The 259,570-nt window shown below is 44.8% G+C and overlaps 1 protein-coding gene across 2 annotated transcripts; it reads right to left on the bottom strand.

Annotated features, from left to right (window-relative positions):
- Positions 1-25,369: 25,369 nt before the first annotated feature.
- KEAP1 (kelch like ECH associated protein 1) lies at positions 25,370-235,818 on the bottom strand. Of its 2 annotated transcripts, XM_069231815.1 has the most exons (7): positions 235,639-235,818; positions 158,055-158,208; positions 136,204-136,938; positions 114,203-114,888; positions 97,032-97,237; positions 79,870-80,046; positions 25,370-25,825 (listed from the first exon to the last, which is right to left on the bottom strand). In XM_069231815.1, exons 3-7 carry the CDS (start codon positions 136,741-136,743, stop codon positions 25,656-25,658), a joined length of 1,779 nt encoding a protein of 592 aa, XP_069087916.1. In that variant the 5' UTR covers positions 136,744-136,938; positions 158,055-158,208; positions 235,639-235,818; the 3' UTR covers positions 25,370-25,655. The 2 variants fall into 2 exon arrangements, with proteins under 2 accessions (XP_069087916.1, XP_069087915.1); XM_069231814.1 differs by lacking the exons at positions 158,055-158,208; positions 235,639-235,818 and adding an exon at positions 141,961-142,082.
- Between the last annotated feature and the right edge of the window lie 23,752 nt (positions 235,819-259,570).

Below are 259,570 nucleotides of genomic sequence, written 5' to 3'. Positions count from 1 at the left end.
GTCTGTTCCTCCTGATAAGGATAGCAAGAAGCTGGACTCGGCAGGCCGCAAAGCCTGCAACACTGCCGCACCATTCATGATGGCAGCCAGTGCAATGGCTCTCTTGGGCAGATATGACACAGCCCTCTGGGACTCATCCAACATTTCGGTGAACATCTTTCCAGAGACAAAAGAGAGAGTCAATGAGGGTGCAATGGTCTCCAGTCAAATAAGTGAAGCTACAGATCCTTCCCTCTTAGCTGCACATTAATACCATCACAGAGTGATCTGATGAAGACACGCATGGCTCCGCTTAACATCGCTAAAACCAAAGTATCAGCAAAGGATCCAGAACGTGCCATTCTCAGATTCCACTCTCTTTGGAAGCCACACCACTGATGAGATGGGAAAATCCAGTATTGTAGAATACATTTTTGGTCAGTCACTATATTAATTCGGTCTGTAAAGCATGGAGAGAGATGTCTGATGACCAAGTATTTCGGGCTGAATCCCAGATTATTTATTACTAGCCTTGAAAAAACCCCAGGCAAACCTGCCATAGGGGGCGAAACACTTGTTGGCTTTCCGCTCACATATCTACGATCTCCTGTCCAAAACCACAATAAAACTTCCTTGAACTTACCCTTTTGACTCTATGTGATATATACTACTACATGCCTGCAAGTTTGGAGTCTTATGTGTGGAGACATTGTGGGTTTCGCATTTATCCTCAATCTCAAGATTTAAATTGGGGCAAATTGGTCCACACCCCATGTGATAACCTACATTCAACTCAGAACGGTTATTTTAAAGGATGAGAGAGTTGGACCATAGGAACCCCGTTTCTCAACTCGCAGCCTCCCTAGTAGCTAGAACATCAGGCCCACATGGTTAGCGAGATCCAGACACTATGCTCTCGTTGCACCATACATAATTTTCTACTTTAACAAAGTGGGTATGAGGACTCCTCCGAAATTCCTTCCTAAAGTTATTTTGGATTTCAGTGTCAACCAGACCATCTCCTTACCAACATTCTTTCACAATCATTCTACTCCATCTGAGAGGTCGCTTCATTCCCTAGATGTGAGGAGAGTTTTGAAATTCTACCTTGATAAGACATGTGACATCCAAAGATCTACCCAACTGTTTATCATCTATGGGCCAGTCCGTAAAGGGTTAGCACATCTAACCAGTCCATCTCCCAGTGGATAGTTTCCTGTATCCTACTGTCAAAAAGCTAACAATTCACTAACCGGTAGACATAAAGCTCACTCCACTAGAGGTAAAGTGGCTATTGTGGCTTTATTGAGAATTATCCCCATAGCGGATATTTGCAAAGCAAGCACGTGGAGATATGTTCACACATTCACCAAGTACTATTGCTTGGACTTGGATGCTAGAACAGATGTTCAAGTAGGTCAGGCCTCTCAGAAATTTGTTTAAATTATGCTATCCATCTCATTACTCTGTCTTTGACTGCTTTTAGTAGAGATGGGCTTGCTACTCTAGGAGGGGGGGATGGGGGGGGGGGGGGAACAGAGCCTCATCTGAACAGCCACGTCTTGAGGTTCTTCCTGAAGATGGTGAGCGATGGGTATTGTCTGAGGTGCGTGGGTAGGTTGTTCCAGCTCTTTGCTGCGAGGTAGGTGACAGACCTTCCTCCGGCGGTGGTGTTCCGAATGCGTGGAATGGTGGTCAGTGCCTGCTGGGTGGAATGGAGGGGCCTGGCGGGGTTGTGGAAGGAGATGCAGTAGTTTCGGTAGGCAGTCCGATGTTCTGAATGGCTTTGTAGGTTGAAGATGATTTGTTTCTCCACTGGGAGCCAGTGGAGGGTCCTCAGGTGCTAGGAGATATGTTCGTGGTGGGGGAGGTTCAGGATGAGTTGCAGCTTTATGATGTTTTTTGTTGTGGTGCCGGCGTAGTGTGCGTTGCCGTAGTAGAGCTTGCTTGTGACTAAGGCATGGGTGACTGTCCTGCAGCAGTCTATTGGGATCCATTTGAAAATCTTTCAGAGTTGGCAGGTGTGGCAGCATGAGGAGGTGACTCTGTTTACCTGTCGGGTCATTGATAGGGAGAAGCCCAGGATGATTCTTAGGTTGTGGGCGTGGTCAGTTGGAGAAGGCGGGGTGCTGGGGGCATTGTGGGCCACCAGGATTCGTCCCAGGCTGAGGTGGAGTTTCCGAAGATGATGAGCTCGGTCTTATCTGAGTTGAGCTTGAGGCAGCTCTTTCTCAAGGCGGTAACTGCTTTCATTCCTGTGTAGAAGTTCCTCATAGTCTCATCCGGGTTTTCACTGAGGAATATGATGAGTTGTGTCATATCAGAGTATGACACGACGTTCATTCCGTGACCTCTGACGATGGCTGCGAGTGTGGCCATGTATATGTTGAAGAGTGTTTGGCTCGGGCAGGATACTCTATTTGGCCCATTGGCAAAGCCATGCTCTGGGCCACCAACTAGTAGGCAAATAGCTTGTTGTCATCATCCAGAAATGCTTAACTGAGCACCCTAAGCCTCTGGAAGTGGCTGGACTGTCAGGATATTCCTGGTGGCACACCACCTGGTGGGATCTTTAAATGCCAGGGCAAACAAACTGATTCACTAATGCCTATGGGACCACGAATGCTAGTTACACCTGAAGGTTGAAGGTGGCATCTTCCATCAACAGGGATAGCTCTGACTCGATCTTTCTGATGACAATGCACATTGTTAGCACTTTTGTGCACTAGAGTTTCTGCAATGGCTCTCTCTCAGACATTTCACATAAAGTAGAAGTTAGAACTCTTGTATGCGTTCCCACTGCTACCTCTCCTGCCCAGAGTTCTGAAGATGATCAGCATGAACGGGCCCAAACCATCCTTGTGGCACCAGTCTGGCAAGGAATGTGGTACCTGAAACTCCTGGGCATAAGCAATTGTCCACAAATCAAGCTGCTGCTTCGGGAGGACCTTCTGACCCAGCAGCAGGACAATTTACATCTCCATGATTGGAGATTTAGCAGCGGCAGTTGACTGCATTTGATCTCCCTCCTGACATCATTGATGTAATCTTGGCGGTGAGGCGTCCCTCTACGTAATCGTTCTATTCGGGCTAATGAAACAAATTTGTGACTTGGGGCCAGATTTATGCTGGTCATGCGCCATTCTAACGGCACATTAACAACATTTTTTTTTTACGCTAATGTGGCGTTGGAAGGGGAAAAACGCCACACCATATTGACAAAGTGGGCCAAAGCTTTCATGCACCACTTTGTAACCCCTTGTGCCACATTATGCCTGCACCAGGCATAATGTATGCATGGAGGGGCGTTCTGGTGCTAGGGGGAGGGGGAGATCGTAAAAATGGTGCAAAAGACTCTATGGCATTCCTTTGTGCAATATTTATCAGCATTTGTTAACACCTGCTAAGTGCAGGCTTTAAAAAGAGGCTCCCAATGATTACAATGGGCCTGTGGGTGCTTTGCAGGATTAGCGTAATTTTTTAAGTTAATCCTGCAAAGTGCTGGACCAGCGTAAAAAATTATCACACTAGTCACCCTAACTACCGCCATGGCGCACTGTGGCCCATATTTATACTTTTTGACGCTAAACTGCGCTAACGCAGTTTAGCGTCAAAAAGTTTTGCGCCGGCTAACGCCATTCTGCAGCGCCATGCGGGCGCCGTATTTATTGAATGGCGTTAGCCGGCGCAAGCAGACCGGCGCTGCCTGGTGTGCGCGAGAAAAACCACGTACACCAGGCAGCGCCGGCGTAGGGGGAAAATGGCGCATGGGCGTCTTAAAATGGGGCAAGTCAGGTTACGTCGAAAAAATCGTCGTAACCCGACTTGCGCCATTTATTTTCGACGCCCATCCCCCATCAACATGACTCCTATCATTGTAAAGATAGGAGTCATGCCCCCTTGCCCAATGGCCATGCCCAGGGGACTTCTGTCCCCTGGGCATGGTCATTGGGCATAGTGGCATGTAGGGGGGCACAAATCAGGCCCCCCTATGCCACCAAAAATTATTTAAAAAAAATACTCACCTGAATGTCCCTGGGGTGGGTCCGTCCAGCCTTGGGTGTCCTCCTGGGGTGGGCAAGGGTGGCAGGGGGGGTCCCTGGGGGCAGGGGAGGGCACTCTGGGCTCATTTTGAGCCCACTTGTCCCTTAACGCCATGCCTGACCCAGGCGTTAAAAAGCGGCGCAAATGCGCCGTTTTTAGCCACGCCCACTCCCGGGCGTCTCTTTTGCCCGGGAGTATAAATACCACGTAAAGGCCTGGGAGTCATTTTTTAGACGGGAACGCCTCCCTTGCATATCATTAACGCAAGGAAGGGGTTCACGCTAAAAAATGACGCACATTCCGGGAACTTTGGCGCTATTCGCCTCTAACGCCATAGTATAAATATGGCGTTAGTTGGCGTTAGTTTAGCGTCGAATTTGCGTCGAAAAAAACGACGCAAATTCGGCGCAAACGGAGTATAAATACGGCCCTGTATTTTAAATCTTGCGCAACCATGGTGGCAATGGGGGGGTGGGGGAGCGGCGCTATGGGTTGCAAAAAAAAGTGTAGCTGCATTAGGTGCAGCACCACTTTCCATTAATCTGCCCCTTGGTTTGGCACTTGCCAGACTGACCCACCTCCAGCCAAAGCTGTCTGAAGTATTGTGTTATTCCTGGTGCAGCAAGGATCTGCCTTGGCCATGGTTAACGTTCATTTGTCTGCTCTTTCTGCATGTTTACAGTTGCCAGATCAACCTTTTTTTATATATACAAATCACCTGTTGGGATGTTTTTCTTTTAAAGGTTTACAACATGTTTTATTTCATGTTGGAACAGTGGGACTTGCACAGTCCTTTTTTTATGTTTCCTCCCTTCGGGTCACTGCATAGCTGTCTGCTGCAGCTCCTTACTTTTTATAGTCTTTGTCATCACTAAAACATTGGCTCAGTCTTTAGGTGCTTTCTGTTAATCCGCTGTGTACCACCTTCTTCCAATACAACCAGATGCTGAGGACCCAGGATTCCTTTCTACTGAAACTGGTCACTGCATTTCATGTTGGTCAGGCTATAACCTTCATTGATGTTTTGCTCCTCCTCATCCCTTCAAAGAGGCAGAGACACCCCCATTGTTTAGATCCCAAAACAGTGCTGAGTTACTACATAGATCGTACCAAGGAATATTGTGTGGGTGATCAGCTCTTTGCTGGCTTCTCTGATGGAAACAAAGGGGAAGGCAGTCCAAAAATGGTCCACCTTTTGATGTTCGCTCTCTGCATTAAAATATGATGCACTGACTAAGCAGCAGTTCCAGAAGGCTTACAAGCTCATTCCACCAGCACCAACGCTGCTACCACTACACTGGCATGAGGAGTGCCTTCCCTGAATACTTGCCAGGCGCTACATTGGTGTCAGCCCACATGTTCACAAAGCATTATTACTTGGACAGTCAGGTCTGTCAAAAAGGGCATTGTGCCTGTTCACAGACTCACCACCTCAAAGGTACTGGAATGGTATCTATTCTATAAGTGGGGAATCTGCAGTTAGAAGTATACATTAAAAGAACTAGTTACTTACCTTCAGTAATGCTCTTAAAGGTGGATACTTTACCTGACCGCAGATTCCTCACTCACCCTTCCGTATTGCTGGAGTTTTTTTTCCATGAAAAAAGCCCACACGTTTGAAGATCTGCACTGTGGTCATTCCAATCTGCAGTTGCACTCTGTATCTGGGTATCGCAGACAGCCTAGAAAGTAAGCAACGTCTGCGTGAATTGATGATGCTTATACGCAGTCCCATTTATCACTTCTGAAACTGAACTTCACAGAGCCTCACATTGCCACCTACCAGTACTGCTCAATAAGTTTCCAGATCCAGTCTGTTCCAAGGGAATACTCCAAAGATGAGGAATCTGCAGTCAGAGTATGCACTAGAAAGAGCACTACGGAAGGTAAATAACTTGTTCTTTAGTACCTGATTAAGAGGTCCTGCTAACAGACGCTTCCAAACAGTTGAATACCATAGGGAGGAGGTGTAGGACCTTTACTTTCTTGATGAGATTAGCCCGGTTATTTTCTGCCAGTTCCAAATTCCTTTAAGGTCAGCCTCCCTTCATTCTAATTCATCTGTAAGAATGGGAAGGACCACAAGTACCAGCATATTTCCGGTTCTTTGTTACAACATACCTTGCTACAGGTTTAAAGAGGACTTCCTCTTACCAGCAAAAATGGACACTTTACAAGTGTCATTTTTGTAGGAGCACGTTGCTATTGCTTTGAAATATGCATCACCTAGGGACCTTCATTTATGTGAACCCATTTATTTTGCAGGACTTTAAAAAACTTCAAGATAATTGAGGTAGAAGCAGTCCGCATTGGCTTACTGCTCTGGACTGAGTAACAAACATAATGGTTTTTAGAGTGTGAATCAAACTGCTGGTGTAATGGCATCCAGAGCGAGGGCTAGAAAGCAGATCTAGGTGTGCTTTCCATAAGTCTATCCTGGTCAGAAACCCTCTATGAACTGTCCATTCCAGACATACCTCTTGAAAGGCCGACCACTTCTCAATGGATTAAGGGGCATATTTATACTCCGTCTGCGCCGATTGTGCGTCAAATATTTTGACGCACAATCAGCGCAAACGTTGCCCCGTATTTAAACTTTGACGCCCGCGGACGACAAAATTCCGCCATGTGCGTCATTTTTTAGATGCGGCAACCCGCCTTGCGTTAATTATATGCAAGGTAGGCGTTCCCGTCCACAAAATGACTTAAAGGGCCGTGCGTCGTATTTATGCTTTCGGGCAAAAATGACGCGCGGCCGAGCCAGAAAATGACGCACAGCCCGATTTGCGTAAAAATTAATGCCTCGATCAGGGCAGGTGTTAAAATGGGGCAAATACACCTGTATTTAATCAGAACACACAGAACAAACAGCAGAGCAGCAACAGGGAGCCATGGAGGTGATTCTAATCCAGCGTGCACGCAGACGCAGAGCCCAGCAGCAACAACAGCAGCTACAACAACATCAGCAGAGACCCCAAAGGCAGCGCAGAAGGCAGGAGAGGATATTCCGCCCAAGAACAACCCTTCAGGGCCTCGGGGAACACAACAGCATACAGAGGTACCGGTTGAACTGGCAGGCCATTCAGCAGCTGCTGCGCAACATTGAACAGCAGTTGGCCTCCACTTTGGTGACACCCTGCACCATCCCAACAGAAACAAAGCTGCTTGCCGTATTTCACATGCTGGAAAGTGGCTCTTTCCAAACAACTGGTGCCCTGGTTGGCGGAATATCACAACCATCATTCTCCGCCTTTTTGCCCAAAGTACTGGATGCCATCATTCGACTGACACCCGCCACATCTGCTTCCCTAACACACTGCAGAAGCAGCAGGAAACAAAACAGGGGTTCTACGCAATCAGTGGCTTCCCACACGTTCTTGGTACAATCGACTGCACACATGTACGCCTTGTGCCACCTGCTGCAACTGAACACCTCTACCGCAACAGGAAGCACACACATTCCATCAACGTGCAGGCCATAGTCGATCACCAGGGATTGATCACCAACATCGTGGCTAAATATCCTGGGAGTGTACATGACTCATACATCTTCCATCACTGCACCATCAATGAACACTTCCAGGATGGACGGTATGGCAATGGACTACTTGTTGGTAAGTACAAAAACCTACTTATATACACACTGCACAGCAACCCTCTAGGACACACAACACATACACCACAACAGCAACATGTCAACAGGAACACACTGAGGTCGTGACATCACTAGCCATGTTTCTTAAGTCACCATTGAACCTGTCACACATTGGAAATTACTGTACAGCCTAATGTGAAGACATCAATGAGTGTGGTTGCCTAAATGTCACCTTGCAAATTGTAAGTGTCCCAATGACCTTTACATTAATACATTGCATAAGTTTCAAGGTATGGGATGTCCAGGGTACTTTGATATGAACGTGTTAACAACACTTTCAATATTAACTGTGCATGGAACTATCATCTCACCCCCAGTGAAGACACACGGACACCTGTATCACAAGTCACAATGCTAGGGAGGGCACACTGTACTGCAAATCCCAAAACATACTGCTGACAAACGGTTAGCAGACAAACACTCGTTCAGCCAAGGAAACAACACAATGCAGATGGTACAGCCTACAAGCATAGGATGTCACATTAGTACACAAAAGAGTCACAGACAACACAAGACAACTACTGCCATGAAAGGTCTTTTCAATAGTGCCAGCTACATCAACATGATCCCATTCATTTTCTCTTGCAGCTGATCGGGGTATGGCATCCAGCCATGGATTATGACACCATTTGGCAACCCAAGTACAGCTGCAGAGCGTGCATACAACGAGGCCCATAGGAGGACACGCAGCATTGTCGAGCGGACCTTCGGCATCCTCAAGGCAAGGTTCCGCTGCCTCGACATCACTGGTGGTAGCCTCCTATATTCCCCTGAGATGGTCTGTAGGATCATCCTCACATGTGCAATATTGCACAACATTTGTATCAAAAGAAACATTCCCCTCCTGGAACCAGAGCCACACATGCCTGAAGAGGAGGATGCTGGCCTGCAACAGGAGAGGAAACTACAGAACACAGCTGCTGATATACGCAGGCGGCAACAGATTGTAAATAATTTCTTCTGAATATGATCACCTGCACCACTTTATTTAACAAATTTAAATAAACACCTATTCTAATCACCATATCATGGTCTGGCTATTCCTTTTTGCACACCTTCATCTCTACTTATCAGAATAAGAGTGTTGCCCATGGAGCATTGCTGAGATACTGAGTAGGACACGGAACATCCCAGAGCTAATGTGATGCCTAACATACAATGGTCACATACACACACACTCTTAATGACATATATCATGTACATATCTCCTTTGAAGGCCAATAGCAGAGGACCACAACTATTTCACACATACATGTTGAAAGCAAGGTCCAACGCAGCATATGGCACACAACTAAGACACCATCACTCAATAAGGGGAAAACAAGCCTCATACATGAGGCAGTCAATGTGCTTTGGCATCACTAACAGGAATGTCTGACCAGACCCTTGACAGCAGTTAGTCCAACTGCATCCAATATTTGCAAGGAATATCTGTGACTAGAGTTCCATAGAAGCAGAACATAGACAGCACAAGTGCCAAACATATGACCTGCATTGCACACATGACATTCCATGCACATGTCAGCCCATTTCCTAACTCCTGACACACCCATGCACCTGGTCACAACCCACCTGTCGGAAGAGGTCCCTGGAATACTAAGAAGTGTACCCTGATAATACCTCCTCTACACACACAGACCAACATTAGCAAACCAGTGTGCTACACCCTTTCCTAAGGTATGCCATTGTCATATAACATCTGACTGCATGGACGTCAGGTCAATTTATACACTGTCTTCTAGTTTCAAAGCCCTGTTAGCACATGTAGATTGCTTCCCCTTGTGAAAATGTCTGTTGGCACTTAGAATGCAAGTCTCACCTACAGGACTGGTGAGAAACAGATGCAGCCCACACCTGTGATCACCTCCATGCACACCACCCATTTCAAAAAGCACTGCCCCTGATGATGCCTGGAACAGCAGAGGAGTTGCCATTATGTCAAATACACTGTCAACCATTGATACTAATTAAGCCGTGTAACACAGCCCTTGGGTTCATTTGTCACCTTCAAAAACACAGGACGTACACAGTTTGACATGTCAACTGTCTAGTTTGTCCTCCAAACAGTCTCAGTCAGACCACTGATTATGTAACTTGTCCAGTAGCTGGCTCCTGAATCACCTTGCATTCTGTCAGCCTGACTGGCAACTGTCTGTGCGTCACACTAAAGTATCCCTGTGTCTACATATGTACCACACGTGCGTAAGCAAACCTCCCATTCATCAGGGGGCATTGGGCATGGGCTTCTTCCATGCATACCCAAATACATTGTATAGCATCATCTGCCTTTTAACTGTAGCATTTGAGTTACATCCTCTTGGAAATGCAAAATTCATGGCCGATCCCTTGTCTGGGTTGCATATATGCATGAATGACAAAGTGTGACAGTGTCCCAGGGTCATAGGCAGGGATTGGGTACGGGGCTTTCAGCACAACCAGCAACCTCTGATAATTTCCATGAATAATACACAAATGTCAGAACCATGACAGTTCACACACAGCATCACAGTGCGCACAACATAGTGATGGGCCGTGTGTGGTGAATAGCTGCGAGAATAAACAGCACAGAGGCTATGATGTTCCCAGATGCAGTGGGAAGTGCAGAGGCCAACCTGTGTACAAATGTTGTAATGACACCTGCCGGAACATGACAATTGAGACATTATCTCACTCAGCACACCAAGGTTGCCCTGTTGACGGTCTCATTACACGTCTTTAGTGACAGGGTGGGACCATCCACATGTTGGTTCACATGTCCACATCTACTTTACTCACATTGATCAACAAAGGATACTCAGTAGTTACAGGAATAGCTGCCACTGACTCATGATTAGTCCTGGTCCGAACTGTGACAAATTACACCCCAAACAATCTACAGGATCATCATTGGACCACACACATGAACAAGACACCTATGTGCAATTGATCACTGGAAATATGTGGACATGTGCTGTCTTGTATGCTGGTCCACCACAGCCACTTGATAGTTGGGGCTCACTTCTATGGCCTCAACTGTGGTGTCATCATACATATCAGATTGACCCTTGTCTGTCTGTGCAAACAACATGGTACCCACTTCCTCAATGCATGTGTATGACTCACTGTGGGATTCATCAACTAGTGCCTAGGAAGCTCTTACCAATACTCTAGGACATAGGATGTAAAAAATGTGGACCATTGACATGAACATGCGTCTGCCATCTATCTGGTGCATGCTATGTCACATGTGGTGTCTACGTGACCCTAAAACTTGGAAGTATACTTTACAGGTGTTGTTATATGTATGACTAACACATGCCCTTGCTCATTTTAAATTTGACTTGCATCTTAGGATTGGACACATGGACTTCACATTCATACAACCATATGTACAATTATGCTTCATGTGATATACACACACACTTGGTCAACCAACGCATTAGTTGTCAAAGCACACACTTTGAGCCAAAGGAATTTAGCTATTGTACATATGTGCGTCACAATGCTATCCTCTCCTTATGACAAACATGCACAATTTGTGCCACACATATATGTAGGCCACACTTATGACCATCTATGACGTCAGCCAACTGTAAAAATACTTTGAAGGGTGTAGTGGATGATGTTCCGCTGCAGTATGATGTCACACATGTGAACATACACCATCCTGTCTTCAATTAGCCAATCTCTGATGTGTTCCAAATGTAAAATAACCAAAAAAACAAGTGAAAATGCCCCAAACCAGTTAATGCACTGTAATTTTGACGTCCCTAGCGGTGTGCGGTGATGTATTTGCGTCATTTTTTTTAACGCACAGGAGTGAAATTTAGCCCGCATCCAGATATTTGTACAGTCCATGTATCATTATGTGGATGCGGGTTAATATTCACGTCTGTGTGTCAAAAAAAATGACGCAAATACAGTTTTGTGCAACAAAAATGACGCATAACGCAAAAAAGGCGGGACTTTTCAGACAGGAAGTGATGTAATAGGATATCCTGTTTACAGATCATGTACAGTGGGTGTACTTTCACTTTCACTTTGCAGTCTATGATCCTTCTAGACTGTGTGGGTGTGTAGAGAGTGTTGTCCAGAGATTTTGTGCTGTATTTGTCCTGTGTGCTATCTGTAAAGTCCTTTTGTGAAATAAATATTGTTTGTGTATACTGTAGTACTGTGTTTTGTCTACATTTGTCCATTTATCTTGTGTATTTCTTGTTTGTGGGAGTCTGTTGTGGGTAGTGTTAGTTTGGGGATAGTTGGGCTCTTTTAGTGTTTAGGTTTACTTTTTTTCTGTCTTTTTACCCCTACTTTCACCCTTTTCCCCTTTCTATTTCTTTTACCCCTATTCCTTATATTCATCTATAAGTATGTCTGGTAGGCTACATCTTGGAAGGATGGGGGAAGAGGAGTTGGGTGGCTTCATCTGGCTGGTGACACATTTCTTGCTGCTCATGATCCAGGCAGGGGGCAGGGTCATACAGGGGTATCCGACAGAGGCGCGCAGAATCCGGTGGGGAAAGGTGCTGCATCACCTGCAGCGTGTGTATGCCAGCCAGAGGAGTGACCACCAGCTAAAGCACTGGTGGGCCGACCTCATCACCAGGGAGCAGGATCTCTTGGACCACCTGGGAATCATGATTGGTGGCACTGTTGGTGAGCATGACTATTGTTAATGTGCACGATTAAATGCTCTGTAGTGACATCAGGGGATTAGTGCAATGTCTGCCAGCTAACTTGATGACTGTGTGTAATGCTGGGGAAATATAAGGGGATCATTGATGCACTATGGCAAGGATCACAATTGCTAGCTGTCAGGTAGCACGTGCTCAGCAAACTTACAGGTAACTTTACCATGAAGGAAATTGGTGCGGCCTTTTTGTCAGCACAGCTAACAAAATAGGAGCCAATCATGTCTATATAGGGTACTATTGACAGATAAGTACAGATGTACCAACATTTAGGCCAACTATGTTGACACAATTGCTAGACTGACTTTAGAATCACTACATGATGCTGAAAATGAGTGCTGCCTTCACGTCAATTGATAATAGCAAAGTGGCTCAGACATTGGTCTCATGTTAGTCTGGTGAGTGTGGAAGGAAAGCGTTCACTGAAGTACTATGAATGTGTGGGATTATTGTGTTTCTTGATCTTTTTGGATACATGTCAGTTCATGATTTGAAAACATTGTGAAAAGGTGTAAGGTGCCCTCAGCTAACATCTTAAGATGTTTTTTGGAATTAGTTGAGCCACAATCCAAATATGGATGGCAGTCCAAGTGTATGCACATGGCTTCACATCTCCATGGTTGGTGCAAATCACCATAGCTGGGCCACATCAATTGACTATACTGTAACAACAGGATGGCTTACAGGAGTCCCTGCCCCTCCCTCTGTACATTGGGCCTATGTGCAATAAATGTGTCATGGCCACAAGGCATGTTTGGCTGGTAATGCAGTCCTCAAGTAACCAGGCGTTGGATGTTTCTCTTGGATGCACATGATGAGACGATTACACTCCATGGCCCGTATTTATACTCCGTTTGCGCCGAATTTGCGTCGTTTTTTTCGACGCAAATTCGGCGCAAAACTAACGCCATATTTATACTTTGGCGTTAGACGCGTCTAGCGCCAAAGTATTGGCAAATAGCGTCATTTTTTTGCGTGAACGCCTTCCTTGCGTTAATGAGATGCAAGGAAGGCGTTCCCGTCTAAAAAAATGACGGCGACGCAAATGCGTCGTATTTATACTCCCGGGCAAAAATCACGCCCGGGAGTTGGCGGGTCAAAAAAACCCGCATTTGCGCCACTATTTAACGCCTGGGTCAGGGTAGGCGTTAAGGGGCCTGTGGGCTCAGAATGAGCCCACAGGTGCCCTCCCCTGCCCCCAGGGACCCCCCCTGCCACCCCTGCCCACCCCAGGAGGACACCCAAGGATGGAGGGACCCATCCCAGTGAAGTACAGGTAAGTTCAGGTAAGTATAATTTTTTTATTTTTTTTATTTTTTTTGTGGCATAGGGGGGCCTGATTTGTGCCCCCCTACATGCCACTATGCCCAATGACCATGCCCAGGGGACACAAGTCCCCTGGGCATGGCCATTGGGCAAGGGGGCATGACTCCTGTCTTTACTAAGACAGGAGTCATGAAATGGCGTCTGGGCGTCGAAAAAATTGCGCAAATCGGGGTAAGACGATTTTTTAGCGTCAACCTGACTTGCGCCATTTTAAGACGCCCTAACGTCATTTTTTCCCAACGCCGGCGCTGCCTGGTCTACGTGGTTTTTTTCCACGCACACCAGGCAGCGCCGGTCTGATTGCGCCGTCTAACGCCATTCCATAAATACGGCGCCCGCATGGCGCTTCAGAATGGCGTTGGACGGCGCAAAATTTTTTGACGCTAAACTGCGTTAGCGCAGTTTAGCGTCAAAAAGTATAAATATGGGCCCATATTTTTTAGTGCTCACCAATTATGGGGCAAGTTTGCAACCACATGATAGTTAGGGCCAATGTATGTGTGCAGATATGTGTGTAACTGTCACAGGAGACCCATGCTATGTACAAGTTGGCCGTGAAATATCAGATGCAGTACCATCATGTCTGAATGGCTGCCATTTCCTTATTCAGCCTACACATTGTAAATGATTATGAAATTGTTGCACTGTGCACAGATTTTGAGCACATTTCTTCCTTCCATACCTAACAGGTGGACCAGCACCCTACACTGTGGGAGAGGTGGCGACATTTGAGGACCCCGACCACTCCAGTAAGTGTTGATATGTCTGTTATGTGTTGTGTTTTCTGGTTATGGACTCGTGTGAGTTGGACGCATAGCAAGGTGTGATACGTTGGGCAAGCTTTTCACTTGTTCCATGAGTGGGAATGCAGTTCTCACATGTTTTGAGTTTGCCAATGCGTATCCAATGGTATCATGTAGGGATTGTAGGACATCCCTGTAGGCCCCACTGTGAGTACAGGGGATAGTCATGTGTATGACACTTGTATCACCAAGAGTCGCAATGGAAGTCAGCCCCAATTTAGTCAGCCTGTCAGACCCACATTCTCTAAGATTGGAAGATTGGTAGAGCTAATAGCTTTCCACTAGACATCTGCTTCCCTATTTACCTACGTAAGTTTGAAACAGTAGGTAGAACTTCCTAGCAGCATGTACTTCCACATGTAGTGCATCAAGTCTGTGGAACCTGAGTGTAATGGCCTAGGTGTGCATGCAATTCATGATCATGGGTGTTCTAGCAACTCTGTGTCTGATGTAAGTCAGGCCTCACTGGAAGTATATGTTGTGTACTAAGTTCTGCATTTCCTGACATGTCTGACCCTATGAGTGCTCTAGGGTTTGCTGACTCCTAGTTGTAGATAGACCTTACCTGTGGTGTGTCTGTAGAGACAAACATATGTGGAGTTGCCTATACACTACTCGGTGTACATGCTGTTGGCAAATTATAGTTGTGTATCCACCGCACCCCCTCAAACACGGCCATGGGTTTGTGAATGGAGTACCTAGTACTGATGCTACCAGTATGTTACACATACCTGTGAATAAGTGACGGTTTGGTTGCATACTAGTATACACACTACACACTCAGGTTTGGCACTTGGTACCATACTGGAAAGTCCAGTTACAACTTGCAGACCATGTGGCTTTAGTTTTGCTTTCCGTACTCTGACATTTGTAGCCCAGCTCTTGGTGGAGGATATGCAGCATGATTCTTAGATAACTGTCAGAACTCAGATTGCAAGTCAAAGCCAGTTGTTACCCATCTTGTGGGTTATGGATGTGCTTTGTGTGATGTCACCTTTGTTGTCTGGCCTGCCATATACTTCCTCAGGGACATTCAATGCTCTGTATCGTGATATGAGCTGTTACAAGTACAGTAGATGTAATGTCTGATTAACTTGCTGAGCCGTTTCACACAATGCAGTTATTAATGTAGCATATCTGCATTTGTCTTCACAGCAGCTAACATGACTCCAGACCAGGTCCGTGAATTCCAGCGCCGGGCCATGCGATACCAGCACATCCTGCTGGTGGAGTTGGGGTTCCGGAGGAAGGCCCGGCGATATCGCCATGAACGTGCCTCCGGGGCATGGCGAGCCTTCCCACAGGGTGGGCCTACTTTGCCCACAGGGTGGGCCTACTTTGCCCACCACAGCCACCACAGAAACAACCACCAATCAGAGCCAGGTGGCCCCACCCACAGCTGCCAATGTTGATCCAACATCTGCTGGACTTCCTGGCCCCAGCATTGCCACGGTGCAGGACAGCCCACACAGACCTCCTCCACCGGTACCCAGACTGCCACTGCTCCATCTGAGCCACCTGAGCCGGGACCTGCGGCACATTAAACGGCGGGTCAAGGATATTAAGAGGGCCAACCTCTAGACACTTGATTTGATGGACATGATACCCTCCCCTCCCTCCTCTTTCCTTGTTCTTATAGTTAGGGGGGCTTAGTGTTAGGTTAGTATAGGCTGTTAGTTTAGTTAGTGGGTGTGGGGTCCTGCTTGTTTCTTTTATGACTTATTACATGTGTGGGTGGGTGGGTGGGGGGCTATGTTGGGGTTCTTGTGTGTAAAACAAAAAATATATATATGTTTAGGATAGTATAGTATGTGTTTAGGTTAGTATGTGTTGTCCTCAACGTGTCCCGTCTCATAAGGGGGGTGGGGGATAGATGTTTAGAACGTTTCGTTACATGTGATTAGTAAGTGTAGTTTAGGTTAGTTAGGGACAGTTGTGGGTTATGAGTAGTCAGGGTAGATTAGGGTAGGTAAGATTTTTCCTTCAGTTTCCTAATCTATGGTTAGCTTTTAATAAATATTTGGTTACCCCTTAATAGTATGTGTTGAATGGTACTTGATCGTGGGTTTGGATTCAGTGTACATCAATTTTGTACTATAACATCTGTGTCCTATGCTGCTAACAAATCCCAACTGAGCTGTACGATTGGCAGCTAGCCCAGAGCTACCTTGCCAAGTGTCTACCCTTTGTTGCAACCACCAATCACAGTTAATATGGATCCCAATGTGTTTCTGTTGATAGGTGTGTTTTCAAAGTCACTAACAGTGCTTCCAGACTTGATATTGGGGAAACAGTTTTAGGTCTGACTGCAGTGTGATGATCATGCACACCCTTATAAGATGAGTTCTCATAGGCACTCTTGTATTCTTGTCTTCATGACTCTCATACGTCATTTGTGACACAGTTCAGCATGATTACCTATTTGTATGTAAACTCAGACACCTTCATTTATGCAGTTTTTGTAGTGTTTGGTTAGAATAGTGTGCACTGTTATATGTGTTAGTATTGCATGGTGACAACATTTTGCGGCCACTATTTGATGACTTAGATATCCCTTGAGGAAGCATTATTCTGTCCAACACACCATGATGGTGTATGGTTTCTCACTTCATCAGATTTGTCCCTCGGGATGGGCAGAGTATGATGCAATCATGGGCACTGTGCAGATTTATCTGACTACATAATATCAGGACAGTTGTATTGACAAGCTACGTAATTTGACAGTAGGCACATTTCAGTTATCTACTGCACAGTTGATATGTCACATTACCCAGAGACAGATTTGTTGTGTAAGTGCTATTTATTGAAAAGTGCTGTAGTGCTATCTGTACATTGTCCATTATTGTGAGTCCATTATAGTGACATCTTGCATTCTGATCCTACACAAGGGGTTCCGGAAATGCTTTTGACATGCTGGGGTTGATGTTTCAGACAGTGCAGAGTGACGGGATTTGCCAATGAGTAGGAGAGAGACAATCACTGGGCAGGCTGACAAGATATACAGTGGTAAGCAGAACAGTCATTTAGTAGAGTTGTTGCAAGACTGGCATGTTACAAAGCGCAGGACCTTGGTAATAGTTGGCCATGTGGCAGGGACTAGTGCTTCCGGGTACTTTTCCTTGTGAATGTGATCTGTTCCAGGTCTTCTTCTGATGAGTGTGTTGCCTGCTTTGTCCTTGTTGTTGTTGGTTGTGAAGGGGCAACACACACCTCAGTGTTAGAAGACGTGGAGTCAGACATCCCGGTCGCTGCTCCCTGTGAAGGTCTTAAGGGCAGTATTGCTGCAAGGAGGGCCTGCTGGTTCGTGAGAATAGCAGCCACATCACGATGGTAGGCAGCCAGGTCGGCCCTGAGGGGTTCAATGTTGCATTCGTGCACGCGTTGACAGGATTGCTGTTGTAGGTGTTGGGTCAACTGTATTACAGCTGTGCTGATTTCCTTCTGGGTTTTCTGCAGTTCCTGCAAGATAGATGTTAGGGCTTGCATAGCTGCTGCCTGATCTGCAAATGACATCATGCACGAATGCACCCCCTCTAGGCTGGCTGCCATATTTTGCATCCCCACCCGCACCTCATTGGCCAGCTCCCGCTGTACTCCAACTACAGTTCTCTCAAAGCTGGTGCCAGTGTCATCTGAGTCCTCAGCTGTATTGGAGCTGGCAGGTCTTACAATTGGGGTGGTGGGTGGTTCCTCTGCGATGGCTGCTTGTTCTGTGCTCCTCCTTGTGACAGAAGGTGGGGTCTGGAGGGTTTCAAGGACCTTTTGGATATTCTCCTGGGGAATGTTTATCGGCTCGTCATCAGGGAAATCTGGGACAGGCATATCGGCAGGAGATCCATCTTCCTCTGCAATGAAACAGGGTACAATTAGTGTGTCTGTGTTGTGGCAATTTTGATGTGACGTGCCTGCCTTTTGATGAATTCACTTTGTGATCTTGTTTTGTGTTAATATCTCCAGTCCTTCAGATGGGCATTGTTTCAGGCCTATGGCCCACCTGTGTGTCACATGTATGTTATTGAGTTATCAGACTTGTCAGCCTCATCGCCTCTAGGTGTTGATTTTAGCCAAATAGAGAATTGCCACCTTCTTTTCCTACTCGACCCTCCGTGTACATCCATTCTCATGGTGAGACCTTTCACTGGCTATGTGTGTTCTGATGGCCCTGGCAGCACACTTAACAATCTGAACCTGCCCCAATCCCTGATCGTTCACATCGACTTAAATGTAATTGACATGTGGCATATCCTATGCATGGCAATGTTATGATCCAATATGGATGTTGACATTGTTAATGGGTCCTGCTGATGTTGGGTAATGTGTGTTACATTGGATTGCCCTGATAGTCGTATCAGTGTCCTATTTCATCCTCTGACTGTGCAGGTGTATTTCAGTGACCAGTTACATGTGTCCCCTCCTCAATGCTGTTGTCTGAGCAGTATGACATTTGGGATGTTGCCTTGTTACCCAGGCACAGGATGGACCCTGGCATATGCAGCATGGGTGTGTCCTTAGTGCTGTGTCGCTCCTATTGTTGTTTACTTTGGCTGATGTTTGTGACAACTATGGGCATTGACATTTGAGAGTACTGGGGCCTTTGTCTTGTTTCTGGGGATTGTTGCAGATGTCATCCTCACCCCCTAATTTAGGTGTGTATGATCCATGGGGAGGTTACTGCCATTGGCTACTTGAGCTGCACACAGATCAGAGGTGGTAGTGGCAACTGTTGTCGCAGTTACATTGCAGTTGTCGGTTTGGCTAGAGGATTGCTAATAGGGCCCTAGTTCATGTAGGGGGTATGTTGGCTGACGAGTGCCAGGATGTAAGTTTGACGTAGTGAGCTTCCCTCCTGTCGTGGCTTTCCCTTTGCTCCATCGTTGGCATGACAGCATGCCCCCATGGGACTGTTGTTGGTGTAGTGTAATGGTGTGCCCCAGCTTCTGTCTGTGCAGGCCATGCCCCAATGCCGTGCCCCTTTACCCATGCCACTCCATGTATATGATGACTTCCATGCATTTTGTGGTCGGTATCCCCCACCCCCCCCCCCGGTTGTAGATGACATTATTGCATTTTAATTCCCCATGCAACTTACCCTGCATGTGCATTGTCTCCTGGTAGTCTGCGCTGTCCTGTCCTTGAATCCCTGTGACGATCTCCTCAGGGATGACGGCTGCGACCATCTCCTCCGTGTGGTCCGGGGCCTCCTGGTGTGCTGGACTCCCCCCTCCAGTCTGCAGTGCTGCCTTCCTGTTCCTGGCCATCTTTTCCTTGGTCCTGCGTTTGCAGTCATGCTAGCGTTTCTTGCACTCAATGACTGTTCTGCGTACTTCAGCCACACTGTTAATCTTGTCGACAATTTTTTGCCATATGGCCTCTCTCCTACTGACTGGCAACTTTGATGTGACAAACAGTTGGTGATGGTGTTCCGTCACCTCTTTAACCAGAATTTCCTGCTCCTCTGCACTAAAGCAACACTTTCTTTTCTTCTTACAAGTGTCCTGGTTCTTGTGTGGGTCCTCCTGGCTGGTTCCTGGTCTGCGGTCATCTTCCTGGGGTCTGTAGTGGCATCTGGGATCCATTTTGGCTCTCCTCTGGTGAAAAGGCGGTGTTCGCTGTGTTTTTTGATGCTATCGCGTCACAAAAAACGGCGCATATCCGGTTTGCGGTGTCGTAAATCGACCCACAGTCATTTCCACCACGTTAACATCGTTTTCCTTTACGACTTGACGCCGCGGTGTGCGTCAAAAATAATGACACCCACCTGTTGTTTGCGCCGCTGTGCGTCAAAGTATAAATATGACGCCCGCACGGCGCACCAAAATTGCGTTAGCCGGCGGTAATATTTTTTACGCAAAACTGCACCGGCGCAGTTTTGCGTCAAAAAGTATAAATATGGGCTTAAATATATGAAACGCAAAAGGGTGAATATTCTATTTGAATAGAATCGGAAGAGATTTTATGCAGTTATTTTCTAGCTGATAAAAACCTCCATCAATTTCTGTCCTATAACTGCAAGATATACTAAACATTGGAGGTCAAACGTGCTTAATCGTGTCTGTTCAGTCCAGCATACCTACTTGAGAGTTCCTGTTTTCAATATATTTGGAGTATGCCTGCCTTTAAGTCCCATCAGCAGGTGGAAATCACAGCAAAGGATTTTCAAGTTCTTACTTCTTCCTGGTCAGCACGACCATCAATATGGTCTCACCTTGTATATCAGGTGCCCAAAACATAGGGTTTTCGTGAAATACAACAGTGAGGAGTTTGAGACGGGCCTATAAATCATGAGCAGCAAGCTAAGTTGTATGAACTGGGATGTCTTGATTTCCTTTTGAAACTTAGGGGCATGTTTATACTCTGTTTGCGCCGAATGTGTGTCCATTTTTTACGCACATTCGGCGCAAACCTTGCCCCATAGTTAAACCTTGACGACCGCAGACGTCAAAATTTCTCCGTGTGCGTAATTTTTTGGAAGCGGGAAACTGCCATGCGTTAATGACATGCAAGGTAGGCGTTCCTGTCCAAAAAAATGACTTTAAGGCCTGTGCGCCTTATTTATACTCCAGCGTCATTTTGACGCACAGGAGGGGCCGGGCCTTAAAAGACAGCGCACAGCCTGATGTGCGCCGTTTTTTAACGCCTGGTTGAGGGCAGGCGTTAAGGGACCTGGGGCTCACTTCCATGGCCCCAGGGACACCCTCTGCCACCCTCGCCCACCCCTTGCAGACACCCATGGATGGATGGAATTTTTTTTTTTTTTTTTAAAGTGGCATAGGGGGGCCTAATTTGGGCCCCCCTACATGCCACTATGCCCAATGACCATGCCCAGGGGACAGAAGTCCCCTGGGCACAGCCACTGGGCAAGGGGGCATGACTCCATCTTTGCTAAGACAGGAGTAATTTCAATGGGGGTTGTGCGTCAAAAAAATTGCGCAAGTCCAGTTTGAGGCATGATTTTTGCCTCAAACCTGACTTGCACCATTTTGTGACGCACAACCCCCATTGTTCCCCACGCCGGCGCGGCCTGGTACGAGCCATTCCTTAAATAAGATGCACGCATGGTGCATAAGAATGGCGTTAGGCGGCTGTACAATTTTTGACGCAAACCGGCACTGGTTTGCCTCCAAAAGTATAAATATGGGCCTCTGTGAAGAGTATCATCTAACTGGATTTTATCTTCTTTTGATCTTCCACAGAGAATTATTGTTTATGTTGGCATTTTCTAAATGTGCTGCCATGCCACCTTTCGGCTGCTTTCCAGTGCTTGTTAACCCACTGCATGATGCAATATGGTAGGTCTCTATACTCAGTTGGGCATTTGTGTATGGGTGCCAAGCTGATCAGTGCTCTAAGCATCGCACCCCCAACTTGTTAGCCTGCAGGGTTGTTTCATGGGACAAGTCCCAATGTGGTGAACAGGGGGTCGAGAAAGAGTAGAAGAATCTCCTTGAAGAGTGTTTACACCAACATTTTCCTGGAGCTACATGAACAGATATCACCAGGTGTTTGAGACTTTTGGCTCCAGGAGCCTTATGTATGGATCTACAAGGAGCTGATACAGTACCTTCCTGGGATTATTATGGTCAGATTTAAGTTGACTGACTTTTTGGTTGTACTTGTGTAGACTGTTCACCTCAAAGGCTTCTTCCACCTCTTTGTACAAATAGAAGTGGCACAAAGATCACTTGGCAAGGGCCTAATGTGCCAAATAGACATATATAACCTTTCTGTACAGCTTAATTGCTTCTCCACTCAGCTGATACGCATATTAACCACTTGATCTAACCATTAGAACTGTTTCTGGGCACTCTCGCCCAAGGCTTCATGATACGTCAATCTATGCAAATGAAGCATAGCAGAAATCTACATCACATCAAAGCTAATCAGGTCTAATTTGGTTACACCCCCTGCCCTTCCCCCACTACACCACACACACACTTTTCTTGTGCGTCTTAGAGCCCCCATAACACCACCATGTATGCGCTGTGTTCAATATACGGTGCACCATATCAGTAGTTAGGGAACTAGCATCATCATTTTTTATGCTAGTTTGGCGCTTTGCAGGATTAGCATCAAAAAATTTTACGGTAATCATGCAAAGCATCCAGAGGGCAATTGAAAACAATGGGATCCTCCTTTTAACACCTACTTTGAGTAGGTGATACAAATGGCGATTAAAAATGATGGAAAGAAATCTCTTAGATTTCTTTGTGCCATTTTTTCAGCCCCCCTAACGAGGGAACGCCCCCCCTTGCATACATTATGCCGTGTGCAGGCATAATGTGGTGCAAGGGGTTACAAAGTGGCACAGTGCAAGCACTGCAGCACTTTGTAAATACGGTGCTGTGTTTTTGGCCATCTAACACCACACTAATGTGTCATTAGAATGCCCCTAGACCCTCTTAAATCTGGGCCTTAGTTTTAAGATTTCAGGTAATCTGTGGTAACAGTTCCATAAATCTCTCTACGGATCTCCAACACAAATCTCTACTATGTCTCTAATGGGCATATTTATGAGCCCCTAGCGCCACCAGAGGGTCACTTTTCATGACGCTCCGGTGGCACTATGCCCTGCACCATATTTACAAGGTGGCACTAAGCCACTTTTTGTGGCTTAACACCTCCTTGTAAATGCGACCCCTTTACACGCAGCCCTTTGCGTGGAAGGGGCGTGCAATGGGTGTTGCTGTTGATGTGCCACAGCAACCCCCATTGCATTTTGATGCTTCCTCAGATTTACCAGTTTTCATAAACCTGAGTGAGCGCCAAAATCTAACGCCACCTAGGAGTGGCGTTAGCAGGGCACAACAAGGAGGAATACTTTTATTCCTCCCTGTTTTTTGCTTTTTCTGCAGCACGCATAGAAAGAGCAATATGCTAGACATGATTGTTTATGTGCGGGAAGGTGTCCCTTCCTGCACATAAACAATCATTTGAAAATGATGCTTTGGCACTCCTGTGTGTGCTGTGTTCCTGTGCCGGAAGGACACCTTCCCGCACATAAACAATCACACCCCTCAACGCAGACATCCTTGCACAATGGTGCATGGATGCCTGCGTTGGCACTAGGCAGCTAAATTTAGTGCCAGTGCAGGGGACAACACAGGGGTTTGTCATATTCAATTAAATACGCCGCATCAGTGCTTTGCGAAAATGACGGAGCGCAGCGCTGACAATTTTGGCGCAACGATGCAATCAGTCATTTTCCTGAAAAATATGACCCAAACTGCGGTAAGTGCTTGAGAGGCTGTGTGTGTCAGCCTGTTCACATTTTTAGGGATGTTGTTCAATCAGAGAACATAGGCCCTGATTTATACTTTTTGGCGCTAAACTGCGCTAATTCAGTTTAGCATCAAAAAGTATACTGCTGGCTAGCACCATTCCAAAACGTCAGCTGGGCATCTTATTTATGGAATGGTGCAATCCGGCGCAAAGTGTGGGCTAACGTCATGGAGAATGCCGTAGCCAGGTGAGGGTGGCGGTATGGGAGAAGGGTGTTTTGCACCAAAAAATGACATTAGGCTGGTTAGAGTAAAAAAATATGACTAACCAGCCTAGCCTAATTTCTTGACGCTAAACCTACCATAACACAGGACTCCTGTCTTAGAAAAGACAGGAGTCATGCCCACCACCCCAATGGCCAGCACAGGGGGGACAAGGGTCCTCTGGACATGGTCGCTGCACCCAGTGCCATGTATGGGGGCCCATTTCAGGGCACCCAATGGCACTTAAAAAATAAAAAATTACTTACTTCTACTTACCTGGGATGGGGTCCCTCCCCATCCTCCGCTGTCCCTCTGGTGTGCGGTGTCCTTGGGGTCTGGGAAGGGCACCTGTGGACTTATTCTAAGGTGTGCCACCATGGAAATAGGCCCACAGGTCCCCCAATGCCTGCTCTGACCCAGGCATTAAATATTGACGCTAAGCGAGCTTAGCGCCATTATTTAGGCCCGCCTCCCACCCATGCACCATTTTTGCACGGAAGGATAAATAAGACGCATGGCCTTAGTAATTTTTTGCCAGGGAACGCCTACCTTGCATCCCATTGACGCAAGGTAGTTTTACGCAGGCAAAAAAGGACTAACTCCAATATTTTGACGCTAGTGTCAAAATATAAATATGGATATGGAGTTAAATTTAAGCTGAAATAGCGTTAAAAAAAAAGACGCTATTTTGTATGCTATTTCAGCGCAAACAGTATAAATATGCCCCATAGCCTGTATTAGGAGGGATTCGTCTGACGCCTTGTGCCATTATTATTGTGTTGCTTTCAAATTTGGTAGCATTAATTCTGCAGGCACATTCCAATATTACTGTATCAAAATCTATATGCATAGTTTACCAAACAAGCTAATCCCACATGATCGTGTTCCAACGTCGTCAGGTTTAAGTAATTGATAATTTTGAAAAAACAAAATGGCTCTGGGAGCTTTCACACGGCATCATTCACATTAAAGCCTTACCTGCAGACCACAAAGGATCTGGGCAACATTCTACTGTCCCGGTCACAGAAAAGTGTTGGCCTTCAAAGAACAATAAAAAGGCAGACTAATGGTGTATCACTGGGTGTGTGTGGAGTATAGTGCTCAAGGTGATTTCTAAAGCAGAATGGGGATTGGTTTAACAATCACTTTCACTGCAATAAAGTAAGAAAGAAACTGGTGTGAAGGATGGGAAACTAGTTTGTGCATTCAGGAAAATCCAAAAAGATTATGCAATAATTCGTACACCACATTTATCATCGCTTCTGGTCATGGCTTATGGTATACCTTATGAGTACCAGCTGCACTCCATAAGAACTAAGATATACCACCCTACAGGGAAAAGTAACCTCAGTGTTATCACAGAACAAGATAGCTGCCATATTTTGTACTCACAATAACGACTGCCTCCAAGAAGACGACGGCCCTTCTTTTATTCATCAAATCGTGGCACTTTCTTTTATTTAACACAAACCACAACCATCAGTAAGAAATATTTAGAAACAACAAAAAAGGTGACTGCACTGCCAGCATACAGTGTGTCCAAACGCTGGCTTCCCTTGTTAAATGTCCTTTTAACACTGAACTTTATCGGATTCGTTTAGTCATATTTTTCGGTTTCACACAGCTGTTGTACTTGTTTAAATTTTTATTTCCTTCCGAACACAAGCCAAAGTGAGCTGGGAAATGTCTGAATCTTTCAAAGACAGCAAGGGCGGCTGGCATCAATTTGTTTACGGCACGGTTCCATGGTGATGGCCACACCCACCCCGCTTCGACCAGAGGTCATGTGCGTCACTTCGGTCCATGTCTCACTGGCCGGGTCATAGCATTCTACGCTGTCCAGGAAGTTGTGCCCATCATATCCACCTGGAAATTACAGAATCCCTTGGTTAATACAAAGTAACTATAAAAGTTTAATGTACACGATTGGGAAATGAAGAGTGTGGGATATGGGATAAGGGGTACAGCTGCAGTTTCAACAAACACTCAATGATTTGGTGAGAAAAGGTAGCCCACTAGCAGGCTGTAAAAAGGCAAACAGAAAAAATGGAAAATAATTCACTAGCACGCAATAGAAAAGAAAACATTAAGTATAACAATAGGTTTGCAGCTTCTACTGCAGTAGATTTGGCTGCTTTGGACACTCTTATCTAGTGCTGGGCGCAGCCATTGCAAACTATTTTTCTTAAAGGTTTCAGTTTCAAGGCGACTTGCAATACCACCCTTAAAACCCACAATGCACCAGGACAAAGGCTGCACATCAGATTGCATTTTCCCCCCTGTGGGTAACAGCATGTCTGTGGAGAGGTCCAAAGTTACAAACTATCTGTGCTGGTAGATAAGAAAAATGTTACTTACCCAGGAAGCATCTGTTCGTTGCATGTGCTGCTGAAGATTAACATGCTAAACATAATCCCGCCATCTAGTGCTGGGCTCAAAAGTGTGAACGTTGTTTTTCTTCAAAGGAAGTCTATGAGTCAGGAGGTAGAGTGATGACTCCTCTTGCTGGTAATGTGCATGTTAATCGATTCCATTGTTAGACTGTTTTCCCACAAGGCAGGTGAGGATGGAATGTGAATTATAGTGTATTATAGTAAGATGTCCATGCTAAAGGAATGAGTGATGTTTTAAAAAAGTAACTGTAATACACACAGGTTTGTGGGAAGAAGGGCGGGCGCGTGTGAATCTACAGCACTACATGCCACAAGCAGATGCCTGCTGGGTAACATTTTCCATTTGAGGCATGTTTGGTTGTAGATACACATGCTTAGCATTCACTGAAAAGCAGTCCTCCTCAATAAGTAGTGGCTACCCTGTGAGGCTTACAGTTGTCTGAAACTATGTATGTAGAACAATGTGGCAGACATTGGCTTGCTGACGAGCCAGCACATCTACACAGTAAGGTATGCGGTTGTAAACCATGTACCATACACGTTAGCTATAGGAATATTCCCCTGATAGGACATTGTAGCTCTTTTTTTTTCCTTCGTACAAGTGGAGTGAGCTCTATGAGGGGTAGGTACATTCTTTTTGTTTTAGCATAGCATGTTGGAATGCATTTGAGATCCAACATGCAATGCTTGATTTAGAAATATTAAGAAGAAACAAAGAGTTGGCCTTAGCTGTTTAATAATCTTTGTTTTTTTCCCCCAGCAGTGTGTCCACCTGGGGACCAAAAAGATGTTCCCCAGCAAAGGGAAGAGGCAAAAGGTTTTGTTGAACCTCCAGGTTAAAACCTGACGCACTCAGCCAGGCATGTCTCTGGTTGCGGTATCAGCATGGAGGGTGCAACAAAATGTAGTATTAGAAATGAGCTTACCCCTCTGAGACAATCTTTTATGCCCTTTTCCTTTACTCCTCTGGGAACATCTGATCCCATTGGGCCCTATCTTAGTGGGATAGGAGACCAGTTGAGGTTCCCTCGTCAGCAGCCAATGCCTGGGCCTGAATGTCCTCTCGAGGATGTTCAGATCCAAAGAACTCTGATGTATCTTCTGCGCTACCACAGGACATCTGAAGACTTTGAGATCGATGGTCATGCAGAGTCTTCAACTGAAAAGACTTGCAGGCCTCACAGGTAGTTTCCTGTTCAGGAGAAGAGGCACAAGTTACACACCTGATGGAGATCAGTGCATGGGTACTTGACATGGCAGCAAGGGCAGAATCGGAAGGGTGTCTGTTCCATCACCGGGTGGACATGACACAGAGGAAACATTGAATGTAAAATATGCAAATATGAAAGGTGAGGGCCCACAGGAACGTCGCAGCAGATCGGAGTCGCCCCGATGAAGTAGTCATTGAAACGGATGAGGGAGACAAAGAAGAGCAGCAATCAAAAACAATACATAAAGTAGAGTTTGGAAAGACAAATGAGAACTTTGTCGAACCAGAGCAGAGGAATACCTGTCCGAACTGAACAGCGGAAGAAAACAATGTAATAATGGAGTTGATGACTGTATGCATTACCAGCAAGAGGACCTCGAAAGACTTTCTTAGAAGAAAAAAAAAAAAAAAGATGCACACTTCCAAGTCCAACACTGGATTATGCTAAACATGTCTATTTACAGCCATACATGCCTTGAGCATATGTGTTTAGTAAGATACTGATTGTTAATCATACTTTCAGCTTACATCTGGGTGCGAGTGGGAGAGGCATGTGAATCTACAGCACTACAAGTTGCAAAATAATTGTTATAGTTAAGTTAATGTTTTCCATTTGCAACATGTGTTGCTGTAGATTATATGCTGTGCATAGATTGAAAAAGTAGTACACCTATTCCTAGAGAAATGGTGTGCAAGCAGCAATGGAAGACTTCTGAAACAAAGTTTTAAGTACAGTTTGTCCGACTTGGGCTTTTTGATGAACTGTACTGTTTGGTGAATGTGTGGATTAGACCATATCACAGTTTTGCAGGCGTCTGTGAGTAGGATGATGCATAGGAAAGCAACACTGGCTCCCTTTTTGTGGGGTGAATGTGCCATAAGAACATAGTCTAGCATGTGTTTACAAACCATCTGGCAGTTCCTGAATTGGAATAGGTTTTGCCAGGTTAAGCTGGCCAAAAGCAATAAAGAGCTGCTTGATTTCTTTTTTATTTTTTTTTATGATTTTGTACCATCCATGTATTCAATAATGGCTCTTTTAACATCCAAAGTTTGCAAGACCCAGTACCCAACCAACCGTGGTTGAAGGGAAAAAAAGGAAAATCAATATTCTGAATGATATGGAAAAAAAGAGATGACTTTTAGCAGTAATTAAGGGTGTGAACTGATGACCACACAATCTTTCTGCACTCTGAGAAGTTAAAACTTGCAGCTCACTTACCTAGTGGAGTAAAGTGGTTGCAATGAGGAAGAATGAGTTACCTGTACCTCCAGGTCCTCGGAGTTGGTATCTTTGCATGAATCACTTCACTTTGAATCACCAGGCTGGGAATTCTCTGTAATCTTAAATAGCAGGAAACTATAAAAAAAAAAGCCTATTGAGCTCAACAACAGTGTTTGTTTAGTAGCACGTCCACTTCATTTGAAGCAACCCGAGCTTTAAACAATGAGACGGAAGAACCAGGAGAGATGGTTGCATGTGTATTTATGAAAGAAATCAACCCTGGAGAACTGGAGTTACAGGTAAGTAACTAATTTCTTCTCTAGCATTGAATCTTTCATATAGTCATTCACATGCATGAATCACAACAGTACTGACATCTACAAAAAAGTTATGGGCAGGATTCTTGAATTCATCTCAACCACTGGAAATTACTCGGGGCCCCATCCCAGTTCATTGTTTTTTGCCCATATGCCACTCAGATTAAATCTAACCACATGCAAATCAGCCTTGATCCTGCTGCAGCGGAACTGCCAACCCAGGTCCTTTCTGAACTGGAATAGAAACAAGCTAAGACCGTTTCCACCCTTAGTGTGGCTTGTCAGTCTGCTGTAGCTGGGTTATAGTGGCACACTAAGCACTCGACAAATGATAAAATCTAGTATAGGTCTAACCTTTTTCTTTTCATGAGGTTGTTCTTTAAAGTCATACAGGAAGCACTGCTGCGCCATGGGGGTCTTTGGAAGGTTGAATTTTTCTGCCACCTTCCCCTATCAGTTCCTGTAAATGGGATATGTCTTCCAGAGGAGAAGCTGAGTGGACGGCAGACTTGCCACATTCCTTAGGTATGACAATCATCCCACTCCTCAGAACACCCATCACCCTCTTCTTCCACATCTGAATAGGGTGAATTCGGAAGCCTCCTCATCTTACATATGCCTAGGAGTAGGTGGGGCATTACTTTATTTGGAAGTTGGTCTGTTGGAGGTGAAGGGGGGGTGGAAGTAGCATAGGATGTGCTTGAGGTGCTAGCAAAGGTGGAAGGGCATGAACTGCTTGGCAGGCTGCTAAGAAAGTAGTCTCTGAACGATGTCCATCATCTGCTGCACGGTGCATTGTTGTTAAAATTACAACAGGCACCTGAAACATCTCACATTCTACATAGTCATAGCATTGGTTTTAGGGTTGATAAGGATGATCAGTTTCAAAAGTCTGTTTGGTGACCTTACTCCTGATAAGAATCCTCATCCCCATGATGTCTCCTTCAATTTCTGGGACGCAGAGGATATCCAACTGCATAGGACTACAAGCAGTCTCTCAAACACATAGGTCTCTAAAACCACCCTCAAACTCAAAGACCAGAATTTGTGCATGACAGCTTGCTGCCGCTCCAATAGTCAGAAAAGTGTCAACCATTGAAAAAACTGTCACTGATGATTCAGGCGACTTCGGAGAGCAAGGAAATTCTTGGCATCATCGATGATGCTCTTTACTTCGAAGGAACTTTTGTCATCGATGGTGGTCCTGAAGGTGGTGCTGTAGATGGCAGGGTGGCTGGTGGTAGAGTATGCCAACGAAGAAGTGAGTGGAATTGTCATCAACGACAGTGGACTTTTCCACAATATCAAAATCACCAACAGAGACTGGAAGTCAGCAAGGATGTCAAAAGAAGTTGGATTTTTGCACAGGCTGATGTTCATTATGTCTGGGGAAATTCCAGTGTTTTTGTGTGTGGAGGTGGCTGCAGGTGCTTTAGGATGCTAATGTCTGGCTAAGGGCATTCTGCATATTTCCTTTTTGGTGCCACCTTTGTAGAAGTGCTTGGAATAGAACATTTTAAAGAATCATATCCCTTGGTAGGAGGGTATTTTTTTTTCCCAATACATAGAAGGCCAAATTCCTCTCTTCTTGAAGAAAAGGTTCTACAGATCTTATAGCTGAAAAGCTTGTGCGCTGGATAAAGGCAATAAATATACTGCTCACTAGGATCATCGGTGAAGATTTTCTTCTAACCACAAGTAGAATAGTATTTGAAGAGACTTTTTCTCTCTTTCAGCCATGATGACAGTTGATGACAGATGAAAATTCTTCCTGGCTCAGAAAAAAGAATCCCCTCCCCCCCCCCAAACAAACCTTACAGAACTCTAAAATCTGAAGGTAGGGCTGGTTCATTTCCAGGGTAGACCAGAAATAATATCAGGATAAAGGTCACTGAGTGGTTAGAGCACAGCTCTTCTTGGGGGCTCCCTTATACATGACGTGGTAGAAATCCGAGTTATGGTGGCGTCTGAGGAGAGTGGGGGATCTGGCACTTCCATCTCATTAGCTGACGTTTAGGTTGCTTCACATGAGTTGGATGTGCTACAAAAAAAAAACCACTGTTTTTTATGTCTATCTAATTTAACATTATTTACATCTATTTAAGATTAGAAGGGATTCCCGACTGTTGATTGGGAATCATTCAAACGTGAATATATGAAAGATTAAGTGCTGGAGAGATCCACTCTCCAAGAAAATAACTACAGTGGACAAGAGTGTAGAAGTACAAATGGGAAGCTAACCACAGGGCTCCACCAATGCTAGTTCTTACCAATGCCTAGTCACTTATAACAATTGTCTCACCAAGCACTTTTTAAGGATGGCATGTACAACTGAATGTTCAAGTCTAGTGCAATGCAAGATGCCATTATTTACAAGTTTAAATATCATTATCACTGTCAGATGATGTAATGTCTGGTAAATGAGAAACATCCTTTGAAATACAATCACCCTCGTTGCTGGAGTAGGCTTTACTGGTCAGTGTGTAGAGTATGGCTCTCAAGAACAGCTGTGCTGTTGGATGCGGTGAGATGATTGACACGGATAGTGAATCCCAATACATGGAGGAGATGACTACGTTGAGTATGAGCGAGGCAGTGGACTTGGATGCTGCTCTTAACCAGTCAAGACTTGAATGTTGGTGCACTGAAGGTGTGCTGGTACCACTGCAAGACACTTGGTAAATACCCGAGGGACCAGGTGAGATGCCAAAGGCTTCGATATTGAATGGATAATAAAATCTGTTTACCACAAAGCTGCAGTACTAGCGAAAAACTGAGTGGATAGGAATGCGGACATAGTGCCCTTAAGATCAAGGGTCACCATGTAGAGCACCATGTAGAGCATGGTGCTGTAGAGCAAAGAAATAACATCTTGGAGAGGCGTGACCTTGAAGTGCAATGACATATTGTATTGACTGGGCAATCCTAAGTTGAGTATTTGCTGAAACATCCAGTCTTTCTTGGGAAAGAGAAAGTACAGGGAGTATATAAACAGTTATTACTGGTGTGGCGAGACCAGTTTGATAGTTTGCTTTTAGAGCGATACCTGCACTTCTTCCAGGTGTTTCTAGTCTTGGCCGATGCTACGCTGGAGTAGTGGACTATATGGTGGTGTGAAAGTTTAGGAAGTAGCCGTTGGTATAACGAAATCCACCCACTGGTCTGAGGTTGTATAACTTGTTGCATTATCATACCGGTGTCTTGGAGTGATGGGGAATGCGTGGCAGGTCATTGATTTGGGAGGAAGGGGTGCCCCTTTTTTTGGGTGCCTCTGGTCTTACCTCAGGTGTTGCATCAGAGACCGCCTCTGAATATCTGACCTTGTTGAAAGGGATGCTGCATCTGGTACGGAGGAGACTGGGAGCTGCATGATGATGTTGTGGCTGCAAGTAGTTGTGTTCTATAGAACTATGACTTCGGGGGTAGGTTTAAAAGTGCTATCATGGCCTTTGCCATGCTTTTGCCTTTCGGGTTTCTAAAACAACATCAAATTGTTGCCCATAAAGCAAACTGATAAGTACCCGTTGCACCTCTGGGCAAAAGCTTGAAACTTTATGCCAAGCCTGACGGTGGAGTTAAATGCTTGTATTGGTTTCTTTGGAGGCAATATCAGCAGTTTGTAAGACACACCTAATGTTGGCATTGGGAATCCCACCCTGAACGCCACCAATTAGCCCAAAGTGGCATTCTCTATACTCTCCCAGCATTCTCGTATGACTTGGCTCCAGTTGTCTGGATCTGATTTTGCTCCAAAGCAGTCTATGGTCACAAAAGGTTATGTGGTGTGTTTCTTCATTTCGATGTCTTGGCATCAACATTTTTGGCTTCTCTAGGGCGACGGTTACAGAGCACTCCAAGACACCGCAATAAGGTTGATTAAAACAATCTAAGTTAGAGTCGATGTCCTGGTGCATTATGGGTTTCCACAGTGATGTATTTTGAGTTACCTCAAAACCGAATCCTCCTCTTCAAAGAAAAAGAAATTGGAACAGCTGTGTCCAACACTAGATAGCAGGAGTGGGAACAGCATATGACCTACAGCAGCACATGCTGCAAAGATTCTGTGAAATACTCTACCTTCATTCAACAGGTGGTTTGAGGGGTGGTCTGAGAGCTATGTATTTTTTAAATAATTAGTAATGCAGCCTATTTACAAAGACGGTATGTGAGATCAGAAGCGGCATTATCGACAATATACTGAGTATAGAGATTTTGGAGTTGTGTGTGTCTGTGTATGACTCCTTTCTTAAGGGAAGAGTAGAGCTACATTGACAAGTTATACAGGAGAGTGGGATTTCTGCTCTTGAAGAAATGTCTGGTACTGGTCAGTTGGACATTCACTTACTTCTGCAAGGGGACAAATACTACAAGGAAATGGTGCCTACTTCCCATCCACCTTCTGCCACCATGACCACCTCAGTCAGCCAGGTTCAGGTATAAGAGTCCTTCAATGATCAAGTGGCAGCAGATATATTAACAACACTAGGAGCAATGGTGGATCAAGGTTATAAGAGATTCTCAGAGACTTTCTAAGTCCTAAGCATCTCTTTATTTGAACCACCATCCTCAAAAAAGCATCCAGTTAACCACCACGTTTCAGTGGCAGATTCTTATGCTTTTGTGGAATGCCTTACGACTCTCCCACTTCTTTGGAAAGTGCACAGAAAAAAGACGTAGGGAGATGAAGGTGTCCTGCACACATATGAAGAAGTTGGAGGTGAAGATGGGCATAGTCCCATTGTGATAATTCTCATGCCAATGACAAATTTCAGGATTGTATTTGTATTGTACCAGAACTTCACCTGTTACCTTTATACACATTCCTGAAGACATTACACAATTTCAATGCCTAATGAAAAACTGTCTGCAATGCTGTATCATGTATTCGGAACTAAAGGAAATAAATGTTTTCTCTGAGATTTTAACGATAACCCTCAGGTCAAACAGCCCCTCTGTCACACTAGGCAATTATAAGATTGCAATGCTCCAGCTTGACTTGTCAGCCAAATTAAGCCATGCTCTCTAATTACCCCCCCACAGCTCAAAGATAATCGATAAACTCAAGATACAATCATCTTTTTTTAAAGACAGAAAGGAGACACCTAGATAAGTTTGGTAAAAAACTAATTGTACTGCGGTTATGATCGCCAATGACCTGACTGTGCTTGTCATGTAATACTTTACTGGACGGAACTGCTGAAAATGTTAGAGCCAAAACGCAAACAGGAAATAGCATCAAAGTAGCAATATGCATAGCCAATTCTGCTGTTGTCATGCGAAGGGTGGGAGAAGTGATCAACTTACATTTGCCCACATTGGAGATAAAGACTATCGTCCTCACTTTCTGATGCAACTCCCTACACATGAGATCTTGGAGGTATAGACACCTACAAGTAAGATGAAGCCTAACTTCATCCCCATTGCTCCACATCATTGCATGTCCAAGCACATCAAAACAAGCGCATGGTCTCCTCCATCAGTCTTGCTCTGCATTCTATAAATGGCATCTGCATCATGTTTTGCTATCCCATACATTTTAGGATAATGTGGCCAAAGTTTTGCCAGTGGTTCTGGTAAACTGGCTGTTGGGGGCAGGCATGCTCCAGGAAGTCACAGACCACCTCCTCACGTTGTTGAAGTTCACTGCCAATGTGCCAAAGCCACACCTGACTCTCTTCTCAAGTGTTAATCTACGACATTCAAGCTATGATCCTGAAGTTTCAGCCTCTGTACTGGGTCTCAGCATGGAGGGCTCTGAGGCTGCTGAGATTACTTGCCCCTTGCCTCCTGCTATTGACTTGCCAGATGGCATGTGCAGATTCTGCATTGGGATTGGAACTCCAGGTGGGCACAGCACCAGACTTCGGAGGAGACTGCAAATGAGCTGTAGCTGCTGGACTGCATTTGGGTCAGTGACAGAACCTTCTCCTTACCCCATCTACACTTGGCAGTGGTGACAGACGCAGCACTTCTGAATTAGAGAGGCCTTCCAAGAGGTGGAGATCAGAAGGCTGTGGTCTCTAGTGTAGACCCAGCTCCACATCAAGCTTTTGGGTTTGCAAGCAATTCGCTTGGCGCTGAAAGCATTCCTGTCACAATCAAAGGGCCACAGTGAGGCTTCAATTCAGTGCTCACCTTTTTGATGTGCACTCCCTTTTGCACAGCTGCTTTCAATGCGAGATTTCTCAAATTGAAAGCAGTCTTCCCCATTGCCATAACATCGGCTAGGTGGGTGAGCGAGCTCTCAGTTGATCAGCCTTACACAACATATTTCCCAGGTAAGCTGGTGCTGAGGACTCAAGCTTCTATTCTACTGAGAGTGATCTATTTCGTGTTGGGTAGGCTATCACCCTTCCAGCATTATTTGCTTCGCCTCATCCCTGTAGAGAGAAAGAGATTCTATTGTTTGGACCCCAAGAGAGCACTTTCTTTAAAAAAAAAAAAAAATCTTTTTTTTTTTTTTTTTTTTTTACACAGATTGCACCAAAAACAGCAGGCGGATGATCAGCTGTTTGTGGGGTTTTCCGGAGTAAATAAGGGCAAGGTAGTGCAAAAACAGACCATTTCCCGATTGATTGTTCACTGCATCAAGATATGCTACGCATTGGTTGAAAAACAAAACTCCAGAAGACTTATAGACTCATTCCACCAGAGCCAAAGCTGCTACCAGTGAGCTGGCAAGTACAGTGCCGCTCCCGGATATTTGTCAGGTGGCTACATGGGGTTCCTTACCCATAACACGAAGGACTACTGCCACAACAGTCAAGTCTGCTACAAAGGGTATTCTGCCTGCTCAGTCAGGAATGGCTTTTTGATTTGAGCCAATTCTCAGACCTGCTACCTGATAAAGTACTGCTATGGTATATTTTGATAAATTGAGGAATATACAGTTATATGTATCCATCAGAAGAACAAGTTTCTTTTAGTAATGCTCTTTCTGGTGGATACTCTAACCACAGATTTCCCCCCATCTCCCCGTGGGGAACTATAATCTTTTCTATCTAAAAATGTCCCAATCCAGAGATCTGCATTCTGGTCATGCCAATCTGCCAATGGGCTCTGCATCCGACAGCCTACAAAAGCAACTGACACCAGCGTGCATGTGTAATGCTTACAAGTGCCTCCACTCATCACTTCTGGAGTGGAGCCGAGTTGGCATGGAGCAGCAGGACGCCACCTGCCAGAATTCAGGAGTACTGCTTTAAAATTTCGGGATCCTGTCTGACGATTGAGAATATTCACAAGGTGAGGAATCTGTCGTTTGATAAAATATCCACCAGAAAGAGCATTAACAATGGAAAGTAACTTGTTCATTCCTACCACTCATCTGAATACTTTCAACAGCCTACTTTATCAGGGTACATACAGTAACTAGCAGCTGGACCTTCCCACCAAAAATTCAAGGGTTCCAGCAAAAGCCAAACCCAGGTATCTAAGAAAATAAGTTAACTGTTTTCAAATCACCACTCCACTATTTCCCACATTTAGGGGATAAGAGTATCTAAAAAGGCATAACATGTTATAGCATCAGACAAAAGAATACTAATTACTGTCCAATTTGGTGATTTGTTGAACTTTGTCAAGAGGCCTCCAAAAGCTCCACCAAAAAAGAAACTCAGAGAGCATGATGAAATATCCTGTGTACAGTCCTAAAAAAGGCAACTGAAAGAAGTCAGCAAAAATTAATTCAACAGCCTACTTTATTGCAGGGACTTTCTGGTCAGGAAAGAATCAGAAGCATGAAGGACCCCCCTATGTAAACAATCTTTCAGGACAGTGACAATCAACAACACCTGCTTCAAAATTATGTCCTAGTCTACAACGTCTTGCAAGTGGTCTATTGGGCTGTTTCAACTGGAAGAAGTGGGCGATACGAGGGAGCAACTTATCTTTCAAACAGAACCAGAGGTTTCTGAGTTGCATGGCCAAATGTCAGCACAATCAGTTTTTTAAGACTCAAAAACCGTAAAGCTATCTCAGGTATTCGATGCTTATTATGTTCCCTTTAAATGTTCTGAAGCAGAGAGTTAACTTGTTAAGCCTTCCTGGCCTGTAAGCAGTACTCCTCAGTGGGAATCTCCCTCTATAACCAACCTGGCTACCAGGGTAAAAGAGGGCAGTGTTTATGGTTAGATGTTTTTGTGCTTTAACTTAGGCGTTTCCTCCCGTTCCCCCAATCAAGACTTCACAGTCTAAAATGAAGAGCAACTAAAAGTTAGCCAATATATCTGCTGCTTGGCCTATACTGTATTATAACATAGACCACCTCACTTGGCTCTTTCAATGGACAGATGGTTCAAAGTCTGTTCATTGCTACTGAAGAGAGCAAGGCCTAGTGCTGCAGTCCCTTTATATGAGATAACAGATACCTTTAAAGGTTCAGTTAAATTTACACTACAGATTAGGAAAGGACATATATAAACCACCAGTACAGAAATTATCTGCTCCCCTCAAACTACAACATACCGCCATCTGTTCATGAAAGAGACTTAAGGGTGAATCCCCTTCCTTCACCTGCCCGTATCGAATCCTGAAGTGTCACAAAGCAGTGCAAATCTTGAGAAGAGCTGCTGGGTGAATTAGGCAGAACTAAGTCTCTAGCACCAGAATTATAGGGGAGACACTTCCTTCATCCCAAAAGAAGAACTGCTTAGTCTGTACCAAATCCTAATTTGAAGAAGGGGCGGCAAAAGCAGTACAACAATGCTGCCAGGAATCTAATGTGGAGCAAGCCCACCTGAGGTCAGAGACTTCAAGAAAGCGATGACGAAGGATAAGTTGAGTCCTGCTTCCAAATCAAGTAAAACTGAACAAATATGTAGTATATGTCACATTTGCAACCTCTCAAAGATCCAAAATTGTAGGAGACTAGAGAGAGCAGAACATACGAGGAGCCTGACCTGAAACAATCTTAAAAGTGATAAGATCCCCAAACCACTTTGGAAATCAAGATATGAGAGGTACGGACCAAAGTTGTACTGTTCAGACTAGATCTCCACAATGAGGTAGAATGAGTTAGGGTGATGGAGGAGTGGATCTCTGATCAGGGGGATGCTGTTAGGGAGCTGCTCAAAAACAAAAAACAAATTGATACAATAAAAGACATCATCCAGGATACTGAAAGAAAGGATGAAGGCCATGGAAGGAAGAGCGAGGATGAACAACCCCAGATAGATGGAATTTTGGAGAGAGGAAATGCAAACCACCCAGAACTATTCCTGGAAAAGTGGCTCTCAACTCTTGTGTCAGAGGAGACCGATCACAAAGCTTTGTGACAAAGCAAGCACAAAGGGCTTGATGCGAAGTCCTCCACCAGGGGCTTCCCAGACTACACTAGATAGGTGCAAAAGCAAAGAAAATGATAAAAAGAAGAAGCTGGTGGCCATGCAGGTGATCTACACACCTTTAATTACAACAAAGTTAAAGGTTATTCATAATTTAAAAGTCTTCTTTGGCACAACAGCAGCTGACTGGGACCAGTCAGGAGAGGTGAAGGATCTCAGCCGAGAGAATCAAGAGACAGACAAATAACTCAAAAAGGATTTGACCTACTGACAGGAAACAATTGGGAGATCAGAGACAATGAGTGAAACTGTCCTGAAGATAAGAATCACAGGGTCAGCAGCAGAGTCAGCGCTGGAGGTACAAAGAGACAGCTCCAATTCTGAAATACAAGACAATCTGTCCATGTGGGGTGGACAACCAAATTTACTGAAGTAGCCAGAGACATTTGATTTAGGCAGCTTATTTCTTGTTTCAAACATGGTCTAGAATAGCTTGAAATCTGTACTTGGGTTATGCATGGGAGGGGTTGGCTAGAGGTGTTTCCAGAGTTCGACAAGCAGCAGTTCTCAGTCCTCCAGTAGAAGCATGGGATAGAGGGTAAAAGTAGAGTTGATCGGAACAGGTTTGCAACTTGGAGCAAGAGATTAGATAACACAGTTAAAATGAAAGCAGAAGCAGCACGAAACAAAGTGGCGAAGGGTAGCAGGAATGAAAGTGGACAGTTTGATAGTGCAGAGACACATGGCGAATAAGGAAGGGTGGAGGATGTGCTGACAGTCATGATGTACAAAGTAAATGGATGGGGGAACAAGATTAAACTGGGACTATTTTCATAATTTCGCAGACGCACAGTCCAGGACTCCTGCAGGAGTCCCATATGATGGGACGTGGGTGCAGATTCCTGGGAAAGGGCATGCATAGCATGCTCTCCCATGCAGGCTATACGTGGGATTCTAGAAGAATAGGAGCACTAGCAAGGAAACCTTCACTACTACAGGTTAGCAAGGAAGTGGCTGCTAAACTTTAGTGGTGGGTACATAGGGGATGGCAGAAATACACAATAGTTAACATATACATCCAGAGGCTATAAGATAGTGTACTGATTAAGTGAGGCACTACTGTGGAACAAACTGGACTTGATACACATGATAAGGGCGGCTTCAATTATGTCACAAACAAGACAGTGGACAGGTTTGTCAAGGAGCTACAGAGAACACATCACTGGCCAGGTCAGCCAGAGGCAACAGACAAGTGGACGAGTAGTGGAGACTACATAATCAGGAAACACAGTACTCCATTTCTCAAGGGTGCACAAAATATTCTTCAGACTGGATTACATTCTCTTTTCAGGGGATAACCTCCCCAGGGTTCTGAAGGTGTACTACATGGTGAGAGGGATCTTAGCTGGTCAAAATAAGAAAACAGATGGAGACATAAAAGGATGGGAGTTAAATGCCTGATAGCTAAAGGACTGACAACAGAAAGCCTTAAGGAGAGGACAAACATTGTCAGTCAGTCAAACCTGACCTTAAAAGCACAGAATAAATGTTCATGATCAATCGATCTTAAATACAGTCAGTCAATCATTACCCATGCTTTCTGTATAAATATATCATGCAATCAAAGTATGCTTAACAACATAAAAACACAAAGACATGCCCATTAATAAAAACTAATTGATGCTTGGTTTTAAACCATCCCAACAGTATTCGGGTCATTAAAAATGCAGAAAAGAGAGAAGGCCCACTCTTGCTAATGCACGCATCGGCAGACAAAAATGTGCAGAACTGTATAAGATCACGGACAAATACAAGCCCAAACTGTTTATGTCAGAATAGAGAGCAAGAATAGAGCGGGGCCTGGATGAAAGGCAGACACAAACTGTACTAGATAAATATAATTAGTAACACAGCAGAAATGAAGGGGACAGCATGCATTACAGGCTGAATTGTAATACAAGTCTCTGAGAAAGAATGTAGATCATAGCAATATGAGGGAACAAAGATAAGCCTTTTGGTTACACAAAGCAGCAGACACGTAGGAAGAAAAGTGCTGATATGAGCATGAGACTGAAAGACACTGTGGTTACTACTAAAAAATGTATCAATAACAGGTGCACTTCAGTCACATTTTTGTAATGTGTGGTTAGATGTTTTTGCAGAAACTAATGCTTCTTGCTGAAATTATTAGAAAGAACAATGTGCTAGTGCAAGCGCTTCATTTAATATGCATGCTGACAAATACATCATTGTGTTTTGAGACTATATAAGACCCTGTCTGTTATGTTGCAGTTTGAGTTAAGTTTCAGTTACAGAATTGATCTGACCTCCCGGCCATATTTGATTTAAAAAAAACTATACTATATTGCCAACCAGAATAGTCTCGCTTTTTTATTTCTTCTCCAACAACATTTGGCGTGCCAGCCAGGAGCCCTCCCCTCCATTCCCGAACTGCAGCAGGAGGAGACAGGCGCTGCCTGCCCAGGTTCAATAGATTACTGGGGAGAAATCAGGCGAGCAGACACCTGCTTATTCAAAACAGGCAGGCAGGGTTTCCAGAGGTTGCCATCCTAAAGGATGAGGAAGGGTCAGGCTTCGTACCTCAGAATTCTAATTGCATGATTCTGTGGCAATCATAGTATGGAGGGATGAGAAAATGCATGCATGATTTATGTGTTTTTTTTTCTCCAGGATTCAATGTTCTGTTTAGAGAAATTAAAAGTGGTGATTTCCTGGTTGGATCAGAAGACTAGCTAGTGTGAATCACCTTTGAAATATAAGGGAAGAATAACAGGTAATAGTGTAGTACCCAGCAGACCAGTCCAGATGGGAGGAACAACGGTGCAAGGAGGCAATCCCTTTTATGCACAACCCCAAATGTCCGGTGGGGCACCGACCAACAATTATACTCAATGAAAGAGTCCACAGACAACCACTATGTGTCCAATACTTTTGGTGACCCACAGGTCAGATGAGGAGCCCACTGTGATGGTAGCCAAAGAATGTCACCCCAATAGTTTTCTAATCACCACTGGGGGTCACCAAATCATGTATAAAGGAAGGACACTACCACATTCTCACGAGTTAGTGGACACACAGGGGTTTTCTGGGGCTGGCAGAAGGGTTCCTTTAACTGAATCAGTGAGTACGACTGTAGGAGACACACAAGTTGAAGGACCATTGTTATATTCCCCAGAAGCACCGGTCAACCTTCTCTGAAGAGACCTAATGAGTAAGTTGAATATGACCATCACTATTCTGGAAAATGGGTCGATGGTATGTTTCACACCCAGTATCACACCAGATAGGATGCTGTCACTCACAACTCATGAGGATTTGGGACAACAGGTCGGAGCAATCCCTATTAATACGGAGGCATTTTTGCATGGCATCTGTTTTGATAGTGCACACACCAGCGCTGCTGAAAAGACAGTGCAGATACCAAAAGAATTACTGTTCAGACCTGACAGCCCTGTAGATCCTATAGCAGAACCTAATATGCTATTTGAAATACCAGCCCTTGAAATAAGGCCAACTTCTGCATTGTTGATAGCATTTGACAGGAGACAGGAAATGTGGGCATCAATAGTATTTACAGACCCAGGGGTCAAATTGAGAGATATATTCAATGCAGAAATGTTTGTTGACAGCCCACCAATTGAGACAGTGGTATTTGAAATGGATATCACAATTAGGGTACAGCTGCAATACAGGACAATGTCAAAACATGCACAGTACAACAAGAGAAAGGGATTTGGCAATAGTACCAGAAGGGCTGTGGATAAAAGGGCCACACGATGTGGGACTGATTAAGTGAGCTGAGACAGTAAGAATTACACTGAAACACTGGGCTATACTGCTCAGGTACGTCAGTATCCCTTGTCCAAAGAAGCAGAAGAAAGCATACTTCACACAATTCAGGCATTACTTGAGCAGTGAATAATATATGAGAGAACCTCGCTGTGCAACACCCCGATATTTCCGATAAAGAAGGCTAAGAGGGGTGCTTGGGGACTTGGAGCTTTCCGCCCCCTGAACGATATAGTAACACCAGAGTTTCCTGCGGCACCAGAGCAGTCAGTCATATTGACAAACATTCCTACAGATGTTACCCTCTTTTCGGTGATTGATTTGAAAAATGCATTTTTCAGCATTCCATTGCACAAATACAGTTAATATTTAACAGGTTTCAACTACAGACAAACTCAATACTGCTATAGATGCCTCCCACAGGGCTACTGTTAATCCCAGAGTATCTTTAACAGGACAGTGAAAAACGATTTAGCGAACATAAAATGCAAAAACACCCTTCTACAGTACATGGATGGCATTATGGTATGTAGCCTCAATGTAAACATATGTAGAGATGACACTTTTGGTCTCATTTGCATGCTTGGGGAAAACAGATCCAAAGTGGACAAAGACAAATTACAATATGCGCAGACAGAAGTCCACTATTTGGGGAAGAAAATATCAAAAGACGGGAGGAGGGTGACACCTGACAGCAGAAAGCATCAGAAACATGCCTAAACCCACCACCACAAAACAGATGCAGCATTTCCTAGGACTCTGCAATTAAGGGAGACAGCAGATATTTGGTTATGCCACTCTGACTGCACTACTTCTGACCAATCTAAAAGAGTCCAATACCAATGAAAGCAAACTAAATTGGATTGATGAAAGAGACAGCATTTCGGAGGCTAAAGAAAGCCACACAATGTGCGTTAGGTACACCTGACTACAGTAAAAGACTCTACCTCTTCAGTTATTGTAATGGAATGACAAAGACAGAAGTACTGACTCAAAACACATATGGGGCACAAACTAATTGCCTACTACAATGGGATGCTAGCTCCCGTCATGAAAGGTCACTACCCATGTGAGCAAGCCCTGTCAACTGCAGCATTTGCAGTCCAGAAAAGCACCATCATAGTGATGGGATCACCTTAACACTATATGTAGAGCAAGCAGTATTTGCTATCTTACAAAGAGGCAAGAGCACCCTTACAACTCCAAGAGCATCTGGATACGATGTAATACTTTCCGTTCCATCACTGCAAGTGGTTCACAGTCACACAGTCAATCCAGCAACATTCTTTGCACACCCAGTTACAGATGATGAACAAGTACGACTGTGCTAATTACAAACCTTATGAAGGAAGTAAGATGGGAGAAGACCCCAGATACATATGTACAAATGTTAAAAACTTAAACAACTACAGGCTTCCAGGGAGGATGCATGTGAATCTGTAGTACTACCTGCCACGAACAGATGTACACTGGTTAAGTGACATTCTCCGTTCAATGGCATGTGTAGCTGCAGAAACACATGCTATGCGAAGACTACAAAGCAGTTATTCCTCCCAAAAAGCAGTGGCTAGCCTGTAGGAGTTGAAGTTGTTTAGAATAAAGTCCTTAAGACAGCTTGGCCTACAGTGGCCAGTTGCTGTGAGAACACATCAACACAGTAGTGTTTTGTAAATGTATGAGGGGTTGACCATGTAGTTGCTTTACATTTGTCAACCATTGGTATGTTTCCTAAAAAAAGCCATTGTCGCACATTTCATTCATGTAGAATGTGCCTTAGGAGTGATCAAAAGTTGTCTCTTTGCTTTGATATAACATGTTTGTATACATCTAACAATCCATCTTGCTAAACCTTGTTTTGATAAAGGATTGCCTTTATGTGGTTGTTGGAAAGCAACAAAAAGTTGCTTTGTTTTCCTAAAATCTTTAGTTCTGTCTATGTACTACATAAGTGCTCTTTTGAGATCTAGGGTATGAAGAGCTCTTTCTGCCACAGAATCTGGCTGTGGAAAGAAGACTGGCAATTCCACTGTTTGATTGATGTGAAAAGGAGATACTACTTTTTGTAGAAATTTTGGATTTGTTCTTAGTACAATCTTATGTTTGTGCACTTGGAAAAAAGGCTCTTCAAGAGTGAATGCATGTATTTCACTAACTCTTCTTAAAGAAGTAATAGCCACAAGGAAGGTGACTTTCCATGTTAAAAATTGAATTTGGCAAGACTGCATGGGTTCAAAAGGTGGTACCATGAGTCTTGTAAGTACAATATTTAAATTCCATGATGGAACAGGTGGTGTTCTGGGTGGGATAGTGCATTTTAATCCTTCCATGAAGGCTTTGATAACAGGAACTCTGAATAGAGAAGTATGTTGAATAGTTTGTAAGTATGCAGATATTGCAGTAAGGTGTATTTTAATGGATGAAAAAGCCAATTTTGATTTCTGTAAATGAAGTAAATAGCATACGATATCTTGTATAGATGCTGTAAGTGGATCTATGGTTTTCGATTGACAATAATAGACAAATCTTTTCCACTTGTTTGCATAGCACTGCATAGTAGTGGGTTTTTCGTACTTGTTTAATTACTTTTATACATTCTGATGGAATATTTAAATAACCAAATTCTATGACTTCAGAAGCCAACTCGCTAGATTGAGAGCACTGGGGTTTGGATGCCTGATTTTACCTTTGTTTTGTGTTAACAAATCTGGTCTGTTTGGGAATTTGGAGTGAGGTACTACAGATAGGTCGAATAGTGTTGTGTACCAAGGCTGGCGTGCCCATAGTGGTGGAGTATCATGTTGAGTGACGTTTGACGTAATTTGTTGACTAGAAATGGAAGGAGTGGGAGAGGGGGAAAAGCATAAGCAAATATCCCTGACCAATTGATCCATAGAGCATTGCCCTTGGATGGGGGATGTGGGTGTCTGGATGCCAAGTTTTGGCATTTTGCGTTTTTGCTTGTTGCAAATAGATCTAGGTCCGGTGTTCCCCACCTTTGAAAGTACTTTTGAAGTACTTGGGAGTGAATCTCCCATTCATGTGTCTGTTGGTGATTTCTGCTGAGGAGATCTGACAACTGATTGTCTATCCTGGAATGTATTGTGCTAGTAGGTGAGTTTGATTGTGAATTGCCCATTTCCAAATTGTTTGGGCTAGAAGGGACAGCGGAGATGAATGTGTCCCTCCCTGTTTGTTGAGATAATACATAGTTGTCATGTTGTCTGTTTTTATGAGAACATTCTTCTGTTTGAGAAGAGGTTGAAATGTTTTTAGCAAGGAACACAGCTAATAATTCTAAGTGGTTTATGTGTAGCTGTTTCTGTTTGACATCCCAATGCCTGTGAATGGTTTGATTGTTTAGGTGATCTCCCCAACCGATCATTGATGCATCTGTTGTAATTATGGTCTGAGGAACAGGGTCTTGAAACAACCGCCCCTTCATTAAATTGCTGAGATTCCACCATTGAAGGGACATATGTGTTTGGCGGTCAATCAACACTAGATCTTGAAGTTGACCGTGTGCTTGTGACCACTGTTGTGCGAGGCACTGTTGTAAGGGAATCATGTTCAATCTTGCATGTGGGACTATTGCTTTGCAAGATGCCATCATTCCTAGAATCTTCATGATAAATCTTACAGTGTATTGTTGATTTGACTGTATGAGTGGTATTACATTTTGGAAAGCTTGTATCTTTTGTATATTTGGATACGCTAGAGCTAGTTGAGTATTTAGGATAGCACCTAGGTACGGTTGTACTTGTGCTGGTTGAAGGTGTGACTTTTGGTAGTTTATAGAAAACCCTAGTGTGTGCAGAGTTTCTATCACATAACTAGTATGTTTTTGGCATTGTGTAAGATTGCTTGATTTTATTAGCCAATCGTCTATTTATGGAAAGATATGGATATGTTGTTTTCTTAAGTATGCCACTATCACTGCTAGACACTTTGTGAACACCCTTGGAGCTGTTGTTATGCCAAATGGCAACACTGTGAACTGGTAGTGTTTTCCTGCTATGACAAACCTGAGGTATTTTCTGTGAGCTGGGTGGATGGGTATGTGGAAATACACATCCTTGAGGTCTAAAGCAGCCATAAAATCTTGTTTTCGCAGTAGTGGAATAACATCTTGCAGAGTTACCATGTGAAAATGCTCTGACAAGATGTATAGATTGAGGGGCCGGAGATCTAATATGGGCCTGAGGGTGCCATCTTTTTGGGGAATTAGGAAGTATAGTGAGTATACTCCTGTTCCTTGTTGGGACTGTGGAACTAATTCTATTGCTTGTTTGAACAGTAGAGATTGCACTTCATGTTGTAACAGAACTGTATGTTTGGGGGACAACTTGTGATATATTGGCGGAATGTTTGGAGGGGTGGATATCAATTCTAGGCAATAGCCGTTGCGGATAATTGATAATACCCAGTTGTCTGTGGTGATATTTTGCCAATGAGAGTGGAATTGCTGAAGTCTTCCCCCCCACAGGAGATGTGTGGAGTGGAAGGGAGGGAATTAAGTCACTGTTTAGGTTGTGTTGTTTGTTTAGAGGTTTGGAATTAACCTCTATTTCTTAAGTGTTGACCTCTATAGGATCCTCTAAACCCACCTCGTTGATAATGGGTTTGTGAGTTGCTTTGTTTGGGAGGTGGAAGCCTCTGAGGATTGTGGTTTAAAACCGCCTTTAAACTGTGGCCTGCGAAATGAACCTCTATATGGAGTGGTGTACAAAGCGCCCATTGCTTTCGCAGTATCTGAGTCCGTTCTCAGTTTTTCAATAGTGGTGTCCACTTCTAGGCCAAAGAGGTGCTTTTTATCAGAAGGCATGTTAAGTATAGCCTGTTGAATTTCTGGTTAAAAACCAGAGGAGCGCAGCCATGTGTGTATTCCAATTGTGATGGCAGTGCTTACGCTCCTTGCAGCTGTATCAGCAGCATCAAGGGCAGATCTTATTTGATTATTGCTAATCGCTTGCCCCTCTTCTACTTGCTGTGCCCTCTTCTGGTGCTCTTTTGGGAGATGCCGTATAATATCCTCCATTTCATCCCAATGGGCCCTATCATAGCGGGCTAGAAGTGCCTGAGATTTTACAATTCTCCACTGATTTGCTGCCTGTGTAGCAACTCTTTTCTCTGCTGCTTCAAATTTTCTGCTCTCCTTATCAGGAGGAGGTGCATCTCCTGAAGGCTGGTTATTTGCCCTCTTTCTTGCTGCACTGACTACCACTGAGTCTGGAGGGACCTGGTGAGTAATGTAATCTGGGTCAGAGGGTGCAGGCTTATACTTTATCGATTCTAGGTGTGATAATCCTAGAATTTACAGGCTCGCTAAAAATTTGGTCTGCATGTTTAACCATGCCTGGTAACACTGGGAGACACTGGTACTTGGAATGTGTAGAAGATAGTGTATTAAATAAGAAATCTTCTTCCAATGGCTCAGAATGAATGGTTACCCTATGATAAGCTGCTGCCCTGGATATCACTTGGTTGTATGCAGTGGTATCTTCTGGTGGAGAAGGTTTTGATGGGTAAGTATCTGGGTCATTATCTGGGATGGGATCAGGGTCATAAAGATCCCATGAGTCTGCTGTATCTCCCTGTGAATATAACAAATGTGTTGGAGAAGGCATTGGTGGTGGGCTGTTGTGAGGTGAGACCGGTAATTGTGGAGAATGAGGAGAAGTATGAAGAGGTATTGGCTTCTCCTTTTGTTTTTGCACCTTTGCTGGTGGCTGTACAGAGTCCAGTTCCTCTTGGAAAGCCAGCTCTCTTTTTGTTTTTAAAGGAGGTGCAGTGACAATTCTTCCTGTCTGTGTATGTATGTGTATTCTGGATCGTCTCCCATCCACGATTTGTAAAATGGGCTCAATGTCAGGCTCTTCCTCAGAGGTTTCATTAGGATTCTCTTAATTTTTTGAAAGTCTTTGTTCCTCTGTATATGATGATTTTTTCAGCTCGAACGTTTTTCGGTCCCGAAAAGGAAGTGGAAGGTCTCAGCTCCAAAGCCGACTGCCGAATTTTGGAATCCGAAGAATGGACTTTTTTACTGGAGTCCAAAACGGAGCCTTTGACAGATTTACTGGACTCCGAAGTAGACAGAGGAGTGGCCTTTTTCGGTGCCGACCCCGAAGGACAGTCGCTGACATTCTTTTTATGGGCCGAACCATGGCCTTCCAGCAGTGGTGTACCCAATGCCTTTAAATGTCTTTTGTGCAGGGGTGTAGGGGCAGACGTACTCACATACTGTCCAGCTGTGATGGGTCTGTCGTCCTCCGATTCCTGTTCGAAGTCTGTGTCTGGGATGGAGACTGCTGTCTGCGCCTGCTCTTCTTCAGCGACATCGAAATGTTCACTGCTTTTCGACGTCATTTTGAGTCTTCTAGCTCTGCGATCTCGGAGGGTCTTCTTTGAACAGAATGATTGACAGGCCTCACAATTTTCGTCCCGAAGGGTTGGAGAAAGACACAAATTACAAACCAAGTGCTGGTCTGTGTAGGGGTACTTTTTCCGTGGCACCGAGGGCAGAATCTGAATGGAGTCCAATCCATCAGGCTTTCCACATGGTAGGCACGCGCCCTTAAGGGCAAAAAAGAAGGTTCCAATGGTACTACTGGTTTGATGCTAAAAGGGAAAACGTGATTGAAACAATAGCGACAAATAAGGTTTTCCGAATCGAAATCTCAGAGCGAGAGGAAACACATCCGAACCCGATGGCGGAAAGAAAACAATCTAACAATGGGGTCAATGCCCATGCGCATGGAACCGAAAGGAGGAGTCACTCGATCCCGTGACTCTGAAAAGACTTCTTTGAAGAAAAACAACTTGTAACACTCCGAGCCCAACACTAGATGTCGGAAGGGATATGCATAGCGTGTGTATCTGCAGCTACACATGCCATCGAACAAATATATGTGTGTGTATATATATATATATATATATATATATATATATATATACACACAGCACAATTACATTTATGAAAATTGCAAGAACAAGCACTACCTCATGAAAGGAAGCTGTGGGAACGGCAAGGCTGCACACAGTCACCAAAAGCCTTAATTTACAGGCAAAAGAGAAAAGGCAAGCCAGTAATGCCGAAAGCCCAGTTGTATACTGCTCTAGAGCAACTACATCTCTCAGCACACACTGCAAAGGAATATCTTCTTGCTACATTGCAAGCAGATTGGTTTGTTCCACAACTATCTGAAATGATCACTATGTATATTGCAGAATGTGCAGTATGCCAACTGTATAGCCCTAAGCCTACATTGAAAGTGATCACCTCAACAATGCCGTGCCCAACAGGTCCCTTTAAAAATTTACATATAGACTTTGTAGACATGATAGAGAGATGCAACGATTACAGGTACCTTAAAGTAGTTGTCTGTCTCTTTTCAAGATGGATTGAGGCAGGACCACGTGTATAATGATGCTAAAGCAGCAGCCAATTTTTTAATAAGAGAAGTAATACCCAGGTGAGGAATTACAGAAGCGATCCGCTCAGATACCAGCACACACTTCGTTAATGCACTGTTCCAACACATTTGCTCCTCCCTTAGAATAAAGCATAAATTGTCATCTGTTTATATCCCACAAAGTAATGGGATAGCAGAGTGCCTCAATGGCCTCCTAAAAAATAAAATAAGAAAACTGTGTGCTACGTTACAAAAGTGCCTGTGTTGCCTACCTCTAGCTTTATATGCCCTCAGAAATCAGCCAGGAAGTGACCACCATTCGACCCAACACCAGATAGTGACAAGACGTCCCATGCCTACACCCTTAATGATAGTGCACCAGAGGACAGATGCCCATAAGACAGCTGAGGTACTGGGGGATGAGATGAGTTGTTATTTATGTCAGTTATTAAAGTATGCCAAGTTCTTCTCTAAACAGGTACTGCGAAAGGAGAAGTGCACCACCACAGCCCAGAAGACCAGTCCAATACCCGTTGTCCAACAAGTGTACATCACCAATTTTGAGAAAAAATGAAGGTACAGGAAGTTTGAAGTCCCTTTTCAGTGACAATGACTACTCTCACTGCAGTAGTAGTGGATGGCAGAAAACCATGGATACACTTGTCAGATGTTCAACCGGGCCCCACTCCGTGCCAAGCATCACCATCATCAGAGGGAGAATTAGAGGAGGAAAGGGAGAAACAAGAGTAACGAAGTCTCCCTTCAAAGCGCAAGTGGAGTATTTTATCAACAGTTCCATATTTGTTTTTCTCTTTAAGTTATGTTATGGCATTTGCAGAGCGTATGGCTGCCCAGGGGCTACTCAGCGCTAGGTAGATACAACTGACCATAGGGGAAGTGGCTAAGGGATTACTTATGTCTTCTTATAATGGCGGCTGCATTACAATGGTATTTTAGTCCATGTACTGCACTATGTCAGTATATCACACGCATGCAGAGAGCAGTATACGAGCACAGAAATGTATCTCATAGTATCCATGCTAGCTTATTAGATAATATATGGTACCAGCACATGACGGAGATATGCATGCAGACTTCTAATGAATCAGGTTTTGTTTGTTCCTTGATTTTATGTCAAAACCGGAGGCTAACATTATTGCAGTAACCCTTTATTTGCTACTACTCCACAGCCTCTTTAAAGAACTTAAAACACACCAATTTAAAATTCCAACTTAATAAAAGGACAGAACCCCCTGATCTCATTCTTCTTTTTTTTTTTTGCTGCTGCTTGAGTTAATAAGTAAATTATTTTGTCCTTTCCACGTATGCATTTGAAATAGGTTTGATGGATGATAAGTAAGTAGATTATTACATAAAGATCGAGAGTTTCATAGGAGTTGATTGTTTAAAGTAAATTTATGGTATGGTGTGTTGAAAGTATAATTAAACGTACTTACATTGAGCAGGTTTTGTATGTAAATTAGTTTAATTACGTTTAATGGTAGTTTAGATGTTATTTATTTTAGCATGGTAAGTCATTGTATGTCTTGGGAAAAAATAAAAAACTAGACACTGTCGTTATGGTGGCGGCCACTGAACTGAGTTTTTTGCTTGTCTGATTCAGCGTGCGTGCTGACATCTTAAGTCGGCTCAAGGGCCACGTCGCACCTTTATGCGTGCTGCGCTGCAAACCTGTGAGTAAAGGCCCGAGGATCACAGAGAGCGTTTATATGTTCTGTGTGGTTGTCTTCTGGTGACGAGCTCCTCACACGTATATAGGCCGCTTTAGGTTAATCCGTCGTGTCCCAGACTGAAAAGGAGGAAACTAGTAATTCGGCAATAACAATAGAAATAGGATATAAAGGTGCTTTGGCTCACATATTACGTAGGAAACATGCAGCCATTCTATTAAATAGAGATAATTACATTTGGATTAATGGCATTCCTCGTTTTAGCAGACTGGGGTGCATGTGATGGTTGTTAATAACAACTGTAGTAGGTTTCACAGCTGTTATCAGATTTCTAGATCAGTAAGAGGATCATTAAATAAGGCATAGGCTTTTGAAATCATTTATTTTTCAGGGAGATGTTAGGAAGTTAGTTACTTATTACTGTAGCTAATATATGTACATTGAGAACAATTTATAAAGAGATGTCATGTGACCAAGGTCATAAGAAAGTAACTCTGGAAGGCAAGATAACCGGTCTTCTACAAAAAATTTCAGATGAATTGGATCAAAAAGTAGAGAAAAAGATAGAGGCTATCTTACTAGATATAAAGGATCTGAACAAGAAAGGTTTTGGCCGGCAGGCGAAGGCTCTCAGAGAAGGAAGAATGGGAAAGCAGATAGCAAACAGACATTTGGAAGCAAATGTGTCTCAACCTAAGAAAAATAAATTTTCTGAGTCAAATAATGGATTTTGTGAATGCACAATTCATGGAAGTGTCAAAAACACACAAGGGGATCGGCAAACAGGTCAAGTGAAAAATACTAAGGAACTAAAGAAAGCTTGCAAACATTCTGTAATTCAGTGTGATGATTCTTTTGGAACCACCAATACTGAAATAAACTGCTCATCAGAGTTTAACTCAGATAAATATGTCACGTAGGGCAGATAAATTAAGGTTTAATTTGGATGGAGATAACAAGGGATTGCTTGACCCTCTTGGGGAGTTTATGTTTGACTCCATGCTCGTAAAGCATTCACTTTCACCAGCATGGACACCTGCAGCACATGTGGCTGAATATGTCCAGGCTTGGCTAAGGAAACAGATTCCTAAAGATATGTGTTTCCGTCTCAGGTCAAAATGTCCAAGACCAAATTTAGCAAACAAAGTCATGATGACTCCAGATATGGACGCAAAGATATTAGTGTTCATTGGTGAAGGGGGACGAGATCCAAGAAAAGCATTAGATAAAGGCCTGCAAATGTGTCAGGGCAGATTGCTGGATCTAACCGGTCCGCTGACTAAAATATTTGATATGCCAGAAGAAGCACATTTGAAGGAGGAGTGTGTTAACATTGAAGAGTTGAGACAATGGGCACAAGGAGCTATATGTCTTCTAGGTAATGCCAATACAGCGCTATATAAGGAATGAAGGAAAAGTATCCTACTTAAGATTGAGCCACAGCTAGTGGAGCTTGCCAATAATGAGACAGGATTAGCTGCAGGTGGTCATTTATTTGGAGACTCCTTTACCAAGAAAATGTCAAAATATGTTGGAGCTTTTAGCACTATGCAAAAGTCTCGGAGAGATTAAAAAAGTGACAGGCTGGGCCGGGCGACATGGGGGTCGGTTCCCCAGCCAAGAACAAGCAATTTCCAGGGCCTCATTTTCAAGGGGTTATAGACCAAATTAATATCAATCCTCTTATCAGTCAGGAGGGTTTTACCCTCAAAAACAGAGCAAGAGGAAGTGGATCATGAGGAGGATGGCAAGTTTGAGGAACAGGTACGACTAAACCCTTCTGTTACGCAGTTAAAACTGGGCGGCAGACTTGCTCAGTTTTCCAACAATTGGACAAGGGTAACAGGGGATTATTGGATGTTGGAAACGGTGAAAGGCTATCACATAGATTTTGTGGAGTAACCACTTCATAAACATATTCCAGAAATAAGGTTCAATGTAGAAATGACAAATTTAATAGACAAAGAGATCCAGAAACTGGAGGCAAAGGGATCGATTGTGGAAGAAAAAGGAAAATTAAGGGGCTTTGTAAGCAACATACTTTTAGAAGAGGAAAAGGACAAACCTAAAGAATTTAAATGATTGGTTAGAATATCACCACTTCAAGATGGAAGGTATGCATTTATTAAGGGATGTACTACAAACAGTGAACAGGTTGACTAGGTTAGATTTAAAAGATGCTTATCTGACAATTCCAATATGGGAGCCCCATCAGAAATTTCTCCAGTTCCGGTGGGGTGTAATATTGTGGACGTTTTTATGTCTGCCATTCGGACTACCTTCAGCCCCATGGTGTTTCACAGAAGTCTTCGACCTGTGGCAGCGTTCTTGAGGGGATGAGGAGTACGCTTCAAAATCACATTCTTTTGATGGCTCAGGAGAAACCAAGGTTTATAGAGCATACCAATATGACTGTGCCTTTCTTAGAGAATCTAGGTTTTGTCGTGAACCGAATGAGGTTGATTCTGAGGCAGGAAACTACTTTTTGGGGGTTTCTGATAAATACAATAGAGGGTCAATTGAAATTACCAAAGATGAAGTTGAAACATATAAGGAAAGAAATAAGGAAGGTTTTGAGTTTCGAAAGGATTTCTTTAAGAATGCTAGCGAGGAAGGGCGCACACGGACCGCCAGCCAAGACAGCAGCCTGAAGACGGAGCTCCGCACATTGTCGGACGCGTTTTCAGCACCGGAACCGCTTTTAAGTGGTTTTACGGCGGAATGAACATATACAATATCACTGGATGATTTGGTAAGCATTTTCATCTATTTAGATGCCACCTTCGCTCCTTTTTGTGACTTTATTATGCTTTTTAAAATTCTCCTCACAACAACAGCCGGCTTGACTTTCAGTTTTTCATTATTATAACGTGTTCGCCTGACTGGAATATGCTTTTTTAGTGAATCGGCTCTTTTTTTATCTCAAGTGAGCCATGTGATTTCTTGTTAATTCATGGTTTTTCACAATTTCGACAATATAGATATGAAGTTCCTGTGTTACCCTCTTTCTTAATGAGGGTTTTTTATATTATATGGGCAAATTAAAGAAAAAGAAACCTTTGGTACATCAGTTATCATCCACCGATAAATTCTCACAGTTTTTAAAGCTGGATACTTCTGCTGCATCTTCCTTTACTACGTCAAAGATGTCTTCGTCATCTTCTTCTTCGCCTAAAAAATCTCAGAATATTTTTACAACTACTCATAAGAGAATCAAAACTCCAGCCTTCTCCTGTGAAATCTCCTTCACCGATTTCTCTAGAACTTTTGCTTGATGAAATTCGTACCTTACGTCCTTTTACCGAAGAAACTAACTCTTGGATGCAAAACTTAGATAATAAGTGGTCTCAAATGGTAGTGAAAGTTTCTGCGTTGGAGCAAACAGTCAGTGATGTACAGGACAAAACAAATAAAATTAAAAATCTGGAGAAGGAAGTGGCAACACTGAAGACACTTGCTCAGGATTTGGAAAACAGAAATAGATGAAATAATCTTCGCATTTATGGATTACCAGAAGGTCTTGAAGGGAATGACCCGATTTCATTTTTTGCTTCATTCTTGCTACTGTTAGTGAACTTACCATCTTCTACAGTATTGAACATCCAGAGGGCACATAGTTTAGTACATCGTCCTCAGAACTCTCCTTTATCTAAGTCAAGAGGAGTGATTATTTTTTTTCTTGAATTTACTGACTTATTAAGAGTTCTTAATGCAGCAAAATCCAAAAAGCAAATTTCCTGGCAAGGAAGTAAGATCTTCATTTCACAAGATGTGTCAAAAGCTACAGCAACCAGAAGAAAATAATTTTTGGATCTCCGTCCACAACTTCATGATTTGGGAGCTCATTTTGGATTATTTCATCCCTGCTTGTTTAAAGTGACTTATCAAAATAAAACAACTTCAAACACTTCTCCTGCAGCTCTTTGAGATTTTCTCAGAATGCATACTATAAACTCTATGGAAACTGCTGGCCCTTCTATACGATGACTGCATGATTCTCTTAATTTATTATGCCCATTGTGGACTCTTACTTTTTGATCTGCAGCTAATGGTCCTTCATTTGCAGTTTATATTTTAATTATATCATATGATTTATTTGTTAATGTATATTTTTTTGTTTGTTTTTACAGGTTCCTGGTGTTTTTTGTATTATTACCTTTGCTCGTATAATTAGTCCGTTGATGCGTTCCGTTCCATGCTGTGCTGTCTTCACCCTGTGCTGTCACTACCCCTACCCCACTGTTCATTCATATCAGGTATGTCTTTACAGTTGTCATTATTTGGCATGTACTGTATTTTCTTTTCTTCTATCTTTTTTCTTAATACTTTCACCTTACTTTTACTCCCCTTTGAAGAAACATATGAGGAATAGGGAGCAAGGATAACAGTTATTTATTTAAAAAAACCTTTTGTTTGTATATATGGTTATGCATTGTGAAATTCAGAGTTATTTCTTGAAATGTCAAGGATTTGATTAATCCAATAAAAAGGCAGAGAATTTTATCCCATTTAGCTAAATACAATCCAGATTTGGTCCTTTTACAATGTATGTATGTATGTATGTATGTATGTATGTATTGAGTATTTATAAAGCGCATTCCGGCCCAAGGGCATCGAAGCGCTAACTGGGTGAAGCGAGTCGACTTAATAAGGAGACAACCAGACTTATTGCGGAAACAACCAAGTCTTGACCCGTCTCCTAAATGTTTGATAGTTATGTTCTTGCCTTATGTCCAGAGGCAAAGAGTTCCAGATTTTAGCAGCCGCAATAGTAAATGCTCTGTCTCCCCACTTTACTTTCTTAGTGCGGGATGTTTGAATTCGATAGGCACAGGCCGAACGTAGCAGCCGATTAGGCTTATACCATTGCAGCTTGGTGGTTAAAGCCTTAGGCCCAATCCCATGAACAGCCTTGTGGGTAATGCAGAGAGCCTTCAAAGAGAGCCGCTGGATAACCGGAAGCCAGTCCAGATCTCTAAGGCACCTCTTAGCAGAGGCCCCGCGAGGCAATTTTAGTAAAAGCCTGGCAGCAGTATTCTGTATTAACTGTAACTTGTTCAAAGAAACTTTATCCAGGTTGAGCAAAAGCGCATTCCCATAGTCCAATCTGGAAATAACTAAAGCCAAAATGACAGTAGTTCTGCAGGTTTGTGGAATAAAAGGAAATTTTTTTTTTTTTATTTCTTCATAGTCCACATGCAGGTCTTGATTATCTGATTGACCTGAGGTTTGAATGACAGTTGATCGTCAAACACTAATCCTAAATTTGTTGAGGTAGACCGTGGTACAGGAAGAGTTCCACATACTTCAGGCCACCAGCTAGACGACCAATGTTCCCTTCCTATTCCAAAGCATAAAATCTCAGTTTTTTCACCATTGAGTTTCAACCAGTTGGTCTTCATCCAATGATTCACTGCTGTCATACAGGCGTTGAAACGGATGGCTACTTCTTCCAGATCTTTATTAAAAGGAATGATTATTCCTACTTCTTATGCAGACGATACTCAAATTAAGCCAAAAGAGCGAACCAGCTCTGCCAGCGGTGCCACGTACACGTTAAATAGCGTGGGGCTTAAAGAGGAGCCCTGAGGGACCCCACACGGCAAGAGGTAAGCGGGGGATCTGAAGTCGCCACTGCTAACTGTGGCCCACCTGTCTGATAGAAAAGATTCAATCAGCTTAAGAGCCTGGTCTCTAATGCCTACCTGATAAAGACGGTCTAGCAGAATGTGGGGAGCAATGGTGTCAAAAGCTGCCGACAGATCCAATAGCACCAAAAAGATCCCCTGCCCCTTATCCACCAATCTGCGTATGGTGTCAGAAGATGCAATGAGAGCTGATTCCGTACTGTGGGATTTCCGAAAACCATGTTGCGAGCTGTCTAAGCCCTTAGTGGCAGACAGGAAATCAACCAATTCTTTATTAAGATGTTTCTCCAGAATTTTGGCCGCATAGGGGAGAAGGGCTATAGGATGTAAATTCGTCAGGTCATCGGGTTTACCAGCTGCCTTCTTTTTTAACGGAATAATAGTGGTTTCTTTCCATGCCCTAGGATACAGGCCCGTTGCAAGAATTTCCTGAACAATAGGGGCCAGCGTAGATACCGCTAGCTCTGGCACTAATTGGAGGACAGCAGGGGGGCAGGGATCCGTAGGGGAACCTGATTTACCTTCCAAGAGCAGTTTACACAAAACCTCTTGAGAGGGCATCTTAAACCTTGAGAGTAAGAGTGGCTTGTCTGGCAACCCGTTTATTGTCGCCACAGGATGCAGATGTGTTGCTAACCCGGGGGAAGAGTTGGCTTGTTCCTTATCCAACGTAAAGCTGGAGTAAATGTCAAGAACTTTACCTTCAAAAAATGTAGCTACTTTATTACAGAAGTCTTGGGAATTTTCTACTTTGGGAGTGCCTAAGGGAGTGGTAAGAACATTGATGGTTCTAAATAGCTCTCTGGAGGAGTTGGCTGCCTCGCTAATTTTTCGTGTAAAATAGTCCGATTTGGCTACCCGACAGGCTTCTTTATAAATGTTGAGTGCGAGCTTTAGCTCCACCCTCTCGGCTTCACGAGAGCTGAGTTTCCAGCAACGCTCCTTCTGCCGGTATTTCCTCTGTAAAATTTTGAGGGCTTGAGAGAACCAAGGTTGGTTGGGTTTTTTCCTGACACGGGGATCAGAGATCCTCGCCGGTGCTAGCGAGTCCATTGCCTGTGTAATGCCCAGATTAAATCTAGCAAGCGGTGACAACGTAGGCGCCTTTAGATTATGCCAATTATGTGTTAATGTTATTTTCAGTGCTTCTGCTTCAATGTTTTTCCAGGATCTTATCAGTTTTTTCTGGGGAATGGGTATTATAGGCCACTGCCTGGCCAGGAATTTAAACGTCAGGAGAGCATGATCCGTCCACTCTAACGGGGTCGTTGAAAGATACAGTTCTTCCTCGGGCGGGTGAAAATCCCATCTAGGGTATGGCCAGCTCTATGAGTGGCCATCCCATCCTTTAGGACCCAATCCAGAGCCACCATAAGGTTGATAAATTCCGTGACCAGCAAATCACTCGTATTATCAAAGTGGATGTTAAAGTCTCCCAAGATGATTGCTTTAGGGGCCATGATTAAAGGTTCCAATAATGAGGTCCATATCGAGAGGAACTTAGAGACGGGGCCAGGGGGCCGATACATTAACAGGCCTTCGCAAACCAGAGATTTGTCAAGGAGGAGTTTAAAGGCTATAGCTTCACAGACCTCTGGCATGTGGCTAGCACTATTCCAAGTGCAAGTAAATGAGTAGGGCATGTTTTTACTTCCCCTTCATCGACAGAGAAAAATTGAGTAATTTTCCTTTGCCACAAGGAACTATCAGTAAGTGTTATTTCTCAGGATTTAGAAGGTGGCTTTTTGTGAAACTAATTATTATTGGAGTTACATTGACTATTGGTAATATTTATAGTCCTACTCGATCAGACTATCTTTTTGGCATAGCATTACTAAACAATGTATGCAATATAATGATTTTTTTCCCCTTGGAGGGGACCGTAATCAAATAATTGATCGCTTTATAGATAGACAATCTACTGTCAAATTTTCCCTTCACAAAATGCATTAACAGTTTAAAGCACTATTACTGCACTGTAATTTAGTTGATTCATGGAGAATATGCAAGCCTGATAGCAGGGATTTTTCATGTTACTCTCCACCACATGGCTCCTTATCTAGACTGGACCATATTTGTATTTCAAAATCGCTTTCCCAAAATCTCATCAATTCCTCCATTGCACCTACTATTATATCTGATTATGCACCAGTCATTTTGGATTTTGATCTACTCCCGGTAAATCCCAAGAGATTTAACAACTCTTTGTTACTGGATTCTAATTTTTCTACATCATTTGTTGCTTTTGCTGAGGATTTTTTTTAAATCAATGATAATTCTCATATTTCCCAGCAACTGTTATGGGATTCATTTAACGCTGCAGCTTGTGGGCATATAACATCAATATTCTTCTTCTAACTTTAATTTACGAGAACTTACTAGAGCAAAATTACAATTTAATGAAACGTCTCTGGTTAATGCTTCTTTCTTTTGTCTATGTAGTTGTGCCCGCTGCTATGGGGGTCGAAATGGAACAGGGAAAGACCTTGCTAATTATTTGAAAGTTTGTGAGCAACGCCACACAGTGCAGTCATAAGTACTGATACAGGTAAATCTCTTTTTAAGGATGACGATATTTTAGATGAATTAGTCAAATTTTATCAAACACTTTATTCTCCTGACTTCACCCCGTGTTCCTTACAGATAGATGAATATTTATAGAAAGTTCCAAACCCTAATAAAACTTTAATTGATGTATCCTCTCTTGAATTAGATATCTCTTTGCCAGAAATTTTTAAGGCCCTTTGTTTTCATAAAAAAAGTAAGACTCCTGGTCCGGATGGATTCACGGTGGAATTTTCCCTCTATTTTTCAGATATCATACTTCCCAAACTTTTACAGCTTTTTCAGTTCTTCTCAAAATCAGGATTTACAGGGGGAACTTTTCAAGAAGCCACTATTTGTCTCATCTCGAAGAAGGGTAAAGACCATACTTTTTGTAAAAACTTTAGGCCGATTCCTTTACTTAATACAGACTATAACATTTTTGCTAAGTTATTAGCCTTACATCTTGACCCCCTTTTGCCTGCAATGATTGGTAAGTAACAAACCAGATTTGGCAAAGGTAGACTTTCTTCTGATAACTCTAGGTAATGTTTTAAATGTACTTAGCAAAGCAGCCACTCTTTCATACTCTTTAGCAGCAATCTCCATAGATGCTGAGAAAGCGTTGGACCGATTAGAATGGCCTTTTTTTATTAAAAGCCTTAGCTTGGCATGGCTTAGGTCCCCATTTTATTTCGTTTATTTCTTTGCTTTATCATTCTCCAATGGCTTAGGATTTGGTTAATGGAAAGGTGTCTAGATATTTTTCATCATGTTGTGGCGTTCGTCAAGGTTGTCCGCTATCTCCTCTCCTATTTATTTTAGCTCTAGAGCCATTTATATCTTGTATTAGAAATAATATCAAAATGAAGGTTTCCAATACGGGGAGAAACATTTAAGACTATCTGCTTACGGAGATTACATACCTTTATAAAGTTCAAATCATGAAATCTCAATACCAACTCTACTCTAAGAGGTAGGGGATTTTCCCTTAATTTCAGGCTATAAGATAAATTTGGATAAAACAGAAATCCTCCTTTTAACTAAATTTTGTTTTAGACAACCCTTTGATATTACCGGCTTTCATCGGAATACATCTAAGATTAAATATTTAGGTATTCTGTTTACCTCTTCCATTAAAAAGTCCATTGAAGCAAACATCTCTGATTCTTTTGAGAAGATTGATAGATCCCTTCCATTGGGGTTGTCTTGACTCCATCAAAATGATGATTTCTCCCATCATTCTCTATTTTCGATCCATGATTCCGATCCCTCTACCTGCTACTTTTTTCAAACCACTTGATTCAAGATTATCTAAATTCCTTTGGAACAATAAAAGAACTAGAATTTCTCTTAGTCAACTTTGTAATTCTAAACAGGAAGGTGGAGCCAACTTTCCTGACTTTCGACTTTATCATAAATCTTTCTGTTTAAGACCAGCTTCTAGGTGGATCTCCTTGTCAAATTCTCTGTTTACTCCCTTATGGTTGGATATTGAATGTTCTTTTCTTCTACCGTTTTCTCATCGTAAGGTGGTGTCCTTTTCTTATAATATTTCGATTATTTCTTCCCCGCTTCTTAAACATACTTGCACTCTTCTTCGATCTCACTATTTATCTTCGTCTGTCACCTATTCCTCTTTTCTACATTCCCCTCTTTAGCATAATAATCTTATTACTATCAATAAAAAAAAACATTATTTTGGAAGTCTTGGAGACAAAGAGGTATAGCATGGGTTAAAGACATTTTCCAATGTGACTCCACTTTCTTTTTCACAATTCCAACAACTATTTAGTTGCCCTAGCTCCTTCATGCCTAAATATCTCCTCCTTATCAATATTATTCTTAATCAATCCTTCTTCAGAGTTACATTCTTCTTTGTCTTCCTTTATTACCTATTTTCCCAAGGCATCAAATATTTATAAACTTTTGTGTTTCCTCTTTTGACAAGACCTAAATCTAAAATTGAATCTCAATGGGAATTGGATTTGGGATGTAACTGGTCTATTCCTTTTTGGAACAAAATATGGCGTAGGTGATATAAAATATCTAGATCAGCTTCTACTTCACAATCATTTTTTTTTTCTCTATCATAGACTCTTTTTTTACCCCCCCCCGCCATAGCTAAATTTTCTATATCCTCAGCTTCAAATTGTTGGTCATGTGACACCCAAAAGGGAGATCTTATGCATATCCTCTGAGAGTCCGCCCACTGCCTCCTTTTGGGGAAAAGTTTGGCATCAGCTCACCTTAATTTTTCATTTGCGATCCCAATTAACTCCTTCTGCACTCTTCTTAGGTAGCTTACCTGTTGATATTGCTTCAGATGGAGATAATTTAAGGCTGTTAGATCTTATGTTAGCTTTAGCCTTTCAGCAAATTACCCTCAATTGGAAAAACACCTCCAATATCTCATATAAAGCTTGGTGGTATAATGTTTGTCACTATCATAGGCTGGATACTGCATTTACTTTATGGCCCGAACCATGAATGGCCTCAGTGAAGCAGTTAGAGCCTATGTTTCTTTTAGGTCAGCTCTGAACTTAGAGATTAGCTATAAAAAAAAATCACATTTTATGGTATTTGGAAAACCTTTGAGCAGGGTGGGGGGAGTTGAAGATCGAAGAGCAAATTATTAGCAGGGTTCATGACTTCCCATATTTAGGGGTTATCTTTGATGATAAAGGTACATGGAATCCCTGTATTGCCAGAAAAGGAATGCTTTTCCATGCTACAGTTGGTGCTACATTTGATTTTGCTGCTAGAGTAGGAAATAAACCCATTAAGTCATTGCTTGAAATCTACAGGCATAAATGTCTCCCAGTCCTGCTGTATGATGCAGCACTTTGGGGGTATATGGATACCCGAGCCCCCGCTGCAGAAGAAAACCGTTTCTGCAGAAGGCTATTGGGAGTTGGCCAAAATACCTCTGGTTTCGGTCTTCATTTGGAATTAGATCTCAAGTTTGTACAAGACACCATTCAGCTTGCTTCCCTCTTGCTATGGGTCTCTATTTGGAGTAATGAGCACGCCACTTTTAATAGAGAGATTTTAAGGGACTGCCTGGCTTGTGACCATGTAAAGAATATCCCCTGGCTGATGTATATAAGAAAGGCAGCCCATGATTTGGGGCGGCCTGACTTTGAGACTCCTGAGGATCTGACTAGCCGTGATAAAAACTGGGTAAAGGATAACTTTCTGAGAATCTTGGGGGCCAAAAGAGAGGGGGAGGTTTTAGGGGGGGGGGGAAAAAAAAAATGGTCAGGGATTTTATTATGCTTAAGATAGGGGCGGGCCCTGAGCCCTATCTCTTAAGATATGTGATGTGAGGTGAGCGAAAGGTCCCTTTTTACCCTATTTCGCCTTGGGGTTATTAGAAGTAATCTATGCTTCCCGCTAGGCCAGTATGGTGAAAAATCTATTAGAACGTGTCCTTGTGACGAGGTGTCTTTGCAGACTCTGACCCATTTTACATTATTTTGTGTTTTTTATGCACCTTTTAGGCGTAGTTTTTTATTCCCCCTGTTGAGGCCCAAGGGTTTTGTGCAATATCGCCCTGCTTTCTTGTGGCTGCGAATGGCTTCAGATGTATTGGTGTGGCGGGGGCTGGGATCTTTTTTGAGAGGAGCTATTACTTGGCGCAGTAATGTAGAGTACTTTTAAGAATGGCTTTTTAATTTTCAATATTGATGTTTTATTTGCTTTTAAATGGTGGACACTTTTATACACTGTTTTATTGCTAATTGGTTTATGTATTGCTTTGTTTATTTGTTTTTATGGCTGAACTTCTTCATACCGAATAAAGAAAGAAGAACAGTATTATAATTAATGTTTATATTATACCTCTCTACTTTATAGGTCTTGTTCCTTTAATTACTTTCCCTCCCCCCCCACCCAATGCATTAAACATGTTAAGCAGCTTTCTTATTTCTTTACACACTTATACTGTTATCTTTGAAATTGACATTCTGTACTGTTAATATGAGTTTGATATGTTTCGTTTTCAATAAAGCCGACTTACCCTTGAAGAATGCTAGCAAGAGTAGTAGGTATACTGCCATCCACAATTCAAGCTATTTTTCCTGGACCTCTGAATTATTGTGCTCTTCAGACATTAAAAGCTCAGCATCCGAGACTGGGATTGAAATATTCAGAGGAAATTGTACTGTTGGAAGTAGTCAAGGAGGAATTAAAAAATATGCAATGGAAGAGCTATCTTTTGGGCAAATCCAGAGATGATTATAGAATCAGATGCAAGTTTGGGTGAATGGGGGGCACGATGTGGGATGACTACTACTGGAGGAACTTGGTCAGAGGAGGAAAGCAAATTAAATATAAGTTGTCTGGAAATACTAGCAGGGGCTTTTGCAATAAGGAGTTTTATAATGAACAAGGCAAAATGTTAAATTCAGTTGAGAATGGACAAAGTCTCAGCTGTATGATATGTGAACAAGTTAGGTGGTTCGAAACCCAAGATCTAACTGATCCATGGTGTTTTAGGACACCACATACAGATAAACAGAACATAGTAGTGCAGGCAGAACATATTTCAGGTCTGAGCAATGTGGTTGGTTCGCGAGATATTACAGGGATTTGAGCGGTTGGACTTGACAGGGGATCTTCAGGAGATTATTGGATCATTGGGGGGCTGTTTCAGGTGATCTGTTTGCAAAGACTGAATACTCATTTAGAGGTGTTTTTCAGTTGGTGTGTAGACCCAGAGTTAGCAACATAAAAGCATTGGAGGTCTCTCAAACCTTATGCATTTCCTCAATTTTCAATGGTAACAGGAGTTATTGTGATGGTACGCAAGTGGAAGGAGACTTTGGTGTTAATAAGACCCTTTTAAAAATCCCAAGTTGGGTATCCAATCCTGTTGGTGATGTTGGTAAATTATCTAATTCTGTTGCCGATATTTCCAGAGATATTGAAAGGTCCAAGAGGAGAACTGCAGAGTTTGGTATTGAGAGGTCAGTTGAAACTGGCAGCGTGGAAAATTTCAGGCGAGTATGGGAGATACCAGTCCTTTCACAGATAGCATCAGGTCTTATTAATGTTACCAAGGTGTTAGAATATTTTGGAAAACAGCGAGTAAATTATTTATTAGACTTGAGTGTTAGCTCAGAAATTAACAATATTATTATGTTTAGTCTTGTTTAGAAGGGTTTCTGATGCTAAAGCTTTAGATGTTTCTAACAGAATGTTTTCTCCAGAAAGAGTGTTTTTTTATTTGAACAGAAGGACTAAAACAAATTCTAGTTCTATATTTTATCCATGGTGCTTAAGAAAATTTGTGTGCGGTATGCTGTGTGAAGGAATATGAGTGAAGGACTGTGCAGTTAAGAATGGGAAATGTGAAACTATTGTTGATTTCCTTTAGATACCAACATAAAGAGGTATCTTCACCAACTCTGGCAAGATGTGTGAAGGAAGTGATGAATACGTCTGGTGTGGATGTTAGTGTATTTGGTGCACATTCAGTGAGAGGTGCTTCTGCTTCACAAGCCTTTATGATGGGAGGTGCATTGCAAGACATATTAAGGTGTGCAGATTGGTCAAGTGATTCAACCATTTTTTCATAAATGTTACTTTAATCCAGTTGAGAGTGCAGTAGGTTGTTTATTAAAGAAGCTTTGAACTTGCAATAATATTAGCCTCTGGTCTTGACATAAAATGTATATTTTTCCCAGTTTTGATGGTCAGAAAATCTGGACTTTATGAAAGACACAGAGGCTAATATTATTCCCACCCAAGTACCCAACCCTGTTTACAAGGTAATGTATTCTATTTTATAGCCCATGGCCAACAATAAAGGAGGCAGATGAAAGGAACAGGATCGTCTGGGGATGAGAGATCTTCAAGGATCGACTGGACAAGGATTCATCCATGGAAGGGGATTACAGACTTGGTTCTTTTGGAAAAATTGTTGAATTTAAAGAATTTGGAAAATATTTTTTTACATTTTTAATGTTTAATGTTCAGCTAAAAAGAAGGATGAGGTCAGAGGGTTCTGGCCTTTTAATAAGTTGGAATTTTAAGTGTTCTAAGATCGTTAAAGAGGCCGCTGAGTAGTGACAAAGAGAGCCTGCAATAACATTAGCCTCTATTTCTTTATTAAAATCCAGATTTTCTGACCATCAAAGATGGGTAAAATCTACATTCCATAAGCTAGTGGCTCAGACAGGTTACACTCGTCCAAAGAAGTACCCCTGAATACTACCCAGTGTCTATTACACCTTTTCCTTTGTACAATGCAAGCGCAGATGCAGCCCCTGCAGATAAAATGGGGAACATTACTAGTAAACACCACGCAATAGGAGAGAGTTAGCAGACATAATGAATGTCCTGACTGACCGCAAATGAGCTAGTAGTGAAGCTAGACACAATGGCCAAGAAAGGAGTTATGAGGTACAAGAGTGAAATGTGGAGAGCTAAAACATTGCAGCAGGAATTTTGTAGGGGTATCCCCACCTACACTCTTCTGTAAAAACTACTCTACCACACCTCGGCCCCCCAATTGTCAAGAGGGACCATATTTCTGAGTAAATGTATCAGTATACGTTCATGGTCACTGGGGCCATAGTGCTACATTTGGATGCAGGGCCATTTCCTTATGGAAGGAGACCCAGAGTGATAATATCATACAACAAAAGTGTCAGGCAGTATAATATGAGAACATATCTAGACTAACGAGGGTAGAAACACCTACAACTCTTCGAGTAGGTAGAAAACCTATTATTTTTCCTTTATGTTTCAGGAGAATTGAACGGCCCAGGTGGGGAACAACATCAATTGCATCACAACAAGGTATAATGCCGACATGCAATGGGGCACCTCCAGTTTAATGGACTTCTATTGGCATTGTTGATAGTGGCTGTATACGCGACTTCCTTCATGTTGGAGAGGTCTCCGTTCTTTGTTTACTGTGCACATCCCCTCCTAGATGATTCCAGGAGTGGAAATTTCAAACTTACATGACTGTTCCATGAGCCATCCAACTACCTTGCTGCACCATCATTGAAGGAAGAGAGCTGCAGATTATGTTTGCACTACAACCTGGAAAAATGTCCCACAGGAGCACAGATTGTTCAACAATGCCAAGTTGTTCTTTGGAAGCATCTTTCCGTTCGTCCAAGCAAAAGCTACTGCTTGTTGGTTGCAAATAACTCACTGGGAAACTCATGAAGGCGATCATACCACTGAAGATGGCTTTAATGTAATCAAAGAAGAGCTGTGAGCTACGAGAGTAATGCTCATTCATTACATGTATCTGCTGGACTTTGTGACGGCTATGGAGGACAGAGTTTGTGCCAAAATTGGGACTGCCTCCTGTACGTCTATCCCAGTCAACAATGTGGGCAACAGAATATTAACAGAGGCCATGCAAACTCTGCATACCTTGCAAATGAAGATGGTGGACAAGGGGGTGAAGGGTGCCCCTGACGAGTGGTTCTAAAGGGTGGTTCACTCATATACCATCTTGGATGTCAGGAATGTTTAAGGGTGTGTTGCCCGTCCTTATGGTAATCCGTTTGATGTATTTTATCTTCCAGTTAGTGATAGGATGCTGCAAGAGGGTTAGCCAGAAGCTGGGAGGGATGTTTACCACTACATTGGTCAGTAAAATGCAAGACATTGAGGAGAAGATACACACTGATGGACGCATGCAAAAGGGAAGGTGAGGAAATAGTTGAAAGATCAACTAAAGGGGTAATGCTATAGAAAATGTAGAAAAGAGAGAAGACCCACTCCTGCTAATGCAAGCATCAGCAGAAAAAAGTGCAGAATTGTATGTGTTCAAGGACAAACACAAGCCCAAACTGTTTGAGATGTCAGAATAGAGAGCAAGAACAGAGTGGGGACCTAGATGAAAGGCAGACACAAGTTTATGTAGATAAATATAATGCGTAACAGCAGAAATGGAAGGTCACAGCATGCATCACAGGCCACATTGTAATACACGTCTCCGAGTACGAATGTAGATCACAGCAACACAAGGGGACAAGATAAGTCTTTTGGGGACACATTACAGAGCAGCAGACGTGTAGGAAGAAAAGTGCTGATATGCTTCAGAGCATGAGACTGAAAGACACCATGGTTACTACTAAAATGTATCAATAACAAGTGCAATTCAGTCACATTTTTGTAACGTGTGGTTGGATGTTTTTGCAGAAACTATTGCTTCTTGCTGAAATGATTAGAGATAATGTGCTAGAGCAAGCACTTCATTTAATATGCATGCTGATGAATAATACATCATTGTGGTTTTGAGACTATATAAGACAGTGCCTGTTATGTTGTAGTCTGAGTCAGTTTCAGTTAAAGCTGATATGCTCTTCCAGCGGTATTTGATAAAAACCTACACTATACTGCCAACCAGAATTATGTTGCTTCTTAACCTGTTGAATGCGGGCGTCGGCCACTGGCCGACGCCCACACTCCCTCCCTGGTGCGGGTCACGACCAGTGGCCGACACCAGGGAGGGGGTTAAAAATCCTCCGGTGCATTGCACCGGAGGATTTTTTATTTTATTTTTTTACCGTAGGAGACGCGGAAGAGCTTCTGCGTCTCCATCCCACCCCTTCCGCCCCCTTATGACGTCAGCGCGCCACGAGGCGCGCTGACGTCACAGTTTTTCCCCACCGGAGAAGGAGAGAAGCAGGTAAGCGTTCTCTCTTTCTCCGGTGGGGAAAAAAAGGCCAAAACGGCCTCCCCAGATGCCAGGGAGGCATCGATGGAAAGGGGAGGCTCTCCCCTTTCCATCGATGCCTCCCTGGCACCGTTTCCTGGCCGTGGATCGCAGCGCGGCTGCGATCCACGGCCAGGAAACGCCCCTAGGCACCAGGGATCTTCTTTGGGGGGGTCGGCCCCCTCGTAAACGGGCCGCCCCCCCCGGGGGGCAATATTTATTAATTTACACAGTTTTGGGGGGCAATCGCGCCCCCCACAATATAAAAAAAAAAAGAAAGCAAAAAAAAAAAAAAGAAAACAAAATGGCGGGGTCGGCCCTTGGAACACGGGCCGACCCCAGGGGGGAAAAAGAAAACATGTAGTTTTGCCTGGGGGGGCCGATCGCCCCCCCCCAGGGTAAAAAAAAAAAAAAGTTTTCTTGGTCAGCCCTTAGGGTGACCATCAATGGGGCCATTTTTTTTTTATACATGTGTGCTTTGCCAAGGGCAAGCACACATGTATAAAAAAAAAAAAAGGTTTGTGACATGAGTGTCTTGTTTTCTTTCTCTCTCTCTCTCTCTCATATATATGTGTATATATGTATACACACACACATATATATATATATATATATATATTTTTTTTTTTTTCAGGACAAGCATTGCAGCGTCCATGTGCTGCTTTTCTGACTTGTTGGTGTGTAACTGGGCTTCTAACAACGCCCACCTCACGCCCATCACTACCACTCGTTCGTGGGCTTGCCCTTCAAAAATCCTTTGATGACATTGGAAAATGATTTACCTTTGTCCCTCCTTGGGGAGGTTTTGTTACCGCCTTGGCCATCGCCCCTGGTACATGGCTAATTGCACTTTTGCTGTTACGTTTAACTGCGAGCGAACTTCTTTTCCTTTTGTGTAACTCTTCACATGATGCTCATGGTGGCCGTGGAGATGTGAATCGGCTCTCTTATGTGAAAGAGTTTAACTTTCAATTATCAATTTATGTGGCAAGAAAAGTTGGGTTAGGAGTTTATAACGCTAATAGCTCTAACTCGAGCAGATGCGAGACCCATTGCATTGTAAATGCTTGTTATTCTTGTGTGTGTTGTTTTATAATGGTGAACAATTTCACCGCACTCCACGAGGACCGTGATCAAGACTCCTTGGTGAGTTGAAACACGTTGGTGGTTATTGACTGCAATAAAATACACTTTTATTTGTACTTTGTGGAGTGCGGTCAAATTTTTCGGCATTAGATAATTTCTAGATTGGTCTTCTCTGTCACTGGGCACCGGCAGTGGAGTGTGCCGCCCAGCAACCCTTCAACCACTTTGTTTCTAAACCTAAACACATTATATATATATATATATATATATATATATATATATATATATATATATATATATATTATATATATATATATAACACAAATTGGTTAAAAAGATTGTTGCGCAGTGCACTCCACTGCCGGGGCTCAGTGATGGAGGAAAGCAACCTCGAAAATATTTTGTGAACAAGAATCTCACCGCACTCCACGAGGTTCAAATTGACATGTTTTATTGCAAGTATAAACAATGAAAGAAAAGAGGGACTCATTTACTGTGATCAAGAATCCTTGAGAGTCGAAACGCGTACGTGGCTGTTGCTTGCAATAAAAGATGTCAATTTGAACCTCGTGGAGTGGGGTGAGAATCTTGTTCACACAATATATATATATATACATACATGCATGTCTTTTCTGTAGTGGCAGTTGCCATAAAGTAGCTGAGTGGATTAGTAAAGGCAAGCGTTACCTGCGCTTTAAAACAAATGTAATGCCAGGGGGACTATGGAGATATGAGTGGCACTTTTGCTGGGTAGTACTGAGGGAATTAGAAGAGGAGGTAATGGGAGGCAGAGCACCAAAAATGACTGTTGCACAGGGTGAGTGGTAAGGTGAAGTAATACATTCTTTTTTTGTTTTTTTCAGTGTTTTCAGAGAATCTGCAGAATTGGAGAGGAAGCGAAGGTAAGGTGACGACATTTCCTGTTGTACACAACAAACATACCCACAAACAATTTTGTGACTATCTGCCTTCTACGTAGGCTAGTAATTTAGAGGGACAGTTTAGCCAGTTGCAGAGATGGCGTCTCGTTGGATGACTGCTGATCAAGCCCTAGCTCAGGTTATGGAGGACAGTTCTGATGTAGGCTCAGAGACTGAGATAGCAGACACTGAGACAGCATCTGAGGGAGAGGACAATGGGGCAGATTCTGGGAGTGATTTTTCAGTTGGCGGAGTCCCATCTGACGACACCTCTTCCAGTGAGTCTGACTTCTCCCATCACGGTTTGGGGTCAGATGGCCGAAGTCCACAAGCCCATCTGTATACTCGATTACAATAAGTACATGGGTGGAGTGGACAAGAACGACCAGGTTCTTCAACCATACAATGCGTGTCGTAAAACTCGCACTTGGTACAAGAAACTGTTTACCCACCTGATTCAGATGGCAACATATAATGCGTATGTTGTTTACCGTCAGACAACAACAGGAAGACTCATGACTTTCCTTGACTTCCAGTTGTCTGTAATTGAAAGCCTCACTGCTGTTACAGAAGAAGCAGCAGCCTCCACCTCATATGTTCTGGAGGATGTGGCAAGGCTGCAGGCGCGACACTTTGCTGATCGCATACCTAAAACACCCAAAAAGGATCGTCCATGTCGTCGCTGTAAAGTGTGCTCAAAGCATGGAAAGCGGCAGGAGAGTCGGTATTACTGTCCCCAGTGTCCATCACAACCAGGCCTCTGTATCCCTACTTGCTTTGCGTTGTATCATACTAAAGCAAAGTTCTGGGAAATCGACTGAGGTTGAGCTGCTGTTGGGTAATCCTTTCAGTGGCAGTGCATGGATACCGAACGTCCATGGGCCACTGCTTCGTTAGGCAAGGAGCCACAGAATTTTACTTCATCATGGACTTCCTTTTGGCGTGGTCGGTGTTCTGTTCAATTAACATGCATTTTCTTCCCCCTACTGCATATACTAGTGGACAGAACATATGCCACATTGCCACGGAGTACCCTTTCTTCACCTGCATGTCTACCTTACTTTCAACGGTAGATATGCTCTCTCAGTTCGAGGAATCACTTTGTAGGGCATACTTGGAAGCCCCCAACTTCCTTCCACAAACTAGTATAGGTTCACTTGGCTATTATACAGGATTAGCCAGGACTCTGATGAGAACAGAGACATGGATGGGTAAGGAAAGCTTATGGTAGGAGTGCCTTCAAAGGGTTTTTGCACAGGTAGAAGGCAGATAGTAAAGGTAGTACAGATGTACATCATCTACACCTATGGATTCAAACCCATTGGTGCCATCCCAGCACTGAAGGAGAATGACTTGTATAGGTCAGTGTTTGACCTGCTTTTCATGTTCATCCTCCATCAGAACTTAGTAGATGTTCAGTTTGCTGTATAAGTGCATTATAGTCACATCACTGCACATAATGTTGGCTGGGACATATGCTACGTTCTCATGGACTCCCCTATGTACCAAACACTACCCTTTTCCATAGGCTATGACCTTCTCTTTAGGGAACATCATGAGAAATCCCCAGCATGTATCCCTTAGTTTCAAAGGTAGATATGCTCACTCAGTTCGAGGAATCGCTTTGTACGGCATACTCGGACACCCCCAACTTGCATCCACAAACTGGAAGGAGTTGGATTTAGCACAGAGAGTGCGTTAAAGGCGCATGAAAAACATGTCTTCCTGAGCCTCAGGTGGCTGTCACAGGAGTCATTAGTAAAGGTTTGTTACGCATGCATTTGGTAATGTTAAGTAAGAAGGAGGAGTTACTTGACAGGTGGTAAAATGTAGTCAAACTTATTCCGTTCTGTGGCATGTGAATGTGATGGGCCCTTGTCTGGCAGCGGTAAGTTAATGTGAGTGGAGTGATTGATTGGATTGGGCCCGTGGCTGGCGATATGAAAGGGTTGTTTGTTGTGCGTGAATGGCGTGTGAATGGACCATAAAGAGGTTGGTGCCTGGACGCGGCTTTATGGCCCACCTTCAGAAGGCTTGGTTTCAATATTCAGATACTTTGATAAGTAATCATGCTTTGAAACCATAATTTCTGGAGGTGCTAAAACCAACCAGTGTGAGTGGTGGGTTAACTTTAACAAACTAGTACCAGGGGAGTCCAAGGGTGCAGGACTTGCATGGCTCTCACCAGTTTTCCTTCACCCAGAATCCCCTTGAAATTACATTATGTGCTTAAAAAACAAATTTTCCTTGCATTTCAATGAGCAGAAGTCCAGGGATCTGCATGGATCCTCAAAATTCCTACCACCCAGTGTTTCCCCACTTGTCCTGATAAAAACACAACCCCGCTTGTGTGCCTGCGCCTAGTGCATGCTTCAGGAATGAATCACTCCAGGGTTAACAGTAGACCTCAAGCAATGACTACCATTGACCCTTGTGTGATCCATTCCTGTCGCGGGCTCTAGGCCTACCCACACAAGTGAGGTATCATTTTTATCGGGAGACTTGGGGGAACGCTGGGTGGAAGGAAATTTGTGGCTCCTCTCATATTCCAGAACTTTCTGTCACCGAAATGTGAGGAAAACTTGTTTTTTTAGCCACTTTTTGAGGTTTGCAAAGGATTCTGGGTAACAGAACCTGGTCCGAGCCCCGCAAGTCACCCCTCCTTGGATTCCCCTAGGTCTCTAGTTTTCAGAAATGCACAGGTTTGATAGGTTTCCCTAGGTGCCGGCTGAGCTAGAGGCCAAAATCTACAGGTAGGCACTTTGCAAAAAACACCTCTGTTTTCTTCCAAAAATTTGTATGTGTCCACGTTGCGCTTTGGGGCGTTTCCTGTCGCAGGCGCTAGGCTTACCCACACAAGTGAGGTATAATTTTTATCGGGAGACTTGGGGGTACGCTGGGTGGAAGGAAATTTGAGGCTCCTCTCAGATTCCAGAACTTTCTGTCACCGAACTGTGAGGAAAACTTGTTTTTTTAGCCACTTTTTAAGTTTGTAAAGGATTCTGGGTAACAGAACCTGGTCCGAGCCCCGCAAGTCACCCCTCCTTGGATTCCCCTAGGTCTCTAGTTTTCAGAAATGCACAGGTTTGGTAGGTTTCCCTAGGTGGCGGCTGAGCTAGAGGCCAAAATCTACAGGTAGGCACTTTGCAAAAAACAGCTGTGTTTTCTATAAAAAAAATAGGATGTGTCCATGTTGTGTTTTGGGGCATTTCCTGTTGCGGGCACTAGGCCTACCCACACAAGTGAGGTATCATTTTTATCGGGAGACTTGGGGGAACATAGAATAGCAAAACAAGTGTTATTGCCCCTTATCTTTCTCTACATGTTTTCCTTCCAAATATAAGAGAGTGTGTAAAAAAGACGTCTATTTGAGAAATGCCCTGCAATTCACATGCTAGTATGGGCACCTCGGAATTCAGCGATGTGCAAATAACCACTGCTCCTCAAAACCTTATCTTGATCCCATTTTGGAAATGCAAAGGTTTTCTTGATACCTCTTTTTCACTCTTCATATTTCAGCAAATGAATTGCTGTATACCCAGTATAGAATGAAAACCAACTGCAGGGTGCAGCTCATTTATTGGCTCTGGGTACCTAGGGTTCTTTATGAACCTACAAGCCCTTTATATCCCCGCAACCAGAAGAGTCCAGCAGACAAAACGGTATATTGCTTTCAGAAATCTGACATCGCAGGAAAAAGTTACAGAGTAAAACATAAAGAAAAATGGCTGTTGTTTTCAGCTCAATTTCAATATTTTTTTATTTCAGCTGTTATTTTCTGTAGGAAAACCTTGTAGGATCTACACAAATGACCCCTTGCTGAATTCAGAATTTCGTCTAGTTTTCAGAAATGTTTAGCATTCCGGGATCCAGCATTGGTTTCACACCCATTCCTGTCACTAACTGGAAGGAGGCTGAAAGCACCAAATATAGTAAAAATGGGGTATGTCCCAGTAAAATGCCAAATTTGTGTTGAAAAATGTGGTTTTCTGATTCAAGTCTGCCCATTCCTGAAAGGTGGGAAGATAGTGATTTCAGCACCAGAAACCCTTTGTTGATGGCATTTTCAGGGAAAGAACCACAAGCCTTCTTCGGCAGCCCTTTTTCCCCATTTTTTGGGAAAAAACAAAATTTTCACTGTATTTTGGCTATTTTCTTGGTCTCCTCCAGGGGAAACCACAAACTCTGGGTACCAATAGAATCCCTAGGATGTTGGAAAAAAAGGACGCAAATTTGGCGTGGTTAGCTTATGTGGACAAAAAGTTATGAAGCCCTAAGCACGAACTACCCCAAATAGCCAAAAAAGGGCTCAGCACTGGGGGGGAAAAGGCCCAGCAGCTAAGGGGTTAATTTCTTCTCCAACAACATCCATAAAACAAAGATTTAAATTTGGCTCCATTACGTTGGGGTGGCAAAGTACAAAAAATCTTTCAGGAGAAACAGGCAGTCATAACATGCTGATTAAGAATATTTAAAATAAATTAATAAATGCTATACAGCTAGACGAACTATAATTGGTCTAGTTAGGAGGCATGTTTCCATCTCAGTTTTAAAGCAGAAGAAATGTAATTTAAAACAACAACAAAAAACTGTAAAAGTTAATCATTGTAAAAAGTGCAGCTCTTCTTGATGTGTAATCAAATTCAGGCGAGTTAAAATAGGGTGTAAAAAAACAATCTTAAATAATGATATAATGTGCAAAAAAGCATAAAGTGTGTTGCAGATTGGGTAGAGACAGCTTCACAAGGACAACAAGGAGGTGAGGCAAACTAGGAGCCTGTCAGGGGAAACGCTACTGAAATATGGACCATAATGTTAGATGTGCATGGAAAAATCTGTACTCAGTATTCACTATCCAAGTTAGATATGGTTCCATCCCTGACATGGTAGAAATGGCCACATAGCAAAGATCTGAAACCAAGTTAAATGACTTCTCCTTGTCAGCATTGAAACTTTGTTTTAGCACTTCCTTGGAATCTGAGCCATTACATCCAGGCGAGTCAAATAGAAGAACCAAACCCAGCTCACAAAAAGTGTTCTTAACATTTGCTAACCAGGGAATGGCAGTAATATCACTCAATTTCAAACCTTTTAGGAGAAACTGGTCTAAAAGTAACCCATAGTTTCAGCCACAATAATAAGGGGGGGCAGTCTTACTGGATCCTCCAAATAACCAAAACCAAGTTCAAGATATGAAATGAAGCTTGGTGTGGTTTGGGGAGGGCCAGGAGTCTGCATAAAAATGTATTTTTATCTGCCTGCAGATTACCCTGTCTGCCATATTCCCTTTCTAACTGAGAGGCATTTAGTCCTGTATAACAAGGACATCTCTCTAAGTGGCTTGTGACCTAGCTTTTTGGCAATACTACAGATTGATTCCCAAGATGCCACCATCTTCTGGATTCTCGGGTTCATCAGCCTATCCCAGGTTAAATTAGCGTAAAAACAAAAAATACCCAGGTAGTTAAAGTTAGTTACCTTAGCGACAGGGGTCTCCCCAATAAAAAGATTTTGGATCTAGTGTTTTTTTGGGCCACAAGTCAATATGAAGGAGTTTTGGTAGTTAACAGTCAGGTTTAAATTCCTCCTGAAACCATTAGAAACATCTAAAAGGGCCTGTAGCCCATTAGTTGTACATGCAATTAGAACTGCATCATCTGCATATAAAAGTACAGGAACCAAACGAGGGCCTATTTTGGGGACATTCTTTACACAGAAGGCTAAAACTAACTGCAAGGCATTAATATAAAATCGAAGGGTTACAGGGTGCCAGCCCTCTTGTAACCCTTATGGAATGAATACAACCCCCATTTTGGGTAGAACGCACTTTCATGGTTGTATCCCAATGAAGGCGCGTAAGAAGGTCCAATAAAGGGGTTGGGTGGAGGGGCGGTGGGGGCAGGGGGTGAGAGTTCAATTCCAGCTTATTCCATCAACTCCCATAATTTCACCATCACCCAAGTCAAAAGCACAGGAGAAGTCCATGAAAGCCATATGTGTGGCACCTCTCCTGGCTTTGACATATTTTCCTAATATTAGAGATAAACTGAGTGCTTGTTCAACAGTGCCTAGACCGGGCGGGAACCCATACTGGACTTAAGGAAAAAAGGAATTAGCCTCAGCCCAGTCTTCTGGTTTACCCGCCCTAGAATTTTAACAGAAGAATCTAATAATGAGATTGGGCAGTAACAGGCTGGGATGTTCCTATCACTGTTCTTGTAGATACGCAGTTTAATTGATTCCCTTCAGGAATCTAGAGAGTCCTCCCTCACAGCTGTAAGTACATTAGTTATTAAGGGAACCCAAAATGCCTGTGAGAGAAAGTATTGACAATAGAAAGCCTTGAGGATAGCTCTAAACATTATTTCTTAGACAATATGGGAATGGTGTAACAGGCGTAGAACCTATGGGAGGCATACAAAACAATTAGAGGAGATGCCATGCTTTTACTGCTCCACAAGAACAGAATGAGGGGGAGCAACTGCAAGCAGTTTACGAGGGCTATGTTAACAAAGCAGTTAAGTAGTACTATGTAGTCAGTGAAAAGAACTGTAAGTAAGGAACATGGTAGGTGCTTACTCGCATGGAGGAATAGGAAAGAAAGCTTGAGCTGGGGTACAGGGAATGAAGAGGGCACTTTAGAGCTGAAGGATGTCAGCAAAGAAAGAACATCTGCCATGCGTATATTACAAAAGCTATATGAAAGAGTGGAAAGATAATGGAGGCCATGGTTCAACACTGGTGCAAATAGAGTTCTGAGAATGTCAGAGTAGGCAAGAGAGAGGTTAGCTAACCCTATATCAAACAAGAAGCTGGGAGAGACAGTAGGACCGATGGGAGATGTGTGGAGTCTCTAAAGCAAATGGAGTGCCACTGGAGCTATTCGAGAGACCATAGATTGGAGTCTACTGTGCTAGATAGGGTCACGGAGGCAAAAGAGAAAGGCTGTTTATCTGACTGACTATCTCAGACATGCTACAAAAGTGGTCAATGCAAAGAGGGGAAACCTGAGGAATAGTTCTCCGTAGCCATAATAAATGTGGGAACAAAACACATGACTAAAGAATTTTCAAACAGGATGGTGGCTGTACTGCCCACTCTTATTAACCCAAAAGCAAAAAGAACAGATCGTTCTTTTTGCTCACCACCCAGTTTGGGCCCAGCCAAATGCAAATCAGTCTTGGACCTGTACCCCATGGGAACAGTGAGCATGGGACCCACGTCTGGGCATACCCTTCCCACTTAGGGCGACAAAAGCACAAAGAACAGATAATGGACAGAATGCTAAACAAATTAACATTACCCCCGTCACAGATCTGGGTTTAATTAATTGGGTTTTTTTTGCTCACCAACTCACCCCAGTTTGGACCCAGGCATCTGCAAATCAGTCTTGACCCTGCTCCCCATGGGAACAGTCCAGTCAGAACTGCCAGGTCCTTTCCTGGAGTGGAAACAAGCATACTGGGACCGGTTTCGGGTATCACCCTTCATCAGCCAGGCTAGCTTGAATCCAGTGGCACAGTGACCCAGACATATGCAAATCAGTCTTGACCCTGCTCCTCATGGGAACAGTGAGCACAGGACCCACGTCTGGGCATACCCTTCCTACTTAGGACAACAAAAGTAAAAAGAACAGATGATGGACAGAATGCTGAACAAATCAAGCATTCACTCCTAGTCACAGATCTGGGTTTAATCCATTCTTTTTTCCCCAGAATGCTTGTTTCCAGTTTTCACACGTCGTCCACAATCCCATACAACATCATGAAGACTGTTTTCTGTAACCTGGAAGGTGAAATTGGTACTCTGCTGTGGGATGCAAAGTTATTGAGAACATCCATATAAATCTGTGTAAGGCTAAGAAATCACTATACCAAACATTAGATATTACTACTGAACTTCACAACTGTTGGCGGTTATTGATTGGGCATTTGTGCTAGTGAGGAACCAGTGGTTAAAACTAGACAAAATGGGAAATAAAATAAATAAAAAATAAATCACATTATCTACAATGGTGGGTAACTGGGGCTCCTTTTGCAAGCCACAAGTCCAGTGATCAAGACAAAGAGGACAGCACCTGTAGCATCAGGATGGAGTGGCAACGAGACTGAGAAATCCATTGACTGTGAAAAGGTGATATTGGGGGGAGGTAGGGGTTGCAGATGTTAGAGTCTTTGTGCTTTATTGACTTCAGTTTGTGGTTGTGATTCATTTAATAGAGATTGTCTGCTTAGGTAAATTCATGAGAGAAAGCAAATGACCTTCCTCCATCCTGTGCCAGTTACCATTCATTTATTCCAATTCAATCAGATTTGCCTTTAGTGTACCAAGCAGTTTTGTATTCTTTCAATGACAGTGTCACTGGACCGATTAATTGTACTACGGCAGCCAATCTAGTCCAGGGGGCAAGAGTCTGGTGACACGATTTTATCTAGTTGACCGGTGTCCCAAGTTCCCTCTAATAGATCAGGTTGTTATTTGATGTCCTTGGAATCTAATGTTACCCTTGTGATTGGATCCTTTCGCTTGTCTGGGCATTACCCTGTTGCCAGTCTATCACTTACCTAAGTGCCCAATTTCCCCCGCAGGATACATCTAAGATGTTTGGTCCTTCAAGTCCAGTCGGAACTGGGAATTCTCAACTGAGATTGGGTAGCTCATTAAGTAATTGTACTATCTGATCCATTGGTGGTCCGCTGTGCAAGAGTCAGGCCACTGTGTAAAGAGGAATTGTTAAAGCTTTGCAATCTTACCTCAGAGTTCCAACTATCCTAACATGCCTAGAGAGTTCTAAAGATGGTCAGTTGTTTGTCGGACACTTGATACTTTGAGGGTTGTTGGTTTTCAGTGCCTTTTTTTTAATAAGGGTCAGCTTTACAGTAATGGTGTTCAAAATATTTTAGTATAAGGAGTATACATCTCTACTCCTTATGCTAACCTTTATGATTAGGTGTGGTGTAATTAGTATTTGGCCTTGGACTTTAGTTTACAAAGGGGTGAAGGTGTGGGTTATGGAAGAGGGTTAAAACTGGTTATGGGTTCTGAGCTAGGCAGTGGGGACTGTTAAGGTAAATGATGAGGTTAGTGTTAAGGGGAGGGGAATGTGTAGAATGATTGAGTATCAATACAAATTGTAAGTATTATTTTAGCATCTGATTGAACATTACATAAGACTGCATTCCATTTCTTTGAGTTCCTAACTTTTGTCTTTAAATTTGCAGCCTGTGAATCCTTGAAAGTCTAATGATGGAGAAGAAAATCTTGCTTACCTGTAAATCCACTTCTCCAGTGTTGATATCATTTATCGATTTGCATTTGATCCTCCCCTATGTAGATTTGCTTGTTTATCATCTACTCTTCCTCTATGAACAATCTGATGCATGGTCACCTTAATGTATATTAGAGTTATAAGCTTCTTAATCTCACTGACGTGCAGTCACACCGAAATACAGAGGTGGATATGCTGCAAGAGTTGTATTTCATGCATGTCTTTTAATATTGCAATTTATCACATTTTAAAGGGGGTTTCGAGACTGACTATGCAAAATACGTTAACGCACAATAATATACATTTTTTTCTTATTTTGTACCCTTAGTTTGGTGAGGGTGCAGCATGCATCAGACTGGAATAGAGCCTGCGGAAAAGCAAATTGCAAAAGGGGTCTTGAGAGGAGTTTGTCTTACCAAGGACATAGATCTTGCCCTGGTGGACTGTGACACCAAGTGCACTGCGCCGGTGTTTCATGGGTGCTGCCAAAGTCCAGCTGTCTGTCGCCACATCATAACGTTCCATGCTGTTTAACTGGTCCGTGCCGTCATAGCCTCCCATAGCATAGATGCAGTTGTCAAGAGCACACACACCTGAGATAAGGGACAAAGAAGTATAGAGGGTAGATTATGATCCAGTTCACTATGCACATACTGTATGAATCATTTAACATTTACTTCAGTAACAAGAGAGAAGCATTAATCAAGAACCTAAAAGTATAAAAACTGTAAGATACAATGTGGGTCATCTGTGACACTGAATCAAGGACATGCTATTTGAGACTAAGCTTTGGGATACCACTTTCTTATACCAAAGTGCTCCTTCAGAGCAGGACATTCTTGTTGAATTCTAGCCAACAGTTAAAGCAGTGAAAATTGTGCATGCGCAAAAGTGTGCCAGTAACAAGGTATAATAGGAACATACAAAGAGCTTGTGGGGTTTCCCACCAAACTGTTCAGTCTTGTTTCCTTTATCAGTAGCATTATCAGGATTGTGAAAGAACTGTTTTGCTGCCCCCGTCTGCCACTCCCTCTCACACCCACTGGCAGTACCATAAATGCCACCAAATGCTGCATTCTGCCACACCAGCCTCTGAATACTGGGTCTGTAACAAGAATCAATACCTACAGGGAAGCAATTGCTTCTATGGCACAGACAATAGTCTCAGGCTTGGAGAAGAAGCTCAAACATAAGTCATATGATTAGTGGGGGCAGGCAGGCATACGGGAAAAGCACTGAGGTGACTGGGCTATGATGGAATTAGATTACTGTGGGCTACTGGGTAGGGCCAGAGTCAAGGAGGTATACAGGATCTTCTCAACAACTTACATAAGTTCACAGCGAAAGCAGGGTGGACTCTGGCACAAGCAGTCAAGTACTTTCCCCATGCATTGTACTTAACTGAAAGGTTTTTTGGAGCTCCCAACTGCATAAATGTACAAAGGGAACACTCCCCAAAACTACACTACTGGTGGGTTCTGCCTTTCTTAGTCCTTTCCTTTTATCACAATAAAAACACACTATGGATAAAAGTCTCAAAAGTACTCAAGTAAGCAGGCATATGGAGTGGGTTCAGAATTAACCCAATAGAAACCGATCTTACCTTATGCAGAAAAGCTCAAATATGTGTCATATCTTTTGAAAGGTAACTGTTATAGTTAGATAGTAATAACTCATCTGTTAATAGTCTTACATGCCCCTGGTTAACCATGTACAAAGTTAATAGGAATGACCAGGAGGTTAGGTGTGGCAGCTCTGTACAAATCTCTGCTGATAAATAGGCAGTTGCACACAAGTAATACATCATAAACTGAAATATGCAATGAGACTTCGTGGTGCTGTGTGCATACTCAGGCATTACACTATGGCATAGATTCAGAAGGTTATGTGGATGCCTAAGCTGGGCAGGTAATCATGCAGATTCTTTTCAAGTAGGAACTGTCAGAAAGACGTATACATTTGGGAAGGGGTGACTCCATTCATTTCATAAAAACCTTTTTTAAAACACTATGGTCCATATTTATACTTTCTTAGCGCCGCATTTGCGTAATTTTTTGACGCTAAAACGGCGCAAACTTACAAAATACAATTGTATTTTGTAAGTTTGCGCCGTTTTTGCGTAAAAAAAACGGCGCAAATGCGGCGCTAAAAAAGTATAAAGATGGGCCTATATTCTAGGTGGTTACAAGTTAGTTCACCAAGACAACAGTGTGCAAGCCCTGGTTGCTATGGCACAAGCAACCAGTTTGTTTCCTCAAAGACATGTTGATACGTTCAAACAGTCCCAAACAACCTTACAATTAAGAAGAGAACACATTAAACTCCTCAAAAACATTTAGAAATATCAACAAAAAGGAAAATATTACCTACCAGCAGACATCTGTTTGTGGTATGTATTGCTGTAGATTTACATGCTATGCATAAGCTCGCCATCTAGTGTTGGGTTCAGAGTGGTAGAACTTATTTTTCTTCAAAGAAGCTTTTTGAGTCACAGGATCAAGTGACTCCTCCTCTCGGTAATACTGATCAAGTCCTTTGTTAGATTGTTTCTTCACAGGCGGGAGAGTGAAGTAGTGAAGATAGAATAGGATAGAAAAGATATCCATGCAATGTATGTATACATGTACAATATTTACATGATGATAATTTGCAAAAGCCACACGCAACCGGGGAGGAGTGAGGGCGCATGTGAATCTACAGCACTACATGCCACAAACAGATGTTTACTGGTAAAAAAACTGGCAATTCTATTGACTCATTGATATGAAATTGTGAAACTACTTTTGGAAAGAATTTTAGATTAGTTCCTAATACACGTTTTTCTTTGTGAATTTGAAAAAAAAGCTTCTTCCACAGTTAAAGTCTGGAGCTCAATCACACACCTAAGGGAAGTGATGGGGACTAAAAAGGCTACCTTTCATGACAGAAATTGTCGAGAATAGGAATGTAGTGGCTCAAAAGGAGGACCCATAAGCCTTGTGAGAACAATATTGAGATTCCAGGAGGGTGCTGGAGGCACCCTTTGCGGAATGACTCTTAAGTTCTCCCATAAATGCCTTCATAACAGGAACTATAAACAAAGAAGTATGCAGTCTGGTCTGAAGATATGCAGCTATAGCTGATAAGTGAAGATGAATGATAAGCTTTTTGTAAATGTAGTAAGTTACAGACAAGCTGTTGAATTGTTGGTTTAAGAGGGTCAATGTTTTTTGATTGACAATAGCAAACAAAAACATTTCCATTTATCTGTGTAAAAATGTCTAGTTGTGGGTCTACGTGGATCTCTAAGAATGTCCATACATTCTTTTGGTAGATGTAAATACCCAAATTCTAAGACCTCAGAGGCCATATCGCTAAGTTGAGGGACTTGGATTCTGGATGTCTTATTTGTCCGTGGTTAGTAGGTCCAGACTGTTTGGGAGCTTCTGATGTGGAACTACTGAGAGATCCGGAAGTGTTGTGAACCATGATAGACGTGCCCATGTAGGAGCTATCAGGGCCTGGGTGAGGGAAGATTGTTTGAGCTTCTGAACTAGAAAAGGAATGAGTGGGTGGGGGGAGCGTACGCAAATATTCCTGAACCAACTCTTCCATAGAGCATTGCCTCTGAAGTGTGGGTGAAGATGAGGATACCTGGAGCCGAAGTTTTGGTATTTTGGGTTCCAATGTTCGGCAAGTAAGTCTACTTGGGGTGTGCCCCACTTTAGAAAGTACTGGTGAAGGACTTGTGGGTGGAGTTCCCATTTGTGGACTTGTTGCTGTATCCTGCTTAGCAGGTCTGCAAATTGATAGTCTACCCCGGGAGATATTGTGCCACTGTGTAAATGTGGTGATGAATTGCCCATTTCCATATTGTTTGTGCATGATGGGACAGTTGAGGCGATTGTGTCCCGCTCGGTTTTTGAACATAGTACATGGCAGTCATGTTGTCTGTACGTACCAACACCACCTTGTGTTACAAGTGTTGATGGAATGCTTTCATTGCTAGGAAAACTGCTAGGAGTTCTAGGTGATTGATGTGTAAGGACTGTTGAGTGATATTCCATAGCCCCTGGACTGTGAGGTTGAGGAGATAAGCTCCCCAACCAATATGTGAGGCATCTGTAGGGAGCATGATCTGAGGCACAGGGACTAAAAAGGACCGGCCTTTGTGGTGTTGCACCATTGCAGAGATAGATGAGCTTGGTGGTCCAACAACACTATCTTCTAGGTGGCCCTCTGCCTGAGACCTTTGACGAGAGAGGCACTGTTGCAGGGGAAGCATATATAGTCTGGCATGCGGTATGATGGCGATACAGGTTGAAATCATCCCCAGTAGGCGCATAAAAGTTCTTACTGTGTATGAATGGTTCTCGGTTAATAGAGCAATCATTCTCTGAATAGCTTGAATTTGGCAGAACTGGGAAATGCTAGTCCTACATATGTATTGAGATTTGCTCCTAGATGGGGTTGTATCGGGAGGGGTTGAAGAGTATGATTTGAGGTAACTGATGGTGAATCCTAAAGTGTGTGGGAGATTTATTGTAAGTTGAGAGTGATGTTGACATTCTTGGAAGGTACTGGCCTTGATAAGCGAGTCATCCAAGTAAGGGAAGACATGAACTTGGTGTCTTCTGAGGTGTGCGGACACTACTGGGAGACATTTGGTGAATACTTTGGGAGCAGTTGTGACCCTGAAAGGTAAGACCTTGAATTGGTAATGTTTTCCTGTAACCACGAATCGGAGGTATTTGTGGTGTGCTGGATGGATGGGAATGTGACAATAGGCGTACTTTAGGTCTAACACTGTCAAGAAATTGCCTTTTTGGAGAAGAGGAATGACAACTTGAAGAGTGACCATGTGGAAGTGTTCTGACAGGCTGTAATAGTTTAAGGGTCTGAGATATAAGATTGGGCTGAGACACCAGTCTTTTTTGGGTATAAGAAAATAGAGGGAGTAAACTCCCGTACCTTGGTGTTGTAATGGAACTGGTTCCATGGTCTCTTTCAGAAGAAGAGAGTGTATTTCCTCTTTGATAAGAGTGAGATGTTCTTGAGAAAGTCTGTGAGTAAGAGGGGGTATGTTTGGCAGAGTGGATGCGAGCTCCAAACAGTAACCATTTTGGATAATTGAAAGTACCCATTGATCTGTGGTTGTTTGAGACCATTGTGGGTAAAGTGTTGTAGTCTACCGCCTACAGGAGTGACTTCTGGTGGTGGCGGCAGATGGAGGCAGTCATTGCTTGGTGGTGGATGAGGAGCCTCTATATAAAAGATGGCTTTCCTCAGCCTTTATTATTGTTTCCTCTGTAGAATCCTCCATAATAACCTCTGGAGTATAATTGAGAGGTAGGCTTTGCTTGTGTATTAGACTGGTCAGTAAAGGATGACCGAAAGCCTCTTAAAAACCCCGAGAGACAAAAAGCACTCCTGTGTGTGCTGGCTTGGAGTGCCCCCATAGCTTTGGCAGGGTCATTATGTTTGTTGTGCTTTTCAAGTGTGGTCTCCACTTGTGGGCCAAATAAGTGCGCTTTATCAAAGGGCATGTTTAACACTTCCTGTTGTACCTCTGGTTTAAAGCCAGAGCATCTGAGGCAGGCATGTCGTCCAATTATGTCGCTAATGTTAATACTGACTTTTGCAAGCAGTAAAGGCAACAATAGAGTCAGGAGGTTTCTGAGCTTCGATAAATAGTCAGTGGGTGGAGCCTTATATTTTTTGTCTACCCTGGGAGTGACAACTCGTGATCTAAGTGGTTTTCTTAAAGATTTCATCTGTGTGCCTGAGAATGCCAGGGAGCATGGGAAGAAACTGACTTTCCTTGTGTGTTGTGCAAGGAATAGAAAATCTTCTTCTATTGGATCTGTGTACATGTGGACGTTATGAAATGCAGTTACCCTAACTATAACATGTTGATATGAGGTGGAATCCTAAGGTGGTGAAGGCCTAGCTGAGTAGAGCTCTGTATCATTCGGTGTAAAAGGATCCGGATCATATGTATCCTATGGTTCTGAATCATCTAATGCATCTCCTAAATCATGAGCATCACCAGCTGGCGAATTAGGTGATGTGAACCTCGAAGGAGGGGGGAGATGTTGGTGGAGAAGGATCTGGAGAAGGAGGTGGAGGTGGAGAGAATTGACAAGAAGGATAAGGGAGAAAAGGAGCCTTGCCCTTTGTAGGCTTTTTTGGAGGCAGAGAGGAATCAAAATTGAAAAGTTAATTTCCTCTTTGAAAAGAGAGGAGGTAATGTTCTAATATGTCCTGTTCCCTCTTGAATCTGAAGTTGGCGCTGATGAGCGTCCATAACTTCCAAAATTGGTTCCACCGGTGAAGGTGTGGTTGTAGACTGTCTGGAATCGAAAGAGTTCCTTTTTTTAAAAAATTGTTCAGAAGATTTCAGTTTATGGGATATTTTCAGTGCCGAAATAGAGGAAGACAGTTTTTTCTTCAGTGCCGAAGTGGTCGGTACCGAAGCAATATGGGTACTCGGTCGGGTCTGAGGTGAAGGTACCTGAGGTCTATGCCGAAGATTTGTCTTTGGGGGTTTTTTTTGTGCCAAGCCGGACAGCGGGGCATCCGAATGAGTTTCTCAGCTCCGACCGTGGCTGGAGGGCAGTGGCGGACTGGTGACCTCTTTAGGAGTAGTCTTGACCAAGGGTGAAGGGGTCTTTTTACTCACGGTCTGCGCCGACTGCAACAGTTCACTTTGAAAGTCGTATTGAACATCAGAGTCAGGGTCTTCGACGGAGAAGGCCTGTTCCTCCTATACCTCCTCCGGTGCATGCTCATCGCCGAAGATGTCCAGTAGGTCGTCTGGAGTCCAAGACGCCATTTCCATCCGACAAGCTCTTCAATCTCCGAATGTCTTTTTCATTCGGAAGGAACGGCATGCGTCGCAGGTCTGCTCGTTGTGGTCAGGGGAGAGATACAAATTACACACCTGGTGGTGGCTGTTCCATCAGGTCTGCATAGTTAGATGCCACGCAGAGGCGGTAGGCCCGAATAGGGCCCCAGAGGGCCACGTCTGCCCTCAAGGGCAGAGAATCGATTCAGGGTGTAAGCTGAAACCAAAGGTAGAGTGAGGGAAGAGAAAGTGATCAAACAATACAGACGGTGATAGAAAGACAGAGAGAGTACCGTTTTGGATTGTATCGTATCGAGAACTCAAAGAAAAAGGAACACACGTCCGAACCCGGCGGCAGAGAGAAACAATCTAACAAAGGACTCAATGCCCATGTGCAGTATTAATGAGGGGAGTCACCAGATCCTGTGAATTGAAAAGCTTCTTTGAAGAAAATCAAGTTGTACCATTCTGAGGCCAACACTAGATGGCGAACTTATGCATAGCATGTGTATCTACAGCCACATATACCATTGAACATACAGTTAGCAAAATCTCACAAAAATAGTTAAAATATGACAATAAAAAATGGATATAAAGATTTTGGAAGTAGATATATGGATTTTTTAAGTTTTAAGGCAAAGAAAGCACCAAGAAATGGCAAAGTTCAAAGCAAAATCAATGTTGGCAGTAGACCAGGACCTAGGTAACATTTCAGGGAGACTGTGATGAAGCAGGAGTTTGGTAAGCTTTGCCGGTCACACCTTGACACAGGGGGTCATAAAGGTTCTTGCTGAGCAAAAGAACCATCATTAATTTGCGCCCCCGCCATGCAAATGTTTTCGTCAAAAACTTTACTGCAAATATTACATTGAAATTATCAATGATGTTATTAAAGTTGTAATGAGGGTCGTAATTTGTAGGGTAATTAGCAATGCATGGCGAAGGAGCGAGTTATAGTTACCTTAGGGCATGAGTTATAGTTACTTGAGGTAACTAGCTATAACAGGTGAATTTCTATGGTTTCGTACATTTAGAATGCAAGCCTAAATTTAACGTCCCTGTAACCTTTGTTTTTTTCAATGAATTTCTATGGGTTTCTTTCATTCTATTTCTTAACTATAACATTGCTGTATTCTTTGTTCTTTTCAGTGAATTTCTCTGTTTTTTTAACGTATAGCAATTTTCATTACCATATGTTAATCCAGCCACAGAGGAGGTTGGCCAAAGGGCCTGGAACCCCCTATAAACACCCAACCTTGTACTGTGCACAGACTTCACCTGTGCGCAGCAGAGGTTGTTGCAACACCTGGCCTGCAGCCAGGCCTGCAATCAACCCCCCTAACCACCCACCCCATGCTGTGCACGGCGGGAGTTGGCCACAGCCTCTCTGGGTGTGAGAGGGTGTTTCTGAGAGATGAGAATGGCTGTGAAAGTGTCTGTCTGGGTGTGAGAGTGTATAAATCAGTGTTTTACTGGGTGCGTGAGTCTGACTGGGGCTGTGAGTGGGTGAAGGAGATTGTAAGAGAGTGAGAGGGATAGAGACTTTTTTAGGCTTTGATGTATGATATACTTAGAATGGGATATTTCAGCAAAATCTGGAAAAAAATGTATTTGTCATTTGCTACAAGTAAGATCACCTTTCATATAAGCCTTAAACATTTTTATTTAAAAAAAAAATATATAAAAAAAAATATAAGTGAAACAAGTCCAGCTGGACTCTAACCCTGAAGGCTCAGTGACCTTTCACACTGAGCTATTCATTTTTTGTTTTTTTAAATAAATTTTTTATGGCCTATCTGGGAATGCAGGGGAGCCCTCAAGGACTTCCCCACAGTCCCTACAGATATTTGTTTGTATTTAATAATCTGCTCTTTATGGGCTATCTGGGACAGCGGGTGAGGCCCCATTGCTCCAGCAAGCAGGCAGCTGCTTTAAGTAGCAGCTCAGTGCTTTCTAGAGCAAAACTTTCATCTCAGAGATGAAAACTCAGTTTTTTGACAGCTGGACCTATTAGACATATTACGGGCCCTGGGGGATGGGATCCACACGGACCTGCGGCCAAATCCCACTGTGCAAGGCCAAAGGCCGTGAGCAGCCTGGGGCTGGGTGGTTGGCAGGGGTGGGGGGCGCAGGGGGTTGAGTTAGACACAGGGACACACCCTCGCCATGCACTGCTAACTACCCCACAAATTCCAGCACTCATGACATATTTGATAACATTAGTGATACTATCAATGTCATATTTGCAGTAAAATGTTTGACAAAAAACTGCATGGCGAGGGTACGAGTTTTAGTTACGTTAGGGCACAAGTTATAGTTACTTGAGACAACTAACTAGAACTGGTGAATTTCTGTGGTTTTGTACGTTTAAAATGTGAGCCTAACTACAACGTCCCTGTAACCTTTGTTTTTTTGAGTGAATTTCTATGTTTTTTTAATTCTATTTCCTAACTATAACACCCTTGTAGCTTTTGTTTCTTTTTTTCAGTGAAAAAAAAATATATATATTACATATATATTAGTTTTTTTTTTTACATTGTACACCGACAATCCAACAGGGCATTTGCCCAACACAGACCGCTGCTGACTCTTTGATCCTGCTCTTTGTGTTTATTCTGCTATGTACACACTGCCGTGACTTGTTTTAATGCCCCTCTGACAGCCTTGATAACACAATCTTGTGCCGCCATCTTTAGTGCTTTATATACAAGTGCTACATCACCATAAACAGTGACAATAGACCCAAATTTCCTGTTAGATGCAACGATTAAGTGCTTTTCAATAAACATTCATCACCCCAAATTTAAATTGCACATTATATAATTTTTCTCAATGCACAATCCTTCCACAATTATAGACTTGTACCTCACTGCTGCTAATCAAAACAACATTTAGGAGAACATGAATTTGTGTTTTATGCCTACATACGTAATTGATCATTGCACTTTATGAAATTACTGATATCATAAGCACATTTGCACTATTCACAAAATCTCATTTAACTGAATCAGCAATCTTTTGTTATGTGCACTTAATAATAAATCCCAAGTGGGCAAACCAAGATTTAAACTGCGTATTATAATTTTTCTCAGTTTACAAACTTCCCACTATTATAAATTTACTCCTCACTCTTGCTAACCAAAATGAAATTGAATTACCATACATGTGTTCTGTGCCTTCATTCATGACTCAGCATTATGCATTCCACTTTATGAAGGTTCTGACATCATAAGCCTATTTACACTATTCACAAAATTTTATTTGACTGAAGCAGCACTATTTTATTGTATGAAACCAATAATTAAGCCCAAGTGGGCAAACCAATAACTGCCATTCCTCATGGAATTTTGTATCCTGCGGGCGTTGCCACTTGCTGCAATTGAAACTCCCTATAATATAAAATAAAATTTGCGCACAGGGAATTTAGGGATGTTATACAGATTTAAAACTGATCATGTTTCTTAGCACACCACAACATCATTTGGAAAATTGCAAGGACAGGAATCCTCTCTCATGGCCAACTCATAGCCACATATGTAACTCCTCATCCATAAGCCATTAGGTGACTTGTAGTCAAGATCCAAAATGTATTGTGTTTCTGGTCTGCGGAGGGCTACCTCCTGATCACCCCCCTGATGGCTAGGTGGGAACGCATCTATGACATATGTTATATGTTTGACACCACTCTCATGGCGTTCAGCGCAGTACTATGCTACTGGGTACAAAGGGTCACAGTTTTTTATTGCCCACGTGTGCTGCAGTATGCGTTTGTGCTGCCCACGTAGCTTAAATTGCAGCTGCATGTGAGTAAATAAACCGCAAAATCAGTTTTGCAGTTAAAAGTGGCCTTAAATTTTCTTTTTTTTCTGAAATGATGTATCACTCAGTTTGATTCCACCTAATAGAACAGGCTCTGCAACTCATACATTTAAAAGAAACCTTTTTAGGTCTCAACCAAGTTTGGGGTCAGACTATCTCAGGACTGTTTTTTTTTTTTTTTACAAGTGCAGCCCTCAGAGTGTGCTCTTTGATAAGTGATGAGGGGATGCCTTGGCACCAAAGGGCCGATGGTTGGATCTGATTTTATTATGCGCCAATTCCTTCTCTAACAAGTGCTTTCAACACCTTCTCTTGTTCATTATATGTAAGAACCAGTCTAGCCCCATTCGATTCCTTCCATAGATTCTTTCTTTCAAAACAGAATACTCTCCCTGGTTTTTCCGTTTACCACCTCCTGTGTTTCCCTTAATAGATTTACACTATCCCCCCTCTGTTTGAATATCTCTCAGTCATCTCTGTCTGGCATGCCAAAGTATCTGTGTTCATACTGCAGTTACGCCTGGCTCGTAACATCTCACCATATGGAATGCTAGCTTTCAAGTATGGTGGATGGAAACTAGAGGCGTGCAACGTTGTGCTGCCTGCTGTCTCCTGCCTGTACCGCTTTGTTTCCAGCACAAAACCCTTCCAAGTCTAGAAATAAAACCTTTTCCCTACTGATAGTGCTTATAAGGTTAAAATTGAGATAATGGATATTAATTTGTTCCACAAAACATTTTGAAGTGTGTACCATACCCCAAAGCCAGATAACCACTTGCTTCTCCCAAGCCTGCCTATGGCCAAGGCGGAGCATCCACTCCTCCCACCAGCCCACGTTAAGGCACGAGTAAGCTGTGGGCGAAGCAGGTATCCATCGCCATCCAGTGAAGCTGGTGAAATAGCAGACTGTCAGAAAGAAAATAATTATGCTCGAGACAAAACCTGATCATATCCAAAAACATACAAGTATGTGTGTAAAAATAAAATACTTCACAGCCCTTAAACCATCTTGGTGGTCTATACTAGTATAAAGAGCTGCAACGTCCACAGATATCATTACATAATTTTCATCCCAAGGTAAATCATATATAGCTCTTAAAAAATCTCCTGTGTCCTCTAAATATGAAGGCAAACTTTTTTTTTAAATTCTGTAAATAATCTATGCATTTGACATGTTTTCATACCCCCATTGCCCCGTGGCAAATATATCTGGCCTGCCTGGTGATGTTACAGGGTTTTTATGCACTTTAGAAATTAAGAACATGACAGGTGTCCTTGGATGATCATTCCACGTGAATGAGTACTCATTTTGACTGAACAGACCATTATCTCTCCAATCCATCGATGCAGCCTTCAACTGGATCTTGGACGCTGTCAACTGAGATTTTCCACATTTTGCATTGCACTCTTAATTGTTTTACAGATTGGCTGAGTATTATACATGTGTGTGTCAAATCGCTGATTTGGGTGTTTGTTGCTGCAAAGCAAAAAGGAATGCAGAGTAGCCCACTTTAACATGACCACCTTCAACTGTAATGAAAGTGCAATCGGAGGATGCACTTTCATTACAGCAATTCCCACCATTCACCTCATCCCAGAAGTTCAGATACTTCTTTTAGGTGGTCCAGCAAAAGTCCCGATCTTTGGAGGTGGGGGGGAGGGGGGGGTGGAGCTTAGAGTGGCAAAAACCAGCAGGGAGCTTTCTTGCTTTTATCCCAGTTCTTCTAGAGGCCAAAAGATAATAAAGTCGCTATTTTTGTTGATATTGAGAAAGTCAACCTCACGTACAGCTGCCCGGTCGTCAGTGAAAGGCTTCTGGGGGCTAGATCGCTCTCTCCAGACAGGACACACGCAGACCAGTACATTCTAATCCAAACTGAGCAGCTAGCTCTTCAACAAAAGATGTGACCCGTTTTCACCCTTTTGTGTCCTTGAGACCGGTACAGGAGGCCAGCCAGCTGGCCCCTGGATAGCACGTCCAGGTGCTGGATTCGAGTGGAGAGCTGTAGTCCACTCAGTCTCATTCCTGACCTTCTGTGACAAAGCCTATTTCTGTTTTTGTTTCTTCCAGGTTCACAAATGTTATGAGGAACTGGTGGTGGAATGCCATTTGTTATCTGTGTACTAGCTAGTGACTGGGGAATTCCCTAGGATCAATGTGGCCCCTTCGTGATCCTGTATGTTGCTGTATACTCCCAAACGGCCCACCTCTGGTTAAGTCTTCAATGACTGCCCCACAAAAGTCTTTCTGCATGTAGGAGTTCTATTGTTTCCTAGCAGACATCTTCTCACACCTTATCAGAATGATAATTACTGCCACTGGAGTGAAGGGGGCCAGGAGAACATATTTAATAACTATCTGGCTTTCAGGTAGCTTTCCACTATAAACAATAATAATCTACTTTCACCACTATACTGGTTTTCTGATCAAGAGTAAAACAAACCCATAATAAAGCTTCTAGCATTTTCTTGGCTTGTAAATCCGGACTTATCCATTATGAGGTCTCCCCATGGACCAATGCCACTTACACTCCACGGCGATAAATAGTTACTACAGAGAAAATATATGTTTGATATTTAACATGTCCCAAATATAAACATTAAGCACCCAACTCTTGGCCTTACAGGCTCACTCCTGTGTGACTTAGCCAATGAGTAAAAGTAGATTTTCCTACACAGCACAACATTTTTAGTGTGATATGATACTGCAGTGGCCTGCGCCAGAATTGTGTACCTGGAGCCATACCACTCAGTCATACAGAATGTGGGCGGTATGAATACATACCGCAGCACAAATCAGACCCACGACTGGTGCACTTCCTGCACCAACTTACCAAGATCTTCTCAAAAGTTAAATAAGTCTAATGGGTGTATCTAATTTCACCTCACATTTTATGTCCATAGCACAAGCAGTAGCATGTTGAATACCAGTTTCATAATACATAGAGTCCTGATGAAAGCAAAAACTAGTCCATAAAAAAGGCAATAAACTGACAGACGACACAAAGAAAAAAAAAAAGTGGAAATTTACAAATATATATATAAACCTTTAGCCAAATTCACTTATATAGTTCTCCTTGGTACTGTATTTGAAGAAGTTACATCTCCAGCAGGATTGTGTGCAAAACAAACGTTAATTACATGTAACTCTGGTTTTCCAACTTGATATCGGTTATGAATTTACAAAATTTACATACATTCTAGCACACTGCCACGCCGGCAAAACTGTGGTCAGAGAAAATTAGATAATCTCAACATGACTGCTTGGCGAGAGAATCTAGAGATGGAGTCTAATCCAGGCGAGTTCTGTGGACTCTTCCAACATCAGGATTGCCTTATAGACGCTCTCTTTCAAAACCATACCATGTCTTCTAATCTTTAAAAAACACCAAAGACTGAAACACTAGATGGCAGAAGTTTGCCAAGCTCATAAATCGAAAATATGCCAGGCTGTATAACCAGTCTTTCTGGTACGAATTGTTAAGTATTTAGAGTTTCAATGACTTATTTCTAATTTACCTTTCAAACTAAGAATAAAGGCAGGCTTTTTAAAGTGAGATCCTTTTTTAAATCCCTTACATTCCAAGGGCCTTGGACAGAAAATCTGCCTTACAAACCCTGCCTCACCAGAGCATCACCTATTTCTAATTAGCTGTAGACAGCAAATTAGGACTAGTGAATGATCAGCAAGGACACAAGACAAACGCAAGAACCGGTGTAACCGATGCAAAATGGTCCAGATGTCAACTGGTAACAAGGGCAGAGCTTGGTGATGAGAAGGGGCTGCATCATGATGCTTTTGGCTTAGCACAAGTCAACAAACGATCTAAACATCCTCCTGGTGCCTGAACCCTGTGGACATCTTGTGACTGCTGAATTGGCTCTGTTTCCTGTTTTCATCCCAGTTCTGAGAGAACGGATGGCCGCCCTTTCCTTAAACTATCTTTACAACGAAGTTGTTCAAACAATGCTTGGGAGAGGAGGGCTCCAAGGCTCTTCCAGTGTGCCTCTCATCCTACTAACTCTTGGCACAAGGGTCTCAAGCTTTGCTCTGAATTCCTCATTACTTCTGCTCTTCAATTTGTCTCAGGCCTTTATTTGAAGCAGTTTAGCAAATCTGCTCCCAATGCATAAAGCAATCGCTAAGCATTGAATGTCTAAATATTCTATTATTGCTCCGTTCTATTGTCTTTACTTTCTTAACTAGGAAAACTTGTTGTCTAAATAATGCTCACTTCTAGTTCAGAGTTTCATTGAAATACTCAAAATTCCACTTTGTTCGAGTGAACTTACTTAGTACCAGTTTTTTTTTTTTCTTAAATCGTACCAGACTTCTTATTTTAAGTTCATTGAGAATCAGAATCTTGCCAACATTTCTTCAAAGCAAATGGAGCTGTTTACTAGGTGTATCAGAAGCAGCACCACCACAGAGTCGGAGATGTTTGATAAAGTACTTGGTCAACATCTAACTTCCTCTGCTCCTAACGGTCCACCACTCCTGCAGATCAGGCACCCAAGGCACAGCATATCTACTTTGATATATTACGCAGCAGTCTCCCAAAAAGGCACATCTAGACTGTAATAAGGTCAAACTCAGTCAGCACTTTATATAGAACAGCAGAAGCCTATAGACCCATATTAAATGTTCGGCTTTGACTCCAGGAGAAGTGGAAGCTCAAACGCACAATTCTTTGTGCCACGGAGTGAGCCTTCAGGTGAACGGGACTACAAGGGCAACAGAAACAGGCCTTGAACTATGTGTAAATCAAGAACCTTCAATTAACCAGTAAAGGACAAAGTGATAATAACGGGGTTGTAGATCATGGACTCAGACTCCACAGTTCAGAGCCTGTCACTGACAGCACAACCACATCAACAGCCCAAGGAAACCTTCTGAAATCTAAGGTGTTCAAACAACCCGTCAAGTAACGACTGGTATCATGGGGCACAAGGAACAGGAACTGCTTGCTTGGTGCTCACTTCACATTATGGCTGGTCTATTTGGCATCAATCCATGAATACTGTATACTTTTCCATCCTCCAGTAAGTGCCCTCTCAAGCCTTTACTGCCACTATCATTCCAATGTAACACTTGTACACACAATATTACTCCTGAATATGAGGCCCATGGGCATAGGTCTTGGGAGAAGAGCTTATCATCTCCGTTGATATGACGAACACTGTACCTGAACACTCATTAGTTGCCCGTAAAAACTCACTAACCCCTTGCATGCGAGGCTGATCAAAATGTTTGGAAGGAACATTGAGATACAATTATATTAGGTCCTCAGCTAACAATACCTCCACTTTAGCGGAGATCTCACTGATGGTGTTTGGTATAAAGAAAGTGTAACTGTAAGTCACACCATTGCTCGGGGCTGAGTAATCAAGAAATATGTAACTCCAGGACATCTCTTCATCCTCAGTACTACTGGTCCTTCAATGCTACTCATTATAGAAAGAATTACTGCCTCACATGCTTCTTCACTAGTACATACTGCATATGTCCATACTTGCAGGTTTTGATCTTGTGCCTCACTATAGCCATTAGGTCTTTGTAAATGTAACGAAATTCAGGCCATCATGCCACGGTATTTGCAAGAAAATGTTGCACTATCATTAGCAATCACTACCTCCCTTCCACCGAAGTCCTATTAGATGTATTTTTATACCCAATTTTTTTCCTTGTTCTTTTTGGAGTTATGTCCGATTTCTGGTGCCAGAGTATTATAATACAGTTTTTGAGTGTGTATACAGAGTTAGCATCCATCAACTTTACCCTCCTCCAGACTTGAACTCTGTGGCTACTGCTTCTCCCCTAGAAGCAGAAGAGTTGATTAATTAATTAATAGGCATGAGAGCACATACGGTTTACTTTTACAGAACAGATTATATTTTATCCATGATGATGCCTATGAGGCAATACTGACAAACGATTGCCTGAATTAGGTACATTCCATCTCTGCCACCGATCTGTCATTCCAGTGCAGAAGCCGAGGGTGGTTGCATGGCTCATTCTTCCAACCACCCCCTCCCACAAGGTAGGACTTATCTTTTGCATTCAAAATACAATGGTGTTGAGAGCATGAGGCAGCTGCTACGCTTGCTTTTCTTTCAGTCGGAGCCCACATTAATGCTTTCCTTTGATAGAAATCTGGGTTTACAGTGTATGAAAACTGACACACGCAAATTCAGACTGGCCCTTTTAAAAGAGTCTTCTCCAGTGGCATTCAGAAAAAACTGAGGCATCAGAGGAGAGGGGAATATTTTCATTGTTTACAATATTCTAGTGTCACCCCTTACTGTCATTAGTTTCTACACAAGACCCTGTGTCATGTTGCACAGTTGCTGATGACCAGCATCAGCTAACATGTTTTAATCTTGTGAAGAGGAATGCTTAACATCATGCACAATAAAACTATCAATGGCAAATTACTTTTTTTCCCAAGGTGGAGGGGAGGAAAGCAGTTACAAAATTGAGGTTTGTGGTAAAACAAAATTCAGAATAGGTTTGGTGGAAACTCCACACCCAGTCAAACTCGCCTTCCTTTTTATTTAGATTTTGGGACTGCTCGGAAGAATAACTGTAAAGAATGCACTCTTAAAAGTTCAGAGTAGAAAATGCAGAGAACCCTGAATAAGCAATTTACCCAGATGTTTGTAAACTTCCATTATAATTACATACAATTGTAATTATAATATAATACAATTCCTTATAGGGCAGTGAGGCTAGGAATAAGCAGACTTGTAACTGGAAGCCAAAAATAGATAAGTATAACTTGAAATTGAACCTGCGGATGCTGGCGATTCAGGTCTTATGAGCTTTCAAACTGCACTTGAAGACATGCGGTCTGAAACAGCTCCCCAAGTTCAGGAAATGTTCTGGTGCTAGAGTGCATGCGATGGAAACAAAATTGTCCATGTGACACTCACCTGCCCCGCTCCTCACGGTGTTCATGGGAGCAATCATTTTCCACTCGTCCCGCTCCAGGTAGTAACACTCTGCTGAGTTCAGGCGGTTTGTCCCATCAAAGCCACCCACAGCGTACAAAAGGCGGTTCAGGACAGCCACGCCCACTCCTATCCTCCGCGTCAGCATTGGGGCAACCAGCTGCCACTCATCCTTCTCAGGGTCATACCTGCACATGGAGTGGGAGGAGGCTTCATAAATACAAATGCAGTTTCCTACCACTAACCTGTGTCATTCATCCAGATAACAATGCCAAGTTTAATTGAAAGCAAGTGGATACATAGTCTTCTAGTTTGATGTATAGTAATATCTAACACATACATATTGAGAATTATGATTAGAATTCAGAGTGCAAACCACGGAAATAGACGTTTCTAGGAACTTAGATAATATTACTACCCTACTCAATGGCTCAACAGAAATACATGCGCATGTATGTACTGGTATTTGTACAGCGTGAACCTATGTGAATAGCAATGGAGTGCTAAATAAGACTACTTCCCCAAGGTACGATACAAGAGAGTACACGAGACGCAGTTTTTAAATCAGTGGAGGGGATGGTCTTCTTTTAAGGTTGTACTTCCTTTCTGAATTGCAGAAGGTGTTCCAATGTTGACGGGAATACTATTTAACACCCTGGGTGCATAGATGGAAATGTTTGCCATCCTCTCTATAAAACACCTCAAGCCAAACCCAAATGTTTGCCTACCGAGGCTTCTTCAAGTTCTCTTGTTCGAGAATACCAGCTCTGCATGGGTTAAATATTTTGTATAATACCTCTGTCAGCAATGGGGCTTCTGGTTGGTTAGGGTATAAACCTAAGCCAGGCATAACCCTCCACTCAAAACAAGGCAAGTAAGTTACACACCAAAGATAACCTGTGCTACCCCCTGGTAGCTCAGCAGAGAACAGTCAGGCTCATCTCCAGAGATCATGTGTGAAAGCATTTGCGCAAAACATACTCACACTAGTGACACCTATATTATTCATAAAACATATACCAAAACAACATTATTCATAAGCACTGTGCATACTAGGTTGTCACCCAATAAAAGTACTGATTTTCCAAAACACTGCAAAGTAAAATGACTTATCAGTGATTATGCTAGACATAAGATGCAACAGAAAATAAACAAGACAGTACATTGCCCATCATTTGTACAAGCAATGTCACCTGGTTTGGGAATAAAATATATGAACATAAACACATTGCAAATTATGCAGTCACTTCTATAGTGCCCTTCACCCGGAGTAGTAGAAGAAAAACACAACGCATGTAGTGATTGCCTAGGGCACGTACTGCATATCAGGCTTAGGAAGGTACATATGAATCACCAGCTGTTGCTTTAATATGCCTAGATCCTCACAGAACCCGGCGAGTATATAACAACTCACCACAGGTCCCAATAAATACGCCGAGCGTAGGTGCTGCAGGATAAGGAACAACCTCAAGCATGGTACAAAAAATCGTGGAGATTATATCAAGGGTAAAACAACCAGAGAGCACGGTAGCACTGGCACTTCTATTAGCCATTACACAGTAACTTTTCTTTAGGCAATACATTCTCCTTGATGGTCCTAATGCTGTGCTTGCTGGCCCCTGCAGTGGGTTTCTTCACCCATTATGGAGGATTGATAAGGCCCCCAGGTCCTGCTTGAGGTAAGGGTGAATGGGTGAGGCCCAAGGGGCCCTCATCGGCCACCGGACACCTTCAGAACAGTGTTTGCCTCTGTCAGTCTCAGCCTTGCCAAACCGGGTGCATGCATAGCTCTTCTCTTGGGCAGGGCTGACCCTAAAGTATCAGGTGACACAGCCTACTCCAGGGAGGCGAGCAAGTAAGCAAAGGTTTCTCCAGGAAAGGGAGGAGGGGGCAGCTCCTACTGCCGAGTGGGCAAGTGAAACAGAATTTCCCCAGCAGCACGGGGGATCTGCGTTCTTACTGCTTTCATAGAAGGTTCGGGCGGACTCTTCTCTTTCAGGGCTTCCCTGCGCGTCAGACAGCCACCAGGTTCAAGGGGGGAGAGCCAAACTGAGGGGCTTCTCAATGTGCAACACAGCCTTCAGCACGCCCGTCTGGCTAATGGATCCCCGTTGAGGGGGTTCTCGCAGTGTGGGCGACGAGGAGCAGTTCGATAGTCACATGCTGAGGAGCAGTGCTCACCATGCGCTAAACCAATCGCTCCCTAGGCACCATGGGCCTAATAAAGCAAGGTTGAAACGCTCACCATGTTGATGTAGAAGAAGTGTTCCCAAGTACTAGAGAGGGGACAGAGGCATAACTCTCCCTAAACACTAGAGTGATAGAGCCAAGGAGCAGGGAAACTGCTCTCTCTCTCTCTCTCTGCACTGTGCTTCTTGGGAGGCACTCAAGGACCACAAGGGGGGCAGGCAGGCCAGCATACCAAAACAGGTCGCAGGGATGACATTTCCTCCTGGTAGTCCCTGTGGGGCCTTGGTCCTCCAAAACGTCAGCGAGCAACTGGCAGCATGGCAACAAGCAAAGAAGCAATCCTGCGAGTCCTTTATGGTCCCCCGCCGGTAGCAGGGCAACAACAGAAGAGCAGTCTTTCAGTCTTTCTGCAGCTCAGCAGTCCTTCTGACAGAGGTTCAGTCTCAGTTTCAAAAGTGCTCTAAACATTTTGAGGTCAGAGCCCCTGCACTTATACTCCAAAAATGCCTTTTTCCGGGGGTAACGTCAAAGAGGCCCTTTCAAGTGAATCACAACAACCTTACAGCCCAGCCCTGTCTCCAGACATCAGGGGGGTGGGGGGGGGTAATCAGACCATTGTGTGAGGGCAGGACACAGCCTATTAACATGTAAGGTGTGATCCAGCCCAGAATAACTATCAGCATGCAGATGCCTGCCCTGTCCTACCCAGCCCTTCCTGTGTTATGGAGGTCTGGAAATTATGCACTAAGTGGAGCTGCCACTCCGCCCCAGACGTGGATTAGAGTCAGCCTGCAAAGCACTAGACATATAAGCACAGAGAAATCCCCACTTTATAAAAGTGGCATTTCTAAAATAGTATTGTAAAATCCAACTACACCAGTAAGCAGGATTTCTCACTACCATTCTAAACATATCAAACATGCCTACGCTACGCCTCACAGATCAGAAATTACCACTTAGGCATATATGAGGGAATTCCCAATGCAAACCTATGAGAAAAGCAGCACTAATAGTGGTGAAAAACAAAATAGGCTGTTTGTCACTATTAGGACATGCAAAAACATAAAAGGTACATATCCCACATTTTACATAAACAGCACTGTGCTCATAGGGCTATCTAGGGCCTACCTTAGGGGTGACTTAGGTATAGTAAAAAGGGAGGTTAGGCCTTAGCAAGTAGTTTGACTTGCCAATTCAATGTGGCAGCAAACTGCACACGTAGGCCATGCATTGGCAGGCCTGAGACAAGTTTGAAAGGTTACTTCTGTTGGTGGTGCAAACAGCGCTACAGGCCCACTGGTATTTAATTCACAGGTCCGAGTATATTGTATACCACTTTACAAAGGACTTGGAGGTAAACTAAATAAGCCAAACAGGCGTAAGACACTTATGCCAAGTTTTAGGGGATAAAGCCCATGCACTTTACCACTGATTAGCAGTGGTAAAGTGCCCAGAGTCCTAAAGCCAACACAAAGAGGGTCAGAAAAATAGGAGAAAGGCAAAATGTTTGGGGCTAACTCTACAGAAAGGACCATTTCCGACAATCTTCATCTCATCTTTCAGAACTTTAGAATTCTCATGGATTTTGTAGAGAGTTGAGAGTGGGAGAAGAAAGCAGAAGGATTCATAATTAGCTTAAAGTTATGTGAAATGAGTAAGCAGAGATGTGGTGTATTGGCTTTCCTTCAGGTCTAGTTATACATAATTGAAAAAGCCAGAGGCGTACCTGTTCACCTGGCTCACCGGAATGGTTTATAAAAGGTCCCACTTCACTGAAAACATGGCATTCTCCGATTGTCTCTGAAATGCTTATATATACACACACACACACAATTGAAAGAGAAGGATTTATCTAAGAGGAATTCAAATGCCTGCCCTCAAAACTGAAAAGTACCCTTTTCAGGTAAACTTTTCAAAGACTCACCTGAAAGAGGTCAGAAACTGCATTTTCGCAAACAGGAAGTGGTTTGTGCCGCTATTTCCTTTCTTTCTAAACCACTTCTCTGTCTGGCCTGTGCCCTTGTCAGAAGATGGCATAGTGTAAAAAGACTGCCACTTCCTGTCCTTATTGAGGAGTTAACAGAACATGAGGCTAGATGCCAAACTGAAAGAACATTGGCGAGTGGATGTGCAAGCTAGTAAGTTTCCCTTTTACTACTTTACTCTGCATTACTAACAAGATAATAGACAGCGATAGACTGGATTTTATGCAATCTACGTTTAAGAGATACTCGTGGAAAAAAAGACAAGAACAGTAATGTTCTAGATAGCACCCCTGCTTATACCACAGTAAAAAAAGAAAACCATTGGAGGCACATCTCTCTATGTACTATGCACAAAATTAGGGAACTCGCTTAAAGATATGCACCATTGACAAGTTCCTGGAATTCAGGAGAATGGAGAAGGCCGGGCTTTTCCCCAGCTGGAACTAATGAAATGGAAGAGATGAATCTTACTGTACTACAACCACAAATGAAGAGACCTGCTGTTAAATATTCCTTTAGAACCTTAAGCGAATCTTCATGTTGGAGGAAAGAATTAACACAAATCTCAATGTGTAGCTTGCTCATATTGGAGACAACTATAATCTCTGCAACTGCAGATCTCTGAAAGAATAAGTCAATCAAAATCTTCCATTAACTGAGCACATCAAGACTCTAAAAAACAATCTTTGTAATTGCAAGTCATTACTAAACAAATTACACATTGCATGTCACGCCATCTATGGCCCACATGAGATGCGAGCTCACAGATTAAGCGTAATGTGTAAATTGACTGTCACCATGGACTGCACCACACCTCACCTTAGTTAAGAGTTTGGACAAAAAAAAAAAAAGCAACTGTACTCATGGTTTCAGTTATTTATTTTTTGATGATACTAAGGAATGTCCTTAAAAATACACCAGGTGCATATGCCACAAATCCAAAAAGATGTTAAGAATTAAAAAGAGCCCACACTTTCTCACAAGTATTTATTCTTTTTTCTCTCCCAATGGTCATATGAGGAGCGAGGGGGGTGGAAGGATGGATTGGTGTTCAGTCATGTGGGCAGGAGACAGTTAGGGAGAAGTTGTGTGGGGGTTGTTTAGGCAGAGTCAATGCAGTCCAAGCCATGTTGTTAGGTGGTTATTTGGTTGCACCAATGGATGGATTGGATGCCAGTGTGCTGGCACCCTTTACACATTTTTAGGCATTAGTGGGGTATGGGTCTAAATCTCAAAATCTACCTGCCACAGTAGAGATTTTCAGGTGGCAGGGGTAACTATGGTTCTGGTAGCCATCTGGTAGTACTGACCCATGTCAGGGACTCTGGACTGCGGTTTAAAGTTGAGGTTTCTCATGACTCCAAATGACAAGTGGAGAAGAAAGTGCACATACAACAGCTGCACCGGGAGGGTCCAATACAAATTGACCCATGACAGCCAGACTTGGCCAATCAAGTGATAGGTATCTTTTAACTTCTGAGAGGCTCCACCAATCATGGTGGTGAGATAGGGGTTGGGGTGGAGGGCATGATCCAGTTGCGATAGATCTAGTCAGGGGTCAGCAGCCCATCCTGAGATTGGTTCTGGATGGCTCAGGTAGTAGTGCAATGGCTACAGGTAAGAGACCTTTTCCAAAGAAATGTAAATCTCCCAAAGGGAAACAGAAGGTTTCACTCTGGTACGAAAACCGAGGTTACATCAAAGGGGCTCCAATGGGCTACTTCGCCCACCCATACAGATAACAGGTTTTCGTCAGAGAGGAAAGGTGTATGTCCAGATTGCACTGTCCGAGATATTGGCAGCCCAGCCATCTAGTGTAATTTATTCTTATGGAGTGCAAAAAAGACTCCACCCTTTAACCATCCAGGTACATACCTGCAACCAACACACAAATTGTATAATATATGTATTATACAATTTGTGTGTTTGTTTCAGATGTGTCCAGGGTGGAGTCTTTTGGACTCCATGTGGGTAAATGACATATAATCATCATACATGACACTGACAATATAGAGGAAAAGGACAAAGAACCCAAATTATAGGAGACTTTTGGGGCCTCGTGATACAAATCTACACAAACACTAACACAATAAAATACACAGATTTACATGGAGCCGGTAGGCCATCCCTCCATAGGGGGGGGGGGGGAAAGAGGTGAAAAAACCTGTCCCAAACTATGCCATCATCATCATTAGTCACTCATAACTGACGCACTGAACAGTAGCCACGCTCAAAAAGAGTAGTGCATTCTGGATGCCCCATCAATAAATATCACGGCTTAGATCTGCTGTCTTACCCATGTTACAATAAAGTATCTTATGGGGGCTAAAATGAAAGTCAAGCTTACTGGAGAAACACACACAAATATTCAGTAAAATGTACAAAAAAGAGCAGCATAGTATCTCAAAGCCATGCTGAAGACCTTTGCCCAAAGAAGATCATTGCACAAACCTGTCAGCGGCGCAGGCTTTCTCATTTTACAGGCCCCAATCTGAGTATGCCCCAACTTCTTCCAACATTATTAAAATGAGACAAGTAGTTCATCTTCACATTATTTATTGTCATGTAATCTGGAAGCAATTATCAAACAATGTTTCTAATTTATGAGGACATGAACAGTCATGTGGGCTTATCACCAACCCATGGTGCACCAGGAACTTCTTTGCAATCTTTAGCGACATAGTCCCACCAGACTAGAAGAAATTCTAAAATCTTAATCATCAGTATTTAGACAGCACAGGCGGCATGCTTTTCTCTTGTAGCTTATCTAAGTAGCTGTGCATATTTTCTCCTTATCCAATGCCCTCCAGGCATAAGCTTACACAGCCCATCTAACATATTCATGTGGGCAACACAGGCTTCTTAATACTGTAACTTTGTTGTCTGAAGAGTTGTAAAGCAGGGGTGGGAAGTAGGACTATTGGATAAACAAACTCGTGGTCCCACTTATAATCACTGGTTGCTGAGCTTGATCTCAAAGATGTGTTGAATCAGCAACATTATCAGTGGACTATTTTCAAAGCCCTGTGTTCAGTTCAAGCTTTAGTTGTATCTATCAATGTGTTGATTCCTTTCACATGTTCCTATCATCCACATATTCTATTTCATATCTATATTCCCCTAAGTATTATAGCCATCTGCCGAGAGATAGAGTGGTTTTTAAATCCCCTGAAACAGAGGTATAGGCCCGAGCCAAAGGCGAGGGCCTATAACAAGGGTGTGGCCCAGTATCAACTTGAGGCAGAAGGGCTACAAAACTATTAGAGCATTCCACCTACTGAGGGTAGAATGTTCCAAGTTAAAAAAGGAGAAATAGAGAGACAACATTTGTAATGTTAGGACTCCAGGTTTACACCAATCATTAGAAGCCTGGAGCTACTCCAATGGAGCTCTCAACATTTCAATGTTCTAATACAAATTTCTGTTTAGTCAACACACATAGCCCCTGAAAAGAATAGGTGTCCACAGCATGACGCTTTGGCTCTAAGTCAACAACAAAAAAACTCAAAGATGGGCCAAGAAATCTGCCTGACCCTTATAGAATTTCTGCATAGTGTACATACTAACCAATTGAGCTGGAAGGAATTGGTTCAGCCAAAACTATCAAAATTACAGCAGGTATATCAAAAATATGTTTTCTTCACTAGAGGGAAATGGCTATTTTAGGAAACCAACATAAAATATTGATATTCCCATGATACCTCTGCAAAAGCCACTCGTCAGAAACTTAGAATGTACTCTTATTCACGTGAAAATAAAAAATATGTATTTTTCTGCTCCTAGTACAGCATATGACTAAAATTTTTGTAAGATTTATCCATCCATCCATTTAAGTTACAGGCATCAATCATGCCGACCCAGCAACTCTACAAAAATCTCCCTACCCCGTCTTTTTTTCCCCAAATCTCTTAACAGTTGAAACCGTTGAAACCGTTGGCCTCCCTCATGAGTATCACAAAGTTCCCACAAACGCTCAAAGTTGATCCACAATGATATCAAATAGCATTGAGTGGATGCTCGGCACTGCCACATGGTCTTTGCCCACAAGATTTAACTACCAAAGGCGTCTCCCAACTAGGCTTTATTAATACACATTCTAAATATGTCCTCCCTGGATCCCATACACTAGCCAAGTTCCTGTGGACTTCTGGTTTTAACTGTACATTCAGCAACAGACAGCGTGAGAACTTAAATGGTTTAATCCTACCCTCTCTCTGGTCCCGCCAACTTATGAGTTTTAGCACACGTTAGAAACTACACAGAGCAAGAACCTGGGGCAAGAGTATTTACTCCCACATTCCAGACCAGGCACAGTGAGACTTTGGAGCTTGCCCTCACAATCCGGACAAGACAGAGGTGAACATGGGGCTTGAGACCCACATTCAGGAACATAACGGGTGACAACTTGAGATGTTAATTTCATATTCATCCAGCTGAAACAGGGTGATAAGACAATTGTTTTAACCCCTCATGTCGATCTTAAGAGTGAGAAGTAGGTTTTGTCACCCATGTTTCAAGAACTAAACAGGAGCGCAGGAGAATATCACTGCAAGTTTTATCCTGTCTAGCTTTCTGTAAACACACAACACTGGTTGTGTTTCCCTTCAGCATGAGAACTGGCTACATCAAAGGTTGCTTTTTCAGTGAAACAGAAAGCACACATCACTTAGAGGAAATAAAACCAAGCATTGTCAAAGTCAATACGTTTTCACTAAATATATTTGCTTTGTCTTTTTCTTGCATGTTGCACAGCAGTTGGGGTGCTATGCAGCACTGCTTAAAGGCCAGCACTGACCACATCATTGCACTTTTTTCCTTCAGGCCATGTAGCACAGCACTGCTGAGAAAGATGAAAAAAAAGACCTGGGCGGGGTGATGGGTGTGGGTGCAGGGGGGGTGGTAATTCAACTCATTGGAGAGTGGAAGAAGGTCAGGGGTGGGTGGGGAACAAAAAAATAGCGGAGGGTGGGGGGGGGGCTCGGAGGAGTTCAGGTGGGGGTTTTGGGGGAAAATGGCCAGCGGAGGTGATAAGGAGGAGGGTGACACTGTGGAGTTGGGGGGGAGGGCAGACACCACAGAGGGTAACTCCACAGAGAGCTGGAGGAGGACAGGGATGAAGGAGAGGGACAACAGTGCATGCACTCTATGAGTGCATGCCAGTTAGAAAATATATAGTAATAATAAAGTAGTTCCTGCTGGCCAGTGGAAGGACACTGGCCGCATGAAGCAATACTTGGTCCATGCTCAAAAGCACAGGAGGATGCCGGATGTCAGTAGGAGCAGTTGACCAATTGGAAATAGGAAACAGTAATGTGAGGGCCAACCAATGGTAAGTAAAGGTAAGTAATGGGTGGGCTCTATGCACCCTTTAAGATTTAGTTTTTCAAAACGGACAATAGCTTTCGCTGACAGCAAATGTGCGCTCTAGACAAAACCAAAATGGACAAAAAGCATAAGCAAGAATAAAGAGAACATTCTTATGGGGTGGAGTCAGGTTGCCTGGAATGCAGTGACACATGTTCCACAGAATTTATACGAGCCAAAACCTGTGGGTGTCAATTGAGTCTTTGATGCCAAAGCGGAGTCACAGGAGTAGCCTACTGACAAAGGCGGTAAAGAGGAGACAAGCCTACTGTACACAAAAACACTTAACCAGACGACATGCTACCGGACTGGATGGAAGGAAGGGCGTATATTCCATAGAAAGCCTTCACTGCACAATCATTTGCTCTGTTTCCGTCCCCTGCCCAGGTTGTGAGCAACCAGATTAACTTAACACAAGGTGCTGATTTCATAGAAATACTGGATTGTGTATGTGTACACATACACACACACACACACGTGCATCGAAACTGTAATCGCAATAGATGGATTGCAGGGAATTACAGCACTGCATCCAGAATTTGAGCAAGCGATTTCCTGGAATACCACCAACACAGACAAAATATTAGGCCCTATTCACACACTGCATTTTGTAGTATTTTTATGTTTAGTTGTACAAAAAAAAAAAAAATACTACTCGCATGCCGAGTGTAAATCTCAACCTCAAATTCTCCTATGTTTTCGATGGGAAGATCCTCACAGGTATATTTACCACATGGTAGTAAAGTGGGAGGGACGAGAGGAGAGGCTGGAGAAAATGTCATACTGTCTACTAAATGGCTGAGGTTTAGGAAGGGGATAATGGCGTGAGGGACATGCAGTTACCCACAAAAGTGTAAGCCCATTACTATTCACAATCACTTCTAAAGTTACTTCATGCCAAAAGGTGACGATAAACAACAGTAAATTACTTCAGCTCTGACCTGGGGTAAGTCCAGCAACACATGTAGGCAAAAACTAGTACAGCAGAACCGTCCTATAGAAAATAATGGAGGTAGGGACTTAAAATAAAATCCTATAGGAATAATCGTAAATTAAATTAGTTTAAATATTTCAAAATATGAAGAACATTTGAGTAACTTTATACTCAGATGTTTGTGAGGAGCCAAAAGTAGTAAAGTTAATCAAAAGTGCAAGAGTAAATTAAAAGTGTAAATTACTCACAATTGTAGGTTACTTTTGTGAATAGGCCTGATTGACAGTCCTACCACGGTCATAAGGGAGTACTGCCACTGCATCACCTATAAAGCTATCACGCCACTGCCTATTTCGCTCACAACCTCACCACATCCGGTGGCTCTTCGCTCACTCACAGCCAGGACACCATTAGAAAGGAGACAGAGAAGTGGCAAACAGAAACAAGCAGAGGTCCATTTTTGGCAGGGTAGTCTGATGGTTTGTACATGTCTGTCATTCACAACTTGCTTTAGACTACACAGTAAGGGGCAGTGGGTGAGCCCTCTTTCCCTACTGGCTCATTGCAATTTATATGATTGCATAAAACCAGTGCACATCATTTCATCACTTCCATCTAAAAATAGTTACTTTCTCTTTAATTAAAAAAATTGGCTCAAGGTCTATTTTTTATTTTATCACTTTAAATTCTGGATATTATGCCTGTTCTTAGCGTGCACAGCCACATGGTGATTTATTTTCTAGTTTCCTTTTAAAGTTGCGGTTACCAGGTGATATTGTAACATTTTAGCTTCCTGCAATTTGAGTGCTTGTTTAACTGGCAATTTATTCCTCTCTCCTTTACAAATAATAATAATAGTATAATGCATGGAACAAATGAAAGGCTTATTGAAGAAAGAAATTACACACACACAAAAAATGATGTGATGGACAAAAGCGAAATGGAAATGACAGGCTAATGTATGAAGCCGCTGACCAAAAATCCCTCTATATAAGTACATTTGTTTTAGAAAAACAATTGGCTGATAAGACAGTTAAAGTGGTCTCTAAAGTCAGATCTATAAACAAGATAACAAGTTCCTCTATCCTTACCCCCTGGATTTGAACAATATCCCTGTATCTATGGAAGCTGCCCCAGTGCTCTAATTTAGGAAAGAACCTCTTACCACTCCAAATTACACACGGACTGGGTCTCTACATTTGACCCTGTACAACACTCTGCTGCCTTTTGGCAAGGTTGGCATCATATAAACATCATAACTACGTACATAATTATCCTTGAGTCTAGTGTACTAAGAGGTTCACTTGGTTATTCAACTCGAATCCAATAGTGACTTTAGCCCTTGGACATCAATGGTAAATAACATGCACCATGTTGCTTCCTTCCCATGTCACAAATAGGACCTCTGGCGCCACTGCATTGCAGTTCTGGGATAAGGATGGCAGGCAGGTTAAGGTTTTCTTTAACTGATAAAGGTCAAAATAGAGGGAGTCTAGCCGGACAGCACAGCTGTGCCAGATAATTATGTGAACCTCATGAGAGGGGCTTTGGCTTCACCCACACTGGGAGCCAGGAGTACATGTTTGATTGAGCAGATATTATGCGATGCCACAAAAAAGTGCTCGCCCCCCCAAGCAGATATGATCATTTTGTTTATTTATCCAGTTGCCTAAGCTTGAACCTTCAGGGGCACACACATAATATTGGAATGTTACTAAAGTGTCTTAGATAACTAGAAAGGTTATGTTTTTCTCTGGCAGCAGTACAGATGGGAGGAGGGCAGTCACTACCCTACGTGGATTTTGAGCTCTGGTGTAACTGTCACCGGACTTTTTAACCTACACCAATATTATTCTACAGTCCTTTGCTACTACACAAATATGTACCTAATCCCATGCTATTTACTTGTAATGCTTCACATTACCATATAGAACATTCATTTAAAGACAGACCTATAGGCATTGCAAATTATTATAATGGTCTGGAGTGAAAGTGGAGCTGTCACCAATGATGTAAGAACAACCAGAAGAGGGAGGCTTTGGTTCTGTTCACATGTTGGGAGTCAGGAGTACATGTTCTGATTGGGCAGAAGTTGTGTGCTTCTACAAAAATGTCCTTGTCCTCCACACAGCTGTGATCATGTTGTTGGTTTATTCAGCTGCCTGAGGTTGAACTTTCAGAGGCACATATATGACATTGTAATGCTATTATATATAACTTAATAATGTATTGTGTTTTCTCTGGCAGCAACAAAGATGAGAGGAGTGTGGTCATTACCCTACATGGAAGTTAAGGTCTGTGTTGAAAGTGCAACTCTCATCCGACCTTTAAACTACGCCAATATAATTTTACAGGCCTTTGCTTACATCCAAATACATATCCATTCCCCTGCTATCTACCTGTAAGGTTCACGTTACCATACAACATTCTTTCAACATTCAATGCTTGTTTGCTTTGCCTGGGCTTAGACCCAGGAGGCCATGGACCACTTAGAACACTGAGCATACGATTAAATCAAGAGGAGGGAGGGGAGGGGGAGTAAACTCACTGGGTGCTTGTGATAAAGAATCAAACAGTTAAGACAAAGCAGGCCACAATAACGCAGAGGAGCCTTGACATCTAGCAAGCCAGAAGCTTTTCTGGTTTAATGTGGACAGCAATGCATGGAGCCCACAACGGCCAGAAACAGAAATAGAGTCAATGGATAGATATTTGAGAGGAGAAGCAGAGGGACCACTGGTTTCAGAGGCGAAGGAGCATATCATGCTGAAGATTCTGAGGCAATGCGGCTAGTTTTTTTGCAGCATGCTTAGTAGGAGTCATGATGAGGCTTGCAAACCAGTGTGTGTAATCTTTTACTATGGCCAAGTAAGAGTGCCCAACAGGATGATGATGATGCAAGAACACCTACATTGTCACAAAATCTTGTAGTTTAGACTCTAAAACAGTCCCCATTTGAGACTGTTGATTTACTTGTACAGGAATACCTCCCTCTCTACAGCTTTCTTGGTAGTGCCACATCAGCTGGTGGAGGGCGCTACCAGTTACAGCTCCTCATATGTTACTTTTCAAGATAGTCGTTTTCAGAATAGAGCTGAATAGTGTTAAGACACTTCAGATTTTCATCGCAATTGTTTCATTGCTCTTTCCTAGGTGTCAAGCTTCAACTGTGCATAGAATGCTCCTGTCACGTTGAAGGCAGCAAGTAGGTTGCAGAGATTCAAAATAAAAGAGCTGCCGCCATTAATCTACCAGAAATAGAGAGGTGTAATCAAGCGTGTAGCTGGACACCAGCAGTGGAGATGATGGTGCAGATGCAGAAGCACAGAAATACAGAAAGATGAGATAGGAGGGAGAGAACTTTTGTTAGACAAAGAGGAGGCTAAAAAGGGTGAAGAGAAGTGCATACAGATGCGCCCACACCGGTGCAAATTCCTGTTGACCACTATTAAATTTTATTCTCCAGATGGGTTCCTGGTCATTATGTAATGCATTTTTGCATACATTTAGATTACTAATTACTTGGCCTCTTGGCGTTGTAGGGTGGTCACGGGTACAGTGATTACACCTTAACAGACAAAACAAGAAGACATTCTACTGGTCGATTAAGAAAGACAAATTGGATGCCGTGGGCACAATTCACCACTACCAGTTATGTGCTCCAATCTAAAAACCAAGATGCAAACATTGGATCCAGTTGAAACTATTTCTAACTGGTTAACTGGAATTTCTATTGGTGCTCGAATAGACAGGGAGAATCAATAGGGCCCTACATTCTTGCAGAAAGTTAAAAATAAATTCCTAGGTGCAAATGGTCTCTACAGAGGGCAATGAAGGACCCACCATATGGGGTTGACCCTTTAGCGGTCTCTCTTCGCTTTCAGAAAGAGGCTATCAATAGTGAGGGCTGTACAGCATGTACACTACACATTCTAGGTTCTAGAGTATTGCATGCCATGCAGTCCTAACTCCACACACCTGGGGCAGTTTGAAGGAATTCATTGTGCTTGCTGAGCTTGACGTATGGCAGAACAGGGTGGAGACAGTATCTACTTGTCAAATATCCTTTTAAGTACTTATCAGGGAGGCTAGTTTACAAAGAACAAATGACTGAAGACCCAAGGTTATCTAGAAAGGTGATTCGAAGGAAGGTCTAAAGTTTTAAGGCAAAAGGTTCTTTCGCCACATGCTTGCAAGCTTGGAACTAAACACTGCTGGATCCGCGCTGAGCTTGTGCAGCCTTTGTCCTAAATGAGGATCCTTGTGGACCGGCCATATGTGATCTTGTCTATTATATCATATGCATTCAATACATGCCAACAGACCTGATTTAGGTCGGGAGGCTCCCTATTTTTAAAGCCGAAAATGTCTATATTTTGGCTGCCTCGCACCTGAAATTGCCCGTTTCAATAGAAGTCAATAGGAGAAATACTTCCTCCCGATTATTATTTTATCTCCCACTTTCCTCTTGTAAAATGTTGGCATATGGCATCCGCCTGTAACCTTGAGCAGAGGGTGGGTGCTGAACATCCTTGTAGACATCTTTCCACAGCTTTCAGTTTTGCCCTGGTCTCCTAAAGGTCAATCACTGCAAAGACTTTAATAAGTCAGCAATGGCTTCAATGGTTTACCGCTCACTCCAGAGCTCAGTCTACTGGTTATAGGGTCAAAGCCAAGATCGGCCACAGCAGCCGCGCCGTAAAGGAATAGCTTTCAGCAGTGACTCGCGAGCTGCTTAGTAAGTGATTCTGCAGAGTAAGAGAAATAAAAATCCGCTTTCAACAGGCGTTACACTAATGGTAGCTAAGACCTCGCCACCAATATCCAATTTAGAAAACTCTTCCACCAGTCGAGGAGGTCCTTTTTACCAGTTTCACGTCACCCTCTAAATGTCTATGATGGGTCAGGCAATTTTTCTAACTACTACAAGACTGCGCTCAGTGGAACTGTCCCCACAGGATAAACCTAAATAATACAAATCTTTCAACTAATTTGGACCTTTCGAGTACATTTGGAATGTATGGAGCTTCCGGAGACAGGACAATGGGCAGCATATAATTGTGGGCCTGGATCTGCCTTTCCCTCTACAGCCATGTAGCGAACACATACAAACTCCTGAATCCATGTGCGCCCTTATTGTTCATGCACAAACTATCAAAAGTGAACGCCTTCCATAAACATAGCTGATGTCTGCACTATTTTCATTCATTACTTTTCCTTTTGAAGCTCCTTGCTACAAGGTGGACCGATTCCTGCACAGGCACAGGCCATGTTTTAAGAGGGGAAACATGAGATGAACAGATATAGATAAACGCAGCTGGCATTGTCAAAGTGCTATTCTTGCATGAACATATTAATAAAAGGAAAATGACCAGAACTGAAGTTTTTTTTCCAGCCAGGAGCATTAAGGTAGTTAGCATGGGCAGCTACATCCTGGTGAGACACGGTGCATTATCAGGAGTATCTTGATGTCAGAGAGCCAAAGGGGTTCATTTGGTGCATCTATGCAATTACAGGAAAGAAACATATTCTTTGGGATCCACCTGCCACACAGACATGCTCCTGTGATGGTTGACTTAAAGAAAAGGCAGTTGTTTTTTGTATTTTAATAATAATAATTTAAGTTACAGCTGCAAGGCGAGATCTCCATGACAGTTACACAGGAAATTGAGAGAATCCATCAGTCAAGAGTCTCAAGGGTATGCAGGGTAAACCTTTCAGGGCTTGCTTGGTTTCTCTTTGTTTTAGGGTCAGTATGCCATGTACAAGTAGTCCTCCACAACCCCCTATTCGGTCATAACTTGTACGTGCAAATACGTGCCAGTGCAGACGGCCGTCCCTATGAAAATCTACAGGTATTTTGTATTGCAAGATTCAGGGCCACGAGTGCAGCATTTTGCTGCACAGCAATACATGATCCTGGGTGCCTACCTCAGAAACAGAAATATGTCATTGTACACAAAATGGCACATATATGTATAATGTCATACATAAATGTTATATTAGTGCGTAAACAGATATCAATGGGTAGGCTTACATCTATAATGACCCTGTCAACTGCGAAAAATGAGACATAAAACCTAACATTTGTCTGGGTGCATAACAAGATAGAGGTTACTGCAACAACTAATGCTGTAACAAAACCTCTGGCAACACCTAGACACCGAACAAGCTAAGCATCCAATCATAAATGTGCATTAGTAACTGATTGCCAAGCTGCAGAATTGATTAGCTAGGATGAGAACCGTAAAAAGTTATTAGCTCAATTCATTCCCACTGTTTTCTATGGGGACAATGAAAAGTTAATATACATTTGCGTTAGTTTGCCACCAAAATAGACTACAAAGGTTTTACACTGTTGATTTGCTTTTACTGGCAGGAGTGGATGTGTTGATTTTCCGGCCTGTTTGCAGGATGGGGTAGGAGGCACGGCCCATGAGATCTCGTACGCGACAGGGCAGGAGGCAGCTTTGGTCAGGTAAAGTTCTGTCTTACAAGTTTAGCCCTGGACAATCCCTCCTCCTTTCTCTTGGATACTCGGCTATGGATTGCAAGAAGTGCAACATGTCCATGTATAAATAACAGCAGCAGAACAACTTTAAAGTATCCTTAAACGATTGTTATAAACTTGCTTTTGGAAAAAGATGGAAAAATCAAGCAGCTTCTTGAGCACCACCTACCTCTCAACACTGTTGTGATGTATGCAGCCATGAGACCCTCCCACTGCATAAATCATGCCATCGATCACACCCACCCCGATGCGGTTCCTGGGAACACTCATGGGCGAGCAGGGAGACCACTGGTTGTTCATGGGGTTATAGCAGTCCAGTGCATCAGAGTCCATGTTCCCATCCGGGGCGTTGTTCCTCCCACCCACTGTGTAAAAGAGCCCACCCACCACGCAGCCCCCAAGCCCGCTACGGGGCACCTGCAAGTCCTGCAGTCTGATCCAAGTTCCATCACAGGGGTTGTATGCCTCAAGGTAGCTCAGTGACTGCCGGTAGTAGCCTCCAGCTGTGTAGATGACCTGTGGAACCTTGGGAGTCCGGCAGGGCTGGGGGGTGGTGGGCCGGTGCAACGTGAGGTCCTGGAAGATCTTGGCCAGGTAGTCCTTGCAGCGTGCATCCAGTTTAAGGATCTCACACTTTTGCATTTGCATCTGGAGGAAGTTTGGGGTGAGCGAGTGGCAGCGCACGGCCTTCATCAATGCCTGCACATAGAGATGCCTATTCTCACAGTCGTACTTAATCCAGTTGATGCATGCATGAAAGACCTCCGACTCGCACCGGACATTCAGCTCGTCCCGACTAATTAAGGTTACCAGCTGACAGTGGGACAGGTTAAAGAACTCCTCCTGTTTGGCAACCTGAAAACAGGAAAAAACAAAAGAAAATGATTTAGGCAGACTGACAATGACCAAGAAGAGCTCAATCAAAAACATGACGATCCCAACAGGGTCGCCAATGCACGCTGAGTGCTACTTTTGGACCATGCACTGGCACATTTGCTTGATGGCCCGCTGGGTATCCAAGGTACCAAACTATTAAAAATGCCTCTTAGATTTTGTAATTGCCAGCTGGACTAGCAGCTGGACCTGCTTCCAAAGGGCGATAATGCTAACTGCACATGTACACAGGCTTTCACTCTGGACATTACTCTACGTCGCCTTGTAAGCGCAGACAGATTCCCTAGATGCCTCGTGCCCTTCGAAATTCATACGGCAACCTTTTCATTTTGGCGATTTTGAAATATGCACTTAGCTACCTGGCACACTCAATTTTGTAAGTGGTTAAATTCTGTTGTCTGATGTAGACTTGTCGGCAAAAGGATTTTGGGCGGGTCATCCTTTATATATTTTTTTTTTTTTAACAAATCCTGTTAACGGTTTTCATATGTCCAATTCCCTAATAAGATTATTTACTTCCAGGGTAAGATCATTTACTTCCTTCTTTTCCCTTATCCAATGGAACAGGCACCCTCGAACAAAACTCATTAACTTTCAGAACATCCTTAGACGCTGCAAATGGCCTGCTCCTTCTTTCTCTTCTCCAATGGCTCTTTATTACTTTCTGCAGACAGGGAAACTGGAATGTCTTACTAAGACAAGCACTCTTCCCTTCAGGATGAAACATGCAAGGCAACCATTTTTACAATCTTACATCTAAATGATTATCATGCAAATGGGCGGCAAAAAACTGTTTTTTTTTTTTTTTTTTACTAAAGATTTCCGACACAAACAAAACCTGAAAATGTTGATAATAGACTGTGGGCAGCTCAGCCAATCCTTGGTGGATATGCTGTTATGTTTACTTTTTAGGTCAAGCGCGCAAGCGCTTTGACCGGTTAAAATATTGTGGGCTTTTAACCACGCCTGGGCTTACCTAGTAAAAATCACCTGATGTAATTGGTAAATGCTTTACGTATGTCCCTCTTTGAGGTTGTTTTTGTCACGCTTTGCAGACTACCCCGTTACATGGATTATTGCACAATTGCCTATACACTTCAGCGTGGGCAAACTTTTATTTTTTTTTGTCGCTCCCCTTCGTGCTGCATGGCAATCACAGCACGAACGGGGACGACAGCGTGATCTCAATCATCGGTATTGAAGCACTGGTCACATTGTTCACAGTTACATAATCAGTCATTTCTTGTGGTTCTCCCTTAAAACACCTGAAATTGGTAAATTCTTTACGTAAAACATAAATTCTCAAAGCGAATGTGGCTCTCCTGGCACAGCGGGAGAGCCGATACTACAGTATTCACTGCACTCAGGAAAACTTGACCCATAATGCTTTGCAGGGAGTTACTTTTAAAAAACATTTTTGCTCATACCTCAACCTGTGGTGGTCCTAGGCCAATGGGACGAACACCAAAACCTTCACAACAATGTGTTCTTTCTGCCTACATCATCTCTGGGCCCCCACACTAGGTTAGTAGGGACCCCAAAATAATAACTCCTCCCACCATTCAGTGTTTTTTTTTTTTACTCGTCGTCATGGCTGGAACTCATAACTGAGCCTGCGGTGGTCCTGGGGCAATGGGACCACTTCTAAACACTGACAACAATGTGCTCTGTCTACACCATCTCTTGGTCCCCACACTAGATTAGTGGCGACTCCAAAATAATGACCCTCTCCCACCATTCAGTGTTTTTTAAGCTTTTTCATGGCTAGAACATTTGTTTTACAGCTGGGGGAAGTTCTGTTGTTATGATGCCCTCTAGGGGCTGTTTTGAGCATTACAGTCGAATGCCAAAAGTTTATTTCTGATAAAGGTTTATATGATAATTGTATATGTTTTAATAATTTCTCATTATTACAATTAGGACCATGATTCGGGCAAAACATCCTTATTACATTATGATTGTTTGAACACTCTTGATATGTTTGGGTGACCCTTCTAGTTTATTTTTCCTCTGTGGCTGACTTGTGTCTTTTTTGGGGGATTGTGTTAGCCAGCCAGCAACTCTGATGGTGGGGTGGTGAAAGTGGTATTCTATTGGAATTAGCATGGCAGATTTAAATAAGGTGCTAAATGCCAACATTTTCATTTTTTGCTGAAGGTAGAGGAAGAATGTAAATTGAAGTGCTTTAGTTATATGCGGGGCCAATTTAATTATATGGCAGGAAAAGACAAAATTATGAGACAGGGTTGACCAATTAATGTGGCAAGAAAAGTCCAGTTATGAATTTATAATGCCAGTAGTTCTAACCCAAGCAAGTGCAAGACATATTGCACTGCAAGTGCTTATTTAACAGGCATGTGCCATATATGATCTGATGTGGCCATTGAGGTGATTAAGGCAGTCAGTAAAGGCTCCTCCCACAAATTGAGTCACTCGACCCACCAAAGGGCAGGGGGCCCAGAGTATCCTTTGGGAATCGTGACTTGGAAGCATTTGAGGCAGTGGAGTAATGCAAAATGACGCCCGTCCCCGCCTGCAGAGTTTGATGAGGGGTCTCAGTCTCCCATATCTCACAGATACTCACTGGCCTTGGGCTTAAGGGAACAAAGTGCCAGACAAGCCTTCAGTGAACAGCATGCCAAAGAGACTTCAAAGAATAGTTGCCAGAAGAGTTAGCAGCCATAAGATGCCAAAAAATACACAGGCCTCGAGACAGGGCAGGGTGACACCAAGGGAGATATGGAGGAGTGGTGAGCAACCTAGGTCCTGTGGCAGATCAGAGCAAAGTGGCACCAAAGGTAACAACAAGGTTGCCAAAAGGGGATGGGAAAAACAGGGAAACATATTTAAGACAGTAAGTCAGACAGACCCTTTTATATAGATGTGCTCTGAAAATGTACTTCTTGTTCAACACTCTTTGTTCCCGTTTAAAACAAAATCCGCTTCCAAACAAGCCTTGGCAAAGGCAAAAGATAGAGCTTCTAATGAAAAGTGCCTTGCGGCTTCCATCCATGCAGTCACTCAACCATCCATCCTTACAATCATCATCCATGCAATAAATTTGTCATGCATCTATTCAGACATCAATTCATTTATGCATTCACCCACAATACCGCACACAATCCCAAACTCACCAATCAATGAAGAGGCACTTGCCGTCTTCAGCCAGACTTACTGGCTTTGCTGCTAGTTTATGAGGTACAAGTGATTGCATTCAGTAGTGTGTGGCTGGTAAGCTATCAGAATATCATGGACAAAATATTGTCTAACAAATATACTGTGTCCTAAAAATCATTTACAAAAATATCGTCCTATTGGACTGAACAAAGTCTACACCAAATGAGACAATATTTTTCATAAATGATGTTCTGACATACAACTCTGATTGCTAGTCTGAGGAGGTTTGCGTGCTGCTGGTAGCGCATTATTCTAAAGCGAAAGGGGTGCGAGTGCATTTGTATCATATATGCTAGTATGTAAGCTGTGAGAGAGTGTTGAGAGTAGGAATACTACTCTGAGGAGTGTGGGAGTGTCGTCAGCAGACCTTTGTATGTAAGTAAACTACAAATGCTTCCAATAGTGTGCGACTGGCTCTCTGCAAATTGTGTGTGGGCGCTTTTCGTAGTGAGGGACAGCTAGCCTGCAAGGGGGCCCAAGACTGCTGTCGGTATTTAGGGTGTTTTGTTTTTCCATCACCAGGGCTGCAATATTTTGTCTCATGTTTTCAGGGAGCCAACGGCTAGAGCAAGGATACTCAAAGTACGGCCCGTGGGCCTCATGCGGCCCCTCTAACCTTTACATGCGGCCCCTGGGGCAACAGGAGCACTGGGCAGCTGTTTGCTCAACTCCGCACTAACAAATATTAAATACACACACAATAATTTATTTCAAACTTAATTGGTGCTAAAGGAAGTAACTAGGGACTCCTGCACTTAACTTTAGAAACGCCTTCATGTTTAAAGACATCTTGCAGCATAAGTGTAAAACTTAGACAGTCTCTTCAATATTAATTAAGTGTATTAATTAACACGCAGAACCTTTTCACCATAGTACAATTTATTTTATCAGTGCATTGAGATGTATTATTTTTAAAGTGATAGTTTCCAAACATAAATTTGGAAATATTAATTATTTCCCTTACCCTGAGAACACCACCAATAGTAAATTACTTGGTATGTGCACTTTATTTATGATAGGAACCCAGGCCACCCATAAACAAGATTATAGTTTATTAAATCAAACATAGAAGCAGGTTTTGTGCAGCGCACACCATGAATCATGTATTTCGAGGTCATCTTAAATGTGATAATGCAGAAAAAGGAGGAAGAGTGACACTTAACAATTGCCTAGGATCACACAATTTGGAAAAGTGGGTAAGCCGGGATTAATTCCAGGTTTTCTGGTTTCCCATTGTTTATTTCAGCCACTAGATGTATATCCTTTGCTTACCCTACACCTACCTTGCCACCAATCCCCCTAGTCACCCCCACCCGACTGCCACCTCCCTGGCATCAATGCGGCCCCCCAGGCACGTTACAGGCCAAACTTTTTGGTCCCTGGGAAAATGTTTGCGGGTACCCATGGGCTAGAGAGTCTCTGTACCTATTAAAAGATGGGCGAGTTTAACTCTTGACAAAGCTGCAGCAATGGTTGCTAAGCGGAATTCACTCCCTCCACTTGTCAATCTTGAGTGCCCCACCCACCCCCACCCAGTGTGACTGAAGCATCATTCAACTTGGATGTTGCACCCATATCCTGCTGCTAACCATGCAACATCATGAGCTAATGCTGTTTTTTCCCACAGCAGCAACTGGTACTTGGTGTGTCACAGAGGGTGGCACCTGGAGAGATGCATTGTACCGGGGCTCTTTTTTCGGGAATAGTGAGCAACAATGCATCACCGTTGCAGTTCATTTGGAAACTGGTTCGGGGTAGTCCTATGGTAATCAGAGTTTAATGGGCACCAACTGCGACAATAGGAGATTACTACTATTGGTGCCCAAGTGCCATCTTACTATGGGACCGAAACGGAGCACCCTTTTAGCACCCGACATAGGGAGCGAGACACAGCAGTCCAAGGTTTACTCTGGGAGGTGTATGGGCTAGAAACACAGAAGGCCTCAAGGTAAACAATCACACTTAATAAATCAATGACCAACCAGTATATTTACTTTTAAAAAGAAAATAGAACTTTAAATCACAAACCTAAATTCTAAAGGTACGGCGAGAAAATCAGACTTTCTTGCCCCTAGTGAACTAGCAATCTGTAATTGTTAAACAATGTAAGGCCCTTTCTTGTGGTGTTTTCCAGTGTTCACAAAGTAAAACTCGTACCTATCTTCCCTTTATAAAAACCTAATCCCACTGTATTGTTCCGAGAGTTCAAAGCGGAAAATTCCTTCCTACTCTGTGGTGGGGTTACACCATCCAAGGCCTTTTCTAACGCATATGTCTCCGGAGTTAGTAGGGTGACCACCCGTCCGTAAATTTCACGGACTGTCCGTAATTTCGCCCTGCTGTCCGTTGTCCGTGATGAAAGCTTTAACGGACGGCATTTGTCCGTAATTTTAGCCTTTCACTTAAAGGGCAACGGAGGCAGGGCGAAATTAGGGGCAGAGGAGTTTCCCCAGCCGGGCTGGAAGGCAGGGAGTCTCCTGTGCTCGGAGGGAGGGAGGGGCAGACAGATAAGAAAAGGCCTTCTTGCCAGGGGGTCTCCTTCCCTAAAGATATGCAAATGTGGGCAACTGGTAAATCTGCAAATACAAAGGGGCTTGAAAACCTGCATTGACTTTACTAAAAGGACTCACTTGAAGTTTTCTGGTGGCAAAGATATTTCTTTCAGAGAGGTATTGTAATGGTGTTCCAAGGTGAGCTGTGGAGTGTGTGGTTTTAATGGAGTGTTATACATTTTTTTATCACTAGGTATAAACTGTATATTATTCAAATCTGTATTTGAGAAGCACTTTTTTTTTTTAACGAAATGTATTTGCGCATTTTGTAGCAGCCTTTATTATGATGTAATTGTATTTTTCACAGTTCTTTCAGGTACCTCGGTACCTCATAGTACTAACAAACATTGGCAAAGCCAATAGGTCTCATCTACGAAAGAATTATTGGCTTTGCTAATGTGTTTTAGCCATTAGCCATGTTATACACCAGAGTAGCTGCTGTTCAGCATGGCTTAAAGCTAGTGGCATAGTGGTGTGGAGTGGAGTAGAGTAGCATAGGAGCAGTGGCGTAGAGCCCAGTGGTGCAAAGTACAGTGCAGTGGGGTACCGTGCAGTTGTTTTGAGTGCATTAGCATAGAGTGCAGTGGTTTAGAGTGCAGTGGCATGGGACAGAGTAGAGTGGCATAGAGTGCAGTGGAGTAGAGTGACAGAGTGCAGTGGAGTAGAGTGGCATACAATAGAGTAGCAGAGAGAGCAGTAGTGTAGAGTGGTGCAGTGGCATAGATTGCAGAGTAGACTCACATTGCAGGGAGTGCAGTGGTGTAGTGTAGAGTGGTGCAGAGTAGGGCAAAGTGCTGTAGAGTGGAGTGATGCAGAGTAGAGTGGCATAGAGTTCAGTGGCATAGAATGCAGTAGTACATAGTACATTGGTGTATAGTACAGTGGTGGAGAGTGCAACACTGCAGAGTAGAGTGTCAGTGCAGTGATGTAGAGTGGAGTAGAGTGGCACAGAGCAGTGGCGTAGAGTACAGTGGTACAGAGTAGAAGTCAGTGGCGTACAGTGCAGTTGTTCAGAGTGCCATTGGCGCAGAGTGCAGTGAGACTACAGACAAGTTATGGGTACATCACATCCTGTCATTAGGTGTGAGACTGTCACCCACACCATCTGCCCTGCCTCTTTTAAAAAAAATAGGTTGAAAGTCCATGGGCGGTTGGGGTAAGCCAGATATTTTTGTTCAATTTGTTTAAAATTGCATAAGGTTAATTACCTTAATGTTTCCCAAACTGTTTGTCAGGGGTTTTGAAATGTTCAGAAACATAATCAAAATTTTGCTGTTACTTTCTCTTCAGGAAATATCGGGTAGATTTGGGTAGGGGTGATGGCCTTGCCGTGAAGGGCATTAATTTACTACTGAACAAGGACGTAATGTGACACCTGAGTGTAGCACACCAGGAGGCAATCACAAAAGGTCCACAGTGAATAAATAGTGCTATGTTAAAAAAGAGTACATAAATGCACTGACAACATACTGAGGCATGGCCTCTCTTGCGTGTGTCTGTAAAACTGACGTTTGTTCTTGAATTTTTGTCCTGAATTTTGACCCTTTGTCCTGAATTTTGACCCTTTGTCCTGAATTTTTTACAGCCCTGTCCAGAATTTGCCTCAATGCCAGGTGGTCACCCTAGGAGTTACTTCAAAACCTTTCTATCAGACTGGAATTGCTTCATAGACAGGTTAATAAATGCTGTCCATCAAATGCCTCTAAAAAAAGATCAACAAAGGCACGAAAAGCCGTATGTCTGATTACATGAGCTCGGGAACAAATTATTTGTTCAGCGCACGCAATGAAATATTAAGGATACCCTTACTACAGAGAGAAGTGGCCCTCGTTCCATCCTTGAAATGATGGTAGTTGCACAACAAGGAAGGGGAATGAAGGAGCATGGTGCTTGGCGAGAACCAATAGGTTAATTCGGAGGACAAGCGCTGCGTGCTAAACAAGGAAACTGCGTCTACAGTACAGATTGAGCAATTCTGACCAGGAAACCAGAAAGTGGCCACACCCCCTGCAGCACAAAACGTCCTGAGCGTACAGAAGGCTTACTGTGGTAGCATCACGAGCTCCGAGGCACGGACAGCACCTCCCTGCTCTCTGCAAACATACCACGACAACAGCAAACGCTTGCCAACAGGGCCATGGGAAAAAAGAAATTCCAATATCGCTCAACTCTCGGGACACTTTATCTGTGCAAACAAACCACACGCAGAAAGTCTTCGCAGCAAGGGCCGCTAAGTAGGAGCTGCAATGCACCCAATATCACACACCACGGCAACAGCCAATCCTCACCATCATGGACCATGGCCTATGAACTGGAATATAACCCATCTGCGTCACTGTACAAACACACCACACCAATCACGCAGTATGGCCCGCGAAAGAAGAACTAACGAGGACGCTGTACCCCAGACAGAAATGTTCTAACGTATAAAGAACCATTGCCAAATGGTGGTATAACCTTTTTATGAATGAAGCAGAAGAGGCCACGCATGTAACCAATGACAGTAGGCTTGTCATGAAGCCCGCAAAAAAACACACAAAAAACAAAAAAACAACAACTTCGTTTGTGGACTAACGCCACCAAATGGCTACTTCAGACTCCAATTTAAAGCAAATGGATGGACATCTAAGGCAGGGAGCGAAAAAGAACGATAAAACGTTTTAAGAACAGCTTTTAAACGGAGGCGGCGCTGCCCCCAGACTGTGCTGACTCACGCCACTTCCTCAATTCTTGCTTTGCACTAGAAAATTATTAACATTTGTCAATTCAATTGGACAAACTGTCGACCTGGAAAGAACTAAAGACTGAGTGGACCTCGAAGCTATGAGCTCCCTCATCTATAGAAAGACACGTTTTTATGGTCTGGCTTGACTGTGCAGCTCTCTCCAGACGATTATGTGAACATCACTAAAAAGGAGCTTCGGCTCCACCCACATGTTGGGAGTCAGGAGGAGTACATGCTTTTATTGGACAGATGTTGTGCACTTGCACTAAAAAGTGCTTGCCCGCCACACAGCTGTGATCATTTTATTTATTTGTCTAGCTGCTTGAGCTTGAACTTGCTGGGGCACACCCATGATATTGTAATGCTATACCTTAGATTACTAGATGGTCTATGCTGTTTGTCTCTTGCAGCTACACAGATGGAGGGGGGGGGGGGGGGCAGTCATGAACCTACCTGGGGCCGAATTATGTAAGTGCCCTGGGGCGCAACAGGTGTTTGCACTTACTTTGCACAGACATGTGTGCAACCCCTTCGTTTATACCAATAGCTCGGGCGCACATAAAGCGCCAGCACTATCATCAGAGGACATAACCTAATTTGCATGGGGGCGGGGCATGGTCCCATTCAAATGAAGGAATCCCTTTGCCTCTGCACCCACGCCGTATCCTACATGTGGACAGAGGCAAAGAAGCTGTCAGGAGGTGCACCAACAGTGCGCCCCCTGATGGCAGACCTCTGGAAGCCCTTGCAGGTGGGTGCAAAGGGAACTCTAATCCCTGCTAAAAGTGCAGGGGGGGGGTTCCCGCCTGCACTACGAAACACAGAGCGACTTCAAAGCAGCCGCTCTGTTTTTTCACATGAATGCGCTGCCCCCAGAGCAGTGCGAGTTTGTGGCTTCCTGGGGAGCAGGTCATTCATCCTAATACAGCACATAATCCTTGTTTGCGCCAGGCACAACTTTTTAAAGGTGCACCCAGCGCAAACAAGGAAAACGCACTGTAACTGTGATACAGCCCCAAGATGTTTAAGTCTGGCTTGCCAGTGCGAGTGTCACCTGAACTTTAAACCTACACCAATATTATCCTACAGTTTTTTTTGTTCCACACAAATGCATATCAATTCCCATGCTATTTACTTGCAATACTTCATGTTATAATACATTCATTAAAAGCCAGACCCACTGGCATTGTGTGGTTGGAAGAGTATTGGATGTAAAATTACCATTGTGGGCATGTTCACTGACGTGTGCAAGGTCTAAAGACATGCTTCAAACATGGTTCTAGGCACATGCGTGAGAGGTTGCCAATGTGTGAGAGGGGAATACAAACTGATCTTGCCTAAAGGCATGGGCTTGATGCAGTTCTCTATCCCCAATTAGCTCAACAGTGGGTTTGCTGTGCATAGCTTTGGTAAATCTTGGTTGGCCGATAGAAGGGTCATCCTTATTATCCACCCCCAACACCCATTGGACAGGCCAGACAGTGTAACTTTTGACTAATCTGCACCAACTAGGACATGCTTAAGGACTGACTTTTGAAAAGGTTTTTCTCAACTTCGGATGAAATGGGGGGGGAGGAAGGAAACGGAAGCCACGTTACTAAAGGAGCAAACACTGAATTCTGTATGTATTAAGGTGTCAGACATAACTAGAAGTGCAACTACACCGCTGTAATAAACAGGTATGATTGTAGTTGTTACTTGGAGGTCTTAACTGCGTGTGGCTGCAGCGGAAAGTGCTTTTCCTTAAAGACGCACCCTGAAGCCTAGGAGCTAGAGAAGTAGACACGGCTTAGAAGAGATATTTTCCTGATGACAGGGGATTGACATGTGAGAGTGGTCATACAGTCAATCTAACCACAAAGCAACAGAGTACGCTGCAATTATTATGTACAGATTTAGGGGGTTCGGGAGGAGCTCATCAGAAAGAATAGAACGGGGAGTGGTGGTGGGTTGACTTGCAGGATATTTTAAGAAAATGAATCCAAGAAAGAGCCAGTACCGAGGAAATGACCCTGGATCGCCCTCACTAACGGAGAGAAGTAGATTAAATTGGGTGGGGAAGGAGACCTACAGAGGTCCATCCATCGAGACCAAACTGCAGCCAAGTGTCCCTAGCCGACTGTCGACTGTCTGGGCAGCCTGGTCTCTAAGAGGGCACGTTCATCACACACATGCACTACGATAGAAAAGCTGCACAACCCAACAGAAAATGGGATTCAAAGACTCTGACTTCCCAGCAACACCCACGCCCCTGGTAGTCGATCTGCCGTTTCTGTGAGAAAATCAGAAATTAGAAAGTTCTTCTGTGAGCATTAGGAGGAAGTGCACTCTTCTGCTGCGTGCATGGTGTCAGCGGGACACCAATCAACGATCGATCCTCTTTAGTGCAAGGGGAAGCTTGGAGGAGCTGTGGTGTGGCGAAGCAGTCAAGCACCAGCCACATTTTCAAGCCGCTTTTCTAACGGTGTGAAAGAAGGACTGTATTCCATAGTTAACGAGCTGCTACTTTAATTCCGAACATCCCAGTGTACCTTTCTTTGTTCTGCATAAGTGAATAGACACACTGCGCTTAGAAGGAGATTCCTTACCTGAAGCAGTGGCTTAACTTGTGTTTGAACTAGCGCCATTCCTCCAATGAGGTACCAAAGCGAAACTCGCGTCAGGGGGTGCTTGATTCACGGTATGTGTTAAATTTTTTAACTTCCGTCAAGGTCGATAGCTTAAGAAACTTTCTGACCCTGGTATGGATATTAACTGGATAATCCACATGTCGAAGCCTCAACCATAACTAGGGCTTTTCTCCAGGCAATGTACAAGGCTGCGTTTCTTCATGAAATGTCCACCTCTAAAATTGGTAGCATCTACCTTGCTTACTTTGACGTAACCCGTGTGCAACCGGAGGCTGTTAAGTGTTACGGTATTAAGGACCGCAAACACGGTGAAGCACGGCGAGTGCTCCCACCTGAATCCTATCGAACAGCTAGGCTAGTGCTATCCAAGAAGAGGACTGGTGGAGGGCGAATCACTTGGGACTACTCTATGGTGGCGCAGTAGCCCAGATCGCGCTTGAAGAAGAGAACCCCCCTCCCCTCCCCCCCTCCACACACACACACACAAGACCTTAAAAAAAAAGCCTGAGATCAAGGCAACCGTAGCACACCGAGCGGCTCCTCTTTGAATCCCTCCTTGTTTTACTGTACCTTTCATCTTTCCGAGGTCGGTAGCACGGTTGCCATTGAGCCGGGGGATGCTTACTGCTACTGTTTACTGGAAACAGCACACATCTCTGTTACTGCATCCCACTGCCGACAACAGTACTCAGTGGTGCTAGTTTATCCCCAGAAGACAACACTCGCTACTATTCCAGTACCGACCCTGTCTTATGTAGCTCTGCTAATGCACCTCAATCCTGACCTTCAGCACCCACTGCCGTTCCAGTGCTAGGTGCCAAACCAAACTGTCAGTGCGCCCAAATCCTGAGCTGTATCACCAGTTGCTGGCCCAATGATATGAATCCCAGCTCTGCTAATACAGTTCAGTCTTGAACACCCACTGCTGTACTAATATTGGGGCATATACTTAGCTGCGAGCTCTGCGACGGCACTTCAAGCCTAACCTTACGCATTCACGGCCGTTCACGCACTGGGGCGTACACACAGCTCTGCCAGTGCGCCTCAGCCCTTCACCGAGGTGACCTCCAGTAGCGCACGTGGCCCGGCCCCACGACAGAAGTTTGGCCAGGTGCTTACGAGGGGCGGTTTCCAGGGCACGCAGTCGGTGTTACTGAGTAACAGAAGTGCTAGAGCAGCATGACAGTGCACAAGAGCTCACCCTGCCTGGCCACCCACAAACATGTGCAACTCTGGACCGCGGGGCTTTACGCAAGAACGTACTCTGCCCGACCCGTCACCAAGAGCAGAGGCCCCACAACTTTCCAAAGCAGGCTCTTCCTGTGCAGGTCTTGCTTTGTAAAGTGCTGCCACTGTGGCAGCTTTGTGATTAATGTGTGTGACGTGTGTTGGTTCGCTTGGCCACTGAGCCAACACAGCAATTCAGTCTTCAACAGTAAAAAATGCGAGCATTGGAGCAGAGTCATAAAAAGACCTAAATGACCTCAGGAATGAACAATTTAGCCTGTGGCATGCGCTCTATAGGAGTTCTAATAGCATTGGGGAGCCACATTCAGTAAACGTGGGGGTGGAGGGCATGTGTCAGGAGGATGAAAAGAAGAGACTTTTGAAGGATGGAGAAACGGGGTGAGAAGAGGAGAAACAGTCTGTTTTATTCCCATCGAGATTGCCTTCCGCGCCTTTTTCCATGAGTCAATCGTGGTGACAGAGGAAACATTTATTTCCAAGCCACATTGGAAACCAAGGGATTTTTTTCGGCAGTGGGATTGGCAGGCGGCTTCGGGGCGCTCTGAAGCAGACGAGTGCAGTCCAAGTATGGTTCCAGTCAGAAAAGAACGGTCATGGAGGCTGTGATGAGTCACTGCTGAAAATATTGTTTGGTCTCTAAGGCCTGGAGTGGTAACCCAGAGCGTTTAGTGGTGAGTCAGGTAAAGGCAGTGCGCCGAATCCCTGATCTGACTCACTTGTCAGCCCTTCCCCTGAGGCACCTTACCATACCAACCTTCCACACAAGATACCTTCAACATAGCCGCCAAGCAGCTTTTGTCAAGTACGACTTCTTCTGTACTGCCTTTTAGCTCAAACAAACTTTGTATTCCAGGAATTGTAGGCAAACTGAGCAAAGCTCTGGTCCTTGAGAAGAAAGCCTAGTAATAAACAGTCAGGCTAACTCCTAGCCACGTCTCGGAGCACCGCATAGGCAAAATCTGTTCAAACATGTCACACACGTTTATCCTAATAGAATCTCTGTGTCCGAGAGAGACGGGCTACCCAACCGCCAGCTTCCTGCACATGATATGAGCTTTCCTGCTGATAGCGGATTTCTGGGGGGTGGAGGAGGTAGGGGGCCTGGTGAGAACTGTGTCACACGTAGAGGGGCTGGAACTAGATTACTCTATCACAATAAGCTCACTGGGTATAGTGCCACGACGTAAACACTTAAAAATGTAAACCCGAATGATGGGCTCAGTATGGTGCTGTCCAGATGTCAGACTGCAATACAGTGGGTGGCACCCAGGGCCCGGAAGATGGAAGTAAAGTCCTAGAAACTAGATTTAAATGAGAGGACAATTGTAGACTAGCAAGTGAAGCTAACCTCGGAAGATGAATGAGTTAAAGAAGTTTTAATAATTTTGGAAGAAATGCTTACTAAAATGGTGGATCCTCCCAATAACAGGCCTCGCTGAACTGGCATCATCAAACTATCAGGATAGTAAATAGATGATAATTATGGATTGGACATGTAAGATATAAATGGACAGAGAAAGTTAATTGCTAAATAATTAATTAACTATAAATAATTGGTTAACTATAACTGCATTATATGAAATAATGGTTTTGGTTTCTCATGTGCCACCCATCAATATGTCTATTTATGCCTGGAACTTCAACAAACACAAGTGGGGAAAATTTGTCATGAACTATGCTCTAAAGAGCTTTGGCTCGAAGCAGATCCCTAGAAAAGTGCTGCAGTTGTTGCTTCTGGCCTCTTTGAAGAGCTTTGACTCATGAATAGTAGTAAATATGCCATATCTGCGTGTTCACTTCAGATTTTTCGCCTCAAACTTGACCCTATATTTTTGCTTTCGAACTCTGTGCACTTTACCCTGCTAACCTGTAGTAAACTGCCTTTGCTCCTCCTTCAAACATGGTCCAACTTACATACTCCTAACTGGAATATTTAACTTGCCTAAAAGTCCTTAGTATATGGAACAAAATGTACCCAATGGCCAGGCGGTTAAATGCCACTAGTGGAGTGCAGCACTTTTTGTGCTATCCACTATACTGGCAATGCAAACACAGCGTGTGGTCTACCGCTGTAGCTTGACTGGAACAGTGCAAAACATGACCTGAGACCTGTCAAAATAAACCCTTTTTGACAGGCAAAACCCTCCCTTATGTAACCCTTGTAACCCACAAGGTAAGAGGCACAGTATTTAAAAGTGGGCCATGTAGAAAATTAATATTATCATGCCCCTACAATGACAAGGCCCTAAAAGATATTTTCACTATGTAAGGCCTAGCTGTCCTACGCAGAAAGCTAGAGTACAGATTAAAATACTAATACTGTATCTCAAAATATGGGACCAGCTAAGAATGCACTATTTAAATCAAATTCAATAGCCAAGTCGGATTTTATTCCATTTTAAGAAAAAATACATTTTACAAAGTTACCCTATACCCACCTGAACTGTCAGAAGGCTAACATAAGTCTGTTCCAGCTGCACATCTTAAAAAAAAAAATGTGTGCTATACTTCACTGGAGCAAACAATACTCTGACTGAAATAGGATCAGAGGACACCTCTGAATTTCACAGAATAAGTTGGTGGTGGTGGGGGCATTCTTTTTGCCACTACAGTGTGAAATCCTGCTTGACATCCTGTTGAGCCATATGTAACACACTTGAAAGGAAAATATTAGGATGCCAAGCCAATTCTTGTGTATCCATGTCTGATTTCTGGAGGACCCTGCTTTTGTCCTGCCAGACTTCTGGCTCTGGGTTTGTTGTAGGTGCCTGTCGCAAACTGGATTTTAGTTTTAGATGTGTGTAGATACTAGGATTACCATAGTACACTTCCCACACACACCACCCAACCCTCAGAGCACAATTTTAATGTGGCCAAAGATTTTTGCCATCTTGAAAACGCCGACGTGGCATTTTGAGCAAGTTTGCAGTAAGGCAAACGAGAACTGCTGCAAAAGCCGGTAGGTTTGCCACTGAGAACTTCTACCCCTCTGGTTACGGCGTGCCCAGAATTCACTCCCACCAACTAGCTAGTGCCAGGCTTAAATGCGACTCCTCCAGGTACCCACTTTAGAACACATTCTTTACCTGTGGAAGATCAGAAAAGTACTAGACCTTCTGTCTAGTGACCTGAGAGTTGCATCAAAGGACTGGACCTGCTCCCTTTTGTATCCTGGACAAACAAATGGACACCAAAGACCAGTTGGCTGACCTCCTGTGTAGCTACAGGAGACAAGCTGCAAGAGACATTTTCCTAGAAGAACCCAGCTAACCAGGGGCAACTGGACAAGGACTGGAACCTGCTTTTGGCCTCTGTCTGACACCCTCCGAGTCTAAGTGCCTCAGCTTATGTCCTAGGAGCCTTAAAAGTTTATGTACTTCTGTGGTTGGTTGGTTTATACCTAGAAGCCTAACTCAGAAGGCAAAATCTTTGTCCAGAACAAACCTGGTGGGTGTACCCATCCCATGCTCCATTGCGGTGAGCCTCAAATCCCGGCTAGATCCCACTCTACCATGTAAATTGGCTATCACATGCACTTTGTGCTTCTTAGCGTTATTTCTACTTAAGAACTTAATAATCCATATCGAGGGGTCCCATTATTGGAGTTCTGTAATTTTGTTTATTCAATTTTACTCCATCTTTTTATTTATTTTAGTTTTTTTTAGGTTTTCATTTTTACTTTATTACTGTTGTAGTATTGCATAATACTTTGCCCACTGCACTAAGTTAAATTTGTCGGATCTGATCCATAGCTACTAGGGAGGTGAGCGCAGGTTAATTTAGTGACTTTGAGGGTTCACCCTGTCAAGACTTGGGATTCTTCCCTGGTGGGTAGTAACCAACCCCAAAATGTTATCCAATTTCTAACATGAATCAAGAGGTAGCTCTGTGGAAAGGCACTGGAGACTTCGCTCCTGCTTCTATGAAGAGCGCTCAAGAATCGAGAGATAGATCCATAGAAGGGCGAACAAGACGTGGCTACTGGCCATCAGTGGAATCAAATGACAATCTCATGACCACAAGAGTACAATGGCCAACCACAGTGCTAGAAAAAGCCAATTTCCTGATATACATAAACAAAGCAAATAACTCATCTAATGTCCCCTCCTTACCACCCGAGGCACAAAATTCTGCCATGAGACAGCCAAAAAAATGTCATCCTTTCGATATAAATCTGACCCAGCTGTGCCCAGATTATTACACCTCTACAAAGCCTCTGTGTTCCAGTGCTTGATCTACCCGTCGTTACCACCTTTCTTAAAGCATACCTTAAAAAGACCAATAAACTAAAATCTGTTGCCTCACTTTCTGATCACTGCAACAACTAATAAACTATCATTAGCCAGAGTTCAGGGAAAAGTTATGATGTGAGTAGTAAACTCCTACTTTTGTAGATAGGAGTAAACTGCACCTTCTTATGGCATACTATTACCATTGACAATGAGCTAGACAGACGTAAAAGACAGTGCAGAAGAAACCTAACCCAGCTGATGTGTAACTGATTACCTGTGCCTTCCTGTTACGGGTGAAAAGGGTAAGCAATCCACTTTTAATTTGGATTAATCACAAGGTTTATTTATACCACTCCCATTAGGGTCTACTATGGGAAGATTTTACAAATAGTAGTTGCTTCACAACTCTATGCCCAACCTTGATTCAAATAACCGTTGTAGGAGGATTTTAAACCACAAAAGGGCTGGAACGCTAGTTTAATGACCACCAGAGAAGAGTGGATAACACAGCAGAGTAAGGTAAGAACTGGACCGCAACCCCCCTTAACCTATATGAACACTTCAATATAGTGCACAACAACCTTATCACGTGCCTGAAGTCATCTGCAACCAAGGAAACAGAGGTGCAGTGTTCTCAGATCATGCTCATCCAACTACACCCAGCAGTGAAGATTTGGCCCTCCTGGTCTAGAACCACCACAATGACTTGTGGCCTGCCCAAACAATCATATGTCAGGACCAGATGCCAGGATTATGCTCATCCTTCTTCACTTTATTTATACTGCAGCCTGTAATAATTAACTACCTTTCCCAGAAAGCCAAAGGGAAAGAAAAAAACATAATAACCAATCAGCAAATCCTCTATGTAATATAGTCCATCATCTCTTTTCATGCCCCTCTTTCTTCGCTGCTCAGCAACCACAAAGTAGGTGTTTTTTCATTCTCTCCTCATTTACTGCAGTGCTCTGTAATTTTGGGGGCTTTAAGGGTGTTTTTTTCCAGGTCAACTGTGTCGGTTTGACAAGTCTGCATACTAACGTTGCTTTCTTTTCAAACAACCACAAGAGCTCACCTCAGCGCTCGTCACATAGCTGGTAATCGTTCCCCCGGGGTCACCTGTGCGTGGTTTCACCTGCCGGCCACTAGAGAACGCTCAGTGTCAGTAGAGCCATTCACCGGTCTCCGTGACTGTCACACGCCGTTTCTGTGGTCACAGAGACGCCACCTCGCACTGCGGAGCCTTGGCCTTTTGCGGGTGTCCCCTCCAACCTGGACGCCTCTCTGCCCCGTTTTGGGGTCTGTACAAAGTGCATTCATGGAGACGCTCTTGTTTTTCTAGTAGCGGTGACCTGCACGCCCAAAGGGTCAGATGTGTCTTCAGGCTGGTTCAGCCTTGATTAGAGTATTTTAAGGGCTTATTTGAGTTAGTGGGGTCCAAGCCCTTTGTTTGCAGGCAGTGCGTGTACATTTGGACTTTAAGCCTATGCACAGCTTGTTTGGAAGTTCGTCAGGGGATTAACTATCTTTTTGCTGCTTTGTCAAGCCCTTCGGCACCGCTGGGACCGGCCCAGGCGGTTTACATTATAGGGTGTAATCCCATTTTGCCCGAACCTTTGATTCTCTATATTAGCTAGGCTTTCTAGTGCCATAATTCTCTGCCATGCACAAAGCAGAAGTTGACTATATGGAATAGGAGGCTCTGTTCTTCCTTTCCTTTGATTAGGACTTTTGCAAGGCAGTTGGCACCTCCATACAGCGGGCTGTAACCTTGGCTTTGGTACCCCTTGAATGAAAAATTGAGATGCTGGCTGAGGCACTGCAAAAGAGGGTTCCCCCATCAGGCACCTAAACGTCCTGCGGACCAGGGTGTTGATAAAGATGCTTTTGAGCACCTAAAAAAAAGGCCTTCTTACATGCTCAACTGCAGACGGCAACACCAGATTTACTGGCTCTGCCTCCTTCTTCCTGCCCCCTGGGGACAATAATTCTCAAGGTGATTCTGATAGGGATCCAGATCCTTCCATGTCTTTGCACCCCTCAGTAGACGATGCTCCAACTCCATCCACTCCTTCAGTTGCCCCAGACTCCCTAGTAGCGGATATGGTGGACCCAAATTATCTTCTTCATCCTAGGTCTTCCATGTGGTCTCCCAGTGAGAAGGTAGCAGCCTACGTGTCGGGAGGCTTTGCAAGCAGTTGGACAAAGACGTCTGGGTCCTCCTGCCGGTGGAATGTCCCCCCCCTTTCCTGGAAGGCAAGTGGTACTCACTCCGCAGATTGATGAGTGCATGGTTACTTTCTTGACAAAGTATATTAGGGACCCCAAAGAGACTCAATACCCTCAAACACTGAAGTCTACCTTCTGTCTGGTGCACTAAGGAAGACCACCAGCAACCTTTCCCTGCATTAGGATACATCCTTTTAAGCCACCTGCGTAAAGACAAAAACATATCTTCTTTAAAAAAATAATAATAATAAACCTCTTGCATGGGAAAAGTTACTGTTTGGCAGCCACTGTTCCGAGACCACAGAAACAGTAAATATCAATGGAGGGCATGTTGGGGAGAAACAGAACTGCTAAGAGCTATGTGTTCCCACCTATGGCCAACGCACATCTCCGAGCAATCCAGGCACAGTATGTACGACGACAAAGTGTTTCACAAGGCCCTCTCACTCAGGTGTAACAGCGCGCCTCACTCATGTCACAAGGTTTCCTTATAACTGTTGTTGGTTGTGTTATATCTCTCTGATGCCTTCTGCCAAATTTTAAGATTCATACAAACTGTTTTGTCATGAAACTGGTCTTACATTGTTTTGCTACGGAAAACAAGTTTTTTAATCCAATGTGTTTAGGGTAAAGGCGAGCCAATGCAACAAATACTAAAGTGTATAATTTTTGCACAACTAATTAGATATTTACTGGTGCAGCAATTATTTTCAACTATGGTCATTATGAGTTTGTCGTTACCTCTGTGGGGAAATGCAGAGGCTGGATTTCACTACACCAGTGCAGTATCTCTTCGTGAGATAACTGGAAGTACCAGCCCCTCTCCACCCGGAATAGGGAATACCATTCATACCCAGTAACACCTGTGCCAATTGTTAAGGTTCTTTTCAAGGTTGTTGAAATCCACAATTATTTACCACTGCTTGCAGCAGGTAGCAAATATTGTAGGGGCTACCCCCCCCTTTCTCTGAACACTAACTCACTGTCCCCAGTCTTCATGCAAGCATCGCACCCCAAGAAAGAAGTCTACTGCCAGTGATGCCTGTGCTTAACCAGTATAGGTCTGAACTAAGTCCTGGATCTGCTCTGCATTTGGGTTCCCTCAAAACCATCAGCAAGGCCTGAGCATGGAGGGTGGTGGAGGAATAAGGTTAAAAGGCTCGTCTTCTTTCCATTCATAGTTTAAACCTACTGCACCAGGCTTTGTTTGCATCGCCACATAACTTAAGAGGAACACTTAGGAGCTGCATCATAAACCTCTAGGAGTAGTTATCATTATGCATTACTCCTAACTTAGGTGTGGCTTACACATAGCTTATTTGCAATTGACACCTGAATTTCGGAGACTACAGCATGCTTACTGACCAAAAAAATAAATAAATAAATTCAGTCCCTTGAGCAGTGGGAGGAGCACAGACCAGTGGATGGTGGAGGCTGTGAGGGTGACAGAAAAGAATCAGACTGAAGGGTAAGTAAGAGAAAACAAAAAAGAGAGGGCAGAGTGGAAATATAGATAAGACACAGGCGAAATGGACTGAAAGAGTACAGTCGAACTGCATGAGAAAGAAGACTGACAAAGACTAGGAAGAATGTCAGAGGGAGAAAGTCACAACAGTGAGGAAGAGATGTCTGAGGTGGACCAAAAAAGGAGAGACAGACAGAGAACTGAAAACACGAAGTAGACAGAATATTAAGCAGAAAAAGAGAGATATATACAGTCAGGATAAAGGCACTACAGATCGAAAGAGACAGAAAGAAGTCAAAGAGTTCCATCTGTTAAAGGATAGAAGACAAGAGAAGAGAGGCCAAAAGAAAAGAGAGAAGGTAGGAAGACAATTCAATACAATGAGAAGACTGATAAAGAAAAACAGAAGTTCCTAGAAAAAGGTACGTGACAGACGAGACAGATCAAAACAGAAGATACAAACAAATGAGAAAACACACTAGAAGTTTAGTGGAAGAAACAACAGAAAGTAGGTTCACGTCCCAAGATATAAAAATGACAGAAATGAGAAACAGAGGACAAAGACGAGAAAGAACTCACAGACCAAACGAAAATAAGCAGGTTGAATGGCAAGAGACTGAAAGAGAAGAGACATGGGATTGAAAGACTGAGACAACGCAAAGAGAGACAAATTCAAGACAGACCAAAACAGACATGGGGAAAGAGAGTCCATATCCAAAAAAGAAAGAAAAGGTCAACTCAGGATATAGTAGAGAGACTACACAAATTAGACAGGGACCGGTTAAAAAGTAGAGGTGGGTCGAGCGTGCCAGACAGGCTGCTAGAGGTTTTAACATGTCACTGTTAAACCTGTAACATGTAGGTACTGTGAGCGGCTTTTGAACAGGAGCATCCTACATTAGTAGCCAAGGAACTGTTTCTATTCCGGACAACAGTTAACCCCAGGTACAGCACTCCACCTGTCATGACAAGTTTTGTCCCTTAACATGCATTGCAACCATGACCTGCCCACCAATCTCACCTCTCCGAAGTGCATGTAGATGTACTCGCGTGCTTTCTGGTGTAGCTCGGTGCAGCCAATCTCCTCAGCGAAGTTGGCAATGCCAATGGCGTTGCTGGGGTCCAGCTGCTCGACCAGGAACTCACAGCAAGCCTTGACAACACTGTCAATCTGGTACATGACAGCACCATTCATGACATGCAGCACACACTTCTCCCCCACCGAGATGGAGGCGGTATAGGCAAACTCAATGAGTCGTTCCATCACCTTGGGGTGCACACCTTCGATAGAGACCACCTCCATGCCACACTCTTTTAATCCATTAGTGAACATGGCACGAAAGACTGGGCTGCTGGAGGCCAGCACAATTTTGTGTGCCATAAACTCTGCCTCCGCCCCATTGTGCTTGACCTGCAGTGTCACATCGCAAAGTAGTCGGTTGAGCCTCAACTCATTCATGATCTCGAAAGCTTGCTTGGTGTGGTCCTCAAGTGTGTAGTGAAAGTAGCGGTTGCCATTTTGGGAAGTTGTGACCTCAGCCTTACACCCGGTAGCGTACATTACAGTCACTTTTGCCCGGACATTGCTCGGACTCTGAAACGATGGAATGGCACAGACTGGTCAGAAAAGAAACAAAACAGGATACCACCACACAAGTTCTGGAATCTAGAAGGCTTCTGACAATCTCCACAGACCGGTTAGGATTCCAGCATGCAATCTGTGGCCAAAACATTCAGGTCAGCTGATGTCAAATACCTGCAGTAAACAAGAAGAAAAACTCAGATATATGCAACTGTTGACTGGAGTGATAATTCTCCGACCCATGAATAAGAATTTTCCTGTGAAAGTGCTTATGCAGAGGCAGTGTAAAACACATAAACATCAATGGTTTGGTATGGCTGTGAGACATCACTTTACTCTGGGAGTCCGGGGAACTGGTAGACTGAAGTATACTATACTCCTTTTTTCGGCATGCCTCAGGCATGTCCAGGATATTCACAAATAGTAAAATACATAACCCAGAGCAAGTCAAACTGGAAACTCGGGAAAGAGAGATTAGGGGTAGAATAGTTATACCTAAATACACATAAAATACTGTTATATAGTCCATTCCTCACCTACTACAAATCATCACCACCCACTTATATTCTTTGTAAACTCTCCATACTCTAAAGGACTTCAGGAATCCACCGAGAATGAAGGCTCGGCCAGCAGGCACACCACATCACTGCCCTGTCTGCCCAAGGGCAACGGTGTCACTGGCTGACTTGTGCCTGCGTCACTGCACCTCTTATATGCACACTCAATAGTAGGGTGACCACCCGTCCGTAATTTTCATGGACTACACGTAATTTAGCCCGGTCATCCGTGATGGATGGCTTAACGGACGGCATTTGTCTGTAATTTTAGCCTTTCAAAAGCACAAAATGTAATTTGACAACTTAGTTTCACCAGTTGGAGTGTAAGGGAGGGAGTCTCTGTGCTCTAATCCCGAGGGAGGGGCAGACAGATAAGAAGCAGGCTTCTCGCCAGGGTGCCTCCTTCCTGAAAGAAATGCAAAGGTGGGCAACTGGTAAATCTACATATGTAAAGGGGCTTGGAAGTCTCTATTGTATTTAATGGAAGGAGTCACGAAGCTTTCCAAGGGCTAAGATATTTTCTTTAAGAAAGGTATTGTAAGGGTGTCCCAAGATGAGCTGTGGAGTGTGTGGAGTGTGTACTTTTAATGGACAGTTATGAACAAATGTTTGCACTAGGTATAATCTGTAGATTATTGAACTTTATAGTTTAAAAGCACTGTTGAACCTAAATTCACATGCACATTTTGTGGCATCCTATTTTCTGCTGTGTACAATACATGTTTACAATAATGACTTGCACATTCACAGTGCTTTCAGGGACCTCATAGTAGTAACAAACATTGGCAAAGCCAATAGGTCTCGTCTATGCAAGAGATATTGGCTTTGCCAAAGTGTTTCAGCCATGTTATATACATTAGAGTGGCTGCTGTTCAGCATGGCTAAATGTTAGTGGCATAGAGGAGAGTGGGGTGGAGTGTTGTAGAGTCGAATGGCGAAGAGTGGAGTAGAGTAGAGTGTTGTGGAGTGGCAGAGTGTTGTGTTTAGAAGTGCCATAGAGTAGAGTGGACTGGTGTAGAGCATTGGCGTAGAGTGTTGCAGAATGCAGTGGTGTAGAGGCATTGAGTGCAGCTGCATATAATTCAGCTGCGTACAATACAGTGACACAGAATGCAAAGGCATAGATGTACAGTGTAATCGTGTAGAGTGCAGGGGTATAGAGTTGAGTGTTACAGAATAAAGTACATTGGCATAGTGTGTATTGGCATACAATACAGTGTTGCAGAGTGGCAAGGAGCGGAGTTCTACAGAGTAGATTGGTGTGGATTAGAACGGAGTGATGTAGCTTGCAAAGGTGTAAAGCGCCGTGGTGTAGAGTGGTATAGAGTGCACTGGCATAGAGTAGAGTGGCACAGAGTAGAGTGGAGGGGCGTAGGGTGAAGTGGCATAAAGTGAAGCAGTTTAGAGTGATGTGTCCCAGAGTACAGTCGATGATGTGTGAAAATTGCATCACCCAGTGTAATGATTTGTTTTAATCGTGTTAAGGTATTTATTTCCAGGACAGGTCAGAATTAACAAAAATGTGCTTCATTTGTATTCCCAATTCTGAAACCCTTGCACAGCTCATTTAAATATTGTCATGTGATAGAAAGAAATGTATTTCCTACCCCCAGTATCCAGCAAAATTGTCTGATAAATCCTCTCACTTTGAAGTCAGAGAAAGAAAAAGTAAACACCAAGCTCCCACTGAATACAGAGGCAGACATTTCACTGTGTTCTCTGAATGCACAGCAAATGTGACAAGAACAAGATTTACAGGCTGTTTTTTTTTTTTTTTTACAGAAAGGGAGCACTCGGAAGGATACTGTAAATAAGGTTTGGGCAAGGGAAGGGATGATCTTAAGCTTGACAGCCTAAAACATATAATGCCAGCAAATTGAATGCAGCAAATGTGAGTTACAAACTCCAAAGCCAATGGAAAGCAAGGGGTGGAATGCATTCCCAGGGAAGTTCGCTGAATGTACTTAAAGTGGCAGCAGAGGGACACTTTGTGGGGAAAATCCAATATTTTAGGCCACTCTATATCTTACAGATGTTTGGCCTCATCAGTCTCCCAGGACGTATTGCAATAAGTTCATGTTGCAGGAAAGGTCTGTACGACCATCTAATCAGCTCGCCACCAGTACCTACGGTGCAGAGTTTCTGGCACAACTCATGTGGGGTTAGTGATAGGTAGTGGATATGAAATATGGCATTTAATGATTGTTTAAGGTGTTTGTAAGTAAGGAGTTGACCCAGGTGAAGATGGTAGTTTGCCACAAGGGTTTGGAAATCTAGAAGCTCGCCGTCCACAAACAATTCCCCCAATTTTAGGACACCTGCGGCATGCCACTGGCAGAGTTGCCCTGAGCACTGCCATCCTGTTGAAGTCGGAAGCCTAGTAAAGGTGATGCAGAAGCATAGTGTTCCTTCATGTCAGTGAGTTTATAGGTTCCAGCAAGGCAAGAGAAAGCTGGGCAGGATAACTCTGGATGGGGTTCCGTAGAATGGTCAGTAGGAAACCATGGGTAGTGCAGTAGGCCCTCCTTAAAGTCTTTACGGATAACCCCTACCTCATGCAGGGATTGGCAGGACAGCCAGTGAGCCGCCCATTAGAGCTGTGCAGCTAAAATATAGCATTTCAAGTCCAGAAGGCCTAATCCACCTCCAGTCACAGGTAGCTTTAGAGTGGGAAGAGCTACCCAACAGTGCCCCAGCAACCACATTTGATGTGCGGGTCTGAAGAATGAGTGAGGGATAAGCAGGTGAAGGTAGCACACCATCATCATTAGTGCCACATGGTACATTACTGAAAGCGGAAGAGAAGACAAAAAATCAAACTTGGCTTGGGGGGGGGGGGGACCATGTCGCTCTGCCCAGATTTTCATTGTGCGGATCAGTGGGTAAATGGTAGATATTCAGGGATGTGGAACTCCTATTGCCAGACACCTGGGACATATTGTTTGGGGTCAAGGGCAACAAGTTTTCATATTTATTTTTCCCTTGGGACAAGGTGGCCCTACCTCCTGCAGCACTAACCCTTTGTCTAGCAGGTTACAGGAAAGGGAACTGTCTGCAGGTGAGGTAATGTGTGTTCATATGTTAATGCTGTCTAACTTGTATTTATGGTTCATTAATGAAAAGCCTTCATTATTAGGTTGAGCTCTGTAAATAAATGTTTTACGGTCACACTGCACTACTGACAGTGGTGCCAGTAAAAAATAAAAATAAAAAAACACACACACACACGTACACAGCTTTGAAAAGTTCATCAATACAAGGCTAAGTATAATGCTCCCAGAATGCCCTCTGGTCAGACGCAAATGTTTGTAGATAAGAGTGATGATTCCTTGCTTTCAAAATATTCAGAAATAAATGCAAGTTGGAAAAAAAGCATTTCGCTACTATGAAATTTTAGGGGCCATTTCTTTAAATCATTCTTTAGTAAAATGTGCTTGGTGCTAGTATTTCCACAAAAATATTCCTAATGGTAAATCAGTGTAACCAGTTTCAACAAGATTATGGGAAGCATGAAAATAAACAAGCACTGTCAAAGCCAACCGATCCCACATTTGTTGTGTCTCTTCTGGTTTTGTCAAGGTGTGTCTTGTTTTGACATGGCTTTTGTAACACTTTAACGTGGCTTCGGAACTAAGTGTAACCTCACACCTTAATACCAAGAAAACAAAAATACTCTCAGCTTGACACTTCACTACTGATTTAGAAGCAATGGAGGATATGGAAGTAGGTGTCTGACCTTTACAAACCATATATGTATGTACAATAAGTGCACACACAGGAAAAAGGTCACACGTATTTTCACATAAAAGTATTGACATTAATAACCAATTATATAGCACTTACTTCATAGCCCTTATGAAGAGCCCTTTTATCAGCTCTAGAATAACAAAAAAACAAGGTCCTACACTTATGCTTTGCAGTTTGCATAAAGCTTCAGAATGCATGCTCATAACTTACTGATCTGTGTTACAATTATAACTTGGGATACCTCTGCAGCAACAGGAGTAACATATGGAAATGCCGGAATAATTAAAAAAAAAAAAACGGTGACCTGCATGTTACACATTGTGCTTTGCAGCAGGCACATTCACTCCTCATGCTATTTTATGAGTGGAAACGGTAACTAGACTGCACACAGATATTTCTAGCACTTGTAGCCCCCAGAGCCATATTATACCCTTTGTGTACCTACAATACATTTCAGAATACAGTCCGTTACGATCAATTCAGTAAGCCAGAAAACAAGAACAGATTGACTACCACATTTGTCCTGTTGGTAATTTCTTTGGGGAGGACTTTTTACAACACAAATGTGGAAGTTTACGATCAGATTCTGAACCCCAGGACCCCGCTTCTCGTCGCTCCAACCCTTTCTGCCACGCCGTGATCCCACTGTATTTTTCTTTTTTCCAGCACTATGGATGACGCCATCAGTGAAGCGCATCTCTGGGGACAACGAATTATGCCCTTTCAGGATGCACGGGATGAGCTACTGGGGGTGGCTGATGAATTCTGTGGGTGACGGGGATGACAGCCTCATCATACCAACGGGAGGGATACGCGCCACGGTTTTGCCGGGAGGTCGCCGGTGTTACCCCGAGCAGCCCGGGTGTTTCTTCTTTTCCGAGCCCTTACTCACCTCTCCATTGCACCTCGCCGCTTCCTAGGCTCTCCCCTCTCCTCCATGGCCAGCCCCATCTGTTGACAGTCACCATGACTAAGCACCAGAGTCCCGAGCCCGCCGTCACAATAAGAGTCCGGGGCGGGCCCTGCGGCGTGACGTCATTTTTAGGGCCGGCGAGGGGCGGGGCGCCGACTTAGAAGAGGAATTTGACACGTCACTGTTAGCCAATCGGGGCGGGGTGCAGACGAATGAAAGCAGAACGAATTACGTCACTATGGGTTAGGCGGGAAGGCGGAGGAGAAGGGCAACTGACAACGTGAAAGTGGAGCAGTCACGAGAGAGGATGGGGATTACTTGTTGCTAGAGCGGAACCACCTTTGGACAGAATGATCTGAGAGCGCTTGCACTGTGCGCAATTAACGTTTCGGACAGGACGTTCCGAAATCAGCCTAAATGGTTGTTTACAATACAGCTGTTTCCCGTGTCTGTGGTTACATTATAGTACATTTACCACACAGGTGCCAGGTTTTTCAGATTATGTGTGATATATTATGCCTATGTATCATATTTTACAATTCTCGGCGTGGTTATACGTGACACTTCATTGACTTATGTGTGACACGTGTAAGTTTTTTGTGAGTACAAGAAAGCAGCTGTGTCCACATAGTGAGGTTATTTTTATAAGTTACCTCTTAGAAATAAACGCCCCAATAAATGTCCCACAGCATCTGCTTATGTATCAGGACATGTACGACTTTTTATGCTCTGCGATGCAAAGAGTTGGCTTCTGCTTCGCAGTAGCATTAATTAGTGTCAAGGTAAGAATCGAGCCCTGATAAGTTGATATTCTCAGCTAAAATTGTCCCCTGTCACATTATGTGTGGCATTAGCACCAAGTCCAGGCGTTTCTTTTTCAAGGGAATAGGATATTGCATTCTTGGTTTTTGGGACGGGAAGGCGGTGTGTGGTTGTTGTTGCTTGCAGAGGGGAGGGGTGTTGGGTGGGAGTGCGGTGCTGTAGTTTTGCTTTTTGAATGGCCTGTTTGCGCAAAGCCAGTACTTACTGAAAGTGTGTCACTGGCCCCAAAATCATCGTTGCATAAGAACGTCCACGAGGGTGCGTTCTAGGGGAAGCAGTTGTAATTATGCTTTGAATAAAATGTGCCTGGCTCTCATTTCATTAACATACTAATCTCACTGCTTAGCAAACAGGTGTACAAAAGGTGTCTAGAGACAAAGGCAAAATAAAGGACATGAGTTGGTTTATAGAAGCGGAACTAATTAAATGACATGTTTTTATTGTGGGTAATATGCCCCCATATATGTTTCCTAGGGGAGAGAAAAGATCATTACGTTTGCAAACTCTGCTTCTCATTCAGTATGTTACAACTTTTGAAAAAATCCTCATGAAGTAACCTTTTACATTCCTGTTGGCAGAATGCTTTTGGAGGTACCAGGTCAACAAGAGTTTACCAGCCACAACCACTTTGGACTTTAACAACTGTATGGCTGGACCTACTATGGCACTGAAAAGTGAGCACCAAGGATGCCCTTTCAGCATTTCAAACTTACGGAACAGGGATAGCAGGCCAAGGTTCTAAAGGAAGCTGCTTGGGAGGAATAGACTCAGAACTTATCAATTGTTCAATATAAGAGAAGTGGGAGGGAGCGTGGCCAGCTGCTGAGCAAGATGGGCACAGCTTAGTGTGGCAGCCCAAACCCGCCAGAATCCGTCAATGAATTCGGCCTTCGCAGCCCATCGCTGTGTATCGGCAGCAAGTGGCTGCGTCGCTACCACTGAGGCAACTATGGACCACCTAGGCCCATCCTATTGAGGCCTAGCATGTCGTGGACAGCCTCTCCCTTGATTACCCCCCTGTAATATGGTTAGTTATTTATTTGTTTGATATGATGTCAGCTCGCGCTCCCATTGTTTCATCAGAGTGCGAGCCGGTTACGAACTGTTATCTTTGAATTGAAGACCAGCGTTCCACGTGGAATGCCATTCACTGATGGAAACTGTGGCGGTGGATGGTATTTCTGACCTGGCCGTGGGCTCCGTTATTTACTTGGAAAGAATAAACGTCATTTAAAGAATACAGATTTTGTGTGCGGTGATCGCATGAGTTACAATTTGCTGGCGCTTCCGTTTGGCTGCTAGGATACCAGCGTAAACAACGCGTACCCACCTTCTATTTCATCTAAAGGTTTCTCGGAGCACTCATTCGGGAGAGTAGCACATTCGTCAATTTATTGACATTTAACTATTTATGGATTTTAAAAAATGTAATTAAATCATCGCCACAATATCTACATTTTCTTGGGCATTGTTTAAAGTAATTGAGACTTATGATTACTATTATAATTATTATTGTTAATAATAGTATTTCACTGTACAGCCGGCGGTATTTGGACCCGGCTTACCGCCGTGGATTTCCGGCGGTTTGAACCGCATGAAATCCATGGCGGTAAGCACCATCAGTGCCAGGGAATTCCTTCCCTGGCACTGATAGGGGTCTCCCCCACCCCCCACCCCAACTTCCTCCCCTACCCTCCCCCCCAACTCCATCCCCTACCCCCCCCCCCCCACCACCCCTGCCACCCCCCAAAGGTGGCAGGGCCCCCCTCCCCACCCTGACCCCCAACATCACTTCGCCCATACCCACACGACACGCACGCAGGCACCACCTACATACACGCACACACGCCGACATACATGGCTACATCCACACACACAGTCATACACGCACACCCACATTTAAACATACACGCACACATCCATACAGACATACCCAAAGACATACACGCACTCATTCCCATACACACAACACCCCCGCAGGTATACACGCACTCACACACCCCCTCTACATACACACACGCACACCCCCATGCACCCACACAACACCCCCCACCCTCCCCTCACGGACGATCGACTTACCTGGTCCGACGATCCTCCGGGAGGGGACGGGAGCCATGGGGGCAGCTCCGCCGACACCACACCACCAACAGAACACCGCCACGGCGAATCACAGGACGTGATTCGCTGGGCGGTGTTCTGTTGGCGTGGCGGTGGAGGTGGAGCAACCTCCACTCCCCCGCCTCCTGCCAGTATGGCTGTTGGCGGCTCTCCGTCCGTAAAAGGACGGAGAGCTGCCAATGGTCATAATGGGCCGAGCGGCAAACCGCCACCAATGGCGGTCTTCCGCACGGCGGTCCCTCGGCGGTCTTTAAAAAAGACCGCCGATGTCAAAATGACCCCCCAAGTGTTTTATTAAAGCGTTTCAGTTTCTTCAAGCGCAGAGAAGAAGGGGAGATGTTGATTGACGAGTTCTTATCCGCACTCAGGAAATTAGCTGCTACATGAAATTTTGGGTATGCCCTGGATACTAACATAAGGAGACCAATTTGTTTTTATTTGTGCGTCTAAGATATCCAGGAACGTTTGCTGAGTTGCAGGGATCCAAAACTTGACAAAGTTATTGACATTGCAAGAAGCATTGAATGTAGTATTATTTCCAGCAAGTTGATATCCAGTGAATCAAAATTGCCCAGCGTATCATCTATTGACATTGCTAATAATGAAGAGTTAGTGTCTAACATACGTCAAAAAAATATATATTTGGAAAAAAGAAAGTAAATAAGAGTTCAAATACGTGTTATCGTTGTGGTTCGAAAGATCACTTTGCCAATAATCCTGTGTGTCCAGCGATTAACAAGAAGTGTAATAAATGTAGTAAAGTTGGTCATTTTCATACAGTTTGCAGAAGTTATAGGGTCCAATCTAAAGTTAATTGAATTGAGCTGGATTCGGGAATTGATATAAATGATTTGTCAAAGGTGGTGTTGACAGTAGTGTCTGAAACAAATTTGCATAAACCTAAAATTAAAGGTCCATTGTGTCAAGCTAAAATTGGGGAATATCAGTTAATCATGATGGTTGATTCAGGGTCTTCAATAAGTATAATTTCAGATATGTTCAATAAGATTTGGAGTAAGATCTCTTTAATGCCTTCTGATGTTAATCCAAAGGCATTTGGAGAGTATGTCATTAACATGTTTGGGTTTTTCTGTGACGCACTTTCTTGCTTAGGCAGGTCTATTTACACTAAAATATATGTTGCAGAGAAAGGTAGGGATATTATTGGATCGAAGGATCAGGCAAATCATGGGATCATAATGGTGCCTGGTTCAGAAAATCCAATTATACTTTCTCATCCTAAAATTTGTTCTATTGAGGACCAAGATGATTTTTCTGTGAAGAATATAATTGCTACTTCTCTCAAAATATTTTCTGATAAAATTGGTAACATCAGGAAATTTGAACACTGTATAAAGTTGAAGAGCAATGCTATTCCCTTGTACACAAAGTAAGACCTGTTCCCTTAAGTGTTAGAATGCATTTGAAGAAATTATTGGAGAAACTTTGGAAGAGGTTATAAGAGCTAGTGATTCTTCGGAATGGGTTAGTACTGTGGTTAATGTTAAGAAAAAACAGGAGAGATCCGTTTATGCATTGATTTGCATACTTTGAAGAAGAATATTCAGGTTGATTGCTACCCTTTACCCAAGGTACAGGTGTTATTAGCGAATTTAGGAGGTTCTAAAGTCTTTTCTTTACTTGATTTTAGATCAGCTTACCATCAAATTCCTCTTGCAGCAGAGAGTAAAGATGTAACCACTTTTATTACTGCATTTGGAGCTTATACGTTTTTAAAGATGCCCTTTGGATAGGCCTCTGCAGCTAGTGTGTTTCAAAAGTTTATGGACACTATTCTTGCAGGTATGCCTAGTGTGCAAGCATTTCAGGATGATGTACTGATTCATGCTGAATCGGTCAGTAAACACAGTTAGATTTTAGAACACGTTTTGATGAAATTTGAGAGTGTGGGAATTACTTTTACGAAAGGATAAATGTAAATTTCAGGTGAATTGTTTGGACTATTTGGGATATAGTGTATCGGAGGAAGGCATCAATCCCAAGTTGTCATTAATGCAACCTATACAAGATGCCACCCCACCAAATAACAAAGACACTCTACGCTCATTTTTAGGGCTTTGTGAGTATTGCTCGCGTTTTATTGATGGGTATGCGATTATTGTGCAGCCATTAAGAATGATTTTGAAGAAAGGAAAAAACATTTTATGGTCTGAAGAGGCGCAAAGAGCATTTGAGAGAATAAAATTGTTGATTTCTTCTAAACCAATTTTGTCGCCTTTTACTTATGGAGAGCCATGTATTTTGTGTGTGGATGCTAGTTTGTTGGGTCTACGCGCTGTACTTTCTCAAATGGTTGATCATAAATAGCACACTTTTGCTTCGCGAGCACTTAGTTCCACTGAAATAAATTAGAGTACGATAGAGAGGGAAGCATTGGCCTGTATTTGGGCTGTGGAGAAATTTAAACTTTTTTATGGGGTACACATTTTGACATCTTTACAGATCACAAGCCTCTGGTTTACATGCTTAGTGGAAATGGTACAGGTAAAGCTTCTGCCAGATTGGTGAGAATTTTGTCAACTTTACATGAATATAATTTTTGTGTGAAACATCTGCCAGGAGGGAACAATTTAAGAGCTGATTGTTTATTCGAGAAGGCCTTCAAAAGAACTAGACAGTTGCAGTAGTCTGCCTGATGACATAGAGTGCATTGTGGCACTTGTTGGTGATGGTTGTGAGGAACATCAGATGGGCAGAACTAGAAAGGAATGGTTGGAGGCTTTGGAGAGAGATGTTCTATTGAAAAAAGTTTTGAAATTTGTGAGGGAAGGTTGGTCAGATGATAGGAATTTGGATTCACAATTGAAGCAATACACCCAGGTGGCAGATGAATTGTCCATAATTCAAGGATTTTTGACCAGACTTGATCTTTTGGTACCACCTATAGAACTTAGAAAGCTTCTTTTCAAATTTTCACATGAATGACACCTCGGTATCTCAGCCACTGTACGTAACAATAAACAGTTCTATTTGTGCCCTGGTGGACAGCTGCACCCTTGATTACTCCCCCACAACCCAGCGCTCGTGAGCTCTGCATCATCTGTCCCCCAGGCCCGATCTGGGGAGAATACCTGCACGAACACCAGAACATGGAGCAGCCGACAGTAACAGGCGTTAGCCTCCATCAATAACCTGGCCAGACCATATGAGCCCAAGATATTGAGTATGCACCAAAAGACCATAGGACATTTCTGCGATGCGAAGGAGGTATTGGGCTGACCCCACCACTACACGGGGCACCCGGTAAGTGAGGAGGGACTGGTGTTGGGCATCCACAACTAGTGATCCTGAGGCCTGTGACATAGTGATACCTTGGGGCACTACCCTGTGTATAACCTGCTCTGTGTGGACCCTGATATTTGGGGGCCCCTCTTCTGGAACATGCACCTGACTTGGCCTCTCACTATAGACTGCATATTATAAATGAATTGGCCTCCCCCTGGCGCCGCACGAAAAATACCTCTGGGACCGGCCCCCATGAGAAATGATTGACACTAAGACTAGGGCCCTTGCATTCTAAAGTTTAAAACAAGTGCTTCACCCCCTCCCCCGGCTGACACACCCGTACTGTGACATGCACTGGTGATGCACATGGGCCTAAATCCGGGGGTGATATGAATAGCTAGAGCCCCTGTCACTGATCAGGAGGAAGGCTCACAGCAGCAGGCCATGAATTGAACGCACTATACTGGCACTAGGACTCTGGGCAGAGGATGGCTCCGGGTCCCTGCTCATCAACTTGGAGGAAGACCTGCAGTGGAAAACCAAACAGGCCTCAGGGGCATCAAATTACTAAGGTTTTCTGGCAGGTGGCAGAGACTACCTCTGCAGAGTTTTCCCCAACCACATCTCCTCATTGACTAGGGTTCTTTCCTTTGAGACAACCATGACAGGGGCCCCCAAGCGGCCCATCAAACTAAACTGGACAGGTTTGTGCTCCCCAGTTAGGGTGCCAACGAGACTCAAGCAGAGGGGCCCCAGCTCAGGATGACAAGACCCATCAGAGAATGAGACCCTCACACTAAAAGACATTATGGCCGCAATCAGGGTGTTGAGAGCTACTTGGAGACTAAAATCAACACCCTCTCCACGGAGGTCTCGCTGGTGAGAGCGGACCTCTGCAACATGGGCACCCGATTGAAAGCAGCAGAGGACTCCCTATCTACCATTGAGTCGGGAAAGGCCATTCAAGTGAAGGTGCTCTGTGCCACAACCGAGACCTTGGGAGCAAAACTCAAATACTTTGAGAGGTGCTCACACAGAAGCAATATCTGCATAGTGGGGGTGCTGGAGAGGGTTGAGGGCCTGGCAGTAGACCTCTTCGTGGAAGATATCATCCTGAAAAGGCTGCAACCATGTGGTCTCTTCAAGTACTTTTCTGTGAAATGTGTTTACAGAGTTAAGGGAACCATGCCTAAATCAGGTGCACCACCCGAACTATAATTGTACGCATCTTTAACTTCAGAGTTTGAGATGTCATCCTGCAGGCCGCATGCAGTGCCCCTGGTCAGATTTTAGAACACCTCCATCAGTTTCTTTGCAGCCATTTACTCTTCGTGACCAGTAGCAGTGCTGCAGCTTCCTGGAACTGAAATGTGCACTCCGAGACAAAGGTCACAAGTACGGCATGTTGGTGCTGGCGTTTTCTGTTTGTGTTTTGGTTTTCATTTTGATGGTCAGAGACTCAGGTGGGGCATCTGCTTTGACAGATGGGATGCGCGTGTGGTCCAAAGTGACCTCTTAATTATTAAAATTCAAATGCAAGACGCTAGTGGGCCCAGCTTCACACTGCCATATACGCATGGCAGATCCAATACCTAAGTCCAAGATAACAAGATTCCTCTCCTGCAGCGTAAACAGCCTGGGGGACAAAAGTAAACTTAAAATCGTGCTGCAATACATTAAGCGGCATGCGGCTGACATTGTCCTTCTTCAGGAAACCCATATGTTGGGCAACACCTGTCATGCACTGGATAGATGGAGCTACAAAATTGAAGTGCACGCAGGATATACCACTTGTTCGAGAGGGGTGGGGATTCTGGTCTGCAAACTCCCACTGACCATCCGTCACACATGGTCAGACACCCAGGGGCGCTATGTGGCTTTCTCGGGTACCTGTGAGGGGACAAGGATCAACGTATGCTCTTTTTATATTCCCCCCTGCCTACATGACCTATTGCCGCCTGATCTGGGAGCTTTTTTTCTCCAAATGCTGGATGGTATATTACTACTGGGGGTGGCCTTAACCTGGTTCTCTGCAAAGAGCGAGACTGCTTACCTTCGAGGCAAATGTCAACCTCATGCCGTCCACTCCTGGACTTCCTTACAGCTTTTGGCTGGGCCTGGGCAGAGTTCACATAGTTCCACTCTGCGGAATTCCACTGAGTTGACAAAAAAACCTCTGGAATTCTGCAGAGGCGGAGTTCCATGTGCCGCAGAGTGGCACCCTCTCCCAAAGCTGCAGTTTCAGGCCTCTTGTGCATCGGCCTGTCTTGTGTGCGCGGTCTTTCGCTGCCTACGACCCTGGCCTGAATACAGACCAGGGCCATAGGCAGGGAAAGCTGCCATTTCAGGCTTCTTGTGCATTGCCCTGCCCAGTGTGCACTGCACATGGGGCAGGCCGGTGCACAAGAGGCCTGGGCAGGCTGGTGCACAAGAGGCCTGAAACGGCAGCATTTACTGCCTAAAGCCCTGGCTGGAATTCAGGCCAGGGCCGTAAGCAGCAAAAGCTGCCATTTCAGGCCTCTTGTGCACCAGTGTGCACATTTAAGAAAAGAGGAGTACTTACCTGGGTTCTCCCAGTGGTTCCTCGTTGAGAGCACCGCAGCCTGGCTGTCTGCCTGACCTGTACCCTGCGCCCGGAATCCATTCTGGAGCTGCCACAAGCAGCTCCATTGACACCGGGTGAGTGCACACTGCAGCCCAGTTATGGGCTACACAGCACATGCGCAGACAGTCTGCGATTGCGCTGTGTGGCCCATAACTAGGCTGCAGTGCGCACGTGGTGAGCTCCGCTCGACTGGCGGGGCTAGCAGAGTTTTGGGGCAAACTCTGCGCTCCAAGCAGAGTGCCAAAAACTCCATTGGCTCCAGCAGCGGAGCAGAGCTCGCCAACCACCCCTACTTTTGGCCTGATAGATCTCTGGCGCACCCACAATCAAACTTCACAACATTTTACATTCCACTCCAGGGCAGCCAGCAGCCTATCCTGAATTGATTACCACCTCACACTCAGACACTATTCCAACCACTATTCAGAGGTCCAACATTTAGCTAGGGATACCACCGATCACTCACCTACCTGGGTGATTTTAGGACCTGGTACAAGTTCTGATAGACGAGAAATCCTAGCTAACCATGGTACCTTAAAATCCCACTAATTAGAGGAGGCTGTATAAAAGTGAAAGACAACTGCTTTGCTGAAAAAGGAATCCTTGGTCGACTCACCACGAACCCTCTGGGAAGCATACAAGACAGTTGTCAAGAGACAGAGCCTCTCCCTGATAGTGGGGCACAAAAAAGACAAACACGCCAAACTCGAGGCCCTCGAAAGCGAATTACAAGACCTTGAGAGAGATCTTATATCCCAAGATTCTACTACCACCAAACACACACTGCAGTTAAAGCAAAAAGAATACAGAGACACAACCACAGACACTGCCAAGGCCAGTCACCAAGCAACACTGTCTCTTCGAGTCGGTGATAAGGCAGGGACACTCTTGGCAGGACAGGAGGGAACATGCAAGTCAGTGAGTGGCAATTGTTATTCAGGCACAGTTGTTGTTTAGACAGTAGTTGTTCAGTACTTAGTTGTAGAGACTTTTTAGTTGTTTAGCAGTAGTGGTTCAGGCAAGTAGTGGTTTAGACCTAGTTGTTCAGGATGTTTCCTCTCAGTTATACTCCCTGGCGGTTACTACCACGGGAGAAGAGGCCAGGGAGCTCCTGACAGACATACAGTTCCTGACTATTGCCTCAACGTACAGGGCTATCCTTAAGGAGGAGTTAACCACGGCCAAAATCATACAGACAATACGAAACCACACTCCCGGCAAAGCCATTGGCCCGAATAGGGCACCAGTAGTTCTTTATAAACCAATGGCTGCAAAACTTGCCCCCCATTTACTGCGTATGTTCCAAGACACTAGACAGTTATGCTCTTTGCCTACAGACTAACGCCTGGCTATACCTAAGGAGGGGAAGCCCCCGGATGACTGTACCTTGTACTAGCTCAGTTTCCTTCTCAGTGTTGAAGCCAAGATCCTTGCCAATGTGTTAACTTCTCACTTACTCAAGGTAGTCACTACCCTGTTCCACCCAGACCAGCTGGGCTTCATGCCTGCCCACAATACCATTCTTAACTTGCGCTGCCTTCAGGGGGTACTCTGTCAATCTCACAACTTTCATGAGGATGCTTTGGTGCTCCCCCTCAATATCAAAATGGCATTTGGTACCATAGACTGGCCCAACATGATTGAGGTCCTGGCCCGACTGGGTTTCAGTCCCTGATTTACCAGCTTGGTCAGACTGCTCTATACACAACCACTAGCCTAAATCAGAGTAAATGAGGTGTTATCTCAGGTGTTTAGCCTCCAATGTGGCACCTGACAGGGTTGCCCCCTGTCACCATTGATCTTTGCCCTTATGCCGGAGCCTCTGGCGGCTTGGGTCAGGCAAGATCCGTTGGTCAAAGGTCTTAACTGGCAAGACGACTGGTAATATAGAATATCGTTATACGCAGACAACATCCTTCTCTTCAATACAGACCCTGTCAATTCACTCACTCTAATTATTATGACCTTTGGCCGTTATTCAGGCCACACTATCACTTAGAGAAAATCTCTGCTGTATCTTCTCAGGGGTCGGGTGCCCCTCTTGCCACAAAATTGTGAGGCATCAGCAGCTATAGACTGGTTTCGCTACCTGGGACTATATATCACCAAAGACCCTGATGTGTTTCACACCAAAACCCTCTGAGGTTTCTGCCCATGTAATGTTTGGGCAAATTGTCCCTTTTTAAAATGATGTCCCTTCCATGATTTTTAGTTGTTCTTCAGAACAACCCTTATCCAAAACACAACTCCTATTTTAAGGCAATCAACAGAGAACTTGGAACATTGCTCTGAAAAGGCGGCCCATTCAGAATAGCGTTACACAAACTTACCAGGGGATGGTATGATGGGGGAATATCCCTTCCAGATCTAAAAAAATATTATTGTGCAGTTCAGCTCACCACCTTAAACTGTTGGGCTCACCTTCTTCCACAAGAACCAGCATTTCACATGGACAGATTCCTTATGGAGCTCACGCTGGTGGCCCTCAGAATGTGGCACGCTCCCTGTCCCTTCTACGGTCAGTAGAAATTTCGGCATTCTATTCGATGACTACCTATCTTTTAAAAACCAGGTAAATCATATCTTAAAGACTTGCCTCTGGTTTATTAAAATGCTCAGGAATTTTTTTCCATATCTTCAGCATGAATGGAGAGTTTCGGCCATTCTAGCGTTGGTGATGTCTAAGGTAGACTATTGCAATGCCTTATTTCTGGATTTCGATAAGAACTCAATCAATAAACTGCAATTGGTACAGAATGCAGCTGCTAGAGCGTTTTTTAACCTCTCACGGCGGGTATCCGTTAGAGAGAGTCTCAAACAATTGCACTGGCTTCCGCAGGCTCAACGTATTATTTTTAAATCACTCTGCCTGACGTATAAGGCTGCTCAAGGGATTGGTCCTCGCTACCTTACCACCAAGCTTTGCTGGCATGTTCCCAAGAGAAATCTGAGGTCTTTGAATGCCTATCGAATTCAGGTTCCCCGTACTTATAAAGTCAAATGGGGGGACAAAGCTTTCACCGTGGCTGCTGCCAAAAGTTGGAACTCGCTCCCCCTGAATATTCGGCAAGAACCTTGCTATTTAAGATTCAGGAAATTGGTTAAAACAAGGCTCTTCCCCTGATAGTAGCTACTTAGGATCCTGGTCGGGATTTTTAAATTATTCTTTTAGTGTTTTTATCTATATTTGGGATGGGTTCTGCGTTTTTTGGGTATTTTTTTTTTCCTTTGATCCTCTCCCTCTACATTAGCGCTTCGATGCTCTTCGTGAGTTGGAATGCGCTTTACAAAAACGGCATACATGCATACATACATTAGGGCCCTATATAGTTCCAAAAATGCTTCTGTATATCTGGCCCTACGGCCACAGTAGTCACAATTTGTCACACTGTCCTGAATACATTGGGATGGAAGGGCAAAGTAAGGGAAGCAACCCGCTTATAGGGCGCTTCAATACTGGGCACACAGCTGGGATTCAATAAATGGTATCTTATTGGCCTATCTAAAGTGGGGGACCTTTAGGCGAAAGGGGATGTTGTCCCATGGTCAGACCTTAATTGAGATTCACAACTAGCACCTTCCGAGGTTTTTCCCAATCTCCAAGTATGTCACACGCTCAGGGCAATATTGCCCACAGGGAGCCACCCTTCCAGAGTCTCACCCCTGGAACGCTGTTTACTAGTCGAGTATATGTCTTGGAAGACGACCTCCCTAACACACAGGATGCTACTCAACAACACCACTGATACCTTAAAACACGTTAGGGAGAAACGGGTATATGACCTAGGAGAAATGGAAGATGACAAGTGGGTGGAGGCCTTGGCATCCCCATGGGAGGTGGCTATATGGGCGGAGCTTATACTAGTACAGTTAAAATACTGCACATAATATATTATGCCCAATCCTTATTGCTTAAAATAGGTTGAGTGACGGCAGACGATTGCTGGCGCAGATATGGACACCCAGGCACGTTCCACCACACATTGTGGGCTTGCCCCATAATCCAGGCCTTCTGGACAGAGGTGGTGGAGTCTATGGGTAAAGTAACACATGGCATCGGCAAAGTGGTGTCTTGTGAATATCTGGGGAAAGGTTGAGGTGAGTGGTATGATGCAGATATGTTGGACGCTGGGTCCTATGGTGGCCAAATGTAACATCCCAAGAATGTGGTGGGCAGAGCATCTGCCACCAGTTAGGAGACTGGAAAAAGGATATAGATGGATCATGTTTATTGAAAGGGTGGTGTATGAGGGTCAAAGGTGCCCCCGAAAACAGACAAAGATTTGGGGACCTTGAAACACATGCAGGGGAGGCATTTGTAATGCCTTCACCTTTCTGAGACCCTCAATGGCACACTCTTGTTCACCTGGGGTCAACATGATTGTCAATTGATAAGTGGGTAAACTGGAATTGTGAATGGGGGTGTCGGGATACAATGTAGGGATCTTGTTTATAGTGTCATTAATGTAGTGTCAAGTTATGTCTCTACCATTTAATTTACTGTCAATAAACACAGTTGATAAAAAAATATAAGAAAAGTGGAAGTCCAATCCAGTGCTATCTTAATGAAAAAGATAAATACTTTACTGTCCACTACGAAGTACTATACAAAGAGGGTATAAACACAGAGTTCTAATATGGTTGTATGGCAAAGGGTTCTAATAAGGATCTATGGGTAAAAGGTATTAGTCTAACTAGCAAGGCAAAATAGGTGTGTGTTTACAATGAAAGTGCAAGCAGATTGCTGTGTCTGGTCAGCCTCTAGTGGTACTGCATTGCAGTTCACTTATTGGTTATGCCCCAGTAACAGCATTAGGTACTTGTCAGCTTAGATATAAATCAGTTCAGGTTTATCTGCTCTGGTCGTTTGGGGGCCCTGGCAAGAGAATCCTCTCTGTGGTGTACTGCAGGTAGGTGGCAGATTCTGCCTTTCTTTCGATGACACCATAGATGCTTCAAATTCTGCAGCCAGTTTGGGGGTATGGTTGCAGCTAACTCCCAAGGCACGAACAGACTCAGTGGAAAAACCCTCTTCCAAACACTGAATAACCCGCCCTCAAGGAGAAGTCATCACTATTCAACAATCCTCAGGCGCAGGCCAACTACTGGCTATGCTCAAGTGTTTGCCATTATATGAGAAGTGTGCCAGTCCATGGCAGGGCTCAGTGGGATCCTCTCCCACACTTTGGTCCGCTCCTGTGGCCCATCCCATCAGTCAGGGTGGCCAAGGGCAATGGTCATGCTCTTTTACTTGGCTTCGGCACAACACACTAGATGCCATTACAGGGATACCCACTGATACTGATAAAGTTCAATATTTGGCTCAATGACTATACACAAGACACCAATCTCTCACTTAGATGAACAAGGAGAACATTAATTTCCAGAATCTGAATATAAACAGGGGTGTGGAACTTAATAAAATATCTACTTGTCCATGGGACAGGTTGGTTCTTAAATCTACTTGTCCTGTAAAAATAATCTACGTGTCCCTTTAGTGCCATGTAGTGCGGCGACAAATTACGACAGCAGTCTCATTATTTAAGAGCTCATACTAGCCTCTCTTATTATGCCAGGGATACTTATATAGTAGGGCTTGAATACTTGCAATTTCAATCCCTACTTTAGCAATTTCCTTATTTTGCCACCTTTCCGCACATCTACATACTGGGGCTGGAGGAAGCAGTAAGTAATAGTTCCAGGGCTGGAATTCCTTAGAGTCTGCAAACTTACTAACTTGCATGTTTTAAGGATTTTCACCAGCTCTACTCTAATCTTTTCCCTTAATGAGAAAGGCTGGAAATTTACTCCTGACAATGGCAGAAGAAGAAGTTCTTCCAAAGTTGGGAAAAAAGTGATTGGCGGGCAAGTGAACTTGTAAACGCTCACATGAGTAAATCTACACATGCATATTTGGTCGTGCTAAAATACAGTTTAAAAGTATTTTCTAGGAGACCAATTTCTTGGTCTACTTCTAGAAGTTCTTGTAAATTCATGAAAGCCACTAATTCAAAGACATACCATGGGTGCACTTTTGTGACTTTCTTTAAGAATTGGGGTCCCTAATTAGGTGTGGTGTGAGTTAACAAAGACATTTTGTTTTTATTAAACATCTATTTCTGTCTTTATCTATCGGCTGGCTTTACTGTGAGTAACTGCATTCTGCTCTTTCACAATGAGCATATTGGCACACAAAGTAGTTTTGTTCAGTGCCAGGAACTACTGTGGCAGTCAATGGCATAACAACACTGGAGGGGGCCCCCTGCAAAGAACTTGGAGATTGTCCCCTCCAGACCCAGGGCAGGTGCTGTGCTGACGGGGCCACCTGGAAGACGGCTATGGGGCCTTTTTTTTACTGGTGGCAATGTCTGCTTTTTGAGACCAAAAACATTTTTTTCTTTTAGCTAGTGTTTATTGTTGTAGAAGCTGCCAGGCACTCACCCTTGTAACAAAGTGTTAACTAAAGCCATGTCAAAACAAGACACGCATTGACAAAACCAAAAGACTCACAAAAAATGTCAGATCAGTTGGCTTTGCCAGTGCTTGTTTAATTCATGCTTCCCATAATCTTGTTAAAAATGGCTATACTGATTTTTCCATTAGGATTATTTTTTGGAAATACTAGCATGCATCAGCACATTTTAGTAAATTATGCTTCAAAGAAATAACACCTAAAATTTCACAGTAGCTAAATGTATTTTTTCCTACTTGAATTTTTTTCTGAATGTTTCATTTTGAAAGCAAAGAATCATCACTCTTGCTTACACGTTTCTGCAAACATTTGCATCTAATCAGAGAGCATTCTGGGAGCATTATACTTAGTCTCATATTGTTAAACTTTTCAAACATACTTGAACACTTTTTTTTTTTTACAGGAACCACTGTCAGTAGTGCAGTGTGACCTTAAAAGTTTATTCACAGATCTCACCCAAATAATGAAGGCTTTTCACTAATGAACCCTAAATACAAGTTTGACCAGCAGTAACATATGGACACACATATTACCTCAACTGCAGACAGTTCCCTTCTCTGCAAACTAGCAGCCAAAGGGTTTGTGCTGCAGGGGGTTGGGCTTTCTTGTCCCAAGGACAAAATAAACATGAAAACTTGTTGCCCTTGACCCAAAACAATATGTCCTGGTCATCTGGCTGTAGGAATTCCACATTCCTGCTAAAACAGGAGGACAGACACACCTACACAATACAATTTAAGCCAGACACAAGTAAAACCAGTTTTTACACTTTTTGAGTTTCCAACTCAAGACATTTAAAGGATGATTTACCTCATAGCCAGTTCTTGAGACTAAAAAGAAACTGCAGCAAGGAGAACTTCTTCGCGCATCCAACTATTTTGGAACATGATCTGCAATCACATCATTAGCCCAAGAGACTCCAGAGAAGGTGCTTGGAGAGAGCCTGGTTCACTTCAAGATAAACCTTATAAACACCCAAACAGAAAGAGAAAGCACAGCGATTAGTTTGCATGGCTAAATTCAATAAAGAAAACAATTAATTCAAGAAAATCATTCGATGCAATGCATGCATCCTGGCTGGGGTGGTCCCTATCTAAAGAAGCCCATTTGTGCACTATGAAGAAACTTTAACTTGAGAGAACAATTGGTTAAATCCACCATTGAGAACAAAGCCCTGTAGAGTACAATAGGTACATTGTTAAATTTTCCCCCAATTATGGTCATCACAAAATGCAGGGATTGCACTACGTGTTCAACCCATTGATATCACTGAAATACTTTCACATGGAGTGAGAATTGTCCACATTGAATTCACCAATTATAGCTCCAGAAATTCTTTTACATTTTATTGTGTCCGTGTGGGAAAGGATATGTAGGAAAGACAAATTAAATGGTGAAAAATAGAATCATAGAATTGAAAATAGAAAAATAGAATTGTGGATCTAATACAAAGTAACATCACCTCTTATTGAACATTTCACTACAAGCTAACCAGTCACAGGCTGAACTCAAAATGAGCATTTTAAAATCAGTGACCAGACACCTTGGTGGTGAAAATATAGAGATGACACTGTTGATATTGGAAGCTAAAATGATTTTATTACAAGACCCGGAGGCTCCTATTATGCTATCTTTTCCCGCTTTAATCAAATTGCAGTCAAGATAAAAATTACAACTTCCAGCATTCAAGCTGGAAAAACTACAATCTGACATCACAAAGGGAACCACCAATCACAAAAGAACCACACAATAAATGTCTTGACTGAGAGCAACAAGCCCTCTTTTCTTGCTGCTCGCAGTCAAGATAAGTACTTCCCCTTATCACTTTACTGTATATATTAATATTATTTATACATATGGTTATTACCATTTAGGTGTATTGTTTGGATGCTTTTTTTCAGCATAAATCTGTACGTCGCTCGTGACCTCCCTCGGGCTCTCCCCTTAGAACGTTCGTTAACATTTGTTTTTTCTCCTCTTCTGGCCCCTCGACAATGCTCACTTCTTGCGTCACGCTGCATTCGGTCCTTCAGGAGGAGGCCCGCTGCGTCTTATTGTCTAAATAGTTTTTCTCATTACGGCTGCCTCTCGCCTCTTATTCCGGTCTCGTCCGTGTGCCATGCCTTGGCTCTGCCCTTCTTTCTGTTTTCCAAAATTAACCCCTCAGCTCCTGGTTTTTTCTTTCGTTTGTTCTTTTTCCTATAGAACTACTGTCTTTAGGTGCCTTCATCCTCTTTTATCATTGAAATTATGGAGATTCTTTCTGATGAAGAGGAGGCTCAGATTTTCAAAAATTATATAAATGCCTTTATCAAAGATCCTGTACAGAAGGCAGTTGTTAACTCTATGCCTGACCTCTCTAAGACCTTAGCAGTCTCCATGAATAAATTATTGGGCAAAGAGCCTTCTTCTATTAAGGGCAAAAAAGCGTGGGCCTGAATTTTCATCCCCTGCCAAAGATTCTCCTTCTTCACATAAATTTGCTGAGCCCGGCACTTCCAGTAAGTACAAATTTCCTATAAATGTTACCCACCTAAGAGATACGGAAGATGATTCGGGTGACTCAGATAAGGATAAGGAGGATCCAGACATAATGATCCGGTCAGGGCCTTTGGAAAAGAGGCAAAAAACTTCTCTAGATGAATTGGAGTCTTCAAAAGTCAATAAACATCTTTCTGAAACTATTTTGGATTTTGCTGGTCAACCGATGTTTGACCCAACTCCTATCCATCACCCCAATTCAACGGAATGGTCTCCCATCGAGAATGTGTCTCAGTATGTCTCTAACAAATTAAGACAACCCCTTGATAAACTGTCACATAGTAGATTGTGTTCGGACTGTCCCAGGCCTGATCTACCAAATAACATTACGGCCACTTCTTCCATAGACCCTAACGTGTTAATGTTTTTTACAAAATTTGGCAAGGACCCTAAAAAAGGTGTCGACAGAGCCTGGACCAATTGCCAGAATAGATTATTAGACCTGTCTGGTCCCCTCACCAGAATATTAGATTTGGCCGAAGAGGCAAGGATCGAAAGCACCAACATTGATCAAGTGGCCCTTTCCAATTGGGCCCAAAGGGCGATTTGTATTTTAGGCAACGCCAATTCAGCCACAGCACAGGAGCGATGCAAGAGTTTGCTTTTAAAGATTGACCTCGAATTAAACAACTTAGAGTCTAAAGGAGCAGGCCAAGAGGCAAACAGCTTACTCTTTGGTGACTCATTTATTAAAGAACTAAGCAGGTACGTCGCCACTTTCGCTTCAATCGACAAAGCTCAAACTTCTTTGCAGAAGATCTTCAATAGTCGGGTTTTTGGCAGGGCCAGCAAAGGCAGGAGCCACTTTGCCAGCCGCTACATCTCAACAGGCATGGTTAACCAAACCAGAGGCTCCCCATGATTTTAGCAAGACTACAGACCCCAATTTTATCCGCAAAGGTCCAGATTCCACAGATACCTCGGGTACAGAGCCAAGAGAACATCAGAACCCAGGTAAGATTTTTTCCTTTTGACCCTCTATCGATAGGCGGTCGAACAAATTTTTCCTTTCAGCCTGGGCAATGATAACGTCAGATCCATGGGTCTTACAAATGATACAAGGAAAATATCGTCCTGTAGTAAATCTCAAATTATTCAACAAATACGTAGTGCATCAACATTTCAAGATGGAGTCTATCCTTCACCTCTGGGACTCTCTGTTGGAGAATGACTGGATGGTTCGCCTAGATCTTCAAGATGCTTACCTTTCCATTCCAATACATCATTCTTTTAGGAAATTCCTTCAATTCCAGTGGAAAAACATGTTTTTTCAGTTCAAAAGCCTTCCCTTTGGTCTATTTTCAGCTCCTTGGTGTTTCACCAAGGTTCTCAAGCCTGTCATCACTCACATGAGAACGCAAGGGATCAGGTTACTGGTTTATCTAGATGATTTTCTTCTGCACCAAGACAGGTTGACGTTGATCAACTGTCTCTTATTTCTATCCCTCCTCCAAAACTTGGGTTTTGTGATCAACAAAGACAAATCGTCCTTGACCCCATCAAAACAAATAATTTTCTAGGTTTCCTTGTAAATTCAGAAACATCAACTCTTCAGCTCCCAAGGGGAAAAAATATCCCATATAAGGAAAGAGATTTCCCTTGTTCTCTCTCATCCAACTATATCTCTCAGGAGGTTGGCTCAAATCATCGGTCTCCTGGCCTCTTCTATTCATGCCATATTTCCGGGACCTCTCCATTTTCGAGCTCTTCAACTTCTGAAGATCTATCATCTTCGGAAGGGTCTGGGTTATTCAGACTCCATCAGACTAGATCAGGGCTCTCTGGTCGAACTCCATTGGTGGCTAGATCATCTAGAGGCATGGAACGGAAAAGCAATTTTCTTTACAGCACCAGATCTTGTTTCAGAATCCGATGCAAGTCGGACTACTTGGGGCATAAGGTGTGGTCAGTTCTTGACTGGCAGGGTATGGTCATAAGAGGAGTTGTCGTTGCACATCAACTGTTTAGAGATTCTTGCAGGTTCCTTTGCGATCCATATCTTTGCAAAAGACAAAGTAAGCTGTTCCATCCTTCTTCGCATGGACAATCTTACAGCGGTTTGCTACATAAATCATCTAGGTGGAACAAGATCCAAACCTCTCGCAGAATTAGCCAAGACTCTTTGGGAGTTTTGCCTTCAAAAACAGATCTCTCTTCAAGCAGAATTTCTCCCAGGCAACATGAACACAATCGCCGATTCGTGTTCCAGACACCTTCAAGATTCCAGCGACTGGTGTCTTCATCCTTCAATATTCAGAAATCTTTCATCCAGATTCAGTCCCTTCTCAACTGATCTTTTCGCTTCACGGCTGAACGCACATCTACCCTCTTTCTATATTTGGAGACCAGATTCACTTGCTCTACCAACAGATGCCTTCCAACAGGATTGGCACGGTCATATAAATTATGCGTTTCCTCCCTTCCTCATGATATCTCTGGTCCTGACGCAAATTCGACGTCAACAAACAAAACTTCTTTTGATCACTAGTTTTTGGCAGGGTCAACCTTGGTTCTCCTCGTATCTGGAGTTGCCCATGGATCTCCCTTTTCTTTTGCCCCAGTTTCCTTCGCTACTCCTGGATCCCCGAGGACTTCCTCACAAGCTAGTCATCAATCAATCATTTTGGCTTCTAGCCTGGATGGTTTCGGGTCTTCCTGGAGAATCCCAGGAATTTCAGCAGAGGCTGCCCCAGTTCATCCAATAGTCTTGGGCACCTGGAACATCCAAGTCTTGTAGTGAATCCTAGTTTGTTTTAATGGGATAACAGGAGTTAGCTTAGCCTCTGGCTTGCTGACTCGTGCCCCCGTCACCTAGTAACTTTTAACCTACTTAGGTTGCTCTGTCTTAGCCCATTTTATTATTTAATTCTTCTAAGATGGCTGCCTTGTTTATAGTTAGGCCACTTGTTATGCTTTGCATTATCAGTGTCACCATGCTAAGGCATCAAGATCAAGCAACAAAGACAAACAAACAGTAGGTGTTCACACTTAGGGATTTTCCCTCTCTATACTTTCGAGGGATTGTTTATATTAATTGCCGTCCTAAGCATGTCTGTTATCTAGTGTTTGGGAACACAATTACGTCAGGAGTCCTGGTAGATCTGTATAAATACATTGCACTTTAGACAGATAATCAGAGGGATTCCGACCAGAGGGCATCGCCACCATCGCTGATATCAATGCTGCACCTCGTCTTGACGCTGACCCAATCTTCGTGTCCCTGCGAAGTCTGAGATAGAGACCTCATTCCAAGGTAACGAGGGTTGGAGGCTCCTCTCATGGACATGGCATTGGCAGATTAGGTTTAGCAAACCCAGCTCTCCTCTAGGTAGGAGGGTAGGCCTCTCACATTAGGGTATTAGGGCATATTACATCTTGTATGTCTTTTTTATGCATTGCAAGATGGTGGGGGGTCTTTGTAATAATGACTCTCGTCTTCACAATTCTGTTTCTTGCATTATTCATTATCCTTATCATTGCAGCCCATGCAACTTATCGCAAATTGCAGTTATGTTAAATAAAAACTATTGAAACTTTACTGCATCTTTGTCATTGCCTGTGTTTGTATGAGACATGATATATCTGTGAGAAAGGGGTAATCTCCGTTTAACCACGACGCTCCCTGAGATGTCTTATTCTCGAGTCCATGCGTAAAGGCTGCCACAAATCACCTTTTACTATTGTGTTTCTGGTGACGTGCTGCTAGTGAGCCGGTAAGGTTGGGACAACAGTTGCGACTTGTTGTAGGATGGGCATATTCGCCTACAAACAAAAGTACTGTCATCCCTTAACCAGCAGTCTTGCCTAGAGCAAGAGTCCAAACTACGACAGGCTTACAGATCAGCCTGGGGAGTAGAGCATAGTTGGTGCATGGGCAGGGGTGCAGATCCCATTTCAGCGGATGTAACATTGGTAGTAAATGTTTTTGCATTTTTGGCCTCGCAAGGCAAAGCCTATAGGACAGTCAACACCTACAGATCAGAAAGCTCAGCAGAACACACCAGAGTGAATGGGAAACCAGTAGGAGAACATCCGTTGATATGTCGTCAATTAAAGGGAGTACGTTTTTCTAAACCCCCATTACCCAAATATAATTCAATGGGGGATGTTAATGTTGTCTTGCAATTTTTTCTCAATCAACCTGATAATTGTCACTTATCTCTCAAAATTCTGTCTGCTAAATTAACCATGCTTTTGCGCTGAGTTTCTTTGAAACGCATTTCAGACATCAAGGCTTTAGATGTTTCTTCCATACAATATACCTCCTCAGGCGTTCTCTTTCAGATCCACAGAAGGACTAAGACAAACATAATGTCAGTTTTTTACCCTTACTTTCCTGATCAACCGAAGTTATGTGTTGGTAGTTGTTTAAGACAATATGGCCCTCATCACAACCCTGGCAGTCGGTGATAAAGCGGCGGTAATACCGCCAACAGGCCGGCGGTATCCAAAATGGAATTATGACCACGGCGGAAACCGATCAGACAGACAGCCACTTTAACACACGACCGCCACGACCGCCACGGCGGAATCAACAAGCACCACGGCGATAACCAGCAACAGCCAGGCGGAAGACTATGTACCGCCCACACTATTATGACCGGCCTATCCGCCACCTTCTCCGGGGCAGTACCAACGACATCAAAAGCCTGGTGGAAACACTGCACAGAAGTCAAAGGACTCACCTGTGGAGACTCAGGGAACAACCACGACGCCATGGAGCCTGAGCTGCAAATATTTCCGATGCTCGTCTACCTTCTGATGCATTATGAACATCAACGCCGGCGAAGACGACCACGGTGAGTACTGCCGCCTAGCACACAAGGGAGGGGGGGGGGGGAAGAGAGTGACACACACACGCAACACACACACCCACACCCCCAACACAATATACACAACCAGATGCACAAACATTACATATTCACCCCGTAACCCTCAGGAATAATGCAAGAACAAAATGATTTGAAGAAAGTGAGTGTAATACGATTAAATACTAGGAATAAGTGTGTCAAAATTTAAACGTATATACATATTTACAAATGTTGGGATACTGCCCAGTCCTCAGTGTCCGTGGGCCATAGGGCCACAACACATAGGCCAAGGCCTCACCTCACTCCTGCAACAACACGGAGAGAACACTGTAGGGGCATCAGGTCGAAAATAGCCAGGCACCTCAGGGGGACAGGGAATGGGGGGGCAGCTCACCCGGAAGATGGTACAACACCACTGGTCCTGGAGGGGGCTAAATGCCCTGTGGGATGTCCTGGGGAGTGCAAGGTCACAGTCTCTCAAGTGGGTAGTTTGCCCACTGACTTGTCCTGGGGAGTGCAAGGCCACAGACTCTCAAGTGGGTGGTTTGCCCACTGACTTGTCCTGGAGAGTGCGAGGCCACAGTCTCTCTAGTGGGTGGTTTGCCCACTGCTTGGTCCTGGGGAGTGCAAGGCCACAGTCTCTCTAGTGGGTGGTTTGCCCACTGCTTGGTCATGGGGAGTGCAAGGCAACAGTCTCTCAAATGGGTGGGTTGCCCACTGACTTGTCCTGGGGAGTGCAAGGCCACAGTCTCTCTAGTGGGTGTTTGGCCCACTGCTTTGTCCTGGGGAGTGCAAGGCCACAGTCTCTCAATGGGGTGGTTTGCCCACTGCTTGGTCCTGGGGAGTGCAAGGCCACAGTCTCTCAAGTGGGTGGGTTGCCCACTGACTTGTCCTGGGGAGTGCAAGACCACAGTCTCTCTAGTGGGTGATTGGCCCACTGCTTGGTCCTAGGGAGTGCAAGGCCACAGTCTCTCAATGGGGTGGTTTGCCCACTGCTTGGTCCTGGGGAGTGGAGGGCCACAGTCCCTCTTGTGGGTGGCTACTTCCACTGGTCCTGGAGGGGGAAAAGTGCCCAGTGTGCTTCATCCTGGGAAGGATGGGGTGAGTGGATGGCTTCCCCACTGGTTCTGGAGGGGGAATTGTGCCCTGTGATGCAGATCTTGGGGAGTGCAAGGTAACAGTCTCTCACCTGGGTGTCAGACCCACAGGATTTGAAGGGGCCAGGATGCACAACAGCCCATGGAGGCAGGAATACACACTGTCCGTCGGCGGTGACGGCTGCTCAGTGGTGGCAGTGGCGGTGCTGGTGGCGGTGCTGGCAGTGGTGGGGGGAGGCTCCAGCCCATCCACTGCAGCCTCAGACGGCTGCCCACTGGGGCTGCTGCTGCTGGTAGTGGTGCTGGTGGCGTTGCTGGCAGTGGTGGGGGGAGGTTCCAGCCCATCCTCTGCAGCCTCGGACAGCTGCCCACTGGGGCTGCTGGCAGTGGTACTGGTGTCTGTGCTGGCAGTGGTGGGGGGAGGCTCCAGCCCATCCCCTGCAGTCTCGGACAGATGCCCACTGGGGCCGCTGCTGCTGGTAGTGGTGCTGGTGTCTGTGCTGGCAGTGGTGGGGGGAGGCTCCAGCCCATCCCCTGCAGTCTCGGACAGATGCCTACTGGGGCTGCTGCTGCTGGCAGTGGTGCTGGTGGCGGTGCTAGGGGAGGTGCTGGTGGTAGTGCTGGCAGTGGTGGGGGGAGGCTCCAGCCCATCCCCTGCAGCCTCGGACAGCTGCCCACTGGGGCTGCTGCTGCTGGCAGTGGTGCTGGTGACAGTGCTGGTGGCAGTGCTGGCAGTGGTGGGGGGAGGTTCCAGCCCTTCCCTTGCAGCCTCGGACGGCTGAACCACCATGGTTGGTGGCGGGGGCTCCGAATGAGTCCCAGCACCAGGCCTCCTGTCCTTCCTGCCAGCTGGTGCAGCCCATTGCCCTTCCTGTCAGCAGCCGGGGATTGCCACTTGCCCTTTCCTGTAGCAGCTGGGGGTGCCTCCTTGCCCTTCCTCGACGCTGCTGGTGATGCCTCCTTGCCCTTCCCTGTAGCAGCTGGTGATGCCTCCTTGCCCTTCCTAGACGATGCTGGTGGTGCCTCCTTGCCCTTCCCTGTCGCAGCTGGTGGTGTCTCCTTGCCCTTCCCTGTCACAGCTGGTTTTGCCTCCTTGTCCTTCCTTGAAGCACCTGGTGCAGGTACCCTTTCAGTGTGGCTGCCTAGTGCCCAGGATGATCTTCCACCTGCAGTAGCTGTTGACACTACTGTGGCTGTGGATTGGGTGGCTGAAGTGTTCGCCTGGGTTCTGACCACCCTGGCCCCACGTGAAGGACGGGGGGGGCAGTGGTAGGGAAGAGGTCAATGGTGGAGAGGAAAAGCTTCTTAGGGACATTGGGGCGGTAAGAGGGTGAAGGTTTGGGAGCGGAGGAAGTGGCTATAGGAGGTGTCTGCTGTGTTTGGGTGCAGGTGCATGGGCTGGATGCTGTTGTGAGGTGGATGGCTCTAGGCTGTCTGAATGTTTGTATTTGTGTACTTTGGGAGGAGGGGGCACAGACACAGTGGGAGAGGACACAGGAGACGTGTGCATGGATGTGGGGGTGGTGCCTGCCAGTGAGGGGTGTGTACTGATAGGTGTGCTTGTGATGGAGGTAGTGGATGAGGATGTAGTGCATGCAGGTGTGAGTGTAGACAATACTGGGAGGGAGGTGGCTGACAAGGAGGAGGGGGACATAGTGGAGGCAGTGGATGTTGGTATGTCTGCATCTGGATGGTGTTTTGTGAGTGCCTGTGGGATGATGTGTGGTGCTTGTGTTTGCCTGAACCACTCCTGTGTGTTGTCCTGGGTGCATGCTGGTCTGCCTGTGTGCTTGGGATAGGTTGGGGTTAAGGGGAATGGGATTGGGTAGAGGAAGTTGGAGGGGGTGGCTAGAAACTGGGACAATGGCTGCCATCAGGGAGGAGGCCAGAGCCTGGATTGATCTCTGTTGGGTCGCCATGCCAGAGTGAATGTCCACCAGGCATGCGTTTGTTTGTTGCAAATGGGCTGCCAGCCCCTGGATGGCATTCACAATGGTTGACTGCCCAACAGAGATGGATCGCAGGAAGTCTATAGCCTCCTCACTCAGGCCAGCAGGGCTAACTGGGGCAGAGCCTGAGGTGCCTGGGGCAAAGGAGATACCCACCCTCCTGGGTGAGCGGGCACTGGAAACACACCGAGGAGCTGCTGGGAGAGCGGTGCTGGTACGGGGGGTGACGGCTGTACCTGTAGTTGGGGTGGGAGCTTCCATCGGAGGAGTTATCACTGTCAGAACTGTCCCCTCCAGTCTCAGCTGTGGTGCTCCCCTCTCCCTGTGTCTCACTGGTGCCCTCACCATTGGTGAATTCGGCCTCCTGGGCCCTGTGGGATGCAGCTCTCTCAGTCGCCGGTGCCTCTACTCCTCCGCCAGATGATGCTAATGCACATAAGGACAGGGTGACAAAACAAAAAGGGGGAGAGAGACAAAGGATACATTTGGTCAATGGCGGCAACAACACCACCGTTGGTGTACACGACACACACAGACACAGGGAACAGCCCTACGCACTAGGCAATGCACTAACAGTCACAATGCTAGTCACCAGCCCATGGACAGGAATACCTAATGCCAATTGCAGCATACCTGAGACCCACAGACCCCTGCCCAGTAGTGGATGCCTACTAGCTTGGTTGGAGGAGGTTTACATCAGACACTGTCCAACATGGGTCCTACCCTGCAATTCCCGGTCTGGCCTAGGGGCACCCACAGGCCCACATCCCCCACCCGGATGCCACACCACCACATGCATGTAGTATATTGGGGCACTGTACTCACCCCCTTGTGGCTGCTGTGATGCCCCCAGGCACCCACCCAGCTCCGGATTGGCCACCACCAGTATGCTGGCCATCAGGGGGGTCAGGGTTCGACAGGCACCCCTTCCTCATTGGGAGGCCATCCCCAGCTGGGCCTCTGCCGTCTTCCGTTCCAGCGTCTCAAGTCCTCCCACCGTTTCCGACAGTGGGTGCTCCGCCTGCCGTAGACCCTCAGGATCCACACGTCCTTGGCGATGGCACAACATATACCCTTTTTTTTATGGGCGCTGACCTGCAGAGAAATACACATAGGAAAAGGTATCAGTCAGACCGTCCTGTCTGTTACACTCATGGCCCACCATAGCGCTCGCGTCCCTTACACACAGACATGGCCCACCATACATGCAGCACACTGCCCAGGGCCCTTCCACCAATCCCCCCTTACACGAGGCCCTCACACACAGCACTCCATGCATTCATGCCCCATGCATCGTGCTCACAGTGTACTCACCTGTTGGTCTGGAGTTCCATACAGCATTCGGTACTGGGGTAGGACCCCATCCACCAGTCTCTCCAGCTCCGCAGCAGTGAAGGCAGGGGCCCTTTCCCCAGTGACACAAGCCATGGTCGGTTCCAGACACAGGTCACAGCAGCACTTGCAGTGTAGGTCCTCTCCTGTTGAAGGTCAGGTAGCAAGTGAGTGAACAGATAGAAAATCGCGGTCACATCCGCGGCGGTGCGTACCGTGACCGCAGGCGTACATCACCATTGGCCATTGTAACCCACAGGGCCCCATGGTATCCAATGAGGAGTTGCACTGCAGTTCTCGACCGCCCCCCGCAACGGCGCACAACGTCAGCTGAATTACCTCATTTCCACCTGTCCCCCCATACAGGACAGGTGGACGCCATTGCAAGGGGGGGCAGGCCATGGCACCTAACTGCGTCACAGTACACATAGGCACCATTTGGGCCTTTCCAACAATATACTGTTACAGTCACAACATGCAATGCAGTGTAGTGTTTGGAAATATGGAATACTGACCAGCTGCTCACCATTTTGCCCTCTAGATTGCAACCGCTGCAGATGAATAGAAGATGGACACATCCCCCGTGTACAGGCCCCTTGTGGACTTGGCAACAATGGAGGACAGGCACATTATCCTCTCCTATAGACTGGACAGGGCCACAATCACAGAGCTGCGTGCCCAATTGGAGCCTGATCTGATATCTGCTATCCGTAAGCCCACCAGGATCCCCCCTCTTGTGCAAGTCCTATCTGTGCTCCATTTGCTGGCAACTGGCTTTTTCCAAGTGACAGTGGGCTTGGCAGCAGGAATGTCTCAGCCAACGTTCTCAATAGTGCTGACCAGAGTGTTGTCTACCCTGATTAAACACATGCGCAGCTACATCGTTTTCCCCCAGGTGGAGGATTTGGCCACAGTGAAAGCTGATTTCTATGCAATTGGACATATCCCCAACATTATTGGGGCTATTGCTGGTACACATATTGCATTTGTCCCCCCCCCCCCAGAGAAATGAACAGGTGTTCAGAAATCGAAAAAAAGCTTTCACTCCATGAATGTGCAGATAGTGTACCTGGCGGACAAGTACATCTCCCATGTCAATGCAAAGTATCCTGGGTCTGTGCATGATGCCTTTATCCTGAGGAATAACAGCATCCCATATGTGATAGCTCAACTCCAGAGGCACCGGGTGCGGCTAATAGGTGAGCCCTGGTTCCCATCCAGTGAATGTTAGTGTATGGGTATGGTGTGGGCCCTAAGGGTTAGTGTGTGACTAACAGTTGTCCCTCAGTATTTGCAGGTGACTCTGGTTACCCCAACCTCTCATGGCTACTGACCCCTGTGAGGATACCAGGACAAGGGCAGAGGAATGTTACAATGAGGCACATGGGCGAACAAGAAGAATCATAGAGAAGACATTCGGCCTCCTGAAGGCCAGGTTTCGTTGCCTTCATCTAACAGGTGGATCCCTGTACTACTCACCCAAGAAGGTCTGCCAGATCATCGTGGCATGCTGTATGTTGCACAACCTTGCCTTACGTCGCCAGGTGCTTTTTCTGCAGGAGGATGAGGCTGGAGATGGGCGTATGGCAGCAGTGGACCCTCTGGACAGTGAAGATGAGGAGGCAGAGGATGAGGATGAGGACAACAGAAGTGCAATAATACAACAATACTTGCAATGACACACAGGTAAGACACTGTAAATTCACATTTCATTGACAGTTTTGTGTTTGACAGTGTCACTGGCAGGCTGATTGTCCTACTTCTATGGCCACTTACTGTACCCTTTGGCATCTCTATTTGCAGTTATTTGTGCCCCACTATTGCTCCTGGTGTGTTGACTGCAGCCAACCACAGGTCATTCCTATGTATACATTACTGTACAGTTGTATTGCAGTGTTTAAAGCTCGTTAAACAAATGCATAGTTAAATCATTTGACAGACTCCATACTTGCATTTTTTTAAATGGTGTTTATTTCAGTGCTAATAAGTAGAGGGGGATGTGCAATGGGCTGGGGTGATGATGGAGGTAAGTCCAGGATAGAGTCCAGTCTATTTGTATCACAGGTGCGGTGTCCAAGGGGACATAGGAAGGGGAGCAATGGCAGTTCAAGGTGGACAGGTTGACAGAGTGGGACACAAGGGTGACAATCAGCAGAGTCTTATTTCCTGGCGGGGGTCTTGGCAATAGTCTCTGGCTTCTGCCTGGATCGCAGGGACCGTTTGCGGGGTGGTTCTCCTTCTGCAGGGGGAGGGGTGCTGGTGGCCTGTTGGTCCTGTGGCGGGGCCACCTGTCCACTAGCAGCAGCAGAGGTTAAGGGCTGTTCATCAGTGTGGCTAGTGGTAGGGGCCTGGTGGTGTGCCACTGCCTCCCTCATAGTGTTGGCCATGTCTGCCAGCACCCCTGCAATGGTGACCAGGGTGGTGTTGATTTCCTTCAAGTCCTCCCTGATCCCCAGGTACTGCCCCTCCTGCAGCCGCTGGTTCTCCGGCATCTTGTCCAGTATCTGGCCCATTGTCTCCTGGGAATGGTGGTATGCTCCCAGGATGTTGGTGAGTGCCTCCTGGAGAGTCAGTTCCCTGGACCTGTCCTCGCCCTGTCGCACAGCGGTCCTCCCAGTTTCCCTGTTGTCCTGTGCCTGTGTCCCCTGAACCGTGTGCACACTGCCACTGACCACAGGTCCCTGATCGTCCTGTGTTTGTGAGGTGGCCTGGGGTCCCTGTAGTGGTGGACACACTGATGATTGATGTGTCCTGGGGACAGAGGTATGGGCCTGCTGGGTGGGTACTGTGCTGGTGTTTCCTGAGGGGGGAGGCTCTTTGGTGGTATGGGACTGTGCCAGGGTTACCGACTCTCCAGAGATCCCTGATGGGCCAGGTTGGTCATCCAGATTCAGGCGTCCAGAGCTGTTGTCATCACTGTGGGCCTCTTTTGGGAGGGACTGGATCTTGCTGGCATCTCCTCTCCAGTGACATTGGCTGAGGGACTTGTGGGGATGTAAATGCAGTGTTATTGTTTCTGCGTGTGATATCTTGTGCATGGGTGTGTTGCCCTCTATGGTTGTTAGTGCCCTGACAGCTCTGCCGTGTGTGAGTAGTTATTTGGTGGGCTTGCCGTTTCCTTCTAGTGTGCATGCTTTAGTGATAGGTGTCCATGCATTTCTGTGAGTGGTGTACATGCATTGGTGTTTCATGCAAGGCTTGGTATTGGGATGAGTGGGTTGTGATGGTGGGGTGTGTAGGAGGTGGGGGAGTGATGGGAGTGAGGGTAAGGGTGGGGGTACGTGATGGCATGCAGTTAGGGGGGTAAAAGTAGTAAAGAGTTGACTTACCTGAGTCCAGTCCTCCTCCTACTCCTGCCAGGCCCACAGGATGCATGATTGCCAAGACTTGCTCATCCCATGTTGTTAGTTTTGGGGGAGGAGGTGGAGGTCCACCGCCAGTCCTCTGTACAGCTATTTGGTGTCTTGCAGCCACAGAAAGCACCTTCCCCCATAGGTCGTTCCAGCTCTTCCTGATGTCATACCTTGTTCTGGGGTGCTGTCCCAAGCCTTTGACGCTGTCCACGATTCTCCGCCATAGCTCCATCTTCCTAGCAATGGATGTCTGCTGCACCTGTGATCCAAATAGCTGTGGCTCTACGCGGATGATTTCCTCCACCATGACCCTTAGCTCCTCCTCTGAGAACCTTGGGTGTCGTTGTGGTGCCATGGGTGTAGTGTTAGTGGTGTGGGTGATGTAGTGTGGGGTGATGTGTTGGGGTGTGTGATGTAAGGTGTGTGGATGGTGTATAGGTGATGGTGGTGTGTGGCAGTGATCTTGTCTGTGGTCTTGCTCTCTGTCTTGTGGCACTTCTTTTTAGTTGTAAAGGGTTGTGGGTAATGTGTGTGTGTGTTTTATAGTGGTGGGGGTGTGTAGGTGTGGTGTGTGTATGGGTGTCAGGTGTGTGTTATTTGAATTGTCTAATGTAGTGTTGTTGTCCAATGTGTGTGTGTATTTTGAGAGCGGCAGTATGTAGCACCAATGGTTTACCGCCATTGAATGTCCGCCGCGGTGATTCGTGGATCATAATGTTGTGGGCATTATTCTGTTGGCGTAACGGTGTGGGTTTTGCTACCGCCAGTTTATCACTGACCTTTGGGCTGGCGGACTTGTGTTTGTGGCTGTATTGTGACGGATTGCTATGTGTGTGTCTTAATATGGATAGTGGTAATCCGATGCAGCAGCGGTATGTTGGAGGCAGTCGGCATGGCAGTGAGCGGTACTTACCGCCAATGTCATAATGAGGGCCTATATTCTTAAAACAAAAGATTTGAGAAAGCCAGCCTTTCCTCAGCTTCTCATTTCCTTTAGAGCTCCACATAACCCGGTTTCTTCCCCCACGTTAGCCCGTTGGGTTAAATGGATCATGGGTTTGGCAGGCATTGATACTTCTGTCTTTGGAACCCACTCCACCACGGGCGCTATGGTGTCTAAAGCATTTTGAGCCGGCTCAGGTCTGGCTGACATTCTCAAATCTGCCGATTGGTCGAATGTTGCAACCTTTAGAACGTTTTATTGCAAACCTGTTTCTTACGTTGCTAATGAGATTATTGCTATGCTTTGAAGTAGCATAATAGGAGCCTCTGGGTCTTGTAAAGAAATTTAGATTTTCTTAGCTTGTGTGAAAGAAAGTCTTGACATCAGGACATGTATACAGATGGACTTCAACGGTCTGGACTACCATCCACAGATGCCTCCAGTCATCGATTGTTTTAAAAGCCTTTTGACTGTTCTTTTGGCTTTTTCGATTATTCTCCTTACTATTCATCTGTTTGAAACACATTAACTGCTTACACAAGAAAAGAGGACTTGTTGCTCTCAGTCAAGACATTTATAGCGTGGTTCTTATGTGATTGGTGGTTACCTTTGTGATGTCAGATTGTAGTTTTTCCAGTTTGAATGCTGGGAGTTGTAGTTTTTATCTTGGCTGCTATTCTAATTAAAGCGGGAAAAGATAGCATAATACCCGCCTCCGTGTCTTTAATAAAATCTAGACTTTCTTTCACAAAAGCTAAGAAAATCTCCATTATGAAGCACTGTTGAGAATGTCTTGAGTGAATCATCTGAATTGAACAACATCATATAAACTCCACCACTGAGGAGATTTACATACAAATGTATGACAAAAACTCTTGGCTGTGCCAGACCCAAGAGTACTAAGTTATGACAGAATTGGATTTGCATATATTACCCCCTGTTTATTTTCCTGAGCTAACATTTCCTTTCTACTGAATGAATACCAGGTCATCAATTTATGATGGCATCATGAAATCTAATTTACCAGCACATTACCCAACATTAAATTCCAGTAAAAATTTATTATTTCTCTAACTTCCCTATTCCTGTGCTCAAGAGCAGGTTCTGGACCTTGGACGCCTTGATGGGGTATTTAATCTGGAATACTGGCAGATGTAGGGTTGGTTTGGTTAAGGTGAAACTTCTCACAGATCAAGTCTGTTTGGGTGCTCCAAATTTTGAGAACTTACCATACAACGCAACTTCAGTGGCCTGTCCACTGGCTTACTGATTGCTACCTACTCAAAGTGAGGGATGTCGGTAGGCAGAACACTGTGAGCTTGCTTGCGAGACCTTCTAGCCTAAGTCGCTTTTGTCTAAGAACTCTACCAAGCTGTTAAACTTCACCCAGGACAGCTTTTGCAGAGCCCAATGTCCTCTGAATGCTCCATTCTCACACCCAGAATCCTTTTGAAGAATATCTGTTCCTTTGGGAGGGGTGTTACAGAGAGTGTAGCTAAGAAATGTGAGACTTTGAGGATCTCTTGTTTTGGAGACCTCTTCCAAGATGGGGTTTTGATCCCATTTGATACCCTAATTGAACAGACTACCCAGCCTCCTGGCTAATTTCTTACTCATTGATGTATAATTGCAACATTTGACTATGGGGAATAACTGACAAGGAGCCTCCCACCCATTCATTGGCCCACACATTGTTCACAATTGGTTATGGGTAGAGACTGACCTCTTGGCTGGCTATAGCTATTCCAGACCATTCAAGAGAGTCTTTACTTTATCTTCGTGGCACATGGGAGGACGATGTTCATCGCACCTTTACCCAAAAAGAGTAGGAGAGGCTACTTTCTTATTAGGTCTCTTGTAACACTAGATTCCAATATATTCAATTCAGTACACAGCATTGTGCCTATCGGAGTTCAACAGGACTTTTGGAAATCTAAACTTCCGCTAGTTTGTTATGTCCTCTCTGCCACGCCCCAGATGCAGGCAAATAGCACATGCCCTGAGACTGCCCTATAATGAATCTATACTGGAGAGACATCTCCACTGAGTTGACAGCTGTGACTGCTCGTACTGGGTTTTACACTCAGGAGTGCTACATCCTGGGGCTTTATAAATGTCCGAATGCTGGATAGGTGGTAACTCGATTGCTAGACCTATCACTCCTTCAAGTTAGACGCTCAACCACAATAGAAAAGAAGCCCCATCCCTGTTTGGTGTATGCCGCTGGCATGATGTGGTGATTTCTTGGGATGAGGCGGAAGCCCTCTTGTTGTGTAAAGAGGCAAGAGACCTACGGAAGCATCCAATTGCCACCTCATGGGATGAGCTGATATTTACTTTTTAAGAAAGCACACAAAATGACACCCGACCACCTTGAAAGGCCTGTCTCCACATTCCCACACATACACGGTACACGCTGACTGTAGTGCACTACTCCTTGCCTTATATACCTATTTCAGGTCTCTAGGTCGGGCTTCGGATGTTTCCTAGTTTCTTAGGGCCAGATGTAGCAAAGGGTTTTTCCCATTCTGTGTCAATGGGAAAATGTGTTCGTACATATGGCCCTTAGTGCTTTGCTCATGTTAATTAACCATGCTTATTCATTTTTTATTTCATTTTGCCAGGTTGTTTTATTATTGTTTGCACATAGTGCAATACTTTGTATTGAAGTTGCACTTGCGGAATCCATGAGTTCCAATTGTGGATGCATTGACCCTGTACTGCCATGTTAAGTTTATGCTCTGCACTTTATTACTTATGTACTTCCCCTCATGAAAACCCCAATAAGATAGTTTGAAGAAAAAAAATACTAGGTTAATTATTATCTTAAAATCTTGTTTCCATTTGCCAACTCTGAAAATTAGGTTACTCTTCACAGATATGTGCAAATATACTACCCTTAATCAGGACATTGGAATGTTGAGAGCTTCACTGAAGACAATGGAGCAGCAGCGGCCTTTATGAATTGGTATTGGCCCGCCACTCTCAACATTTCAATGTCCTTATACACAGCATCTGCCTTACTTTTTCCCCTGCATCTAAAAAATATATTATTTAGGAAGAGGAAAGCGGAAGGCAGAGGCTGTGCAGGAGGACACACCAACCTTCACCCCTCCCTTCTCCTGTAGCTCAGTCGTACTAGGGCTTCAGGTAGAGGGAGGGGTGAATGCTGCTCAGCTTCTGGGTCTCCCTGGCTTGGCAGAACTACAACAAAGCAGCTCAGCCAAGCTGGGGAGAACCAGGGACTGGCTTTAGTCCCTAAAATATGTTGATAAACACAGCGATATAAGAAAATAACACTGAAGTATATAAATTGTGATTATATTTTCACGCTATATGTATACTTTATGTGAGAAGTTGTGTTTTTATACACAAGATCCCCATGTGAGAGAGTTTTATATCTTGAGGAAGACCTCCATCTAATTACAGCCCACAATGAGCAGCTAAAACATGCTGGTTCTGCATGGAGGAGCATATTTCATTATTGTGACTCTCATGATCCTAATACAGAGATCCTCAAACATTTTTCCTCACAGCACCCCTAAGTAAAATGTTTTGAAAGCAGGCCTCCCCTCCAAAACTTTTGGCTAGAATTGGGGGAAAGGCAAAGCTGAGTGCAGAAGTTGGGGCTTACAAGATAATTTGAGGAGAACCTTTTCTGTAGCTCATAATCCACACTGAAAGTGAGATTTGTAAATGAGCAGATCTATCAAACAGCCTCATAAATTGACCAAAAGCACTACTTCCACATAATTGAGATGTTGTGAACCTGCCACTGTCCTGAGAACCAATGCAACTGCACCTCCTGCCCTACCGATAGCTGCAGACATGAGTAGCAAGCTGTCTTCTCTGCCTCTTTCATCAGTTTCCCACCATGACTAGCTATTACTCCAGTAATGAAATAGGCCCTTTGTCCACTTCAGGAAAAAAATACCTCCACATGTTGCCCTCTTCCCCCCTAAAACTAACATGAAAAATGAGACCCCGTACCCCTTTTGTAAAATAAGAGTCGCAATTGTGAAACTGCTGACCTCTCACAACCCTCGGTCCCAGTGCCAGTGCACCTGCTTCACTAATGATAGCTACTTCTTTGCAAAGCGGGCAGTCTCCTTTGACTTTTGCCAAAAGGACAAGGACCTCCATTTTTCATCATCGTCCTCTCTGTGATCTCTATGAGGCCCAGGTAAGGTGTTAGCTCAGCTTCAGTTTTAACCTTCCTAGGGCCATTGGTCCAAGGCCCAAAGCAACCCTGGTACAGCAACAGTACACCAGCCCCAGATGCAAGCAAGGAAAACTAGTAAAACAGTTATAATTGTGGTTTAGTTGGCCTCTCACACCCCTGGGCCCTGGTGCCACACTACCTGCAGATCCAGTGATAACTACAGCATTGTAAAGCAGACATGCTCCTCTGCCCATTGTAGCAGGCCATTACTCCTAGGCCTGAGGCCCAAAGCAGGCTGTCTATTCCTTTTTGTAAAAGAAATTGGAGAAATCCCCCATTTTACTCCATGTAGCTTGGGCCTTGTTCCCTGCATCGCAAGGGTGACCAAGGACCTGATGCAAGCAAGGAAAATGGATGCCACCTACTTTTGCCATAGCAGACATAATTTGGATGCAATGCCCCCTCACACTTCAGGCCTCAGTACCATGCCACCTGCTGCACTAGTGACAGTGATTATCCCTTCAAAAAAATGAGGCCCAGTATTTCCCTCGATTCCTCACAACACCTCTCTGAGAAAGCTGAATCTATCCATTTATAAACAAACAATTTGCCCCTTATAGCGCCCCCATTTCTGGGCCATCTCTTTAGCGCTACCCTTAGATCTTGCTCTTTTCCTCTTTCTCCTGGGACATTACTCTGAGGCAGCAGGGATCCAGATGATCAGGCCTCTGGTTCAGAATGCGACACAGTAGGTCTTCTCCCTGCCACTGTTCCCCTTGACTCACCTGATAGAACATCTGAATCAAGGTCTAACTGGGTGAAATCTATGGGGAACGACCTGCCCATGTGTTTTTTTTAATTTTACAAAAAAAAGTTCCCATACTTTTTGTTAAAAAAATATCTGTCCTAAATGGTTAATTTAGACATTGAGGTGGTCTGGGAGAAAGTGAAGAGTGGCGGCGGGTGAGACGGTTTGGGTATCTCCAGTGCTAGGAAGCTCAAAAAGAGACAGAGAGCTGAAGAAGAAGCAGGCCTTCTCACCAAGGTGCCTCATACCTGAAAGAAAGATAAATATGTGCATTTGGCTAGTCACAAGTTGCTAAGGCTGACGATCCAGTATAGGCTTTAATCCATTGAGTAAATTCAATTTCTGTGGTTACAAACATATTTTTTTTTTGGAGAGGTAATGTAAGGTTGTTATCAGCCGAGCTCGGGAAAGCGTACTTGTATGGCCAGTTATAAAAATGCTTGCTGTAGGTGGGGTGTACCTATTATTAAATTATATGCTTTGGAATGCAATTTTAAAATGGTTATTTGTATATGAACCATGCATTTTAGATCAAGCGCACAAGCTCTCAAACGTATTGTAATGTATCTGTGGGCTTTTAATCACGCTCACCGCACGCCCATCACTATCACTCGTTCGTGGGCTTGCCTTTCAAAAATCCTTTATCATCATTGATAAATGCTTTATGTTTGTTTCTCTTGGGGAGATACGTTTGACTGCAAGCAAATTTCTTTGACCTTTTGTGTCTCTCCTTCGAGCTCACGCTCATGGTGGACATGACGATTTAAATTGGCTCGCTTATGTCAATTGTTTTACTTTTCATTTTCAATTCATGTGGCAAGAAAAGTCCAGTTAAGAAGTTACAACGCTAAGACCTCTAACTCGAGCAAACGCAAGACCCATTGCATTATTGTTATAGGGTGGACTCACATTGGTCAATAGAAATATCAGTCAACCTTGTGGAAATGTATAGTCCTCTTCGCATTTTCCAGACAGGGAATAATGTTTCTATTGCCACAGTTCTGGATGCAGTTCTCTCAGGTAGTGTGTCCCTCCTCTCCAGAGCAGGCTCTGTGTTTGTTCTGCAGAACAGAGTGATGTGGGGTGGTATCAATTGGCACAGCTAGAACAAGAGAACAATTAGGTGTGATAGCATTGCAACTTGCAGCCATCCACTCTTTGGGAGTAGACGGGAGAGACGAAATCCTCGCTCAGATAGAATGGTTCCCACTATTTGAAAGGACGGAATAAACAAGGGATTACTGCCTAAGTGTCATCGCTCCACTTCTAAGGGAACCCCTGTCTCCTTCCTCCCATACCAAAAGTAATGAAGAATGCCAACAATATACTTTGTTTGTCTGGGAGGCTAAGTCAATCGCCATCTTGTGCCAACCGAGAATAACCCAAAATGGAACCCACTGGCCTCATGCTTTCACTCATCTGCCCTACAGATCCATGTTAACAGTCCCCTTATACTTTTAACAGTCACATACCATGGATGCTGGATCTCAGTGCCAGGACCCAGTCACAGAGCAAGGCCAGTAGACTACTTGCCTGTTACTATAAGCTGGGTAAAAGGCCTACCTGGTACGTTTGATGCAAAAACAACATGCCGCCACCACAGGTTATAGGGTGACTAGAAGCTGGTGTAAAACTATTCGTTCCATGTAGTAATGAAGGCACATTTGCTGTGCCTGTCTAGACCGTAGAGCCTTCATCTGGATTTCAGTCTCTTTACTTATGCTGGGCCTCGGCGCACTCACATAATTTTCATGCTAGCTGGGCACAAGAAGCCATGATTACTTTCGGAGACTGGCAATTGAGTAACTTTGGAGAGGGATGCATGTTTGCAATGCCATACAGGGGTCATTCTCATCCTAATAGGCGTACTCCTAGAAATCTGCAGCTGTTGTGTGACTTCCTGCTGTAGTGCTCATATTCTTTGTGAATCCCGAAAAACTGGAAACCTCCTTAAATTTAAAAGCAAGCCTACTGGAGTGGATTTCTAACTTGTTCCATAAAGGCTTTGTGAATTGACCCATTGAGATGAGATGGTGGCTTAGGATACAAGAGAGACTAGAAACATGAGATGAAATGTATAACAACAAAAAAGAGATTGGCACTTAAATGAATAATTATTTGGTATTAAACATCATTGAAACAAGCAGTATGGTAATCTGTTCTAGTGGTAATATAAATTATGCAAACTCAGCCAGACCCCTGAGGCAACTCATTTAGATAACCCTGAGGATACCCTTCCACCTCCCCTCCTTCAAGCGATGCTCACCACCCTCTCCCAACTTTTTGTATATCCTTGATAAATAATTTAATGCCCTCTTATCCAGTGGCATCCTGGTCTTCCACTTTTGGTCTGACGATGCCACTGTCTTAATTTGAGCTCAGTGGTATTCAGGGGCAGGGAGCATGGTTTAAGAATTTTTGTGTGAAAAAAATGAAATCCATGCCACATCATCAGAGTGGATGAAAACGTCAGTGGAAGCTGTCCCTGCTGGGTGGGGCCCGAGAACAAGGTAATTGGCGCCAAAGCCCAGGGGACTGAGGTTTGTTGTCAACATGGCAGTAGCAGCACTCCCCACCTGCGGGGTACTCTGAGGACAGCCCGGTGTGCTTGGTTGTGTGCACCTCACGCCTTCTACAACAGACTCTATATCATTGGTTCTATTTCGTAATCCGCCCTATGGGGAGAAGGATACATGAGTCATGCCCGTCGCTCATGTCTTTCCATTGCTGCCTCACGTCCTGTACTGTAGCCGACCCTTGATAGGCCATCCCTGTCTTTGCACCTTTGTCTTTATAGTTCTGGTTAAACGAAGCGTGGAGTAAGAAACACTACACAATTGCCATCATTATCAATGTAATAGGCAAGGGCTAACAGGAAGCCCTAAAGAGCAACATTTTACATACATGGAAGTCTAGGCTTGTAGCCCTCTCTCCTGCCTGCCTAGACCCAGCGCACGATGCAAATAGTTTAGTTACTGGCACTTCGAATCCCCTTCCTCCCAATTAACGGGATGCTCCGACTGTGGGACATTTTACCTGACCTGTACAGTACAAAAAAGAATGGAAATGATGGAGCCAAACGGAACGCACTTCAATCCTTTTCTTCGGCTACTTGTTTCTATAATTTTTTTCCACTGCTTACATTTTCTCTTGCATTCTGAGTGGCTCTCTTACGCAGACTGCCCTTTTCGGGCTCAACTGCTAGTTGTTGCTTTGAGAGTTGCAATAATCAATGCCATTTATGTCTGTCATATTTCCCAGAAGCTGCCCCATGTCTAAGTTGCCTCCTTTAGAATTCAAGCACCCGCTTCCTTACTACTTGTTTTGCAATTCACTTTTCTTGTGGTCCCCAGTCCTCCACATCAGATCTGGATGAAGCCAGATCATCTTTTTTTACGTGGGGGGAAACCCTGGTGCTTCAGAAGGTTGTGGAGAACAATATGAGTTGTTCTCATATGATGTACACAAAGGATGTAAGCCTACGCACAAAGGTAAGTTACTCCAAAAAAGGGCATAGCACTATGGCATGGTAAGAAACTGGATTATTCGTTGAGGGAGCTATGTAACCACTGCAAGTAATGATCACCGGTACAGTCCTCCAGGGCTGTTCTCAGGTTGCAAATAGGAGGTTAAGTCCTCCTCTGATCTTCCTCAGGTCCAGAAGTGTTTTGAAGTGGGTGCCTGGAGATGCCACAATTATGCATGGCACAAGCTAGTGTGTTGGAATGACCCCTAGTGACATCCTGAACAATGAGTAAAAGTCCACGGAGCTTATACTACCCACTTTGGGCATATTCAAGATGGGTGAAGTCTTTGGCTACACTAAACTTGGGTTCTGAGGGCTGGGTGTGTGGGGGAAGTGTACTATGATAATCCTGGTGTCCTCCTACATCTACCATTAAAATCCAAATAAGGCAGACCCTGTACCCCCCAAATAAACAAAGACAGAATTCTAGTAAGACAGACATGAGCTTTCAGCAACCAGACAGTAGATACCCACAAATTGTTTAGGTATCTTGTTTTAGGGTGACCAGACATCCTGGATTTTAAAGACAGTCCCGGTTTTCAGAGGACTGTCCCAGTATCGCAACGCTTTTGGTAATTTTAAATACATGGCCAGGCAGAGGTCCGGCCACACCTAATGTATTGTAAAGGTAGCCTTGTAAATGAGTATATATTGTATACGCACTAAAAACTGTAGTCCTATTTTTATGTATGACCTGTCCTGATTTTTGCTTCTCAAAATCCGGTCATCCTATCTTGTTTCTCTCCTTTAAAGTGCGTACCCAAAGTCATATGAAAAACGCCGAGCAGTCATTGCTGCTGGTTTTGACTCTCCAGCAGGATTTGACACTGTGATATCAGTCAGAGTCCCTCTGTGTTGGAGGACAGTTTGGGTGAAGCGACAAAAAAAGAGTGCTGGCCTGGGTATTAGCTACATCTCCCTGTCATAGGGTAAGCTTCTTTGAGGTTAACCAAGTCCTTGGGCCCAGCCCTCAGCCCATCCTGTAATGGGTACGATAAAACCTCCCCACACCCAAGGAAGTTCACCACTCATTCATGCCCATTGAAATGCTAACTACTGGCTGACAGAAGGGAGAGAGCAAAATGAAGATGTAGCTTCCAGAGACTTCAGACAAGGCAAAGGTGAAATTTTAAGTCATCTTTCCAAAATATCTATCATGAATCTGATCTCACCAGTGACTTAGACTTATAATAAACATTTCAAAAAGTCAAAACGTAAATTTATAGCTGTTTTCTAGGTGGAGATCACATTAATTAAACATAATATTGCATCCAAATGCTTTCTTATGGAACAGCCACCCTGCTACAGTGAAAATAGCTTTGAGGTGCTAATCTCTAGAAGGACATGTTTAATATTAATCTCTACATGTCCTATTTTAAGTATCATGCATCCTGCCTTAATGGGCATTAAGGCTTACTTAAGGGCAAAGGTGAATTAACAATATTTAAAAGGAGGGTTTTAGGCCTGTCAAAAGGTGTTATTTTTACAGGTTGAATTTGCAGTTTAAACCTGCACAACCAGGCTACTGGTGGAAGGCCTGCAGTCATCGTTGCATTGCCAGTGTAGTGGGTGGCACAATGAGTGCAGCAGCCCATGTGTGACATTTCATTTACAGGCCCTGGGTACACAGTGGGTACAATATACCAGGGACATATAGGTAAGTTGAATATGCTAATCAGGGGGATATTAATTTTACAAGATTGAAAGAAGCAGCACAAGCATTTTAACACTGGGTAGCAGGAGTTCTGTGCCCCTAGGAAATCTGCATGACAGTAGCACACCCAAACTCATGGTTTGAAAATTATGTTAATCTCGTCTATGGGGCAATGTGTTCCCAGAAATAAGATTCAAATCAGAATTGAAAATACAGCCAATAAGAAAGGAGTGACTCAAAAAGAGAGTTCTGGAGTGTAATTTAGGACAACCATGAAGGTTTACTGCAAATTCAAAGTGCAGTACAAAATTAAAGTAACTGCAAGAATAGCAACAATCCAACAAATATTTTTTCATGTTTTTAAAACTTCACATATGATCTAATGTCTTCCAGAGGTGTTATAACAAACTAGTTACATAAACCATTGTGAAGGAATGCACTACGGTGTGCAAGTAGGAAGAACTTTGAAAATGTAACAAGACTTCCTCAAACAAATTCTTCCCAAAAAATATATCGTCCAAAATAAGTGGTACACATCTTGCCATCTTGGTACATGTAGTGTCAAATGAGAAATATAAACAGAACATCAATTTTTAATAAGGATGGTGTCAAGGCCTAACTGAGGGCTATTTAAACCTAAACCAGAAAACACACACTTTAATACATCATAATGATTTTGTTTCCATTACAACGGTCCTATGCTAGTGTGCATGCATACATTTAAATGTAAAGCAACCAAAATTAATATGCAATGCGCTCAAGTGTAAAACTAATTGGTGCAGCCAACAAGACCAGAAAAATTTGTGGTGACCTTGTATAAAGAGCGAATTTCCAACATGCACCATCTGCAAGGAGGGCCTTCTCCCTTATTTGTAGGGGTAGAGGGCCCCAAAATTAGTCAATCCGTTAGCTCTGTGGAGCCAAAAAGAGACCACAGTGCTTTCAGTCTGAGGCACCTCTGCCAGTTACCCATCTCAGATACCCACCTACCAGATATTCATCCCCCTTTCCACACTTTTGCATCCATGGATTTGGATTGAGCTGTTCGTCCTTCCCATTGTCTGTGAAACCTGTATTCTTCCATGATAAACTTGAAATTGAGGCCTGCATGTTTGGATCGAACAGACCGTTCTCTGTGGACAGACTCTACACTGGGTGTGTCCCATGCGATGACATTGTGAAAAGCAGAGAGCTCCAGGTTTGATGTAATGCTGTTTGCTTCTAACTCCCACTACTTTGAAGACCTCAGGGGTTCTACAATAGACTTAACCTAATCTAGGTCCCATTCCACACCTGGACAGGCACACCCTCATGTAGCTAGGGCGTCAAGCTGTAAGCTGAGGCCACCCTCAAGACTTATTGGACTCTGTCAAGGGCACATACTCTCAGGAGCTCAAGATATTGGCTGACTATGAAGCACTATTTCAACTAACCCTTTTAGGTTGTTCATCTTCCTCCAACAGTCCTAGCTGCTCCTGCAGTACTTGTCTCAGCGTAGAATCCTCCACCCACAACAGTGACAGCCATTCCACCCTGCCTCCTGCACTACTGTGTATGTGTGACCCATACACAGATCCGGGCCAGCCTGATCATGTGGAAGAGTTTGCCTCTTCTAATACACATTTCAACTCTCTCCTGGACAACTCTTTTTAGGAATGGGGCCACCTCCGAATATGGGATGTTGAATCCACTTCTCCCATCACTTGCATTGGGGTGTAGAGCACTCCCCTTTATTTATCATTCACTTATTTTAGATATAACCTCACAGGTTCCTCAATGTTTCTGTTTTTTTGGATACTTGGGTCTGTGATACTCCCCCAGTATGTGAAATCAGGAGGTAAGGAAATGTGTATCAAAGCATATAACACTAACCCATAATAAACCTTGTAGGTTAGCGTTAAATGTCCTGACACACATTTCCTTACCTCCTGAAACCTATGAGGTTTTTGATTTTGGATTGGCCTTGAGAAAGGAGGTTGTGTTGGCTGTGACTGTATCATTGACATGATGTTGAGAAGTATCCTTTGAGAAAATGTAACACACAACATAATAGTTTAGAATAAACACTTGTTTTAGAGTCAAACTTTCATGTGGATGGGACTTTCTTTATGCTGTTGTATTGCCTCCTGGATTATCAAAAACACTTCATAGGAATCCTTTGGTGTTATAGACATAAATATAATACATAATCTTTCAAATTAAAGCCTGTGACTAGAAACTTGGTGCCCGGTCAACATGATGAAATCTGCCAATCTGGCCTCCATTATGCGGTTTTCAGTGGATTGAAGTGTGGTTCCTAAAATGTGACGTCTTTAACCTTGGGGCTGGGGGTGTGTGGTTCATAAGTAAATGCCACACTGTCCCACTCAAGCTAACCATGTTCCTATGTTTGGACTGCAGACTGCTACTCGCACCAGAAACTCTCCTCCTCTGCATGGCAAACTCAATGCTTTTTCTGACATCTATGCCACCAAACGGTTGGTAATGCTTGATTGTTAACACCTCCTGCATGTGCATCACTGCCTTGTTCTTTTAGAGTAAGGTCATGCCATCCATATGTGGTAAGACAAGAGTGTCCAATGTAGGTCCAAGAGGGTTGATCCATTCTGCATTCCAAGGGTAAGTCATTGTATGTAAAATTATCTTGAAAGCCTTGCAGAGATCCAGCTCTCCTGGACGTAAGTGGGACAGCCCCGGGGTAAGAGATCTTGTGAGCCTGGGGTATCATTTCCTGGGCCCATGGAGTGAATATTCCAAGGCACACAGTTCAATACCGCATCAGCACCACTCTGATCCCTTTTTAAGCATTCATATTAAAAATGAGACCACAAAGCTTTATTTTCCATTGAAACAAGAAAGACCACATTTGTGTTGACAAGTGAAAATATTTCACAATATGCCAAGAGACTAAGGCCCTCATTCTAACCCTGGCGGTGTAACACCGCCAGGGCAGAGGGCAGAGGAAGCACCGCCAACAGGCTGGCGGTGCTTCCTGGGCCATTCTGACCGCGGCGGTAACGCCGCGGTCAGAAAAGGGGAACCGGCGGTTTCCCGCCGGTTTTCCCCTGGCCCAGGGAATCCTCCATGGCGGCGCTGCAAGCAGCGCCGCCATGGGGATTCCGACCCCCTTACCGCCAGCCTGTTTCTGGCGGTTTTCAGCCATGGGCAGTGCAGGGGCCCCCTAACAGGGCCCCACCATGATTTTCACTGTCTGCTGAGCAGACAGTGAAAATCGCGACGGGTGCCACTGCACCCGTCGCACCCCTGCAACTCCGCCGGCTCCATTCGGAGCCGGCATCCTCATTGCAGGGGCATTTCCGCTGGGCCGGCGGGCGCTCTTTTGGAGAGCGCCCGCCGGCCCAGCGGAAATGTAAGAATGGCCGCCGCGGTCTTTTGACCGCGGTGCGGTCATTTGTCGGCAGGACCTAAACCATTTAATTCAGCTGGATCTTTGGCTGGGATGGGGTTCCTTTCAGATAGGAGGGACATTGCTAAATGATGTCAGAATTGGCTACTTGATAGGGTTAAGAGCAATGAAGAGAAGCTCAATAGATGGAGGATAACCTACTGGCTAGAGCTGCTGACTTTGAGACAGGGGGACCAGGTTTGAAACCTGGTTTGGTTCAACATACTGTGATTCTGAGAAAATCACTTAATCTCCTTTTGCCTAAGAAAAAATGTGTAACCATGGGCCTGATTTAGAGTTTGACGGATGGGTTTCTCCATCAGAACCACAACAGATATCCTCTTTGCCATCTGGGGTGTAGCTTCATGAGGGGTGTTTTGGGTGTGACACCCCCAAAATAAATGCATTCTTGGCTTGGTAGTTGGGTCTGGGGCCCTGGGTCTGGTTTGCTATCTCTCTGTTGGTTTTCCTCGTCCTGAGAGAAGAATCAAAGACAAAATAGTGACCTTTTATGTAAATGGTTGCTGAATTTCAAAATATAAAACCAGATAACCTGGAATCAATACCGGCTTCCCTGCTTGTCCAAATTGTATGATCCTATCCAAGTATTCTATTTCACGGATTCGCTTTTCTTTATTATCAGATGTAAGTGCACATTTAAATACTCATGTTTAGGATGTGTGCTGTACAAACACCCCTTATGTTTGATTTAATAGACTACAACATTTCTCTATCTATAATAAGAACCTACACCGCAATTAGGGTTTACATAACTACTGAACTGCCTCTTAGTTCACTAATGACATTGCTTTTGGAGTGAGCCAGGAATATTTTCAAAGCTATCTTTTTCAATAAATCCCTATCTATAGTACTAATGTGAAATCTGACATACTAAGGTGAACTTCTTTCACATCTCAAAGAAATAAACATTTTTGAATTTTGAAGATATGATATGATATTTTTTATAGTATTTTTGTTGCACAATATACATGTCAAATGCTTTCATGGTTCGGCTCATGCATGGGCTCTTGGAGCCATGCCAGGAACATAGTGCGGCTCTGTCTCGGCCACCCTATTAAACTTCCCCTGTGCCCTCCTCTGTTTACAACTTGGGATTGGTACATGGGGGCCCTTGATAAAATGATCTGTAAAAGACAAGGACTAGAAACATGGAGCATTGCCTACATAGATCTATTTGACAACTCTGCCATCAAGGCTTCTTGAGGCAGAGTTGAAGAAGTGTGCGTGCTATGAAGATATGTTTAAAATTGGTGAACCCAGGGCAGAGACTACGTGACAGTAAGCCAGGGTGTTTGGGGTGCAACACCTCTCAAATGCAAATGCATTATTGGGTTGGTAGTTGGTTCTGGGGCCCTGAGTAATGTCTGCTGTTTGTCTTGATTTTTCTCGTCCTCATTGCGCTAAGAGGTTTTGCACCCAAAATGTCATGGGATGAATGCTTACAAATAGCCTGACCAGTAAGAATCACTCAGGGTAGGGTTCCAACGCACTGTTTTTTGCCCACTATGCTACTCAAGACAAAGACCCACCTAATGTTACCAGTATTGACCCTGTTCCTAATGGAAGAAGTCCATTCGAACCTTGGTCATCTCACCTCTGTATCCTGCAGCCCACTGATTTTTTTAGTTGGGAAATTTGTGATTCACCCCCCCTCCCCCCGAATCTCACTGACTAAGCTATGCCCCTGTCCACTACATTACAAGTTCATTATATCCAATGGCACTTGTAATACGGCCAATGGGATAGCTGCCTCTTTTGTGACAGAGTAACATGTCCGCCTAATTCTAAATCATGCCCTTAGTCTGGTTTTGTTATAAAATACCCTTGGGCCAGCCACGTTTGCACTACAAAAACACTGCAAAAGAAAATAATACAGGAAGTGACTTTCTGCGTCAGAGATATGTCCGATGCATCAAAGATACATGCAAAAATGTGGGGTCCCTGGTGGCCTCATTTTCAGATTTCCATACCTTTAACTGCTATTCCATCAATGTGCTCTTGGTTATGGATGCTACTTGTGATAAAGTATTGGTATATACTCTTAATACAGCTAGTTCCTGGCCTCCAGTACAAAGCCAACAAGGTTGTTCATTAAAACAAACATTTTAGTTTCTACGAACAGTGTCACGACCAAATTGCCTTTGGTGAAAAGCATCAAAAACAAGGACCTGCTTCCCATAATATTTCAGAGCTGTTTAACCGTGGGATAGGCTTCATACCCAACCTAAGTTAATTAATATCACCAACCCGTGAAGGCATTTTGTTGCAGTTCATCTCATCTTGGTGTGAGGGGCAGTGCCCAGTGAAGCGTACAGGTGTATTGCTCACACACCCCGGCACACCTCAAAAGATGTTCTCACATATGGACTGCGACATTAGAACAACCTTTCTTTGTACCTCAGACTTGCTCCATAGGTTGTGAAATTCAGGAAGGGTCTCAAAAACCTCCTCTTAACAATCTTTTTTGCTATTCATACTGTTGAATCTTTGCCCCACTGTAACAAACGGTGATGTGGTGTTTTCCCCCCCTCATTTGCACGCATTTATTCTCCCTAGTTCTCATTGCTAATGTACATGGTTGCCTCTTTGTCCTCACATGTTGGCTACGTATGGTGAGTCCTCTGGTTCTGAGTTTGTGTTTTATAAATACCCTCAATAAAACAAATAAAAGAAACTGCATCCAACATGGCCAAAATAATTGCTGATGTCAAGGCCTTGGTGAAATTTCCCTTACACAGCATACTCTCGCGTAATTTCAGGAATTTTGTGTTACATTTATTATGCTAACTTCCTGAAATTACACTCCATGTGGGAGATCCGGAAGGAGCATGGGAAAAAGGCAGCCAAATAGAAAACCAGCAGATGCTCTGATGTTGTTCGCGGCACACGTTTGTTCTTGTAGTACTATTTTTTTAGCAAAATGAGTCTTTGCATATAAAATAAAAGCGAGGACGCATTTTGTGCTAAAATATAGCACCAAATGTCAGTCTAGTATTTCATGTAAATTTGCAGAAGCTAATTACACACATTTCACAGCCCTCTACTGGTATCACCTTGATAAAAATCTTGAATCTTAATCCAGGAGTGGGTTTTTGTGAAAATCCTGTCACACAGTATAGCAGTTTGCCTACTTTTCCTTTATGTTGCTGATTTGGCAGAGTAGGGTAGCTAACCGATTTTTGAAACGAAGGCCCTGATTTACAAGAATCTGGCACATCAGTACTGAAGCGCCAGATTTCTTGCACCCTCCCACTGGCACCTAAAGACACCATGAGTGCACAGTATTTACAATAAGGCTCACCATTGCACATGTTAGGCCAATACCGTCAACATTTTTTACACTATTGTGGCACTTTGCTCCACTGGCGTCAAAAATGTTGACACTAGCGGAGCAAAGTGCAAGGCAACCCATTTATTCCAATAGGTGTGTCCTTTTAACGCCTCCTTTGAGCAGGCATTAAAAATGATGCCAAAAATGGCACAATAAAACCTTGTAGATTTAATTGCGCCATTTTTACAGGCCTCCTAACACCGAAACGCTCCCCTTGCATACATTATGTCTGGTGCAGGCATAATGTGGTGCAAGGGGTCACAAAGTGGCACAATGCATGCATTGTGTCACTTTGTAAATATGGCGCAGCAATTTTTGCCTTGTTGAGCCACATTAACGTCAACAAAAATTATGGTAATGTGGCACAAGGAGGCGCTAGGGCATTGTAAATCTGGCATGAAATGCCCACTATGCTCCCAACATTTTTTCATGCTCAAGACTTGCTACTTGGCAAACCGTTAGAAGAAGACACAAGCTTTCTCCAACTATTTGGAGGAGGGGTTCTCCTGGCTCTCCATCCCTGTTCACCCTGTAGTCTGCGAGAAATCATGGCCTGGGCAAAAGTTCTTACCCAAGCCTTTGCAACGCTCGCTCTCTTTTATAACCATTCGCTAAGGAACTCTGGGAGTGCATTGTCCAATTTGTAGACAAAAGAGAGGTGCATCTTTTTAGGAAACACATTGGTGATGCTTCATACCAAGAAAATAAAGCGCGAATAAAAAGAACTCAGCTGCAACCAAAATTATCGAATGCTCTTGGTCATGTTTGCGTTTTATCGTTCTATATAAAATCGCATAAATACAATTAAAACTTGAAAGATTAACACTGAATTTAGTTCCCTCAATGATTGACCCAATCCCGTTGCCTTTTGGCACATTTCTCCCAGTTTTGCCAGTACACCTCAACCCTGACATGCTGCAGCCCCTTTATTCCAGTATTGGTAGTCAGACACAGTTCTGCAGTGCACCTCAACCCTGACCTGCTGCACTCCTGATATTCCAGTATTGGGAGTCACACACTTTTGTGCCTGCCCTCTTTACTGAACTGCAGAACTCCCTTCTATACAAACACAGAGGCCAACACAGAACTCTGCCAGTTCACCACATGTTAATTACAATTCCATGGCGAGCAACAGGTGGGGTGAAAACATTCTGAGCTTTGCAGGTTCTGACAGCACACTAGTCAGAGGTTTGGCATACATTCTTCATTTGGCACGTAAGCCTGCCCCTTCGAGCACTGAGGAAGCTGTAGTGTTCCATGACCTATCTATAAAGTTGCTAAGGTGTGACTGTGTATGTTTGGGAAGAAGTGTGTTTTATGGTGGCACCCAGACAGCCACTTTGAAATCCTCAAGCCATTAAAAAAAAATGTAAGTAGTCAAATTCTGCTCAGTAAATGGTGGAAATCGCTTTATTTCCATTTCCTGCTTTTTACCAATTTTCAGAGAAGAGTGGTCATACATCTGCAGAGTGAGGGTGACAGCATGATAGTCCTTTATCAACTTTAGTTTAATGTAGCCAGGGGACAAGGTGCCCATCCAGAGGGCTGAGATAACCCTAGTATTGAACACTGCAAGTTCTGGCTGAAAACTCTTGGACATATTGGCTCTTGTCCTTTATTTGGAACAGCTGCCTAGCTCCCAAAGCATTCTGGTCCTTTAGTGCTCCATATCCTGAGTCGTATATTGTTAATGTGTGTGTGCTGAGGAGGGCAGAACATTTTTACTGTGGTCCTAACTGAGCTGCTCCCCCTTTTTAATCTCAATAAGGGTGCACTCGATGTGCAAAAACGTGTAACCCCAGAGAGGAAAGCAAGAGGCCATGCAGCAATTGTTCATTTAACACATAAGAGGCTTTGGAACTGGCGAATTGCGGTTGTATGATGGAACCACGCATGCAACTACCACACATGCCGTTACAACGTGGTCACTACAATGCATGCAACACAACCTTGCATGCATTTACAATAAAAAAGTTTAACACGCATATGTCTTTACCATGCATGCCTTTAGCACAAACATTTTGCTGTAAAGGCATGGTGGGTAAAGGCATATGTGTGGTAAAAAGGAAGCCACATGCATGGTAAAATGTAAAGTGGTAAGTATAACCCCTATATATATAAAAAACAAAGGTTCTAGTTAAGCTCTCACATTTTAAACGTACAAAACCATATAAATTCACCTAGTATAGTTAGAATTATCTCAAGTAACTATAACTCATGCTCTAAGGTAATTATAACTTGCGCCCCGGCTATGCACAGTTTTTTCATCATAAAATGTTACTGCAAATATTACATTGATATCAGTGATGTTATCAAAGATGTCATGAGTGCTGTAATTTGTGGGGTAATTATCAGTGCATGGCGAGGGCGCACGTTTTAATTACCTTAGGGCACAACTTATAGTTACTTGAGATAACTCTAACTATAACGTGAATTTCTGTAGTTTTGTATGTTTAAAATGTGAGCCTAATTATAAAGTCCATGCAACCTTTGTTCTTTTCAATGAATTTCTATGTTTTTTAACGTATAGTAATTTTCATTACTATATATTAATCCAACCACCTGAGGCCAACCCCCTATAAGCACCCAACCTTGCACCTGAGTGGGTCTGTGAGTGGGTGCATGAGTGTCTGAGTGTGGGTGCTTGAGGGTCTGACTAGGGCTGTGAGCGGGTGCACAAGGGTCTAAGTGGGTCTGTAAGTGGGTGCATGATTGTCTGAATGGGTCTGTGAGTGGGTACGTAAGGGTCTGAGTGGGTGTGTTAGTGGGAGAAAGAGATTGAAGAGAGAGGGAGAAAAAGTAAGAGGGAGAGAAGTAGCGTTTTTTAAACTTTGGTGTATGATATACTTAGGATGAGACATTTCTGCACAAATTGAAAAGAAAAATGTATTTGTCAATTAAAAAGAGTAAGATCACCTGTCAGTATGAGCCTTAAACATTTGCAGTTAAAAAGAAATTAAAGGAGGGAAATGACTATGGATACACCTGGAGTCGAACCTTCATCTCTTGGTGTAAACGTCTGTGACCTTCACCATTACGCAAAAAAATGTATAACCGTTTATTTGCCATTTAAGGGCTATCTGGGACCACAGGGTGAGACTCAAGGCCTCCCCCATGGTCCCACCCATTTTGTAGCCCTTTATGGGCTATTTGGGACTGTGGAGGAGCCTCAAGGCCTCCCCCGTGGTCCCAGCCGGCTCACGCATCCTGTGTGAGCCAGCATTGAGCCAGCATTGACCCAGCAAGCAAGAAACTAGTTTAAATAGCAGCTCCCTGCTTGCTGGAGCAATGTTTTCATCTGTCTTCCATGCACGCATATCTGTATGCATGAAACACAGATGAACAGTCCGCTTTCTGACAGCGGGACCTGTTTAACAAGTCCCGCTGTCAGAAAGCAGAGTTATGTTTGCTTTAGCTTGGGATTAGCGGTCAGCTCCCACCAAGCAAAAACAAACAGCTATGTCCCAGAGGTAGGCACTCTGGGACATAGCAGGATCTGGCCCTGGGTAGTGAAGGTCCCCAGGGCCATCATTGGCTCCTCAACAGGGGCCTCATTGCCCTTCTCCAATGCTGAAATAACCCTGGAGAGATGATGGTCCCTGGGGCTTGGGGGTTCGAAATGGACTCTCTTTAAATTTTTTACTATTTGCCGCAGGGAGGTTGTGGTCCCTACAGCTGTGGGGGTGGACACAGGAGCTCAGCTAACCAACCCTTACAGTCCATTTCTTTGTTTAGTACAAGAGGGGACAGGTTCAGTCCTTTGGGGCTCCCCTCAGGTCACAGATAGCAGGTTCCATCTTCTTCTGACCCTGCACAGTGCCAGTAAGTTTTCTGAGGATGGTACCCTGGGGTGCCACATGTATGCCTGGCACTAGCTAGTGGGTGTGACTCCTGAGCACTCCCTAACCAAGGGGGTAAAACTTACCAGGGCAGCTCTGCCCACATTTTCAGTAATCCCTGCTTTGCCTTACTGAAAACAATCCCACAGTGCACCTCACTTACAAAATTAAAGATAGGTAAAGCCCGTGTGCCCACCCAGAGGTATGGCCTGCGTAATGAGCAGGCCCCTTCTTTTATGGTCACACAAAGCAGGGTTCACACTGCTGCTGTAAGGCTACACAGGGTAGGCCTGAAGCCATGTTTTCACTGTAGTGAAGGGCACAATAGTTGCTGCAGTCCACAATTAGCATTTACCTTTCCATACCATGGGTGTACTTCTACACATATACTATGGCCTTATAGGAAGTAAAAATGTGTCAATCATGTTTCATGCCAATTTTGATGCGTTTTAGGACTCAGACCACACACACCGGGCACTGGATAGCAGTGTTTCAATGTTGGAGTTCAGGATTACCAGTAGGTGAGTCTAAAAAAAATAAACATTTGGCTTCTAATTGCGCTCAGCATGTGAAGTGTTAGAGGAGTTCCCTTCAAGCTTTCGTCCTCCTTTCATCTAGCTGCTAATCCAATTTTACTCTTCCATTTATTAATTTGACTATCTTTTCTTCCCTTCATCATTCCATCTGTTCAATCTCCCATCAATTCTTCCTTCTATTCACTATTTGATATATATATATCCATTCCTTCAGTCATTAACCCATCAATATATCCATCCATCCATCATTTTATTTTCTTCGTCCTTCCATTCCCCATCTGTCCATTCATTCACTCTTTCACCTGTTAAGTCTTTGACTTTCTTCCATCCTTTAATACTCCTACCTATTCTTCCTTGCACCTTTACGTGCATCCTTTCAGCTTTGCATCTGTCCGTCCATTTTCCCTTCCAGCTTCCATCCATTTATCTGTTTACCTTTTCTCCCTTTCACTCTTACATCCTACCTTTCAGGGTTTCTTCCTTGTTTCCTTCCAGTTTTTCTTCCTTTCAATCACCCTTCCTTCCTCTGTCCCTTTTAGGTGTTGGTTGACTACACAGCTATTTACAGACCTTATATGAACAAAATAAAAAAGAGCTTTCCGGACTACTAAAGAGAGGGACTTTGGCTCCCATTTGTTGGTGGACAGGAGTATGTTTTGATTGGGAAGAAGTTGTGTGCCTCCACAGAAAAAAGTGCTTCCACACCATGCAACTGTGATTATTTTGTTTGTTTATCTAGCTGCATGAGCCAGCAGTAATATGACTGTCTAGAGAAGGCTCATTAACACACATAAAGTTTACAATGGGATGTAGCTTGAACATTTAGGGCCACACACACGGTACTGTTAAAATGCCTCTGATACGTAGATAATTTGTTGTGTTTGTTGCTCTCTGACCACAGCACAGATCCCCTTTCCATTTTTTTACTTTAGACTTCAGAGTGCAGTTATGTGTTTGATAGCAGTATGGGATGCCCAGGGCTACAGTAATCCACATGTATTCTTAGGTATGTCTTGACAGCAAAGCTGTCACCTGAGCCTGTGAGGCCAACAAAAAAGAGATTCCCAGTACTACTCAGAGAAAGGGTTAGCTTCCACTCCCTTATTAGAGTATTTGATTGGGTCAAACTTGTGCATCAACTAAAAAGAGTGCTTGTATTGCACCAAAGGCAAGGCCGTCTGAGCCTGTCTGTACCTAAACTGTGCCCAGTGCCAGGAACCCTGGCCCCACGAGCATCCAACACAACACCACAGCCAACAAAGGAGCCAACAAACACTGCCCCTACTCCTCTTCCATCCTTGACAACGTCAGCAACACACACAGGTAAACTTGCTGATGCCGTGGATCCCCCAGTTCTATGGTAAGACCTTTCTCTTGCACACATTGCGATTTCGCCTGCGACACCTCAGATGCTGACACCAGGACCTCCAAACAACTGATGCGCACCACCCTCACCAACTGTCCACCATGCTCCTCAACATCTGTTCTCTCAGGAAACACTAGAAATCTGGGTCCTCCTCAACAACAACAGACCAGCCTTCTCTTCCTGACTGAAACATTGCTCAACCCAGGCACCAACCTGGACAACACCACAGCCATCCCACCTGCCTAACAAATTGTACACTAGGACAGAACCAACAAACCAGGAGGAGGACTTACCACCATCTACAAATACAGGATTGACTGCCACTCTTCCACAGACCCGGACACCAACATCATGGAACACCTTCACTTCAAAATACAAACAGACTACAACGCCACCCAGAGAAGATCTGTCCCCTACTGTCCTCCAGGCCCCTGAGTGGAACTCTGCAACCACATTGCAGACTTCATTGCTCCCCTCCTCACCAGATCAACCTATTACTCCTCCTTAGGGACCTCAAGTTTCATCCTAGAGCACACCACAGAGCCCGACTCTATGGCCTTACTCGACAGCCTCAGCAACCTCAGACTCAGCCAACTCATCTAAGGACCAACCCACAAAGCAAGCCAAACCCTCAACCCGATTTTCTCTTCCAACAAGATCATCACCACCCAGCTCACAAGGTCCGACCACTATATCATACATTTCAAGATACTCCCCCACCAAGGCACCCCACCAGAAAAAAACCCAAAGCACCATCAAGACATTGGGAAAAATATCTGAAGAAGACTGGACTAAGACCTACAGAAATGCCCACCCAAACACCCCGGGAACCCTCGATTTTGACACCAAGGTCTTCAATAAATGGCTCACGATGGCACCAACTGCACTGCTCCCACCAGAAACAACACCTCCAAAAACAACAAACAACCCAGCTGCACCATGAACGACTTCAGGGAGTCTAAGCGCCACTACAATCCACTTGAGAGAAAATGGAGACTCAACAAAAACACCACTGCAAGATCCACATACAAAGATGCTGCCACCCTCTGTTACCAACAACTACGAGAAGCAAGGAAAAGGGCCTTAACTCTCAGACTTGAATGTAGCCCCAAAAATGCCAAAGAAGTTTTCACCATCATCAAGGAGTTCCCCAACCCAGCAGCTGCCAACAGCAACATCATTCTATCCCAAGAACAAGGGGGGAGGGAGCACACTGCCTCTCATTCCAGCACAATTCGCCCCATTGCATTCTGGTAAATGCGGTGTGCTTACTGCAAAGGTGGTGAAGTTTTTCACCAAAGTTGGTGCAGATAGTGTTGTTATCTCTAAACTCATGTTCCTGGGTTTACCCCTTCATCAGAAGACAGCAGAAGATAGTAATCGGGTTTCTGAAATGCTGTCCAAGCCTTCACATGTCACAGTACCACTTCACAGGCACGCATATGCATCCCAGGTGAGCTTGTCAGCTCGTTGGCTCATGGGAGCCTTTTAAACACAAGGGGGAGTGTGCACACTGCCTGTCATCCTAGCACAGTTAATCCCATTGCATTCTGGTACCTGCAGTATGCTTACTTCAAAGTTGCTGTAGTTTTTCACCAAAGTTGGTGTAGATCGTGCTGTTATCTCTAGTTATGTATTTCTCGGTTTAGCCCTTCATCAGCAGAGAGCAGAAATAGTAGAAAGCAGAGAAAAGTCATCTGGGGTTTGCTGAAATGCTGCCCAAGTCTTCACAGGTCCCACTACCACCCCACAGGCACACAGGTGCTTTCCAGGTGAGCTTGTCAGCTCGTTGCCTCAAGGGACCCTTTAACACACAAGGGGAAGGGGAAAGGGAGCACATGACAAAGCATGTAGGCCTGATGTACTTATTTTGAATTGGGTATGTTAAAAGAAGTAGGCTTTTAGGGTAGATGGTTATTAAACTGTGGTTAAATCCATAGGCAGATATTTTGTTACACTGAATCTTGCAGATTACCATATGTTAGACATTGGGTTGTTGGTTGATTGTGGTGCGAGCTCTGGCCAAGGAAAAGTCACAAACCCTTGCAGCTTGAACCACAAAAAGTCATTAAATTACCCTTTGCTTAACCCTGGGCAGCTTGGCACAAAAAGCATCCAGGCTTCACTTAAAGGCACTGTATAAAATATTTATGCAACCCACAAACAGTACTAGAGTGAAAACGTAACACAAGAAAAATTTCAAATCAGTTTAGGAAAAAATAGAGTGAATTTTAAATATTTATTTGACATCAAAACAATATCCAATGAATAGAAGCAGAGTTATGAATCTTTAAATATTTTAGTATAAATAACAACAAAAACCACAAAGAACCTACTAATCTAGCTGTGCTGGACTGGGTCGAAGTCAAGTTCAGGCCGACCACAATGGAGCACAGGTCGGCTAAAGTCACCAGGTTAGGCCAGCTGAAGGGTTACCTTCTCATATCCGTGTCAAGAGTCCTGATCACATTGGAAGGGGCCATGAGGAGCAAAGAGAGAGTCAAGGGAGGCTGCCTTCATAAAGTGAAGAGCAGGCCAGGCGTAGTGAAAAGAACAGGCCAGAAGTCATGAACAGGTATTTCTGGAGCTTCACATTGGCTGTCCCTGTGAGCTGTCGATGCTGTAGCGTGAAGGGTTGGACTGACTACATGTCACTTAAATTGTGGTGCGAGCTGCGAGTTCTTGGTGCGAACAGGCCTGTCTACGGTCATGAAGAGCCCAAAAGTTTGAATGCAGCTCTCTGAGCCACACCAAGGGTCCAGGCCCTGAGCAGCACAACTCAGTCAGGTACTCACTTCAGCTGGGTTGAGGTGCTGCTGCAGGATATTGGGGAGCCTTTTATATCCCTGGGGCACAGATTAGGAGGCCAGAAGTCTAGCCCTTGGAGTCACACTGATAGCCCTGCGTTCAAGATGAAATTTCAGGTCCAGTTCTTCCCCAGGCAAGAGGGCAGAAAGGCAACAGTCTAGCAAGGTAGCAGCAACTCAACAGTCCAGCAGAGTGGCAGTCCTTTCAGCAGCACATCAGTCCTTCCTGGCAGACTATCCACATGTACAGACGTGCACTGAAGTGTTGGTGTTTGAATTCTGCTTTTTATACCCTTGTTCCCTCATTCCGGAAGATGGTAGAAGCATCTAGACAGTGGTTTTGAAGTGCATGGAATTTCCTATCTCCCCTGCCATGGCTCCAAGCCGGCTGCTGTGAAAATATGGGGTTGTTAGGCCCTTTGTGTGAAGGCAGAGCATAGGCAATTCAGTTGCTAGTAGAGCTGTGCTCAGCTCCGCCCCCGCCAACCTGCCAGCAAATGGCCCATTGAGGCACATCTAATCCCTCTATTGTGTGACTCTCTGGGGGAAATTCATAACGTCTGTCAGTTACACCCAGACCTTTGATCCAAGGCTGGCTACGGGAACAAAAGGGCTAAGGGGAGGAAAATGTCAACCTTTTAAAAGTGGTATTTTCAAGATTGTAATGAAAATCTGACTTTATCATTAAAGTGGGTTCATCGTTACAATTTCATAGACACTGAACATGACATAGCCACCTGCTCCCAATTGTAACTTACAGCTTACTTAATGTAATAAGACATCTCCAAAGTCATTCTATCGGAAGGCTAGATCTCACCATAGTAAAAATCAAATTTGAAAGTTTTTCAATACCAGTACATATAAAACTTAAGCATACATGTCCAACCTTTTAATTACACACCACCTTACTCTATGGCTACCTAGAGCCTATTTAGGGGGGACTAATATGTAAAAAAGGAGAGCTTAAAGCTTGGCAAGGTAGTTTTAATGCCAAGTAGACATGGCAATTACAAACTGCATTCAGGCTGCTTTGCCAGACCTGTGACATGTTTTAAGGTGCTACTTAAGTGGCTGGCACAATAGGTACTGCAGGCCCACTGGTAGCATTTAATTTACAGGCTCTGGGTATATGGTACATATGCTAACTGGGTATAAGATAATTTAACCACGTTTCAAGGAGAGCACAAGCACCTTACCACTGGTTAGCAGTGTTAAAGTATGCAGAGTCCTAAAGGCAACAAAAATAAGTTCAAGAAAAAGTGGCGGGTAAAAGGCAAAGCGTCCGGAACTGACCCTGCAGAGAGGACAGATCCATCACAACACCCCTCCCGCCTAAAGCCAGGAGAGATCAAACAATACCTTAATAGGCTTCTCTGCTTAGGCGATAGAACTCTCTACTGCAGAGGCACTGGTCAGTTATATACCCATTTGAATTCAGTTGGATACCTTTGTCTACACTCTCCTGAACCACTGGACTGACCCATGAGGAAACTTTCTCCTCACATGTGGACTACATCTGTGCAACACCTATCATTAACTTGCTCACAGATGCATACGAGTAGGCAGACAGGGCCACTATGGCCAACAAAGTGATGTAGCCCATTCCACCCCATGGATCAGACTTCTGTCCCTAACCCAAGAAAAACTTTGCCCATAAGGACAGCGATCAACAGAGGCCACTGACAATTGTCAGTGTCATGAGCCAGGACCCAGGCCATCAAGTAGTCTCTGACCTCTGAAGTTTTGTAGAGTGTGGGCAATGGCCCCAGGTGTTAGGCAGCCTTCTTCCATTCTCCTTCCCACCAGTACAATGGTGGTAGCCTGAGTCTGGCCACTCAGCTCAGGATCTGTTACCTGAGGCTGAACAGGAATCAAGGGTGAGTCTTTTCTCCCTATGCCCGTCAATCTGGGCCTCTGTACCCTTTGTTTGGGGGTTGCATGCCCACATGTCTGAGCCTTCAGGGTGGCCTGTGCAACCTCCCCTATCAGACCCTTGACACTGGTGGCAACTAATCCGCCAGAGGAAATTTATGGGCATCCGGGGACTAACTATGACCCTTCTCAGGGTCACCTCCTCACCCTATTCTAGGGATACCTGGGCCATTGGGTGGACAAATACCTGGACCTGGGTTATCCTGCACACCTGGCCAGTGGATTGCTCTGGGGAAACCAGCCTTTCCACTACCATGGTCCCGCTGGCCCCAGTATCCCTCAGAGCAGTGACTTTGACCCCATTCACCTGATGGCCTGATGGAGATGAGGACCACCATCCTCGAGGATCACCACTCTACTCTCTGAGTCTATCTACCAATTAAGGGAGACTAGGGCATGTTCTACTACCTGGCCCTGGGAACTACCTCCCGCTAATGCCACATGGGCCTCTCCCGTGGAGCGCCCACCAGTGGGTGGGTTCTTGATACAGATCAGGTCCACTTGGCTGTGCCCCAGCTGGGAGAAATCAAAGCACCAGCATAGGGTACCTTGGGCCTCCACCTGCCAGAACCTCCCTGCCTGTTCTTAGGAGGGGTATGGGAAATCGTCCCCCCACACTATACTGAGACCTCTCTGGATCAATGTGTACCCCCAATGCACTGTTGGGGGGATCCCTGAACCACCCTTCTTAGGTTCACTCCTAGGTGCCTTCTCAGACACCCTAGTGCCCACCCAGAGGTCTGCCTCCTTTGCAAGCTCCTTTGGGTCAGAAAGCGTGCAGTGAACCAGGTGCTGGCATAGGTCTAGAAAACAACAACTAAACATGTACTCTCTTGCAACAAAATTGTACAGCCCCTCAAAAGTGTTTACCTCAAAACCCTTCACTCAACCATCCAGTGCCTTGGAAAACTAGTCCACGAAATCTACTCTTGACTGGCTTGGAAGTTATTGGCTATCCTTGACACTTTGACAGTAGCTCTCAGGGGTCAGCCTACATTTAGCAACAAGAATGGCTTTTCATAGTGGCATACTTTGTCTGGTCAGCCACCTCAGTGTGAGAAGTGTGTTCCTGCCCACATGGTCAAGTGTACCATAAGCTATTCCCCGCACCCCTCAGTACTCCTCTGGGACCTTGTGTATCCTCTGGGCTACCTCATATGCAGAAATCCATCTAGTTATGTCATCACCCACCACCTAATTGGGCACCAGGTCTGGGAGTATGTGGTCCCTCATCTCTCTTGTGGACACTGGGGTAACAGTGTCACCATTTCTGCTGGATTCTGAGACTTCGTTCTGCTACAGCCCCTTAAGGTTCAGTGCACAAGCTCACAACAGTTTCTTTTCCTACAGAGCTAGTTGTTTCTCCTTGAGAGCTAGGACTCTGTCCTCCTCTGCCCTTGCTGCTTGTGCAGCCAGTTCCAGTTGGTCCATGAGTAGCTGGCTCTCCCCTTTCGCTCTGCTGCCCCCTGGTCCTTGAAGGGCCTGGGATGGAGAACATACACTGCTTATATGTAGGGGACCTTACTTATATGGGTCTCTTACACACTTCTGGGGCCAAGGACAAAATAAGCTCCTCTCTCCCCAGCCCTAGAGCTGTTGCAAAACACTCCTCCTCAGCTTCTATTTCCACCTTATCATCATCCTCCTCCTGTGTTGCAGCTTGCATACTACGGACCTCCTCCCAGACTCTAAGGTCTATGTGACACTCAAAGTTTGGATTATCCTTAGGGAGTTTCAGTCTCTTCTCTCTGCACAACTGCCTCAGCTCTGCCACGCTGTAGCTCTCAATGTCGTCGATATCCATCTCCATCTTGGCAGGCAAGAGTCACAGGCACAAAAAATGTGAGGCATGAATCAACTTTGGAAACAGGAAAATAAATGGCCAATCAAGGACAATTTAAAAAAAAACCTTGTGTCAAATTATTTATCTGGGATTTTTTTTGTAACACAAATCACTGTGTGGCACTGCACAAACACAAGTCCTGATCCACACCCTGGAACACCCATGTTAGAAATTGTGTTGTTGGTTCACTGGGGTGCGAGCCCTGGTCAAGCAACAGTCACGATCTTTTGAAGGGTGGACCACAAAAAGTCATTAAATTAATGTGTGCTTAACCCTTGGTAGCTTAGCACAAAAAGCTGTCAGCCTTAACTGTAAGCTAATCTGTAAAGTATTTATGCAACACACAAACAGTAATAGAGTAAAAACACAGTCCAATTTAGAAAACTAGCATATATTTTAATAAACTATTTGCCACCAAAATGACAAAAATCTGATTAGTAGAACCTGAGTTATGAATTTAAAAAATATTTTAGTGAAAATAGTGCCAAAAACCACAAAGCGTCAAAAAGCACAAAGCACCAACTATGGATAGCTGGTGTGGTGGACCGTGTCAAAGTTACAAATTCATTCCGACTGTAGTGGAGCGCAGCTCTGCTACAGTCACCAGGTTAGGCCAGCTAAAGTTTAACTTCTCATATTTGTGCCAAGAGACCAGTTCATAGTGGTGGGGGCTGCAAGGAGCAAGGAAAGCATCGTGGGAGGCTGTTGGCGTAGCACGAAGAGCAGACCAGTTGTCTCAAATGGGCATTGTAGAGCTTCATGTTGGTGGTCCCCACGAGCAATCAATGCTGTAGCATGAAGGGTCAGGCTGACAGAGCTTCGTGTGGAATTGTGGTACGAGTGACAAGGTCTCAGTGCAAACGGGACTGTGTCACTGTCTAAAAGAGTCCAAAAGCTTGAATACAGCCCTCTGAGCCACTCCATGGGTCTAGGACCTGAGGGTCACATTTGGGGGCCAGTAACTCACTTCAGCTGGGCCCAGGTATGGGTGCAGGGTGTTAGGGAGCCTTTTATGTTTCTGAGGCTCAGATCAGGAGGCCAGCAGTCTAGCCCTTACAATCATTTTTGTAGCCCTGGGTTTAAGACGAAGTTGCGGGTCCAGTTCTTCTTTCCCAGGAAAGAGGACAGCAGGGCAGAAAGGTAGCAATCATTAAGGTAGCAGCAGGTCGACAGTCCAGCAGAGTGGCAGTCCTTTCAACATGGCAGCAGTCCTTCTTCCTGGCAGAGTATCCACAGGTCTAGAAATGTACTGAAGAGTTAGCTTTTGAGGTCCCCTTTTGATACCCTGATGCCCTGGTTCTGGAAGGTGAGTGAAGCTCCTAGATAGGTGCTTTAAAATTCATGGAATGTCCGGTCTCCTCTGCTCGTGTTTCCATGCTGGCTAAAGTGACAATGTGGGATCATTAGGCCCTTTGTGCGCAGGCAGAGCAGAGGGTATTCACTTGCAAGTCGAGCTGTGCTTAGCTCTGTCCCCATCCTGCTAGCAGATGGCTCATTCAAGCACACCTAATACCTAACGGAAGGAAAATATCAACTTTCTAAATGTGCATTTTCAAGATTGTAATGAAAAATCTGACTTCACTATTAAAAAGGGTTTATCACTACAATGGCATAGACACAAAACACAGCATAGCCACCTGCTCCCAATTGGAAATTACAGCTTGTTAAAAGTAATAAGGCATCCATGTTATCTTATAGAGGGATAGGCTTCACAATAGTGAAAAATTAATTTGAGAGTTTTTCATACCAGGACATGTAAAACTTTATAGTACATGGCCAATCTTTTAATTATGCAACACCCGGACCTATGGGCTACATAGGACCTACTTTACGGGTGACATATGTAATAAAGGAGGAGTTTAAGACTTAGCAAGAGGGCTTAATGCCAAGTAGAAATAACAGTTAAAACTGCATTTAGGCTACTTTGGCAGGCCTGGGACATACCTTAAGGTGCAACTTAAGTGGGTGGCACAATAAGTGCTGCAGACCCACTGGTAGCATTTAATTTATGGGCCCTGGGTATATGGTACAGCACTCTACAAGGGATTTACAGAAAAATTCAACATGCCACTAGGGTATAAGACAATTTAACCATGTTTTGAGGAGAGAGCACAAGCACTTTAGTACTGGTTAACAGTGGCAAAGTGTGCAGAGTCCTAAAGCCAACAAAAACAACTTCAGACAAAAAGTCTGGGGCTGACTCTGTAGAGAGGGCCACGTCCAACACCGTAGTAGGCAAAGGATTTGGTAACCATCTGAACAAAACATGGTGATAGAACATTAGAACAATGATAGTCCTTCACAGGCCCTGTTAGCATGGATTTTATGTTGTTTTAACAACTGTAAATTTGCACGCATTTCTAATGTCATTACAGTATACCTGATGGGTTCCTTTTGGGAAGGCGTATACCTAACACAGTGGGTCTGATTTAATTATGGTTTACTACTGCGGTCGGACAGCACCTCCGATTATCGGAGCGCCATCCTCTGCGTTTTTGTCCTGCTTTTGCGGTGCGGGCCAGGAAGCATTTTTTATGCTCCCGGTCGCGTCGTTCTTATCTGTCCTTATAATATTTTTCTTTCCTGACGGTGGTGGACTCCTTTCTTTTCTCTTTTTCTTCTTTTCTTCTCTCTTTTCTGTGCTCTTGTCTTTTTCTTCTTTTTGGTCTCTATGCTGTCTTCATGCAGGGATCCATGTTGTCTTGTTCTGTTCCTTTTTCCCAGCATGCCTTTTTCTCTTATATTGCTACTTTTTCCCATTGTTTTCCATGGGCCTTTTCCCAATCCAAGATGGTGTTGTTTCCTTTTTCTGTGTTGTCACTTCCTGCCTTCCTGTATATAAGTCACTCAGTCCTAATCTGCTTTGCGTTGCAAACACTTCCTCTTGGTGGTGATCTTCGCTCCTGTTCGTCGTTTGTTTTCCAGTTCCTGCTCCTCTGATTGCGAAGTTTTCTTCTTTTTTTCCAGCATTCATTCCTGTTTTTTTCCTCTGTCTCAGGAGTTCATGTTTTAGAGGTTTTTCCCATTTTTGGGTGTTTTTCCTCTGGAACTCCTTCCAGAGGGTACGGTTTGCCTTGGCGTTTCTCTGTCAAGCAGCATCTTGGCTACTAGAAAGGGTCGCCCCTATCTTGGACTATCCAGAACCAGCAAAAGACTGGGTGCTCTTTCAAACCCTTCCATCAACCGTGAGAAGCATCATTCAGACCGTGGCATATGGTGACAATCCAAAGTTAAAGATCATAGGCCTGAGGGTTTATTATGAAAAGTTACATCAAAGTCAGTAGGCCAGAAATATTGATTGTGAAAAGCATATGTTAAATTCAATGGGCATTTAATGATGAGGTGTTATTACTCTGCATTAAACCCGACCAGTAGGTATTTTGTTCATGAAATCACCAAGATCACTACCGTTGACAAGGATTTTGGTGTTGATTACCCTCTCAGAGTCCAAACTGTGGGACTAGAAGATTTGTACAGTGAGAATCCTTGTTAAGCTCTCTTAGGAGAGATAGGTGTTTGCTTAGCCAACTGTTATTTTGTATACATTTGTAATTTTATGACTGTATCACTGATGGTTGCCTTGTGGGAAAGCTTGCAGTCAGTACAGTATGCCTGAATTGTTTAAGGCGATAAGCCAATAATACAACCTATAGGGCTGATTGGCGTGCAGGAAAAAGATATGCTAGATGCCATAGGCCTGATCTGTTTATTAGGCACATTTATGCCTGGCAAATCTAGTGGGAGCTAATGTCCCCTCGGGCCCCCTAACCAATGGGGTAGAAATACTTAGGACTAACACTACCCATTCTGGCCATTTTCAAGATTGTCAAAGTCTGCTGTCAAACTAAAATTGGCCTCTGGAATTTCATTTAGAATTAGCGTGTGCGTGGGGAGGGTACTATTGTAATTTCACTGTCATCCCACTTCTAACACCAACATGTAGTCCCTATGCCCACAACAACCTCAGAGACAAAAATCTGGTATAACAACGCTAAGCTTTCAGCAGCTAGGCAAAGGATATACACAAATTGTTTTGGTATTCTGTGTCCCTCCCTTGAAGTGTGCCCCAAATTTATGTAAATCTAGAAGGCCTGTCACACGGGCTGTAACACTGTAATACCAAAAGAGTCTGACTGTGATTGGGGCCTGAATGGCTGGGAATACCAGAGAAAGGCCTTACCAAAGTGTTAGCTAACATTTGCCTGTGCCAGGGATTTCCTCTTTGAAGTGCACCCAGGATTCATATGAAATGCCCCACCAGACCTGTTAAGCATAATGTGACATTGAAGCAGGACTTGATACCTTAATGTCAAATAGGATACTCCCAGTTCAACTTGCATATTCAGTCAGGTTTATAGGTGTCATTTCTGTCCATTCAGGTCAGGCTACTGTTTTGTTCCTGGGAGTAAGTTCACACCTCGTTCATGCCTATTTAAATGCTAATTACTGACCGGCTGAAGTGGGAGAACATGCAGATTTAGCTTCCAGGAGCTGCAGGGAGGTCAAAGGTAAATTTTTAAAAGCTACTTTTCTTTAATAATTATAACATATCAGACTTCATCAATGGAATGGATTATTAGAAACTATTAAAAATAGCCATTTCATTATTTTTCGAGGTAGTACTATTCTCGGATTAGTACTTACACAGGATTAGTATTTAATACCGCATCCCAGTGTTCTGCTATTGAACAGCCAAACCTGGTATGAAAATAGTTTTGAGGATATTTTTACTGTTATGACATGTATAACATCAAATGTTTACATGTCCTATTTTTAAATACCATGCATCCTGCCTTTACGGGCAATAAGGCCTACTTAGTTGTGGCTTATAAATTATTAAAAGAAATGTTTAGGAGTATATAAATTTTACCATGTTGAAAGGAGGAGCACAGGTGCTTTACCACTGGTTAGTAGGGGTACAGTGCACACAATTCTACAGCCAGTAAAAAGAGGGTTCAGCAAAAAGGGAAAAGAGAATAAGGATGACTCTGTGGAAGGGGCAAATTTCTAACACCTTTGTGGGAAGGATTTTAGTATTGGTTACCACCAATGACAAACACTAGGTTCCACTGTAATAGTTCTTGTGGCAATCTCTTTGGAAGGTCTTACAAAGGTAGGTGTCTGCCAGGATCTTGTAACAAAAAGTCATTAAATAATACATCCATATATACAAATATCCATTTAGATACACACAGGACCTTTTCTTCAGCCTTCTTCTTCCATTGGTCTGTTTGAGTGTCATTAACACTCGGTTTCCATCTATGACAGTGTACAGCCTGAGGTAATAGTTCAACCCACATTAGTCAGTGGCTCTCTTGCCCCGTGAATTACAGCAGTTTCTGAGTGCATGTGTACATCGACCTGAAAGAGAATGCAGTTCAGTGTCAGGGCTGGCTGGCCCATCCTATAGTTTTCAATCCTATCCTTATACAGTTCCCCTTTCACTTATTTGCTTCTCCTCTTTTTATTTTCGTTTTTCTTAAGAGGACAATACAGCTCTCTAGGAATGCTAACAGGTTGCTTGCCTGCCATTAATTTCATCTACAGTGCACTGCATTCCACAAGGCCACTTCCTATAAACCAGGTGACCATTTTGAAGTGCTGTTGTCCTGAATAAATCCTTGTTTTACCATTCCAAGGTGCTTTAAACGTGGCCATCATGCTGGACCTTTAAGTCAAAAATAGACTACGTACAATACCCCTGCAAGACGGACACCCACTGCTATATTTAAAGTTGTTATTGCAAGAATGTGCCCGCTGTATTTAGACAGCAATAGGTTTTGTTTTGTGACTTGTATTCTTTTAATTTAGTTTCTATATGTTATTGAGTGTGTGTGTTTCCATTGCAGTTGTTTCAGTGAGTGAATGCAAGGATGGATGATCAAGTGTAAACGTGAGTGACAGAGTGTATGTATGATGCTTATGTAGTGTCTAAAACCATCAATGACACAAAAGGCACTTTCATTCATAAGACAGACCTATTGGTGTCACCAATGTTTGTTTTCTTTTCTTCTTTTCATCTACCCATCTTTATTACTTCATTCTTCTTTCCTAACTTTTTTTCACACTCTTTCTATTTGCCTGTCTGTATTGTTTCCCTATTTTATCCACTTTTTTTATTTCCTTTACTGAAATTTCAGTTCACTGACCATAACCATCATTCCCTAAAAGTGTTATTTATGAGCATTTGTATCTGTCAGAAGAGATCCATAAACAAATAATTAACATTTTAGTGAGGACCGGTTCATCAGCCTATTGCCTCATTGGTAGCTCCTACTAAATCTGCTAGATTGTGGGGATTCATGACGCCACTGAGATGAAGAGAGAAACAGGAATGCAATGCTATGGGTCTCGCGTTTGCTCGAGTTAGAGCTATTTGCATTGTAAATTTCTAACTGGCCTTTTCTTACACATAAATTGAAAGTGAAAAGTAATACAGTTGACATAAGCGAGCAGATTACAAATCTAAATTTGTGAAAGTACCATCTGCCCATTGTTACAGATTTAATCGAGTGACCCTGAAGTATGGAGTTCTTCACACAGTAGAGCAACAAATGCCAACGGTGTACTGTGCCCTGAAAGGCCACCCGTTCCGTTGAACAGTGTACTCAGAATGGCACATGCAACATCAGCAGTTTTATTCGAAAACTATTTTTGAGGAGAGGGGCTCAGATATTAAATTCCCTACAGATTACAGACAGTGGTTACATTGAGCCAGAAGCACAAAAACAAACGAAGAGGAACAGCTGCAACTTAAATAGCCTAACAAAAGTGAGGCAATTGTCAGCTGGCATTTTACAGAGCCATGGGTAGTGCAAGAGAATGTTTCACAAACTCCATTGTAGGAGAGGGGAACCCCAACTTAAAGAAACACAAATATTTTCAATTGAGAGACTGAATGACAAAATGAAAAGTCTTACAAGCCCTCGCATTTCAACCACACTATAATGAAGTTAACAGTAGCAGAGCAGCCTGAGAAGATTTATGGTACCAGTAAAGGAGATAATCAATGCCCTGTGTGCAATGTGTTAAGTGCTGGCAGGGAGGGGCCCTGGAGAAGAGACTCCAGATGCGATGGGGGGCTTCTAGGTTTAGCTACATTCTACCAGAAAGGGCATATTGTGGCTTTTGTGAGCAGTGAGCTAAATGTCTGGGTGTTTCTTTTGTAAAATGAGCTTATTTAGGAGGCAGAAGTAAACGAGGACAGAACTGGAATAAAGCCAAAACAAATGTCAGCAACATGGGAGGAGGTGGGAGGAATGAAACGCAGGCAGCTCCCACCCTAGAACACCCACAGTGAAAGGGGAGCACCAAAGAAATGACAAAAATACTCAGATAAAGAAACCAAAGTGGAATAATACAGTAGTTGGTCACTGCTCTGAAACAGAAAAAGGAGGGAGAAAAAAGCAGAACTGCCCACGAGCGAGCAAGAATTTTTAAAGGACACTGCAACCAAAAAATGAAATCACTTTAAGCCATAAGAAGTATACACGAGGCTGAACGCCTACGCTTCACCTAAAAAGGGAAAGGCAGAGTGACTTGGAAAAAGTGAAAGACAAGGAGAGAAAGAAATGGAAAACAGAGAAAGGATGAGATTTACAAGAAGAGAGAGAGAGAGAGAGAGACAGAGAGAGAGAGAGAAAAGACAGGGAGAGAACTAGGGGTGGGTGGAACAGACAGAGATCATAGAATTCTGCTGAGTTACTTAAAAACTCCACACAATTCCACGGAGTTCCTACTCAAATGCTGCACTCCCTCTGAAACTATTAGGTAGAAGGCTCCTCAACCCTCTAAAAGACACCACGTGCCTTTGCTGTGCACACAAGTGTATGAACATGAGAAATTGCAGATCTTGGACGGTGCATTACAGGAGCGCAAGGGAGACTTCAAATATCTCTCACATCTCATATCTTCAAAGTAGCATGCGCCTATTATGTAGCCGGGCAGCGTGTACACCAAACTGGATCTGTTTTCATGCTGTAGGGTTGCTAAAGGCGACCCGTGCTGTGAATCCGACAGCTCACACCACAGGCTCATGGAGAGCAGGAAGTTTGTACCCCCTTTTTTGCAAAGGGGGTGTGGGTGGTGGTGGGCTGGTCTTGTGTGTCCTAATGCAAGCATTTAGTATGGGCAGGCATTGACAGTAAAGAAATGTAATTGGGGTGTAGCAGGTCCCGGTGTCAGCTGCACTAACCGAAACATATCTGCACTACAATAAGGACCACCTCCTAGTTCAGCCAGTGTGAGCTGCAGTCACCCAGCGCCGAGCCCAGTGCCTATGGCCACATTAGACCTTTGGTGGAAAAATCATAAAAGGACAGGAAATAATGGGCTAAAAACACTCCGCCGACAGCACTAACCGTATGTCGTTGCTGTCGCAGCTGTGGAGAGCTCTACAATCCATGGGATTTAGGCAGGTGGCCCCAGCCAACAGGGCGCACATTCCTCGGTCATGTACTTATATTTTTTTAACTTGTCATTACAGAACTATGGAGGAAATCCTCCTTGCACCACATTAGCATAATTTTCTTATGCTAATGTGGCATTAGGAAGGCATTTGTGCCACACCAGATTTACAAAGTAGTGCAATGCATGCGTTGCACCACTTTGCACCCCCTTGCACCACATTATGCCCGTGCCAGGCATATTGTATGCAAAGAGGGTATTCCGGCACAGGGAGGCCTGAAAAAATGGTGCAGTGAAATCTACAAGATTTTACTGCGCCATTTTTTCTGCTAAGAGCAGGCGTTAAAATGATGTCTCTATTGAAATCGATGGGCCTCCCTGCACTTTGCTGCACTAGTGTAAAAAATGTTGACGCTAGTGCGACAAAGCACCACAATAGCATCAAAATGTTTGACCCTATTGGCCTAACATGCGCCATGGTGAGCCATGTTTACAATAATGCGCAACCATGGTGTCGTTAGGTGGGCTAGGGCCGACACAAGAAAACTGGCGTATCAGTGCTGATGCACCAATTTCCTGTAAATCTGCCCCAACAATACTAAAGTGCTCTGGTCAAGTTATTTACTTACCCCTGCCGGAAGCTTCAGGAGTTTTGACTGCGTTGAGTGCCATAGCGTGGAACACCGGGACAGGGGAAACGTTCATTACTTTGCTTAACCGAGGGGTCGTCCTAGCATTAGTGTCATGTCACGCCATCTGTGTTCATGACTTAGTGTCGCCAAGGCATATTTCCAGGCCATGGAGTTCATTTAACACACCAGTGCATTCTGGGAGTTGTCCTACTTTTTTTTACACAAACAAATCAGACTGTCTGTACCAGAATGCAACGGGTTACAAAAGGAAAGTATTGGGCTGGAAACATGGTATTCCATTACTACGAGCCATGTTGGTAACTCTGGTCATCTGAGGCCAGTAGAATGTGTTTCTGCTCTTTATGCCTTGTACGTGTTTTAGGTTTGTGCTTTAGATTTTAGCTGCCACCCAAGAGAGAAAATTGCTTTCATTCATATGACCATTTTCTCACTACTCATATCTCTCCTCGAAACTCCTCCTCACCTGCAGGTAAACCTGAGGGCTACAATGAGGGCGCAGCTCAGGGCAATGGCCCCACTCAACAGCTCTAGTCTTCGGGCCATCTGGGAGAGCAGCAACTGCTTGCAGTGAAGCAGGCTCAGCCTCTGCATGCCCAGTTTTGTCTACTTCATTCACACATGCCTAGCAGTGCCAGTAGCAGGGCAGGAGTGATACCTTCACTGGTGGACCGGCGAATACAAGAACAGGGGCGGGGAAGCACTTGTCCGAGTCTCATGCCAGGGACACAAAGAACGGACAGCACACTTAAAAGGTAAAGCCCCATGTGTGATTGTGAACAGGGCGACCATCTTGACTTTGACTATTTGCTTACGTTGCGTAGAGTGGCTCCCAGGTGAAGATTGAAGAAGAGGTGGGTGCCGGTTTTGCCGAGCTCCACACTGTAAGCAGAGAAGGGAGTTCCAAAAATTCCGCAAACTCTGCTGGCAGAGCGGTATCTCCCACCCAGGCCTAGAGACAACAGGGTATGGAAAGAGACTCTTTCACACAGAAGCCAGCTTATAAGTGCTTGTGGGGCTTGGGCCCCACCAATAGTTTATGTTAAGTGCCCAGGGTCTCGGCCAGGACCTTCTGCATTGTTTTCTTGCTGAATGGGCTCAAGGCTCATGTATTGCCAGGCACCTTCTTTCAGAAAGACAAGGTTTAAAAGAGTGGTCATTATCATTTTTAAACAGGGCAGAAGTGGGGTGTCAAAGAAATGCAATGCTACAATTCAGAGCCAGTTTTCATTTCTCATGCCTTTACCACCCAGGCATGTAACATCTGAGCCAGAACATTTATCTTGCCTGTTAAAAATACTGTCCTTTTTTTTGAGTCGTCAAAGCATACAAAATAAAATGGCCATCCCCAGATAATCCCTCATGAAAGCCCGCTTTTTCGACGGTATTTTTAATAATTTTCAGGCTTTCATTTCCTGTCAAAAGTGGCATATTTTCAATTTCATAACTAGCGATTCCAAGAGATGTAACTTTTGAGGCTCTACACATGGTTTGGAAGGCTTTTACCATTTTGAGCCTTTCAACCAAGCTGTCCAGTGTAGTGCTGCTGGAGTTTCCTGTTAGGAGGGAGGAGACAGATAAAGGAAAGGGTGCAGCTGAGGCCTAAACCTCACTCATAACTGGTTTTAGCTGCTGCACAGTCTGCTACTATGGTGATATCTTGTGTAACGTTATTTTTTCTTCATTTGAAGTGAAACGTCATTTACAATATTTACAGATAATATATCAATATGGAAGGAAAGAATGTGCATGTTATAAATAACAAACGTAAACAAATACCTTCTCCTCCACCAGTAAAGTAAAAATTGTGGATTCCAATTAACCTTCTGCTGCTATAATGGAAGAGTTACAAGCAGTACGCTCTAATACAGACAGCATTGCATCAGAAATTAAAAATATTCGCAAAAACATGGCTAGTTTCTCAATGAAAGTCTCCAAAAACACAATAAAAATTCAGGATAACATGCAAAAATTGACAGTATAACACCTGTTACTGAAAAAACTGAACTTATGAATACTCTATTGCTTACCTTAGAAAATCGTAATAGACAGTATAAGCTGTGCATATTTAATTTACCAGAAGACGTTGAAGGCAAAGACTGCAGGCAGTACTTGAAAACCTTGTTACCTGGTCTTTCACATTTAAAATTCACAGAAGAATTTGAAATTGACAAGGCACAGAGTATTTCTTTTCATCGTAATCCAAGCAATGTTAAACCACGTCAAGTGATCTTTAAAATCCTGCGTCACCATCATTTTGTAATGATCCAGAAAGCGGCAACAGAGATTTCAACTTTAATGGTCAATGGAAATAAAATGTTCATACATCAGGACTTTGCCGAGGAAACATTCAAATTTGCAAAGAATTCACTGAACTTCGACCACAACTAAGAAGCTGTGGCTTTAAATACAGCCTTTTTGATCCATCTATTATTAGAATTTAAAACAATGGTATCTCAAAATCTTTTCAACGCCCTGATTATCTTTGTGTCTTTTTAGATCAGCATTTTCCACTCTCCATGCAAGCGAATGACACTTCTACTTAATTCTTACAACAGACTTTTATCATAATTAGCCTATTTCCCAATTTTCTCTATCAGGGCATTGTCTACGCACGTCAATCTTGCATATGCGTGTGCGCAATTCTGGAGTAATATTTATGTTTCTATGTTGTCTTTTTTATGTTTGTTGTTCCTTTTTCTCCTTTCATCTGCCTTTAGAGCGGTAATACCCCTCAGTCATATAGGCGATATTTTTTCTTCCTCTTTACTATCTTTTCTCTTTGCTGAGTATGTATGGAGAGTGTTAAGATAATTAAAATTGTTTTTATAATGTTAATAGTTTAAGACACTCTGTTAAAAAACTAAAGTTTTAGATTATTTATCAAGACATAAAACAGACATTTGTCTATTCCGTGAAAGTCACATAGATGATACAGTTTTATAATATTTGAATAAAAAATGGGTTGATAATATTATTTCTTCTCCTGCAGTTAACAAAAAGAACGGTGTTGTTATCCTTTTTGCAAAAAAGCGAAATATTCAAATACTAAGCAAATGTTCTGGCATTAAGTGTTTTTAAATCAACCCAATTGGTAGATATTTGGCATCTACATTACCCAAAGGAGAAACAGTTTACATTATTCTCTAACCCTCATAAATCCTACTCTCGAATAGATTATGTATTAATTTCCCATCAATTAATCCAGTCAATTTCTGATCCTATAATTCACAATATAGATATATCTGACCATGCACTTATTTGAGGTGTTTTACAACTTAACTCCACAAATATTAATACAATTATTGTCGTTAATGACAAAAATAAATCAAAACTTTTGTCAGCATTACATGATTATTTTTCTTTCACTCAAGAAAGATCTACTTCACTTGTAAATCGTTGTGATGCATTTAAGGCATATGTCAGAGGGGTAACAATTTTGATTATGACACATGAGAACAAAACATGTAACGCTAAACTTAAAGAATTAGATAAACAATTAGCAAAACATGAACATCTCTTTATTACATCTAATGACAATAAATAGAAAAAACAAATACAGAAATTTCGTTATGAATTAAACTCCGTTAAGCAAAAGAGCTGGCATACAAATTTCAAATAACAAGGCTAAATTTTACTTCAAAGCTAATAGATCCCGATGACTTTTGGTAAATTATCTCCATATTAAAAATTATATAATTCAGATTAATGCAATTCATGGCTTAAATGGTAAACTGGCATTATCTCATGAAGAGATATTTAATGAATCCCCCAGGTACAGGTAGGTTTAATACTGATTATTGATTTAATATTGATACATTTTTGCAATTTTGTGGTTTACCTACAATTACCCAGTCAGTGATGGACAAATTGTATGTACCAATTTCTCTAGAAGATAATAGAATCCTTTGAATCCTTCATAAGGTAAAAACCTCAATACATGGAATATTTGCATGTGATGTACATTAGTGAAACTACTTAAATGTTCTCTGTTTTGGGCCGGCAAAAGAGTTATGGAATCCACATTGGTGGCCCTCGGATTGCAATACCCCTCCTGTTCCTGCCATGGTTAGTAGGAACTTAGGCATTTTATTTGATGATCACTTATCAGTTATTAAATCTCTTAAACCGGGTAAATCACCAGGACCAGATGGTATACCTGCTGAATTTTATTATAAATAATTTTTTCCTTACCTACTTAAGCTATTTACTCACTTTAGTATTTCAGGATCAAGTTCAGGATCCTTTCCTGAAGTTTTAATTATAGTTCTTCCAAAACCTAATAAAGATCCCACTATTGTTTTGAATTACCGATACATATCTTTAATTAACCAAGACTGTAAACTTTATGCAAAATTCTTGCTCTGTGCTTGATACTATCAATCACACTGATCAAACCAGTTTCATGAAACATAGACATTCTGTAAATAACACTTGATTTTTATTCCATGTAATTGAAGCTGTGTCATATTTATCTTTACCCTCTGGTGTCCTAGCATTAAATGCTGAAAAAAGCGTTTGACAAAGTATATTAGCAGTATCTATTTAAAATCAATTACTGGCAATTGGAAAAACGCTTCATTATTATCAATCCATGCATGGTGGTCATGGATCATTTTTACCAGAAAAGGAGCTGATTTCACTATGTTATGTGTTGTTCACAGCACACCTGCTTATCAATCATTTGGGAAACTGCTTGATGATTACATAACAATATATTTATAAATAAGTACTATTAGTATGTTCCATATTATATAATGTGTAAAGTCTTTATGATTATAGTGAGTACCTCTAGTATGATATACTGGTAAAGATATTTATTGATTCCCCCTCTTTTATTTTTCCATTTTAGTTAGTTATTAAAATACTGCAATTATCACTGTTTAGGTACAATTATTATATTAATGCTATATTGTAAAATTCAATGTACCCTTTTTGGTGCTCCTATTTGTTTAGTCTATTGTCTTATCATGAAATTCGATAAAATATTTTGAACCCAAAAAAATCTGTTCTTTTTATACACACTGTGGAAGTGAAACCCTTGCTTCAAAATGTTATTTTGAATCCTTCATAAGGTAAAAACCTCAATACATGGAATATTTGCATGTGATGTACATTAGTGAAACTACTTAAATGTTCTCTGTTTTGGGCCGGCAAAAGAGTTATGGAATCCACATTGGTGGCCCTCGGATTGCAATACCCCTCCTGTTCCTGCCATGGTTAGTAGGAACTTAGGCATTTTATTTGATGATCACTTATCTTTTAAAAACCAGGTAAATCACACCTTAAAGACATGCTTCTGGATTATTAAAATGCTCTGATTTTCTTTTCCCTCCCTCCAGCATGAATGGAGAGTCTCCGCTATCTTAGCATTAGTCATGTCCAAAGTTGATTATTGCAATGCCTTATTCCTTAACTTGGATAAGGCATTGATCAATAAGCTGCAATTGGTCCAGAATGCAGCTGCTGGAGCGGTTTTAAACCTCTCACGGTGGGCATCAGTTAGTGGGAGCCTCAAACAATTACATTGGTTGCTGGTGGCTCAGCGTATCATCTTTAAGTCGCTCTGCCTGACTGACAAAGCAACCCATGGGATTGGACCTTGCTATCTCACCACCAGGCTTTGTTGGCATGCTCCTAAGAGAAATCTGAGGTCTTCTAAAGCCCACAGAATTCAGGTCCCCCGCACTTTCAAGGCTAAATGGGGTGATAAAGCATTCACCGTAGCGGCTGCTAAATGCTGGAATTTGCTGCCTCTGAACATTAGACAGGAACCCGGTTACTTAAGGTTCAGGAAATTGGCCAAAACTTGTCTCTTTCCTCGATAGCCTTAGCCTTGGCTCTTGGTTTGTTTCATAAGTAAGTTTTCTCGCTCTCGATTGTTTTTGGTTTCTTTTGGGGAGTGTCTCTTGGCTTCTTGTTTTTTTCCCTCTTCTTTCACCTTCTATACTAGAGCTTCGATGCTCTTTGTGAGTCGAAATGCGCTTTACAAATATGACATACATACATACATACATTCAGATGATGACGGCCAAAAAGCTTTGAGCTGCACTAACTGTCCCATCCATAATCGGTTAAAATATGGCAGCAGTCTGACATCTTACCACAGCATTCACGCACCAGATTCAAGACACGGATTGCTCCATTCATCAGCTCACACCCTGGCCTGGGAGCAGTGTCTATACTGGAAACCCAGAGGGCGGCCTGGATGGCAGGTGCAGCGAGGTGGAGCAGCCAGGGTAGTGCAGCATTCAGCAAGTTCTGTGTCTGCAGGCCCTTGATGGGAAAGTGCGGGGGCTGCGGTCACCTACTCGCAGGCTGACTGCCGGACCATCACCTGGCTGCTGCGCCTTAACACCAGAACTGGGACTCCAAGGGGTATCCAGAGAGTGGCCTGGATGATATGCATAGCAGGACGGCATAATCATGACAGAGAAGCAACACGCAAACCAAGCCTCAAAAAGAGTGCAGCGGTTGTCCTTATCCAATGGCATGCTGTCCACCAGACCGACCCCTGCTGCACAGCAGCCTTCGGAAGAGACACAGCTGGTCAACTGGAGCCACGTGGGGTGCATCATCAGTTGTTGGTGGGTGGTACGCCTGTCTGGCAAGAGAAGTACGGCCAAAAGAAGAGAAAAAGGCTGTGCCTCTAGATAATTGGGACCCTAAATATGGAGCATGGTGGACACCCTCTCTTGTGAGGGCTATGCACTAGGACCATTCTGGCGGCCCAAACTCTGTAGAATGGAGGTGAGCCAGTGGAGTACTCTGTCCGTAGAGCCCCAAAGAGGCCCTGGTTCAGAGTTATTGATCTCCAGCTGTCCCACCACAGAGAGGAATCCACTTCTCGACCCAGGAGTAGTGTAATTGCAGAAGGTACACCAATGGTTATACTTATGGGTCCCAGGCCGGCCATTATAGACCACAGCAAAGATTACCTCCATGGTTCCACTATGAGTACCTGTTTATAGAGGCTGCACTCAGTCCTGTGGTGGCCCAGACTGATGAGCGACTGTCACTTCCCAGGAAGACAGACAGGGTAGAGACTCCCTAACTCCTGCGTGGTCTTACAACATTGCCAGCCCTACTGGTCATCGGGTACCCAGAAAAGACTGGAGAAGTGTAACTGCCCCAGTCTCAGCCGAGAGCCTCCCACCCCCGGGTGGATCGGAAGGGGGGAAATCACCCCCCCCCTCACTTTCTCGCACTCAATGGAGTGCCATTGATGGCCCTTCCCACTTTGAACATGGGGAAAGACAAACAGATGTTCCAAGAATCCACGACTGCAATCCTCTTGGTGATTCAAGAATCCCGGCCCTCCCTTGAGGGACGGAATCAGAGAACTGAGTGTCGATCTCTCCCTATTACAGCAAGACATACGGAAAATGGTAAACAGAGTTGTGGGAACTGAAGGGCATATCTCCAAAGCATAGGACATGATTAGGGGACTCCAGGAACATGCCACACAACTGCAATGACTGGCTGCATACTTGAGAATTGGGTGGAGGACGCTGAAGGCCACTCCTGCTGCAGCAAAATCCACTTGGTGGGTTTCCCTGAGGAAGTGTAGGGGCCTCACCCTACCCCATTTATTACTCAGTGGCTGCAGTTCTGGGTACCAACAAAGGAACTATCCCTATGGTTCCTAATTGAATAAGGTCACAGATCCCTGGCACCCTAACCACCACCTGTCATGCCTCCAAGGCCCATTATTGTTTGAATTTTCAATTTTGCAGACCGAGACACTATCCTGTGGGTCTCTCGCAAACAGGAGAGCCTTTCCCACAACTCCTCAAAGATCATGAGCTTCACGGTCTACACGTTGCAGATGCTTCTGCAATGTCAATCCTTCCTCAGTGTTAAACAAACACCCTGAGAGTCGTGCAATTTCAATACACGTTGCTCTTCCCAGCTTTTCTCAAATTCCTGTAAGCTAAGAAATCCCACTTCTTTGGCACCCCAGAGAGTGCGTGGCATTGAACTGAGGAGTGGCCAGCGTGGCAGCAATGTATCACAGATGGGGAGCAACAGTACACCTGTAGCAATCCTTTGAGAACCTGGTCGTAGAAAATGGGCAGAAGTCAGAGAAACAAACGTAGGCACCATTCAGCAGAGGCAACATCAGGCGGCTTGTGGCACGGATGGTCATTGCTCAGCAATAAAGATCGAACATTGACAATGGTGGATAATCTATGCTTCAGTTTTAAGGACACTTACACTGTGGTCTGCTCTTTTGTTATGTCTCCTGCCTGGTGGGAGGGATCCATTCCGATATTTGCACCATTTTGTTGATGGTTAGCTTCCAGGAACTGTTTAAATGGCTATTGGAGGGTGGGGATGGATTGTGGTAATTGCCAGGTTGGCACTTCTAATTTTTGAAGTATTGAGAGGGATTGGGGGTGGGAAGATTTACATACTGTCCAGCAAGATCCCATTCCCCAGATACAGACGCCTGAATCAACATGCTGGAATGCCACCGATCCCCTTTATCAGTTCAGTGGTCGCTCCACATCTTTGGTTTCCCCCTCAATGGATTCCAGGGACTCTCCTATTGACGGAGGCCAACCTTAGCTCATCACCTGGAATGTAAATGGTCTATTAAATAAATCAAGAGAGGAGAAAGTCCTTTTTTTTGCATTTTTTTAAAATTGATTTTATCATATCAAACAAATAAAAATAAAACACAGTCCCTGCAAAGCAGCATATTCTAAAGAGCAATAGCTCCCCACTGCGATATTAACATATATTCCGTACAGGAGAAATCAGACAGGTACGCATTGATTATTACAGTTCAGTTTGTTCTGCTAAATTTCCCATCTATTAATTGAAGACATGATCTGTACGGAATTACCACGGGGCAGTTTTCTGCCAGAGATGCAGTAGATATAACATGCAGTTGAATAAGGGACATCAACAGATATAAACAAAAAGGAGCAGGTGGGGAATACAACCAGTCCACAACAGCCATTCACCTTTTCTGACGTAGATGCCAGAGAACAGAGGGATCAGTGTTTTATCCGGGCTTCTTTGGTTGTATCACTCACTCGACTTGGGCCGCTAAGAAGTTATTCAGCAGGGTCCAAATATCTTTGGGTCTAGTCCCTTCAGGCATCAGGCTCCAGAAGACTATAAGCTGATCATGAGAGAAAGCAGCATCTCTTAGCCATTCAGAACGGCGCGGCACTCTCGTCCCGCCCCAGCACATGGCCACTCTGCGCTTGGCTAACAGCAATAGTATGCCCACTAAATGTCTGTGTGTTGCCCTGATGTCCTCCACATCCACACACCCAAGCAGCGTGATTCTAGGAGTGGCTGGAATTTCTATTTCGACCATTTCAGAGATTGCATTGAAAACTGCCACCCAGAAAGCGTAAACATCTGCACATTCCCACGCCAAGTGTAAAAAACTAGCCTCCGGCGCCCGGCAGCGCACGCAGCTCGCATCTTCGCGCAGCCCCAAGGAGTACATTCGCACTGGGGTATAGTATAGTCTGTGCAAAAATTTAAAATGCAGCAATCTGAACCTGTAATTTGGCGTCAACACTCTCATATGCGCACAGCAGGCGCGCCACAGAGCCTCCGAGATGGGTTCTCCCAGATCCGCCTCCCACGCTAGTCTGGACGGCTCTCGGAGATTATTCCTCTGTTCCTGCATGCAGGTATATAATTTGGTGACCAGCCTATTAGGCGACCGCGCACAGCAGAGAATCTCCAGCGCGCGTAACTCCACCGGGGCCTCATCTGAACTCCATAAGCGGTTCCGCAAGAAAGAGCAAACTCGGATCACATACATACGCTGAAGCGCCGTGAACTCGCGACCGGCCAGTATCTCAGATACATCAAGCAAGCGATCATCCATCATCCAATCTCTCAGCTCGGTTAGGCCAGCCTCTCGGAGAAATCCACGTACTCCACCATCACGGTACAGCTGCTCGTCAGCTATCGCCATTACCGGTAGGGAAGGAGCGAACGGGGCCGAAACCCCGGATCGCCGCATCAGCATACCCCACGCCCGCATCGTACATGCCACCGTGTCAATCCCCCGCACCCGGGACGGAACACGTCCACCGAATGCACTCGCCAGGTCGTCCGGCCACACAGAGTCGCTCTCAGGCGCCAGGTGCGGCAGATAACGAATAGGATTCAGCCAGTAATATGCAAAGTGCGCCTGAGCACATAGATAATACAGCTCCATATCCGGCGCAGCGAGCCCCCCTAGTTCGAATGGCAGCGTCAGCCTCTCCCATGAAATACGCGAGCGTTGCCCGCCCACACCAGACAGATCAGTGCTGAGCGCATATGCCTCAGATAACTTCTCGGAAGCGGGAGAGGGAGATTCACAAATAAGTACAAAAATTTCAGAAGGACTACCATCTTTGCAATAGCAATACGTCCTATCAATGACAGCGGGAGGGTACGCCAGATCTCCACCTTCCCCTCCAGCCACGTCAGAGCGGCGCCATAGTTAGCCAGCCACAGCTCCTCCACGACACAGCACAGCTGTATACCCAAGTACCTCACCGGCCCATCCGCCCACATCAGAGGATATCGGGAGTCATAACGCGGCACCCTGGGGGTCAAAGGCAGCACCACTGACTTAGACCAATTAATATTAATACCTGAAAAGGTACCAAAACGCACGATCTCGTCAAGTAGTATATCCAGATTCTGGTCGGGATTCCGTATATATAATGCAATATCATTTGCATACAGAGATATCAAAATTGGTCGCTGCCGGAATTGCAATCCTCTGTCGTTATAATTCTGTCGGAGCCGGGCCGCCAGGGGCTCCATTGCCGAAGCAAAAAGAAGAGGAGACAACGGGCAACCCTGGCGCGTGCCGCGCGCAACCGGGAACGGAGCAGATACATTCCCATTGAGGCGCAATCTAGCCGTGGGCAATGTATACAGCAATTTAATCCAGCGGAGGAAGCGCGCACTAATTCCCACCCGACCCAACAGGGCAAACATATAGTCCCATGTTAAGGAGTCAAACGCTTTAGCTGCGTCCAGAAAAACAGCTGCCGCATTGTCATCTTTTTCTAGTGTTCCCGCCACCGCGAAGAAGGTGCGCAAATTGTGGCCCGTAGACCTTCCCGGGACAAAACCCGACTGATCCGGGAGCACCAAACTAGGGAGAAGAGGCTGTAGCCTCGCTGCAATCATCTTCGTTAGGATTTTGTTGTCAATATTTATCATGGAAAGTGGGCGATACGAGTCGCACCGAGTCGGATCCTTTCCAGGCTTCAGGATTGTCACTATCAGTGCCTCCCGGAGCGAGGTCGGGAGCGACCCAGTCTCCAGGGCTTCTGCATAGACCTCCAATAGTCGAGGGGCTAATATATCCACATACTCTTTATAGAACGCAGAGGTTAGGCCATCCAGTCCAGGTGACTTCTCTCCAGGTAGGCCGCGAATGGCCGCAGTCACCTTCTCCACTGAAAATGGTTCATCTAAGTATTTCCTGTGCACCTCATCAAACCATATTAACGCAATATCCTCAAAGGGCATCTGTGCGTCAGTCACACCAGTTTCCGTCGGAGCCGCATAGAGCCCAGCGTAGAATTCAGTAAACACCTGCATAATTCCTCCCGATCCCGATACACTCTCACCCCCTCCATCCATGACCTCAGAGACATAATCATTGGCCCAAGGTTTTCGAAGTAAAGCTGCCAATGTACGTCCAGCCCTTTCGCCCTCCCCGTACTGACGTGCGCGAGCCTCCCTCCCGAGGAAGCAAATTTCCCTGAGAGAAACCTCATCATACAGCGATATCGCTTGGCGAATCTCCGCAACAACTTCATCAGACCAGTTAGATTCTAGTCGTCTTTCCAGCTCAGCAAGCCGTGACTCAACTTCAGCCATCTCTCGTCTCAGGGTTTTAACTATACCGTGTTGTTTCGAGATACAAACCCCTCTGATAACAACTTTAAATGCCTCCCAAAGGGTTCCTGGGGACTCCACTGATCCCTGATTCTCTGCAAAGTACATTTTAATCGCCTCCCGCAGTTCCTCACGGAAGGCCGGATCGCGAAGCGCCCCCCTAGGCAGCCGCCACGTAATAGATCTACCAAGTTCAGTCGGTATCTCCAATTCCAGACACACCGGCAAGTGATCTGACAGCGTACGAGGAAGATGTTCAACCGCTCTAGTCCAGGCCAACATATCCCTGGAGCCCAACCAGCGGTCAATTCGAGACCAGCTACCATGCACATAATTCAGACATGTACCCTCTCTCGCCACTCCATGCCGCTGCCGCCACAAGTCAACCAGTGCACCATCACGCTTCACGGCCTCCAAGGCCTTAGCCGCCGCAATATGTTGCATCCTGGCCTTACTCTCCCTATCCAACTTGGCATCCAGTACGACATTAAAATCTCCCCCCCAAAGTATCGCACCCGTCCCCAACGACTCCACCAGGCGCCACAACTCCAGGAAAAAACCTGGATAATCAACATTCGGCCCATACACAGCGACTAGGCGACACGCCTTGTCCAGTAACACACCACTCATCAGTACGTATCTGCCATTTGGATCCACCAGTACTTTTTTCGTTCGCCACTGCAGACCCTTGCGAACAAGGACTGCGACTCCGCGGGAGTAACCTGAGTATGTTGAGCAATGCATCTCACCTACCCACCCAGATTTTAGTCTGTGTGTTGTGGACTTCATTAGGTGTGTCTCCTGAAGCATACATACATCAATTGCATGTCTCTTAACATATGCAGCCACAAGTCGAGCTTTCCTACTGTCGTTAAGCCCCCGCACATTCCAAGTCAAACATCTGATCCCAGATACTTCCTCACCTCTCTGCCACATCCACAGTCAGCCACTATTGCACGCAAAGGCCAATCCCCACCTGCCATAAAGTTTGCAAGGAAACAAATAGAACATTCATACATAAATGAAGGAACAGTACCCCACTAACATGTGAGAAACCCCCCACCCCCTGCCCACTCAGGCCCCCCAATCGGACCCAACCAATTACCCACCCAACTTGACCCCAAAACCCACTTTGAAAGCAAGAACAGTGAATAACAGGACTCATCCCAGGGGCTATGACCAGCCTATTATCTCTCCACCCAGGTGGCATCGGGAGAGAGGGCCCGTGGGCCAGTCGCCAGTCACTAAGCCAAACGGGCCAGGTAAGGAGCAGCCGGCACGCCCCCGTGGTTCCAACAATGGGTGTCAGGACGATCGGAGCATGTTAGTCATTGTCACTTAAGGCAGCGCCGTCACTGCCACGGCCGCGGCGCTCTGCAGGTTCCCGCTCCCTCGGCAGTTGTCGAGCAAACTTGGTTGCTTGTTTTAAGTCCGTGAAGTAGTGCATCTTACCCTCATGGCGCACCCTCAGCCTGGCAGGGTATAACAGGGCAAAGCTCACTCCCGCCTGAGATAGCAGTCGCTTAACCGGCAGAAAGGCACGTCTCTGGGACTGCACACCGAGTGTATAGTCTGGAAAGAAATTTATTTCGGAGTTCTTATAGAGCAACAGACGTCTCTCCCTTGCCAGGCGGAGTACAGTGTCACGGTCACGGTAATTTAATAGACGTGCAATAATTGGACGTGGGGGAGTCCCCGGAGGGGGTCGGGGTCCCAAAGATCTGTGAGCTCTCTCAACCACCAGCATCCGAGAGAGCTCACCGGCGAACAGCTCTGACAGCATCTGCTCAATAAAGTCTTCCATTCGCCCCATATTGGTCGCCTCCGGCAGTCCCACAATTCGAATATTATTGCAGCGTGATCTTGATTCCAAGTCCTCGTTCTTGTTACGTATGACCTCAAGGATTCGATCCATACGTGCGATCTGATCCCTGTCACCCTGGCGTGCATCCTCTATCTCAGATGTACGTGACTCCAAGGCCTCAAGCCTGGTGTCATGATCGTCTACGCGCGCCCTAATGCGATCAAGTTGTTCGGTGACATGATCCAGTTTGGTGTCAATGCCTGCCAGGCTGGCCTTTAGTTCTAAAAACATGGACTTCACCGATGCCTCAGGGCTATCCTCTCCGTTCAGCTCCTCACAGGGCTGGGAGCCGGCAGCAGCGTTCTTTTTTTTCCCCCCTTCGAAGGTAAGTTTGGCCTGACGTTGATCCGCCTTACCCATAGTTCCACCCTACTCCAACACCTCTGACCAGGTGAGTAAAGCCAAGCGAAGGAAGATCCGGACCTCAGAGACCTCTCAAGTTAGCGTGGAGCTCACCGTGGGCTCCCGCTCCAGCAGCGGGAATCGTCAAGCAACGGGATCCCAGAGCATCAACCTGTCCTCACAGGCCCAATCAGCCCGCACTGTCCATCCGGGTAGTCGCCACTCGTACACCCTCCTCGGGCCCCCGCGGTCACAGCCTTCACCGCTCTCCGCCAGGCCTCACTTCACATCACTGAATTGGCGGCCCGAGGGGCCCACCCGAATGTTCAGACAATTTTCCAGAACCAAGCAAGTGCAGTTACGAGCCTCGGGGGCCCCTTCGAGGTATTACCTCAAGGGCTAGTCTCCTTACGGGCCTCCTCCTCGCCCGTCTAAGCCGCCGGGCCCAGAGACAGCCTCGGGGCCCGTCGGAGCCTCCCCTGCACCAGCGTCACCAGGGCCAAGCTCGTTGTGGGGCCGCGACGCAACCACGTCGCCGAATAGCTCCCTGGTGCGGTCCTGCGCCCGATCTCCTATCTCCGGGAGCAGCCGCGGGCCTCAAGTCCGCCCGCCCGCTCTGCGCCCTGCACAGCTCCACGCACGGTCACACTCCCAAGAAGCCGCCGAGGGCCTCCACTCTCGTTCGCCCGCACCGCGGTCTGTCCGCGCGAGCGCGGCCGTCAGCAGGCCCGCCCGCGTCCTTTTACCGCTGCTCCGACCTCTCCGCTGCTCCTGAGCCACCGAAGGCAGCTCAGGGGCTTCTCTGAACAGAGCGCGCCAGGCTCACTCCTGCCAGCCCCGTCGGATGTGGAAATAATCGGATAAACGGCCCCGGGCCAGGCAGAGCCTCACTAAGTGGCGGCCATCTTGCCCGGTGGTCAGGCCACGCCCCTCGAGGAGAAAGTCCTTTAGACCGCAAGAGCATCTGCTTGACATAATCATGCTCCAAGAGACCCACCTACAAGGCGACCATTGTCCCTTCCTAGAAAGTGCCAGGTACTCACAGGTTTACTATGCCAGATGCACCAGGGGCTCTCCGGAGTTGCTATTCTGATCAGCAACACAGTTCCAGAAGCAACAGGTCTTGCGTGACAAATGAGGGAGATATATAGCTGTATCGGGACTACTATGGGGAATCCATGTCTCCCTCATTACTACATATGCACCGCCCTCGCTGTCTGCAGAGTTCCTTAAAACATTAGGGGGCTTCTTATTGTAGCTTCCAGAGGAGGACATGGGTGCCTTGGGAGTCCTTAACGGAGTGGGTGACCTTTTCCTTAATAGATTCATGGGATTGACACCACAACTGATCGACCCGACAGGCTTCACTACCATTCTTGACAGCATGAAACTAACAGACCCCAACCAACACGCAGGGATACACTTACTTTTCTGGTCAATACAAGGCTTTCTTAACCAAGCTTATCAGTGGGAACATCGTATTATGATCTTCCTGTCGGTCAGCCCGGTGGGAACAGTGCTACGGGATTGGTCTCGACTCCCTCAAGTGATCCAAGACCAATACCATAGCACCACAGCACCCTCAGAATGTGTACTGTCTGCAAAAAGAGGGTGCTGCGCGGGGAGGGCCCTGCACTGCCCTTGCCATAGGCATGGGCAGTGCATGAGCCCCCCTGTGAACCACGGCACTGGCTTTTCACCAGCCTTTCGATTGAAGGCTAACCGCCATGGAAAGGCTGGAGGAAAGCTGAGTTGTAATTAGCACGGCAGGGCTGAGTTCAGTGCTCCTGTAGATGAGCACAACTCAGATCACCGTCAACCCATTGAAAGCCACGATCCTGGTGGTGATGGCGGTCCCCTGGCCCGGAATGCGGTGGTAAGATTCTTCACTGCGTCTGCTCTACCGCTGCCTCAAGAACACCCATAGGCCACTTAAAGGATGATAAAGGCAATAGCTTCACTAATGAGACCTCAGTAGCTGCCTATTATGCCAAACTCTACTCTTGCTTAGATAGGTCTGCAGAGTCTGCCTTGACCTCTTTCATGGCAGATATACACAGCTGCTGCCTTAAAACCAAAGAGAGGACTTCTTTAGAGGGTGATTTTACTCTGGCAGACATGGGGGGCGATTTAGCCTCATTCTATTCAGTCAAAAACCTGGTTACCAGTGATACCTGGTGAAATTTTACAAGTCATACTGCTCCTAACTGGGTCAGACAGTGACATACATGTTCTGTGCTGCTCTTAAAGATGCACAGCTCCCACTGGTCCTCTGATTGGCAGATATAGCTGTCTTCCCCAACCCCGGTCTACTCACACACGCTGTTCTTAGTATTCGTTAATTTCACTTCTCAACGTGGAGCTGAAGATATGTGCGAAAGCCCTGGCTAACTGTTGAACTTAGTAGGGACTGGTCCATCCCAACCAGTCCAGCTTTATGCCCAGCCTAGCCACACGGCACAACATCCACCATGGACAGAATGCCCTGGCACTGTGCCCAGACTACCAGGAGAGAAAGCACTACTCCTTAGTGACTTTCCCAAGGCATTCTACTCCGTGGGCTTGACGTACCTGTTTGCACTCCTCACTAAAATGAAATTTGGCCCTGTTGCAAAAGTTTTTTTAAACTACTCTACGTTGACCTTATGGTCCGCATAAGAGGTTCAGTGTCTCACATGTTTCCAATATGGTAGGGCCCGCAACAGGGATGTTCCCGGTCACACATGCTTTTTGCTCTTGCTTTTGAGCCCCTAGCAGAATGGCTAAGGATAGACAAGTTGGTCCAGAGGTTTGAGTTGGGCCTCAGAGTGTCAGACGAGATAGCACTGAATGTAGATGATGCCTTCATTTTCCTGGTGGACCCGAAATTGTCAGACCCGTGGGTCCTCTACATCTTGCAGATCTTTGGAGACCACTCTGAACTGCACATCAACACAGCAAAATCCCCATACCAACTGGGCAATCAGACACAGTCTGGATCCTGGGCAAGTGACTTAAAAGCATGTATGACTGGGTTCTGGTATCTGGGCGTCTATATTGCAGAGGACAGACAAAGGGTCTTCGACACAAACCTGCAGCCCCACCTCACTAGGTTACATAAGGGCTTTGACTTTGGTGGACACTCCCCCTTTCCTTAATGGGCATGTCAACAATCTTTAAGATAGTTGGACTTCCCTGCCAGTTGTCTCAACTCCAAAACTTCCCCAATTCCATACCTGGGTCCTTCTTCACCCATCTCAACACGGCAATGTGGCCCTTTCTCTGGAACTGACAGCCATCCAGGATCTCGCTTGACAAATGTTTCAAAGCCACCTTTGAGGGTGGCCAGGCCATGCCCAATATTCTCTCCTGTTACAGAGCAGCATATCTGGTGGTGATTAACAGGTGGTGGTTTTAGTGGTGCAAATTCACCTGCAAATTCTTTGGGGCAGTGGGCGATGCAGGGAATCCCAATGGCACACAATTTATATGGAGATCCACTCCCCTTTACGCCCCGCCCCAACAAAGGTGGTTACTAGTTGTGGCATGACACTCTTTGGACATTGGGCTGGAATAAACCTTTGACGATGGAGACCCCATTGTTGACTGGGTATGATGTGCCTACCTGACAGAGGGGTAACAAGGAGAAATACCTGTGTTTCTCCTCATTACTTCTTTACTGCACTCTGCAGCACACATAGAAAGATGAATATTCCTCTAAGGATTGTGTTTGTGCAGGAAGGTCGCCCTTCCTGCACAAAAACAATCCTGACTCCATTAGTGCATGGCACACATAGTGTGCCAGCACAAGGAGAGAGCAGTTGCATATCTTTGTAAATCTGGAGTATTTCTGCTATCTCACTTTCATTCAATGCAGCAAAGCAAGATCCCTTGCTGAGCTGCGCTGCGTGATAAAAAAGTAAATGTGGCCGATAGTGACACTCAGGCATATTGACTATGCTATTGTTTCCTTCTGCCATTTTAATGAAGACTTGTCCCCTGTTTTCAGGGTTCACAGTTGGCAAACTTGGGTGTACAGCACTGGTTGGTTGACGCAATACAAAATTAATAAATAAGTTGCTCACTGAGAGGCATATTTACATGCCCCTTGTGCAGCCTTAGCACCGCCATAGTGTCATCTTTTTTACGCTAAGGTGTCTTTTCCTCAGGCCAGATTTACAAAGGGACACAATACATGCATTGCGACACTTTGCAACCCCTTGTGCCATATTGAGATCGACATACCACTTTCTCATAAATATGCTCTTCAATGTTTTTGAGTTGGAATGAGTGCTCTCATTACAGGGTCTTTTCTATGGTCCCTCATGCTTGTGAGTAAAGGCATCTTGCGGGTGGTGTTCGTCATCAAAATATTGGTCGAGTCCAGTTCAAATGAGCATTTTCATGGGGAGCCATGAAAATGCTCATTTGAACTGGACTCGACCAATAATTTAGTGAACCTGGTTTCTAAGTATCTCCCCTATCTCTCTCCCAGAAGCTAATCTACAACCAGTGCGTTTGGCAGTATCCCTTTCTAGAACCGATGTGCCGATACTCCCACATCGCTCTCTGCTGCTTCTCAAATTCAAGGAAGGGTGTCTGGAGGAGGAAAAGCTGACCCGTATTGGCTGGAGCTCGACAGATTCTTCTTCCTGGAAAGATCCATTTAGCTTCATGGTTGGTATGTCAGATGCCATGTTGCTTCCCATAGTCCTGACAAATGTTCTGCAAGCTGGAAAACACCTTCTGTGCTGGGAACCCTGGCCATCACATCTGGCCTCAGCAGTGGTGTATTGCAAAATCATATATCCCACGCCCGTGTAACACCCTTCAAAATGTGGTGGGGTCCCTGAGACTCCCATATCTCCCCGATATTCCTAAGCTTTAGACTGACCAGGGGACCCCTGAACGGTGGGATCTCTCCTGCACGGGTCTTCATTACACCCCTAGACCTCGGTTGTAGTCTCTCCACTTCTCTATTGTCCAGCGGCGGCCACAGTAAATCTCAGGGGGGGGGGGGGTCGGGGAGTGGGAAACGGAGGAATAAAATAATATTTAAAAAAAATATGTACTGTTCCAACGCCACCAACGCCGCTGCCTGCCGCCTCGCTCCTCTTCTCTCCTGGTGTCCCAGCAGTCCCTGAGACACGAGCACAGGCTCCCCATGCAATCCTGGTGCTGCTTTCATGCTATGCCTAGCATGAGAGCAGCGTCATGATTGGTCTAAGCGGCTATGTCTGCCGCTCAGACAGTGCACTAGGGTCTGTGCAGTTTCTCCAACCTGGCTGTGCAACACAGCTGGGTTGGAGAAACCGAAGTGTGCATGTCAGTATGGCCTGCCTAAGACGGCAGGCCAAACTGACATGCACACTTAGCGCACTCCACTCCTCCTCCTACCTCCCCCAACCCTACCCATCACTGCACATACTGGTTGATCCAGCAGCTGACAAATAAAACAACAGTAAAATATTTTTCTTTTTCAGCTGCTAGCTCAGCCAGAGGGGAGAGGCCCCTTCGCCATTACAGGGGGTGGGTTACTCTGTCACAAATTGCCGTATTACGATTTCCTTAGGCCAGTGGTCTTCAAACTTTATAATGCTGTGCCCCCCCCGTGAAAAAAAATCATAGGGGGCCCTCTCTGAACTTTTCACAATTATTGTATTAGATTGGCCATGTTTAAATAAGTCTACACTTATTTGAACATTGCAGCTAAGTTATGTTACTGTTTTAAAAATGGAATCGAATACATAATGCCAAACATAATATTTTGGTCAGGCAGGCCTTACTAATGTGTAAAGGTATCTACAGTGTGATGATTAGAAGTGGGGCGGAGGTTTTTGAAGAGTATTTGGTGTCCCTTCCCTTTTGACACATACTCCCAGTTTGGATATAAATGACAAAACATGGTAGTGATGTCCAATTACAGAGCGATTTACTGCTGCTTATTTTTTTAAATAAAGCCCTGTTATCAGCATAATGCTTCTTTTGGACAGAGACTAGCACCCCCCTTGGGATCACTTGAGGCCCCCGGAGGGGGGCCTGCCCCCAGTTTGAAGACCCCTGCCTTAGGCTATAATAAGATTGTAAAACAGGATATTTGTCACGTTTGTGACGGAGTAACCCCTCTGCCAAACTCTATATCAGGCCCTTAATCGCCTTATTCCTAAAGATAAATAAAAAAAAAGAATCTGGTGCTCCTGTAAAGAGTCCTAATGCACTTGTGCCAGGTTGTGCTATATAAAACTGCAGTGATAAAATAAAATACAATCATTGGCAAATGCATTAGTTCGCACCTTTGGACTGCATCCCTAACATGGGGGCAAAAGCAACATGGAGGGTGCATGTGGGAGTTGGAAGCAGCACAGAAGGCACAGGTGGGAGGTGGAAGCAGCACAGAAGGCACAGGTGGGGGAAAGTAGCACGGAGGGTTTAGTTCGAGGGTGGAAGCAGCATGGTGTGGGAGGGTACAGGGGTGAAAGCAACACTGAGGGTGCAACTGGGAGAAAGGCAAGCAGGTATGACAGATACGTGGAGCCGTGGCCAGAGGAAAACAGAATGCAACGGGGAAGAGAAGTCCATGAGGGAGACAGCTGGGAAATATACTAGCTCTCATAGAGTGCTTAAACAAAAAAAAAAAGGTCTTGGAAAGTGAGCAGTGGAAGGACTCCAGTAATGTGTCCATGCTCTAGAACGATGTTACTCAAAGTATGGCCCGCGGGCCGCCAGCGGCCCCACAGACCTACCTTGGCGGCCCGCGGACACGTCCGAGAAACGCCATATAATAATGGCCGCAGTACATAAACATAGAAGAGGGCCGCGGGAGCATGCGCAATAGTGGCTTCTTTGCGCATGCTCCCGCGGCCCTCCTCTATGTTTACGTACGGCGGCCATTAGTTATGGCGTTTCCATGATGATCCTGGCTAGTGGCGGGAAGCCAAAGCCCCTTAAAAGTCAGTGCTTGCAGCTAACTTTTACGGGGCTTTTTCGTCTGCTTCCTGTCACCGTCTCCACGTCTGCCGCCCGCCCGCCTGCCGTTGCACATTTGTGGTATCTTTACAGTGCTTTATTGAGGCAGGTAAGGCTCTTTGGTTATTTATTTATTTGTTTTTAATGTATTGTGTGTGTTACTGGGGTAGGGGTGAGAGCAGATTGCGCTGTGTGTGTGTGTTACTGGGGTAGGGGTGAGAGCAAATGGCGCTGTGTGTGATACTGGGGTAGGGGTGAGAGCAGATGGCGCTGTGTGCAGATGGCGCTGTGTGTGTATGGCGCTGTGTGTGTGTTACTGGGGTAGGGGTGAGAGCAGATGGCGCTGTGTGCAGATGGCGCTGTGTGTGTTACTGGGGTAGGGGTGAGAGCAGATGGTGCTGTGTGTGATACTGGGGTAGGGGTGAGAGCAGATGGCGCTGTGTGCTGATGGCACTGTCTGTGTTACTGGTGCAGGGGTGAGAGCAGATGGCGCTGTGTGTGATACTGGGGTAGGGGTGAGAGCAGATGGCGCTGTGTGCAGATGGCGCTGTGTGTGTATGGCGCTGTGTGTGTGTTACTGGGCAAAATGCAGCATTGTTTAGCAATGTTTTGAAAAAGGGGGCGGGATGGTTGTGCCCCCTATAAGCCCCACCCCCCCCACCCCTGCTGTCACAAACCATACTGCAATTTTGGCCCCCGATAAAAAGTTTGTGAGTACCCATGCTCTAGAAGAAGGACAGACACAAAAAGGGAAAGGAAAGCACACACAGGCTGACAAATAAGAAGCAAGCAAATAAGTGTGACAATAAAGCCAACCAATGGTAAACAATGTGCGGGCTTTAAGCCCACTGTAGTCTAAACATATGTCAGACAGCACATGTGCTGTGAGGTAGGTGAGAGCGAAAAATGTATTTTTGGGGGGCGGGTTGAATGGGCAGTTGACTTAATGCCATCTGTGCTGGAGGCCAGTATTTCCAGTGTTTTCCCTGTTCTAAAGTTAAATGGTTTAAAAGCAGTCACATTTTCACCTGAGCAATATATATGTTTAATGCAAAAAAGTAAATTTCATGTTTAAGAAAATGCGCAAACCTAAACATCAAGAATTAAAATGTCTTTTGACTTGAACTCCTTGACTGCCTATCACAAAAAAGTGCATCATTTAATCGGAGACGCAGGTGGCACAAACGGAAGTACCCCTCGATTGTTTATATATACAAGGTCTGACAAACATCCGAGCAAGTGTCTGGCACATCTTTCAAATAAAATAAACACAAACTTTTTTTTAGATATGCTTGAAACACAGAACATTCAAAGTAGGGGTGGCCACGGTATGTTCCATCCATTTAATCAAAAATCACCCTAAAAGTTTTGGAAATGTTGGGTGTCCAAAACAAAACTAAAATGTTTTGCCTAAGCTGGTTGAAATTACACTTTTTGAAAACAATTTATTTTGGGAACAGTTTACTTTTGAACAATTATTCTACAGGCAAAACAAAAGAGAACAGTCACATTCGAGCAAAAGAGTTAAGAGCAGCGAGCAAATATGGTTATTGCAATCTGAGGCCTTGTGGAGCAGCACATCAAAGCTGACAAGGAGGGGGCCGTCCAAAGAGGGCAGTCAGTTCCTAGAACTCCAGAAACTAGCCTAGTCATGCTGTGGGTGCTAAAATGGATTCTGGCTGTGACTTACGGTAATTATTAACGACCATTATTTTGGCACGCCTGACTTAAGAATGAGCTTCATCAGATGCTGGCATGCGTGAAAAATAAACGGAACTCGCTATGGAAACTCCAGCCGCCTGAAAGGGAGGACTGCGTAGGGGCTTGTTTGTCTGTAGCCCAGGCTGAAAAGCCGCAATTCATTTAAAGGCATACCCCACTGCCAAACCCATTTGGTTCCATATGACCTGTTTCCTATCTATGGCACAACGTCCTCAAGCTCTTAAACCTATAGGCCCTTCTCTTCTTTGTGACAAGATTTCCCTTTCAATAACATTTACCTGTACTATGTAGAAGAGCCAGCGCGCCATTTTCTACTTTTAATTTAAAGGGGGCTTCACTTTTGGTCCCTACAAATGCTTAGAGTCAGGCAACCATTGGTTTTTCAGTCCACGGATGTAGTGTCCCGCTGGACATGTTCTAGTGGATGCACAGTACTGTCACCAGCCAACCCCTGAGAGCTGGCCTGTTACACTTACCCCACACCCAGCCCGCATGGGTTTCACAGGTCAGTGACCCTGCCAATATAATGATCCCGGCGAACGTGCCCATGTCCAGTTGCATACCCTCTAACCATGTGTCTGTGTACTCCTTTGTGTCACATGCGGGCCTAGGGCCCAAGACCCTACAATAGGGATGAGGTGGGCCTGACCCCGCCTGCCATGGAGCTGGGAGCACTGCATTTCCTCGTGGGGGAGGAATAGCACCAGGCTGAGGGACCACGAAGCCTGCATTAAAAGGTGGAAGTGGCGTGGACATCGGACGCGCCCGGGCCCATAGAGGTAGGACATGGCTCACAGCAGACGTTGCCCCTTACCCGATGTGTGCCTGTAAGCTGCCCACCTCCCACTGGGACTTATAATAAAAGTGATGATGGGTCCCATGGCCCACGATAGCGACTCCTGTGAGGCGGACCAGGACCAGTGCCTACTGGGCGTGAGGAGAGCCCCGTGGGCAGCACGGAGGCAAACCCATGGGAAGTAAAAAGGAGGTGAAGGATTGCAGCCAGCACATCGCTCAAAGCGCCTACACGCTCCACTGAGAAGCTGCGTACCCCATTGCTGCTGCTGCTAGGCGGCATCTTACTCTGTGCCCTTAATGCCTTGCCGTGCAAATGATGAATGGGAGAGTCGGGCCGGCAGTGGTACAGAGGCCTGGAGAGAGGCACGCCTGCTGAGGCCCAGCCTGCAAGCTAGATGATTGTGGATCGGCCTACGGCTGCCTCTATGGTGAGTGCCAACTCCCCCACCATCACACAATAGACTTTGCTGCGCGGGCGCATAAGGAGACCTGCACTTTACAATCGTCACACAGTGGCTGACACCCACCTGTTGTGCAGATATGCGATAGCCAAATGAGAAGTGCTCCGGCAAGCAGCGCTCCACCAGCAAGAGAAAAGATCGAGGCTGCACGTCAGTTGTGAGAGCGGCATTGTAACCCGAGGCCCCACCGCACAGAGTCTATGTTAAATAAACTGCACTTACCCTGGAGCGGGCGATGAAAGAGGCCACCAGGGCGAAACAATCCACTGCATCAGGGAAGCCTGAGTGACTGCAGAGCCACCTAGTGGACACTCACCACACCGCCCCAGGGCCCGGGGGATTGCTGCTAGTGCAAACCACTAGAGAAGATGCCCCGGGGAATTGGAGGAAGGTTGTAAGGCAGAAAGACTATCCCGCAAAGGGAAAGGGGGAGCCCTTCATCTAAGCTACTGTGGCAGGATAAGCGAGCTGCAGTGCCATCTAACAATTCGTTCACTGCACCAGGCACCCTACAAGAGGCACTCCACAGCCCACACAGTCCCCTGGCAAACCAGTGAACAGGGCTTCAAGAGGAATGCTGGTGTGAGAGAATCCCGGCACAAGAGATGTGTCTGAAGCTGCTCCAATGACAGGTACAGGGAGGCACCAAGGCCTAAGAGGGAGATGTCCTACCACTGCACAGTTGTACCTGTCTTGGAAGGTTTGCCTTTCAGGGAGCCAGGGCACCTCCAAAGAAATCTCTGTAGTGGACTCCATGACTGCTCCTAATGTACCCCCACGTTGAACTGTGTAAATAGACTCCAACACCATGAAACCAGGTAGACTGAAACCCTGCCGACATGTGATTGAGAGATTTGGACTCCATCCACACTGCATTTCGTAACCAGAGTCATCTGGTTAAACTATAGATGCATGCTGTGATGCTGGGTGCCCCTGCACCACCTGTCCACTCTTCATACACTGCGGACTGCCTGAAGATACTCAGTGGTGTTTACTTTATTGTTCATTCTTTCCCACAGGTTGGACTTGTTTGTTTTTCATTAAATAAAGTTTGGGAGGGATGTAGTGTCCTGCTGGACACATCCTAGTGTCTGCACAGTACTATGTCACCAGCCACTCCCTGAGGGCTGGTCTGTTACACTTACCCCACATCTATCCCTCACAGGCATCAGCGGTCAGGTGACCATGGCAATAAAAAGGGCCCGGTGAACATGCCCATGTCCAGTTGCATTCCCTCTGAGCATGTGTCTGTGTAATCCATTGTTTCGCATGCAGGCCTAGGGCCCAAGACCCTACAACGTGGACACACACTGCATTATGGTTAACAAACCATTGGTTAGCTGGTTTAGTAAAGGCTTTAAAGATATGCGACTGGTAACAAAATGTGATACAGCTGAGCTCACTGTACCACCCACCAATATCTGTGAGAAATGAAGGGCCCCCACAGTGGGCAATAGTAGACTGCTAGTGAAACAAAAGGGATTGGTACATGGAGAAGAGGGCTGCCTGCACATGGAGGGAGCCAGGAGCATTCTTACGCATGCACACAGGATGAAGACCTGCAGTTAGGTTGACTTGATTTTCAGAATCAAAAACTGGGGCTGCCACTGACATAGAAAATGGACTTATTGTTGGTCTGAATAATGGTGACCGAATAACTACACTGAACACATTCAGACCCTCTTTTCTGAATATATATGTGTGTGTGTGTATATATATATATATATATATATATATATATATATATATATATATATATATCTATATATATATGTATGCATGTAAATAAAATTAAATAATGAAACACACCACCTAGCCCAATGCTGTGATGCGTTCCTGGAGCAGGATGCCTTGTGCCTTGATCCCAGACTTGGGTGATAGGCTATCCTGGCGATGATTCATTACTCATTAAATCCTGCTGTACTGCTTGATGGGAAGGGAGGTAGCACAGCAGGAGACTCTAAACAAGTGAATTTCTGTCCCTGGCTTGATGAGGGGGATGTTGTAAACTTGAAACTTCACAACATTGTGTTTGCAAGGATACCGCAGCACTCATAAGCAGTCTTCAATGTAATATCAATCAAAGAAAATCCATGAACGGTTAGAGCCTTTTATTGATGTTTTGGAGCATCAGTCCTGCAAGTGTTCAAATGTAGCAACATTCACAGCCAACACGTGTTTTGTCCATGTCCTAATTCCTTTTGAGATTATAACTCTCATCCCTCGCACTTTGCCATGTGTGACAAAAAGATGTCTAGACCCTGGCATAAAGTGAATGGTTTGCTTCTTTCAGATGCCCTCCATTCCATCACTTTGGTTGGACTGGAGTTCTAGAACAAGATACAGTGCTTTTCAACGACTGGGTTGAGAAGGCCATTGACACCATTGGGCCTATGAAATCCCATTCATCCAAGAGACTAAAGCCTTCGGCACCTTGGTTCTCCGATGCTCTCAAATCAGAGAATTTTCGTTGCAAATAGAAAGGCAATGGAAAACGAAATATGATAAGGATGAAAAAGTGATTTATCAGTCAACTATTAAGAAATATTATGCAGCAATTCATACAGCTCAAAAACATTTAGGCGGTCATTCTGACCGCGGTGGGCGGCGATCGCCGCCCGCCATGCGGTTACCGCCGAATGACCGCTCTGTGGTCAGGAGACCGCGGCGGCCATTCTGGCTTTCCCGCTGGGCCGGCGGGCGACCGCCAAAAGGCCGCCCGCCGGCCCAGCGGATAAGCCCCTGCAACGAGGATGCCGGCTCCGAATGGAGCCGGCGGAGTTGCAGGGGTGCGACGGGTGCAGTGGCAGACAGTGAAAATCTGTATGGGGCCCCACGACACCCGTTCCCGCCATCCTGGTTCTGGCGGTGAAAACCGCCAGAAACAGGCTGGCGGGAAGGGGGTCGGAATCCAGCAAGCAGCGCCGCCATGGAGGATTCCCTGGGCCAGGGGAAAACCGGCGGGAAACCGCCGGTTCCCCTTTTCTGCCCGCTGCTTTACCGCCGCGGTCAGAATAGCCCTGGAAGCACCGCCAGCCTGTTGGCGGTGCTTCTGCGGTCCCCGGCCCTGGCGGTCATGGAACGCCAGGGTCGGAATGACCCCCTTAGTGCCATGTCTATTTCTGAGGCTGACAATTCACCCAGGGAGTTGTTCAAGGTGGTCAGCACCTTTCTCTCCCAAACAGCTACTAAAAATTCTCTCACTCCATCGATGGAACTCTGTGAAGGCCTCTCTGATTTTTTTTTATAATAAGATACAAGAAATGTAAGATACATTTTTGATGTCTATTTCCTCTCCTCAGAGTGTCTCTCCCTTTACCTCTCCTGCTCCTTTACTGTCCTCTTTTGCCCTTATATCCCTTGAGGAATCAGCCAAGGAGCTTGTCAAATGCAAGTAGGAATCTCCACTCGACCCTGGCTGGCTTGATGAATCCCACTCTGAACAGTTTACTCAACGATTCCCTCGCCCAGGCAATCGTTCCTTCCGGTTGGAAACAGGATCCCTTACCACACTACTTGAGAAGCCCTCAGTCGATCCTGAGATTCTTAGTCATTTTCGGCCTATCTCACCTTTCTCTTCTATGGCAAAGCTTTTGGAGTAAAATGTGAATAGGCAGCTCACACATTTTTTTAAGGAAAATGATCTGCTCCATGACTCGCAATCAGGATTTCGCTCTGGCTGTAGTACTGAGACCGCTCTTCATATGGTCTCCAAATATGTCAGAGTTAACCTTGATTTAAACTCTCCGGTCATGATAATTCTTTTGGGCCTTTCTGCGGCATTTAATACAGTCTCTCATGCTATTTTGCTTGATATGCTGGAAATGATCTGCATTAAATGCCATGTCCTGTCATGGTTCAAATCTTTCATTACCAACCATACTCAAACTGCCCCTCTTCCTCCTTGAACCTCTGCAGCTAACCCCTTGGATTGCAGAGTTCCACAGGGTTTGGCTCTAAGCCCTACCCTTTTTAATTTTTACCCATTACCTTTGGCTAAGATTGTTGAATCTTGGGGAGTGAAAGTTGTATCCTATGTGGGTGACACAACTCCTTTTGGCCTTTCATTAAAATGTTCCTTCCTCTTTGAGCTTTTTTTAAATCATGCCTTAAATCTGTTGTGGACTGGTGGAATACCAGCTTTTTAAATCTTAACTCAGATAAAACTGAGATTCCCTTTTATTTTTTTGGTGTTAAGTCTACGTCTGATTCCAACCTCTGGTGGGCATCACAGATGCCTCTCCCTCCCCAGTGGTAAGAAACCTCTGGGTAAAATTTGATTCCAAGCGCACTTTTGAGCCACAGATTACAGCACTGTCTACCTCTTGTTTCCTGACTTTGACATCTCTGCGATGAATGATGCACCTCATTCCTAGGTAACGCACGAAAAACAATTGTTCATGCTTTGATCACTTCAAAACTGGACTATTTCAAAAGTTTGTATTTAGGGCTCCCAGCCTTTCTCATTCAGCGTCTGACAATTATTCAAAATGCGGCTGCCCGAATGATCTTTAAAATCCCACTTTGAGTCTCGGTATTAAGTCATCTGTGCCGGCTTCACTGGCTAATAGAATGCTTTAAATAAAGGCCCTAACCCTTGCTTTCAAGATATTCAACCAAAACGGAACTTTACCTCAGGCGCCGCTTCAAGATGTCTTCTCGAGTCCTGCTTACTGCAGTCCAACAATCGTAAACAGTTTCAAACTCCCCATATATATAAGTCTCATTTTACAGAAACTAAACCTCAAAGGAAGCACTTACAAATATAATCGTAGCAGGTGCCGCAGTTGAAGCTCAGCTTCTGGAAAGGACAAGCCACCCTAACTCTTGGGCTTGGCAAAGATAAAGCAAGGCTGTGCGCTCAGAGATCCCATAGCAGAAAAGATCTAGAATCCATCCTGGAGGTGAACTGATGATGTACTGGAGCGTAATCTGTATCTGACTGTGACGCGCGGGTTCTATCTTCCTCTGCTGGAGACACAGAGTAGAAGGTTCTCCCTTTATAAAGCACCTGTAAGCTCCGCCCGCTGAGCCACGCCCCGTCCACCCTCGAAGTAGGTAAAGGAATTCCTGCCTTTTACCACGATGATGGACAGCTTTCCAAAACGACCCCATTGCGTTTACCGCCGATTTCCGGTGGTGCGTTATTGATGCTCAGAAGCACGAGGACATCTCCACAAAGACGCACTAGTAACAATCACATTGCCAAAGGCACACAAGGTTGCTGGAGACGTTTACCCCGTGGCCCATCAAGTACCCTTAGTGTACAATATCAACGGGGCGTATAAAAACATGCTAGGTTACGCTTACTTACATACTCGTAGAAAATACTCCGGTTGGGTAGGCCACGATGCTCATTTTACAGAAACTAAACCTCAAAGGAAACACTTACAAATATAATCGTAGCAGGTGCCGCAGTTGAAGCTCAGCTTCTGGAAAGGACAAGCCACCCTAACTCTTGGGCTTGGCAAAGATAAAGCAAGGCTGTGCGCTCAGAGATCCCATAGCAGAAAAGATCTAGAATCCATCCTGGAGGTGAACTGATGATGTACTAGGGCGTAATCTGTATCTGACTGTGACGCGCGGTTTCTATCTTCCTCTGCTGGTGACACAGAGTAGAAGGTTCTCCCTTTATAAAGCACCTGTAAGCTCCGCCCGCTGAGCCACGCCCCGTCCACCCTCGAAGTAGATAAAGGAATTCCCGCCTTTTACCACGATGATGGACAGCTTTCCAAAACGACCCCACTGCGTTTACCGCCGATTTCCGGTGGTGCGTTGTTGATGCTCAGAAGCACGAGGACATCTCCACAAAGACGCACTAGTAACAATCACATAGCCAAAGGCACACAAGGTTGCTGGAGACGTTTACCCCGTGGCCCATTACGTACCCTTAGTGTACAATATAAACGGGGCGTATAAAACATGCTAGGTAACGCCTACTGACATACTCGTAGAAAATACTCCGGTTGGCCACGATGCTCATTTTACAGAAACTAAACCAATAACAATAAAATACACACACACTCTTTTAAACCTGTCTGACTAAGTATTTTTTACCCATGATTCTAATTATGTATTGTATGTGCATATGTGTGTGTATTCATGTGTGTGTGTGTATAAATATATATATATATATGTGTATGTATGTGTATATGTTGTTTCTGTGCCTGGCATGTTTGTGGATCATTGCATGGGTTGTTATACTAGATATCTATGAATTTCTGCTCTCTTTTTATCACACTTATCTACTCATCACTCTTATGTCATGTCTCTATCAAACTATCCTCCATTCTCACTCGGACTCATCCCAAATCCTTCCGACCACTTTCATCTCCTAAATATCTCTGCCTAAGCTCTTCCCTCCACCTCCACATCTAACTCACCAAACCTCACTCTACCTCTGTGACCTCCCACACAACCCTACTAAATTCTCCTGCATTCATCTCACCCTGCTACTATGCTCCCCCTAACCCTTCCACATCCTCTTTCTCCTCCGCTCCCCTTTTATTCATCTCAAGCCTTTGGATTGAGTAAATGAAGGATAAACTCCCAACTAACACTTCTGGATTTCTTTCCTCCTCCACCCCTCCATTACTCCAGTCAATCTAACTAACAAACTCTCATATCCGCAACTCAAATTAACTCATAATAATACTAAAACTGTACTCCTTATTTAAATTATACTAATCCATCACTAATTCTTGTTGGGTACCGGAGTAGCGTGCTACTCATCGAAAAGCGCTTCGACGCCTCGTCAGGGGTAGTAAGCGCTATATAAATACGATTACAATTACAATTACAAAGTCTGGAAGAGGAGCCAGATCCTTCACTGAACTGACAGCCAGGTTGTGGAATGCAATTCCACTTGGTTTGAGAAGCAGCCCTTTGAAAATGACCTTTAGAAAAGGCTTAAAAACACTTCTTTTTGACTCTGCTATTATCATCTAGTAACCATGGTTTTCTTTTTAGGACGTGGTGGGTGAACCTTTGTGAGGTAGCTGTGCGCTCTAGAAATGTAGTCTATTGTATTGTGTTCACCAATGGTTTTCGCACCTGTTTCAACCAAGAACTGCCAGTAAGTAGAAACAAACAAAAAATAGGAAAAATCGACTAATACATAGAAAAATGTAGGAACTGGGGTAAAATATTGGGGGTCATTATGACCCTGGCGGAAGGCGGAGAACCGGCGGTAAGACCGCCAACAGGCTGGCGGTCTTACTTTGTGGAATTATGACAATTGTCATCCGCCGGTTCTCCGTTCAGCCCGCCAGGGCGGAGACGACCGCTGGGCTGGAGACCTGGGTCTCCGGCCCGGCGGCCGTCACTATACCGCCGGCGGTATTTGGACCCGGCTTACCGCCGTGGATTTCCAGCGGTTTGAACCGCCATGAAATCCATGGCGGTAAGCACTATCAGTGCCAGGGAATTCCTTCCCTGGCACTGATAGGGGTCTCCCCCACCCCGACTCCCTCCCCTACACCCCCTGCCACCCCCCAAAGGTGGCAGGGCCCCCCTCCCCACCCGACCCCCAACATCACATCACCCATACCCACACGACACGCACGCAGGCACCACCTACACACTTACACGCACACATGCCGAAATACATGCCTACACCCACACACACAGTCAGACACGCATACCCACATTCACACATACACGCACACATCCATACAGACATACATGCACTCATTCCCATACACACAACACCCCCGCAAGCATACACGCACTCACACACCCCCTCTACATACACACACGCACACCCCCATGCACGCACACAACACCCCTCCACCCCCCTCCCCTCACGGACGATCGACTTAGCTGGTCCGACGATCCTCCGGGAGGGGACGGGAGCCAGGGGGGCAGCTCCGCCGACACCACACCGCCAACAGAACACCGCCACGGCGAATCACAGGACGTGATTCGCTGGGCGGTGTTCTGTTGGCGTGGCAGTGGAGGTGGAGCAACCTCCAATTCGCCGCCGCCCGCTAGTATGGCTGTTGGCGGCTCTCCGTCCGTAAAAGGACGGAGAGCTGCCAACGGTCATAATAGGCCGAGTGGCAAACCACCACCACTGGCGGTCTTCCGCACGGCGGTCCCTCGGCGGTCTGCAAAAAAGACCGCCAAGGTCAAAATGACCCCCATTGTTTTTTACAACTTTGCTTGTTACCTTAAACTGCGAAGATGAAGATCTTAGCACAGCAATTCGCTTGTTGATGCAATTAAAAAACAAAATACTTTCTTGCACAGTACTTTTTTTCTTTTAAACAATATCTTGCTACATTTTGGCTATTTTCTGAGTTCTCTCAAGGCAGTGTTTCATTTGTAATAAACGTAAGTGCCAGGGCCTCGTCAGAAAGCCACCGTAGCTTGCACCACCAATAGCCGCTGCCAGCGCTTCCAAAGACACTACCTACAAAACTACTAACAATGACACTGTTACAAGTTTGAGACCCCCAAATCTATAAGAAAGCCTTAGGTGGCAGGTGGCAGTTGTTTTAATATATATTGAATTAATAAACAACTGTAGTTCTGCTCATCTCTAAATTACACAAACAGTGCCACCATGTGGCAGCGGTCATAAGTTCCGGTGTTCACATTTTAGTGCCGGTGCTGAGCACCGGAAACCACCGGGTCAAATTAAGCACTGCCTCCAGGAGAATCCACAAACCCTAGTAACCTTTAGAACCTCCAGCATGTGGGAAAAAGGACACAAATTTGGCCTGGATAGCTTTTGCTGAAAAACGTTATGAAGGCTTAAATGCAATGTACCCCAAATATAAAAATAAAGGTGTTTGGTGCTGTGGTGAGAAAAGTCTCAAGAGCCCAGTGGTTAAGGTAGATATTCTCAGTGTTGCTGCCAGTTGCTAAAGAGAAAGATCTGTTGTAGTGTAATGTGTCTTTCACGTTTTTAAATTGACTGCCAACCCTAGGCCAGTTCTTAATTAGACTATCCATGAAGGTTATCTATTGATGGTCTGACACTGGCTGTTAGAGTTGGCAGATTTTCATCTAACTTGGACGATGAAAGATTAACCTGATCACAGCTGAATCATCACTTCATGAGTCTCGCTGGCGGTTGGATCGATGCACTGTGGGGGGCTCAAACGTTATACTCTGCTTTGTTTCCATCTAGTGGAGGGATTTGATAGCTGATGAAACATGGCCTGGACATTTAAATGTAATCAATCCCATACGGTTGTGTCAGAATATTTTATATAAATGTATTGTCTGACATAAATACTGTGTCCTAAATACTGTTTATAAAGATGTAGTCCCAGTGGGTGAGGATAGTTTATTAATAGCGCCAGTAGGAAGATTTTTTGTAAACAATACTTAGGACATGGCAATTATGTCAAATTATATTCTGATTGTGAGAGTGTGGTCCCACAACACTATGCTCTGTTTTAGATATCAGATCTCATTCTCTTAAAGCAACATATCCTCAACCTGTACTTCCAGATCATGTTGCTTCCAGTCACCCCCAACTCCTCACCCTACTCCGGTCTCACTCTCACTTTCTATAGCTCGGTTTGCATTCAACAAATTCATTTACGTACGTACAAGTTGGTCTGCTATTTTTGCAGTTGTTGAAGATCAGAAAGCGTGTATCCTGGGGGGAGAAACATATGCATTTTTTGTAAACTGCCCTGAATAATATGAGGGACACAATTGCTTGAACTGTAAAGGGTGAACTAATATATAAATTCTACTAATGTTACACTTGTGGAAAAAAGCTGTTTTTCACTATTACTGGATTTTGCAAAGCCATGGTAAATCTAGAATCCACATGGGCTCTGAGGTAGTCCCTGGTTAGGATTTTCTCAACACTTTTGGAGGATAGAGGGCCAGATGTCTGACACTTACCTGAACTCCCCCAGATAGGACTATGTATAATGCACTAAATGCAATACTCAGCTCCTATTTATTGCTTTTGTCACCAATGATATTCCCTAGATGAAATGAACATGTAATGTGTTTATCTGTCCTAGGTTGGCTGTGTTGTGTGTCTAACATATCTAAATATATAACATATCTAAATGCACCACTGGAAAATGTTTTTGTTGGCCTATAGGTAGTTGTTTTGGCCATATTGTAATGTATTGCAACATTTATATAGCGCTCAAGCGCTTGCCTACATGGGCAGCACACTACACTGTATACGGTGTGTGGTTGGAAGGATATTGGCCCTCATTACAACCCTGGCGGTCGGTGCTAAAGCGGCGGTAATACCGCGAACAGGCCGGCGGCAAAAAAATGGGATTCCGACCATGGCGGAAACCGCCAACATAGACAGCCACTTTAACACTCCGTCCGCCACGGTGGTACAAACAGCGAGGCTTACACAGCCAACAGACAGGCGGGAGACAATGTACCGCCCACCCTATCACAACACGGCTATCCGCTACCTTTTCCGGGGCAGAACCAACGCAAATAAAAACACAGCGGAAACAGTACACAGAAGGGAAAATACTCACCTCTCCACACCCCACGAGGAACCAGGACGCCATGGAGCCCGAATTGTAGATACTGCTGGCAATGGTCTTCCTGCTCCTCTATCAGGAGCTCCAACAACGGCGGCGACGACCACGGTGAGTACTGCACCTACAACACAGGGGAGGGGGGAGGGAAAAGAGAGTGACACACACACGCAACACCCCCACCCTCATCCACAACACCATACACACACATACATGCTGCAACATAACATATAAACCCTCCTACCCCCCTGGAAGAACGCAAGGACAAAATGAAATGATTGTAATGAGTGTAATCAATAAAAATCCATTAGTCAAAATCCTTTATATACAAATATGTACACCAACTACACAAGTCCGGATAGTGCACCAATCATTGTCCGTGGACCACTGGGCCCAAGATGCATGGGCGAGGCACACACATGATACCTGACTACAAACGGAAACAGCACTGGAGGGGCATCACATAGAAAATACACAGACACCTCAGGGGGAGGCCATTTCAGGGGGCCACATGGCATTAATATTAACTGTCTCAAACCAATGTAGGCCTTGAATACACACAGTAACAGGCACATTGCGGATTAATAAATGTGTGCAAATGACATTTGTGATACCACAGTGTTGGCTGACTCTCTGCTCACTGTTCTCCTCCATAGGGCACGTCTGCTGGGGCAGGTGATGAAATGGCGGCATCCTCCGGTGTACAAACCGCTGGTGGACCTGTCGACAATGGTTGAGAGACAAGTAATAGTCACCTACAGTCTTGATCGTGCAACAATCCATGAACTGTGTGCCCAGTTGGAGCCAGAGCTGATGTCACCTATCCGCCATCCCACAGGAATTCCCCCTCTAGTGCAGGTCCTGTCAGTACTCCATTTCCTGGCAAGTGGTTCCTTTCAAACTACAGTGGCCATTGCATCAGGGATGTCCCAGCCAATGTTCTCTAACGTGTTGTACAGAGTGTTGTCTGCCCTGCTGAAACACATGTGCAGCTACATCGTGTTCCCTCAGGTGGAGGATTTGCCCACAGTGAAAGGTGACTTCTATGCCCTGGGACATATCTCCAACATCATAGGTGCCATTGATGGGACACATGTGGCCTTGGTACCCCCCCGCAGGAGTGAACAGGTGTACAGAAACCGGAAGAGCTACCATTCAATGAATGTGCAGATGGTGTGTTTGGCCGACCAGTACATCTCCCATGTGAATGCAAAATTTCCTGGCTCAGTGCATGACGCTTACATTCTGAGGAATAGCAGCATCCCTTATGTGATGGGGCAACTCCAGAGGCACCGTGTGTGGCTAATAGGTGAGGACAAGGACCCTATACAGTATGAATAGTTTTCTGGGCATGGGGTTGTCCCTACAGGTTAGTGTGTGTCTAACAGTTGTCCCTCGATATTTGCAGGTGACTCTGGTTACCCCAACCTGTCAAGGCTACTGACCCCAGTGAGAAATCCCAGGACAAGGGCAGAGGAATGCTACAATGAGGCACATGGGCGAACTACGAGAGTGTTTGAATGCACCTTCGGCCTCCTGAAGGCCAGGTTCCGGTGCCTCCATATGACAGGTGGTTCTCTCTACTACTCACCAAAGAAGGTGTGCCAGATCATCGTGGCCTGCTGTATGCTGCACAACCTGGCTTTGCGACAGCAGGTGCCTTTTCTGCAGGAGGTTGGTCCAGGTGGTGGTCTTGTGGCAGCTGTGGAGCCTGTGGACAGTGAAGAAAAGGAGGCAGAAGAAGAGGATATCAACAACAGAAACAACATCATCATGCAATACTTCCAGTGAGTCACAGGTAAGATGTCACTGCTTCCCACATCTCATACTATTGTTGGAGCTAGCATAAGTCTGTCATTTTCACTCAGTGTATGGACCCTGACTTGTCACTTTGCCTTTCCATTTCACAGATGTGAGTCCCATTTTGTGCCCTCTGCTATATTTCATCCAGCTCTACAGCTGTGTTACATCGGTATGTGAACAATTAAATTGACATTGCTATATTCCATGGTTATTGCAATTACACGTTTGTGAAAGCACAGACTGACTCCAGATTGTTTTGTGATTGAAGTGTGTTTATTTCTGTGCAAATAAGTGGAGGGGGTTATAAAATGGGCAGGGGGGATGGTGGAGGAATGTCCATGGCAGAGTCCCGTCTATTTGTTTCACAGGTGCATTGTCCAAAGGGGCATAGGAAGTGGAGCAATGGCAATTGAAGGAAGGACACGGTGACAAAGTGGGACAGAAGGGTGACATTCAGGGGGGTCTAATTTCCTGGCGGGGGTCTTGGCAATGTTCTCTGTCTTGTTCCTGGATCTCAGGGACAGTTTGCAGGTGGTTCTCCATCTACAGGGGGTGGGGTGCTGGTGTCGTGTTCCTGTGGCGGTGCCTCCTGTCCACTAGTGCCGGCGGAGTTGGAGGGCTGTTCATAGTCCAGGCTAGTGTCAGTGGCCCCTTGTTGTGCCACAGTGTCCCTCCTGGTGTTGACAAAGTCTTGCAGCACTCCTACAATGTTGACCAGGGTGTTGTTAATGGACTTCAGGTCCTCTCTGATCCCAAGGTAGTGTTCCTCCTGCAGCCGCTGGGTCTCCTGAAACTTGGCCAGTACAGTTGCCATCGTCTCCTGGGAATGATGGTAAGCTCCCATGATGTTGGAGAGGGCGTCGTGGAGAGTGGGTTCCCTGAGCCTGGACTCCCCCTGTCGCACAGCAGTCCTCCCAGTTTCCCTGTTTTCCTGAGCCTCTGTCCCCTGAACCGTGTGCTCACTGCCACTGCCCCCAGGTCCCTGATTGTCTTGGGTTAGTGGGTTTGCCTGGGTTCCCTGTAGTGGTGGACACACTGCTGATTGACGTGTCCTGGGGACAGAGGGATGGGCCCGCTGGGTGGGTGCTGTGCTGGTGTTTCCTGAGGGGGGAGGCTCTGTGGTGGCTTGTTCCAGTGTCAGGGGAACCGACTGTCCCGAGGTCCCTGATGGGCCGGGCTGGTCATCTTGATCCAGTTGTGCGGAGCTGCTGTCATCACTGTGGGTCTCTTCTGTGGGGAGACTGGACAGGTCTGGTACCTCCTGTCCGGTGACGTTGGGTTGGGGTCCTGCAGGGGTGTAAAGGCATGATTATTGCATCTGTGTGTGCCATTGTGTGCAATGGGTGAGTGACCCTGTACTCCAGTGCTTGCAATCTTGTCTTGGTCCTTGTGTGATATTTCGTTTGGGGTCTGTGTGGGTATCTGTAGTGGACATGCTTTGGTGATGGGTGTCCATGCTTTGGTGCTGCATGCAGGGCTTGGTGTTGGGATGGGTGGGTTGTGATAGTGGGGCATATGTGAGGTGTTGGAGTGATGGGGATGAGGGTGAGGATGGGAGTATGTGATGGCATGCAGGTAGGGTGGGGGATATAATAGTAAAGCTTTGACTTACCAGAGTCTAGTCCTCCTGCTACTCCTGTGAGGCCCTCAGCATGCAGTATTGCCAAGACCTGCTCCTCCCATGTTGTTAGTTGTGGGGGAGGAGATGGGGGTCCACCGCCAGTCCTCTGTACAGCAATCTGGTGTCTGGAGACCACGGAACGCACCTTCCCCCGTAGGTCGTTCCACCTCTTCCTGATGTCATCCCTAGTTCTTGGATGCTGTCCCACTGCATTGACCCTGTTGAGGATTCTGCGCCATAGCTCCATCTTCCTTGCAATGGAGGTGTGCTGCACCTGTGATCCGAATAGCTGTGGCTCTACCCGGACGATTTCCTCCACCATGACCCTGAGCTCCTCCTCAGAGAACCTGTGTGTTGTTGAGGTGCCATGATGTGGTGTACGTGATGTGTGAGGTGGTGTGTGTTGTGATGTTTGAGTGGATGTGTTGTTTGAGGTGCGTGGATGTTGTGTAAGTGATGGTGTTGTGTGTCTGTGTATGCTGGTGTTGTTGATGGCGGTGTCTCTCTCGGGCGTGGTATCACAATTCTGGTAGTAAGGGTTTGGTGGTGATGTGGGTGGGTGTTTTATATTGGATTAGGTGTGTGGGTGTGGTGTGTGTATGTGTATCAGGTGTGTGTATTTCGAATTGTCCAATGTGGTTGTGTTTTGTAAATGTGTGTGCATTTTGAGCGCAGCGCTGTGTACCGCCAATGGAATACCGCGGTTGAAAGACCGCTGCGTGGATTCGTGGGTCGTGATAGTGTGGGCGTATTCCTGTTGGCGTGATGGTGTTGGTTTTGTTATCGCCAGTTTATCACTGACCTTTGGTGTAGCGGACTTGTGTGGGTGTCTGTATTATGGCGGATTCCGAGCTGTGGGTCGTAATAGCTGTAGCAGAATTCCGCTGGCGCAGCGGTATGTTGGCAGTCTTCTGCACGGGGGTAAGCGGCATTTACCGCCAGGGTTGTAATGAGGGCCATAGTCTTTGTTTTGATCCTATGTGGGAAGTGTTTCCATGTTGTGTGGAATGACTACAGAGGTGCGGTTATTGTGATATGGGACTCAGTGTGAGAGACAGATGCACAGATATATAGTTTTCAGTATGCTGGTAGCTTTGAACAGTTCTGCAGGTCCCTTTATGATATTTCATATAAATAAAGTCTGCCTAGCTGGTTACTGCACTGCGTTGTCCAGTCTGAGATTTTGTATATAGTTGTAGGCCTGAGCGGGCATGATTGGAGGAGGAGTGAAGTGGAGAGATCTGTTGGATGGGCTTTTTGATCATCATGTCATATCTTAGGGTCTTTGTGACATTTAAAGAAGTGGCTAGCTTGTATAGATATGTGGGACCTGCACGGCGGACTATATTAAAGTCCTCTGAATTGTTCCGCAATCTGTGACAAATCTCTTCAGCTATTCAATACCTGTTCATTGGTGATGTTTGTTTTTTTGGACTACAGCACTGGTGATGGACAACCCTCTTAGTAGATATGTCATATGTGAATTTAAGAGGTATAAGTTGTAATTTGCTGCTGACCTCTGCATAACATGGTCTTAGAATTATTGTGCGCCTTAACCGTTATACATGCAAGTACATAACTATATAATGCCATGGAAAACCATAGGTCAGCCCAGCTTAGCTTACCTGCATATCAAAAGCAATTTGCTTGTAAAAGTGTTTCTAATTTGTGGGTTGCAACCTGAGAATTGCACTTGAGGGTGCAACTGTTTTCTGGCCTCTGTTGCCAGGGTGCGGGTGTTGCAGCTATCTAGGAAATAACCATGTTATAATTTCAACTGTCTTCGGAAGTGTATATGCTCCTGCATGCTTGCAATGTTGGCTGGTAGTGAGTTCCAGAGATTGGTAGCTTTTACTGAGAAAGTACTGCCTTCTACTGATTTCATATGGTAAGGTGGCACAATGATACATGGTGCAAGCCTGGAGTGCAGTGTTCTGTTTGGTTTGCATTGCTTGAATTTAACTTGTAGATGTGGCAGTCCTTTTCCTTGGTAGGCTCTGTAGACAGTGCTCAATTGAACACTGCCCCATGAGTTATTGGTAGCCAATTAAGCAAATGCAGGACTTGGAGTTGTGCTTTTTCTTGAGTGATAGTGGAGAAGAAGTCTTGCGGCAGGATTTTGGTTGAGTTGTATTTTGCATGTGAGGAATGTGGGTGAGCTATTGTCCAGGGGTGTAGGCATGGTCAAACTTAGAGATGATTACAAATGTGAAGATGGCTTGCAGTTTATGTTGGTATGCAAGGTGTGGGAAGATGCAGCATTTTCATTGTGTAGAAGGCATTTGTTGTGCTGTCTTTAAGTGCAGAATTAGGGATAGGTCTGAATCCAAAGTTACTCTTAGGTTTTTTACTTCTCTTGATGTTGTTGGAGGAGCTTCAAGTTACCTAGGCCCTATGTCAGTAGGCTGATACTTGTGCCACTGTTCACAAGGCATAGGCTCTCATTATGACACTGGTGGTAAATCCCGCTTACCACCACGCTGACGGGCGCCAATTTACCACCGCAGTGGCAGATATCCGTTCACCATATTATGACACACACACCTATCCAACAGAATTCAGCTACATACACAAATCCGCCAGACCAAAGGTCAGTGAAAAAGTGGCGGTCCCAAAACCCATACCGTTATGCCAAAAAAACAACGCCCATCACATTATGACCCACGAATCACCATGGCGGACATTTAACGGCGGTAAACCATTCACGGTACATACTGCTGCACTCACAATGACACCCACATACAAAACAACACTACATTGGCCAATATGAAAAATACACACCTGACACCCATATACACACCACACCCACACACCCACAGCACTATAAAACACCCACCCACAATACCCACAACCCTTTACAAACAACAATTACTGCCAGGAGATTGACACAAACAGCACAGAGACAACTAGACACACACACCACATACACTCCTCACGCACTCCACATCACACACCCCACCACATTACCCAACATACCCTCACCAACACACATTACACAACACCCATGGCACCACAAAGGCACCCCCGTTTCACTGAGGAGAAGTTAAGGGTCATGGTGGAGGAAATTGTCAGGGTAAAGCCACAGCTCTTTGGAGCACAGGTACAGCAGATATCTATAGCAAGGAAGATGGAGCTATGGCGGAGAATCGTGGACAGGGTCAATGCCATGGGACAGCACCCAAGAACAAGGGACGACATCAGGAAGAGGTGGAACGACCTACGGGGGAAGGTACGTTCCATAGCAGCAAGACACCAGCTTGCCATACACAGGACTGGCAGTGGACCTCCACCTCCTCCCCCACAGCTCACAGCATGGGAGGAGCAGGTACTGGCAATACTGCATCCTGAGGGACTTGCTGAAGTAGCTGAAGGACTGGAAACTGGTAAGTCAACATTTACTAATCATCACCCCCCAAGCCCGCATGCCATCACACCCCCTCACCCTCACTCCCATCACTCCACACCATCCCACACACTGCACCTACACATATGGCTAACCACAATGCTAAACCCTTCATGCAATACCAATGCATGGACATGCCTCCCAGCCCTGCATGGACATCCATCACCAAAGCATGCACAGCATAGGGAAATTTACAATCCCACAATACATCACCATACACAAGCAAAAGCTGGCAGGGCAACACCAACCATAGAGGGGAAGCTACGGAAGTACAAATGTCATACACTTGAAGCATAAGACATCATTTGCATCCCCACAGGTACCCCAGCCAATGTCAGTGGAGAGGAGGTGCCACCACTATCCAGTCTTCCAACAGAAGAGGCCCCCAGTGAGACAGTAACTCTGGACTTCTTGATCTGGAGACCTACCTGGCCCATCAGGGACCACTGGACAGCCGGTCACCCAAGCCCACTCAGAGACCACCACAGAGCCTCCCCTATCAAGAACCAACACCACAGCACCCACCCAGTGTACCCACACCTCGGTCCCCAGGACACGTCAATCAGCAGTGTGCCCATCTGTACAGGGACCCCAGCCCACACCTCGTCCACAAGACAATCAGCGACCTGGGGTCAGTGGCAGTGGGCACACCGTTGAGGGGACAGACGCACAGGCCAACAGGGACACTGGGGGGAGGACAGGACCAAGGAATTGACTCTCCAGGAGGCACTCTCCGAGGTCCTGGGAGGCTACCAACATTCCCAGGACACAATGGTCCAGATCCTTGACAACGTGCAGGAGAACAGCCGACTGCAGGAGGGACAGTATCAGGGGATCAGGGAGGACTTGCTGGTCATTAACACCTCCCTAGTCTCCATAGCAGGGGTGCTGGCAGACATGGCCAACATCATGAGGGAGGCAACAGCACACCAGTGGGCCCCTACAACTAGCCAGTCAACTGAACAGCCCTCCACTTCCGCTGCCGCTAGTGGCCCGGAGGCCCCGCCACAGGACCCACAGGCCACCAGCATACCTCCCCCTGCAGAAGATGAACCACCCTGCAAACGTTCACTGCGACCCAGACAGAAGCCAAAGACACTTGCTAAGATCACCGCCAGGAAATTAGACTCTCCTGATTGTCCCCCTTGTGTCCCACTTAGTCACCTTGTCCACCTTGAACTGCCATTGCTCCCCTTCCTATGTCCCCTTGGACACTGCACCTGTGCTACAAACAGAGTGGAACAATACCCTGGACTTTCCTCCATCATCACCCCATTCCATTGCACTTTCCCCTCAATTTATTAGCACTACAATAAACACCCATGGACAAAACTCGATCACTAGTATTTCATGTATTGCAAATTTGTATTGATTGAAACAGCTACATCCATTGCAAATTAACTGTAGATAGTGAGAGCACAGAATGAATGACCTGTTGCTGGCTGTTGTGATCACATCACAACATTGTTGTCATATCACCAACATCTGTAAAATGATAATCCATAGGTGACAGTAAGTAGAGGAAACAAGTGGGTAATGCCAGCATGCCAATGCCACACAGAATACACCAATAGTCATAGAAATTTGAAGTTGCACTGTCTCACCTGTTTGTCATTGGAAGTACTGACGGATCACTAATGTTCTGTTGTCCACATCCTCATCCTCTGCCTCCTCATCCTCACTGTCCTCAGGGTCCACCGCTGCCACAGGGGCATCTCCCATCTCCTCCACCTGCAGAAAAGGTACATGGCGTCTGAGGGCCAGGTTGGGCAACATGCAGCATGCCACTACTATTTGGCAGACCTTCTCAGGTGAGTAGCACAGGGATCCACTTGTCAGATGGCGGCACCTGAACCTGGCCTTCAGGAGGCCGAATGTCCTCTCAATTATCCTTCTGGTTCGCCCATGTGCCTCAATATAACCTTCTTCAGCCCTTGTCTTGGCATTCCTCACAAGGGTCAGCAGCCACAATAGGTTTGGGTAGCCAGAGTCACCTGCAAGTATTGAGGGACAACATTTAGTCACACACTATCCTATTTAGATAACAGCAGAGGCATACACCAACATACACTGTGTGGGGACCAAGGCTCACCAATAGGCCACACCCTGTGCCTCTGTAGTTGTGCCATCACATTTGGGATGCTGCTATTCCTCAGGACAAAGGCATCATGCACCGACCCTGGATATTTAGCATTGACGTGGGAGATGTACTGGTCCACCAGGCACACCATCTGCACATTCATGGAGTGAAAACTCTTACGATTCCTGTACACCTGTTCATTCTTCCGGGGGGAACAAACGCAATATGTGTACCGTCAATCGCCCCAATAATATTGGGTATATGTCCCATTGCATAAAATCCGGCCTTTACAGTGGCCAAATTTTCCACCTGGGGGAAAGCAATGTAGCTGCACATGTGTTTTACCAGGGCGGACACGACTCTTGCCAGCACTATTGAGAACATTGGCTGTGAAATTCCTGCTGCCCAGCCCACTGTCACTTGGAAAGACCCAGTTGCTAGGAAATGGAGCACTGATAGTACCTGCACAAGAGGGGGGGATCCCAGTCGGAAGATGAATAGCTGAGATCAGGTCAGGCTCCAACTGGGCACACAGCTCTGTGATTGTGGCCCTGTCCAGTTTATAGGTGAGTGTAATGTGCCTGTCCTCCAGTGTAGCTAAGTCCACCAGGGATCTGTACATGGGGGTATGTCTCCATCTCCTATTCATCCGCAGCGGTAGGTATCTAAGGGACACAAGAGTGAGTAGACTGTCACAATTTAAACAACTATACCACAACAGCAGTCCACATTGTGCAATCATGTTTTGGGACAGTGTAATTTAAATGTATGTGCCTATTTATCCTGTGATGCAGCAATTATCGATAGGCCTGTTCCCCCCTCGAAATGGCGACCGCCTGTCCTGTGTGAAGGGACAGGAGGAAGTGAGGTAATTCCGCTGATGTTGTGCGCTGTGGTGGTAAGCGGTCGTGAACCGCCATGCAATTCTTCATTGGATAATATTGGGCCCTATGGTGTACAGTGGCCAATGGGTATCTACGCCGGCGGTGACGGTATACACCGCCGTCGTCATAACTCCCATTTTTATCTCAATCCTCACTTGTTTCCTGACCTTCCACGGGAGATGACCTACACTGCATGTGCTGCTGTGACCTGCGTCTGGAACCTACCATGGCCCGTGTGACTGAGAAAAGGGCCCCAGCCTTCACTTTGGAGGAAATGGAGCGACTGGTGGATGGGGTCCTACCCCAGTACGGACTGCTGTATGGGCCTTCAGACCAACCGGTAAGTACACTGTGGGCATGATGCATGTGGCATGAATGCATGGAGATGTGTGTGAAGGCATCGTGTAAGGGTGGGTGGGGGTTGGGGGATTGTCTGTTGGCGGTGTACAAGTTGTGAGCTTGCCTGTGTGTGTTGCAGTGGTGATGGGATCGGGTATGGTGGGACATGTGTGTGACAGGCTGGACTGTTTGTTTAATGGAGTTCTCCTGTATGTATTACCTCTGCAAGTCAGTGCCCATCAAAATAAGGGATTATGGCATGCCATCGCCAAGGATGTGCGGACCCTGGGGGTCTATGGAAGGCGGAGCACCCACTGTCGGAAACGGTGGGAGGACCTGAGACGCTGGGTACAGAAGACCACGGAGGCCCAGCTGGGGATGGCCTCCCAGCGAGGAAGGGGTGCCCGTCGGACCCCAACCCCCCTGATGGCCTGCATACTGGCGGTAGCGTACCCTGAGCTGGATGGGCGCTTGAGGGAATCACAGCAGCCACAAGGGGGTGAGTACAGTGGGCATCATTACAACTTATGGCTGGTGGGGTAGTATCTGGGTGGTGGTTGTGTGTTAGTGGGTGCCCCTAAGGCCAGGCCAGACATAGCAGCGCAGGTCCGCTGAAGGGTAATGGTTGCATGGCAAATACAGGTAACCTAGCTTGTTAGTATTCACTTCTAGGCAGGGCTGCGTGGGTCCCAGGTGTGCTGCAGTTGGCGGCGTGTTCTCCTCCTCATGCCTTGGTGACTAGCTATTTCACTGGTAGTGCAATGCATAGTGTGTAGGCCTGTTCCCTGTGTGAGAGTGCTGTGTACGCCAACGGTGGTGTTGGTGCAGACATTGACCCACTGCATCCTTTGTCTCTCTCCCCCCCCTTTCTTGTTTTGTCATCCTGTCCTTGTGTGGATTAGCATCATCTGGCGGAGAAGCAGAGGCACTGGCGACAGAGAGAGCTGCATCCCACAGGACCCTGGAGTCCTGGAGGGCATTCACGGTGGTTTGGAGCCCAAAAGAGATCGATTCAAACTCTGGCCTTCTCTCTGATGGCAGCCATTGTCCCTGTTTCTACGTCCCCCCTCCAACTACCACTTCCCAGTCCCATTCTCCTCAACCCCAACCCATCCCAAGCACATAGACAGACGAGCATGCACACAAGGCAACACACAAGAGTGGCACAGGCAAACACAAGCACCACACTTCATCCCACAGGCACTCACACAAACAAAATACCGTTGCAGACACAACAACATCCACAGCCTCCACTGTCTCCCCCTCCTCCACTTCCCTCCCATTTACGTCCACACTCACACCTGCATGCACTACATCTACATCCACTATCAGCATCACCACACCAAGCAGAACACACACCTCACTGGCAGACTCCTCCACAACATCCATGCACGCGTCCCCTGTGTCCTCTCTCACCGTGTCTGTCCCCCCTCCTAAAGGACACAAACGCAAGCACTCAGACAACCAACAGCCAGCCACCTCACATCAGCATGCAGCCCATGCACCTGCAACCAAATCCAGCAGACATACACATCCAACAACCACTCCCTCATCCTCCACTCCCATTACTCTTCCCTCCTCCTGACCAAACATCCCTAAAAAGCTTTTCGTTTCCCAAATTGACCTCTTCCCTACCCCCCCCCCCCCAGCGCTGCACGTATGGGCAGCGTGCCAAGGACACAGCCCAGCACCTCAGCCAAACAGTCCAGGGTGACAGTAGTAGCACCACCTACTCGTGGTGGGAAGGATACCAGACCTACAACACTGAAGGCTGAAGGAGAAGGAGCCAGCACCACCAGGGATGAAAGGGAAGAGTCCTGCACCAGCTGTGAGGAAGGGGAGGGTCCTGCACCAGCTGTGAAGAAGGGGAAGGAGCTTGCACCAGCTGTGAGGAAGGGGAAGGAGCCTGCACCAGCTGTGAGGAAGGGGGAGGAGCCTGCACCAGCTTTGAGGAAGGCAAAGGAGCCTGCACCACCAGGCAGAGTGGGTAAGAGCCCATCCACCCCTGCCAGGAAGGGTAAGGGATCCCCGACCCATGAACAGGAGGAGACTAGGCACTCTACGCCAGTGGAAGCTGTCAGGCTAACACCACCACCACCAGCTGTCACAGGGCCCCCACCGCCAACTGTGGATGTGCAGCCATCAGTGAGTGCATGGGCTGCCCAGGAGCCTCCTCCAACCACCACCACCATGCAGCCATCAGTGAGTGCAGGGGCTGCCGAGGAACCTCCTCTGACCACCACCACCATGCATCCTTCAGTGAGTGCAGTGGCTGCCCAGGAGCCTCCGCCAACCACCACCACCGTGCATCCATCAGTGAGTGCAGGGGCTACCCAGGAGCCTCCTCCAACCACCACCACAGTGCACCCATCACCGCCGGCTGACGCCATGTAGTCCACCCTCCAGGGTCTGCTGTGCGGGCTGCCCCCTCCAGAACCAGTGGGAAAGAAACCCACTCCAGAGACTGTGGCCTTACACTCCCCAGGACAAAGCAATGGGCTTGTTGCCCCCTCCAGAACCAATGGGAAAGACATCCACTCCAGAGACTGTGGCCTTGGACTCCCCATGACAAAGCAATGGGCATGTTGACCCCTCCAGAACCAGTGGGCTTGTTCCCGCATCTGGCTGAGGTGCCACCCCCCCCTCCCTGAGGTGCCTGCCTATGTGCAAACTGATGACCCTGCAGTGTTCTATCCGGATGTGGTCAGGATTGGAGTTGGACCTTAGACTGTGCCCCGTGGTCATGTAGGCCTTTAAACATTGGACTGGGCAGTGTCCCTTTGTGTACATGTGTACATATCTGTTTCATTGACAAATCAAATTATTAATTTTGATGTTGATCTGATTACAATCACTTTAGTCAATTCCTGTTGTCCTTGTATTATTCTGCCATTTTTCGGGGCCAAATAGTTTTTCATATGCAGCTGGTTGTGTGTATGGTGTGTGTGTGTTGGGTGTGTGTGTGTCACTCTCGCTTTCCTCCCACCCTCCTTTGTGTGCTAGGCGGCTGTACTCATCGTCATCGTCTTCGTTGGTGTTGGTGTTCAAGGTGGGGCATAACGTAGAAGATCATTGAGAAAACATGCAGTTCGGGTTCCATGGTGGCGTGGTTCTTCCCTGTGTCTCCAATGGTGAGTCCTTTCACTTCTGAGTTCTATTTCCACCAGGCTTTTGTTGGCGTTGGTACCGCCCTGGAAAAGGTGGTGGATTGCAGGGTCAAAATATGGTGGGCGGTAGCCATGGGGATTCCGACCCCCTCACCGCCATCCTGTTCTTGGCGGTTCCGCCCGCCAGGAACAGGATGGCGGTGAGGGGTGTCGTGGGGCCCCTGGGGGCCCCTGCAGTGCCCATGCCACAGCTCACAGTCATTTTGGTTACAGACTGGAC

The sequence above is a fragment of the Pleurodeles waltl genome, chromosome 4_2, assembly GCF_031143425.1.
Source record: "Pleurodeles waltl isolate 20211129_DDA chromosome 4_2, aPleWal1.hap1.20221129, whole genome shotgun sequence".
Taxonomy (NCBI): Eukaryota; Metazoa; Chordata; class Amphibia; order Caudata; family Salamandridae; genus Pleurodeles; species Pleurodeles waltl.
This window is presented reverse-complemented; position numbering and strand designations above follow the sequence as displayed.

What these genes read in the sequence shown, in the direction of transcription:
- KEAP1 (XM_069231815.1), bottom strand. Translation starts at nt 136,743, where the DNA reads ATGTACGCTACCGGGTGTAAGGCTGAGGTCACAACTTCCCAAAATGGC. An exon ending in TCTACATGCACTTCGGAGAG is followed by an intron (nt 114,889 to 136,203) that starts GTGAGATTGGTG and finishes TCCTGTTTTCAG; the next exon opens with GTTGCCAAACAGGAGGAGTT. An exon ending in CACCGTGAGGAGCGGGGCAG is followed by an intron (nt 80,047 to 97,031) that starts GTGAGTGTCACA and finishes CCCTTATCTCAG; the next exon opens with GTGTGTGTGCTCTTGACAAC.